The 236,413-nt window shown below is 43.9% G+C and overlaps 1 protein-coding gene across 3 annotated transcripts; it reads left to right on the top strand.

Annotated features, from left to right (window-relative positions):
* Positions 1 to 32,550: 32,550 nt before the first annotated feature.
* AK1 (adenylate kinase 1) lies at positions 32,551 to 176,463 on the top strand. Of its 3 annotated transcripts, XM_089669005.1 has the most exons (14): positions 32,551 to 32,625; positions 54,557 to 54,734; positions 57,028 to 57,186; positions 61,266 to 61,438; positions 68,472 to 68,585; positions 71,015 to 71,206; positions 82,646 to 82,736; positions 82,830 to 82,906; positions 133,626 to 133,665; positions 147,363 to 147,398; positions 151,981 to 152,144; positions 159,136 to 159,252; positions 166,979 to 167,170; positions 176,070 to 176,463. In XM_089669005.1, the coding sequence occupies exons 1-14, from the start codon at positions 32,566 to 32,568 to the stop codon at positions 176,136 to 176,138; spliced, it is 1,662 nt and encodes a 553-aa protein (XP_089525131.1). In that variant the 5' UTR covers positions 32,551 to 32,565; the 3' UTR covers positions 176,139 to 176,463. The 3 variants fall into 3 exon arrangements, with proteins under 3 accessions (XP_089525131.1, XP_089525133.1, XP_089525132.1); XM_089669007.1 differs by lacking the exons at positions 32,551 to 32,625; positions 54,557 to 54,734; positions 57,028 to 57,186; ... (3 more) ...; positions 82,646 to 82,736; positions 82,830 to 82,906 and adding an exon at positions 96,454 to 96,564; XM_089669006.1 differs by lacking the exons at positions 32,551 to 32,625; positions 54,557 to 54,734; positions 57,028 to 57,186; ... (4 more) ...; positions 82,830 to 82,906; positions 133,626 to 133,665 and adding an exon at positions 141,598 to 141,667.
* Positions 176,464 to 236,413: the final 59,950 nt, after the last annotated feature.

Genomic DNA, 236,413 nt, shown 5'->3' with positions numbered 1-236,413 from the left:
AGCGGTACCATTATTTTGCATGGAAATATGTAGTTTTTTTATTGTAGGCTGTAATCTTTAGGAATAACTCACTGAAATCTGTCCGAACAAAAGTCTAGTAAACATCCGGGTAGGATAAAATTTGAAACACGAAATCATAAATTATTATTTAATAAATAATCATAAAAAATAATAATATAATAATAATAAATTTAATTCAATAATATAATCAAACCAAAAACACTGAAATTTGAAATATAGCGCCAAGTTCGCACATCGCTGAGCAAAGTCGCAGAATCGTTTTCAGTGTCTGATGACGAATTTCCCCCACGAATCATTATCACTCAATTCTGCAAGTGGTTCTGATTTACTATCGCTGTTCTCTAGCTGATCTAAACCCGCTTTTGACCTAAAGGGACGCTTTTTGGACGCCATGGACTTTTCTCAGTTTCCAGGCAGAAAGAACAGACAAAATGCAGGCAGGGCACAGGACAAAGCACTCGGGACAAAATGTATGTGAAATGGGTTGAAACAGCAATGTTTTGCTATGTAAAAATTTGGAAAAAAATGGAGGAATAGTGCCCCATCGTTGGTGTCAGTGGGGGGAGGAATAGTGCCCCATCGTTGGTGTCAGTGGGGGGAGGAATAGTGCCCCATCGTTGGTGTCAGTGGGGGGAGGAATAGTGCCCCATCGTTGGTGTCAGTGGGGGGAGGTATAGTGCCCCATCGTTGGTGTCAGTGGGGGGAGGTATAGTGCCCCATCGTTGGTGTCAGTGGGGGGAGGAATAGTGCCCCATCGTTGGTGTCAGTGGGGGGAGGAATAGTGCCCCATCGTTGGTGTCAGTGGGGGGAGGAATAGTGCCCCATCGTTGGTGTCAGTGGGGGGAGGAATAGTGCCCCATCGTTGGTGTCAGTGGGGGGAGGAATAGTGCCCCATCGTTGGTATTAGTGACACAAATGATGGGGCACTATCCCTTCCACTGACACCAATGATACTTACCTTGCTGACTCCTGCTCCAGCCTGGGCTCGCTCTCTCCCTCTCCCATCTACAGCCTGCATACCTGGCTGCAGCAGCAAAATTTGCACTTACCTGTCAGCTGTCTTCCTTCTCTGTCCTCTCTCTTCACTCGTTCCTGCAGCTCCCTCGATCTTCTTCGATCTCCGCGCGCTGCCGCTCGGCTCCTCCTCTCCAAGCTCCACCTTCTCGCCGGTGATTGGCCGCCTGTGTGCCTCTCCTGAGCTACAGTTCCGGTGGCCAATCAGCGGCGAGGAGGCGGTGACAGGGGCAGCATGTCATCCCGCCCACACATCGCCGGAGACAGGAGCGGCGTCTCGGTTCCTAAGACCATCGGAAATATGTGTTTTCCGATGGTCTTAGGCGACCCCTGGGAAATGGTCGTTCGACCCCCAGGTTGAGAACCGCTGCATTAGAGGGATCTCATTGGTATCAGTCAGGAGAAGGGTACAAAAGAATTTCCAAGGCATTAGATATACCATGGAACACAGTGAAGACAGTCATCATCAAGTGGAGAAAATATGGCGGAACAGTGACATTACCAAGAACTGGACGTCCTTCCAAAATTGATGAAAAGACGAGAAGAAAACTGGTCTGGGAGGATGCAAAGAGGCCTACAGCAACATTGAGCCTGGGTTCACACGGATATGGTCCAGAATTCGCATCGTTTTATGTGCGAATTCCTCACCGCATCAGAATCGCACCCCGTTCATGCGAACCGCTGCGGGTGTGTATGTTAATAACACCCTGAAATCGGTCTGCAAAACGTGGTGCAATGTGCAGATTCTAGTGCAGACCCAAAAAAGGGTCCTGCCCGTTTTTGGTACGGGTGCAGTGCGATTAGAGCCTCACAAAATGTATGGCTCCAATCGCACCGCACACTATTCGCATGTGATTTGCACAGGAATGCGAACATGACTTGGTGTTCCTGTATAATACATATGTAGCTGTGGGCACTTGCTGACAGTCTGACAGTCAAGGTCCTGACCTGTCCATTAGCTGTTTCAGAACTGGCCGGCAGAATGTGGCGTTCCTGTATAATGCTTGTTAAAATGGATCCAGGTATTGGTGGTAGCTGCAGCTCTTAGCAGCAGCCAGTTGGAATGTATCTATTTTTTAACACAGGTGTTGCCTGAAGCCCAACCGAAGTTTGCCTCCCTGTACTCCCCTCTTGGAGCTGTACTTTATGATTTTATAAACCCTATCATTATTTTAGTATCCATTAGAGTTCACAAGCAAGAGGCAGAATACATTTCATAATCCTACCATTATTTAGGAGACACGAGCTTAAAGTGACACTAAAGCTTTGGGTTTTTTTTTTTTAAATAACAAACATTTCTGTACTTACCTGCTCTGTGCATGAATTTTGCACAGAGCAGCCCGGTCCTCTTCTTTCTGTGCCCCCGCCGGCACTCCTGGCTCCTCCCCTTTGGGCAGTGCCCCCAGGGAAAGCAGCTTGCCCTGGGGGCACGGCTGCATGCTCGTCCCTGAGATGCTGCTCTTTACGTCCATAAGACACATACAGCCCCACCCCCCGCTCTCTTCTCATTGGCTCACTGACTGTGATTGACAGTCCCAATGGGCTCCCACTACTGTCCCAGCCAATGGAGAGGAGTCCTCAGACAGCAGAGGCTGTCGAGAACATCGCTGGATTGGAGGGGGCTGAGGTAAGGATTGGGGCAGGCTGGGGAGGCCACTGCATACAGAATGTTTTTTATCTTCATGCATAGAATACAAAAAGGTAAAAGACCTTGAGCCTTTAGAACAGGGGTACTGAATTAACATTTACAGCGGTCAGTAAAATTTTCTTCAAACGGAGGTCCGAGTGTCATGTTGGTGCTATGACTCAGACCCTTCACATCCCAGCCTCCCTGGGGTATTGTTCCAGTGTTAACAGGACACATAGAAAACAACTGTTTTCTATTGCCCTTATAGATACCTATATTTTTCTAGTGCAGAAAAACATAGATATTTGCACAAGTGTGAACAAGCCCTTACATCAGTGTCCTCAGTCCCCCCTTTACAACACAGACCTGTCCCACAGACCCCTCATCGCAAATCCCCCCCCCCCCCAATACAGACCACACCAATCACAGACCCCTCCCATCACAGACCCCCCATCACAGACTCCTTCCATCACAGACCCCCCACATTACAGACCCCCTCCCATGTTGTGCCCTTCTTTGTGGATGATAGCAGCAGGCAGATGAGCCGGTGGTGGGGAGAGAACACACAGGCAACTATTTGGTGAGGCTGTTGTCCGGATAGGACTGTTACTGGGTCCGGATCCGGACCGCGGTCCACCATTTAGTGATGCCTGCTTTAGAACCACTTTATAGTGGTTGTAAACCCTCACGTATACCCATTGAAGTGACTGGCCTTAGGTGATACACATATACTGTATGATACAAATCCTCCTATATAAGTTGCACCAGTTTATCTGCATACTTCAATTCTGTAGATCTGTTCACAGTCCAGAATTTGCAAAGCTTGTCTGAGCTGTCAGATAGAAGGAGTAGAGAGCTGAAGTCACACTCTGCAGAGCTCAGCGAGGAGAGCTCTCACGGCTGATTGGAAGGAAGAGACACACCCCCTTCACTCAGCTCACAGGAACAGAGCTGAGGCTGTCAATCAGCTGGAGGTCCCTCCCTGTCACCATTTGTATCGTGGTGTCAGGAAAACTCCTAAGAAATAATTCATACTGACAGAGGAATGAAGCAGCAGACACAAATGACTCTTAATTGAGACAAGCACACACTATACTTGGATATGCTTTGCTCATATTTCATCTCTGAGGTTTACAACCATTTTAAAGCCAACGTTTAGAAAAACATTTTAAACACCAGCACACGGCACATTACGTACTATCAGTATGATGTGTCCCTTGTGCTTAAGTTGAAATCTTTCTCTTCTCATCCCTCCCTATCCTCACAAATCTTGTGGTGTTAATAGAGCTGAGGGACTGTGATATGCACTCATGTGTTGATTTTTTTTTCCCTTGAATTAAACTTTAATAAAATATTAAAAGGCTGTAATAAAATATTTAGGCCTCATGCACACATGATGTCAAAAACGTCACTTTTACCAGAGTTTGATGTTTTTTTCAGCCTCCAGATGCTCCTCTATGTTAGCCTATGTGTCCATGCACACATAGGCATTTAAAGGCATTTGGAGGCAGGAATATTTAGAGGCAGAAAAAAGCCCTACGTTCAGAAGAGAAGCATTTGGGCAAAAAAAAAAAAAAAACCCAAGACGTGCATTAATGCTAGATGTTTGCATTCTTATGGTCAGAATAAATTAAAGTGGTTGTAAAGGCCCAAGATTTTGTACCTTCATGCATTCAATGCATGAAGGTAAAAAACCTTCTTTGTGCCACCCCCCAAAACTTACTTGAGTCCCCTCCTGATCCAGTGATGTGCATGGGATCCTCAGCTCTCCCATGTCTCTCCTTCCTCATTGTCTCCCGCTACTGTCAATCACAGTCAGTGAGCCAATGAGAGAGCAGAGATGCAGCCAAGCCGCACTTCGTGTGTGAATGTAGACACAGAGAGGCAGCTTGGGACTGAGCCTGCTTACTATGGGGGCATTAGGCAGGAGGAAGGGGCCTGGAGTGCCAGTGAGGGACCTGAGAAGAGGAAGATTGGGCCTGCTCAAAACCATTACACAGAGCAGGTAAGTATAACATAGGTAAATATGACATAAGTATGAAAAAAACAAGCCTTCAATTTCACTTTAATATTCTGGCCAATAGAATGCAATAATGCCAATGCACAAAAGGTGTATAAACACACATTAAGGTACATAAACCTGCATGGAAAACGTAGCTTTAGGCACATTTTTTAAGCTGCATTTTCCTACCCTGGAGAACAGACGTCCAGGAGATGGAAAAAGCATCCTGTGTGCATGAAGCCTTACATGTATCTATTTAATGCAGAAAGTTCACTGTATATATCCCTCTGCACTAAAAAAACCATGCAACTTACACCTGAGAATGTTACGCTTTTTACATTTTTATAGAATTCCCTCTTCAGACGGGTCCATGACATCCAGTGCTCACAAGATTTAGTACTTACAAGATGTCCTCAGTCCTCTGTTTTGAATGGCACTGGGGACATTGCTCAACCCAGAAGATTGAGGACACCTAGTGGAGGAAAGGAATTACTGCAGGGGAGAATGCTGGAGACGAGTATGGCATCCCGATCTGTTTTTGTTGCTTTGAATCCGTTCTGGAAAATAGTATAAGTCTCACTTCAGTATTATGCTGTATGTATGTTGTAAGTCATAAATACGTTATTGTAAAAGTAATAGGCACAATGCTGAAGTAGGTAAAAGCTCTGGATGGTAACTATTTAAAGGGAACATCCAATCGTTTTGGTACTTTATTCAGATAGACACATACAAGAGATTGGCCAGATGTGCATAATCTTCTCACTAGATCTTAATGTTATGCTTTGTTTTTTATGGATACTTGGTCATTCTATCTGTATACAGTGCCAGTCATATTTGCCCATTATGTATTCAGATTCTGCTTCCTGCCTTGCAATGATGCACAATGGATGTCCTGTACTGCTCCCTCTCACCATGCAAGTCAATAATGAGTCAAGCAACTCACTGAAAACAACGCACTTCTTGTGTCACTGACATCTTATTTCAGCAGTTGTAAAGAGAAAACAGTAATTAAACTGGGCCACTGAGAACGTCATCTAGAGGCTAATCTAAAAATATCAAATGACACATTGAAAAATAGTGTACTAGTGGTTCTGGATATGAGCTCTCTCAAAATGCGCTGCACTGTCTCCTTAACCCTTTCCCACCCATTACAGCTGGGAAGTGGGGCAGATCATCCCACTATGCGATCATTGCAATTGGGTGTCACAGTGGTCACATGATTAGAGATCCATGGTTCCTGATCACAAACAGAGACTAGGAGCTGTCTGTGACAGCTCAGTCACTGTGCTGGGAGTGTGCAGTGATCTCACTCTCAGCACAGAATGTGGGCCACCATGAACACATGTGCACTGTGTGGGCATTAAGGCACCCTCCCTGCTGTTCCACATATGCTTGTTGGCAAGAGGTTAACGTGGAACTTAACTCCCCTGTACCTTCCCCTGTTTTCACTGACACTTACCGGTTTTGCTGGACTCTCTTGAAACAAATGTAACCACCTGCCCAGCAGATCCAGCATTGTCCTGCAGCAATCCACTGTTCAGGAGTCAAAGCCTCTGTCCTATACCACCATCTTGTTCCTCTTCAGCTGGCTGCCTCTTCTGGGTGCAGGCAGCCCAACCATGATGATGTGCAGCTCCGCCCCCTTGACCGATGTGCGAATGAGCTCCCGCAGTGTTCTGGGATATGTGAGATCATTATCCAAGGGGGCTGCTGGACCATAATGGGGACAGGTGGTGGGGGACACAGTGTAAAAAAAAAAAAGACCTAGCCCTCAGCATAAAAATTGCTATAATAATTGTGAATGTGTGGGTTAATGTTCCACTTTACTCACTTGCCTGCTGCCCTATAGCAGAGATACTGCTACAGGGTAGCCGGGCTGCGCAAAATCACATACACACACATGATTTTGCATTTCCAGGTAGGGTAGCCACCATTGGCGGCTTCAGCTGTCAATCACCGGGTCCCAGCCGGTGATTCCCCGCCGGCACCCGGCATGCACCGAGTATCACTGAAAGGGAAGAGGTCTGTATGTAAACAATACAGATCTCTCAGAACCAAGAGTGTAAAGCGAGCGCTTACTGTAGCAGCCAATGCACCAAAAAGTAACCACAAACTTTCTCAGATGAACCAATCATAAACGTAGTGCAGCGCTAAACAAATAATCACCAATATGATATAGAAATAATAAACCGTTCATAAATAAGATTCAAATTCAATATGCAATATAGTGTCCAAAATAGCTAATCAGATGGTAGTGATTAATCCCACTGGTGAGCGATGGACCAATGTAAATATCTCCCCATGTATATAGATCATGAAATCCGTTGGCGTGCGATCAAGGTGGATATAGAAAGATTGCTCACTCACCAGAAGCGCAATCTTAATGCGCAAAGATCAGATAAACCAGGAGCAGGGGTTCCCTTGAGGGTACAGCCTGGAGCAGGATCCTCTCCTCTGTAACTCCGGGTAATAGATGAATCCCTCCCAGATGCCCTGGAACAGGTGGATTGCAGTGGGGTCTGGTCACTGGTTCCCTCCTCTAATCCTGGTGCTGCACTTGGGGTCCTCTGAGGAAGACTCGGGGTGCTCACAGCTCAGCCACTGCTGACACCAACAACTTCTGCCAACAAAATGGTCCGTCCGGGCTTTTCCTCTCCCCCTCCGACATCACCACAATGCTGCTGTGTCCCCCATGGAGCATGCGCACTGCTCGGTACACACCCCTGGGTGCTGCAAGCTGCTGAAAGTGAAGCGGAGTTTAGCGGGAGTTCAGTCATTCCCCTGTCAGCTCCTGCACACTTCTTTGTATGGCTCTGCATAGCACAGCCATACAAAGCAGTGTGCTTACACAGTGAAACAGACACACCACACAGTTAACCCTTTGATCGCCCCAGATGTTAATCCCTTCCTGTCCAGTGTAATTAGTACAGTGTCAGTGTTTTTTATTAGCACTGATCACTGTATTGGTGTCACTGGGGATGTCAGTGGCAGTTAGTCAGTTCCCCCCAGTGTCAGAATGCTCGCTGCAGTCCTGCTATAGTCGCTGATCACCGCCATTAGAAGTATTAATAAAAAAAATTCCAGTATCTATATCGCCATTTGTAAACGCTATAACTTTCAGGCAAACCAATTAATTTACACATATTGGGATTTTGTTTTTAGCAAAGACATATAGCAGAATACATTTGGGCCTAAATTTTTGAAAAAATTTTGTTTTTTTTCTCAAAATTGTCGGTCTTTTTTTGTTTATAGCGTAAAAAATGTAAAAACGCAGAGGCAATCAAATACCACTAAAAGAGAGCTCTATTTGTGGGAAAAAAGGACATACATTTTATTTGGGTGCAGCGTTGCATGACTGCGCAATTGTCAGTTAAAATAACGCAGCGCCATATCGCAACAAATGGCCTGGTAAATCCTCTGAAGGGCAAGTGGTTAAAATATACATATAACAAAACAATTTATTTTTGTTTTGGACAGATTAACATCAAAGGCAGTCCAATGCGTGGCATAAAAAATCCAATTTGCATAAACAATGCATGTAAAATGCTTTCCATGTATTCAGATGGCCCTAGTTCACAGCAGTGCAGCGTGTTCCAGTGCAGTCAAAATAAATAGTACATGCTGCATTTTTTCTGTATAGAACATCTGGAATGCAGCAAAATGCATCAAAAACGCACTGGAACTCACATGTCCTGAATAGAGATAAAGAAAAAAGAAGAGGGGAAAAACACACTGGAATGCATAAAAATGCACCAGAATGCATCAAAAACGTGCATGCAGAAAATGGGGTGTGAACCAGCCTTTACAGCTGCTGTCAAGGTAGGTTGCTTTAACCAGGGGCAGACTGACAACTTATGGGGCCCACCAATGGGCTACCACCACCATCACCAGTATAACCCTCCAACCCCACCAATGGGTGACCACCATCATCACCACCACTATAGCCCTCCACCCCCACCCAGGGGTGGACTGACAACTCATGGGGCCCCCGGGCAATAGGGGATCATGGGGCCCGTGTCCTTGCCCAAACTCAAAAAAGCCTATGAAAAAGGTACCAGGGGCATCTCATGGGGCCCCCTACTGACCCCGAGCCCTCGGGCAGTGCCCGAGTTTCCAAATGGTCAGTCCGCCCCTGGCTTTAACACTGCTCTATTTAAAAAAAATCATTTAAAAACTGTATATACATTTCTATGCATTTCTGGAGTGATTCCAGTGCATTTTTTGAGTATCTGACTACTAGCATGTACCTGTGAAACAGACATGTGACTCAAAATGCACACATTTATATCAATGGCGAGCTGCGGTTTTTGGTGCGGTTTTGGAAGATGCTGCATCCAGGACTTTTCAAAATGCGCCGCACCCGCAGTGCATTGGTGTGAACAGTCCCATAGACATTTTATTTTAAAAATGCAATATTATTGCATTTTTCATGAATTTTTAGCAAGGTAAAAATGCAACAAAAAAGCATCAGTGTGAAAGCAGCTTTATGAGTTTTTGCTATCTGTGTACCACTAGGGGAAATTTCACTTCCTATCCCAGAGAAAGAGGAAATCTCAAAGTGATGGGAATTTCCCTCTTAAACAGATGTTTCCAATGGAAGATCTTCTTTGGGGACAGTACTGAAATGTATGACTTTCTCCTCACTTTCTTTCTGACTATGGTTAGCAGGACAAAGAGAAGGGGGAAATAGAAACCTGACATCACACTCTTCCCCACTTGACTAATGTTGGCCTGACAAATATCGAATATCCTGGATACCTTATCTGACTATAGGGATGTCAGTGTAAACTTACTATCTGACCCATGAATTTCCTTTCAGGAATGTGTGATTGCAAACTGACCAGATCCATTAAAGGTCATATTGTTGCTTATGTGGGGAGTTGGCTGGGGGCTCTCCGTTCCCAGGCATTATCTGTGCCACGCAGCACATGCAGATGGGACTCCCTACCAGAAACAGCATCTTTAGTTACAGTCATGGTCAAAAATATTGGCACCCTGCATTTCTGTCAGACAATGCACCAATTCGCCCAGAAAATTGTTGCAATTACAAATGTTGAGGCATTCATGTTTATTTCTTTTGTTTGTATTGGTAGGACACAAAAAAGTGGAGAAACAAAAAGCCAAATCTGTCACATTCCAAGAAACCCTAAAAAATGGACTGGACAAAATGACTGGTACCCTCATTTTAACACTTGGTAGCACACCCCTTGGAAAATATAACTGAAGTCAATGGCTTCCTGTAACCATCAATGAGTTTCTTCCACCTCTCTACTGGAATTGTGGAGCACTCTTCTATCACCAGCTGCTCCAGGTCCCTCAGATTGGAAAGATTCCTTTTCCCAGCTGCTGTTTTGAGATCTCTCCACCGGTGCTCTATGGGATTGAGATCTGGACTCATTGGTGGCCAGTTCAGTCCTCTCCAGCGCTCGGTCTGAAATCATTTCTGGGTGCTTTTTGACGTGTGCTTAGGGTCATTGTCCTGCTGTAAGACCCATGACCTCTGATGGACACCCAACTTTCTGACATTGGGCCTTACATTGCACCCCAGAGTTCTTCGTTGTCTTCAGATTTCATAATGCTGTGCACACGGTCAAGACATCCAGTTCCTAAAGCAGCAAAGCAACCCCAAAACATCAGTGAACCATGTCTGACTGTAGGGACTGTATTCTTTTCTTTAACTTCCTTAGCGGTATTCCCGAGTGTAGCTCGGGGTAAAATTTGAGTACCAAGAGCGGTAACCCCCGAGCTACACTCGGGCTTACCATGCAGCGTTGCTCAGGGAGTCCCTGCAGCACTTACCTTGTCCTTCGCTCCCGCGATGTGTCCCCTGCAGCGTCCCCGGCCATCTGCTCCGTCCGATGCCGGCATCCGGCTTCCGTGTTCCGGTCCCTGTGACGTCGGGACGTACAGGCGCCGGAACCGGCGGCAAGTTTGAAATTTTTAAAAAATTTCATTTTTTTAAAAATGATTATTACATAGTAAAACATTGCTGTTTCAATGCATTTCACATACATTTTGTCCCTACTGCTTTGTCCTGTGCCCTGCCTGCATTTTGACTGTTCTTTCTGCCTGGAAACTGAGAAATGTCCATGGCGTCCAAAAAGCGTCCCTTTACATCAAAATCGGTTTTAGACCGGCTAGAGAACAGCGATAGTAAATCAGAACCACTTGCAGAATTGAGTGATAATGATTCGTGGGGAAATTCGTCATCAGACACTGAAAACGATTTTGCGACTTTGCTCAGCGATGTGCGAATTTGCCTCTGTATTTCAAATTTCAGTGTTTTTGGTTTGATTATATTATTGAATTAAATTTATTATTATATTATTATTTTTTATGATTATTTATTAAATTATAATTTATGATTTCGTGTTTCAAATTTTATCCTACCCGGAATGTTTACTAGACTCTTGTTCATACAGATTTCAGTGAGTTATTCCTAAAAATTACAGCCTACAATAAAAAACTACATATTTCCATGCAAAAAAATGGATGTACTGAGCAGGCTAGATACTGGCCCATGGGGAGCAGAAAACAACTTTCAAAAGCCAGGCGTAACAAGATATTTTGCTGCTGGAGACCTGAAGGTTTCAGAAGAATGGATCATGAATCCAGATTTCTATATCCTGAAACTTTTTTTTCCCTAGTGATTCCTGTGTCAGCTCCTTTGGAGGCCTATCCAATTTGATACTGCTCTGACCTGTTGGACCACTTTCTCACCACATGAGGGCGTAGGATTTCCATCTTTCCCAGTTATTTCCCTGACTAGACCTGAGAGGAGAGGGGGATCTTCAGGATATATATATACACATGCGTATAACCCATGCGCTTTCTGGTTAGTGTGAATTTCTACCATTTGCACTGGGAATCAAGGAGCACTGTTTTCACCGGACTGTGTCTATCATTATTTTTCATAAGAGCGCTGCATTTCTTCTATTTTATGAATTTTGGGACTTTTTATGTGTTTTCCTTTAATGTTCAGCTGCTTTATTTTGTTGATGAGCGCTTACTATATATTTTATTATCCTCTCAAAAAAATGGTACCGCTTTCAGCACAAAAAATCGGAAATAATCATACTGCCGAGGAGGTTAAAGGCCCCGGTGCTTTTTCTGAAGATAGTAGAATGATGGGCTTTACCAAAAAAGCTGGAATTTTGTTTCTCTGCCCACAGCACATTCTCCCAAAAGCGATTTTGGCTTCCTCAGGTAAGTTTTGGCAAACTCCAATCTGGCTTTGTTATGTTTCTGGCAGCAGTGGGGTCCTCCTGGGTCTCGTACAATAGTGTCCCTTTTCATTCAGATGGCGACATATAATGTGACCTGACACAGTTGTATCCTGTGCCTGAAGTTCAGCTTGAATTTGTCTGGAAGTTGATCGAGGCTCTTTATTCACCACTAGAACAATCCTTTGTTGCAATCTTTGATCAAGTTTTTCTCATTCATCCATGTCCAGGGACATTAGTTACAGTACCATGGGCTGTAAACTTCTTGACAATGTTGCACACAGTGGACACAGGAACATTAAGATCTCTGGAGATGGACTTGTAACCCTGAGATTGTCCATGCTTTTCCGCAAATTTAGTTCTCAAATCCTCAGACAATTCTTTGCTGCTCTTTCTCTTCTCCATGCGGCACACAGAGACACACAACAGAAAGGTTGGTTCAATTGTTCACCATTTTAGCTGGTTGCCAATGTACTTTCTATATTATCAGCACCTGTTAATTGATACAGGTGAGTTTAATTACAAATTACAGAAGCATCACAAACTTGGAATGCAATTATTTCTTACAATTTTGCGAAGGTGCCAATAATTTTGTCCAGTCCATTTTTGGAGTTTTGGGTGGAATGTGTCAGATTTGGCTTTTAGTTTCTCCACTTTTTTGTATCATACCAATACAAACAAAAGAAATAAACATGAGAATGCCTCAACATTTGTAAATGTAACACTTTTCTGGGCAAAGTGGTGCATTATCTGACAGAAGTGAAGGGGTGCCGATATTTTTGGCCATGACGCTTAAGTATTCTTGTTATATTTTCTAATATTTGTTATCTGTATCTGTCATTACTTTTAATAAATGCTATACTTATAAGTATTTGCGTGATCTGTCTTTGCACAAATAAAATACAACCCCAAAACTGGATCACACCACTCCATTCGGAACAAAAAAAAAAAAGCCTAGCTACACTTTACCTACAACTTAAAAATTTTATATTGTAAATAAGCAATGGTTAGCACTTCCGCCTGGCAGTACTAGGTTCGTTGGTTCAAATCCCAACCACGGCACCACCTGCCTGGAGTTTGCATGTTCTCCCTGTGCCTGCGTAGGTTTCTTCTGGGTACTCCGGTTTTCTTCCACACTCCAAAGACATGCTGGTAGGTAAATTGGCTCTTGTCTAAATAGGACCTAGTATGTGTATGTATGAAAGTGGGTTAGGGACTTTAGATTGTACGCCCCTTGAGGTTAGAGACTGTTTTGAATGCACAATATATGTAAAGCTCTGTGTAAATTGCTGGCGCTATTTAGAAGTACCTGAAATAATAAATAAATCATAAAATGATCAGAAGGACGAGCAGAAGTGTGAGCTGATTGTGCTGTCTGTTTCCTGGCTATGCATTATTATTATTATACAGGATTTATATAGCGCCGACAGTTTGCGAAGCGCTTTACAATGTAAGGGAGACAATACAATTACAATACATTTCAGTACAGAAGGAATATGAGGGTTCTGCACGCGGAGCTTACAATCTAAAAGGAAGGGGGAGGTGATACAAAAGGTGATAGCTACGGGGGAAGATCTGGCGGAGGTGATTCAAGTACAGTTCTTAGGTGGAGGTGGGGTAGGCTTTGCTGAAGAAGTGAGTTTTCAAATATCGCTTAAAGGCAGACAGGGTGGGGGCTGACCGGACATGCTGTGGTAGGGAGTTCCAGAGGATGGGGAGGCTCTGGAGAAGTCCTGGAGGCGAGCGTGGGAGGAGGTGAGGAGTGAGCTAAAGAGGAGGATATCATGGGAGGAGCAGAGTGGGCGATTTGGGCGGTATCTGTGGTTGAAGTTGGTTATGTAGCTAGGGGCAGTGTTGTGGATGGCTTTGTAAGCTGTGGTTAATATTTTGAATTTTATATGTTGGGTTAGTGGAAGCCATTGGAGGGATTGGCAGAGAGGGGCAGCAGTCGCTGATCGGTTGGTAAGGTGTATGAGTCTAGCAGCAGCATTCATAATAGACTGAAGGGGGGATAGCCTGTGTAACGGTAGACTGGTGAGGAGGGAGTTGAAGTAATCGAGGCGGGATATAACCAAGGCGTGGATAAGTTGTTTTGTGGTGTCATTGGTCAGGAAGGGGCGGATTTTGGAAATGTTCCGGAGGTTGAGGCGGCAGGATTTAGCCCGTGAGTGGATGTGGGGCCCAAAAGGAGAGGTCAGAGTCTAGGATTACGCCTAGCCCCTTGGCATGAGGGGAAGGACCAATGGTTGTGCTGTTGATCTTAATGCATTATACAAGCATCTACAGCAGTGGTTCTCAACCTGTGGGTCGCGACCCCTTTGGGGGTCGAATGACCCTTTCACAGGGGTCGCCTAAGACCATCGGAAAACACATATTTCCGATGGGTAAAGAGCAGCTACTGTGTAGAAAGCAGCTGCTGTGTAGAAAGCAGGTGCTGTGCAGAAAGCAGCTACTGTGTAGAAAGCAGCTACAGTGTTGAAAGCAGCAGTATTGGAGGTAAAACGACACTTCATGAATTATAATCACTGGGTAAATAATTATAGGGTTGGGGGTCACCACAACATGAGGAACTGTAATAAAGGGTCGCGGCATTAGGAAGGTTGAGAACCACTGATCTACAGAGTCAGTAGGTCCCCTGCAAATTATGCAATGCACTAACCCACTAATATCAAACAAGCAACTTTTTTTTTTTATTGCAGCACCCTGTAATGAACGGCATGTGCATTGGGGGGGTGCTGTAATACAGGTGTGTTGCCCCCCAGTGTTGTAATGCGTTATAAAGGGAGCATTATATTTCTCTTCTAAGCCATAGTGTCGCCTGGCTCTTGCTGAATTCTTCATGAAGAAGACCGGCTGACACCACAAGGGAAATGATGGTTTATAATAAGTTGTGATCACACAATAGAAGAGTACCAGATCGGCCTCCTTTGTAATACATACACTATGCTGTTTACTGACTGAAGCTGAAGAACACACTGGGGAGCAATGTGCGTTATCATCATCTGCCTTATTGCCGGCTGTGGCTGCGACTGCCCAGAATCCTCCCGCTTCACCTGTCTGGTAAAAACGAGTTCTAAAGCTATACAGTCACTTCACATAATATATTACAGGTCTGTGAGAGTTCACAGGCCAGGAATTAAAGGACTGTTTGTGATAATTAGGGCGACCACAGAAATAAGACCGCATGTTAGATCTGCTGATGCTCATTCACTGATTTTTAGTGGACACATAGCTGGATGTATCCACGTTAAAGGCTGGACTCCAGACAAACAGCTAAATACACATAAAATACATAAAAGCCCAATTTTATTTGCCAAAAGATTGGTATATCTGTCCATCCAGTCCTGAGATTCACACAGCTCTGCCAAACAGCACAGCCCTGTCTAGCAGGAAGGGACCTGATTTTTCTCTGCTACCGTTCAGTAACACTTAGGTCTCATGTACACTGCAGCTGATAAACTCACATTTAGGAGCTGTTCAGTGTTTTTTTTTCAGCAGCCCCTGAACTCTCCCTAATGTTTTCCTATGTGTCCATGTACACATCTTCGTTTAAAGTCGTTTACAGGCATTTGAGTTTACAGTCGTTTTTTTGAACGCAACAAACTTAATTTAATTTTTTTTTTAACTCTTCTAGTTCCCAATGCTGTCCAGAGCCTTTTTCATCATGAACAATGTATGCAAATTGTTTCCAAGGTACTCAGATGGACAAAACACTGAACACAGGATGTTCCTACCAAGCTTGTCACACATTGTAATGACCAATTCACACCTCAGACCTCTCCCACCCATGGAAACAAAAGATATGTTAAGAACCATTCACACCTCAAATTCCTCATGAAGACCCCCTGCCAGGTGACCTTAATGACTCATTCCACCAGACACCTTTCCCAACCTTGGAAACAAAAGAAATGTTAATGAGCAACTCACACCTAAGCTAATCTCAACATATACTGCTGTCTCTGCTTCTACTCTGTGTATTTCTCTGAAACAGTCTGAAATAGTTAATAATTTACCACTTTTCAGTGCATTCTGGGCATTTGGGATGTTCTTCTGTGCTTATCTCTAAAAAAAACTCTTCTAAACACAAACGCACATAAATGCGGTATGCAAACACGGCTAAACAGACGTTTTTTAATCTACATTTTCCAGCAGTCAGTTTCCATCATTCAGAAGGGTCCCGTGTACATGGGGCATTACAGGTCTTGTCAGTGGTGTATTTTGGTTTTGTGCTGCCCTAAGCAAGACTAAAATCGGGCACCCCCCACATCTAAAATTGCCCCACCCTTTTATCTGTGAACTCCACCCCTTCCTCTTTAGGCTTCACCTCTTCCTATTAGAGCTCTGCCCACTGACAACCATGGGGCACTATTCCTCCCACTGACACTAATGATGGAACACTATTCCTCCCACTGATAACAATGATGGGGCACTATTCCTCCCACTGACACCAATGATGAGACACTATTCCTCCCACTGACACCAATGATGGGGCACTATTCCTCCCACTGACACCAATGATGGGGCACTATTCCTCCCACTGACACCAATGATGGGGCACTATTCCTCCCACTGACACCAATGATGGGGCACTATTCCTCCCACTGACACCAATGATGAGGCACGATTCCTCCCACTGACACCAATGATGGGGCACTATTCCTCCCACTGACACCAATGATGGGGCACGATTCTTCCCACTGACACTAATGATGGAGCACTATTCCTCCCACTGACACCAATGATGGTGCCCCATCATTAGTGTCAGTGTGTGAGGAATAGTGCCCCATCATTGGTATCAGTGGGAGGAATAGTGCTCCATCATTGGTGTCAGTGGGAGGAATAGTGCCCCATCATTGGTATCAGTGGGAGGAATAGTGCCCCATCATTGGTGTCAGTGGGAGGAATAGTGCCCCATCATTGGTATCAGTGGGAGGAATAGTGCCCCATCATTGGTGTCAGTGGGAGGAATAGTGCCCCATCATTGGTGTCAGTGGGAGGAATAGTGCCCCATCATTGGTATCAGTGGGAGGAATAGTGCCCCATCATTGGTGTCAGTGGGAGGAATAGTTCCCCATCATTGGTATCAGTGGGAGGAATAGTGCCCCATCATTAGTGTCAGTAGGAGGAATAGTATATATTATAATTACTTGCGAGCCACTGAGGTATGAGATAGCAATTAAATATATAGGTCAGCAGGCATCTATTCACATCCTCATATAAATGTGTTTTGTAGTAATATACAGTAAATCGATAGATTATTGCCGCACCCTAAAAATGAGATATGAATACTTCCAGAAATAATGAACAATCCAAGTCAACTTATTACAACTTCAAAATAAATCAATAATAGAATGTGAAAAAAACAAAAAAAAAGTGAAAAAAAATATCATATTATAAGTAATTTAAATAATAAAAATGAATGGTGTCCAAAAAAAGTCTATATAAATTCGATTAAAGCTGATTAGTCAAACAAGATTGCAGATGGATTCTTGCAGGAATATAGATACTTATATGCGCTCACCTTCTATTAAGCCCTCTGCTGGGCTAACACAGCTTTATGATGTTTATCCTTGATGGATATCTTTAGAGACTCCCTTGGATACTCCTGATGATTGATAGTATACATAGTGCCTTATCATTTTTTAAAAGAACAATTTTATTCACAACTTCTTCTTATGCACTCACAAGTATTCAGTATAAAAAGCGCTGAGTTAAATTCAGTGAAACCGCTAAATGCGTTTGTGACAGGTCTCCTTCGTAGCTGCTCACACTCGCTCACATAGACTATACTCGCCGGACGAAGCCACGTGTCCCTGTGGCGTAATGCGTTGGGGAGGGGCTTTGACGTCACCACAGCAACCCGACTTCACGGCGAGTATAATCTATGTGAGCGAGTGTGAGCAGCTATGCAGGAGACCTGTCACAAACGCATTTAGCGGTTTCACTGATTTTAACTCAGCGCTTTTTATACTGAATACTTGTGAGTGCATAAGAAGTTGTGAATAAAATTGATCTTTTAAAAAAAGATAAGGCACTATGTACCTTTTTCTTTTCCACTATACTAACGAGGAATAATACAAGGAGATGGAGCACTTTTTATTGCCATGAGAAAGAGCTAACCCACAGACTCACAATCATCCACTATCAATCATCAGGAGTATCCAAGGGAGTCTCTAAAGATATCCATCAAGGATAAACATCATAAAGCTGTGTTAGCCCAGCAGAGGGCTTAATGGAAGGTGAGCGCATATAAGTATCTATATTCCTGCAAGAATCCATCTGCAATCTTGTTTGACTAATAAACTTTAATCGAATTTATATAGACTTTTTTTGGACACCATTTACTTGTATTATTTAAATTACTTATAATATGATATTTTTTTTTCACGTTTTTTGTTTTTTTCACATTCTATTATTGATTTATTTTGAAGTTGTAATAAGTTGACTTGGATTGTTCATTATTTCTGGAAGTATTCATATCTCATATTTAGGGTGCGGCAATAATCAATTCACTGTATAGTAGGAGGAATATTGCCCCATCATTAGTGTCAGTAGGAGGAATAGTGCCCCATCATTGGTGTCAGTAGGAGGAATAGTGCCCCATCATTGGTGTCAGTGGGAGGAATAGTGCCCTGTCATTGGTGTCAGTGGGAGGAATCGTGAGGGGCAGTGGGACAGGAGGAGCGCAGAGGGACAAGTGAGGGGCAGTGGGACAGGAGGAGCGCAGAGGGACAGGTAGGGGGCAGCGTGACGGGGGGGCATGGGACAGGATCGGGGCAGTGGGACAGGAGGAGCGCAGTGGGACAGGTGAGGGGCAGTGGGACAGGAGAAGGAGCGCAGAAGGATAGGTGAGGTGCAGTTGGACAGATAGGGGGCAGCGTGACGCGGGGGAATGGGAAAGGATCAGGGCAGCGGGACAGGAGTAGCGCAGTGGGACAGGTGAGGGGCAGTGGGACAGGTGAGGGGCAGTAGGACAGGAGGAGCGCAGTGGGACAGGTGAGGGGCAGTGGGACAAGAGGACCATAGTGGGACAGGTGAGGGGCAGTGGGACAGGTGAGGGGCAGTGGGACAGGAGGAGTGCAGTGGGACAGGTGAGGGGCAGTGGGACAGGAGAAGGAGCACAGAGGGACAGGAGGAGCGCAGAGGAATAGGTGAGGGGCAGTGGGACAGGAGGAGCGCAGAAAGATAGGTGGGGGGCAGCGTGACAGGGGGCATAGGACAGGATCGGGGCAGCTGGACAGGAGGAGCACAGAGGAACAGGTGAGGGGCAGTGGGACAGGAGTAGCGCAGTGGGACAGGTGAGGGGCAGTGGGACAGGAGTAGCGCAGTGGGACAGGTGAGAGGCAGTGGGACAGGAGGAGCGCAGTGGGACAGGTGAGAGGCAGTGGGACAGGAGGAGCGCAGTGGGACAGGTGAGGGGCAGTGGGAAAGGAGGAGCGCAGTGGGACAGGTGAGGGGCAGTGGGACAGGAGAAGGAGCACAGAGGGACAGGAGGAGCGCAGAAGGATAGGTGAAGGGCAGTGGGACAGGAGGCGCGCAGAGGGATAGGTGGGGGGCAGCGTGACAGGGGGCATGGGACAGGATCGGGGCAGCTGGACAGGAGGAGCGCAGAGGGACAGGTGAGGGGCAGTGGGACAGGAGGAGCGCAGAAGGATAGGTGAGGGGCAGTGGGACAGGAGGAGCGCAAAAGGATAGGTGAGGGGCAGTGGGACAGGAGGAGCGCAGAGGGATAGGTGGGAGGCAGCGTGACAGGGGGCATAGGACAGGATCGGGGCAGCTGGACAGGAGGAGCGCAGAGGGACAGGTGGGGGGCAGTGGGACAATGTGGGGGAAGTGGAACAGGTGTAGGGCAGGGTGACAGGTGTGGGGCAGGGTGATGGGGCAGTGGGATGGATGGGAGGCAATGGGATGAGGGAGGAAAGTAGAACAGGTGGGGGGCAGTGTATCGGGCGGACAGTGAGACAGGGGTTTGGAAGCACCAGTCCTCCAAGCACTTACCTGTCCAGCAGCGGCCCCTCCAGATGGTGTCAGGATCATTGCAGGACGGGTGCCTGTGTCCCTTCTCCCCCAGGATCTTCGGCGGCGGCGGCGGCTGCTGCAAAAGAGCGGGCGTGCTCCTTCTCCCTGACCTCATCCTCTTCTTCCTCCTCCGCAGCACCTTCTGGCCTTCCTGCACACTGACGGGCCCCGAACCTAACGCGCTCCAAGCTGCGGCCGTGCCGCCCCCCTGAAAAGTGCCGCCCTAGGCAAATGCCTAGTTTGCCTCCCGGCGAATACGCCCCTGGATCTTGTCCCTCTCACAGCCTGTGATTGGAAAGTAAAAGCAGCAGTAGACTGATAAGCTCATCTCTCGTTCACTCTGCTCTCTCCTCATATCAGCATGCGTCTTACACTGCAGCACACCTGCCTGGCTCTTTGTTATGCTTATCCATCCCATGGTCTGGCCTCTGTTGTACATGAATTGTGAGGGGCTGATACCAATCCAATTCAGATATAGGCGTACCTTGGTTTACAAATTTAATGCGTTCTCCGGGACGTTTCGTATTGTGCAAAATTTGCAAACCGAAATGCGGTTTCCCATAGGAATGCATTGAAAACCAATTAATCTGTTCCGGAAGTCAGAAAAAAGTAAAAAAAAAAGTCTTTTATCTGTTCAAAACTCTTTATAGAGTGCACTTTAAAGGCATAAATACTGTACAGGGACATGATTAAAAGAAAAAAAAAACGTAAATGCATTGAAAACCAATGTTCTGCATAGAAACTAATCAGCTTCCGGGTTTTATTGCCAAAGCTTAATTGAACAAGCTGAATTTAGAAGCTGATTGACTACCAAGCACAGCAGTACCAGATTCTGAGTGACCTTTATTTTCAAAGGAAAGAAAACTTTTTTCAAATTTTTTTTAGCCCTGACCTAAAGTGTGACTAGAGGTAAAACATTTTTTTTCTTGGGAGTGGAGAGGGATTAAAATACGGCTTTTGGGTTGTCCCCAGAAAAGTAACAGAAGGGAAATCTTCCAATGGGTACACTAGTTATGGAGACCTAGGAGCCTCCAAGACATTCCCTTAATTTGCAGGGATTTCCTCTTACTTCCTATAGGACAGGAAGCGAAGGGAAATCTCTCCAATGGGACAAAAATGGCAAGAATAAACCTTACAGGGGTTATAACCCTCCCTTACTCTATCCAAAATAATAACTGAAAAAATGTTTTACTTATAGTTCTGCTTCAAAGGAAATCTATGTTCAAGGTATACACTTTCATTTGACAACACTAGCATTGTAATAACAATACAAACAATACTTATTATTGACAGGGCAGCACAGTGGCTAAGTGGATAGCACTTCTGCCTGGCAGTACTAGGGTCCTTGATTCAAATCCCAACCACAGCACCACCTGCCTGGAGGTTGCATTTTCTCCCTGTGCCTGCGTGAGTTTCCTCCGGGTACTCTGGTTTCCCCCCACCCTCCAAAGACATGCTGGTAGGTGAATTGGGCCCTGTCTAAATTGGCCCTAGTATGTATGAATGTGAGTTAGGGACCTTACAAAGTACGCCCCTTGAGGGTTAGGGACTGATGTGAGTGTACTATATATATATATATACATATATATATATACATATATATATATAGCGCTGTGTAAATTGTCAGCGCTATATAAGTACCTGAAATAATAATTGACAATGCAATAAAAGTTTACTTGCAAAATCTCCTTTCATGTTGTAAATGTTGCCTGCCTGTTGCCATCTCTTCCCCAACTTCCTGGATTGCTCTCCTCTGCTGTTCACTTTCCATTTCTAAGGACTACATATCCCAGGGTACCTTGCTACCTGCAAGCTGTGATTCCTCTACTGACTCCGCCCCCTGAAACTCCTCCTCTCAGCACCTCTGAAGTTCAGAAAGCAGGCTCCATGCCATGTGTGACACAGCAGTGCCTACTCACAAGGCAGAGTAAATATGGGTCACAGAATATGTGGGAATTGTCACAAAACAAGTTTATAAACTTACAGGCTTGTTCATATTAATAGGAGTATGCTACAAATAATTGAAATTCAATGTGGAAATGAACATGGGATTTTATATTTTGACCATAGATATGCTTTAAAGCAGTGGTCTCCAAATTGCGGTCCGGGGGGCCGGATGTTGTCCTTTGCTTGCTTTTATCCTGTTTAATCCACTGACACCAAAGATGGCACAATTCCTCCCAATGAGACCAACGATGGGGCACAACTCCTCCAAATGAGACCAACGATGGGGCACAATTCCTCCCAATGAGACCAACAAGGGGGAGCAATTCTTTTCAAAGAGATCAATGATGTAGCAAAATTCCTCTTATTGACACCAAAGATGGGGCATTGTTTACTCCTACTGCTGCTAGGACGTTTTCTACTCTCAATGGTCCCGGTCCGGCCCCCCTAAGATCTGAAGGACAGTAAAATGGCCCTTTGTTTTGAAAGTTAGGAGACCTCTGCTTTAAAATATAAGTAAAGGCAAAACATTTTTTTTAGTTTTGGACAGAGTAAAGATGGATTAGAACACTTTATTGCTGTCTGTGCCCCCATTAGGGGGATTCACCCTCTCTATTTGCCCTGTTTACCATTATCATTGAAAGTAAAAGAAAATCCCAAATTTTGGGTTGTCCCCAGAAAAGTAATAGAAAATGTTTCCAATGGGGACACCAGGGGTGATCTGGGGGTCCCCAAGGAATCCTCTTAATTTGCAGAGATTTTCCCTCACTTCCTGTTTAGGTTATGGGGCAGGAAGTGAAGTTAAATCTCACCAATAGGACACAGATGTCAAAAAACAAACTGTCAGGGGTTATAACCCTCCCTTACTCTATTCAAAATGCCTATAATTCTACTGTAGCCTCCCTGGCGGTATTCCTGAGTGTAGCTTGGGGTAAAGTTTCAGTACCACAAGCAGTAACCCTGAGCTACACTCGGGAATACCTTGCAGCATTGCTCCGGGATCTGTTCTTCTCTTACCTTGTCCTGCGCTCCCGCGATGTCCCTCCTGCAGTGCCCCCGGCAATGTCCTCCGGCGGATGCCGTCATCTGTCTTCTGGGTTCCGTCCCCTGCGATGTCGGGACGTACGGGGGACGGAACGGCGGGAAATGTGAAAATGACAAAAAGTGACATTCACTAAATACACTAAAATGACATAGTAAAACATTACTGTATCAAACCATTTCACATACATTTTGTCCCGAGTGCTTTGTCCTGTGCCCTGCCTGCATTTTTACTGTTCTTTTTGCCTGGAAACTGAAAAACGTCCATGGCGTCCAAAAAGCGTCCCTTTAGGTCAAAATCGGTTTTAGACCGGCTAGAGAACAGCGATAGTAAATCAGTCCACTTGCAGAATTGAGTGATAATGATTCGTGGGGAAATCCGTCATTAGACACTGAAAACGATTTTGCGATTTTGCGACTTTGCTCAGTGATGTGCGAACTTGGCGCTCTATTTCAAATTTCAGTGTTTTTGGTTTGATTATTTTATTGAATTAAATTATTTATTATTTTTTATGATTATTTATTAAATTATAATTTATGATTTCGGGTTTCAAATTTTAACATACCCGGGATGTTTACTAGACTCTTGTTCGGACAGATTTCAGTGAGTTATTCCTAAAAATTACAGGCCTACAATAAAAAAAAAAACATATTTCCATGAAAAAAATGTACCGCTTTGAGCACAGAAATATGGACATAATCAGACCGCTAGGGAGGTTAATAGAGAAAATATATGTAAAACAAATACACTTTCCATGTAAACTGACCTGATCTGTTGTAATCTGGTGAAACTATTGTAATATACTGAATATGAGTATACGAAGGTCATGTCTATAATGCTTCTTCCAACACGTTTCTGCAAAAAAAAAAAAAAGAACCAGAGAGGAAACTTGAAAAGAATATTGTTACTCCACGTAGGAAAACATCTAGTTTCCTTGTGACCTCGAGTTTGAAAGAGTTGAGATGCTTCATGGAAAGAAGTATGCAGTTTTTCTCAGATGATTATCTCCAATGGTGAACGGTTTCTGATCTACAGATATATAGTCACTGTTCATGGCACGTTACAGCTGCCCCAACTACAACCCTAGGAAGCTATTGAAGGTACCATAAGACGATACTCTCCATATAGCAATTGTTCCCTAACAATAAAACACCACTCATCACCCAATATGAATAGCTGGGTTCCTACACCCTCAGCCACCTTATTAGGTACACCTGTTCAATTGCTTGGTAACACAAATTGCTAATCAGCCAATCACATGGCAGCAACTCAATGCATTTAGGCACATATACATGGTGAAGACGACTTGCAGAAGTTCAAACTGAGCATCAGAATGGGGAAGAAAGGGGATTTAAGTGACATTGAACATGGCATGGTTGTTGGTGCCAGACGGGCTGGTCTGAGTATTTCAAAAACTACTGATCTACTGGGATTTTCACACGCAACCATCTCTAGGGTTTACAGAGAATGGCCCGAAAAAGAGAAAATATCCAGCAAGCAGCAGTTGTGCGGACGGAAATGCCTTGTTGATGTCAGAGGTCAGAGGAGAATGGGCAGACTGGTTGCTGTGACATGCAGATGGTAGGGTCAGAATTTGGCATAAACAACCTGAAAGCATGGATCCATCCTGCCTTGTATCAACAGTTCAGGCTGGTGGTGTAATGGTGAGGGGGATATTTTCTTGGCACTAGCAAGGTGTACCTAAAAAAGTGGCCAGTGATTGTATACTCTAATGGTGAATGGTCAGTTCATTCAAGGTTCATATTTCATTGGATAGGGAAGGCTGGAGCTTCTCAGTTAGTGACTTTCAAGGTCTGCCCACTCACCTTGCTAAATTAGTATTTATTTTATATTACAGAGAATGGAACAGAAGTAGCTGGCACACACAAAGGTGCATAGGAACACAAAAATCACCAAGTGGACAGGAACAGTCAGGAATCGTGGCTGGAAGATTTCACTGGTGGAGTATACAAGACACAGGAAACCAGGGGCTGATTATATACTCTGGTTTTATTTAAAATATTATAGTTTTTGGTTCCACTATTACAATGCTCAAGTCTGATAATTGGCTGCTTAGGCAACAAAGCACTGCAGAGCTGCAATTTGCTTTCCTCAGTAGACTTGGACAGAGATGGAGATTATTGCCTCAGCAATTGTTAACTGAAGAGATTCCTTTCCCATTAATATTACGATAAATGATATCCTTATTTTCAAAAAAATAATTCACACACATCTATTACTTAACGGCCCTGTAATGTATTTTTCATTAAATAGTTTTGCTGTGTTCTTCTGCCTCCTTGTAATAATTCATCTTAGGAGCAAGCACGGGAGAGTGGCTACATTCCTACATACCGTGGGACCATGGAGAAAGAATGTTATCACCGAATAATTGGAAGTCAGGTCATAGCAGCAAAAACAGAGTCAGAGTGGATATTTGAAGAAGGCTGAGAGCAGTGGTGGACTGACATGGGGCATCCGGGCAATAGGGGATCATGGGGCCCCTGTGTCCTTGCCCAAACTCAAAAAAGCCTATGAAAAAGGTACCAGGGGCATCTCATGGGGCCCCCTACTGACCCCGGACCCTCGGGCAGTGCCCAAGTTTCCAAATGGTCAGTCCGCCCCTGGTTGAGAGCAATACTTGAATATATTTGTTTTCCTTTTTAAACTAGAGTTTAGTGTCACTTTACGTATACCACTACAGGTCAATCTTACAAGAGTAATCTCTTAAAGAAAACTTGTCATGAGAGGAAAACATGTTGACCGCCATTTCCAACTCCTTCTGAAAATGCTAAGCTAACAATATAGCTTAGCCTTTTTCAACCTTTTCAACATAAATGAACCCTTGAAATTACTTTCCAGTCTCTGGGAACCCCTGCTAAAAATGTTTATATCTACAACACATGATACATGAAATAGCAGTGTATTGGTCAGTGGGAAGAAGGTTCAATGGGAAGAACCCTCTAACGAACAGATATAAGATCAACAGTGTCTATCAAACGTATCTAAGAGGTAGAGGTTGCTCACTGCTCAAGGACCCCCTAGCAACCTCTGGATCAACCCTAGAGTTCCATGGAACCCTGGTTGAGAGTGCTCCAATCCAGGCAACAAATTCATACCTCTGCTCTGATTGTGGCTCCACCCTCAGCTGGTCTACAGCCTTTCCAAAGTTCTATTGTACAAAAAAAATGAAGACTACATGTCAATCACCCCTACCACAAAAAAAAATTATTGATCCTGTGTTCACTCTCTGCCCATCGGTCCCCATGGTTCCCGAGTCTCCCTTTCACTCTGAAATTGGCTTAAAGTAAACTTCAACTTAGGAAAGGAAGGTTTGTTATGTTGTGTGAAACATTTAGAAATGTGACTTTTGCTTAAGCAGGACCCTCAAAATGTACTTTTATACTGGAATTCCTTCTGTTCCTACAGCCCCATAGCTGTATATCTACAGAGTGAGATCTCCTAAGGCAATGCTGCCGCTGATAGATTTGGAGTGAGGTTTGGTGATTTCATTAATGTGCTGCTCAATGTTCTTCTTGCTGGAGAGAAAGCTGCACCTGAGGAACAACAGTACAAGGATCTCCATGAATCTAATTTATTCAGTTTGTGGAACTGGACTTTCTCCTTCTCTCCTGCCACTTCTAGAATATTACACCACCAGTCATCAGATTATCTGTCATTGCTCCTCTACCAATATGGCTGGCTCCACACAAAGACAAAAGGCAGAACAAAGCACGGTAAGTCAGTAATGGGGAAAGATCAGTTGCAGGGAACCTACAGGCAATATGCATGGTGAGCCCTTTTACCTTGTTTGGGCACACCTTCCATAGCACAGGTCCTTATTAAATGTACAACTAATCTACAATTGCCATCAGAAGAATGTACCCAGATAGGCAGAGAAATATCATAGAATCCTCAATTTTTTTCATTGCAATTCTGAAAATACTGATTGCCTGCCAGACCCTCTTTCTTCAAGTCAAACTTACTTTTCTAGAACCAGTATGCAGTTAAGGACTTCTCACGTTTTTCTGATTTTCCTGCATCCTATACGTTTTCAGGGTCAAAGATTTTCTAATCTCCTAATGCAGCACAAATTTTCGATTTGATTTTTAAGAAATTTTTTTTTATTTATAGCCATAATTTTATTGGAGGTCTCTCTTAGGGGTATCTGTAAATAGGAGAAAAAAAAACACACAACAGTCTACTAAGTGATTGATTGATGATCAATTAATCTTCAACTTCTATGTGAGTTTATGGATGAGAAAATAAATTAATTTCTGTAATTTTCTGCTATGTGTTTAATAACAGCAATGTGCAGGTTGTTGTAGACCAATCACCAATTCTCCCTACTGCAAATCTGTTTCTTTGTAGTTCCCAATGAAAGGAATGTGGTACAAAAAAGTTTGCACTTTAGCAGCATAGCCGTGCAGATAAAGCTTGTGATTGATATGGAATCCAGGACCCTAAAACTGCAAAGCAAGGATACCTGGTATTACTTTGATGATGATGATTCTGAAAGTGGTGGGTGGTGATATTGGTGGTGGTTGATATTATTAGTGCTGGGTGATGGCAGTGGGTGATGATGGTGGTAGGTGAAGATGATAATGGTTGAGGGGGTGGTGGTGAAGCTGTTTGTGAGTAATAGTGGCATGGTTTGTTGGTGGTGATGTTGATAGTGGGTGTAGAGGAGATGCTGGCTGGGTGATAGTGGAGGTGATGGATGATGATGTAGATGGATGCTGGGTGACAGTTGTGGGCGGTGGAGCAATGATGGTGATGGGTCATGGTGGTAGCAATGCTGGAAGGTGATGGTGTTGGTGGAGGATGATAAGTGATGATAATGGTTGGTGATGGCAGTGGTTATACTTACAGGGTGATGATGGTGGCAGTGACGATTATGGATATGGGTATGTGTAATGCTTATAAAGGAGTGATATGATGGTGGGTGATGCTGGTGGTGAAGGGTAATATTGGTGGCTGATGCTGGTAGTTGAGGTTGAATCTGGTGGCGACAGGTGATGATGGTGGAGTGTGACGACAGTAGTGTTGGTGATCCTGGTAAGTGATAATAGTGGGTCATGGGTGATGGCGGTGGTAGGTGATAATGAGGCATAAGTGATGTTAGTGGTAAAGGGTGGCGAAGGTGGTGGGTAATGCTGGTGGTGAAGAGGGATGATGATAAAGGAGGTGGACGGTGAAGATGGTGGTGATGGGGATAGATAGTGACATGGATGGGCGATGCTGGAGATGAAAGGTGTTGAAAGTAGTAATGGTGGTGGATGGTAATCACTGTGATGGATCAGGAGTTATACTGGTGGTCGCCCATTGGTAGGAGTGAAGGGTTATACTGGTGGTGATGGTGATAATGGTGGTTGCCCATTGGTGGGGGTGGAGGATTATATTGGTGGTGATGGTGATAGTGGTGGTCGGCCATTGGTGGGAGTGGAGGGATATACGGATGGTGATAGTGGTGGTTGTCCATTGTTGGGGGTGGAAGGTTATAGTGGTGGTCGCCTATTGGTGGAGTTGGAGGAATTATACTGGTGGTGATGGTGATAGTGGTGGTCACCCATTGGTGGGGGTGGAGGGTTATACTGGAGGTGATGGTGGTGGTCGCCCATTGGTGGGAGTGGAAGGATATAGTGGTGGTGCCCATTGGTAGGGGTGGAGGATTATAGTGGTGGTAATGGTGGTGGTCGCCCATTGGTGGGGGTGGAGGGTTCTACTGGTGGTGGTGGAAGGTTAAACTGGTGGTGATGGTGGTGGTCGCCAATTGGTGGGGCCAGAGGGTTTAGTGATGGTGGTGGTCACCCACTGGTGGAGGCGGAGGGTTTAGTGGTGGTAATCAGCCATTGGTGGGGTGAAGGGCTATAGGGGTGGTGATGGTGGTTGTCACCCATTGGTGGGGGTGGAGGGTTATAGTGGTGGTGGTGATCGCCCATTGGCGGGGGGGAAGGGTTTAGTGGTGGTGGTCGGCCATTGGTGGGGGTGGAGGGCTATAGTGGTGGTGATGGTGGTCGCCCATTGGTAGGGGTAGAGGGTTATAGTGGTGATGGTCGCCCATTGGTGGGGGTGAAGGGTTATAGTGGCTGTGATGGTGGTGGTCGCCCATTGGCAGGGGCGGAGGGTGTAGTGGTGGTGATGGTGGTGGTTGCCCATTGAAAGTGGCAGAGGGTTATAGTGGTGGTGATCGCCCATTGGTGGGGGTGGAGGGTTATAGTGGTGGTGGTCACCCAATGTTGGGGGTGGAGGGTTATAATGGTGCTGGTGGTCGCCCATTGATGGGGGTGGAGCGTTATAGTGGTGATGGCGGTGGTTAACCATTGGGGGGTGAAGGGCTATAGTGGTATTGCCCATTGGTGGGGGTGGAGGGTTATAGTGGTGATAGTCGCCCATTGGTGAGGGTGGAGGACTATAGTGGTGGTGATGTTGGTGGCCCCCCATTGGTGGGGGCAGAGGGTTATAGTATTGGTGATTGCCCATTGGTGGGGGTGAAGGGTTATAGTGGTGGTGATGGTAGCCCATTGGTGGGGGCAGAGGGCTATAGTGGTGGTCGCCCATTGGTGGGGGTGGAGGATTATAGTGGTGGTGATGGTTGCCCACTGGTGGGGGTGGAGGGCTATAGTGGTGGTGGTCGCCCATTGGTGGGGGTGGAGGGCTATAGTGGTGGTGATGGTTGCCCATTGGTGGGATTGGAGGGCTATAGTGGTGGTGATGGTGGTGGTCGCCCATTGGTGGGGGTGGAGGGTTATACTGGTGATGGTGGTAGCCCATTGGTGGGGGTGGAGGGCTATAGTGGTGTCGCTTTTTGCTGGAGGGCTATAGTGGTGGTGATGGTGGTGGTCGCCCATTGGTGGGGGTGGAGGGTTATACTGGTAGTGGTGGTAGCCCATTGGTGGGGGTGAAGGGTTATAGTGGTGGTGATGGTCGCCCATTGGTGGGGGTGGATGGCTATAGTGGTGGTGATGGTTGCCTATTGGTGGGGGTGGAGGGTTATAGTGGTGGTAGCCCATTGGTGGGAGTGGAGGGCTATAGTGGTGGTGGTAGCCCATTGGTGGGGGTGGAGGGCTATAGTGATGGTGGTGGTCGTCTACTGGGAGTGGAGGATTATAGTGGTGGTGATGGTGGTAGTCGCCTACTGGTGGAGGTGGAGGGCTATAGTGGTGGTGATCGCCTACTGGTGGGGGTGGAGAGCTATATTGGTGGTGATCGCCCATTGGTGGGGGTGGAGGGCTATAGTGGTGATGGTCGCCCATTGGTGGGGGTGGAGCGTTATACTGGTGATGGTGGCGGTAGCCCATAGGTGGGGGTGGAGGGCTATAGTGGTGGTGATGGTGGTGGTCGCTCATTGGTGAGGGTGGAGGGCTATAGTGGTGGTGATGGTGGTGGTCGCCCATTGGTGGGGGTGGAGGGTTATACTGGTGATGGTGGTGGTAGCCCATTGGTGGGGGGTGGAGGGCTATAGTGGTGGTGGTAGCCCATTGGTGGGGGTCCCATTGGTGGGAGTGGAGGGCTATAGTGATGGTGGTGGTCGCCCATTGGTGGGGGTGGAGGATTATAGTGGTGGTGATGGTGGTGGTCGCCTACTGGTGGGGGGCTATAGTGGTGGTGATCACCCATTGGTGGGGGTGGAGGGCTATAGGGGTGGTGGTCGCCCATTTGTGGGAGTGGAGCGTTATACTGGTGATGGTGGTGGAAGCCCATAGGTGGGGGTGGAGGACTATAGTGGTGGTGATCGCTCATTGGTGGGGGTGGAGGACTATAGTGGTGGTGATGGTCGCCCATTGGTGGGGGTGGAGGGTTATATTGGTGATGGTGGTGGTAGCTCATTGGTGGGGGTGGAGGGCTATAGTGATGGTGATGGTCACCCATTGATGGGGGTGGAAGGCTATAGTGGTGGTGATGCTGGTGGTCGCCCATTGGTGGGGGTGGAGGGTTATACTGGTGCTGATGCTGGTGGTCACCCATTGGTGGGAGTGGAGAGTTATACTGGTGGTCGCCCATTGGTGGGGGTGAAGTGCTATAGTGGTGGTGATGGTCGCCCATTGGTGGGGGTGAATGGCTATAGTGGTGGTGATGGTCGCTCATTGGTGGGGATGGAGGGCTATAGTGGTGGTGATGGTGGTGGTCGCCCATGGGTGGGGGTGGAGTGCTATAGTGGTGGTGGTGATGGTCGCCCATGGGTGGGGGCAGGGGAGGACTGACCATTTGGAAACTCGGGCACTGTCCGAAGGCCCGGGGTCAGTAGGGGGCCCCATGAGATGCCCCTGGTACCTTTTTCATAGGCTTTTTTGAGTTTGGGCAAGGACACAGGGGCCCCATGATCCCCTATTGCCCGGGGGCCCCATGAGTTGTCAGTCCACCCCTGGGTGGGGGTGGAGTGCTATAGTGGTGGTGGTGATGATGGTGGTCGCCCATTGGTGGGGTTGGGGGGTTATACTGGTGATGGTGGTGGTAGCCCATTGGTGGGGGTGGAGGGCTATAGTGGTGGTGGGAGTCCTATTGGTGGGGGTCCCATTGGTGGGGGTGGAGGGCTATAGTGGTGGTGATGCTGGTGGTCGCCCATTGGTGGAGGTGGAGGGTTATACTTGTGGTGATGCTGGTGGTCGCCCATTGGTGGGGGTGGATGGCTATAGTGGTGGTGATGGTCGCTCATTGGTGGGGATGGAGGGCTATAGTGGTGGTGATGGTGGTGGTCGCCCATGGGTGGGGGTGGAGTGCTATAGTGGTGGTGGTGATGGTCGCCCATGGGTGGGGGCAGGGGAGGACTGACCATTTGGAAACTCGGGCACTGTCCGAAGGCCCGGGGTCAGTAGGGGGCCCCATGAGATGCCCCTGGTACCTTTTTCATAGGCTTTTTTGAGTTTGGGCAAGGACACAGGGGCCCCACGATCCCCTATTGCCCGGGGGCCCCATGAGTTGTCAGTCCACCCCTGGGTGGGGGTGGAGTGCTATAGTGGTGGTGGTGATGATGGTGGTCGCCCATTGGTGGAGGTGGAGGTGGTGGTGGGAGTCCTATTGGTGGGGGTCCCATTGGTGGGGGTGGAGGGCTATAGTGGTGGTGATGCTGGTGGTCGCCCATTGGTGGAGGTGGAGGGTTATACTTGTGGTGATGCTGGTGGTCGCCCATTGGTGGGGGTGGATGGCTATAGTGGTGGTGATGGTCGCTCATTGGTGGGGATGGAGGGCTATAGTGGTGGTGATGGTGGTGGTCGCCCATTGGTGGAGGTGGAGGGTTATACTTGTGGTGATGCTGGTGGTCGCCCATTGGTGGGGGTGGATGGCTATAGTGGTGGTGATGGTCGCTCATTGGTGGGGATGGAGGGCTATAGTGGTGGTGATGGTGGTGGTGGCCCATTGGTGGGGTTGGAGGGTTATACTGGTGGTGGTAGCCCATTGGTGGAGGTGGAGGGCTATAGTGGTGGTGGGGTCCTATTGGTGGGGGTCCCATTGGTGGGGGTGGAGGGCTATAGTGGTGCTGGGGGTCCCATTGGTGGGGGTGGAGGGCTATAGTGATGGTGGTGGTCGCCCATTGGTGGGGGTGGAGGTGTAGCTTAGGATCGGGATCGCTCCGGAGGAGGCGGCTCAGGCAGGAGGAGACACCGGGCAGCAGTGAGGGGGAGGCGGTACAGACACCACAGCGATCCGGGCAGGGAGATCGGAGAGGAGCCGCAGGATGAACACATCTCAGGCGAAGGATTACCTGTCGGAGCGGCACATCCCCCGGCTGTTCGAGGTGTGTGTGCCCGCAGTGTGCGGTGTGTGCCTGGTGTCTGTACACGGTGTCGGTGTCGCTGTGATGTGGTCGGTGTTGTGATGTCCCATGTTTTGCTGATGCAGATGTATGCGGAGTTCACTCTATGTTCCTCTATGATGTCTTCTCTTCTGTCTCCACCTATGGAGATGTAATGCTGGTAATTAGTTGTTGGCTGCAGCTCTAGGGGCTCAGTGGTTTCCATTGCAGTGTAAGGCATGCTTTTTACTTGCATTTAGTGAAAAAATGTCTGATTACAAAAGTTAAAACGATGCAATTCCTACAGGAGACATTTTAGCCCTGACATAGCCATCACTTGTATCATAAACCTGGTAACTTTGAGGGAAACCTTCTCTGAGACTACTACAGGGTCCTCTATGCCTGAGCTGAAAATACTCAATTACTGGCTTCTGGCGTTCCAGTCACTGCACAAGTGTGCAGCAAGTGAAGTCAGAACTCCTGCTCTGCATACTTTGGGGCAGAAAATAAAAACAATAAAAAGGATGACTTTCCATTGATGTTCACCAAGCAACAGTAGCTGAGAGATGAAGCTTTAAGGACTAGCGTAGACCAGCCTTTTTCAGCCATGGTTCCATGGAATCCTAGGGTTCAAATAGAAGTTGCTAGGAATTCCTTGAACAATGAGTAATTTTTGTTTCTCTAATACTGACACCAAAGATAGTTTTAGCTCTTTGAAAGGGGGTATTCTTCTTAATGACCACCAATGTAAGCAGCATTCTTACCACTGACCACCAAAGGAAGTCATGTTCTTTCCACTGACCACCACTTAGAGGAACATTCTTACCACTAACCACCAGCTGAAGGAGTTATTTTCCCTTTGACCACCACTTGAGGGAACATTCTTCCTACTGACAACCAATTGAAGGATCATTCTTCACACCAACCACCAATAAAGAAAGAAGTATTCTTCCCACTGAACACATTCTGAACTATTCTTTCCACTGACTACCTAATGAAGAAGCATTCTTCCCAATGATCACCCTTTGAAGAAGCATACTTCCCACTGACTACCACTGGAAGAAGCATACTTCCCACTGATTACAATTGGAAGAAGCATACTTCCCACTGACTACCATTGGAAGAAGCATACTTCCCACTGACTACCATTGGAAGAAGCATACTTCCCACTGACTACCATTGGAAGAAGCATACTTCCCACTGACTACCATTGGAAGAAGCATACTTCCCACTGACTACCATTGGAAGAAGCATACTTCCCACTGACTACCATTGGAAGAAGCATACTTCCCACTGACTACCAGTGGAAGAAGCATACTTCCCACTGACTACCAGTGGAAGAAGCATTCTTCCCACTGACTACCATTGGAAGAAGCATTTTTCCCATTGACTACCATTGGAAGAAGCACACTTCCCAATGGTCAGCAACTGAATGAGCGATCTTCCCACTAACCACCAGTTGGAGAACCATTCTTCCCACTGTCCACCAATAACAGAACTATTTTTCCCACTGACCACCAACTGAAGGAGCATTCTTCCCACACACCACCGATGGAAAAAGAACTATTCTTCCCACTGATCTCAAATGGAAGATGCACTCTTCGAACTGACCACCAATAAATTAACTATTTTTTCCAGTGACTACCTACTGAAGGAGCATTCTTCCCAAGGATCACCCTTTGAAGGAGCATTCTTCCCACTAACCACCAATGGGAGAAGCATTCTTCCCACTGGCCACCAATGACAGAAGATCTATGTTTCCCACTAGCCACCAACTGAAGGAGCATTCTTCCCACTATCCACTAATAGGAGAAGCATTCTTTCCACTGGCCACGAATGACAGATGATCTATATTTCCCACTAACCACCAAATGAAGGAACATTCTTCCCACTGACCAGAAATGGAAGAGGCATTCTTCTAACTGACCACCAATAAAAGAATTATTCTTCCCACTGACTACCTACTGAAAGAACATTCTTCCCACATCATTTGAAGGAGCATTCTTCACAATTTTTTCTTTATTAAAAGTCTTGCATTCAATAAACATAAAATAATATGCAGAATATGAAAAAACAAATGTATACATATTTACACAAAAATTAAAATAAATATAGCAAAATCTGCTGTCAGACAAAAGCAAAACTCTCAGAAATGAACATTCTTCCCAATGACTATCAAAGAAAGAAGCATACTTCTCAATGGCCACCAACTGAAAGAGCGATCTTTCTAATAACCACCAATGGGAGAAGCGTTCTTCTGTCTGACCATCAGTGGAAGAAAAACTACTCTTTCCACTGGCCACTAATTGATGGAGCATTCTTTCAACTAACCACCAATGGGGGAAGAACTATTCTTCCCACTGACTACTTATGGAGGAAGCATTCTTCCCTCTGATCTTCAGGTTAATATGCCATGAGATACAGATATAGTAATTTTTTGCCAGGGGTTCCATGAACCCTTTAAAGTTATTTCAAAGAAACCTGTTAAAAAGGTTGAGAAAGGCTGGCACAGAGAGAGTCAGAAATAAATCAAAAGTAGGATACTTTAAGGGCTCATGTACACTGCAGCTGCTAAACTGATGTTCAGGAGCTGTTGAGCGTTTTTTTTCAGCAGCCCCTGAACTCTCTCTAATGTTTTCCTATGTGTCCATGTACACTATGTCGTTTACAGTTGTTTACAAGCAGTTGAGTTTACAGTAGTTTTTTTTTAACTCACCAAAATTGCATTCAGGAGTAGATTTTACCAGCGTTTCAACGCCAAACGCTTGTAAACGTGGTTAACTACGTTTACAAGCGTTTGAATTTATTATTATTATACAGTGTTTATATGGCGCCAAAAAGTTTGCTCAGCACTGTACAATATAGTGGGGGACAGTACATGAGACAATACAGTAACAAAACAATATACGAGAGGTTCGAGGGCCCTGCTCTTTCGAGCTTACAATCTAGGAGGGAGGGGATAGTGGTACAGGAGGAAGTGGCTATGGGGGATGAAGTGGTAGGAGGAGTGGAGGAGATCGGCTGTTAGGTGAGGGTGGGTAGGCTTCCCTGAAGAGATGGGTTTTCAGGGTGCGCCTAAAGATGAGGAGGGTAGGTGACAGTCTGATGGATTGGGGTAGTGAGTTCCAGAGGATGGGGGAAGTCCTGGAGAAGTCCTTCAGTCAGGTGTGGGAGGAGGAGACCAGGGAGCTAGAAAGTAGGAGGTCTTGTGAGGAGCGAAGAGTACGGGTTGGGTGGTATTTGGGTATCAGGTCGGTGAGGTAGTTTGGGGCAGCGTTATGAATGGCTTTGTATGTCAATGTTAGTAGTTTAAATTTTATGCATTGGGCAATCGGGAGCCAGTGGAGGGAATGACAGAGGGGGGTGGCAGATGCGGAGCGGTTGGTAAGGTGGATGAGTCTGGCCGATGAGTTCAGGATAGACTGAAGCGGGGATAGTCTGTGATGAGGTAGGCCGGTGAGGAGGGAGTTGCAGTAGTCGAGTCGTGAGATAATAAGGGAGTGAATGAGTTTAGTAGTGTCTGGGGTTAGAAACGAACATATTTTGGAGATGTTGCAGAGGTGGAGCCTGCATGAGTTTGCCAACGATTGGACATGGGGTTGGAAGGACACGTTGTTTTGACAGATCCATATCCAGATGCTGTCTAGAGCCTTTTTTCTTCATCAAAAAAGCTTTTTCCATGTATTCAAATGGACCCGGTACACCAGCAGTCAGTTCCAGGTTTCAAGTGAAGGAAAAAATGGTAGAACGTGCTGCATTATGCTCATGATGGGATCCATAGTGAATATGACCAGAAAAGACAGATCATCTCAACACATACTGCTCTCCCTGCTTCTGCTCTCTATTTCTCTCAAAATGTCTGAAATAGTTAACTATTTACTATTTTTCAGTGCATTCTGGAAGATTTCCTGAGGTTATCTTTTAAAAACACTTCTAAAACGCAAATGTGCATAAGCGCGGCTAAACTGACGTTTTTTAACCTACGTTTTCTAGCAGTCAGTTTCCAGCAGTCAGAATAGTTTTCCAAACGCCCCGTGTACTTGAGCCCTAATGAGGAAATATGGCTTGCATTGAGTTGTGTTTGAGAAGAACCAGTTATGTATTTCTCTTTTCTTCCAGTCACTAAATAGAGCAAAAGGAAGGGAAGTACTGTATGTTCCAGGGAGGGAGGAGGTTAAATAAACATGCTGCAACAAACCGCAGGTTCACTTTAATCCTTAACTACAAGGTTGTATCAAAAGGTTTACAAGAAAGTACTTTGTCTACATTTACACACTATCACCTTCGAAATATTCCCATTGCACAGCAATACAGCGCTCCCAATGTTCCTGCCACTTCTGGAATGTGTCCTGGAAGTCTTCTTTTCGAAGCGTGTCAAGCACCTTCTGCTACTCTCGTAATGTTGTCAAAATGGCGACCCTTGAGCTGGATCTTCATCTTTGGGAAGAGGGCAAAGTCTGCAGGAGCCAAATCTGGCAAGTTGGATGCGTATGGAAGTGAGACATTGTTTTCGGCAAGAAATTCACATGTGAGGAGAGCTCAGTGACAGGGTGCAGGGAGGATTGCCTGGTCTGTTCCGTATGACACACCGACCATGGCAAATGGTAATGACAATTGTCCTCCGACGATCATCATGCACATGTTGCCGAATGGTTTTGACATTTTTGGTGGGGGTTAAACTTGTTGAAGGTCTTCTTGATCTCTTGTCGTCTTCCAGTGATGCTCTTCTGCTCTTGAACACGTGTGCCACTCAAAACACCTCAAATGACTCACTGCATTATCGCTGTAATCTTGCCGAATCATGTCAAATGTCTTTGTGGCAGATTTGCCCGGTTTCATGCAGAATTTCACGTTTGCCCCTTGTTCTAGATTGCCGTCTATGATGAAATAGACGTAGTAACGCATGTAGTCAGAATAGCACCAGTTGCACAGTTCCCAATGTACACAGGACCATGTCTTTTGGCACATTGACTTCTGAAGGTCAGTGCTCCCTGTGACTGCATGTAGCTTTGTGCTGCCATCTGTTGACATGTTACAAAACTAGTCTCAAAACGTTTTGATACCACTTCGTAGACATAACCGTGCTTGTATTAGAGGGGGTCAGAGGTCATCTGAAGCCTGAGAGCTGCTGTCCTGTCAACTGACTTTTGACATTACACTCTCAGAAGCTGGGAAGCAGTGTGCAAGGTCAGACATTTAACAGTGCAATCATGAACTTGTACGGGGACAGTCACTTGACAGGGCAGTCATGATGGTGTGCAAGTCAGAAAGGTGACAAGGCAGCTAGAATGAGGAGACCATTATCTAAGCCAGCCTTTCTCAACCAGGGTGCCCAGGCACCCCGGGGGGCCTTGAGGTTTCATCAGGGGTGCCTTGGCAAAATGTCTAAAAGTTGCATAAAACTTGTATAAAAGCCAGCGGGTGGAACAAGCCTGCCTTTTAGTTACACAAAGCCACAGGTTGTCATTGTGCACCATTACCACCTTCATCCTGACAACCAATGACGTCATCAGTTGATAAGGAGGATGTCAGTTGCCTGCACAGCATCCTTGTTTGACCTTCCCCTACCCCTCTGTCAGTGCTGGGGTCACATCAATGATGGAGAAAAACTGAGAAACACTGGAACACTAGTGAGCACCAGAGTGCAAAAGTGTATTTGATTTGGAAGAATTCACCTCTAATGTTGGGTGTGCTACATGTGTGGATGTTGCTGCGTTATATCAAACTATTAGAATAGTTTATCACATTTTAGAATGGGGTGCCTCAAGACTGTCCATTTTAGAGGGTGCCTCTGGACTGTCCATAATTGTAAAGGGTGCCTTACCGGAAAAAAGGTTAAGAAACCTTGATCTAAGCAACAAATAGCCGGGCCCCTGTCCTTGTTAGAGAAATGGAGTGCAACCACACAAATGTTGAACCCCCCCAAGGAAACCTGTTTCTTATCACAGGTTCACACTATAGAAACACAGTGCAGATGCGTTTCAGATGTGTTTTTTGCATGTGCGTTTTCCTTGCATTTTTGGCATGTTTTTGATGCATTCCACTGCGTTTTTTATGCATTCCAGTTCATTTTTCCTCTGTCTTTTTCTTCAATTTAAATAGGGACATGTGTGTTCCAGTGTGTTTTTGGTGCATTTCAGTGCTTTTTTACTGCGTTCCACTGCAGTTCTGTGCAGAAAAAGATGCAGCCTGTTCTACTTTTTTTTCTGCAACCGGAACGCGCTGGAACTGCAAGCACTGATGTGAACTATGGCACTGACAACCATATAACTTACTTTCTGTGCATTTTGTATGCAGAAAAAAAAGCAACTAAAACGCATGGAGTGTGAACTGACCCTAAAGGTGAACTCCAGGTAGACATAAAAAATGCCAAACAAATGTTATTATGTATTCATTTCAATAACAACTGTGTAATGAATTCGTAATGCAACTTGTGCAAGAACTAGAAATTAATTGGTAATAGCCTCCTGTATTTCCCTGTACTGCAGCACCAGACTGGGAGAAGGATGGCCATTGCATGTATATGTGTTTACAAGGAAAATGATGACAGGAGGAGGGAGCAGTGTGAACAGGGGGTGAACTTCATCTTCCTCCTGCCCAATCATAGGCTATGGGTGGGGTGGTGACCTAACGCTTTCCAGTATCAAAATCAGGTCACCAGTCTGGCATTACAATCTGAAAGGACTGTGCATATATCAGGACCGGGTGGCTAGAAGTACAAATCCTTTGGCAAGTAAGGCTAGGTTCGCACTTCTGTGTGTTGTGATTAAAGCATTTTTGCGGCTCCGTTTTGCGTTTTTGATCCGTTTCACCTTTTTTTGCCAATAGGAAAGTATGGACTTTGATGCTACTTGAGTGCCAGAGAGTGTAAAGACGCACTACATGAACAGAACTATCATTCTTTCCTATTCGCGAAAAAAAAAAAAGAAACCGCAAAACACATCAAATATGCAACACTTGCATTTTTGGTGGGGGTTCCATTAAAGTCTATTGCATAAAAAACTCAATCTGCTGTGGGAAAAAAGTCTCTGACCTTTAAAAAAAAAAAATGCAGCGGCTCTAAATGCACAGATGTGAACTTGATCCATAGGAAATCATGTTAAATGGACACCTCTGCAAACTGGAAAATGCACTGAAAAATGCTCAAGTAATGCAAATGCACAATAGGGGATTATGGGGCCCCTGTGTCCTTGCCCAAACTCAAAAAAGCCTATGAAAAAGGTACCAGGGGCATATCATGGGGCCCCCTACTGACCCCGGGCCCTTGGGCAGAGCCCGAGTTTCCAAATGGTCAGTCCTCCCCTGGCCATGTGACAGATGACAAATATAACCCCCCCCCCCGATCCTTCCTGTATTTTTAGTGCACCTGGGTGAAAATGACTCTTTTAGTAAATTCAATGAATACATGATGCCGGGACTCAAGTGAAGTGTCTGCATTGATCACAGCAGCCAAAAGGATCCCTATATTTATTTTCTAATGTGAAGGCGGAAATTGACAGTGAGCCTGGGTTCACACTGATTCGATGCGGAATTCACACCGGTTTCTGTGCAATTTCCGTACCCCGTTCATAATCGCACCCCGTTCGTGTGAACTGCTGCAGGTATTTATGTTAACAACACCCCGAAATCGGTTCGCAAAACACAGTGCGATGTACAGAATTGGATCACATGGGTGTGAATATCCATGCAATCCGATTCTACTGCGGACAAAAAAAAGGGTCCTGCACTAATTTGGTGCAGATGCGGTGCGATCTGAACCATACAAAATGTATGACTCAAATTGCCCCGCACAGAAATCGCATGTGATATGCACAGGAATGCGGTGCGGTTCCTGTGCGAATCACATGCGATGTTCCACACTGCATCAATTTGAACCCGGGCTCAGGAAGCAACAGGTTGGGACATGCATCACAAGTACATTCCCTTTCTTCTAGTTACTATTAGTTTTTGTAAAGTAGGGAATGGTTAGTACCATAAATAAAATGGTTTTATTTGCTGTCAGCGTCTCATCGGGGAAATTTCTTTTCACTTCCTGTCCCAGAAACACAGCAGGAAGTTAGAGAAGATTCTCTCTAAAGCGAAAGGAAAACCCTTCAGATATTGTTTCTACATTGGAAGATTTTTCCCTATACTTGTTATTGCAACAGCTCAGAAATCCTTTCTATACTAGAGAGAATAGTGACCAGGAACAAGAGGGTTCATCTCCCCAGACAGCAATACAGCACAACAGAGAATCTAACCCTTCCACATTCTATCTAAAAAATTAAAGCTGGACTCCGGGGAGAAAAATTAAACAACTTTTGCAGTGGGGCTCCCTCCACACTGCAAGGGTTAAATGGTCGTTTTTTGTCTGGGGGTAGCTTTAAATGTAGGTATGTTCAGCTCACCCCTACTGTGTATTGCCTCCTTTAGCATCAATGACAGCATGCAGTCTTTTGCAATAGTTGTCTATGAGGCCCTCAAATTCTTGCAAAATGGTCCCTCCAGATCATGCAGTCTTTGGTCATTTTGCATGACCGCACATTTGAGTGGTTTGATGATATTAAGGTCTGGAGATGTGATGGCCACTCCCAAGCTTCACCTTTTTCTGCTGTAACCACTGGAGGGTCAGCATGGCCTTGTGCTTAGGGTCAGTGTAATGCTGGAAGTTCAAGAACGTCCCCTGCGCATCTTTCAAGCAGAAGAATGCCAATTGTCTGTCGGTATTTTCTGATAACATGCTGCATTCATCTTGAATCCATTTTCACAAGATTCCATGTGCCTTTGAAGCTTACACCCCCCAAAACATCAGTGAGCCACCACCATTCTTCACAGTGGGGATGGTATTCTTGCCACTATAGGCCTTGTTGACCCCTCTCCAAACAGATGGTTGCAACCATAAAGCTTTATTTAGGTCTCGTCACTCTAGATTACAGTGTGCCAGAAGATGTGAGGTGTGTCAAGGTGTTGTCGGGCACAGGGGTGGACTGACAACTCATGGGGCCCCTGGGCAATAGGGGATCATGGGGCTCCTGTGTCCTTGCGCAAACTCAAAAAAGCCTATGATAAAGGTACCAGGGGCATCTCATCGGGCCCCCTACTGACCCCGGGTCTCGGGCAGTTTCCAAATGGTCCGTCCGCCCCTGGTCGAGCATATTGCTTTTGGCCTTGGTGCAGTAAAGGCTTCTTGCTGGCAACTCAACCATGCAGCTCGTGTTTGTTCAAGTATCGTCATATTGTGCTCCTTGAAACAACCACACAGTTTTTTCCAGAGCAGCCTGTAGTTATCCTGAGGTTACTGGTAGGTTTTTCTTTGCGTCCCAAACAATTCTTCTGGCTGCAATCTTTCTTGGTCTACCTGACCATGGCTTGATATCAAGAAATCCCTGAATTTTCCACTTCTTAATAAGTGATTGAACAGTACTGACCGGCATATTCAAGGCTTTGGATATCTTTTCATATCCTTTTCCTTCTTTATAAAGTTCCATTACCTTGTCATATAGGTCTGTTGACAGTTCTTTTCTGCTCCCCATGGCTCAGTATCTACCCTGCTCAGTGCATCTATGTGAGAGCTAACAAAAACATTGACTATATATACACAGACACAGATTGCAATCTAAAAAGCCACAGATGTGGGAAATTAACCTATTATTGTCATTTTAACCCGTGTGTGTCACCTTGTGCATCTGAAACCAAGGCCAAACATTCCAGGGGATGGAAACTTTTGATCATGGCTAATTGGCGGATTTCTGTTATCATTAGGATTTAAAAAAGAGCCAAAACAATTATGTGATAATAAATGGCTTCATATGATCAGTATGCTTAAATAAAGGACAGTATTTTGGCATGATCAGTTATATGTTCAATATCAATGCCAAAATGTCTCGGTTTCTGCCAGGGTATGCAAACTGTTGAGCACAACTGTAAGTAAAAACTACATTTAAATTTGTAATTTTTCCCTGGAGTCCAGCTTTAACCACTTCCCAACTGTGCTATAGCCGAAACATGGCTACAGCGAAGTTGTCCAGTTCTGGGAGGACGTGCATGGACTTCCTCCCAGAATGCACCCCCTGCACATTCTGCCCTACGGAAGCAGTTGATCACATGATTAGGTAAAAGGCCAATAATAACGGTCTTTTACCACGTGATCAGCTGTGTCCAATGACACAGTAGATCTTAAAGTAAATACAATTGCCGGTTATCGGCAGCATTTTCCTCACACTGAAAGTGCTGCCGATAACCAGCAAATGTGACAGGGGAGATCTGCACCGACAACCAGTGCCCTGATTATCAGTGCCGCTCAGCAGTGCCCAGCAATGCCACCCAGCAGTGCCACCCAACAGTACCGCCAATCAGTGCCGTCTGTCAGTGCCTCCAGTCAGTGTCGCCTAGCAGTGCCCATCATTGCTGCATATCAGTGCCTCCTCACCAATGCACATCAGTGCCGCATCATCAGTGCTGTCTATCAGTGCCCATCAGTGCTACCACAGTGAAGGAGAAAAATGACCTGTTTGCAAAATGTTATAATAGAAACAAAGAAAGCTTTTTCTTTTAAAATTTTTTGCTCTTTTTTTATTTATAGTGCAAAAAATAAAAACCCCAGTGGTGATTAAATACCACCAAAAAAAAGCTCTATTTGTGTGAAAAAAATGATAAAAATGTCATATGGGTACAGCGTTGCATGACCGCGCAATTGTCATTCCAAGTGCGATAGCACTGAAAGCTGAAATTTTGCCTGGGCAGGAAGGGGGTAAAAGTGCCGTGTAGGCAAGTGGTTAAAGCTGATCTCTATTACATACTTACATTGGTTCAGCTTGGCAGAATGTAAGTATGGATCTCTCATACCACGTGGGCCAATGGGGAAGCTGAAATTCAATGTGGTAGACTGTAGTAGTTGGCTTTGCTACAGAAATAGCCTCAATTTTCTGGGTCCTGCTGGGATTCCCTTCTGCACACTGACCACAGGGGGTCTCTTAGTCGGCCATGCCATCATTTATAGAATGCATTGAATTATTTAAATGAATATAAGGTGTCTTCTGATTGGACAATATGAAGTGTAGGGGTGGTGACATTACAAATGTCACTTCATCTGATCAGAAAATGCTTTACATTCATTGACAAAAATACAATGTGGTTGGTTCACTAAAGACAAATAGAGTGTGAACTTGCTTCAAGTGCAGTTGCTCCAGAGCTCAGTAAATGGGGGAAGAGTTGCTAACTTCCATCATCCAATCATGTGCAAGCAAAAATGCTGTTTTTTTATTTTCCTTGCATGTGATTGGGTATTCTTTGTAAATTGAAGCAACTGCACTTGCAAAGTGTACATTTTACTTACCTTTAATAAATCAACCCCAATGCATTCTACATCAGGTATGAGATATGCATACTTATATTGTGCCAAGCTGGACCAATGTAACTGCAATACAAAGCAAACCTGGTGTTCTGCCTCCAGCAGGGGAATATTTTATCCCTGTCCTGTTTAAAATTTCAAATTTGACCACTAGATGGAGCAGTAATATATTTACAGTTTTGCAGACACTAGAGACTGTTTAGATAAGACAGTGGTTCTTAACCTGGGTTCGATCGAACCCCAGGGGTTCGGTGAGTCAGTCTCGCGGGTTCGGCGGAGGTGAAGACCCACACCCGACTCATATGATTCGTGCAGTAAATATTCATTATTATGTTTTTGTTTTTGTGTGAAAATCATGTTTTAATGGTTTTGTTCTTTGTTCTTAACGGTTTTGTTCATTTTGTGCACCTATGTATAAATATATACCTAAATATATACCTATGTTTTGAATTTTAAAAATCATATTTTATTTTTCCAATTAAGAAGGGTTCGGTGAATGCGCATATGAAACTGGTGGGGTTCAGTACCTCCAACAAGGTTAAGAACCACTGAGATAAGAGTTAAAAGTGTTACTAAACTCACAACAGTAAAGCAGTCTGTATATGCAGTAAAGCATGCTTGTTATAATCACAGTAGAACCTAGGGAGTTAATCCTCCGCATTATGTAAAAAGGCTGTTTGATCCGGTCTTTCCCCTTCTACTGTCCCCAGTCCATCTGGTGACATTACATTATGACTATGCACATACTCAGTTTGGTGTGTGGTGTGTATTGCCAGAGAATTTTCTTTTGCGGGGGAGGGGGGGGACGGAGAGGTATGAGGTGCATGTGATCAGCACACGGTCAATCAGCACTGTCCAAACAGAGGGTCAGGGGTCATGCAGTCTCATAGGACAGTCAGAGGAGAATGAAAACTCATCCTACAAGATTAACCAGTGCTCAGCCAGACACTGATAGAAGTCACAATGCTGCTATATATTGCTGATGGGAAAAGGCATTTAGCAGTTTATATTTACTAAAATAATTGCATTTCCATGTTGTGTGTACTGTGGGAGACCAGATATAGTGAATGCAGGGTCCTGGGAGACCAGATATAGTGAATGCAGGGTCCTGGGCTTAGTAACACTTTAAAGTATAACTAAAGGCAAAATAAAAGTCTTTAGTTTTGGATAGATTGGAGAGGGATTAGAACGCTGGTCAGTTGTTATTGCTGTCTGTGCCCCAAATAGGGAGATTCACCGTTTGTCCTGTTTACCATTATCATTGAAAGTGAAAATAAAAGAAAATCCCAAATTTTGGGTTGTCCCCAGAAAAGTAATAGAGGGAAAATCTTCCACTGGGGACACTAGTTCTGGTGACCTGGGGGTCCCCTAGGGATTCCCTTAATTTGCAAGGTTTTTCTCTCACTTCCTCTTTTAGCTATGGGACAGGAAGTGAAGGTAAATCTCCACTATGGGACACAGATGGCAAAAATAAATTTGACAGTTATAACCTTCCCTTGCTCTATCAAATATGCCTATAGTTCTACTTTAAGAGGTAATAACATTTCCCATAATTCTGAGAAAGATGCTTCTTGGGAGCTCAGACTCCATTTTAAAGTGATTCTAAAGGCTCAAGGTTATTTCCCTTCCTGCATTGTGAGCAGCCCCCCCCCCCCAATCCTCACCTGCCCCCCCCCCCTCCAATCCAGCAATGTTCACGACAGCCTCAGTTGTATGGGGACTCTACCTCCTCATTGGCTGAAACAGAAACGGAAGCCCATTGGCTCCCGCTGCTGTCAATCACAGTCAGTAAGTCAGTGAGGAGGGGGGGCGGGGCTGAGCAGTGGCTCTTTGCCTATTATGGACACATAGAGCAGTGGCTCAGGAGTAAGCATGCAGCGGTACCGCCAGGGCAAGCGGCTTATCTCTGGGTCACTGCTTGAGAGGGAGGAGTCAGGGATCACTGATGGAGACCCTAAAAGACGTGGGTTGGGGGAGCTGTGTGCAAAACCACTGCACAGAGCAGGTAAGTATATAATGTTTGTTATTTTCTAAAGGAAAAAAAATTGAAGCTTTAGTATCACTTTAAGACCTGAGAGAGAGAAGGAACCAGTTATCAGAGCACATGCTGGACTAAGACTTGCATCCCCTAAAGGCAGCATTGCTGGTGAGAATCACTTATCTGTAGCATAACTATTCATTGTGTTTTCAGTATAATTTCATGTATTGATTGTATGTATTCCTCACCTGTTTTTTTCTTAACAGTTTCACCCACCCTGGTTTGTTAATAAAGCGGCAAGATTACATTCACCACTTGCTAACTGCGCTATATCCGAATGATGGCTACAGCGTGGTTATCCTGTTCTAGGGGGGCATCATATGAAGTCCTCCCAGGACACAGCTGATCACGTGATGATGTAAAAGGCCAATCACAGCAGCCTTTTACCACGTGATCAGCTGTGTCCAATGACAGAGCAAATCACAGAGTAAACACAGATGCCGGTTATCGCAGCACTTTCCTCTCGCTGTCACAGAGCAGATCGGCACTGATGATCAGTGCCCTGCAGTGCCGCCCAGCAGCGCCACCCATCAATGCCCCCCCAGCAGTGTCACCCATCAGTGCTGCCCAGCAGTTGCGTTCATCAGTGCCACCCAGCAGTGCTCAGCCGTGCCTCTAGTCAGTGCCGCAAGTCAGTGCCGTCAGTCAGCCCATCAGTGCCTCCTCATCAATGCCCATCAGTGTCACCTCATCAGTGATTCCCATCAGTGGAGCCTCATCAATGCATATCAGTGAAGGAGAAATATTACCTGTTTGCAAAATTTTATAATAGAAACAGAGAAAAACTTTTTTCAAAATTTTTGCTCTTTTTTTATCTATAGTGCAAAAAATAAAAACCCCAGTGGCGATTAAATTCCACCAAAAGAAAGCTATATTTGTGTGAAAAAAATTTCATATGTGTACAGTGTTGCGTGACCGTTTAATTGTCATTCAAAGTGTGATAGTGCTGAAAGCTGAAAATTGACCTGGGCACAAAGGGGGTAAAAGTGCCAGATAGGCAAGTTGTTAACGGCATCCCAGTCTTAGCCCGTAGGGTTCAATATTGAGTTGGCCCCACCCTTTGCAGCTATAACAGCTTCAACTCTTCTGGGAAGGCACTGATGTCGGATGAGAAGGCCTGGCTCGCAGTTTCCGCTCTTAATTCATCCCAAAGGTGTTCTGTGGGGTTGAGGTCAGGACTCTGCAGGCCAGTCAAGTTCCTCCACCCCAAACTCCCTCATCCATGTCTTTATGGACCTTGCTTTGTGCACTGGTGCGCAGTCATGTTGGAACAGGAAGGGGCCATCCCCAAACTGTTCCCACAAAGTTGGGAGCATGAAATTGTCCAAAATATCTTGGTATGCTGACGCCTTAAGAGTTCCCATCACTGGTACTAAGGGGCCAAGCCCAACCCCTGAAAAACAAACCCACACCATAATCCCCCCTCCACCAAACTTTACACTTGGCACAATGCAGTCAGGCAAGTAACGTTCTCCTGGCAACCACCAAATCCAGACGCGTCTATCGGATTGCCAGACAGAGAAGCGTGATTCGTCACTCAAGAGAACACATCTTCACTGCTCTAGATTCCAGTGGCGGCGTGCTTTACACCACTGCAGCTGACGCTTTGCATTGCACTTGGTGATGTAAGGCTTGGATGCAGCTGCTCGGCCATGGAAACCCATTCCATGAAGTGCTCTACACACTGTTGTTGTGCTAATCTGAAGGTCACACAAAGTTTGGAGGTCTTTAGCTATTGACTCTGCAGACAGTTGGCGACTTCTGCGCACTGTGTGCTTCAGCATGCGCTGACCCCGCTCTGTCATTTTACGTGGCCTACCACTTAGTGGCTGAGTTGCTGTTGTTCCCAGTTGCTTCCACTTTGTTATAATACCACTAACAGTTGATCGTGGAATATTTAGTAGGAAGGAAATGTCATGGATGGACTTATTGCACAGGTGACAACCTATCACGGTACACACTTGCATTCACTGAGCTCCTGAGAGCGACCCATTCTTTTACAAATATTTGTAGAAGCAGTCTGCATGCCTAGGCAGGGGCATATTTACCACAAGATAAACAAGGCATTTGCCTAGGGTGGCATTTTTCAGGGAAGAAAGAGCAGAAGAAGGGACACATAGGGCATGGGGACCAGGTAGGATCAGAGAGAGACTGTGGGCTCCTTGATGGTGTATTCAGTGCCCGACTCTTGTTCCCAGGGATGACTGGAGCTGTGTAGGTAAGAGTCTTTCTCTCTCTCTCGTCAGGGGTGGGGGTGGGGATGTGTGTTAGTTGAAGGCTCTCCCAGGTGGGGGGGGGGGGGGGGGCAGGGGTGTTGTTGGTCAATGTCAGGCTAGGGCAGCACAATACCTAAATACACCACTGTGCCTAGGTGCTTGATTTTATACACCTGTGGCCATGGAAGTGATTGGAATACCTGAATCCAATGATTTGGAGTTTCCCAATGCTTTTGGTAATATAGTGTATATATACAGTCATGGCCAAAAATATTGGTACCCCATATTTCTGTCAGATAATGCACCACTTCGCACAGAAAATGGTTGCAATTACAAGTGTTTAGGTATTCTCGTGTTTATTTCTTTTGTTTGTATTGGTATGACACAAAAAAGTGGAGAAACAAAAAGCGAAATCTGACACATTCCGCGCAAAACCCCCAAACTGGACTGGACAAAATTTTTGGTACCTTCCCAAAATTGAAAGAAATAATTGCATTCCAAGTTTGTGATGCTCCTGTAATTTGTAAACTCACCTGTATCAATGAACAGATCTTAATGTTCCCGTGTCCACTGTGCGCAACATTGTCAAGAGGTTTACAGCCCATGGCACTGTAACTAATCTCCCTGGGCAAAACAAAAAACTGGATAAAATTATTGGCACCCTCAATTTATTATTTGGTAGCACACCCCTTGGAAAAGATAACTAAAATCAATCACTTCCTGTAACCATCAATGAGTTTCTTCCACCTCTCTACTTGAATTATTGACCACTCTTCTTTCACCAGCTACTCCAGGCATCTCAGATTGGAAGGGTTCCTTTTCCCAACTTCTGTTTTGTACACAGGGGCTCTATGGGATTGAGATCTGGACTCATTGCTAGCCAGATCAGTACTCTCCAGCGCTTTGTCAGAAACCATTTCTGGATGCTTTTTGAGGTGTGCTTTGGGTCACTGTCCTGCTGTAAGACCCATGACCTCTGAAGGAGACCCAACCTTCTGACACTGGGCCCTACATTGCACCCCAGAGTTCTTTTGTAGTCTTCAGGTTTCATTATGCCATGTACACGGAAAAGACATCCAGTGCTGAAGCAGCAAAGCAACCCCAAACCATCAGTGAACCTCCACCATGTTTGACTGTAGGGACTGTATTATTTTCCTTAAAGGCCTAATTACTTTCTCTGAACACAGTAGAATGATGGGCTTTACCAAAAAGTTGTTTTTCCTCAGCAGTGGGATCCTCCTGGGTCTCCTACTATTGCGTCCCTTTTAATTCAGATGGCAATGTATAGCGCGAGCTGATAGTTGCACCCTGTGCCTGAAGGTCAGCTTGAATTTGACTAGAAGTTGACCGAGGTTCTTTATCCACCATTAGAACAATCCTTCATTGCAATCTTTGATCAAGTTTTTCTCTATTTCCCATGTCCAGGGTGATTAGTTACAGTGCCATGGGCTGTAAACTTTGTAACAATGTTGTGCACAGTGGACACAGGAACATTAAGATCTGTTAATTGTACATGTGAGTTTAATTATAAATTACAGGAGCATCACAAAATTGGAATGCAATTATTTTTTACAATTTTGAGAAGGTGCCAATAATTTTGTCCACTTTTGGGGTTTGGCGTGGAATGTCAGATTTGGCTTTGGTTTCTCCACTTTTTTGTGTCATACCAATACAAAACAAAAGAAATAAACATGAGAATGTCTAAACCTTTGTAATGGTAAGAATTTTCTGGGCAAAGTGGTGCATTATCTGACAGAAATGCAGGGGTGCCAATATTTTTGGTCATGACTGTATATGTAAAGCGCTGCATAAATTGACAGCGCTATATAAGTACCTGTAATAATAATAATAATAATGTCGAGCTACACACAGGGAAACATTTAGCAAGGACAGAACACCCGGAGTTCAGCTTTAAAGAATGATTGGCTTTACACTCCCTTTAATATAGAAATGGTTGGTTGTCACAAGAAGGTTGACGTGACACTGGAAGGCTGGAAGGAAATGATGGCTTTACAGAATCTCTGTACTCGGATTGGCTGTTGATAAATTGAACCTGTCGTTTAATAAAGTAAACAGTCATTTTTATCTCCCTGAGTCATTGCTGATTAATGGCCGTGGGTCTAAACGTACAACAGCGATCGGAGGAGTCTAAGCCGCCATCACGCATTTCTCATCCTTTGGAACACGTGAAATGTAGCAGTTGAGAGGACAGATCAGTGCACACACAGATGATCAGACACATTTGTTTTTGTGCTGGTTGATCAGCAGTGTCTTCTGGAAGGCTCGTTGTCACATAACACAGATAGGAGTCATATCCTCCTCCGTTGTGCTGCGGGCTTTTGTATTTTGTAGTTAAAAAAAACCAATAGGCTGATAATACAAATCAATGCCTTGGAACTACAGATCATGGGACTCCACAGCAAAATGACAGGACCCCCCCCACCGGCAACCTTTCTACTGTCATTGATCTTAATGTAAAGTGTGTCTACTGTATATCAGGGGGAGGTAGCTGGAGAGATGTCAGCACAGTCATTACATTACAAGAGACTAAAGCTGTGGACAGATGTTCTCAAAGAAGAGGCAACAATCCATGGAATTAGCTTTTTACATGAATTTTCCAGCTAAGCATAATGCCCTCAATAGCTCGCCAGATATTAAATCCTAGGTCCTCCCAATCCTCCCATTGCTACAGCAAGCAATTACAAAAAAAAAAAAAAAAAAAAAAAAGGAGTATAGTAGTCAATAAAAAGATTAAAAAAAACAAGAGAAGCAATAATAACTTCCTGACTGCCCTACAGCAAATGTACAGCTACAGCGCGACTGTTCTGTGCAAAATCATATATATATATGTGTGTGTGTGTGTGATTTTGCACCTTTCTGGTGTAGGGGGTGCGCATGTGCCCCTTCTGCTGTGATTATTCGCAGCAAAAGGCAATTAATGGATGCCAGCCAATGGATGAGCGCCGGCACCCGTTGATCGTTGAGGAGAGTGACAGGACACAGCTCTGCCGATGTAAACAAAGCAGAGCTCTGTCCTGTCAGCGGCGATCTGCTGGATTTTCATTCCCTGCAAAGCAGAGGGCAAGTGGATAATAACCATGATTGTACATAATTATTCTGTAACCCCCCATTTAAACTGGGGGGGGGGTTGCAGAACTACAAACAGCTGCCAGACACTCTGGGATTTTTACAGAAGAAGATTGTGTTAGGTATACAGGGTTAATTTCAGTGCTGGCCTGAATGACCAGACAATCTACATTACTAAGACAGCCATACACAGTTCCGTTTACCTTGCTGTGCCCTGAACGAAATCAAATTATTTGATTCGCTAACAGCATGGATGGAGGAATCTCCACTGATGGCTATTATATTCTGGCAGCCATGGCACCCAAACATTGGTTAAAACTAATAGGGTGCAGTACTGTTAGGCTGATTATCTTCAACACCAGTGCTTCTCAACCTTTTTTCAGTCCAGGCACCCTTTAAAATTATGGGTAGTCCCGAGGCACCCTTTAAAATTATGGACGGTCTTGAGGCATCCCATTCTAAACTGGGGTGCCTCAAGATCGTCCATCATTTTAAAAGGGCACCCCATTCTAAAATATGAAAAACTATTCTAATAGTTTTATGTAACTCAGCAACATCCACAGATGTAGGACACCCAACATTAGAGGCGATTTATTCTTCCAAAACAAATACACTTTTCCACACTGGTACTGACTAGTATTCCAATGTTTCTCTTCTCCCTCAGTTTTTCTCCATCACTGAGCTAATGTGACCCCAGAACTGATAGAGCAGGGCAAGCGAGGGTCAACTGCGAGAGGCAACTGACATCCTCCTTATCAACTGATGATGTCATTGGTTGTCAGGATGCCATCAGCTAGAAGGTTGTAATGGCACACAATGAAAACCAGTGATTTTGTGTAACTAAAAGGCAGGCTTGTTCCACCCGCTGGCTTGTATACAAGTTTTGGGCAATTTTTAGACATTTTGCCAAGGCACCCCTGATAAAGCCTCAAGGCACCCTGGTTGAGAAAGGCTGTTCTACACGGCTAAGTCTACTTTTAAATGAACTTTTGTCAAGCTATGTGGCCAGTGGTGTATTTAGGTTTTTTGCTGCCCTAGGCAACACAAAAATCAGACGCCCCCCCCCCCCCCCCCCGGAGGAGAGAGCCTGACACCAACCAACACCAGTGGCCAACAACACCCGTGCCCCCCTACCACCCAAGAGATCCTTCCACTAACACCAACCCCCCCTTCCCCTGGAAACAGAGAGCAAGACACTCACCTTCACAGCTCCAGAAATCCCCAGGAATGAGAGTTGGGCTCTGCATATACCATCAAGCAGCCCGCAGCCTCTTTCAGATCCCACCTGGTCCCCATGCTGCATATGACCCTTCTTGCTGGGGGAGTGCTGCCCCCTGAAAAATGTTGCCCTAGGCAAATGCATGGTTTGCCTTGTGGTAAATACGCCCCTGTAGGTGGCAGGGCTACCCATAGCTTGAATTCTGGCCAATTTGTCAGGAACCAGACAAAAGACAAGCCAACTTTGGAAAGCCTTACTACACAGCCTACAAAGGGGATCTGTGACCAGTGACAGCAATTGTGGGGTCTTCTCCTATGTGTCTGATATCACAGCTTCGTGATTGGAAATGTGAGGGGGGTAGGGGGTCAGCGTGAGCAGCAACCTCTGCAATCCAATACATTACTGAATTGATGTTATCTTTCCATGCGCACAGGCTTTCTATCTTTAAATTGATTGTAAACCCTTTCACATACCCCGTGAAGTGACTGGCATTATTTTGCCCCCTCACCATTTGTTTTAACCTCTAAAACATTTGAGTGGGTTGCGTTTGGTGGTCAGTACTGTCCACTGAGCACAACAGAGAGATAATTTGTGTATATACCCGTCTGCTGTATTTTGCAGCTTAAGGAAAAGCAGTTAGGGGAGCTAAAAACTCGGCTTGACCATGCATTTTTACCCCACCCCACTGCAAGTGTAAACAAGGCCTTCGACAATTGTCACAAGAACATACTGCAATGCATGGTACACAACCTACAGGTGTTAGTGCGTTGTGGTGCTATTCATTTTGAGCACATTGCCCACAACAGTAACACACTATACCATGTACTGTGATCAAATCAGAATAAATGGGATGCCGTAACACAATGCATGTTAATGCCTTGCTTACATTAATGCACTGCACAGGTGTGAAGTCAGGCCTATTAGAAGGGATGAGATACTTTTATTTCCTGGATAAAATGCCATCCCAGGATCCCTTTCGGTACTGGGCATACCACCATGGCTAGGGTATTTGGTCAAATATTATCTGCTTAAAAAAACTGAATTGGTCAATTTTGACTTTATTCCTCTCTGCCAGTAAGGTTCACATAACCTAATTCTTAGGTTTTGAGTATGTGATCAGCACTGAAGGGAAGCTGGAGCAGAACTTTCTCCAGGAAATGTAAGTATAGCCCTTTTGCTGCTTTTTTTTTTTAAATTTAATTTAACCATCCCAGAAGGACTGTTAACGCAGCAGAAGGTGAACTCATTATCACGCCTTCATTGTCCAATGAGGCTGGCGATGTGTTCAAAGGATCTGCTCAAGCTGTCTGGCAAGGGTGTCTGAATCACAAAACTTGCTGCACAGAATTACTGGTCCTTTAAGTGCTGGTTCATACTGATGCGGTGTGAATCTGATGTGGTTTCATAGTGTGGTATCACAGTGCGATTTCTGCTGTGACATGTGTGAACTGAATGCAATGTCTGAGGGGACTGGACATAACAGGAGATGAAATTCGCACCACACCCACACTAAACTCTCACAGGACCCTTTTTTGGACCAGATCAAATTTGCACCACATATGCCTGAACAGCCTGCATTGGAAATAATGCTTTTGTGTATTACATGTGAATCTATGTTTTTTTGATCGCATCTGATCCGCATAGAGATCACATCAGTGTGAACCGGCACTGAAAGAAACAGTTGCCATATACAGTATGTGTTTCACCTATGCAATAATCTTCCTACCTGAGGTTCAGCTGCAGGATCTCAGTCCTTGAAATGAACCTGTCATCAAAGGAGTTCACAAATTAACAAAGTACCACATTTCAGCAGGTTGTGTCAGTGCAACTGTTACAACATACTACAATATTTACCCTGGACTTTGACAGCTTTTTATAAGCACAGAACAATGTCATGGCTGGCAAGGTCAAACAGTTTCGATACAGCAAAGGTGTTTGGAGATTCAAATAAAAAATTTCCCACTGCTGATTAGTCAGCAATGATAGCATCAAGCAGTAAAAACATTTCTGATGTGTCTGTAACATATTTTATATCTTTTCCACAGAGCCTGCTTACAGGCCTGATGTACTATCGCCCTGAAGACCCCATTAATTACCTTGAGTTGTGTCTGCAAAAGGTTCGAGATTTAGGAGGACCTGAAAAGGTGCAGTGGGACACGTTCCTGAGTCGCACATTACCTCCGATCAATGGAGGCCAAGGAAAGAAGAACACACACAAATCCGGTGAGCATTGCCAACATGACAACTTATTCAAAGATCTAGTTAAAGAAGTAGAAGAGGTGACAAGTTCTGCTGGACCTATGGCCTCTATGGGCCCCCTGCAACCATGATTGAAGAATACCTGTCTCACATTCACGTTCACAACATTATAATGTGAAATGTGTGGGTAAATGGTGGATATTATTTAGGAAGAACTCATGGACTGGGATAAAGTGAATGGAAGGAAGATGTAGACCTCTTCAGATGCAATGTTAGGATAGGATTAATGTGTAGGATTCCCTGGTCATATTTTCAAAAGGAAAAGCAAAAGTGTTCATGAAATGCCATGAAATGGCATTGTATTTGGGAGTCCAAAATGGTATGAATAATTTGTGGAAGGAAAACATCTGGATTAGTACAACTCCATGTGTCCATCCCTAAAGTAAGTTGACACTCTTGATGTTAGTGGTGTGGTGACAAAAGGGAAGGGTTGGTACATCATCAGGTTCATCGTTCTTTGGTATTTCCTTGAAGAGCCCACAGAACCATCAGAATACTTCTAGTCGGAATTAGGGGTTTATATAACTTCTAGTTTTGGACCAAGGGAAAATATAGACAATACCAAAGTCAAAAGCATTGCTGAGGGTCGAATGTCAGAGAAGGAAGTTAGACAACAGCAAAGGTCAAAGCCATGTGAACCATCCGAAAAAAAGATAGACCAAACAGATATTAACAGTCGTGTCACGAGTGGGTGGCAAAGATTCACCAGCATCTGATAATACTTGGTCTTCAATATAGCTCCTGATGGTGGAGATGGAGTCCTGAGGCTTGTACCACCTGGCTCTCACAAAAGAGACATACAGCTAATAGCACTTGATGTTTCAATCCGTATGATATGTTGACACTGCTAATGTTGGAATTAGTGTGATAAATAGTAGGAGGGTAGGTACATCATCAAGATCATTGGATGGGCACCCTCTTTCATTGACAGTTTGGATGATAAGCCTACTATATCTTCAGAGGTTTTATTGGTGGAGTATACCTTGTGTTAATACTGTGATTAGCAGTATAAAGTATATCATGTACAGCACAGCATTCAATCTGGATTTGTGTGCAGTATGCAAAGCACTGCATAACATACCAAATGTAGCAGTCTGGAGTTATGTCACAGCCAACACAGTTTACACAGTTTAACAGCCAGAATGGGCATACGTTTTCTAGTATCATAACAGATTTGTCTGCAGCACACATCACACCAAACTCTGTTCAATAAGAGGGTGTATATGTGGAGGGACTGGCTCACTCTCTTTTTGGGTTTCTTTTTTAATACATTATGGAATGGGATTACAAAAGCTCAACCTACTGCATTGTGCACTAAAAGAGACTAAAAAAAAAAAAAGTGTATCTATGCTCATTAAATGAAGTAAAGCATCATATGTCCCAATGGTATAATTAACCTTTAAAAAACATCTGTTTAGGAATACTATAATGATTAGCTGTATGAAGTATAAAATACAGCACAACAATTAGAGGGAACCCATGTGGAATATGTAATGTACTAAAGACAAGGTAAAATGAGGTAATTAATAGTTACCCTAGGGTTCCTCCAGAGGCTTCTAGGGGTTCCTTGAGCTGTGGCTGATTGACCTCCCATCTGATGGTACCTCTATAGTTCCAGGGCCAATGTCACTTGGCAGAACCAGGTTCATGGCTCCAGCAGGGGCGGACTGACCATTCGAGCACTCGGGCACTGCCCGAGGGCCCAGGGTCAGTAGGGGGCCCCATGAGATGCCCCTGGTACCTTTAATTGGCTTCTTCATAGGCTTTTTTGGGTGTGGGCAAGGACACAGGGGCCCCATGATCCCCTATAGCCCGGGGGGCCCCATGAGTTGTCAGCCTGCCCCAGGGCTCCAGTGATCTTTTTAGCTTTCTACACAGGTATGGAAGCTGTCACTGTAAGCTGGGCATTCTTCCCACTGGCCACCATTATAAGGGGCTGTTTCCACAGACTCACCAATAAATTGGTTTTAGCCTGAAAATTATTTTAAGAGTTCCTTCTCTAGAGTATGTCACATCCAGCACAGTGCACAATTAATGTGACACACTGCACAGCCAGATTGTGAGGACATTTGATAGCATCATAACAGACAGCTCTCTTTCTGCAGCATACATCACAGTAAAGCTACAGTATGTGGGAGGGTATAGGTACATGACCACAGTTGTCTGTATATTGTCACTAATTTACTGTTTTACTATAGCTTGCAATACATATCATTTATTTTGGAAGAATCACTATTTATCATATTTATTTTCCCAGAGGGGTCCCAACATATGCGCCGCTATGAACGCCTTCCCCCCATCCAATCCCAGTTCTCCATCGACAGTGATTCCGATATGACAGAATCTTCAGGACTTATTCAGGAATATGACGTGTTTGATCCAAACAGAGAGAGACCCAAAATTATTTTTGTCATTGGTGAGTAGTGTTGTACCATTCGGTGACAATTCTGGTCTTGTCATTGATTGACGGATCTTGGCCCTGCAGAGCCACCACAGCAATTCTACTCTGCTAACTGTATGCAGTCAGTATATCTAATGCTATGTTCAGTATACAAATTCCTTTTTTTTACTCTTATGCCTCATACAGTGTCTTTGTGTGTGTCCCAACCAATGTAACTGACACCTTAAGTATATACAGTATATTCTTTATTTATGGAAAGCTACAAGTTAGGAGCAGAGACCTATTTCAAATGCATACAACAGATGGCTCACAATGTCTGAACGTCGACTCATGTTACACTCTGGGGTCTTCTACTGTGATAAACCATTACATGATATATACCAATGGCCAAAATCTGGACACTTAAATGTAGGATTTGTCTAATTTGGAGTAATATATTGACTCTAAAAAGGGCTAAAACTCATGTTATATACTGTATCATCTTATCCCAAAGTTAATTCTGCATAATAGTTAATATTTATGTTTAATACTATGTATATGTACTATTTATTATACTATATGCTAATATTTAAAACTATTTAATACGATTTAATATCATATTGATTCTAACTGGAATGACACATGCCTTTATATACAAAAATCTCAATATCTGGTTGGATAGTCTTTAAAAGCAATAACAGATTTTCACCTTTCTAAGATAGAATGCACTATACATAGTTAGTCTGGCTGAAAAAAGACAAAAGTCCATCCAGTTCAACCAAAAAAAAAAAAAATATCATCCTGTATCCACAGTTGATCCAGAGGAAGGCAAAAAAAAACCCCATCAAAGCATGATCCAATTTGCTCCTGCAGGGGAAACAATTCTTTCCTGATCCCCCGAGAGGCAATCGGATATTCCCTGGATCAACTTTACCTATAAATGTTAGTATCCAATTATATTCTATGTTTTAAGTTGCTTTGGTGTGAGAATATAATACCAGAACTTCATTATAGATTCTACGGGTACTTGTTTGTTTCTTGGTCTTTTTCAAACACTGCTTTTTTAGTGTTGCCCAGAGGGTGTCATTGGGGTTTAGGGTCTGGCCTGTTTTCCGGCCATTCAATAACATTAAAGAATAAGGAAAGACAAGGGGTGCTATTTACTAAAACTGGAGAGTGTAAAATCTGGTGCAGCTCTGCATAGGAACCAATCAGCTTCCAGGTTTTTATTTTGCCGCTGCTTAATTGAACAAGCTGAAGTTAGAATCTGACTGGCTACCATTCACAGCTGCACCAGTTTTAGTAAATCTTTCCCCAGGAGAAAATAGGTGCAGGTTCCTCCTCCCTTCCAAGTCACTCCTGGTCTCCACCACCAAACCACCTTTGAGTACTGTCGTCTCCACCATCTACCCAAATCCCAGTACTGCTCCCTCTAGAGCAGTGGTTCTTAACCTGGGTTCGATCGAACCCCAGGGGTTCAGTGAGTCAGTCTCGGGGGTTCGGCGGAGGTGACCCACACCCGACTCATATGATTTGTGATGACATGCCCCGCTTGTCCATCATTGGCTGCAGGTGGTCACGCAACATCGCTTAGCCCAGTGGTCGGCAAGCCGCGGCTCTTGTGTGCCGGGCGCCCGCTCCCCTCCCTCCTCTCGGGCGGCAGGGACTCAAATGCAATGATTGGCCAGTCTCGCTGCCACTCACATCCTGATAGCCAGTGATTGGAAGTGATTGGAAGTGAAGTGAAGTGAATTGACACAGGGGGGACTTGGGGACTTAATATGGGGGATGAATTAATATGGGGAATGAATTACTATAGGGGGGATGAATTACTATATGGGGGATGAATTACTATATGGGGGATGTATTACTATATGGGGGATGTATTACTATATGGGGGATGAATTACTATATGGGGGATGAATTACTATATGGGGGATGTATTACTATGAGGGATGAATTACTATATGGGGGATGAATTATTATATGGGGGATGAATTACTATATGGGGGATGAATTACTATATGGGGGATGAATTACTATATGGGGGATGTATTACTATATGGGGGATGTATTACTATGGGGGATGAATTACTATATGGGGGATGAATTACTATGGGGGATGAATTACTATATGGGGGATGAATTACTATATGGGGAAGGAATTACTATAGGGGGGATGAATTACTATATGGGGGATGAATTACTATATGGGGGGATGAATTACTATATGGGGGATGAATTACTATATGGGGGATGAATTACTATGAGGGATGAATTACTATGGGGGATGAATTACTATATGGGGGATGAATTACTATGGGGGATGAATTACTATATGGGGGATGAATTACTATATGGGGGATGAATTACTATGGGGGATGAATTTTCATACCGTTTGTTACAACATATCTTTGCGAGCAATCCTTTTCGAGGATGCTGGACATAAAGACGAAGAAAAGGAACAGACTTTGTTGCGAAAATGACATGAGAGTGGCACTTGCCAAGGTAATGCCGCGCATTTCTGAACTGGCCTCTGAAAGACAACAGCAGAAGTCACACTGATTTGCGGTAAATATTCATTATTTTGTTTTTGTGTGAAAATCATGTTTTAATGGTTTTGTTCTTTGTTCTTAGTGGTTTTGTTCATTTTGTGCACCTATGTATAAATATATACCTATGTTTTGAATTTTAAAAATCATATTTTATTTTTCCAATTAAGAAGGGTTCGGTGAATGCGCATATGAAACTGGTGGGGTTCAGTACCTCCAAAAAGGTTAAGAACCACTGCTCTAGAGCATGAGTGTCAAACTGGTGGCCCTCCAGCTGTTGTCAAACTACAAGTCCCATGAGGCATTGCAATATTGACAATTACAAGCATGACTCCCAAAGGCAGAGGCAAGATGGGACTTATAGTTTTGTAACAGCTGAAGGGCCGCCAGTTTGACACCCCTGCTCTAGAGACTACAGAGACAAGTATAATTTTCTGGTGCTAAGTAATTTGCATAGAATTTTTTTTAATGATAGCAAGCAAGGCAGTAAAAGAGCAACAATAGGCCCCCCAGCAACAATAGATCCTTTGGCCTCAACAATACATCCATCCCAGCAACAAAAGACCCCCACCAGCAACAATAGATATCCCAGCAGTCAATAGACTATCACGCGGCAAATATAGAAATATAGACCCCCCCTCCAAAAGTAGATCCCCCCAGCAATATACCCCTCCGCCCCAGCAACACAACCCCCCCCCCCGCAACAACAGATCTCCCTGTAGCCAGTATCAGTAGACCCTCCAGCACACCCCCTCGTTTCTTTTGAAAAAAAGTCCTTGGAAAGGGCATCTAGTATGCAAGCTTTACATGTTGCCTGCCTGCTGCCTTTAGTAACGTTGCATACGATTTGTAATGAATCGCAATTTAAATCCATTGTTTAAATCTTTTTTCTTAGTGATCAAATGACCAGACAGGTCTGGGTCCTGATCAGCTTGGTGAGAGCCAACAACAGTGCCAAAATCCTAGAGCAGTGACATCACTCCAACTGCGCCAAGGCTCTGGGTGTTGTTGGAACCTCCTCCCACCAACTGCAGCAGGACTCAGAGTTCTGCGGTCATGCGACCAGTAGGAAAAAGGTTAAAAAAAAAAGATAATTACACTACAGCATTACTACAGGCAGCGAGCAGGCAACATGTAAAGCTTGTTTAGTAGATAGGCTTTCCTTATTATTTATTGGATGGGATGAAAACCTATCCTGTCTTGGTGTAACAAAGGAAGACTGCAAGGTAATCTGGAGCAATGATATTAACATTTTCAGGAGTGAAGGTATGAAAAATGTCCATCAAAGGGTCAGCGCAGAAAAGCTTTCAGGATGTACAAGAGAAACAATGACGTATCCTATGGGCATTTTGATCCGGGGTTGCAAGTCTACTTCTACTGTTGCCCTTATTCAGCTCATAGAAGGGGCACTGACAGCTAAGAAAATGGAGACAATATTACAACCAATACTTCTTCCATCTCTTATAAACTGATGACGGCATGAAATGTGATTAGTTGTAGTAAGCTATTCTTGTTTGTACGCCATCTTTCCTCTTGACTTGAATGTGTCTTCCGTTATCACAGGTGGACCAGGCAGCGGTAAAGGGACTCAGAGTACAAAGATGGCGTCTCATTTCGGCTTTGTCTGCATATCCGTGGGTGAGATTCTACGCAAACAGCTTATTCACCACGCCAGCAGTGACCGCAAATGGGAGCTGATAGCTCAGATCATTTCTAAAGGGGAGCTTGCCCCTCAGGTAGGTGTCTGCTGTTTAGGCAGGATAGAACATCTCCCTTATCTTGTCCTGAGGGTGATATTCCAATAAAACATTATCTAATTTTTTTGTGTGTCGCCATGCATTGCATTATGCGGCCCATTCATTTTAAAGGGTTACCTACCACATCTAGTGGATGACCCTATTTTTTTTAAAAATTGCACAGCACCAGATTGGATGGTACTTTCTTACCATGCCTTTTAATGCACGGTTTCTCATGAACTTCAGCAAGTTGCACTGAGGTGCCATTAGCAATGGAACTGCCGCATGCTTGCGAAAGGAATGAGCAATTTTTCTGCTCTGCAGGAACACACAGAATTTTGTATTATGCAGCTCAAAATGCAGATAATTTTAGCTTCCACCTGACTGTTCTCAATTGTGTGATCCAGCCTTCCCTGCCAGACAGCAGAGCCAGGTTCGTGACCTCTCTTTAATTCATTGCAGCTAAGAAATATGGCTTGGTCATGGACATGCCCCGACTTGCTGCCTGGACAGTGGAGGAGCATCAATGCATTAAGGGGATATCACTCTGCTCCCACAACCTTTAAGCAAGCTACCAGTGATAGATTGACAACAAAAATGGAGGAAATTTACTAAAATTGGTGCAGTTGTCCATGGTAGCCAATCAGCTTCTAAATTCGAGTGTTACTAAACCCAGGACCCTGCATTCACTACATTTGGTCTCCTACAGTACACAGAACATGGAAATGCAATTATTTTAGTAAAAATAAACTGCTAAATACCCTTTCTCCTCAGCAGTTAGAGCAGTCTTGTGACTTCTATCAGTGTGCAGCAGAGCACTGGTTAAAGCTTGTAGGAGGAGTTTTCTTTCTGTTCTAGGAGGATGCGGAACCCCTGACCTCTATCTGGACAGTGCTGATTGGCTCTGTGCTGTTCACAAACTCCCAAGAATAAAAAAAATCTCTCTAACAATACCCACCAAACTGAGCATGTGCAGAGTGTCTCCACACCATATGACTTATCAGGAGAAAAGAAAAAGAAGGGGAGGATCAGAGAAGTCAGGTTCAAACAGCATTTTTACACGATGCAGAGGATTAACCCCTTAGGTTCCAAAGTGAGTATAACAAGCATGCTTTACTGTATATATAGACTGCTTTTACTGTTGTGGGTTTAGTAACAGTTTCAGTTGTTCAATTAAGCTTTGACAATAAAACGTGGAAGCTGATTGGTTTCTATGCAGAGCTGCACCAGATTTTGCACTCTCCAGTTTTAGCAAATAACCCCCTATGTAGTTAAGTAGATTGTAAATGGCCCCCAGCGCTGGCCCATTCCCTGCCAGCTTTGCAGGAGACTTATGTAAAGATCCATTTGGGTATCTTTACTAGCTACTTATAATAATATAAATGCATTTCTTGATTTTGTAATAAATACTTTTAAATACAGTGAACTTTTATTTTCTGCCAAGAGTTCAGCAGTCAATTTAAAAAGCTCTTTTTCTCTTAAGGAGAAAAAACCCTTTGATAAAATGCAGCGGTTCCTTTTATAGCCGTAGGCTTCTTTCCATTCACTCAAGGGGCTCCCTCACACCGCAAAAAGCGTATTTAACACCTGAGCCCTAATACATACTTAATGTCTGTCAGTTAGCCAGTGTGGCAGAAGTAATGTATCACTGGCACTGCAGGGGAAGAATCAGCACTCCCCCTGCAGGTAAACAGAGACTATTACAGATTATTAGGGGGTCCGCTTCAGAATAGGTAGAAATTGGGGGGATGAAAAATGAAAGTCAAGATACAGGAAAACCTTGATGTTGTTTATAAGAATGTGGTAATGACAGCTTAAAGTGGAAATAATATACATTATACATAGGTTTGCCATATACTGGTCATGCATGTATACATTCTCATCCAATTGGGGGTTAAAAATGATTTTTCACTACGGTACCAACAGTAATTTGCATCATTTCATTGATCTGAACTGTTTTAGTGACAAAAGGCAATCAGAAACAGCCCATGGTCACTGTGATAATGAGTGTTCTGTGCTTTAAGGAACTGGGTTATATGATCAAAATTGGTGAAAATCTTCCTTTCTATAATTCAAATCAGTTGAAATGAAGCAAGGGTAAACAGGCCGCTGAGTAGTTATTCTAGGAAACGATAAGAATATTTAGGTGCACCTGTGACCAGATTATTAAAATTAAAGTATTTAAATATTCTTAACAAGTAATAAATTAACTTTAGGTACCCCATACATTATTCTGTTTAGTTCAAACAGTAGGTTGAACGAAAAATAAATGACCCAATTTCTCATCCTTACACTCGATGCGGATGGGGGAATCACTCCCGCTGAGCTATTGTGTTCTTCTGGAGGGGAGACTTCCCCCTTGTCTGCTGGCTAGGTATAACCCGATCAGTTGGTTGTACAGAACGTGATTGGTAGATCAACTTCTTTACAACCACTGTCTCCAAATATGGCCTGAAACTGGGCCATTCCCTGCTGAACCGGAAGAATTTTGAACCATGTATGGCTGGCTTTAAGACGAGCCCGCACTGACCCTTGTAGCGGCAGGTACTGTGGAGTAATTCATCCTCCAAGATCACAGCAGAAGCTGTCATTTTACCATGGCATCTGGGACCCATGTGATTAAACATGTCAAGTATATAGAGCTTAGTTGTGGCTATACACCTGGCAGTTTTTTTTTATTTTTTAATTTATTTATTTACTTATTTTATTTTCTACCACCAACAGTATCTGTAATTTCAAGCTGTTGGCTATAGGTTCAGCCACTTCAAACGCTGGTAAAATGCCTTTGATCAGCAGTTAACCTTCTGACCTGTATCATATTCAAAAATACCTCATCAGTACAAAGAGTTAATAGATGAAAGGATTTTGGTATCCTGGGCTCTGTAGTAACCAGGCCACCGCTCCAGTCAGGCAGGATCTTTGATGAGCAGTATGTTTGGCTCTATGATCTGGCACATCTCAGAACACCCATAGGTGTGTGACTGCATGGGTGAGAAGAATAAAGACACTGGATGTTGGTTAAAGGTTCAATCAGAACACTGCAGGATGACCAGTTGTAAACCAGCATTTATACAGAGTCTTCCTGTAGACCTAAGCACTTTGGCATTCTACCCTTTTAGGGTCCATGCACACTGGGCATAAAAAATGCTGCTTCAACAGGTGTTTTGCGTTTCTTTTTCTTCAGCTTGTAGAAACAGTTCTACAGTGCCTTGCAAAAATATTCCTATCCCTTGAATTTTCTACATATTGTCATGTTACAACCAAAAATGTAAATTTATTTTATTGGGATTTTATTTGATAGACCAACACAAAGTGGTACATAATTGTGAAGTGGAAGGAAAATGATAAATATTTTAAATTTTTTTTCTACAAATATCTGAAAAGTGTGGCGTGCATTTGTATTCAGCCCCCTTTACTCTGATACCCCTAACTAAAATCTAGAGGCACCAATTGCCTTCAGAAGTCACCCAATTAGTAAATAGAGTCCACTTGTGTTTAATTTTATCTCAGTATACAGTAAATACAGCTGTTCTGTGATGCCGTCAGAGGTTTGTTAGAGAACGTTAGTGAACAAACAGCATTATGAAGGCCAAGGAACACACCAGACAGGTCAGGCATAAAGCTGTGGAGACGTTTAAAGCAGGGTTTGGTTATTAAAAAAAATCCCAAGTTTTGAACATCTCACGGAGCACTGTTGAATCCATCATCCGAAAATGGAAAGAGTATAGGAGTATGGCACAACTGCAAACCTATCAAGACATGGCCGTCCACCTAAACTGACATTAATCAAAAAATCAGCCAAGAAGTCCATGGTAACTCTGGAGGAGCTGCAGAAATCCACAGCTCAGGTGGGAGAATCTGTCCACAAGACAACTATTAGTTGTGCACTCCACAAATCTGGCCTTTATGGAAGAGTGGCAAGAAGAAAGCCATTGTTGAAAGAAAGCCATAAGACGTCCCATTTGCAGTTTGCAAGAAGCCATGTGGGGGACACAGCAAACATGTGGAAGAAGGTGCTCTGGTCTGATGAGACCAAAATTTTACTTTTTGGCCTAAAAGCAAAATGCTATGTGTGGTGGAAAACTAACACTGCACATCACCCTGAACACACCATCCCCACCGTGAAACATGGTGGTGGCAGCATCATGTTGTGGGAATGCTTTTCTTCAGCAGTGACAGGGAGGCTGGTCAGAGTTGATGGGAAGATGGATGGAGCCAAATACAGGGCAATCTTAGAAGAAAACCTGTTATAGTCTGCAAAAGACTTTGGGGTGGAGGTTTTTGAGACTGGGGTGGAGGTTCACCTTCCAGCAGGACAACGATCCTAAACATACAGCTAGAGCTACAATGGAATGGTTTAGATCAAAGCATATTCATATGTTAGAATGACCCAGTCAAAGTCCAGACCTAAATCCAATGGAGAATCTGTGGCAAGACTTGAAAATTGCCGTTCACAGATGCTCTCCATCCAATCTGACAGAGCTTGAGCTATTTTGCAAAGAAAAATGGGAAAAAATGCCCCTCTGTAGATGTGCAAAGCTGGTAGAGACCTCCCCAAAAAGACTTGCAGCAGTAATTGGTTCTAAAGGTGGTTCTACAAAGTATTGACTCGGGGGGGCTGAATACAAATGGACGCCACACTTTTCAGATATTTATTTGTAAAAAATTTTGAAAACCATTTATCATTTTCCTTCCACTTCACAATTATGTGCCACTTTGTGTTAGTCTATCACATAAAATCCCAATAAAATACATTTTCGTTATCGGTAGTAAAATGACAAAATGTGGAAAATTTCAAGGGGTATGAATACTTTAAGGCATTGTATGTTAGCCTATGTGCCCATGCACATTATGGTGGTTAGAGACATATTTGCAGAGAAATATTTAGAGGAAGAAAAAAAAAATCCTTTTAAAAAAATCACAAGTGTATTTTTGAGAGGAGTTTTCAGGCAGAAAAAAATGGTCAATGCTTATAAATATGCGTAAACATGGCATTTAGGAGTGTTTGGCTTTTTTTTAAGTGTACATTGAAAATGAGCAGAGGAGAATGTGTTAATGTGTTGTAAAAAACACTTATAAAAGGAAATGCCCATAAACTCTCCTAAACTCTTGTGCAATATGAGCTACTATGAACATTTTTTATGCCGTTTTGTGGCCAAAGGTTCTGGCATTTTTTCTGCTCTTGTGTGCATGGACCCCGGGGCATATTCACCGTGAGGCAAACAAGGCATTTGCCTAGGGTGGCATTTTTCAGGGGGTGGCGCTGCCTCCTCAGAAGAAGGGCTGGAAGAAAGGATGCATGCGGCATGAGGACCAAGTTGGATCCATGAGAGACTGCGGGCTGCTTGACTGCGTAAGAGCCCAACTCTTACTCCTGGGGATGTCCGGAGTGGTGAAGGTGAGTGTTTCTCTCTCTCACTCCAGATGGAGGAGGTGGGTGGTGGTAGGTGTATGGGGGCAGTGGAAGGCTCTCTCGCGGCTGGGGGGGCAGGGTGGTGTTGGTTGTTGTCAGGCTCTCTCCATAGGGTGTGTGTGGTATTGTTGGTTGGTGTCAGGCTTTCTCCGCAGGAGAGGGTTGCGGTGATCGATGATTATGTTGCCTAGGGCATTGCATGGACCCTTACAATAGTTAGTCAAGTTGAAAAAAGACACCATCTAGTTCAAACAAAAGAAAACATTAAGAAATAGAAAACCTCCATATACACAATCCTATACTCACAGTTAATTCAGAGGAAGGCAAAACAAATTCAATGAAACATAATCCAATTTGCTCCAGTGGGGAAAAAAAATCTGTCCCGATCCTTAGGGAGGCAAATGGATATTCCATGGAGCAACATTTTTATTTTTTTATTTATTTTTTTTTATTTATGCAAAACATTTTTCTTGTTTTAAAGTGGAATTAAACTTGGAAAAAAAAAAAAAAAAAGACACCGACAGGCAGGGTTTTTATGACAGAAGAGACCATGATAGTCTCTTCTGCCATAAGTGCTTCCTCCTGCATAATGTACACCAAGCCAGGTATGTACAGCTCAGAGTACATTACGGCACCCGCTCTGTGCAGCAGTGATGTGACTCCTGTGCACATGTGCAGGAGTTACGTCATTATGTCCCGGCCATTCAGGCGGCCAAACTGACTGATTCCCAGAAGGAAGTCTAGGTGAAAATGGAAGTGCCAGATCACTGACAGGGCAGCACTGGTGCTCTTCCTTTGACAGGTGAGTTGTGGCAATGTGCTAGTACACGGTACATATTAGCTCATTATGGCATAAACCTGCAATGGGCCCAGATTAAAAATAAAAAAGTTTAATACTGCTTTAAAGCCCTATCCTTGCTTATAATATGGTGACTATGAGTAAGTAGGCAACTATGAGATTGCTGTCATGGTAAACGTATCATGGCAACAAATGTGTGGCTTGCTTGTAACTAGAAGGCCCCTTTCACAAAGGTATTCTGTCCAGGGGCAGACTGACACCTCATGGGGCCCCCGGGCAATAGGGGATCATGGGGCCCCTGTGTCCTTGCCCAAACTCAAAAAAACCTATGAAAAAGGTACCAGGGGCATCTCATGGGGCCCCCTACCGACCCCGGGCCCTCAGGCAGTGCCCGAGTTTCCAAATGGTGAGTCCGCCCCTGGTTCTGTCACTCCATTTTTGACACGTGATTAGATGGATCAAAATTGGATTGCAGTGTATCTCTATGGCTTGTGTCCCTTTAGATCTGGATCCATTTAGGTTCATGTTTGGCACAGGTGTCTGGATCACAATACTAGCTGAATAAAATTACAAATCCTTTGTCAGGATAAGCAATCAACATGTATGTATTTTACCTTTTTTTTTCCTGAAGTTCAGCTTTTGATTCATAATGATCTAACATGGTGAAATATCTACATATTTGTGAGAGGCAGATGTATGGAGGAGTGGATCTGACCCAATCCAGTCCATGAATTGTCAATTCTAGGTGACCATCTCATGAGTTGCAGGTAGTCTCATTAATTCCTAACACAATTGTTTGTCTTTTGTCTTATTTTTCACAGGAAACAACAATTGAGGAGCTGAAACAGCAGTTTATCAATCAGCAGGATTCTCCTGGATTTGTAGTTGATGGGTTTCCCAGGGATATTGGGCAGGCCTTCACATTTGAGGAACAGGTACTCGTAACACATCCAGGCATTAATCAGTTGACATCCTCATTTACAACACCCTGCGTCAAGTGAACAACAAACATTTTTTTGCATCTATATATGTTTTCAGCGTTGGATCCACTCTGCTGACAGTCTATGCCAATCTCTATATATGAGCATCGATTTCACCAGCAATCTGCTCCTGTGGAGCCTGTAGCTAAATGAGAAGGACTTGGAAATTTAAATAGAAGGTTTGAAGGATGCCCAAGCTCATCTCCAGCAGTGGTCACTGGCAGCAGTAAAGTTCCTGATCATGTGACCACTGTGATCCTTTGGTCATATTGATCAATATGCAGTCAGTATTGTTCTTGGTTATGTGATCACTGTGATCCTCTGGGCTTGATGATCACTGGCAGTGAATATTGTTCCTAGTCATGTGATCTATGTGGTCCTTTGGTTTTGCTGATCACTTGCAGTCAGAATTGTTCTTGGTCATGTGATCACTGTGGTCCTTTGGCTGTGGTGATCACTGGCAGACAGAATTTCTCCTGGTCATGTGATCACTGTGATTGTTTGGTCATATTGATCACTGGCGGCTAGTATTGTTCTTGGTTATGTGATCCTTTGGTTGTGGTGATCACTGGTAGTCAGAATTGTTCCTGGTCATGTGATCATTGTAATCCTTTGTGTTGATCACTGGCAGACAGAATTGTTCTTGGTCATGTGATCACTGTGATCCTTTGGTCATATTGATCACTGGCGGCCAGTATTGTTTCTGGTCATGTGATCACTGTGATCCTTTGTGGTGATCACTGGCAGCCAGTATTGTTCTTGGTCATGTGATCACTGTGATCCTTTGGCTGTGGTGATCACTGGCAGTCAGTGGTGATCACTGGTAGTCAGAATTGTTCCTGGCCATGTGATCACTGTGATCCTTTGTTTGTGGTGATATCAAGCAAAGTCCTTTTGGCAAGCAACCTTTCACACTGTTTTGTGTGTTTCCTGTTCTATCATAATCAGGTACTGTACATAAATAAAAAGAGACACTGTTTTTTTCAATATAGTTTAGTACTTTTAAGACACAGGAATTCAAAGGGACTTTTACTGAGAATATGGAGATTTCCATTGCAGACCTATCTGGTTGTCATACCATTGTGAAGATTTCAGTCGTTTCAGAACCAGTCTTAACCGAGGGACAGTATGAAGCCAGTCATTGCTTGCCACTGCTTCTGTAAATATTAGTCTCCAGGTTGTAATGTTAACCCTGTGGCTTCAGAATGTTATAAGTCACTGATTCATGGCAAGTATGGAGTTCTGACATTTGAGGTCAGGTCGAGTATTAAAGCTAGAGCCAGCCAGGAAACCATTTGGACCATGCTTGCGATTCATCTCCTGTTGGCTTTAATGGGGGACAGGCGGTGCCGCCTGTATATTTGACATGCCACATTATATTTGCTGCAGCTTTGATGCAATATATTGTGGTTGCTTGCATGGAAAAGCCCCCTTTGGCTGTATTGTAGACTTTGGGTGGGCCGCTGATGTGGGGGGTAAAAATCGCAGCTCAACCACCTGTTTTTGTTTTGAAGCTTTATTAACACAAACATTGCCTGCCAGTGTGGATACTGTGCCAACCAGACAGTGTGCCAGGCTGTCAGCACTCCACAGCACCTAGCTCAGCTCACCTGGGCTTCAGAACCACTCCCGCTCATCTCTCTGTGCTACTGAAGAGGGCGGCTGAGACAGGCAGGTGGGCATTCTGTGCTGTGGCTACTAACAATGCTTGCCACTTAGGTGTGGAGGACATATATCACTCCACTGATGACAGCTCTGGTGAAGAAGCAGGTAGTATGCAATTTCTGTTGGAAGATGCAGCTGCAGGATTATCCCACATCCTGATTACAGTGAAATAATCCCACACTTTCACACTGCAGTTAACAGTTTAAAAAAAAAACTGTACATGGGAGCCTGGAGAATTGTTGAGGGTGCTTTGTCTAAATCAAGCATCTGTACTGCCAAGACCTGTGCTGGTATGGAGCACTGGAACGTTCCAGTTGAAAAAATCCCTGAAAACATGATAATTAAAAGGTTAAATGTACATCCTTTTCTGTTAAAGGAAAAAATGTACGGCCTTTTTTGTTGATTGTATTACATCATCATTTACAGCGAAGGAAATAAGTATTTGATCCCCTGCTGATTTTGAATGTTTGCCCACTCACAAAGAAATGATCAGTCTAAAAAATCAAATGGTAGGTGTATTGTAACACTGAGAGACAGAATAGCAACAACAAATTCTAAAGAAATGCATGTCTAACAAATGATGCACTGATTTGCATGTTCATGAGGGAAATAAGTATTTGATCCCCATCACAAAACATGACTTAGTACTTGGTGGCAAACCACAGATTTAAGGTCGTTGTGATCAGGAACAGCCTAAACCAACATTGTATTGCCTGCAGATTGGGACTCCAGACCTGGTGATCTTCTTGGCATGTTCCAGCCAGCGTCTACGACAGCGTTTGGAAAAGCGTTCTGCACAGCAGGGGCGACCGGATGATAACGCTCACGCCATAGACAGACGACTGGAGACGTTTAAGCAGAATCTTCCTCTGATTGTCAAATATTACCAGGATAAAGGGCTGATAGCCAGGGTAAGTGAAATCAAATGTCCCCAGACTTGGAATGCCAGCAGGATCCATATAAAGCTGGTCACACGTTACAATCTGATCATAGGCTTAGTCTTCTGTAAACCACCAATGTAACGACCTACCTGAACTATGCATCCAATCAGGTAGGATCCTTATGCTAAGTGTCAGTAAATTCAATGTACAATCTGATTGCAATTGTTGGACCTAACGCCTATCTAAACCCAGGAACACAAATGTGATATATTGCAGCTATCCAATTCTTACATGTTAACTATGGCTGCAATAGTTTTCTTTGATCAGGCTTTTTTTCTATTTTTACCTGGTGATCCAACCAGTAACACACCTCCTGTCTTAGGGTGACAACGGTCACTCACTGCACTGTATCTCTATAGAGGAGCAGAGTTGTCACCCTAGAACAAGAAGTATGTTCGTTCTGCAGAAAATCTCCTTCACTCCTTATCTCCATATCATAGGGTGGAGGTGTTCTGTAGTTCACAGAGGTAACACTGCTGATAAAATTGCTTGAGATAACTCTGCAGAATAGACAGGATAGTACTGAATTTCTGGCAGAATCAAACAGGGATATTTTTGGCTCTTATTGAAAAGACATAACAAAACTCTTAAATCAAGCCACCTGCTTTATTCTTTTTTTCAAGGCCACATAACCATCACCTTTGGTTTCATTTTTAAAATTGATTGAACCCTTTTATTATTTTTTTTATCTTTAAGTGAATGAACCTGTTTATAGTACTTGGGTGTACTATCGTGTAGTAATACCATTATGCTTGCAGTTTTGTTATTTTAATCCAAACAGGGATTGAATTTCTTATAGCTTTCTTATAGCATTCAGTTTAAACCACATTTGTTGGACTCTCTAGAACAGCCTTTTCTAATATTTTTTCACCAGAGGAGCCCTTGAATTAATTTTCAAATCTCTGCTAAAATGTTTTCATTCGTTGGTCCATCAGAATAATACCACCCTTACATTACATAGTTACATATTTAGTCTGTATAATCCTATACCCACACAGTTGATCCAGAGGAAGGAAAAAAAACCACCAAAGCATGACCCAATTTACTCCTGCAGGGGAAAAAAATCCTTCCCGATCCCCCGAGAGGCAATTGGATATTCCCTGGATCAACTTTACCTATAAATGTTAGTATCCAGTTATATTCTGTGCATCTAAGAAAGAATCCAGGCCTTTTTTTTAAAGCAATCCACTGAGCTGGCCAGAACCAACTTTTGAGGGAGTCTATTCCACATTTTCACAGCTCTTAATGTGAAGAAACCTTTCCGTATTTGGAGATTAAATCTTTTTTCCTCCAGACGTAAAGAGTGCCCCCTTGTCCTCTGTGATGACCTCAAGGTGAATAGCTCTACACCAAGTTCACTATATGAACCACTGATGTAGTATTTATACAGATCTACCAGAACTCCCAGATCCTTCTTCACCATTGATTCCCCCAGTTGTACCCCCCTAGTATGTATGATGCATGGATATTCTTAGCCCCCAAGTGCATAAGCTTACATTTATCAACATTAAACCTCATTTGCCACATAGTTGCCCAATTAAACAGTGCATTGAGGTCGGCTTGTAAATTGGAGACATTCTGTAAGGACGTTATTCCACTGCACAGCTTGGTGTCATCTGCAAAGACTGAAATGGGATTTTTAATCCCAGACCCTATATTGTTTATAAATATATTAAGTAAGGGTCCCAACACTGAACCTTGGGGTACACCACTGATGACCCCAGACCATTCAGAGTATGAATCATTAACCACTACTCTCTGAATACGATCTTTTAGCAAGTTTACTATCCATTTACATACAGATTTTGCCAAGCCCGTAGACTTTATCTTACACATTAGCTGTGTGTGGGGAACTGTGTCAAACACTTTTCCAAAATCCAAGTATACCACATCCACTGCCACCTCTCTGTCCAAGGTTTTGCTCAGATTTGTTTGACAACTTCTGTCTTTCATGAATCCATGCTGGCTGTGGCTTAAAATATTTTTTCCAGTAAGAACTCATATATGTGGTCTTTTATTAAACTCTCCAGTATCTTCCCAACTATAGAAGTTAAACTAACAGGTCTAGAATTATTTGGTAAAGATTTTAACCCCTTTTTAAATATTGGCACCACATTGGCCTTACGCCAATCCAATGGTACTATGCAGGCATTAACGAATACCTAAAAATGAGAAAAAATGGCTTTGAAATGTCAGAGCTCAATTCTTTAAGGACCCGTGGGTGTATGCCATCCAGTCCAGGTTCACCTTTATTCTGTCTAAATATTTCTGGATCATATCAGTTGTGAGCCAATGTGGGTCACCTGGAGCTGTGTCAATAGCATGCCCATTATGGACAAGAGCTCCCCCATGATCCTTTGTATACACAGAGCTGAAGAAGGTATTTAATAAATTTTCCTTCTCTTTGTCCCCAGTCACCCACTCTAGATTATTTTGTAAAGGGCCTACATGCTTGGACCGGACCTTTTTACGATTAATATATTTGAAGACTTTTTTGGGGTGCGTCCTGCTATCTTTTGCAATATGTCGTTCCTTTTCCATTTTTGTAGCCTTGATTTCCTTTTTACATATTCTGTTATATTCTTTGTAATGTTTAAACGATGATAGCATACCTTCATTTTTATAATTAATAAAAGCGCTTAAAATCCCCCATTATTATCACTGTCCGAGGCCTTTTGATCTGTGCAAGGAGCTGAGTCTCCACCTCCTCATTAACATTGGGTGGCCTATAACAAACTCCAATGATTACCTTTGTAGTACACACCCCCATGTGCAGTTCCACCCATGCTTCAGCCTCATCACACTCACCATCAACTAGGTCCTCTTTCACACTCGCACCTTTCCTATTTACCCTCTCTCCCAGAAAGGGAACATAGCCAGGAATATTAATGGCCCAATCATGTGAAGAATGAAGCCAAGATTCAGCCATACCAATTAAATCATAGTTCTCTTCATGCACCAAAGCTTCCATTCACCTATTTTGCTTGACAGACTTCTGGCATTGGTGAACACTTTAATTCATTAAAACCTTGTGCACAGGTATTTTGCATGTTTTATTATTTTCATAAAAATTGTACCAATTTCAATGGTTGTTTGTAACATGGGAACCTTCTTATCTGTCATAGCCCCCCCCCCCCATCTTTCCCCATTCCACCCAACCAATAAGGACTGACATCTGTCTGATTGTCTGCCCCATTATAATCTAATTCTCCCTCCCCCCTTGATCCCAGTTTAAATACTCCTCCAGCTGCCCCATAAACCTCTCCCCCAGCAAAACAGACCCTCTCCCATTTAGGTGCAAACCATCTCTAGCATATAGGTTACACTACAATGAAAAAACCACCTAGTGCTCTAGAAACCCAAATCCTTCCCTCTTACACCAGGTCTTTAGCTATGCATTTAGTTCTCTTATCTCCCCCTGTCTTTCCTGAGTTGCGTATGGCACAAGTATTATTTCAGAGACTATCACCTTGGAAGTCCTTCCCTTCAACATGGAGCCTAGTTCCTTAAATTGATTCTTAAAGTGGAGTTCCAGATGCACTGTGAAAAAATAAAAGTCAGCAGCTATAAAGACTGTAGCTGCTGGCTTTTAAAAAACAGCTACTCACCTGTCCCATGATCTCGCGTTGTCCTCTCCGCAGTCCATTTCACCAGCAGTCTGGTGTTCCAGGCGCTGGCATCTTTAGTGTGGGCACCCAGCTGTGACAGCTTGCGGCTTCACAGCCAAGTGCCCACTGCACATGTGCGAGTAGCGCTGAGGTTCCTGAATGGCCCCGTAGTCTTCTGGGACCTGTCACGTGTCCCAGAAGACTATGAGGAGGGAGGGTAGGAGGACATTTTCCACTTCCGATTGCCTAGACCGCCTCCTATTCTAGCCTATGGTGCCGCTCCGCAAACGTCCGCCCGGCGTTTGCGGTGCGGTTGCGACGCGGTTGCGGGGCGTTTGTGGAGCGGTAACACCATTCAAACTGCATTATAGGCGTTTGTGGGGCGTTTTTAACGCTCGGCAAATGCCTAGTAACTGCCGCTAAACCACGCATGCGGCGTTTGCCGAGCATAAAAAAACCGGACCAACGCTTGCCAAACGCTGTAGGGGCATTTGGCAAGCGTTGGTAAAACAGCCAAGTGTGAACGAGCCCTTACATTGGTGATCAGGGAAGTATACCCCCTAACATTGGTGATCAAGGAAGAATGCCCCCCTTACCTTGGTAATTAGTGGTAAAAAAATGGACCCCTTTCATTGGTGGCCAGGGAAGAATGGTCCCCCTTATATTTTTGGTCAGTGGGAGGAATGCCCCCTTATATTTGTGGTCAGGGAAGAATGCCTCCCCCTTACATTGGTGATCATGGAAAAATGCCCCCATTTTATTGGTAATGAGGAAAGAATGCTCCCTTTACAGTGGGGGGTCAAAATGCACACTTATAAACAGCTAAAAGTATTATTGGTATCATATTGCTTGCTCTGCCAGGTGGTGTTGGACCCGGAACTATGCAGGCTCCATTAGATGGGAAATCAATCAGCCAAAGCTCAAGGAACCATCACCATCCTCTGGAAGAACCCTGACTGAGAATGACTGCTCTAGAATATTACATTAAAAATATATTCTAATTATACAAAACCCACAACAACTCCTTAAAAACAATTAAAAATGTTACATCTGTCCAAGTAGGATCACAAACAAAATCAGCTGGTATCGGGCAAAACATTGTCACCACAAAGCAATTTATAGATCCAACCAATCATAGATCCAACCAGAATTGGAATATGATCAGATCATCAAATAATCATTTTCAATGAGTCGTCTGACTCAGTCTTGCAGTGCGGGAAGAAGCAGTAATTCACAACCATTATGTAGCACTGCAAAGCAGGAAGCATAGCTTGTGTATGTAATGAGCAAATATGGCCGCCCCATGTACATTTATATTTACAAATTATAAGCAGGAGCAAGATTTTTTTTTTAAATATTACCGCCTACTAATAAATTTATTTATATGAAGCTCATCTTGTTTACACATTTACCAAAAAGCCCTAAAAGTACTATAAATTTCCCTTTGAAGTGGTGTAAACCCTTCCATATACCCAGTGAAGTGACTGGCCTCAGGTGATACAGAGAGATGAAACAAATCCTCCTACATAAGTTGTACCTGTTTATCAGCAGCATTCTCAGTCCAAAATTTATCAAGATTCGCTGAACTTTCAGAAAACAGAGAAAATGGGGTGGAGAACTGAAATTACACTCTGCAGAGCTCAGTGAGGAGAGCTATGAGAGCTGATTGGAAGGAAGGGACGCACCCCCAACACACAGCACACAGGAACAGAGTTGAGGCTGTCATTCACAGGCTGTGTGCTTGAAGTCCCTCCTCTGTCACCTTTTTTCTCTTGATGTCAGGACAACTTGTCAGAAGTGACTAGCAGATAGAGGAAAGAGGCAGCAGACAGAAATGACACTTCGTGATCTTTACTGAGACCGTACAGATGTAAACAATGAAACTGGAAGTGATGTCACTTCCTGTTTCAGATGCACCATTTCCTGGCCAGTACAGTCAAAAAATAATACATGCACCTTTGTTTGCAGGTAAAAAAATGTGCATTTATTATTTTTTATTTGTAGAGCCTCTAAAGCAAGCATTACTAAATGGCGGACCATGGTCTGAATACGGACTGGGTGACAGGCCTGTCTGGACCGTGGCCACACCACTTATCAGCCTGAGTGGACTCCTCTCCTCCCGCCACTGCAGCGGTTACAAACTGGGAGGGATGGCAGGGTGGACTCCTATATGCACTTGCCTGCCACCGCTGTAGTCGCTGCTGCTGTTGAAGTCACAGCAGGGAAAATGGCAGGTTGAATGGAAGGAAGGACTCCTCTTCTGAATGTACTCAGAGAAGGGAGGAGAGCAGGAGGCACTGCAGGTCTACAGGAGGAGCGGGGGAGGGAAGCCAACCTTTCATATTAACAAGCAGCTCACTCCCCTTTTAACAAGAAGAGATGGGTAGGTCACGCACTCAGTGAGTGGAGAGCTTCTGTGCCTCCTGCCCTCCTCCCTGCTTTGAGTTCAGTGGCGGCAAGTCGGTACATTCAGAAGAGGAGTCCTTCCTTCCATTCCTCCTGCCCCCCTCCCTGCTGTGACTTCAACAGCAGTGGTGACAATGGCGCCGCCTGTGAGTACATGCAGAATAGGAGTTACGCTGCCATTCCTCCTGCCCTCCACAATGCTGAGTTAAGGTAGAAGGGGAAGATTATGGAGAGGAGGGGGCTGTGATGTCAGAGGGGGGATCTATGATATGGGGGAGCTGTGATGTAGGGGGCTGTGAGAGGGGAAAGCTGTGATATGGGGGGCTGTTAGAGGGGGGAGCTGTGATATGGGGGGCTGTGAAGTGAGAGGCAGGAACTGTAAAATGGGGGGCTGTGATGGGGGGAGTTGTGATGTGAGAGGGGGGAGCTGTAATACTGGGGGGGCTGTGATGTGAGAAGGAGAGCTGTTATATGGGGGAACTGTGATATTAGAGGGGGAGCTTTAATATGGGGGGCTGTGATGTGAGAGGAGGGTGCTATGATATGAAGGGTCTGTGATGTCAGCAGGCAGGAAACTGATGTGGGGGGTTGTGATGTGAGAGGGGGGAGCTGTAATACTGGGGGGGCTGTGATGTGAGAAGGAGAGCTGTTATATGGGGGAACTGTGATATTAGAGGGGGAGCTTTAATATGGGGGGCTGTGATGTGAGAGGAGGGTGCTATGATATGAAGGGTCTGTGATGTCAGCAGGCAGGAAACTGATGTGGGGGGTTGTGATGCGAGAGGGGGGAGCTGTAATACTGGGGGGGGGGCTGTGATGTGAGAAGGAGAGCTGTTATATGGGGGAACTGTGATATTAGAGGGGGTGCTTTAATATGGGGGGCTGTGATGTGAGAGGAGGGTGCTATGATATGAATGGTCTGTGATGTCAGCAGGCAGGAAACTGATGTGGGGGGTTGTGATGTGAGAGGGGGGAGCTGTAATACTGGGGGGGGGGGGCTGTGATGTGAGAAGGAGAGCTGTTATATGGGGGAACTGTGATGTTAGAGGGGGAGCTTTAATATGGGGGGCTGTGATGTGAGAGGAGGGTGCTATGATATGAAGGGTCTGTGATGTCAGCAGGCAGGAAACTGTGATGTGGGGGGTTGTGATGTGAGAGGGGGGAGCTGTAATACTGGGGGGGCTGTGATGTGAGAAGGAGAGCTGTTATATGGGGGAACTGTGATGTTAGAGGGGGAGCTTTAATATGGGGTCTGTGATGTGAGAGGAGGGTGCTATGATATGAAGGGTCTGTGATGTCAGCAGGGAGGTAACTGTGATTTGGGGGGTTGTGATTGCAAGGGGGACTGTGATGTTAAGGAGTGACTGTGATGTGAAGGGGGGCTGTGATGTAAGCGGGGCTATAATATTGTAGGGCTCTAAGATGAAAGGGAGTTGTGATGGGAAAGGGGGGACTGAGGACATTAGTTAGGGGATGTGATGTGAAAGACTTGAGTAATAGAAGAAAAATGAGATTCAGTCCTCTGCAGGAAGAAAATAATACCAACCGGTCCTCTGTGAATTTTAATTCAGTACCCCTGCTCTAAAGCATTGCACCAGCGATCAGTAGATATCTGGTGCCATGCAGGTCTCCCCTTGACCTGTCACTGTATCTGCTTGCTCATACATCCCATACGGGCAAGCAGATACTTATGGACAGGAAGGCTCAATAAACTACCACGGTGCTGTGCAGCGCTATGATAGTTCATTGAAAACTACAAGCCAACAGCTGCAAAGGCTTTTTAGTTTTCCCATTCACAGAATACTCTGAATGAGTGACACGAGCAGATGGGCGGAGCCCCTCCCAGCCACGTTTTTATTAAATTATGACAGCTAGTGGGGAGGAGAGGATCCCTCGCTAGCTGTCACAGTGGGGATAGGAGGGGTGCGAGGACCGGTCCGATCGTAACATGTTCCTTCCTGAATATGGGTGTAACATGTAATGAAAGGTGAACTTATCCTTTAACTCTAAACTTATGCACTGTAAAGACACCTATGATGATTTTTTGGGCACCATGGTTTTTGGCGATATCACAGGTGATTTTGCACTAAAATTCATTTTAGTATATCTTTTTCTGAAAATTTGCATTTAATAAACATTTGAAGGGGCACTTTTCCTCCCTTTGATACGAACGATGAGGCACTATTGCTCCCCCTAATACCAATGATGGGGCATTGTTTACTCCCACTAACACTAGGACATTTTCTTCTCCCACTGGTCACAGTCCGGCCCCCCCTAAAGTTTGAAGGACAGTAAACCGGCCCTTTGTTTAGAAAGTCTGGACACCCCTGGTTTAGATCAAAGCATATTCATCTGTTAACCACTTGAGCCCCAGAGGATTTACCCCCCTTAATGACCAGGCCTTTTTTTGCTGTTTGGCGCTGCACTAATTCAAATGATAATTGCGCGGTCATGCAATGCTGTACCCAAACGAAATTTACGTCCTTTTTTTCACACAAATAGAGCTTTCTTTTGGTGGTATTTGATCACCTGTGCGCTTTTTATTTTTTGCGCTATAAACAAAAAAACCACGAACATTTTGAAAAAAAACAATATTTTCTACTTTCAGCTATAAAAAATATATCGTAAACTCAAAGTTAGTCATAAATTTAAGCCAAAACGTATTCTGCTACATGTTTTTGGTAAAAAAAATCCCAATAAGTGTATATTGATTGCTTTGTGTGAAAGTTATAGCGTCTACAAACTATGGTATAGATACTGTAATTTATGCCTTTTTTTGCTATACAGCGCTGCACTAACTCAAATGATAATTGCGCGGTCATGCAATGCTGCACCCAAACGAAAATTACGTCCTTTTTTTCACACAAATAGAGCTTTCTTTTGGTGGTATTTGATCACCTGTGCGCTTTTTATTTTTTGCGCTATAAACAAAAAAACCACGGTAATGTTGAAAAAAAACAATATTTTCTACTTTCAGCTATAAAAAATATATCGTAAACTCAAAGTTAGTCATAAATTTAAGCCAAAATGTATTCTGATACATGTTTTTGGTAAAAAAAATCCCGGGCATTAGCGGGCAAACTGGCGCTATCTAGGAGGGGCGCTAACACTATCGGAAGTCACCAGTGACACTAATACAGTGATCAGTAAAAATCTGTTCACTGTAATCAATGACACTGGTGACAGGGCAGTGAAGGGGTTAACTGGGGGGGGGAGGGGGCGATCAAGGGGTTAAATGGGATTTCTGGTGCACTAGCAGGCAAACTGGCGCTATCTGGGAGGGGCGCTAACACTATCGGAAGTCGCCAGCGACACTGATACAGTGATCATTAAAAATCTGTTCACTGATCAATGACACTGGTGACAGGGCAGTGAAGGGGTTAACTGGGGGGGAGATTAAGGGGTTAAATGGGATTAATGGTGTACTAGCGGGCAATCTGGCGCTATCTGGGAGGGGCGCTAACACTATCGGAAGTCGCCAGCGACACTGATACAGTGATCAGTAAAAATTGGTTCACTGATCAGTGACACTGGTGACAGGGCAGTGAAGGGGTTAACTGGGGGGGCGATCAAGGGGTTAAACGGGATTACTGGTGTACTGGCGGGCAAACTGGCGCTATCTGGGAGGGGCGCTAACACTATCGGAAGTCGCCAGCGACACTGATACAGTGATCAGTAAAAATTGGTTCACTGATCAGTGACACTGGTGACAGGGCAGTGAAGGGGTTAACTGGGGAAGGGGGGGCGATCAAGGGGTTAAACGGGATTACTGGTGTACTGGTGGGCAAACTGGCGCTATCTGGGAGGGGCGCTAACTCTATCGGAAGTCGCCAGCGACACTGATACAGTGATCAGTAAAAATTGGTTCACTGATCAATGACACTGGTGACAGGGCAGTGAAGGGGTTAACTGGAGGGGGGGGGGCGATCAAGGGGTTAAACGGGATTACTGGTGTACTGGCAGGCAATCTGGCGCTATCTGGGAGGGGCGCTAACTCTATCGGAAGTCGCCAGCGACACTGATCAGTAAAAATCGCTTCACTGATCAGTGACACTGGTGACAGGGCAGTGAAGGGTTAACTGGGGGGGGGGGGGCGATCAGGGGGTTAAATGTGTCCTAGAGTGTTCTAACTGTAGTGTAGTGCTTTGTACTCACTTTTTGGATGTCTTCTTCTCTGTCTGGAACGGAATGTGTCCAGGCAGAGAAGAATGACATCATATCCTGCCCTGTGTATTTGTCAACACGGGACAGGATAGGACAGGGACCGATCATGTGATTTCAGCCAGAAATCACTGGCTGAAATCTAATGATTGATCCCTCCTGGATCAAATCGTGTCACCCGCGGGTCGGCGGGAGCGCGCGCCCCCTGCCGGCGAAAGTTTCGGGAGCGCGGAACCAGTTTTAAAACGTGGTTTTGCGCTCCACTGCCGCCCTGCACACATATATACACAGTGGCAGGGTGGCAAGCGGTTAAAATGGCCCAGTCAAAGTCCAGACCAGGGGCGGACTGAAAACTCATAGGGCCCCCGGACAATAGGGGATCATGGGGCCTTTGTGTCCTTGCCCAAACTCAAAAAAACCTATGAAAAAGGTACCAGGGGCATCTCATGGGGCCCCCTACTGACCCCGGGCCCTCAGGCAGTGCCCGAGTTTCCAAATGGTCAGTCCACCCCTGGTCCAGACCTAAATCCAATTGAGAATCTGTGGCAAGACTTGCAAATTGCTGTTCACAGGCGCTCTCCGTCCAATCTAACAGCTTGAGCTATTTTGCAAAGAAGAATGGGCAAAAATTTCACTTTCTAGATGTGCAAAGCTGGTAGAGACAACCCCAAAAAGACTTGCAGCTGTATTTGCAGCAAAAGATGGTTCTACAAAGTATTGGCTCGGGGTGTTGAATACAAATGAAAAAAATTTTGAAAACCATTTATCATTTTCCTTCCACTTCACAATTATGTACCACTTTGTGTTGGTCTATCACATAAAATCCACTAAAATACATTTACGTTTTTAATTGTAACATGACAAAATGTGGAAAATGTCAAGGGGTATGAATACTTTTTCAAGGCACTGTATGTGAAAAATTAAAAAATTGCTCTGGAGCCGAGCTGGTTAAAGTAAACCTGTGACTTTTGCTTTTGAAAGTGCTAGTTGCCTGGCTGTCATGGTGATTCCCTGGCTTCAATAGTCAAAGTCAGTAACCCAAAACAAGTACACAGATAAGGGCTGCTGACTTTTTTGTGACTGTCCTGATCTGTATAATGTGTCATTGGCTCAAAACATTGAGATCAGCGGGTCAGCATAACAAGCAGGCAAATGGCATTTTCAGAAGGAGATCAGCAATGGTATTTCTCATTCCATATTAGTAAGTTGTTCTCTTTCTTTTCCCAACTTCCAGTTTGATGCAGACAGAGAGGAGGACTGTATTTTTGAAGACATTTGCTGTGCTGTGCAAGGACTTCTTTTCCCCGATGGTCTGGGAGTAGAAAGTGAGTACACTGCTCATGTATTCAGATTGGCCTCACTATTTTGTGATTGCCCCACCTTCAATGATATGACCCTTTTATTTATCTTTGCTGTAGAATTCTGCCCCCAGAATTTTCGGGCCTCTTTTTCAGATGAGCCCATAACACCAAAGGAGCTGGAGCCTAAGGAGCAGGTAATTGTCATTCCAACTTTTGTTTTCTTACCCAGTTAAAGCTGAATTCCAGGAAGATATAAAAGATTAATACATCCATATTGTTAATACAAGCAGTGTACGTACCCAAGTTTGACCTGATAAAAGTCTCCTACATTCCCTGTACAGCAGGGCTTAAGGTGTGGAAGGGAGAAACAGCACGAGGAGCCAATCAGTTGTGCCACAGTGCAAGAATCATGCTTATAGGGGGAGAGAGCAGATTGACAGAGAAATGAGCTTTTCAGTCTCCTTTCACAGTCCAACCACAGGCTGGGGGAGGGACAAGACCTTTAAATGTAAATGAACTGCAACAAAATTAGGTCTCCTCCCCTGCCAGACAGGGCTGTGCTGTGTGTTAAAACTGTATACATCTGAAGACTGGATGAGCAGAAATACAAATAATTTGACAGTTAAAACATCTCCAAGATATGTATTTTATCTCTGTGTTTAGCAGTTTGCCTGGAATTCAGCTTTAAAGGATAAGTTCACCTTTCATAACATGTAACATGTTATGATCAGACCGACCGCCGCTCACCTTGCCCCCACCCCCACTTTGAAAGCTCCGCCCACCCAGCCGCATCACTCATTCACTGTGTTCTTTGAATGAGAAACTACAAGTCCCGACAGCTGCTAAGGCTTGTAGTTCTCAATGGAGTGTCGTGGTGGTTCATTGAGTCTGTCACTGTATCTGCTTGCTCGTACATCCTGTACAGCAAAGAGATATACTAACAGGTCTGCAGGAGACCTGCATGGCACCAGCGATCTGCTGGTCACTGGTGAAAAGTTTTACAGGCTCCTGCAATAAAAAAATAATAAATACACATTTTTTTACCTGCAAAAAAATGTGCATGTAATTGTTTTTATAAAGGTGAACTTATCCTTTAAGCTCCAGGGCAATTTTCACATTTTAGTTATAGACATGGTAATTTGGTAATGTTATTTTTATATTTATGATACTGAAGATGTAGATTTTTTTACTTTACGTTAAATTGGGTTTTAAAAAGTAAAACCTCTCTATAAGTTAAAGGCTAAGTCAACCTTTTGCAAAAACTTAAAAAAATAATAAATGCACCCATACCCACTTGAGCCCTGGAAGATTTTACTCCCTTCATGACCAGGCCATTTTTGCCGTTCGGCACTGCACTATAACTGGTAATTGCGCAGTTCTGCAACGCTGTACCCAAATTAAATTTATATCATTTTTCCACACAAATAGAGCTTTCTTTTGGCAGTATTTGATCACCACTGGGTTATTTTTTTGCGATATAAATGAAAAAAGACCGAAAAGATTGAAAAAAACACAAACAATATTTTTTACTTTCAGCTATAAAACGCATACAATAAAAAAAATGTAAAAGATATCAAAATTCTTCATAAATTTTGGCCAAAATGTATCCTGCTACATTTCTTTGAAAAAAAAAACCTCAAGTGTATATTGATTGATTTGTGTGAAAGTTATAGCACCTACAAACTCTGGTATATTTACTTATTTATTTTTATACCATCAATGGTGGTGATCAGCAACTTATATTGGGACTGTGATAGTGCAGCGGGCAATATGACACTAACTGAAGCTGGGGGGGAACTGACTAACTGCAACGAAAATGACCAGTGACATTAATACAGTGATAATACTATACACTATCACTGCACTAATGACACTGGCTGGGAAGGGGTTAACAACTAGGGTGATTAAGGGGTTAAATGTGTCTATGTGTAAAGTGTGCTGCTTTTACTAATAGATCTCTACGTTTCTCATCCCTGCAAAATCCAGAGATTATTCCCTTTGTACAGAGCTCTGTGTTGAATGTCAACACAGAGCTCTGGGCTGTGATTGAACACAGTTGATCAGCAGGTCCCGGCCGTAAATCTTTGGCTGGGACTTGCTAACAAGCTCTCGCTGTGTGCCCGGCTGTCAAACCCAAAAGTAGGCAGCAACGTATGGGTACGTCACTTTGCCTACAGCAGCCACCCGTCCGCAGTACATTACAGGCGAGCGGTCATTAAGTGGGTAAGTAGAAAAAAAAAGTGGGGTAATGATTGTTTTGCAAAGGAATCTGGAAAGCTTTGCTGCAGGAGTGGGGGCAAGGACTCAGCGAGATTTGCTTTTTTGTTTGCCTATTGCAGCTTGCATTTTCCAAACTAAATTTTTACAAGTGTCTACAGTGATTTCTTAAAGATTTATGAATATTCCTGAGCTCCACACTCTGGAAGTGTCAATGGACTACCAGTACGGTGACGTCACCACGCTTGTGCTCCTATGAGTACTACAAGTCCCTCTGTTACAGTGGCAGACAGGACTCATAGTGTGAATGAATGATGGCAGCTCTGTGGACGGAGAAACAAACAGTTGCACAGATTTAGATTTTTTTTTTTGGTATACGTCTCAGTGTGCAATGGTACCAAAACACCTGCTACATAGCCTAGGCTCTCAGCGGTCACACTGACAGCAGGTCCCAGCAGCTAGGCCTGTGGGTGCAAGCCCAGTGGGGGATGGGTTGTAGGGCGTACAAGGTATGTCCTAGGGCTTTAGGAGATGACTTGAGAACCTGTGGTACATATGTTGGCATTTAATTAAACATTAAAAGGATAAGTGATAATAAATGGTAAAATAAACTGCGCTAAATGCATGAAAAGTGATAAATACTACTAATAAACAAATAATGACTGTATATAAACACAAACAAAATGCTGCCACTTTGAAAATAAATGAATAAAACACATAAAAGAACACTTAATAAGTGATGGAGTAGCGCAAAAACTCTTATACGTGTGGAAAATAACAAAAATATATAAAACAAAAAAATGTATTAAAAAAATTAAAAAGTATATAGTCCCCCCAAAAAAGTCCAAATAATATTAGTTTATCCATCAAATAGTTCTTCAAAACTTCTTAAAAGATGGCCACCCCGTGAAAAAATTTAAGAGAAGTGTAGTGTTCCCCCTTTTGTGGTCATCTTTTAAGAAGTTTTGAAGAACTATTTGGTGGATAAATTATTTGGACTTTTTTGGGGGAATATACACTAATTTTTTTTATACATTTTTTTATTCATCCATTTTTTGGTTTATATATTTTTGTTATTTTCCACACGAATAAGAGTTTTTGCGCTACTTGATCATTTGTTGAGTGTTCTTTTATGTATTTAATTAAACATGTCAGGTCAGAAGTCAAGCCTAGGCCCATCCTCTTTATTCATGGATATGCAGCACAGTGATGGGCCCAGGCTTCACCTTAACAATTAAAGTCAGTATTTGTTTACCAATAGCCGCCTGGCCAATAGCCGTTTGGCGGCCGGGAAAAGGCTGTAGAATTCAGGGTGGACGCCATATGGTGTCCTCCCGCACATGCGCAGTTTTCGCGCTTGCAGAGCCACGCAGCGGACACAGCCGATGATAGATCTGAGTACCGGCCCCCGTTGCCGATACCATATGACCTGCTGTGACCAATCACAGCAGGTCACATGACAGTTGTATACAATGGATGGCTTCATTCATGCCATCCATTGTATACTAGTGTCTAGCTGTGAATGGCCACAGCGATCACATGCACATGTCATGTGATTAGCTGTGGCCAAATCACAGCTAAGCACAAAAAAAAAAAAAATACCCTGAATGAATCGATGTCATTCAGGTAAATGCTTGCTTATAGCAAAGTAATTCTTTGCTATAAGAAAATTGTGTAAAAAAAAAAAAAAAAATACAGATCACTTCCCCAAAGTAGTACAATGTTACTATGGTATAGTGACAGTGAAATATGAAAAAAAAAATCTTAAAAAGAAGAAAATATATGTAAAAAAAAAAATTCAAAATAATAAAAAAATTAAACATTTAAAAAAAAATATATATATATATATATACACATTTTTTTTTTCATACTGTCACCAGTCAGTGTCCCTGATCACCGCCATGCCAGTTATATGATGACGCTGTATTGCACTGGTGACAGTATGTAAAAAAAAAAATTTTTTTTCATTTTCCGAAAAATTATGACAAAAAAAATACAACTTCAAAAAACTCGCCATGCCTCTTATGAAGTACGTCGGACTGTCTACTCTGCAAAAAGGGGTCATTTGGGGGATATCTGTACTGTTCTGACATTCTTGGACCTCAAGAAATTAGATTGGCTGTCAGTACTTCAGGATTGATCAATATTCAGATCTATACCATAGTTTGTGAACTCTATAACTTTCCTACAAACTAAAAAATACAACCTAATATGGGTTATATTCACCAAAGACATGTAGCAGAATACATCTCGGCCTAAATTTATGAAGAACAATTATTTATTTGCAAACTTTTATAACAGAAACAAAGAAAAACGTGTTTTTTTTTTTTAAATGTTCGGTCTTTTTTTGTTAATTTAGCAAAAAATAAATACCCCAGTGGTGATTAAATACCACCAAAAGAAAGCTCTAGTTGTGTGAAGAAAATTATAAAATTTTAGTTTGGGTAGAATGTTGTATGACCGCGCAATTGTCATTCAAAATGTGAGAGCGCTGAAACCTGAAAAATGGCCTCAGCAGGAAGGTGTAAAAGTGCCCGGTATTGAAATGGTTAATAGAGCGCCCTGGCTGGAGGGACTCTGGCTGAGCTTCCAAGTCGCCTTATTCTCAGAAAGTTGGCAAGTTTGGGATCCAGTACTGCGGGTGAGAACTCCGTAAAGTTTGCTTTTTTTTTACTCTTGCAGCTGACATTTTCCAAACTAAATTTTACAAGTGGACACAGCGATCTCTAAACATTTTATGATTATTCATGAGCTATGTTTCCATGTAGAAAAGCACAGAGATCAATCAGTCTTTTTTTTCATTAAATAAGCATGCATTGTGATATGGAATTTATATCTAAATAAGCCCAAAGAATTGGAGTTATTGTCATTAGATGGTGTTGTGGTATAAGAGCCTGGGCAAAACTTCTCAAAATCTTGAAGCCGGCTCCAAAAAGGTAAGGGATCAGCAACAATGTGGTCTGATCTATGACGTTTTCACTTTTCACAGCTGATATTTACACAGTTCTTTACCCTCCATCAACAGCAGGTATATACGAGGTGTAACAATTTAAAGTGTTACTAAACCCTCAACAGTAAAATCAGTCTGTATATGTAGTAGCATGCTTGTTATACTCACTGTGGAACCTAAGGGGTTAATCCTCCTCACTGTGCAAAAAGGATGGTTGATCCTGTCTTCTTTGATCCTACCCTTCTTCTAGTGTCCCCAGTCTATCTGCTGATAGAACAGAGCCTTGGGGGCAAGCTGCACATGCTCAGTTTGGTGTGTATTGCTAGGGAGGAGTTTTTTTTCTCTTGGGAGGGTGCATGTGATCAGCACAGGTCCAATCAGCACTGTACAAAAAATGGCCACTGCCCCAGTCTATAACTGACCTTCACAGCAAGGAGCACATAGAAGGGCAACGCATGTCAAACAACAAAAGAAAAATTCCCAGCTCTAACTTGCCAGCCAGCTTGCAAACAAACCAAATTAACCTGTCTAACAGTATGCGTTAAAAACAGGGGTTTAGTTAGCACACATTTGCAAACACATGCGTAAGCTACAGAGCCTTTTCACAGCACCCCAGTATTCTGTAGTTCCTGACTCTCCAATTTTAAGAGCCCCCATAGTAGAGGCACTGTCCAGACAGAGGGCCAGGGGTTATGCAGCCTCATAGGACAATCAGGGGAGAATGAAAACTCCTCCTACAAGCTTTAACCAGTGCTTGGCTAGACACTGATAAAAGTCACAAGACTGCTCTAACTGCTGATGAGAAAAGGTATTTAGCAGTTTATATTTACTAAAATAATTGCATTTCCATGTTGTGTGCACTGTGGGAGACTAGAAATAGTGAATGCGGGGTCCGGAGAGACCAGATATAGTGCATGCAGGGTCCAGGGAGACCAGATATAGTGCATGCAGGGGCCTGGATTTAGGAACACTAAGTTTTTTTTGAATGGCATAGGTGGTCTAAGGAGCGGCAGGAAGATGTTCACGATGTGGGCAGCCATGAGCACAAAGAACAGATGCAAATGTGGTAGAAATCCTGCTGAATAATAGGGGATCAAATACTTATTTCCCTCATAATTTGTCAGACATGCATTTCTTTTGAATTTTTTGTTGCTATTCTGTCTCTCAGTGTTACAATACACCTACCATTCGATTTTTAGACTGATCATTTCTTTGTGAGGGCAAACATTCAAAATCAGCAGGGGATCAAATACTTATGCTTATTTCCTTCACTATGTATATATATATATAAATATTATATATATATATATATATATATATATATATATACACACATACACAGTATATATATATAATGATTATTTTTTTAATCGCCACAAAGGGGGGTACGTACAATGGATGCAGAGTGGGGGGTATGGGGCAAGGCAGAGGAATGAAGGTTTCAACAAACATAGCAGACACCAGCACAAGGGATACTTCTCATTAAATGTAAGTACTGTCTGTCCCTGGTGCTGATTTACATAAAAAATATTTAATTAAAATGTAGCTTTAACACTGGTTCTCAGTGGTTGATCACTATCAATACATGTCATATACAGTAACTACAGCTATTCTTCTAGTTTCAGCTAGCTATGAAATTATAAAATGCAGCCTGCTTAATGCAGAGGTTTTTCTTAGGTCATCTGCCACTTATTTTTGATGATCATTGCCATGAATGTTTGTTAATGTGTTTATGTAAGCTCTTCTGTCACTGTACACCATGATAATCAAATGACATCCTATTAGAGGGATAGCTCTGTGTTTCCAGACTTCTGAAATCAGATTGTGTGACATGGCCTTTGGTGCTATTATTCTACATACAAATATGATGTGGGAACTCCCTCGTGTGTAGCTGCATGTATGTCTTCTGTCTTCACATCTACTCCTCTGCTTGACCTTCCAAATGCCATGCTGCACGGCCTGCAGATTATGTTGCATTTTCTTTGCACACTTAAGGGAATCAACTGCCTCCTCAGCTGTGGAATATGTGATAAAAGGTTCAGCTACAATGCCACTTACTCTATCTTCTCACTCATGTATTTTTGGTCTGATTGCTGTAAACAGATGAGGGATGAAATCCATTTGGTGGAAAAAGCTGGCCATACACTGCTAATTCATTCAGCCAGATTCTTCCATCCACACCCCCCCCCTGCCCTCCCCACAGGGATATTGTATTCTGACAGTTGCAGCTACTGAGCGAGAATAGTTTTCCAACATGTCCCTTCGACATATCCCCTTTCTGCTGGTGAGCAGTGTATGTCCCCTTACTGATGGTCAGTGGTGTGTGCCCCCTTACAAATCATCAGCACTGTGTGCCCACTTAGTGATGGTCAGCAGTGTGTCCCTCTACTGATGGTCAGCAGTGTGTCCCTCTACTGATGGTCAGCAGTGTGTCCCTCTACTGATGGTCAGCAGTGTGTGCCCCCTTACTGATGGTCAGCAGTGTGTGCCCCCTTACTAATGGTCAGCAGTGTGTGCCCCCTTACTGATGGTCAATGGTGTGTACCCCCTTACTGATGGTCAGCAGTGTGTGCCCCTTTTCTGATGGTCAGCAGTGTGTGCCCCCTTACTGATGGTCATTCTGCCCTTGGTCAGTGGAGAAGGGTCTTCCTTGTTGCTGATCAGTGGAGAAGGGTGTTCCTTGTAGCTGGTCAGTGGAGAAGGACCCCCTTTGTTGCTGGTCAGTGGAAATGGGACCCCCTTGTTGACCTCCCATAATAATGTTCCTTGTCCCTGATGGTCAGCGGTGTGTACCCCCTTACTGATTGTCAGTAGTGTGTCCCTTTATGGATGGTCAGCGTTGTGTACCCCTTTATGGATGGTCAGCGGTGTGTACCCCCTTACTGATGGTCAGCGGTGTGTACCCCCTTACTGATGGTCAGCGGTGTGTTTCCCGTCTTACTGATGGTCAGCCGTGTATGCCCCCTTACTGATAGTCATTGTGCCCTTGGTCAGTGGAGAAGAGTCTTCCTTGTTGCTGGTCAGTGAAGAAGGGTCTCCCTCATTGCTGGTCAATGGAGAAGGGCCTCTCACGTAGCTGGTGAGTGGAGAAGGGCAACCCAAGTTGATGGTCCATGGAGAAGGGGCCCCCTTATTGCTGGTCAGCTGAGAAGGGCCCCCCTTGTTACTGGTCAGTGAAGAAGGGCCCCATTGTTGCTAGCCAGTGGTGGGGGTGGGCAGAGAGTTAGTGAATGTCAAAGAGAGGTCTCAGGTTTGGGAAGTAGGTTCTGCAGAGCTGTTGGAGGTGAAATCCTTGGCTCTGCAGGGTATTGGGGCTTTGACAGGTCAGCAATTCTGGGAATTGCAGATCAGAGGCACCTGGGGAGAGATCCAAGGCATAAACCCCAAGTGCCAGTGACGCCCTGTACAGCAGTTCACCAGGCAGTGTATGTGGGCAGTGTAGGTGTACCACCCCCTAGGTAGACTATTGCTAATACCCATGAAACAGACAAGAGCTAAAAAGGAATCTCCCAAAGGCTTTAAAAGGAACAGTGGCAAAAAGCAGTTGCCAGGATGTTCTAACCCCAAACTCAAGTAGAACGATGGCTTCCCATTTGAAAAATAAGTGCTGCAACTGTTAATTATAAGTGTGTCTGCTTTTACAGTTTTCCTATTTACCTTGTAAAGTCCCACAAGTACCTCTGGATCACTGCCAGTAAAGTCCACCTAATACAGCTCTCTGTGATGGAGTGGCAACAATGCTGCATTGCTCCGAAATTCAGAGCAGTATTCATACTCTCATGTAGGCTGTGCAGGGGGTTTGGTTATCGGCATTGTCACTGCTGATTCACAGAACTGTAGCACCTTGCCACACCTAGTCCTGCCTACTGCCGGAGGATTGACTGCACTGCCGGAGGATTGACTGCACTGCCCCTGTTGCTGAAGTCCTCACACTGTGATCTGCATTGTCTGTAAGCGCAGGAGGGACAAATAAAGAAGGATATGACTTAGGGCTTCTTGGACCAGGTCCATTGTTCTGCATTGCTCAATGCAGGCCCAATACAAGGCCAACCTGAAATCCATTGTTTCTAACAGGCCTAGTTCACTCCAATAGGTTGCATTGACATGCACTAGGTGGATATGAAGCCTTCTGCATTGAAATGTGGCAAAACTCACTGCAACACACTACTACATGCCACAGCTTGCATTAACCCCTTGCCTACCGGGCACTGTCAACCCCTTCCTGCCCAGGCCAATTTTCAGCTTTCAGCGCTGTTGTTTTTTATTTTTTGCACTATAAACGAAAAGGCCACTGTTATTGGCTTTTTACCTTGTCATGTGATCGTCCGTAGGACACAGCAATCACAGACAGCACCGGGTGCATGCCGCTGGGGATGCCTTCTGGGAGCACATCATATGACACCCTCCCAGAACTGGACAACTGTCCGTCATTCAGCTATAGCCTGGTTGTTAAGTGGTTAAGAAATGTACAATAAAATATTTTACCTTTTTCTGTGGGAAAAAAAAGATCAACACAATCTGTAGAAAAAACGCATGCCAACGCATGGCAACTCAAGTGCTCCTAACATGTGCTACATGCAATACACATGATGTGACTCCAGCCTCAGGGAAAGTAAAGGGCATTTCTTGTGTTGTCTACGGGGCTGTCAGGGATCGGTGGCGCATGCGCAGAACACCGATACACACTAGCCAGTGAGCAGCGGGACCTGGGCGATCGTGACGGCCGCGCATGCGCACTCGTGATCACGTACACGCTCCTGGCACCAATGACAGCGCAGGACAGGAGGTATGTCAATTGCCGATTGGTCTTTATTGTTCTGTTCCTGTTATCTGATCCTGTGAAGCTTCTGTTGACCTCTGCATTGTTCCTGACCCCTGGCTTACCTGACCATCCTTCTGCCTGATCCTCTGTACCGCGCTGCCCATTAGTTGCTGAACCCAGCTTGTGACCCTGACCATTCTCTGCCTGCTCCTCCGGTACCTCGCTGCCCGCACGTTGCTGACCTGGCCTGCCTGACTACGCCTTACATTACCCTGACAATCCATCCATCCATCCCGCACGGATCTGTCCCTGTTACCAGGCTTGCCAGCCTCTTCACGTCAGGCTCCATTTCCCGCACACCCCTGACGGCGCTCTCTACCATTGCCGGACGTACTCAGGGGTCGCAACCTGGTCTCAGTCTGCTCCAAGTCCATCCCCACCATCAGGGGCCCTGGTGAACAAGCAGATTGGGACTTAGACCCCGTGCCCTGAGGAACCCCGCGCTGTGGGCTGCTAGAGACACCACCAGGCGGTGCTTGACAGGGATACTGTATATCACATCACTGACAGTAGTGCTTGTTTAGTCTAACATGCAGCACTGTTTAGAGTACTTTAAAACTAAAATAAAAAGTCTGGACTGGAAGCATTATACCATAGAAATGCACCTTCTGTGAATGAGGCCTAACCTGTAGTGTCTTGTTGGGCAGAAGAGGACCTTATGGACACGGCTGTACAATGTGCAGAACATAATGACATTCCCAGACATTCTGCTGCCACTGCGTACTGTTTCCAGTTGAGACGCATTAGAAGAGGAAGCTGGTTATGCGCTGGGGCTTGCAATAAAGCATCCGCACGTGCATGGATGTATGACCCAAATGCACACTATCATACATCAGTGCACACGTGGGTGCTTTACGCGACCCCTGGAATACAACTGCATAGGAATGCATTGCAATGGATGGCTGGATACAATTGTAGGGGATCCTGGGAATGTCAATACACAGGCTCTGCACACTATACGGCCCCTCTTTCGCCATGTGCATGAAGCCTAGCTGTGTTCCCATTTTGGTTGATGTGGGTTATTTGTGTGCCTGGCTTATAAATTCCGTTCTTTGTAATTTTGGCGTTAAACAGCTGAAATCACAAGCCTGGTGAGTGTGGAGGTCATGAAGTCAGGCCTGGAGTATACATGGTCTATGAGAAGTACTGGAAGTGTGCAGAATTCATACACAGGCTGAGGAGTACCACTACATTACTATCATGGAGTGTACACCGCCCCCCCATCAAGAGGTCTGCTGGTGGCACATTGGAATGAGATTGACTTCTGGGGGTTGCAGCACTTTGCAGTTCATGAATTGAATGCACTCATTATAATGTCTTATAATTCTCTATAGTGATTGTATTGGATCCATTCACTGGTGGTGATAAGAAGAATTCCATCCTGGATGGAAAAAGTTGAATATATATATATAAATATACACCATGGAAGAATTGTGCCCTATAGATGAGGATAAACTGGGAAATTTTAAGAAGGTTTGGGAAGGATGGTGTATTTTCAGAAAATCAAAACGATACTTAGAAGTGGTTGGAGTGCAATAAGAAGCTGGAAAAACAGAATAGAAAGGGGGAAAAGAAAAAAGGAGAAGAAATGGTAAGATGGATGAAGATTAAGATGTAAATTGAAAGATGTAGAGGACAAGGGGAGGGGGAGGGTAAATATTGGGGATAGGGGAGGTAAACTGGTATAGATTTTTGGATGACATGATGTTGGTTTGAAATGGATTTTGTATGGGAAAAAAAAAGTTTAATAACGATATAATAGAAAAAAAAAAATTCCACCCAAAACAAATCGTTCTGTTTTAGTACTTACATTTTCCATCCTCTTCAAATACTGTATGTTCCATTGTCTGTGTATACACCGTATACATCTCTGTGAAGTCTCAATACCTGCAGTCTGCATTCCATACATGTACCTATGTCTGAGTATACATGATCTATAGGATTGTATCTACACATACTTTATTTGTACTGTACAGAATATTGAGGTCTAGTCTACACATGCTTCCCTTACTCTGTATTCCGTACACACTTCTATTATTCATCATATTACCCCTGTACAAATCATTAGTAATACCTCATCTGGAATATGCAGTTGAGTTTTGGGCACCAATTCACAAAAAGAACATTGGGGAACTGGAGAAAGTACAGAGAAGGGCAACCAAACTGATACGAGGCATGGAGGAGATCAGCTATGAGGAAAGATTAGAGGAACTGAATTTATTCTCTCTTGAGAAGAGGAGATTAAGGGGGGATATGATCACCATGTATAAATACATCAGTGGTTCATATAGTGAACTCGGTGTAGAGCTATTCACCCTGAGGTCAACACAGAGGACAAGGGGGCACTCTATGTCTGGAGGAAAAGAAATTTAATCTCCAAACATGGAAAGGTTTCTTCACAGTGAGAGCTGTGAAAATGTGGAATAGACTCCCTCAAGAGTTGGTTCTGGCCAGCTCAGTGGATTGCTTCAAAAAAATCCTGGATTCTTTCTTAGATACACAGAATATAACTGGATACTAATATTTATAGGTAAAGTTGATCCAGGGAATATCCAATTGCCTCTCGGGGGATCCCAGATTTCCCAGCAGGAGCAAATTGGATCATGCTTTGCTGGGTTTTTTACCTTCCTCTGGATCATGCTATGTACTCCCCCATCTCATGTACTCCCCTCTCATGTACTCCCCCCATCTCATGTACTCCCCCCATCTCATGTACTCCCCCCATCTCATGTACACCCCCATCTCAAGTACACCCCCATCTTATGTACTCCCCCATCTTATGTACACCCCCATCCTAGGTACTCCCCCATCTCATGTACTCCCCCATCTCATGTACTCCCCCATCTCATGTACTCCCCCATCTTATGTACACCCCCATCCTAGGTACTCCCACATCTCATGTACTCCCCCATCTCATGTACTCCCCCATCTTATGTACACCCACATCTCATGTACACCCACATCTCATGTACACCCACATCTCATGTACTCCCACATCTCATGTACTCCCCCATCTTATGTACTCCCACATCTCATGTACACCCACATCTCATGTACTCCCCCATCTCATGTACTCCCCCATCTCATGTACACCCACATCTCATGTACACCCACATCTCATGTACACCCACATCTCATGTACACCCACATCTCATGTACTCCCACATCTCATGTACTCCCACATCTCATGTACTCCCCCATCTTATGTACTCCCCCATCCTAGGTACTCAGCCATACATTGGCCCAGCACAGTGTCATGTCTTATGTCACTGTGATGTCTATAGTCTCTGGTAAATCCTAGATTTCATTCTCCGTATTATCAGAGCAGCACATACAGTGTGTCAGCTCCCTTGCCTGGTACTTTTTGAAGACTATCTGTACAGATCATCAAGCGGTGCTCTTTCCATACTCGTACATGTCAGGATGTATATCAGCACAGCTGAACATGATACCTCTAACCCCGACGCACACAGGTTCATTATCATTTGATAAGAAGACGTGACTCCCAGAATCCTTTGCAGCTCTGCTATTTACATGACAAGCCTAGCATGCCTTAATATTGGGTTCTTGGTAATAGTGATTGCCATGCCTTCTAACAGAATGAATGGATCATTCAAGCACTGCACAGCCTTCCAGTCCTCCCCTCGTCTTCCCCCTCCCGTCCTGTGCCGGCCTCCCATCCATATGCAGGTCACATCCTGAGAGATTGCTGTCCTTTACGGACTGTGATATGCAGAGAGATCCCTCTCCCAGCATGCACTGCACCAGACAGCTATATATAGAGGCAGGGACTGCCAGTGCAGCTGCTTGAAGACACCAAGTCACCCCTGCCCCTTGGTCTCCCTTTGCCTAGGCACAAACAGGTCAGTACCCAGGCGGCAGCAGCGCCAGCCTCAGGCGTCTGCAATTTCACATCTTGTTTCTGGAGGCATTGGACATTCTGTACTATAGACAGCTTTATAGGTCCCATTTCCAGGCAATATTCCGAGGGGTGGATGAGAGCTGCCTGTGTCTGGGCACTGGGGGGGTCCTGTCCCACCTGTTACGCTCAGCAATAGACTCACTAACAGAAGTTTGTTAGGCAGATCTCATGTGGCTAATGCAGAACAGTATATATAATAGGCGACCAATCATGCATTTTGTAGCAGCTTTTATGGACAGCCCAAAAATGTTTTTGTAAGCTAAAAAAAATAATTTCAGATCTCATTGACTGGTATGATCATCCAATGCAACACATCGCTTTTAGTATTGTGATTTTATGTTCTGTTTTGTTACATTACATTGCAGGCTATAGTCACACTTGATTTTGGGGTATCCAGGTGATTTTTTTTAATGCTTTTTGGGCTTTTTTAGGCATTTGGTTAGCGGTGTGCTTTACAGGAGCTTCATCAGGGCAGGATCAAGCGTATCTGGCCCTATAGACTTTTATAATGGTAGTTCCTGAAAAACGTATGTAATGCACGTTTTTTGTGCATTTTTCAGGCACTCCCATCGAAGTCTATGGGGCCAAAAAGGCCTACATCTGCCTGCCTGGAAAGAAGCTTATGTATTTTTTTTAAGTGACAGGCGTCTAGTGACAGACAACTGAGCACTCAGGTGTGAACAGGCACCATTAACAACACCATTTGTAATGTTAAGTGTTTTGTAGCTTTGAAGACACTCAGGTCAGAATGAGACCTCCGTGATGTGATTTTATGTTACTTTTTATGCTACATTATGTTATGTTTCAGTTTTGTGATTTTATTTTATTATTATACAGGATTTACATAGCGCCCGGGGGCGGACTGACCATTTGGGAACTCGGGCACTGTCCGAGGGCCCAGGGTCAGTAGGGGGCCCCATGAGATGCCCCTGGTACCTTTCATAGGCTTTTTTGGGTGTGGTTTGAGTGTGGGTGAGGACACAGGGGCCCCATGATCCCCTATTGCCCGGGGGCCCCATGAGTTGTCAGTCCGCCCCTGATAGCGCCAACAGTTTGCGCAGCACTTTACAAAATGAAGGTAGACATTACAGTTACAATACAATTTGGCTGGGGCGTCCCTAGGGTTGGTGTCACCCGGTGCGGTAACACATGGTGTCACTCCTCCAGAGGTGGGCGGTCCCTGTCGTGCACACACAGCCTGGCTCTTCCCCTCCCTGTGTCCCCATCGCATTCCCCCCCCCCCAGACCAGTGTTGCAAGATCAATTAACCCCGTATAGGTTGCTGATAGGGAGCATAATGGATCAGACTCTGATCCATTATGCTCAATCCGCAGATCCGGTCCATCTTGCGGGGATCGACGGCTTGCTGTAAAACTTTTTGGTGTCACTTCGTGAGATAGGTGTCAACTGGTGCGACACGCACCCCCCACACCCACCTAGGGACGCCACTGCAATTTGGTACAAAAGGAAATAGAGAGCCCGGCTCATTAGAGCTTACAATTTTATGTTACGTTTCAGTGTTGGGATTTTATGTCGTGTTATGTTATGTTGTGTTATTTCAGTGTTGTGATATTATGGTTTGGCGTTGTGATTTTATGTTACATATGTTATTTTATGTTATGTTTCAATGTTGAGATTTTATGTTGTGTTATTTCAGTGTTATGATATTATGGTTTGGTGTTGTGATTTGTTACATATGTTATTTTATGTTATGTTTCAATGTTGGGATTTTATGTTGTGTTATTTCAGTGTTGTGATATTATGGTTTGGTGTTGTGATTTTATGTTACATATGTTATTTTATGTTTCAATGTTGAGATTTTATGTTGTGTTATGTTATGTAGTTTCAATGTTGTGATATTATGGTTTGGTGTTGTGATTTTATTTTACATATTTTATTTTATATTATGTTATTTATTTTTCATCTGTCATTTTTTGTTTTCTTATTTTAAGTTATGTTTCAGTGTTTTGATTTCACTTTACATTATGTTATGTTGTTTCATTGTTGCGATAAGTTATGTTTTTTCAGTGTTGTGATTTAATGAGTGGAATGCATGGATATTTGCTAGTGATTTAAAAAAAAAAAAAAAGCGCAACATTTTCATTTGTTTGCGTATTCATCTGATATAAATCAATTGAACCCCAATTTTCAGCAATGTCTTACTTTTGTGAGCAATATTTCTGTTCCTATGTTCACATTCCCTGTCCCTGAGGACATGGTTCGTGAACATGCAGTTTCATCTGCAGAGAAAGATGTTAGTGTTTATGGAACAATCTCTCAATACACATGGATAACCCTAACCCGGCTGCTGGCTGTCAGAATACCCGAACAGCGTCTGAATTTGATTGGATGCAGGTTCTGTCTTTGCCAATTTTCTGGCTCTTTCAATTTTTCAATAAAAGGATGTCAGGCTGAGTGATGCAGACAGGGCCACCCACTGATCACATTTCCACCAGTTCACCAGCTGAAATTCGAGCTCTGTGTATGAAACAATTGAGTACTGACGTGATACTTTTTTTACTGCACTAACATACAATTTTGAGGACAAGCTTTCGGGTTATGTCCCCTTCTTCAAGGTCCAGGCAGTACTGAGCTCTGTGTATGAATCACTGCTGAATCAGCTGGAATCCAAGCTGTGGGTGTGCCTGATGGCATTGCCTGGTGCCACAACACTCGATCTGAAAATCAAAAGGCGAAAACTTGGTCGAACAGTGACTACAGCCAATCAGATGCAGTATACATACTTTTATACATACATCATTTTGTTTCATCAGATCTTCGGTCCAGTCTGGTAAAATCACAGGTCCTCTTCAGCTTCTTCTTCGCCTAGCAGTGGACAGATCCTGAATGCTGCAGAAACAGGTGTCACCTGGTGCCTCTCTGCAGCATTCTTCTGTAAACCCGGGCTGGGGGCGGAGCCTTGACGCTCTGAGCTCACAGGAAGTGGGTTGAATGACGCTAGGCATCATTCCGCCCAGAAGAAGTGCAGCTCTGGACCAGTGAAAGGGTCTGCAGGAGGCAGCACCAGATGAGTACTGCAGCCAGAACTCATTTTCATTTTTTGGGCAGACCACTGCTCTCATTGGACAAAACTGAACTGACAATAAAAGGTTTGCTCCTTGTTCCAATCGAGGAATTCCCAAGTTCGCTCTGCACATTAAGGCCTCATGCACATGACGTTTTTTTTTTCTCCCCTGAACACCTTTACCCCAGAGGAGGAAAAATCAGCATTAAAAATGCACCTAAAACTGTGTTTTTCAAATGAGTTTATGTGTGTTTAGCACTTTGGAGTTTCATTCATTGCATTGGTTAGAACATTTATTCTGACCATTGGAATAAATGGACGCTCAAGCGCTAAACACGTCTAGGGCTTAAGCGCGTTTAGACACATTTACATGCATTTGGACGCGTCAGGCATTTTTTGCACCAAACACTCCGCTCCTGAACTTGCTGCCATGTTTTTGTTTTCCTGCCTGTAAACGCCTGTGTAGACAGACTACAGAAAATATTCTAGCATAGACATCCCCAGGGGCAATCACACTGGGGGTTATTTACTAAAACTGGAGAGTGCAAAATCTGGTGCAGCTCTGCATAGGAACCAATCAGCTTCCAGGGTTTATTGTCAAAGCTTAATAGAACAAGCCGACGTTAGAAGCTGATTGGCTACCGTGCACAGCTGTGCCAGATTCTGAGCGCTCCAATTTTAGTAAATCAATCCCATAGGCTAGCATGGGGATGGGGGGCATTTAGAGGCAGAAAAAAAAAGTCGTTACAAATGGTGTTTTTGGTGCCCAGTGTGAATGAGGCCTTAATTGTCAGTTACCATGATGTAATGAAAGCAGTGAGGACAGACACAACATTGTTACTTCTCGTGATTTGTTTTTTGCGTGATTTAAATGCAATTCCATAGAATGTGCATAGGGTACACCATTCATTTTAACAGGCTGTCCTATGCTTGTATGACGTGGCAAAGAAGCTCAAGGACCTCAATTTGGCTCTGAGCCAGACGCATTTTGTCGCACTGCAAAATCGCACTGTTTGGGATGCCATTAAAGTGTTACTAAACCCACAACAGTGAAATCAGTCTGTATATGCAGTAAAGCATGCTTGTTATACTCACTGTGGAACCTAAGGGGTTAATCCTCCGCATTGCGTAAAAAGGCTGTTTGATCCAGTCTTCTCTGATCCTCCCCTTCTTCTAGTGCCCCACTCTTATCTCCTGATAAGAAATATTGTGTGGAGTCACTCTGCACATGCTCAGTTTAGTGTGTATTGCTAGAGAGCTTTTTTATTCTTGGGAAAGTGCATGTGATCAGCACAGGGCCAATCAGCACTGTCCAGACAGAGATCAGGGGTCCTGCATCCTCCTAGAGCAGAAAGAAAACTCCTCCTACATGATTTAACCAGTGCTCTGCTGAACACTGACAGAAGTCACAAGACTTCTCTAACTGCTAATGAAAAAAGGTATATAGGAGTTTATTTTACTAAAATAATGTCATTTCCATGTGTGTACTGTGGGAGACCAGATATAGTGAATGCAGGGTCCGGGGAGACCAGATATAGTGAATGCGGGGTCCGGGGAGAGCAGATATAGTGAACGCGGGGTCCGGGGAGAGCAGATATAGTGAACGCGGGGTCCGGGGAGAGCAGATATAGTGAACGCGGGGTCCGGGGAGAGCAGATATAGTGAACGCGGGGTCCGAGGAGAGCAGATCTAGTGAACGCGGGGTCCGGGGAGAGCAGATCTAGTGAACGCGGGGTCCGGGGAGAGCAGATCTAGTGAATGCGGGGTCCTGGGAGAGCAGATCTAGTGAATGCAGGGTCCGGGGAGAGCAGATCTAGTGAATGCAGGGTCCGGGGAGACCATATACTGTATAGTGAATGCAGGGTCCGGGGAGACTGGATATAGTGAATGCAGGGTCCGGGAGACTGGATATAGTGAATGTAGGGTCCGGGAGACTGGATATAGTGAATGCAGGGTCCGGGGAGAGCAGATCTAGTGAAGCCAGGGTCCGGGGAGAGCAGATCTAGTGAAGGCAGGGTCCGGGGAGAGCAGATCTAGTGAAGGCAGGGTCCGGGGAGAGCAGATATAGTGAATGCAGGGTCCGGGGAGAGCAGATATAGTGAATGCAGGGTCCGGGGAGACCATATACTGTATAGTGAATGCAGGGTCCGGGGAGACTGGATATAGTGAATGCAAGGTCCGGGAGACTGGATATAGTGAATGCAGGGTCCGGGGAAAGCAGATTTAGTGAATGCAGGGTCCGGGGAGAGCAGATCTAGTGAATGCAGGGTCCGGGGAGAGCAGATCTAGTGAATGCAGGGTCCGGGGAGAGCAGATCTAGTGAATGCAGAGTCCGGGGAGAGCAGATATAGTGAATGCAGGGTCCGGGGAGACCATATACTGTATAGTGAATGCAGGGTCCGGGGAGACTGGATATAGTGAATGCAGGGTCCGGGAGACTGGATATAGTGAATGCAGGGTCCGGGGAGACCAGATATAGTGAATGCAGGGTCCGGGGAGACTGGATATAGTGAATGCAGGGTCCGGGGAGACCGGATATAGTGAATGCAGGGTCCGGGGAGACCAGATATAGCGAATGCAGGGTCCGGGGAGACCGGATATAGTGAATGCAGGGTCCGGGGAGACTGGATATAGCGAATGCAGGGTCTGGGGAGACCAGATATAGTGAATGCAGGGTCTGGGGAGACCAGATATAGTGAATGCAGGGTCCGGGGAGACCGGATATAGTGAATGCAGGGTCCGGGGAGACCGGATATAGTGAATGCAGGGTCCGGGGAGACTGGATATAGTGAATGCAGGGTCTGGGGAGACCAGATATAGTGAATGCAGGGTCCGGGGAGAGCAGATATAGTGAATGCAGGAACACTTTAATGATGAATGGCACCCGAATGCACGTCTTGCTGCGCTTTTCCCGCCGATTCTGCCCACAATTTCATATTGCTAAGTGTGAACAGGGCCTACGGGATCCATGCTTTGGATTTCACATGAGTCCCTCATCCAGAGAGAGGCGGTTGAGATTTCTATTGTGATCTGCTGTGACTTTGTTCGGAGTTTGGTTTTTTCCAGCCTGAGTCTAATTCAGTCATTTATATTAGAGTTGTTTTTCTAGCCGGAACAATGTGGTGAGATTGCATTATGATTGCTCTTGTTATATAAATATTCAGATGTGGTTTAGCCTGGAGCAAAGTCAAGTAGACTTAGAGGGTGAAGGAAGAACTGGGGAAGAGGACACCACAAATAAAGACCTTGCATGGAATCCATCCAGAAGAATTAGTGTGTAGGGCGGCATTTGACTGAAAGTGGATCCAGATTTTGTTTAATGTTTTGTGTTTGCATCCTTAGTCATTTACAAACATATTTATTACCTCTCACAGCTCACACTAATCCCCCTGACAATGCACTCGTCTGCTTTTTACTTGCAGAAAACAGACCCGTCTTTGTTAAGGCTTTGTCCTGAGCCAGCATTTACTTCCTGGGCTGATATACTGGCTCAGAAATGACACAATCCAGTTTATACTAGTGCCTGTGCAGTACTTGGTTGTGTTCACAAATGTGTGACACAGACCAGCCCCTGCTGTTCTCTCACTGCTTGTGACTTGCTACAAAAGGTACAAAGTTGCAGCCTGATCACTGGGAGAGGGGAAACTGAGGAAATGCTTGCTCCTGCCTGCAGCAGACTGTTGACATGATCTCAGCCTAGGCAGAGTCACTGGATTGGAGCTGAAGGTTTGCTTTTTAATTACAAATTGTGGAGTTTATTTGAGAATGGATACTGGTTCTCTATATTGTGACATGTCAGTACATTATTCATGTAATGTTACTGAAATTGCCCTTAAGGTGTACTAAACCCCGGACCCTGCATTCACTATATCTGGTCTATCACAGTACACACATGGAAGTGCAATTATTTTAGTAAATATGAACTGCTAAATACCTTTTCTCATCAGCATTTAAAGCAGTCTTGTGACTTTTATCAGTGTTCAGCAAAGCACTGGTTAAAGCTTGTAGGAGGGGCTTTCATTATCCCTTAGGAGGCTGCAGGACCCCTGACCTCTGTTTGGAGAGTGCTGATCACATGCACTCTCACAAGAAAAAAAAAAGCTCTCTAGCAATACACACAAAACTAAGCATGTGCAGAGTGTCTCCACACCATATGTCTTATCAGGAGATAAGAGGAGGCACTGGAAGAAGGGGAGGATCAGAGAAGACAGCATCAAACAGCCTTTTTTACACAATGCAGAGAATTAACCCCTCCTATCAGCAGTATATAGCAGTCTTGTGACTTCTATCAGTGTCCAGCCGAGCACTGGTTAAAGCTTGCAGGTGGAGCTTTCTTTCTGCTCTAGGAGGATGGAAAACCCCTGACCTCTGTCTGACCAGTGCTGATTGGCCCTGTGCTGATCACATGCACTATCTCTCAAAAAAAAAAACCCTCTCTAGCAATGCACAACAAACTGAGCATGTGCAAATGTCTACAGTTCAGTCTGTCTCATCAGGAGATAAGAGGTGTTCACTTGCAAAACGGGAGGAACAAAGAAGACAGGATCAAACAGCCTTTTTACACAATGCAAAGGATTAACCCCTTAGGTTCCACAGTGAGTATAACAAGCATGCTTTACTGCATATACAGACTGATCTTACTGTTGTGGGTTTAGTAACACTTTAAACAGGACCATGCTAAAGTATAACTAAATCTAAGAACTGCAATGTAATTTATTGCAACTTACCTGTTCCTAGATGTGGTGGCTGCATTCGTTTTCTTTTTTCAGGCTAGCAAAATTTTCATTAAGTACAGAAAATACCCGTTCCTGCCAGGAATGCCGAGTCCTTGTCACTTTCTATGAGCTGACCTGGAAGCATTAAAACAAGTTGATATTATTTGTGTAAACCTGTAATTCCATCATCCTCTTTGTAATGGAAATGAGCAAGGGAAGACATGTTTAAAATCCTGCCTGAATGACAGCCATGGCTCCCTCCATAGATACATCCTGCCTTTATGACAGCCATGGCTCCCTCCATAGATACATCCTGCCTGTATGACAGCCATGGCTCCCTCCATAGATACAGCCATGGCTCCCTCCATAGATACAGCCATGGCTCCCTCCATAGATACATCCTGCCTTTATGACAGCCATGGCTCCCTCCATAGATACATCCTGCCTTTATGACAGCCATGGCTCCCTCCATAGATACATCCTGCCTGTATGACAGCCATGGCTCCCTCCATAGATACATCCTGCCTTTATGACAGCCATGCCTCCCTCCATAGATACATCCTGCCTGTATGACAGCCATGGCTCCCTCCATAGATACATCCTGCCTGTATGACAGCCATGGCTCCCTCCATAGATACATCCTGCCTGTATGACAGCCATGGCTCCCTCCATAGATACAAAGGAGGAGTGAGCGCAGCCACAAAGGGACAGGAAGTGTGTTATTCACAGGAGTAACAGGTAAAAATTAACAAAAAAAGAACACTAATGCAGTCACAGCATATAAGGACTGGTAGGCTGCAATATACTAACATTACTGGTAGGCTGCAATATATTAACATTTTTCTTTTTGGTTTTTGAAACCCAAGGGGCAGCTCTACTACTGTGCAATCTATGGAATAGGTTTGGTCTGATATGGGCCTTAAAGGGTCAGTCCACCCAAGAATGATACTTAAAGCGGAGCTTCACTCTCTCCATCAACATGGACTATTTTGAATCCTTATGCTGTTAGCATTAGTAAATAGATAGGAAAGTATATCATATTTACTTGTTTTAAACTTTTTTGTACATTTCATCAGTAACTTTCTGGTTTTAATGCCTAGGCAAATAATGTGCTACATTCCAGGAATCTTCAGGAGGGGGGGGGGTGGAGGTTTCTAAGCTCAGCCTATGCCTGAGCTAAGGGCAGATGGATTCCAGGAAGTAAACAATACATGAATCATCTTCCCTTACTCAAGATGGACACAACCAGAAATGCTAGGGGGGTTCAAAGTGATTTCTTAGCAAAATAAAGCATGGAAACATGGATGGATTGGGGGAGTTTGCTTTGGATATTAAAAATGATTTAAATAAGGTTTTTTCCCCTGCAGGAGCAAATTGGATCATGCTTTGCTGGGGTTTTTCTTGCCTTTCTCTGAATCAACTGTGGGTATAGGATTATAACTTTTTTTTATGGTTGAACTGGATGGACCTTTGTCTTTTATCAGCCAGACTAACCATGTAAATAGCATTTTTGTTTGTGTTGCTTAGATGTAGTGCAGTTCCACTTTAATTTTCTCCTAAATGTTGGACAATTGACTACCTGATAGTTTCTTGTATATTTTAGGGGACTCTTTTAGTGAGATATCTGCATTGAGCTCCTGGGTCTGCATACCTGCTGACCCATTATGAAGAGCTCCTGGGTCTGCTTACCTGCTGACCCATTATGAGGAGCTCCTGGGTCTGCATACCTGCTGACCCATTATGAGGAGCTGCTGAGTCTGCATACCTGCTGACCCATTATGAGGAGCTCCTGGGTCTGCATACCTGCTGACCCATTATGAGGAGCTCCTGGGTCTGCATTCCTGCTGACCCGTTATGAGGAGCTCCTGGGTCTGCATACCTGCTGACCCGTTATGAGGAGCTCCTGGGTCTGCATACCTGCTGACCCGTTATGAGGAGCTCCTGGGTCTGCATACCTGCTGACCCTTTATGAGGAGCTCCTGGGTCTGCATACCTGCTGACCCGTTATGAGGAGCTCTTGGGTCTGCATACCTGCTGACCCGTTATGAGGAGCTCTTGGGTCTGCATACCTGCTGACCCGTTATGAGGAGCTCCTGGGTCTGCATACCTGCTGACCCGTTATGAGGAGCTCCTGGGTCTGCATACCTGCTGATCCGTTATGAGGAGCTCCTGGGTCTGCATACCTACTGACCCATTATGAGGAGCTCCTGGGTATGCATACCTGCTGACCCATTATGAGGAGCTCCCTCATTCCCTCCCTCCTTTTCAATGTAGCAAGAGGACCACAAGGTGGGTAGGAGCTTCCAAAACTTGGTAATTATGGCTTGGAAGGTCCAAGTGCACAAAAAGGCAATGGCTGTCTAAGTCCACCAGGCTCCAGCTATATTTGGAACATTACTATTGGGTGGCCATATCTTGGCTGACAATGTCAAGACTATAGCTCATGTAGACATTAAGCTGGCCAGCTGCTCTTTTCTGTAGCCTCAAGCACTTGCCGTAGTTTAAAACATGGATGTTTCCAGGAGCCAAGGGTTCATGTTTATAGAAGAGATGGCTATAAAACTCATGTCAGAGGGTGGTCATGGCATACTTGTCCATCCTGCTTATGTCTATAACCAACCTTAGTGACTTACTGAAATCTTATCTAAAAGCTTAGGATCTAGCAGCACTGAATTCCGACCTTTGGTAAACGTAGTTATCAAGCATTACTATGGTAACTCATCATAAGGAACTGTACATGACATGAACCGGCATACAGAATTTCAACTGAAGCATGCTTGGTAAGGTGACACTATCTGGGACCTGCAGATATCAGATCATTTCACCTTCCAGGCTGACATTTCAGCTCCTTCTAAAATGACAGCCTCCTGCCTGTTACATTACTCAGACCAAGGGCTCCTCTGTAAATGCTCTTCGGGAGTATAAAGATAGCCCTTAGGGCCACACTAACTGGCAGAATGAGGCTGCGACCGGCTGGGAAAGCAGAGCTGTCACCAATGTGCCCCCATATCCAATGTGTGACCCTCTCAGTCCCTCCTTCTGGTCTTCTCTCTGTCTAATTCTGGCAGGGGCAGGTCACAAAGGTGATTTTGAGCTTTTTATTACTTCTTTGTAGCCCCTTAGCAGATTAACATTATAACTGAATAGGGCCCCAGATGCTCTACAGTTGACAAATGCAACATTTCTTTACTCGATTTTGTAAATTAAAATGTATTATTACCAAAACTATTTTCGCATAATTTAGTGAATGGTTAGAATCCATATTAGGATTTGTTTTTGTCTGTGTACCTTTGGGGAGATTTCCTCTGACTTTCTGTACTGGAGGCACCATAGGAAGTGGGATGAAATTTCTGCAATTTAAAATCTAATCTAAATCTAATCTAAGGTTGGCTGTACACTAGTAAAATTTTGCTTGAAATTGTTTTAATTTTTAATTTCAAATTTCAAATCCATTTTAAATTTGTAACTGTTCCATTTTCTAATAATTAGTGGGATCAAATTGACAATTGTTTTCAACCACATGGATGGGAAAATGTGAAGGCGTAGGACAGAAGCTTTTTCTTGAAAGAATGAATTTCTAACAGTGTGTGTGATTTTTGTTCAGGAAATTCCAAAAAATTAAATTTTAAAAACAGAAGAAAATTTCGAATGACATTAACCACTTGCCAATATGGCACTGTGTTACTTTAACGGACAATTGTGCGGTCATGCAATGCTGTACATAAATGAAATTTATGTCCTTTTTTCCCATAAATAAAGCTTATTTACTGCTAAATTCTAAGCGAATTGAACAATTACACAATTTTTTCCGCATGCCTTATTTTACGCTTAGTGAATTGATTCCTAGGTGTAATTGTGTCTGCCTCGTTCCTCTGCTATCAGCAAGCCTCTTCTGATAAGTTTCCTGACACCAAAAGAAAAAAGGTGACAGGGGAGGGAGCTCCAGCGCACAGCCTCAGCTCTGTTCCTGTGTGCCCCTTCCTTTCAATCAGCTCTCAGAGCTCTGTAGAGTGCAACTTCATCTCTCCGCCCCCTGCTTTTCTGAGCCGAGAGATCCTATGTAATTTCTGCACTATAAATGGATGTAGAGGACAGATTGCACAGATAAATGGGTACAACTTTTGTAGAAGGTGGTGTATAACCTGAGATCAGTCATTTCACTGGGTATATGTGAGGGTCTATGCATGTTACTGAGCAGCATAGAACACATTAATGCTCGTGTGCTAATGTATGAATGGGCCCTTAGACTTCTGGCAGAGGAATTTTCCTTTTCTTTATTAAGAATACATGTTTTCAAAGCTGTGCTCTCTATGTGCTCAGAGTTTTCTCCAGTAAAAGTGATTTTCCATATTGGTAGCATCCTGATAAAGCATAATGGAGTGCAGTCACACAAGGAGGCCATACAAACTGAGATCAATATGCCATCTGCCGGGCTTCACAATGATTTATCCAGACAGGGAAAGCATTTGGGGAATAGAGAGGGCCAAGCAAATGTTCAGTCGTCTGTGCCAGATTATAGTGAAAGCAATTAGTGTGCTGCAAAGTTGTTGTGGCGCGGGTCCCCTGGGTGCGGTGGTCTTAAAAGGACCAGTACGATATACAAGGCATCTCAGGAGATTTTACAATTTCACTGCATCTGGGTTGCAATTTTGAAAATAGATATTTTCCTATATACAAATGACGTTGTGTGCCGTAATCCCATTGAAGAACAATGCAAATGGCCTCTAGTACGCCTGGGTTAGCCACAATTGGCTGCACCTAAAGGAGAGGTCCACGTTCACTTACTATAGGATATTGTTGAGATTCAAATCCAGAATTTCAGATACCAGCTATGATTTTTGGACAGTTTTTTGGAAAACAGAAGCGGTTTGACATTTGCCATTAGGTTGCCTCCTCAATGCCTGTTTTAACCTATAAAAACCTGCGCCAAAGCTGCATGAGTTAAAGGTAAATAGGTCATGTAGGCGGGCGGTGCTGCCCACCAAGTGTGGGGGGGATCATTTTTCTGCACTACAGCAATGCGTACACCCTCATCTGCTGGGTGCTTTGGGGCCAGTAAGTCTTCATGCACGCTGGACGTTTTTACAGCGGCTGTTTTTGGCTTTTGACGTTTTTTTTCTACAGCTAGTAAACCCCCAGCATGTTATCCTATGTGTCCATGCACACATAGACTGGAATCAACGTTTTTTGGCAGGGACGTGTTTTGGCTGGAAAAAAAAACCCAGGACTAGTGGGTTTCTGGAGGAGTTTTTTAGCTGTAAAAACGCTCTAACGCTGAAAAACGCATCTTTATGTATTTTTATGTCTTTAAAAATACAAATCTACATTTTTGGAATGCATTTACAAGTATATGTAAAAATGTATGTTAAAATTACTTTTTTATATGTTAAAAAAAATCTGAAGAATATATTTAAAAATATATATTTTTAAACATATATTTTGTTAAAAAAAATCTGAAGAATATATTTTAACATAAAAAAGTCATTTTAACATATTTTTACATGTATTTGTAAATGCAGGGCGGCACGGGTGAGCAAACTCACATATATATATATACATGTGATCTTGCAGTTACAGGTAGGGGGCATGCGTGACCTACCCGCACTGCCAATCATGGCCTCGGCTGTCAATCATCGGGTCCCGGCCTGTGATCGCTAAGTATCTCTGATGGGGGAAGAGACCTGTGTATAAACACAGATCCCTCCTGTCAGCTCCTGCACACTGCAGAGCCATACAAAGCAGTGTGCTTACAGTGGAAAGCACTCACACAGCATACTATGAAACAGCAGTAAACAGATTTAACTCTTTTGATCGCCCCACATGTTAACCCCTTCCTGCCAAGTGCTATTAGCAGTGTCAGGGCTTTTTATTAGCACTGACCACTGTATTGGTGTCACTGGGGATGTTAGTGACACCAAGTCAGTTCCCCCCAGTGCCAGAATGCCTGCCGCTGTCCCGCTATAAGTTGCTGGTCACCGCCATTACTAGTAAAAAAGAAAAAAAATTCCAGTATCTATACCGCCATTTGTAAACGCTATAACTTTCACGTAAACCAATTAATTTACACGTATTGGGATTTTTTTTTAGCAAAAGACATATAGCACAATACATTATGGCCTAAATTTATAACAAAATTTGATTTTTACATTTTTTTGCTGGACATGTTTAATAACAAAAAAGTCAAAAATATATATTTTTTTCTTAAAATTGTCGGTCTTTTTTTGTCCATAGCGCAAAAAATTTAAAAACCGCACAGGCAATCAAATACCACTGAAAGAAAGCTCTATTTGTGGGGGGTAGGGTAAAGGACGTAAATTTAATTTGGGTACAGCGTTGCATGACCGCGCAATTGTCAGTTAAAGTAACGCAGCACCGTATCGCTTACAATGGCCTGGTCAGGAAGAGGGGGTAAATCCCCGGGAGGGCAAGTGGTTAATTACCACCTTAATCAGAACCTGTGTAATTAAAATGTGTTCAGTTTTAAAGGGATGAGGTGGCAACCCTACCCTACGCCATCATTACTTAGGCGAGGAGTCAGGAAGTGTTAGGTTGCACAACAGAAAGAGGTATTAAACTTTTCATAAAAAATGTTTAAACTATCTGTTAGTTTGAACATTTTAGGGGGAGAAAGCAAAGTAGAGAAACTTCTTCTTTTAAGGGGGGGGGGGCAAGATCCGACAGCACAAAAGTTTGTAAATTCCTAATGCACCATATAGGATTTATTTGAATGCTGTCATAGAGCTACAATGAAGTCCCATTCATTTAGGTGAATGTTGGATGAGATGAATACGACCACCCTGCCCATTGAATTGGTCTGCAGAAGGAATGCACAGAGCGTGTGCGAGGCTGGGTGACCCCGGCAGACACTGATCCATACTTAGAACCCCTAAGAAGGCTGAAAGTAGCCACTCTGACCTTATTAGGTAAGGGCTCAGGGCCAGCTTGTAATGTGACCGGAGACTCCCAGCTTGGACAGAGCGCAAGGTCCATGTGGCACTGCAGCTGTTCCAGTCCCTATTCATTCTGCCAGCCCTGTGAAGACACAGCACCTGGCCCTACTGAGAGATTCCACATATACCCAATATACACGCATCAATGTACAAACGACATTAACCACACAGAATCACCTCTTATTCAGGCTGCTGTCAATATGGTTGGCATAAGTGATTGCACCATGTACAGTATCTCGGCGGTTTGTTCTGCCGTACTAAACAAAGCCATAATGGAAAGTGCCTGCTAAATCTAAGCCTATTTATGTAATTGGCTATTTATCTGGATCTCTCTACTTTCTAATTAGTCAAATCCAGCTTCAATAAATACACATAGGTGGTGAATCATTTTAAATGCCCGCGGTCTGATTTTCTGAAAGTCAGGTAGTGTAGTAAAGGGTTACCAATCTGAAAGATCCCAAATATATTAAAAAGGAATAAAAATTTGGCAGTGATGAAATAATGATAATGATGTAGGTTTATAGAACTTTCTTTAGGCTTGGTTCACACTTATGCAGGTTGTGGTTGATGTATTTTCCAGGTGTGTTTTGCGTTTTTTTTTTTCACACTGGTTTTTTGGGGTGTTTTTGGGAGGTGTCGTCTTGCAGGAGAAACCAGCAAAAATGCAGCAGAAACGCATCAAATACAAAAGCACAGCATTTTTTTATGCATTTCCACTGCATTTTCATTGAAGTCTATGGAACCAAAAACGCAGCCTACTGCAGGGAAAAAAAAAGTCCCTGACCCTTTCCAAAAACCGCACTGGTGGAAAACGCAGGGGGAAAAGAAAAAAAAAAAAGTCCATGACTTTTTCCAAGAACCGCACTGGTGGAAAAAGCAGGGGGGGAAAAAAAAAGTCCCTGACCCTTTCCAAAAACCGCACTGGTGGAAAACGCAGGGGGAAAAGAAAAAAAAAAGTCCCTGACCTTTTCCAAGAAACGCACCGGTGGAAAAATCAGGGAGAAAAAAAACGTCCCTGACCCTTTCCAAAAACCGCACTGGTGGAAAACGCAGAGATGTGAACGTGACCCATAAAAACCATATTAAGTTGATTGTAGTGTGTTACTGAAAAACGCATAGGTGGGAACCAGGCCTTATACAGTGTCCAGGGAGAGTGGACAAATATATACCTATGATGGTGGCAGGGGGTATAGGTTTTCCAGGTTGGGTGGTGCATGAGCTGCCACCATCAGTGCACAGTAACTACAATCAACATAGGGGCTGCAAGACGCTAGAGGCCCACTCCACTTACATTTAGCATAAGGATGAGGGTCATTATTTGGGCCACACCACTGTCGATTTCAGATCTCATTGGGCTCAGCTGAAAATAACTGTCACTTTTTAAAAAACAAGGGTCCTTAAACTGCAGCAACCGATTGATGGAAAATTCTCCAACACGTCCCTTCGACAGTAGTCAATGAAACAATTGCCTTTGGATGAACAGAGGTGCCCACACACACATTCATTGTTAAAGGCACCCCCGGCTCGGGTAGCAGATGCATGATTTGCTGCACATTTTGGTGTGCGCTAAATGCGCTACAAATACACCAAAATGCAATTACAAACAACCGGCCACGCTGCACTCCAAAAAAAGGTTCTGGAGCTTTTTTGGGTTTTTGTCGGGTGTAAGGCAGCTTATTCAAGTAACTACAATTTTGGCCATATTCAATATATTTCAATAAATATATATATATATATATATATATATATATATATATATATATATATATACACACACACACACACACACACACATACACTGCATGTTGAAATGCATTTTTTATGTATTTCAAAATATATAAAAAATATTTTTAAAAATATTTATTTTTAAATATATACTTCAGATTTTTTTTAACAAATAAAGAAGTCATTTTAACATATATTTTTACATATATTTGTAAATGCATCCCAGAAATGTAGATTTCTATTTTTAAAGACATACAGTATATTTGAAATGTATTTTTAAAATTTTTTTTCATATATTTGCTAATAAAAACGCATTTCAACATACAGTATATATATATATATATATATATATATATATATATATATAAATATATTGAATATGGTCAAATTGTAGTATTTCAAATATAGGTCAATATATTTGGGAAGAATATTTTTAAAATATATTTCAAATATATTTTTCTTCCATGTGGGTATATAAACCTAATATAGTTAAAAGTGCAAAGAAACTGGATATGGTATAAACCAAGAAAATGGTTTGACAGTAATTGAATTATTCCACATTTGTAAAGAAAGTTATACATGAGCGGATTCCCCAAAGTCCAGTGGCTGCTAAACCCTGAGTGATTGATAGTAGGAGGGGGAGTCTGTGCAGGATAGAATATCATCATCCCGTGTATATGGACACACTACCTGTGTTGAAAAGGGCAGACATCATTCTAAATGTCAACTTACCACCAACTAAATACTACTCAGCACTGTTATCGTATATCCTAACGTCGTGTACAGGAGACAGAGATGCCGACCCATTTCTCAGCTTAGAGTAGAACTAAAGCCCAAACTCTTGTTGTTTTAGATAGAGTAGGAAAGTGTTAATATCCCTGCCTTTTTTTCTATTTTTTTGCCATCCGCAGCGCTTTTCATACATATATGGTACATTCACATCAGTCCCTAACCCTCAAGGGGTGTACAATCTAAGGTCCCTAACTTACATTCATACATACAGTTGCAAGAAAAAGTATGTGAACCCCTTGGGATTATGTGGAGTTTTGCATGAATTGGGCATAGAATGTGCTCTGAACCTCATCTAAGTCACAACAATAGAAGAACACAGTCTGCTGAACATAATACTACACAAACATTAGATGTTGCCATAGTTTAATTGCACATAACATGTAAACATTCACAGTGCAGGGACGAAAAAGTATGTGAACCTTTGGACTTAATAACTGGTTGACCCTCCTTTGGCAGCAATAACCTCAACCAAAAGTTTCCTGTAGTTGCAGATCAGACCTGCACAACGATCTGGAGTAATTTTGGACCACTCCTCTTCACAAAACTGTTTCAGTGTAGCAATATTCTTGGGATGTCTGGTGTGAATCGCTCTCTTAAGGTCATGCCACAGCATTTCAATCGGGTTGAGGTCAGGACTCTGACTGGGCCACTCCAGAAGGCGTATTCTGTGCTGTTGCAGCCATTGTTTTGTTGAATTACTTGTATGCTTTGGGTCATTGTCCTGTTGCATCACCCATCCTCTGCGGAGCTTCAGTTGGTGGACAGATGGTCGTATGTTTTCCTGCAAAATGTCTTGATAAACTCTGGAATTCATTTTCCCATCAATGACAACAATCCGTCCAGGCCCTGAGGCAGCAAAGCAGCCCCAAACCATGATGCTCCCTCCGCCATGTTTTACAGTGGGGATGAGGTTTTGATGTTGGTGTGCTGTGCCTTTTTTTCTCCCACAGTGTTGTGTGTTCTTCCCAAACAACTCAATCTTGGTTTCATCTGTCCACAGTATATTTTTCCAGTAGTACTGTGGAACATCCAGGTGCTCTTTTGCAAACTTCAAACGTGCTGCAATATTCTTTTTGGACAGCAATGGCTTCCTCCGTGGTGTCCTCCCATGTACTCCATTCTTGTTTAATGTTTTCCTTATTGTAGATGTGTCAACAAAAATGTTAGCATGTGCCAGAGATTTCTGTAGGTCTTTAGCTGACACTCTGGGATTCTTCTTTATCTCATGCAGCATTCTGCTCTGTGCTCTTGCAGTCATTTTTACAGGATGACCACGCCTAGGGAGAGTAGTAGCAGTGCTAAACTTTCTCCATTTGTAGACAGTCTGTCTTACCATGGACACATGAACATCAAGGCTTTTGGAGATACTTTTGTAACCCTTTCCAGCTTCATGCAAGTCAACAATTCTTGATCGTAGGTCTTCTGAGAGCTCTTTTCTGCGAGGCATGGTTCACATCAGACAGTGCTTCTTGAAACCAGTAAACCCAAAACAGGTGTGTGTTTTTTAGGGCAGGACAGCTGTCAGCAACACATCCAATATCATCACACTGATTGGAGTCAAGGTTGGCTCACTCCTTAAGGCTCACCCCACATTAAGCTAGGGCCTCACATACTTTTTCCTCCCTGCACTGTGAATGTTTACATGTTATGTGCAATTAAACCATGGCAATATCTAATGTTTGTGTAGTATTATGTTCAGCAGACTGTGTTCTATTTTTGTGACTTAGATGACGTTCACAGCACATTTTATGCCCAATTCATGCAAAATTCCACGTAATCCCAAGGGGTTCACATACTTTTTCTTGCAGCTGTAGCTAGCGCACTCTACAGGCACTCATTTAGAAGATCAGCCATTACAGGATACAGCCCCCTTATCCTCTGTAATGACCTGAAAGTGAATAACTCTACACTGAGTTCACTATATGGACCACCTATGTATTTATACATGGTGATCATACCCCCCCAACCTCCTTATCTCCTCTCCTCAAGAGAATAAAAGCAGTTCCTCTACTCTTATCTCATAGCTGAGCTCCTCCATGCCTCTTATCAGTTTAGTTGCCTTAGGCCCCATGTATACGGGACACTTCTGAACGATGGAAACTGACTGCTGGAAAACGTGGGTTAAAAAAAGTCTGTTTAGCCTTGTTTGCATAATGCGTTTATGTGCGTTTGTGTTTAGAAGAGTTTTTATGAGAGATAAGCACAGAGGAACACCCCAAATGCCCAGAATGCACTGAAAAGTGATAAATTATTAACTATTTCAGATTGTTTCAGAGAAATACAGAGAGTAGAAGCAGAGACAGCAGTATGTGTTGAAATTAGCTTTGGTGTGAGTTGCTCATTAACATTTCTTTTGTTTCCAAGGGTGGGAAAGGTGTCTGGTGGAATGAGTCATTAAGGCCACCTGGCAGGGGGTCTCCATGAGGATTTTGAGGTGTGAATGGTCATTAACATATCTTTTGTTTCCATGGGCGGGAGAAGTCTGAGGTGTGAATTGGTCATTACAATGTGTGACAAGCTTGGTAGGAACATCCTGTGTTCAGTGTTTTGTCCGAGTACTTTGAAAATGCTTTGAATGCATTTTTCATGATGAAAAAAGGCTCTGGACAGCATCGGTTACTGGAAGAGTTAAAAAAAATTTTCAGACGCAAACGCTTAGAAACTAATAAATATTTATAAAAAAAAAAAGGAATGCGATTTGCCGCGTTTAGCATTTGAAACGCTGATAAAATCGACTGCTGAATGCAAGTTTTCTGCGTTCAAAAAACGACTGCAAATGCAAATGCCTGTAAATGACTGTAAACGTAGATGTGTACCTGGACACATAGGAAAACATTAGGGTGAGTTCAGGGGCTGCTGAAAAAAATGCTGAACAGATCTTAAACGTGAGTTTATCAGCTGCAGTGTACATGAGCCCTACCTCTGAACTCTCTCTAGTTCCCAGATATCCTTTTTGTGAATCGGTGCCCAAAACTGAACTGCATATTCTGGATGAGGTGTTACTAATTTTCAGCCAGACTAACTATGTAAGTTTATATTAGGTCTTACCTATAGCTACAGAAAACTACAGAAAACATCTCTTAAACTTGCACCATTTAGGAGATATTCACATCAGGCACACTGAGTGAATGCAGAGCATCGTGCCATGATGCATGTGGGAGTGATGTCATCGTGGCCTGGCCATTCAAATGGCCAGACAGCACAAATCTTGAAGAAAAACTAGGTGAAGATGGGAGTTCCTTCAGCAGTGACAACAAAGCACTGGAGGGCTCCATTTTAAAGGTCCATCTGCCATATTGTGCTATATGTGGTACATTCTAGCACATTATGACATAGCACTGCAGAGCAATTTTTTTTTAAATGTATAGAGTTTACTACCGCTTTACCCACATGGAAGAAAAATATATTTTAAACATATTCTTCCCAAATATATTGACATATATTTGAAATACTACAAGTTTGGCTGTATTCAATATATTTCAAAATATATTTCAATAAAAAATGTGTGTGTATATATATATATATATATATATATATATATATATATATATATAGTGACAGTGTGGCGATCTGTCACCCTGGATTCTCAACAAGGCAGGTTGAGGGGCTCCAGGGTAAAGGTTTGATATGGAGGAAAGTGGCTTTTCACTTTCCTCCTTTGTTTGTAAGATCCATTTTGGGATCTGGAGCCTGGAGATTTCGAAGCGATTTGGGAGGGATGAAATCTCCAATCCTGGGACCAGGTTTTGGGATAGGCCAGGAGACTGATTGCACAGGTGTGTGCAGGCCTTTAGAGAGAGTCAGGACCAGGGTTCTGGGCTCCACCCCGGCAGCTAGGAGTCAGCAGGGCTCCACTTGGAAGACAGGAGGTCACTGCCTGGAAGTCAGGTGGGCTTCACCTAGGGGAGGTGGAAGCCAGACTAGCTGTGTGCTAGGGGCTATAATTTGGGAAGAGTCTGCAGGAGACAGACATTGAACTGTGTGTAAGCCAGGAGGCTGAATCTTTGTTTTGTTGGTGAATACCCCTGCGTGGGAAGCATTATGTTTGAACTTTCATTTAAATAAAAGTGGGCTAAAAAGGCCCTGAAAAAGAAAGTGAGTAGCTGTTTGCGTTTCAAAGCTCTACCACGATGAAGCGAGTTCCCACAAAATATATATATATATATATATATATATATATATATATATACACACACAGTTGTGTTCAAAATAATAGCAGTCAGACATCACTAACCTGATCAATCACTGTTTTTGGTAGAAATGATATTTCTACATGGCAAATAATTTACTAGCAGGTGTAGTAGAGTAATAGAAATCCAACAGACCCAACAGTCATGACATGCATGCTGCTGATTCTGTGTAATTGAATCACTGATTGAAAGGGGCATGTTCAAAATAATAGCAGTGTGGAGTTCTATTAGTGAGGTCATTCATTCTTTGCCCTTTTTTAAGGAAGGAAGGCAGCAAATGTTGTACATGCTGGTTACAGTGCATTTCTCTCTGAAATTCTGAGGAAAATGAGTCGTTCCAGACATTGTTCAGAAGAACAGCGTACCTTGATTAAAAAGTTGATTGGAGAGGGGAAAACATATAAAGAAGTGCAGAAAATGATAGGCTGCTCAGCTAAAATGATCGCAAATGCTTTAAAATGGCAACCAAAACCTGAAAGACGTGGAAGAAAGCGAAAAACTACCATTCGAATGGATAGAAGAATAGCCAAAATGGCAAGGACTCAGCCAACAATCAGCTCCAGAAAGATCAAAGAAGGTCTAAAGTTACCTGTGAGTACTGTTACAATTAGAAGACGCCTATGTGAAGCCAAGCTATCTGCAAGAAGCCCCCGCAAAGTCCCACTGTTGAAAAAAAGACATGTGCTGAAGAGGTTACAATTTGCCAAAGAGCACATTGACTGGCCTAAAGAGAAATGGTGCAACATTTTGTGGACTGATGAAAGTAAGATTGTTCTTTTTGGGTCTAGTGGCCGGAGACAGTTTGTCAGACGACCCCCAAACACTGAATTCAAGCCACAGTACACTGTGAAGACAGTGAAGCATGGTTGCGCAAGCATCATGATATGGGGATGTTTCTCATACTACGGTGTTGGGCCTATTTATTGCATACCAGGGATCATGGATCAGTTTAAATACATCAGAATACTTGAAGAGGTCATGCTGCCTTATGCTGAAGAGGAAATGCCCTTGAAATGGGTGTTCCAACAAGAAAACGACCCCAAACACACCAGTAAACGTGCAACATCTTGGTTCCAGACCAACAAGATTGACGTTATGGAGTGGCCAGCCCAATCCCCGAATCTTAATCCAATAGAAAACTTGTGGGGTGACATCAAAAATGCAGTTTCTGAGGCAAAACCAAGAAATAGAGAACTGTGGAATGTAGTCCAATCATCCTGGGCTGGAATACCTGTTCACAGGGGCCAGAAGTTGGTTGACTCCATGCAACACAGATGTACAGCAGTTCTCAGAAACAGTGCTTATACAACTAAATATTAAGTGATTCAAAGGAAAGCAAAATCTTCAAACATTTTTCAGTTTATATAGTGAATGTTTGAGTTTGTAAAGAAGAATACAAACACTGCTATTTTTTTGAACAGTCTAATATTCACTTTTCTTCAATTTTCTTTAGAGGAACAACACAAATTTGATATATTTTTCTTCATGTTTTGATTTGGAATAGAATGTGTAGTGTTCCCAATGCATTTGTGTGTATGAAAATAAAAGCTATTAGAAGGATTTTGAGCTTTATTCACTTTTTTTCAACACACTGCTATTATTTTGAACACAACTGTGTGTGTATATATATATATATATATATATATATACACACTGTATGTTGAAATGATTTTATTACAAAGTATATGAAACATTTTTAAAAAAACATTTTCAAATATACTGTGTCTTTAAAAATACATTTAATCTACATTTTTGTAATGCATTTACAAATATATGTAAAATGACTTTTTTATATATTAAAAAAAATCTGAAGAATATATTTAAAAAATATATATTTTTAAAAATATTTTTCATATATTTTGTAATATATAAAAAATGCATTTCAACATGCAGTATATTTGCGAAGAATATTTTTAAAATCTATTTCAAATATATTTTTCTTCTTTGTGGGTAGACAGTACATTAAGGCCTTCTTTCCAGTAGATGATCAGTCCATGATGCATCCTGCTGCCTGATTATTAGAATGTGCATGTATTCTACTATGATTCAGTCTAGCAGTTGGTGGAGAGCTGTGGTGTCAGTTAGACACGGTGTGGGGTGTATTCTTCCTCATTGCATGAAATATTCATAGGCAGTGCATTAGTTCCTGGTAGGATTATCAGACAGAGCTGATAGAAAGTGGCAAGACAGAGAAAACACAGGCAGACTGTAAGGTAAGATTCATCTTGTGTTTTACAAGTGCTATTACTACCATAGACATCAAAGCTGATGCTTAATAAAACCAGAAAAGAAAAAAGATCTGTGTTGTCTTGGCAACTATTGCGATCGCAGCCGCCGTTTTGCTAGTGCAGGTTAAAAGATGAGTGTAAGTGCTGGTTGCTATAGGTAACCCCTAATATTCCTCTCCTTCAGTATTTATATATTGCAGGGAAATGTTTGGGCAGTGTGCCTCCTAATTAGTCAGCTTAAGGTGGTTCAACTTTTGAATGTTTCCGGGTGAAGAAGCCAAAATGTACTTATTTTTAACTGAAAAATGGAAGGAGCTGGGTGGAAAACAGATGCAGCTGCTGTTTGGGTATTCTGACAGCTGCTGGTTAACCGCGTTTATAAGCGTTTGCGGTTTGAAGCGGTTTTTAACTGTTTCATGTCCAGATGCTCTCCAGAGCCTTTTTTTCATAATCAGAAATGCATGCAAAGCGCTTTCCAAATATTCAAATGGACCCGGTACACCAGCGCAGCCAGTTCCAGGTTTCGCGTGAAGGAAAAAATGGTAGAACGCGCCGCATTATGCTCATGATGGGATCCATAGTGAATACGACCAGAAAAGACAGATCATCTCAACACGTACTGCTCTCTCTGCTTCTGCTCTCTATTTCTCTCAAAATGTCTGAAATAGTTAATTTTTTTACTTTTTTTCAGTGCATTCTGGGCATTTGGGAAGGTCTCCTGAGGTTATCTTTTAAAAACGCTTCTAAACCCAAACGCACAAACTCGGTATGCAAACACGGCTAAACTGGCGTTTTTTAACTTATGGTTTCCAGCAGTCAGTTTTCATCGTTCAGAAGAGTTTTCCAAACGTCCCGTGTACACGAGCCTTACTGTGAATTCCTAATACGATCTGCAGATGGAAGTAACATCCACTAGGTGTCACTGTAGACAGCACAATCTTTTACATACTTGATATGAATTCAAAGTGTTCCTAAACCCCGGACCCCGCATTCACTATATCCGCTCTCCCCGGACCCCGCATTCACTATATCCGCTCTCCCCGGACCCCGCATTCACTATATCCGCTCTCCCCGGACCCCGCATTCACTATATCCGCTCTCCCAGGACCCCGCATTCACTATATCCGCTCTCCCCGGACCCCGCATTCACTATATCCGCTCTCCCCGGACCCCGCATTCACTATATCCGCTCTCCCCGGACCCTGCATTCACTATATCCGGTCTCCTCGGACCCTGCATTCACTATATCTGGTCTCCCCAGGCCCTGCATTCACTATTTCTGGTCTCCCACAGTACACAACATGAAAATGACATTATTTTAGTAAATATAAACTGCTAAATACCTTTTCTAATCAGCAGTTAGAGCAGTCTTGTGACTTCTATCAGGGTTCAGCAGAGCACAGGTTAAAGCTTGTAGGAGGAGTTTTAATTTTGTCTCTAGGATGCAGAACCCCTGACCTCCGTTTGGAAAGTGCTGATTGGCCCTGTGCTGATCCCATGCACTCTCCCAAGAAAAAAAAAACCCTCTCTAGCAATACAAACCAAACTGAGCATATGCAGAGTGTCTCCACGTGATATGTTTTATCAGTAGAAAAGTGGGGGGCACTAAAGAAGGGGAGGATCAGAGAAGTCAGGATCAAACAGCATTTTTACACAATGCAGAGGATTAACCCCTTAGGTTCCACAGTGAGTATAACAAGCATGCTTTACTGCATATACAGACTGATCTTACTGTTGTGGGTTTAGTAACACTTTAAGGTCCATTCACACCACAATATGGTCCACTTCAATGCAAGCATTTTTAGGCTACATCCACATCAGCCTTTTTGCCCAACAGGGTGCGGATACAAGAAAAGCAACAGGGGGGGCCCAGGCGATTAGCTGCGGGAGGCAGCCCCATTTATAGCAATGGGAGGTCGCTGACCCCCGAACCTAATTACAGCCGCTTGCATGTAAACGTTATGCAGTGATTTCTTGTGAGTGATCGACCCCGGGCAGACAGTTGCACACACCAGTATTAACGAGAGAATGTTACGTGGGTTTTGGTGTATAGAGATTGTAAAAATGGTTTCTTTTTATATTAAAACAAAAATCATACTTACCTGCTCTGTGTAATGGTTTTGTAACCCCGATCCTCCTCGGGTACCCCACTGGCACTCTTGGCTCCACCTCCCTGCAGAGTGCCCCCCCAGAGCAAGTGTGCATGCTTGCTTCTGAACCCAGCTCTGTGTGTCTATAAGACACACAGAACGGGGCTTGGCCCCGCCTCCCGCACTGGCTCTGATTGACAGCAGCGGGAGCCAATGGCCCCAGACAGCCTCAGCTCTCGTGCACATCACTGGATCGATATCAGCCTCAGGTGAGTATTTAGGAGAACTGAGGGGGGAAGCTTCATCCATCATGTATAGAATGCATGAAGGGGAAAAACCTTCTGCCTTTACAACCACTCAACGCACAATGTGCACACCTGCAGAAAAAGTTCATGAACACTTGATTGAATTGCGCCCAGTGTGTATTATGATGCACTGCATTGGACCAGAAATCGCACATGAGCCTTTTACTTGCATTGAGGCTTGTAAAGATCCATTCGAATTGAATAGGTGTGCTCAATGTACTGCGCTTTAATGCACAAATGTGGGTTAATGGCATTCATGTGCATGTAAATGGGTCCTTTCTGTATTTGTTCTGGGGATCACTGAGAGTGAAAGTGCAAAAATTCCCAAATTTTGAGTTGTCACCAGAACAGGGATAGATGGAAAATCTTCTAATGGAACCCTAGTTCTGGTGACCTTGTTGACAACCAGGGATTCCTTCTTCTTACAGGATGTGAAGGGCAATCTCTCTGATTGAAAGTGTCTCTAATCTTTTCAATACGAGGACCACATTGTATACTTTACGAATATTCACAGGCCAAAAAAAAATCTCCTTCCACCAGAGTCCCCTTTTTACATCAAAAGCTCCCCATCACATCAGAGTCCCCGTTTCACATCAGAAGCCCCCCCATTACAGTACACCTGTCACATCAGAAGCCCCCCCCCCATCACAGTACACCTTTTACATCAGAAGCCCCCCCCCATCACAGTACACCTTTTACATCAGAGGCCCCCCCCCTCTCTTCAGAGTACTATCTTCCATCAGAGTCCCCTTTTTCTTACATCAAAAAAGCTCTTTCCCCATCAGAGTCCCCCTTTGCATCAGAAGCTCCCCATCACATCAGAGTCCCCCATTTCCATCAGAAGCCCCCTCCCTTCATCTCATCAGAGCCCTACATTCCATCAGAGTCCCCCTTTTAAATCAGAAGCCCCCCCTTCATCTCATCAGAGCCCTACCTTCCCAACAGAAGCCCCCCTTCCCTCCATCAGAGCCCTACCTTCCATCAGAAGTAACCCCCCTTCATCAGAGCCCTACTTTCCATCAGAAGCAACCCTTCTTCATCTCATCAGAGCCCTATCTTCCACCAGAAGTGACCCCCCTTCATCTCATCAGAGACCTACTTTCCATCGGAGTCCCCCTCTTACATCAGAAGCCCCCCCCCCCCTTTTCATCTTGTCAGACCCCTACTGTCATGTTGCACATGACTGTCATATGCCTTTAAGTATTTTCTATATTTTGTCTCTGCTCCTCCCTTTCCTTTGGTTTAGTTGAAGCCGTATAGATAGCTCACCCTTTCCCCAGTAATGCATTGCAGCGCTAGCCTCATGTCATGAAGCAAAGCACAATATGATCTTTTGACCTATTGAATGTTCATTGTTGTAAGATTCTCTTAGTTTATGGAATATCTACAAGATATCATCTTGATTGAGTCACTGACTCTGGTATCCAACTGAGATTGGAGTTATCGTTATCTCATCACAACTGTAAGTTACAGAGATCACACTTTCAATGCTTCGATTGGAGAGACAGAACACCTACCTTCCATCAGAAGCACCCCCTCCATTCAATTCATCAGAGCCCTACCTTCCATCAGAGTCTCCCTTTTAAATCAGAAGCCCCCCCCCCTTCATCTCATTAGAGCGCTACCTTCCAACAGAAGGCCCCCCTCCCTCCCTCCATCAGAGCCCTACCTTCCATCAGAAGTAACCCCCTTCAGCAGAGCCCTACCTTCCATCAGAAGTAACCCCCTTCAGCAGAGCCCTACCTTCCATCAGAAGTAACCCCCTTCATCAGAGCCCTACCTTCCATCAGAAGTAACCCCCTTCATCAGAGCCCTACCTTCCATCAGAAGTAACGCCCTTCATCAGAGCCCTACCTTCCATCAGAAGTAACCCCCTTCATCAGAGCCCTACCTTCCATCAGAAGTAACCCCCTTCATCAGAGCCCTACCTTCCATCAGAAGTAACCCCCTTCATCAGAGCCCTACCTTCCATCAGAAGTAACCCCCTTCATCAGAGCCCTACCTTCCATCAGAAGTAACCCCCTTCATCAGAGCCCTACCTTCCATCAGAAGTAACCCCCTTCATCAGAGCCCTACCTTCCATCAGAAGTAACCCCCTTCATCAGAGCCCTACCTTCCATCAGAAGTAACCCCCTTCATCAGAGCCCTACCTTCCATCAGAAGTAACCCCCTTCATCAGAGCCCTACCTTCCATCAGAAGTAACCCCCTTCATCAGAGCCCTACCTTCCATCAGAAGTAACCCCCTTCATCAGAGCCCTACCTTCCATCAGAAGTAACCCCCTTCATCAGAGCCCTACCTTCCATCAGAAGTAACCCCCTTCATAAGAGCCCTACCTTCCATCAGAAGTAACCCCCTTCATCAGAGCCCTACTTTCCATCAGAAGCAACCCCTCTTCATCTCATCAGAGCCCTATCTTCCATCAGAAGTGACCCCCCTTCATCTCATGCAGAGACCTACCTACCATCTGAGCCCCCCTCTTACATCAGAAGCCCCCCCCCCTTTCATCTTGTCAGATCCCTACCTTCCATCAGAGTCTACCTTTTACATCAGAAGCCCCCCCCCCACTTCATCTCATTAGAGCTCTACCTTCCATCAGAACCCCCCCCCCCTTATCAGAGCCCTACCTTCCATCAGAGTCCCCCTTTTACATCAGAATCTCTAACCCCCCCAACTCTTCAGAGCCCACCTTTTACATTAGAAGCCCCCATCACATCAGAACTGCTGGGAGCAAGTTAAAATCTTATAGCGGACTAGATGTGGCCCTAGGGCTATAGCTTGGAAACTTGTGTGTCCTAATGAGGACAAGTGGCGAAAAAAAAAACCTGACAGGGGTCATAATTCTTACCATACTCTATCCAAAATTAAAGAAAACTTTCTACTTTAATGTAAATAGAAAAGTATTGTGTACAATAGTTAGCGGTTTTATTGCCTAAAACAGTTGCAGTCACTTTAGGGCTCATTCACATGCAAATTTCCCAGCGTTTTCCTGCATGTGCCATGCCCAACCTGCCATACAAACACATGGCTGTACTTTGCTTCTTTCCATCAGTGTATACTGGTACACTTGCATCCAAAAAAGAGCGCAGCCATTAACTTGTATATGGGGCACATGCGGCTCCCTCGGCACAGGAAACCGCTGAGCATGCGGATAACTGCCCATGTGTACAAACCCATAGGCTCCATTCACTATGCCAGCCTTTCTCAACCTTTTCAACACAGAGGAACCCTTGAAATGACTTTTTGGTCTCAGGGAACCCCTGTTAAAATGACTATATTTACAACTCATGATACATTTGTGTGATGGCCAGTGGGAAGAATGCTCCTTACACTTGTGGTCACTGGGGAGAATTACCCCCCTAGAGATAGCTGAAAATTTCAATGGTGTCAGGGGGAACTTATCGGAGAGGAGGTTATTGCTCGTTGCTCAAGGAACCCCTAGCAATGTGTGGAGGAACCCTGGTTGAGAAACCCTGTACTAAGCTATAATACATGTAATTTGCCATACGCATTGGTATTTTCAGTTGTGTGACTGATTTTTAGAGCTCTGGATCTCAATGTTTAAATAACGGTCACTATGGAAAATAACAATAGATATAGACTAGTAAACTGAGCCTTTTATCTGTTATGGCTTGGAAGGCCACTTTCCCTAATACTGGTTCCCATGTGTATCCATACAGATAGGAACAATGTGCAGATTGTTGTCTATAGAGTGACTCTTCTCAATTGTTTGTTTTAGCAGTAGTGTTGGCACATTCAGTGTTTACCATTGATTATCAATGTACCCATGTATCTCCCTTCCTGTGGCGTTCACCAGCCAAGCTAAAGTGTAGTTATAACATAGGTTGAAAAAAGTCCATCTACTTCAACCGATAGAAAACCCCCATATACACAACCCTACAGTATATCAGAAGCTGATCCAGGGGAAGGCAAAATGAAACCCCCTATATAAAGCATGGATACATTCTTAATATACAAAATATAACTGGAAAATAATATTTACAGGGGATGAGACCAGAGATTGTTAATCCAGGGAATATGTGATAGCAATGAGAGCGTTATCTGAAAGAGTGCAAGGAGAGTGGATGGTACCAAAAAAGTGCAATAAGAGTGCCATGATACCACAGAGTATGCAATGAGGGTGGATGGTACCAGACAGGATGCAATCAGAGTGCCATGATACCAGAGAGTGCAATGAATATGCCACGGTACCAAAGAGTGCAACGAGTGTGGCATGGTACCAGAGTGTGCAGTGAGTGTGCCGTGGTACCAGTGAGTATGCAATGAGTGTGCCATGGTATCAGAGAGAGTGCAATGAGAGTGATAGGTACAAGACAGAATGCATTGAGAGTGCCATGATACCAGAGAGTGCAATAAGGGTGGATGGTACCAGAGAGAGTGCAAGGAGTATGTCATGGTACCAGAGAGAGTGCAATGAATGTGCCATGGTACCAGAGTGCAATGAGAGTGAGATATACAAGAGAGAATGCAATGAGAGTGGGTGGTACCAGAGAGTGCAATGAGTGTGGTTATTTGAGAGGGTGCAATGAGAGTGATTATCTGAGAGAGTGCAATGAGTGTGCCATGATACCAAAGACAGTACAGTAAGAGCAGATGGTACAAAAGAGAGTGCAGTGAGTGTGCCAGTATATCAGAGAGTGTAATGAGTGGCTTGATGCCAGAGAGAGGGCAATGAGTGTGCCTTGGTACCAGAATGAGTGCAATGAGAGAACCATGGTATGAATGAGTGAGCAACAAGAGTGCCATGATACCAGAGAGAATGCAATGAGTGGCATAATACTGGAGAGAGTGCCAGAGTGCAATGAGGGTGGATGGTAAAAGAGAGGGTGCAATGAATATGCCATGGTACCAAAGAGTGCAACGAGTGTGGCATGGTGCCAAAGAGAGTGCGAAATACAAGACAGAATGCATTGAGCGTACCATGATACCAGAGAGTGCAATGAGGGTCGATTGGTACCAGAGAGAGTGCAATGAGTATGTCATGGTATCAGAGAGAGTGTAATGAGAGTAAGATATACAAGATAGAATGCACTGAGAGTGCAATGAGAGTGGATGGTACCAGAGAGAGTGCAATGCGTGTACCAGTATACCAGAGAGTGTAATGAGTGGTTTGATTCCAGAGAGTGCACTAAGTGTGCCTTGGTACCAGAATGAGTGCAATGAGAGAACCATGGTAGTAAAGGGCGAGCAACAAGAATGTCATGATACCAGAGAGAATGCAATGAGTGGCATAATACTAGAGAGAATGCAATGAGAGTGCAATGGGAGAGCCATGGTAGCCACAATAGTTCAATGAAAGTGGTATGGTACCAGATAGAGTGCAGAAAGTGTGAATGGAGGAGGAAAGAGTACTGTTGACAGGCCACATGCCACTTTGCCAAAAGATTACCATGAAATGGAGAAAGGTCACCTAATGAAATGACTCCTGCCAAATGCACATGATGATGCATGTGATGAGTTGATAGCATTGCATGTATTTTAGCAGCTAGCAGGTGGTGTGTGGTAACCTGTCCTTTAACTCTGCTAGTGGGCAATGTCTATGTCGTTCTGCTGTGTTAGTGATCTAGCCCTCCCTCCTCCCTGGACCAGAAAAGGCCACCCAATGTAAAGTCACGTCATGGTAGTATAGACCTTCTTCCAAACCTGTGATCAGTTCTGCTTGAATTTGTACCTATAATTTCCAAAGTTCTCCTGCTTTTTAAATGCTATTACACCCTGACCTTTGTGTATAATTATTCTCTTTGAGAACCAGTGTATATTTACGGTCATATTATGGTTCACCCAGCATTTTACCCAACCATGGGAATTGTAGGAGATCAGGTCCCCTCTTTTATTCAGGCAATAAATACATTTCCACTGTGCTTGAAAATCCCCTTTACACTTACATAGAGAGAATAGTTTGCCATCTAGAGAGCCTGCATTAATTTCTGCTGGAAATTCACTAGTTAATTCTTTCTCACCATCTCCTGCGTCACTCTGCCTCCCATCTCCCTCCGCTTCTCTCTACTCCTCTGTATGCTGTTTACCAAGCAAACCATCATAGATCTGTCATGGTGAAGCCTACCAGCCTGCCATCCTCACACTGCTCACCTGTCTACTGAGGAGGTGGCCCCTGGAAACTGCTGCAGCCAAGGTCACTGGTGATACAATGTTATATTTGCATGCAGACAAGTTCATTTATTGCACATTGTCAGCCTTATTTAAGAAGAAAAGAGCAGTAACCCACATCAGCCACCAATGACTATCTTCCAAAGCTGGAAGTAATGAAAGGTAATATCGGGTTGGTTTGTGTAAGTTAGTGTAGAGGTGGTGATGGCTGTACTTGTTAGCAGTGCCTTTAGTTGTGAGTGGTGTACCTATCAGGGGCGGACTGACAACTCATGGGGCCCCCGGGCAATAGGGGATCATGGGGCCCCTGTGTCCTTGCCCAAGCCTATGAAAAAAGGTACCAGGGGCATTTCATGGGGCCCCCTACTGACCCCGGGCCCTCGGGCAGTACCCAGGTTTCCAAATGGTCAGTCCGCCCCTGGTACCTATACATCAGTCTATGCATTCTTATCTATGTTGTGACAGGTTGAAGGTCCATTACACAAAGCACTATAGATTTTTTGACATATGCATTGCTGCTAATGCAATTTCATGGACATTTCTGAGCTCCTACAGCCTGTATAGATCTCTTTGATAAATGACTAAGGTACAAGGGCGAGGGTCAGTGTGCAGTCCATCTCATGAACAAGAACACAGGTCCATGCAGATGAGATGCACTGCTACCGTTAACTGTGCTGACCAAAAAAAATTAGTATTATAAACCTATTCCTGTTAGATTCGCACATGAGAGAGTAGTGGGTCACATGCTCCCCCATACTTGGAAGTACTGGTATTTTTCATCATTTTATTGGCTTAACAGAGCATGGGGGGGCAAAGAAAAGAGTATGTGCTGTTTAATGGGCCACCAAAGTAAAGCTGTTGCTTGGCTCTAGAATGGACACAGCACCGGTTTTCTTTAAGCTTGAATGTGACCATATAACCAGAGTAGTGGATATACTGCAAGCTCTAGGACATCCTCATCCACTTTGGGGTTGATTTACTAAAACCGGGGAACTCAGAATCTGGTGCAGCTGTGCATGGTAGCCAATCAGCTTCTAACTTCAGCTTGTTCAATTAAGCTTTGACAATAAAACCTCTAAGCTGATTGGTTTCTATACAGAGCTGCACCAGATTTTGCAATCTCCAGTTTAGGTAAATCTCCCCCATAGTGTCTGATCCCACCACTGCAACACATCATAGCAATTGACAACACAGTTTATACAAACCCGAGCAGGAAAAAGCTACAGGCAGGGCCAGATATCTGCATAGTCAACTTAGGCCGTAGCTAGGCTGACACGAAGGCCACCCAAACTGTTGACACTCAGAAGCCCACTCCCATGTATAATACAATATTCCAGATTGCAGCCATCTTTGCCAGTGTGTGTAGTCTAGTTGGGTCTTCATTGTTGCTGTACCTATCCAATTTTTGGATTTGTTTTGAGTAGTTTATGGTGCATTAACAGTCACCTACTCCAGCTCCATAAACCTACAACTAAATTGCTAGCAAAGTAGCATAGTTTGCAAGGGGGCATTTCTGAACAATATTGCTTTTTTACTGGTCCCAGGGGTAAATTCACCTACCAGACAGCTTGGGAGGTAGAACTGGGGACGCAGATTGAGGAGGGGGACTGGGTTCAGTGGTCAAGTATGGTGCATAAGTGGATTGTTAACACAACGCTACCTACAAAGTCCTTTCACGCTGGTACTTTGTTCCATCGAGACTAGCAAAAATATAGCCTGACACTATCGCCCCTGTGCTTTAAAGGCTGCAAACAGGATGACACCATGCATCATGTCTGATGGTCTTGTCCATGGGTTCAACGTTACAAACAGGATGGCACCATGCATCATGTCTGATGGTCTTGTCCATGGGTTCAACGTTACAAACAGGATGGCACCATGCATCATGTCTGATGGTCTTGTCCATGGGTTCAACGTTACAAACAGGATGGCACCATGCATCATGTCTGATGGTCTTGTCCATGGGTTCAACGTTACAAACAGGATGGCACCATGCATCATGTCTGATGGTCTTGTCCATGGGTTCAACGTTACAAACAGGATGGCACCATGCATCATGTCTGATGGTCTTGTCCATGGGTTCAACGTTACAAACAGCATGACACCATGCATCATGTCTGATGGTCTTGTCCATGGGTTCAACGTTACAAACAACATGACACCATGCATCATGTCTGATTGTCTTGTCCATGGGTTCAACGTTACTGGATTCAAATCTTTAATCCTCCATACTCTGTCACAGGCCTTAATATTAACAAAAATGCTAAGACAGCACTTTTTAGTGACCTTTTGGACAGAACCCCCCAGACATCTCCGCACTTTTATTATTCTAGCGGCCAGAGTGACCATTGCCAGAGCGTGCAAAACCCCTACAATCACTTAGCAAAAAATGTCTTGGATTATGAGCCACCAAAAAATTAGCCAGCGTCCTAGGCAACAATCAGGCCAGATTTGATTAGGTTTGGATTCATTACGGAGGTAATCTGTAAACCACTCTGTTACTGGCCATTCATTCCGCTAATTTTCTGGCAGTTTCAGCCACTCCCAACCAGGTTGTAACACAAAAAAATGCCAATTGGATCCACTAACTACTAGCACTTTAGATTGTGCATTATTGCATGGACTATTGCTGGTTGGTTGACTCATCTGGTCGGTTTTGTGATTGTAAATTCATTGAAGATGCCTAAAAATTGCCTTGTTTGTGGCCAGAATAGTAGAGGCAAACTGCCATTTGGACTGTATCTGCAACACAATTTATGGTGGGTCATTTTATATATAATTTGTGGAATGGTGGGAGTTCCTGTGGCTACTCCTAGCACAATTCCACAGGAGTAGCCACAGGAACTCCCACCATAATGTACATAAAGCACAGCATCAGAAAGAAGATTTGAAGAGCCGGCTATTCGTCTTCCTGAACTATCATATTTATTGTAAAGAGTAAAAGATACTAATAAAATGGCTTATGTGTTTCAGCGATAAGCCTTAATCATTGGCTGATATGGCTTATCACCAAAATGCGTAAACCATTTTATCTATAAATCCTACTTGTCACAATAAAGGTGATCATTTGGGAAGACGAGTAGCCGGCTCTTCAAATCTTCATTCTTAAGCTGTGTTTGGGAGGACACAGCCAGAGCACAGACAGTCTTGCCTCTGTGGGGAATTTATCTTGGTGTAACATCTTTCTTTTCACAATAAAACACAGCATACTTCAACACCACGGCAGGCTTACTTGCTACCACAGCTTCATTGATGCCCATGCCATGTTCTTCTGGTCCTTTTCTGGACCAGCATCTTCTTCATTTTTCAGCCATTGGATAATGTAAATCCTACACATGCCACAGGCAATGTACAAAATACAATTTCTAGAAAAAAGGGACCATTTTTGGGTGCATACACCTACAAACTCCACCTTTATAAAACATTTTTTCCACAAAAGGATTTGTTTACATAAAACTTTCCAATGGACATTTTAGACTTGGTACTTGCCCAGTCTGGAGTTTTGGGAGTTTCCATATTCTCCAAAATGATTTACGAAATCCGGAGAACCTGACAAATGAAGTGCCATTAGAATTGTTTAGATATAAGATGCTGTTCTATTTACCTTAACTTGAAACTTCAGCGAGGGTGTTGGAAAATTGAATGTGCCTGATCTATATTTCAGGGACGAATCCTGCAAACAAATTTAGTGCCTGGAGCACTCCAAGTCTAGCTGTACTTCTACAGGTTGGCCTTCTGTGCTGCAAGCATTCATTATAAGAAGACATCAGGGAAATGAGGTGACTGATGAAAATGTTGCCTCCAGAGAGATGCCATATCTTGCCTCGAGCACTGAGGAGGAAATGAAATGCATTTCCCAATACACTTCGATTCCAATTAGTGTATGCAGACTCTTAGTCTTTACTGTCAAGCTAGTGTTTCCTATCCAGAATATTTGGTGGGCAACACAATGGCTTCCTACACTGTGTATGGTGACAGGTGCTCTTAAAGTTGATTATCTTTAGCCTTTGACATAGAGAACCCTAACCCAGAAAGTGATTGTGACCAGTAGCTTGGAGATGACACAAGGTTGAAGACTCTCTCTTGCCCTTCCATATTGGAATTCCATTGGGTACCTGAGTGGCCAATTGCACCAACACTATGACATGGGAATAGGGAGAAAAAGTCACATACCTGGTAGTACAGGGTGTAAGAGATGAATAGGTTTGGCTTGTGGGGCCCCCATCAATGTGAACCTGTTGCTTTGCCCAAGCATAGGAAAAGTACTGGTTCAAATTAAGTTATATGTTCTAATAATTACTTTGCCTGGAGGGCAAATATAACCAACTATCCTTGCCGTGGTCAGGACAGATTTCTGTGGACTAAAAGCAGTGTACCATGCAATGTGTTCCATGGTAGGTATGGTGAAAGGTGGGAGTTCCTAGAGGAAATGAAAAGTGAACCTGTTGCTTTAGCAAGCAAAGCCCAAGTTTACATTAAGTTGGCCATAAATATTATCATCTGACTGTACAATCTCCTTAAAGCCCCCCTAGCACATTATTGCCTGATTGTGCAATCTTCTTTAGATCCAACGTGCAGTACTATGTTGTACAATGACCTGCCTATTTGAATACAGATTGAACAGAGGTCGAGCTTCACAGCACATAGTTTTGGTAAACCGTGTCCTGGTCTTTCCAAAAACAAAATATACATTGTTAGCATAAACATATCCTCAGAAGGTGAAGGCTACCTTTGGGGCTGCAAAAGATTTCATGAACTTCAGTCCAGGAATGAATGGGGAGAACTGGTGACTATGGCAGCAGGAGGATTTCACTTACTGGTAACTTTAAAAAAAATTCTCTTTTCTCTTTCCAGGCAGAAGCCCCCTTCAGCCCAGTTCCTACAGAAATGGCAGGTAAGATCCCAGATCTCCTTCACACTCCCTCTTTCTGACTAGCCATCTGTACCAGTTTGAGTTTTTGGCAGTCTCCTTGTGCCACTGATGCCACAATATGTTCTCCAGTACACAAGAGGACTACCCTTATACTGGAAGGTGAACATTCATTTATGTGGTGGAAACGTGTTCCTATGGAATCATGGGGGGGTTACTTACTAAGACTTTTCCGCCTGGATACCCTTCTTCCTCTCCTCTGAGCTACCCACCATCATCCTTGGTGACTTCAATATCCCTATCAACATCAACAACCCGACTATATCCCAACTCCTCCACTGAACCTCTTCTTTTGCACTCACACAGTCCTCCACCCACACCGACGGGAACACCCTGGACCTCACTTTCTCTCATCTCTGCACCCTCCACAACCTCACAAACACCCCTTTCCCTCTCTCTGACCACAACCTCATTACATTCTCCGTCTCCCCATCCTCTAACACCTCCCCCCCAAAACGTCAAACCATCACCAGCCGTAACCTCCGCAACCTGAACCCGGCCCCTTTCCACTCTGCAGCTGACCGTCTGTATGACAGTATCCTTCCACTGTCATGTTCTGACCTGGTCACTACTGCGTATAATGACTGTCAGCTGCCTTAGACTCCTTAGCACCCCTAACCACACGCAACATTAGACCCCAACCGCTTCAACCCTGGCAGAACGACCACACTAAAAACCTTAATTGACGCATTCGCGCGCTGGAGTGATTATGGCGCAAAACCAGATCCTCTCGAGCGTTCACCCTCTACAAATCCGCCTTCCTCACCTACACCTCCTCCCTCCACGCAGTCAAACAAGCCTACTTCGTAACCCTCATCAGCACCCTCTCCACCTATCCTCGCTGGCTCTTCTTCATTTTCAACTCCCTACTCTCTCCCCCCCCCACCTCCACCCAGTACCTCACTCACCGCCCATGAGATTGCCAATCACTTCCAAAACAAGATCGACGCAATCCGTAAGGACATCGCCAATGCTCTATCTACCTCCCCACCTAGCCTCCCTCCCACTATAAACCCATCAACTCACCCCTCCTCTGACCTCGCAACTGCCCTGCCCCCCACCACACCCCGCACACTATAACCTCCCCAACACTCTGCTCCTTCAGCCTTGCTACGACTGAGGAGGTCACGAAGGTCTTCTCAGAAGCCCGCCTCACCACTTGCCCTCTAGACTCAAACCTGTCCTTCCAACCCCATGTCCAATCGCTGGCAAACTCATGCAGGCTCCACCTCCGCAACATCTCCAAAATACGTTCGTTCCTAACCCCAGACACTACTAAACAACTCGTTCACTCCCTTATTATCTCACGTCTGGACTACTGCAACTCCCTTTTCACCGGCTTACCTCATCGCAGACTATCCCCGCTTCAGTCTATCCTGAACTCATCGGCCAGACTCATCCACCTTACCAACCGCTCCGCATCTGCCACCCCCCTCTGTCATTCCCTCCACTGGCTTCCGATTGCCCAATGCATTAAATTCAAACTACTAACATTGACATACAAAGCCATTCATAACGCTGCCCCAAACTACCTCACCGACCTGATACCCAAATACCACCCAACCCGTACTCTTCGCTCCTCACAAGACCTCCTACTTTCTAGCTCCCTGGTCTCCTCCTCCCACGCCCGACTGCAGGACTTCTCCAGGACTTCCCCCATCCTCTGGAACTCACTACCCCAATCCATCAGAATGTCACCTACCCTCCTCTCCTTTAGGCGCACCCTAAAAACCCATCTCTTCAGGGAAGCCTACCCCACCCTCACCTAACAGCCGATCTCCTCCATTCCTCCTACCACTCCATCCCCCACAGCCACTTCCTCCTGTACCACTATCCCCTCCCTCCTAGATTGTAAACTCGAAAGAGCAGGGCCCTCGAACCCCTCGTGTATTGTATTGTTACTGTACTGTCCCCCACTATAATGTACAGCGTTGAGCAAACCTTTTGGCACTATATACTGTATTATAACAATAATAATAAAACTGGAGAGTGCAAAATCTGGTTTCTATGCACAGCTAAAGCAATCAGCTTTCAGGTTTTATTGCCAAAACTTAATTGAACAAGCTGAAGTTAGACGCTAATTGACTACCATGCACAGCTGCACCAGACTGAGTGCTCCAGTTGTAGTAAATCTCCCCCACAGTCATTTAGGCTAGGTTTACATATGTGTGGTTGGTGCCGCTGCGGATCCTCACAAAAATCCGTGCAGCCACACCACCCACACAAAAGAATGCGGACCAGCATTTCCACCAGCACTGGAAATCGCAACTGTACTGGGAACCGAGGTTTCTGTACGGGCTGCGTTTTCAGAAGAAGTGCAGGGACTTCTTCCCTGCGTGTCCTGGGGCACAGGAGTCCATTCAAATGAATGGGCTCTCTTGTGCAGGCGCAAACGTGGCCCGCGGGAACATGGATATGTGAACCAGGGGTTAGAATGTTATAATAAGATTACAATGTCTACATGAATGTTCTACTATTATGTTATTTATATAAATGAGGATCTTGGGAAGAAAAAAAAAAACACGTCTATTGAAAGTGGATTTTTGTATAATTTTTCAAACATTCAGCTATGTTGTCTCTTGAAAAAGGTGAAACGGATCCTATATTGTCCTATTCTATGGTGAAGTCAACTGATCTCCTTCGTAGGGCCTATTTATGCCAGGATGTGGTGTATGCATTAAAGCGGTATTAAAGTGTTACTAAACCCACAACAGTAAGATCAGTCTGTATATGCAATAAACCATGCTTGTTATACTCACTGTGGAACCTAAGGGGTTAATCCTTCTCTGTTCCTCCCCTTTTTCAAGCAACCACCTCATCTCCTGATAAGACAGACTGAACTGTAGGCATTTGCACATTTTCAGTTTGGTGTGTATTGCTAGAGAGGTTTTTTTTTTTCCTTGGGAGTGCACATGTGATCAGCACAGGGCCAACCAGCACTGTCCAGACAGAGGTTAGAGCAGAAAGGAAATTCCTCTTACAAGCTTTAGCGAGTGCTGGGCTGGACACTGATAGAAGTCACAAGGCTGCACTAACTTCTGATGAGAAAAAATATTTAGCAGTTTATATTTACTAAAATAATTCCATTTCTATGTTGTGTGTACTGAGGGAGAGCGGACATGGTGAACGCGGGGTCCGGGGAGAGCGGACATGGTGAACGCGGGGTCCGGGGAGAGCGGACATGGTGAACGCGGGGTCCGGGGAGAGCGGACATGGTGAACGCGGGGTCCGGGGAGAGCGGACATGGTGAACGCGGGGTCCGGGGAGAGCGGACATGGTGAACGCGGGGTCCGGGGAGAGCGGACATGGTGAACGCGGGGTCCGGGGAGAGCGGACATGGTGAACGCGGGGTCCGATTGCCTCTCGGAGGATCAGGAAGGAATTTTGTTTTTCCCAGCAGGTGCAAATTGGATCATGCTTTGCTGGGTTTTTTTTTGCTTTCCTCTGGATTAACTGTGGGTATAGGATTATAACTTTTTTTTTTTTTCTATGGTTGAACTGGATGGACTTTTGTCTTTTTTCAGCTGGACTAACTATGTAACTATGTAATGCAGGGTCCAGAGAGACCAGATATAGTGAATGCAGGGTGGTCCGAGGAGACCAGATATAGTGAATGCAGGGTCCGGGGAGACCAGATATAGTGAATGCATGGTCCGGGGAGACCAGATATAGTGAATGCATGGTCCGGGGTCTAGTAACACTTTAAACCAAAAATGCAATATCTTGCAGCTTACGAACTATTAGAAGTAGTGGCTGCATTCGTTTTCTTTTTTTTAGCTTTCTTCCCCTCTATTTTCACCTGGTGAAGATGTATAACACACCTCCTGAATCAGAGTGCCCCCACTCTGGATGAAGGAGCACAGGGTGCACTTTTGGATAGCAGCATTGTCAGTCTGGGGGAAGCAGAGTGTTAGATGGGTTAGTAGATTAAAATTAACCAGCACATTGAAGCCAAATCCCAGTTTACATTTTATAAGCAGTTACAGAAAACAGGTTTACATACGCTAGATCGCCAAAAGTATTGGGACGCATGCCTTTACACACACATGAACTTTGATTATTATACAGGATTTATATAGCACCAACAGTTTGCTCTGCGCTTTACAATATAACGGGAGACAATACAGCAACAATACAGTTCAATACAAGAGGGTTAGGAGGGCCCTGCTCCTTGGAGCTTACAATCTAAAATGGCATCCCAGTCTTAGTCCGTAGGGTTCAATATTGAGTTGGCCCCGCCCTTTGCAGTTATAACAGCTTCAACTCTTCTGGGAAGGCTGTCCACAAGGTTTAGGAGTGTCTATGGGAATGTTTGACCATTCTTCCAGAAGAGCATTTGTGAGGTCAGGCACTGATGTAGGATGAGAAGGCCTGGCTCACAGTCTCCGCTCTAATTCATCCCAAAGGTGTTCTATCTGGTTGAGGTCAGGACTCTGTGCAGGCCAGTCAAGTTCCTCCACCCCAAACTCACCCATCCATGTCTTTATGGACCTTGCTTTGTGCACTGGTGTGCAGTCATGTTGGAACAGGAAGGGGGTCATCCCCAAACTCTTCCCACAAAGTTGGGAGCATGAAATTGTCCAAAATGTCTTGGCATTCTGACGCCTTAAGAGTTCCCTTCACTGGACCTAAGGGGCCAAGCCCAACCCCTGAAAAACAACCCCACACCATAACCCCCCCTCCACCAAACTTTACACTTGGCACAATGCAGTCAGGCAAGTACCGTTCTAATGGCATCCGCCAAACACAGACACATCCATCGGATTGCCAGACAGAGAAGGATGATTGGTCACTCCAGAGAACACATCTCCATTGCTCTAGAGTCCAGTGGCGGCTTGCTTTACACCACTGCATCCGACGCTTTGCATTGCACTTGGTGATATAAGGCCTGGATACAGCTGCTGGGCCACGGAAACCCATTCCATGAAGCTCTCTATGCACTGTTGTGCTAATCTGAAGGCCACACAAAGTTTGGAGGTCTTTAGCTATTGACTCTGCAGACAGTTGGTGAATACTACTAAAGATAAATTATTCATTTTCTGCCCTGGATGATCTAATCAGATCTAATCAACTTGGGAAAAAAGGAAAGTAACGTTATTCGATTGTTTGCAGATTCAATGGTTTTGATTAAATTGCCCATTAAATCGTATAATAGAGCGTATGGGCACCAGAGGAGATTGTACAACCAGATTGTATAGTGTGTGGCCAGCTTAACTGCTTTATTTTACTCCAGTGTTTGTAAGCCCTGCTTTCTGTGGCTCATGTCCCAGTCATAATTCCTTCAACCAGTAATATTTATGGGGTGTGCAGCGTCAGCCCTCGGTCATTTTAAGACCAATGGAAGGATTGCAGTGTATAGTAGAGAAGCTGGAATTCTGCTGCAGAGGAGTCCGCCGTTCACACGTCCCACCCAGAGCCCAGCTATTTCCGTCTCATGGCTGCTCTGAACTACAGGGGAATGTTAATAGCAATGTCTTCTCCCAAGCAGCAACCAATCACTATTTCTAGATGTCTAAGTATACGTCTCCTGCACATGTGTGGATGGAGGGAACGATGTGAAACAAGAACTGACTGTGCTGCCCACAGCAACCAGATCCTCACATTATAGTCTGTCTCTAGGGGAAAAAAAAACTTTTTTGGAGTGGAGTGGGGGAGGGGGTGAGACCCTGTGACAAGTATTTATTGCTGACTGTGTCCCCATTGTGGAGATTCACCTCTATATGTACTGGTGACCACTGTCACTGAGAAAGAAGGTGAGGGGGAATCCAAAATTCTACAGTTGTCACCAGAACAAGAGGTGAGGGGGAATCTTCCAATGGGGACACCTGTCCTAATGACAGCTACCCAAGGGCTCATTTACGCTGACGGGGGGCAGTAAAACCATGCGGTTGAGCCACATTTTTACAGCTCTTAACTGCTCTCCCCTTCAGCAGCTGGGGGTATACACATGCTGCGGGCATGGCAGAAATTATAGTCCTTGTGTTCAAATGGATGGGGTCACACTACAACTGCCCCACAAACAGCAGTGATGGGGCATTTAGGGGGTAAAACAAGCAGTGAGGTGACACAGCCCCTCCTCACCACTTTTCAAACAGCTCTGAAAAGCAATCCAAGCATGGATTGCTTTTCAGAGGAGCAGCAGTACTTGTCGCTAGTGTAAACAAGACCTTTTATTTACACTTGCAACCAAGGGGGTGGTAAAAATAGGCATTTGAGCTACAATTTTAACACCCACCTTAACCTAATAAGGCGGCTGAGGAGGGTTGTGCACAAAAATTGTACCCCAGGTTGCATTTGAGGGTACTTCAAATAAGTAGGGTTGTGCCACAACCACCCCACATGCAGTTGCAGCATTTGCTGAAGTCTTCTAAGGGTTAAACCAGGCAGCAAGGAGGCAACATACTGTCTACATACTGCCAGCTGCCTGGATCACTTTTCATGCCGTCTCAATTGGCTGGTGAGGGATGACATCAGGAGTGCAGTCATCATGGCATCCAAGCAATGTGCTGGAACATAAACGGAGCTGTGCGTGCGCAGCTCAGCGTACATTCTACATCGCTGTGAGCAGCTCAGCGTACATTCTACATCGCTGTGAGCAGGCGGATAGGTGGATTTTATTAAGGCTAGGTTCACACCTATGCAGTTTGCATTTCACCCATTTCTGCATTGCGTTGTGCGTTTTTGCTGTGATTTTTGTTGCTAGTCATATTTAAAACACAAAACGCATCAAAATCGCACTGCATGCTTTTCTGCAGTTTTTCCATTGAAGTCTATAGAAACAAAAATGCAACTTTTTGCATTCAAATAAGACCCTGACCCTTTCTAAAAAAACGCAGTGGGTGAAAACGCAGAGATGTGAACGTGTCCTATAGGAAATCATGTGAACGGACTGTAGTGCGTTTCTGAAAAACGCTGCGGAAACCGCTTAGGTGTGAACCTGGAGTAAAGAAGCATGTCTCTGCTGCAACAAAGGCCCTATCTGTTTGCAATTTTTTAATTTTTCAACCTTTGTTCTGCTTTGAAATCACCTGCGCTAAAGTGCGAATGTAGAGTAAGGGGCGGCTCACACCAGAACGTGGTGTAAGAAAGGCGCACTCCAGGCATGATTCCCGCATCGCGTTTGAACGCACTGCCCTTGTGATCTGCTGCAGGTGCCAAAGTAATGTTAACAGCACCCCAAATGAAAATCCCAAACGCAATGCGTTTGTGGGCACCACATTGCATGTGACCGCAGGACTGTTCAACTTGGTTTTTAAAAGTAGTGCATTCTGTAGTTTTCCTGCATTCTGGTGCGATTTGCAGGTCATTCATAGGACTAGGAATGTGCAGGAATGGCACGGGAACGCAGCACACGTGTGGATCGTGTTGGCGCACAGACTGGTGGTGACGAGCAGGGGCGGACTGACCATTGGGGAACTCGGGCACTGCCCGAGGTCAGTAGGGGGCCCCATGAGATGTCCCTGGTACCTTTCATATGCTTTTTTAGGTGTGATTTGAGTGTGGGCGAGGACACAGGGGCCCCATGAGTTGTCAGTCCGCCCCTGGTGACGAGTATAGATCTGTGCACATTGCGGTTTGCCTGGCTGGAGAAGTCGATGACCGTATGGTTTGGTGTGATGGGGACATCAGCGGTGACAGACTGAGCTGTCTATTGTCACTGTTTACATCTGACCCGGTAACTGCACATCAGGTTGGACTGAGTGTTAGCACACATCTCCATGACGATGGGCCGGCTGCCATTGACCACAAGGGCCGGCCTCCAGGGGAGGAGGAAAATGGTTACCAGAACAGCAGAAAACTATCAAACTTTTCCTGTCGTCTTCTATCCCCTGGAATGTGACATGAGGAGAGGGGGACACTAGAGTCTGGACAATCTGCACCCACACAGTAGACAGGCTGATCGCCGACAAGATGGGAGCGTGCTGTGCAAGAGGATCCAAGACTGCTCCAGAGGGACCGGAGACGGGTAAACTACCGGATGATGGGGAGAAGGGAGAAAAGAGATCCCCCCCCTCCCAAGCATAGATCAGAACCATCTCCATCTGTAATAGACGCAATCTGCGATTTCTCCTTTTTCAGGTTTATTTTCCTCCTTCCCCCTCCTTCCCCTTGTCCCACTCACATCTTCAGATTTGACTTCTGTATGTCTGATGATGTCCCAACCACCCACAGACATGAGACGATGTCACCCACTACCGTTTCTTATTGGGATCTGGCATCATTCTCATGTTTATGTGCAGATGGGAGGAAGGGATGATCCTTTCTTTTGGATTCGGCCCCTTTTTAGGATCTGATCAGGTCCACCTGTCAGTTTTCCAGGCAGACATGATCGGACTGACCATTCGAGCACTCGGGCACTGCCTGAGGGCCCGGGGTCAGTAGGGGGCCCCATGAGATGCCCCTGGTACCTTTCATTGGCTTTTTCATAGGCTTTTTTGGGTGTGGGCGAGGACACAGGGGCCCCATGATCCCCTATTGCCCAGGGGCCCCATGAGTTGTCAGTCCGCCCCAGGATCGGACTCTCCGATCACCTCTATGGACCAGCGGATTTGAATCCATTTACGCCAACCTACCTCCAATCTAGTCCGCTAAAAAAACAGAGGAGAATGTCCCCTTCGAATTGGATTGGACAGTAGAGTACATTTACACCTGATCGCCCATAGAGCAGCGCATGCTCTGTCTGTCTGTGTCTGCACCGCATCTCCCCACTCTGCTCTGATCAGCAGACCACTGATCAAACTGGAGTCCATCCCATGTGAAAGGGGCCCAAGACATATAGACAACCACCTTTTCTGGGAAAAATAGCAGCCTTAATGCTCTTTTACACAGGCAGCAGTAAAAACAGGCAGCTGAGCCGTAGATTTACCGCTCCCCAGACACCCACCCGAATCCTAACAATATAGCCAGACAGGTCTACACACATGCCACGGCCACATTGCTTTGCAGCCACTGCATCTTTACCTGAGGCTGCAGAGTCCGACAGGGCAACGATGCCTGTCAAACTCACGCCATTGAGTCTAATGGGGCCACGCCACAACTGTGAGCCAAACAATTGCAAGCTGATCCTCCAATGTAAAATTTTCATTCAGCAATTAAAAAAGAAGGAAACAAAAAGAAAAGGCAGTGGTAGTTGCATCTCCAGAATGCCTGTCAGCTTCTACTATACCACCCTCTGAAAAGAGATCCACCATGAATTGCTTTTCAGAGATTGGTAAGCATTACCACTGGTGGGTATAGGCATCACCTGCTTGTTCCCCTTCCACCTCACCTATGTGAACACTAAGCTTCCATTCACTCTTGATCACCTTTCTGCTCGCTTCCCTATGCCAGACAATGCAGAATACTGTTCTTTATACAGTTGCAAGAAAAAGTATGTGAACCCCTTGGGATTACATGGAGTTTTGCATGAATTGGGCATAAAATGTGCTCTGAACGTCATCTAAGTCACAACAATAGAAGAACACAGTCTGCTGAACGTAATACTACACAAACATTAGATGTTGCCATGGTTCAATTGCACATAACATGTAAACATTCACAGTGCAGGGAGGAAAAATATGTGAACCTTTGGACTTAATAACTGGTTGACCCTCCTTTGGCAGCAATAACCTCAACCAAACGTTTCCTGTAGTTGCAGATCAGACCTGCACAACGATCTGGAGTAATTTTGGACCACTCCTCTTCACAAAACTGTTTCAGTGTAGCAATATTCTTGGGATGTCTGGTGTGAATCGCTCTCTTAAGGTCATGCCACAGCATTTCAATCGGGTTGAGGTCAGGACTCTGACTGGGCCACTTCAGAAGGCGTATTCTTCGTGAAGGGGTTCACATACTTTTTCTTGCAACTGTAGCTGTCCCCGTTCACAGTTGTCTGCTTCGTCGCCCTGTGCTCTATGGCCTACTCTCAAAAAAAGGTACATGAACTTTTTTTGAGCATTTTCAGGCATTTTTGATCCCACAGACTTCATTTGGGACGCCTTTAAACTAAAATACAAGTGTTTTTATGTCCTCCTGTAGAACTGTTCTCCTCCCCTTGTCCAGCCCAGGAAGACACTTGAAAAAAAAAAAAGGCTTCAAAATCAGCAGGGAAGCCCTTTGCTCAGGTGTGAACACAGGCTAACATTTCAGTTTCTGATGGACGGTGGTCAGATTGCACATGGACATCAGAGGTCTATGGGCATGTTTATGGTGGCCATGCACATTTCCATGAACAATCGATTTCTATTCTGAGCGATAAGAATAATTTATCTATAGTCAACAACCCAATCAAATTGATATGCCACACACACAGGAGCGTGGCTTTCATTCCATAGTTGGAACATACGTGTAGCTATACCTCTTGAGGTCCACTGCGTTTCTGGGTCCCCCTAAACATTGAACAGCCAGGCAACACGCATTTTCCACACTTGCATCCACAGTGAACAGTCCATGAACTTACTTTTTTTTTGTTGTTTTATTAGGGGAAATAACGTCGATAGAGTAATAGGGATTATAGAATGTCAGACTTGACTGAATCAATGCACAGGGTCAACCTCCTTCCAATTTACAGAAACAGATCCTGAACCGTTCTTCTCCTTGAATGCGGTCAGTCTTTACGGATCTGTAGTTACAGCCCCTTCCAGGCTAGGGACTCTCAGCCCCCCTGAAAGTTTGCTTAAATTGTTGCGAACTACATGCAGAGATGCTTCCTCTGCCCTTTAGAACTGCTCTCAGCTCCACAGCCTACAGGCACTACCAGCCCTCCTGGCTGCTTTGAAGATCTCCCAGGACAAGGATAAAGGATTCAGCACAGCGCTGTCCTTTGAAAGCTTGTTACACGTGGCAGTCTCTCCTCTTGTGAATCCCAGGGTGTGCTGATGTACTCACTCTGTCTTCCTTGCTCCAAGTGATGGATCCTGTTCATACCGTGATGCTGAATGGATGCTCCTGGACCAGCCCATGCCCATCCCTCCCTAGACCTAGGAGACCCCTAGAAGGCCACCCACAATCTCCTCAGCACTCTATCTTCCACTCGACTCCCTTACCAGCCTGACTCTTCCATATTTATGGGTTGGCCCCACCACTCTACCAGGGCCTCCAAACCTGGAATTGGTTAGACTCCCATAAACATGCAGATTAAGTCTCCACCCCTTCCACCCACTGGCTTCTGGAAGGTTCCATTGCCTTCCAGAACCAGGTGGAGGCGATAGAGTCCCAACCTGTTAAGTCATCCAGCCTAACCTGAAGTAATCCGAATTACAGACTCACACAGCTACCATGACTCATACACAATAAACCTACCTACACTAATACTAGTAGCACACTAGAGGGTTCATTGTTCATGTCTCGGTTTTCACCATGAAATTTGATTGACCAAAATACAATGAAATTCATGAGCAGAGCATCTCAGTGCTGCCAATTGAAGTAAAAGGATTGATCATTTTCCTGCCCTGGCCAATTGTCTCGGTTCGATTGAACCTGATAGAAAAGGAGTCTAAAGGGAAGGGAAGTTATGGCTATTCAATCATTTGCCAATCCGATTCTTTTGATTGGATAATAAAATTGAAGCATATATGGCCTCCCATAGGCTAACCTGAGTATAACTATCTGACAACACCACAGGGCAGGCCACACAGCTCTCAGCAGACAAAGGAAGTTTTTTTCTGAATTAAAGAAGTATTGGCACCTACACATCATGTAAATGTGATAGACTGGATATATACACACACATATACACACACACATTCCTTCTCTTCATTGATATGTTCAGGTGCCAGGAGCAAAGACAGGGATCCCTATGTAAGCACCGAGTTGCGACTTGAAACTTTTGAATGGCCAAGGAGTCTCTCCCCACCTCCATGTGACAGCCCTGGGTGCCTGAGCTGCAAGCCATCAATTACCAGCACTATGACATGGGGGAATTAGAATCTCTATACCCAAAAGTACTGAGTACTACTCTTTCCTCTGCCAGGGAGCAAAGGTAAGTATGTGCTGCTGTTGGGGCTGCTTATGGCAGGCTGTGGCTAAACGGGCCTGTACACGCAAGTGGTACCTGCATTTAGGGCCCAATGTGCTCAGGGATGACTGCCTGGAATGCAGGTCTTCTGTGTTCGGGACATTTATCGATGAACACATAGGGCCACTCAATACAAAAAGCTTAACTGGCCTACATTCAACCTGTAAACATAACCCAGCTCAGTGATTCAGAACATGAGGACACAACATTCCATAACGGCAATAATGTAGGACCTGTTAATATTTTACTGTAAATGACACAAACTGGATTTAATGGAGGTTTGTACTAAAAGTAGCCAAACATCGATTTCCTCCATCCATGCAAAACAGCATGAAGTGAGGAATCTTCCCTGCTGGCTTTTGTATTCTCAGTTCCCATGGTTGTCTGAGTACCTGAGCAGTAAATACATCTGATAGGATGCACTCACTGGTCAATTGTCAATTTTCTATCCAGCTCACTTGATTTTTTTTTCATCAAAATTTGTCAAGCTGGGTGGAGTTGGCAGGGCCCCCCATGGCTCAAGTTGCAACCAGTTCATCAGGAATTAGTTGCAAATTCAAGCTGTGTATGCCCAGCGTAAGAGAAAAGCAGCGTCCAGGGGCGGACTGACCATTTGGAAACTCGGGCACGTCAGTAGGGGGCCCCATGAGATACCCCTGGTACCTTTTTCATAGGCTTTTTTGAGTTTGGGCAAGGACACAGGGGCCCCATGATGCCCTATTGCCCGGGGCTCCCATGAGTTGTCAGTCCGCCCCTGGCAGCGTCTGCCATTGCTGAGCACTTTCTGCATATGCTTGGTGCCTGGCCGTCTCTGGATCAGGACTCTGAACTCCTGATCTACATACTTCTTCCAGGTCAGCTATAGGATGGGCATGATCGCCAGGCAGCTAGTATTTTCAAAAGAGGTCAGCAGTAGCAGGCTACACACTACTTTACAACAAGTTTCCTTTATTGAAACATAGTAGATTGATCCATATCATCCAATCAGATGTTAGTTTTCATATCTGCAATAGAAAAATGATTGTAATTTGCTATGGGAATCCCTGTGCTTTTTCCTCTCCAATATCCTGTGCAGGAGATTGGTTGTTGTGGCATTGAGGTTTTTATAAATTAAAGGAAAGTATTTTTCTTACTAAAAACACTAAGCCTGGGTTCACACTACATCGGTGCGGTAAATCCCATGTGATTCGCACAGGAACCGCACTGCATTCCTGTACCAATCACATGCGATTTCCATCGGTACGATCAGAACCATACATTTTGTATGGCTCTATTCGCACCACACCCACACCAAAAACGTGCAGGACACTTTTTTGGTCCGCATAGGATCGCATAAGCGATCGTATAAGTATTCACACCCATGCGATCCGATTCTGCACATCGCACCGCATTTTTGCATGTCGTGGTGTAATTAAATTAACATACACACCCGCATCGGCTCATATGAACGGGGTGCGATTGTGATACGCTGCAGAATTTGCACTGAAAACGCTGCGAATTCCACACCGCATCAGTGTGAACCAGGGCTTAATATGTGATATTCTCTCTTCATGACATTCTATTTCACTTCTTATTCAGTCCTGAGGGAAATGATAATTCAGTGGGCTGAAGATCTGAATTATGTAAGACTTTGATCCATTAATGGCTTTCTTTTTCCTCCCACTAGATAAACTTAAGAACAGCAAGATCATCTTTGTGGTTGGTGAGTATGAATATTAACCAACAGAAAATAGAACAATTTTTATCCAAACGTAAATGTGATTAATGCCACCCTAATGCAGCCAGGGGATGGAATAATCTGCAAACTGGAAATCCACACACTTGCCCTCCAGAGGATTTACCCCCCTTCTTGACCAGGCCATTTTTTGTGATATGGCACTGCGTTACTTTAACTGACAATTGCACGGTCATGCAATGCTGTATATAAATTAAATTTTTATGTCCTTTTTTTCCCCACAAATAGAGCTATCTTTTGGTGGTATTTGATCACCTCTGCGGTTTTTATTTTTTTGTGCTATAAACAAAAAAAATACCAACAATTTTGGAAAAAAAAATACTTTTTGCTATAAAACATGTCCAGTAAAAAAAAAAATGTAAAATCAAATTTACTCAAATGTAAGCCAAAATTCTGCTGCATGTCTTTGCTAAAAAGAAATTCCAATACATGTAAACCAACTGGTTTACGTGAACGTTATAGCGTTTACACACAGGTCTGTCCCCTGTCATTGTTTCACGGCGATCGCAGGGTGCCGGTGGGGGATCTCCAGCCGGGACCTGGTGATCGACATCTGTAGCCACCAATGGCGGCATGGGTAGGGCAGCAAGAGCGTGCACGCATGCCCCCTACCCGGAAATGCAAATTACATATATATATATATATACGTGATTTTGTGCAGCCCTGCCATCATGTTGTAGTATTTCTGCGGGGAAGCAGTTAATCAACGCTGTACTGGGGCGGCACAGTGGCTAAGTGGTTAGCACTTCTGCCTGGCAGTACTAGGGTCGCCGGTTCATATCCCAACCACAGCACCACCTACCTGGAGTTTGCATGTTCTCCCTGTGCCTGCGTGGGTTTCCTCGGGGTACTCCGGTTTCCTCCCACACTCCAAAGACATGCTGGTAGGTTAATTGGCCCTAGTATGTGTATGTATGAATGTGAGATAGGGACCTTAGATTATACACCCCTTGAGGGTTAGAGACTGATGTGATTGTACAATATATATGTAAAGAGCTGCGTAAATTGATGGCGCTATATAAGTACCTGAAATAAACAAATAATACTGAATTTTAACAGAAACAAGTGTATGTAAAGAGAAATAGTTTCATTTTGGATAAAATACAGAAGAGATTAAGTCTCCTCTCAGCTTTTATTTGCGGTTTGTGTCCTGTCAGGGAGATTTACCTTCACTTCCTGTCTCGGAGACACATCAGGAAGCAAGGGATATCTCCTTTTAGACAGTTGTCACTGAAACAGATGTCCCTGTGTACTAGAGATAATGGGCATCAACACAAGAAGAGAGGGTGAATCTTCACAGTAGAGGCCAGTGTCAACCAAACTCAGAGCTAAAAATGGAACACTGCAGAAAGCCTTATTTGATCACAGTTGAATCCCTTGAGATATGTAAATTCACATTTATTTATTTAAAGATGTATGCTCAAGAGATTAAATAGATGTTAAGTAAAGAAAATTCCACAAGCAGGGGAGTACTGGTGGGCATTTGCCCCGAGGCAAGTACTTCTAATATATGGCTATAAGGTGAGCTACAACAAAATGGCACACGTCTGCACGCTGCCTCAGTATACAGTGGGCTCCTTTTAGTAAAAAATGGCTTCAGATTGGTCTTACACCCATGGGAGAACCCCCCTCCAACATGTTTCGTCCAGAAGGGGCTTAATTGTAAAGACCCCTACTGAGAAAAACATGTTAGAGGGGATTCTCTCATGGGTAGAAAACCAAGCTGAAGCCATTTTTAACTAAAAGAAGCCCACTGTATGCCAAGGCAACATGCGGATGGGTGCCATTTTGTTGTAGTCCTCAATGTGTCTGATGAACCAGTATTTAAGCCAACAAGCACCTGCAAACATTGCGGCCAGTCAGCTGGGATACTAGAGTGGGGCATTTGAACAATATCAATTTTATTTGTTTTTTGGCCCTAAGTGGAGCTACCTCCCTGTTCAGACATTGATCTGAACAAGACTCACAGTCAATGACAGCTGTTAGACATTTTAGAACTAGCTGCTCCCTATTCAGATCTACAGTACATATATAGCATTTTACAGAGGGAAGTCTTCCACCACCAACTTCCTCTGCAGTTCTACAATGTCATGTGACCAAATGCCAAGAGCTGCAAAGCAAGATCTAAAAAGATGTCACCATAAACCTTGTCCTTTAGGAACATCAACATTTCACTATGCCCACCAGTCATGGTCACACATTGCAGGGTACGCTGTCTTTAGCTCACAGAAATCTGTCAATACCATAATTAGGGTAGGTGGTTGTATCCAGTCCTCCCCTGACAACAGCAATTAACAGAAGGAGATATAATAACCTTTAAAAAAGGAACTCCTGGAATTATCTTTTTTCTATAATCACATTGGTCCAGTTTGGTTTGATGTACGTATCTGTATCTGATATCCAGAAGGTCATTTGGAATGCTGAAAATCACTGTAGTGTTCTGAGCTGTGGCCTCTTCCCTTGTTCCTTATGATCACAGGAGTGCTCGCTCTGTACCACTACCATTCAGAGAATGCATTTTTTTTTAATGAATACAGGGCATTCTCTGATTAGATTAGGTGGAAAGGAGGGGCAGATGAGGTCGTGATCTCCACCTCGTCCAATCAGTTACTAATATTAGTTGGAACCAGATTTTTTTTGTAGTAAAAGGATTTTAAAGGACATATTAGATACTACTGGTACCATACAAATACATATATTTACAAGTCAATATTTTATTATACAAAGAATAAAAATACCCAAGCACTACTGACGGATGTTCAGGGGTCACAGGGGTCGCAATTGCGACCCCGCCTATGCTGTAGGGGGCCGTGTGGCCTTCCTGTAACCAGGGGTGGCACCAGGGGAGTGCTGTAGTACCTCAAAAAAATACTGCTAGCACCTCTATATCTGCGATCAGGCCTGCCCATAGAGAGGTACAGGCTGCCTCTGGCTTTTTCTCCTGGGTGCAGTGCACTGCAGCTTTCTGTGCCTGACTTTTAGCCTCCTGTGGCAGGAAACCCGTATTGTCTCTCTCTCCCAGCCGGCTGCCTCCCCAGGGGCTAGCCTAGATGGTGGACGGGGCAGGAGTGTGGCCAACTTTCCTTACATGTACAGGTGGCCACTGTTGCAGAAAGTGGTAGAGGATGGGAGGAGGAACATAGATGGCGACCCTGCGAGTCTTCACCTCCAGCCGTATGGTGAGTGACTCCTGCAGCTATTCCCTCTCTCTGTAATGCTTCTACTCTGGACTGGTTACTACATTACATGCTGCTCACTACTATCTCTCCACTGTATACTGCTGACTTCTGCCCCTCTCCCCATACCCACTATATACTGCTCATTGTTGCCCCTCTCCCAACACCCATACTGCTGACTTCTTCCTCGCCCCTCCTTCAATGTATACTGCTCACTTCTCTCCCCCCTCCACCATATACTGCTCACTGCTGCCCCATCCCAGACGTTATACTATTCTACTAATCAATGTTTCTGCTCATTATGTACTGCTCACTGCTAGCCCCCCCATCCATGCTGCAGGGAGCCCTGCAGCCTCATCACCAGAGGTGGAGCCAGGTGGGTACTATAGCACACCTAAAAATATTGCTAGCACCCAGTGGCAGAACTACTAGGGTTGCAGAAGTTGAACTTGTGACCCGGGCCCTGGCATTCTACCACATTGAGAAGGAGACCCACTGCAGAACATGTGAAAGGATCCTGCTGTGGGACCATAATAAAGGGCCCCGCAATGGGAATAAAGGGCCCCGCAACAGGAGTAAAGGGTCCCAGGAACATTGGGAAGGGTCCCGAGCTCAAAGAGAAGGGCCCTAGGACCAGAGTTGGAGGGTGGCTTCATGGTTTCTTGCCCCAGGGCCCCGAAGGTTCTAGTTACGCCTCTGCTAAGCACAGTAAACGCACATTCCACATGCAGGCTCAGCGCGTTTCAAACATTCATGTGTCTTCTTCAGGGGCACATGTGAAAAAGATATATTACCCATGTAGTTGAACAGAATCTTTGAAAGCAAAATGTGCATATATCCCTTAAGAAGTGTTGTCAGTGTGGACCATCATTTCCATAGGGACAGAAAGGAGTGTCATAAAACCAAAAACCACCAAATCCTAGCACAAGGGACTCCAGAATAACTGCCAAACCGCTTTTCATAAATATTAGTCCAGTTAAAGAACAAAAAGAGAGCAACTGGTCTCCTTTGGTCTATATATTCCCATGCGTTCAAACTGGGCCCCAGAGCATAATCAGCCAAATATGTAATGGTCCATTCTCCAGCATCAGCAGTTCCTCTACCTGACCAAAAGCCGGACTGTTTGTAAAACATAAAAAGAATGGCTATAACTTGTTTCTTGTCTGGTTAAAACACTTGTGGTGGGTGCAAAGTAATTTACAGTTTGCATGCTGGCTGCCATATTGTTTATGAATTTGCAAAAAGGAAAATCTGGAATTCTCCTGAAAATTCTATGTGCCCTCTATGTGTGGCTGCCAGAGACACGGAGGACAGCAGCTATATCTACTTTTCTATATTCTCGCCTTGAACATTTCCATGTTTGGCTCTTTCAGGAGGACCAGGCTCCGGTAAAGGCACCCAGTGTGAGAGGATTGTACAGAAATATGGATACACCCACCTGTCTTCTGGAGACCTGCTGAGGGCAGAGGTGTCCTCTGGATCTGAGCGAGGGAAGAATCTCTCTGCCATTATGGAGAGAGGAGAACTAGTGCCTTTGGTAAGATCACCAATAATGCTGGACACACACATTACATGGTCTGGGCAATCTCCTTTAGAGTTACAACTATGCAGGTACCATCTGGGAGGTCAATCAGCCACAGTCTAAGAAACACCTACAACCTCTGGAACAACCCTGGTTGAAAATGGCTGGTGCAGAGCTTCCGTTTCATAAGTTATATAAAATCAGTAGTACACTTACAAAAGGTAAAAGTTGAAATAGCTGTCCTTCTGCGGTATGCACTTTCCGGCCATTGACATGCTGTCTATGCGGGGTGATAAAAACAGGATGCCGTAGTCTGGATACTGTCTTTTCCATCAATAAGCCTCCTCACCTTCTGATTGGCATTATTTACTACGTCACATCACATTGATATGACCCAGTTGCTAGGAACAAGTTTTGGAAAGATTCTCTTTCCTCAGCTGGAGATCTTTATGCCATGATTGTTTTGCTTGTGAAATATTTATTACTGTCATCTTGTAACAACCGAAGTGACTCATTGGCATCAGTGCTTCAGTATTTAAGGTTAGCATAATGAGCCCACAGAAGTCTCCTCAATATTTTCTCTATCAGAGCAGTATATGTAGATCTAGATTTAACTCTGACTTCATTTGATATATATACCTAGGTTGATCACCTACACATCGTGAGAGGCACCAGGGTTTGTGTCTAATATGGAGAAAAACTTGTTCTCATCTAGGAACTTTACTAGGTCCTCTTCTGGGTCCTGTAGCCCTGAAGACTTTTTAGATCGTTGGGTGGGATAAAGTCTGCCTGGGTCCCATCTTACCTGGGGTCCACACATTATTAGTCTCAGCTGTGGACAGGCCTTTATATATTATAACAAAAAATGGTGAAGCGCTATGCAAATGCAACAAATCAGTGTATATACACACAAATATAGGTGAATAAATATACATTAATAAGCAATAATTAAAACGTGAGACTCCAATCTTTTAAATAATATAGAGTGACATGTGCTTAAACTAAACTCTATATTATTTAAAACATTGGAGTCTCACGTTTTAATTATTGCTTATTAATGTATATTTATTCACCTATATTTGTGTGTATATACACTGATTTGTTGCATTTGCATAGCGCTTCACCATTTTTTGTTATAATTTACACATCCTGAGGTATAGGGAATAGGTGATAGCAGCTGGCTATGTATTAGGTAATTTCATAGTTGAGCGCAGGAGGATATTTCAATTTTAAAGGCCTTTATATATGTAAACTGAGCGATGCTCAGGGCTCTCTCTCTAATTCCCTGTGGTTGAAACCTGCTGCTGGGTGAAAAGGCTGAAGGATGGCAGAACATTAAAAGGTGCTACCTGTTTATTTTGGGGAACCCATTAGGGGACACTCTGTTAGACAGGGTGCCCCTGTCTTACGCATGGTTTACATGTGCCAATGCCAGTTTAGTCTGTCCTCTTACACTACACACACACACACGGACACACACACGGACACGGACACACACACACACACACACGGACACACACACGGACACGGACACACACACGGACACGGACACACACACGGACACGGACACACGGACACACACACACACGGACACACACACACGGACACACACACACGGACACACACACACACGGACACACACACACGGACACACACATACACACACGGGCAAAAAAGTATTTAGTCAGCCACCAATTGTGCAAGTTCTCCCACTTAAAAAGATGAGAGAGGCCTGTAATTGGCATCATAGGTAGACCTCAACTATGAGAGACAAAATGAGAAAAAAAATCCAGACAATCACATTGGCTGATTTGGAAAGGATTTATTTGCAAATTATGGTGGAAAATAAGTATTTGGTCAATCTCAAAAGTTCATCTCAATACTTTGTTATCTTGTTGGCAATGACAGAGGTCAAACGTTTCCTGTAAGTCTTCACAAGGTTGGCATGTTGCTGGTATGTTGGCCCATTCCTCCATGCAGATCTCCTCTAGAGCAGTGATGTTTTGGGGCTGTCGCTGGGCAACACGGACTTTCAACTCCCTCCAAAGGTTTTCTATGGGGTTGAGATCTGGAGACTGGCTAGGCCACTCCAGGACCTTGAAATGCTTCTTACGAAGCCATTCCTTCATTGCCCGGGCGGTATGTTTGGGATCATTGTCATGTTGGAAGACCCAGCCACGTTTAATCTTCAATGCCCTTGCTGATGGAAGGAGGTTTGCACTCAAAATCTCACGATACATGGCCCCATTCATTCTGTCCTGTACATGGATCAGTCGTCCTGCTCCCTTTGCGGAGAAACAGCCCCAAAGCATGATATTGCCACCCCCATGCTTCACAGTAGGTATGGTGTTCTTTGGATGCAACGCAGCATTCTCTCTCCTCCAAACACGACGAGTTGTGTTTCTACCAAACAGTTCTATTTTGGTTTCATCTGACCATATGACATTCTCCCAATCCTCTTCTGGATCATCCAAATGCTCTCTAGCAAACATCAGACGGGCCCGGACATGTACTGTCTTAAGCAGGGGGACACGTCTGGCACTGCAGGATCTGAGTCCCTGGCGGCGTAGTGTGTTACTGATGGTAGCCTTTGTTACGTTGGTCCCAGCTCTCTGCAGGTCATTCACTAGGTCCCCCCGTGTGCTCCTGGGATTTTTGCTCACCGTTCTTGTGATCATTTTGACCCCACGGGGTGAGATCTTGCCTGGAGCCCCAGATCGAGGGAGATTTTCAGTGGTCTTGTATGTCTTCCATTTTCTAATTATTGCTCCCACAGTTGATTTGTTCACACCAAGCTGCTTGCCTATTGCAGATTCAGTCTTCCCAGCCTGGTGCAGGTCTACAATTTTGTTTCTGGTGTCCTTCGACAGCTCTTTGGTCTTCACCATAGTGGAGTTTGGAGTGTGACTGTTTGAGGTTGTGGACAGGTGTCTTTTATACTGATAACAAGTTCAAACAGGTGCCATTGATACAGGTAATGAGTGCAGGACAGAGGAGCCTCTTAAAGAAGAAGGTACAGGTCTGTGAGAGCCAGAAATCTTGCTTGTTTGTAGGTGACCAAATACTTATTTTCCACCATAATTTGCAAATAAATTCTTTCCAAATCAGCCAATGTGATTGTCTGGATTTTATTTCTCATTTTGTCTCTCATAGTTGAGGTCTACCTATGATGCCAATTACAGGCCTCTCTCATCTTTTTAAGTGGGAGATCTTGCACAATTGGTGGCTGACTAAATACTTTTTCGCCCCACTGTGTGTGTGTATATATACATACATACATACACACACAAACACTGTACATTGTATATCAAGGGTAGGCAGACATTGGCCCTCCAGCAATGGTGAAACTACAAATCCCATCATGCCTCCAGCTCTGAGAGTCCTGCAGTGCCTCTTGAGACTTGAAGTTCCCCGACAGCTAGAGGGACTAAGATTGGCTACCTATTCTGTATTTGATATGAGTGACATTTTGTGCAGCTCATCTGCTTCAGGTTTCCACAATCGTATGGAGTTTGACAGCATCATGTAGGCTAAGATGATACATATGGAGCGTGTTCTTGTGATCTAGTGACATTGGGTGAATTTATTGTAATATTTAATCACGTTTTATCTGAATTAGCAGTTTTCGTACATGCCATGCACCAGCAGGTGGCGATGTATTATGGTGCTGATAACATTACATTAGTTTAGTATGAAATGCAATACTTTGTTGCAGAATTTGACACTGGAGGTAAATATACATCACAAAGCTAACAGGCCACGATTTTAAAATGATTGCTGAAGAGATCGATCCTTATCCTTACAACATCCTAGTATTTTGAATTGAACCCAATATCATTATGTAACTACACTGCTCAAACAAAATGAAAGGAACACTTTGAAAACACATCAGATCTCAATGGGGAAAAATCTCATGCTGAATATCTATACTAATATGGACTGGGTAATGTGTTAGGAACGTAAGGATACCCCATCGTTTGATGGAAATTAAAATGTTCAACCTACAGAGGACTGAATTCAAAGACACCCCGAAAATCAAAGTGAACAAATGATGCAGCAGGCTAGTCCATTTGCTGAAATTTCATTGCAGCAACTCAAAATGGTCCTCAGTAGTTTGTATGGCCCCCAGGTGCTTGTATGCATGCCTGACAACATCGGGGCACGCTCCTAATGAGACGATGGATGGTGTCCTGGGGTATTTCCTCCCAGATCTGGACCAGGGCATCAATGTATTCCTGGACAGTCTGAGGTACAACCTGGCGACGTCGGATGGACCAGAACATGATATCCCAGGGGTGTTCTGTTGGATTTAGGTCAGGCAAGCGTGGGGGCCCTTCAATGGTATCAGTTCCTTCATCCTCCAGAAACTGCCTGCATACTCTCACCACATGAGGTCGGGCATTGTCATGCACCAGGAGGAACCCAGGACCCACTGCACCAATGTAGGGAATGACAATGGGGACAAGGATTTCATCCAGATACCTAATGGCAGTCAGGGTGTCATTGACTAGCCTGTAGCTGTGTGTCCCTCCATGGATATGCCTCCCCAGACCATCACTGACCCACCACCAAAACCGTCATGCTGAGTAATGTATCAGGCAGCATAACGTTCTTCATGGCTTCTCCAGACCCTTTCACGTCTGTCACGTGTGCTCAGGGTGAACATGCTCTCATCTGTGAAAAGCACAGGGCGCCAGTGGTGGACCTGCCAATTCTGGCGTTCAATTGCAAGTGCCAATCGAGCTCTATGGTGCTGGCCAGTGAGCACAGGGCCCACTAGAAGACGTCGGGCCCTCAGGCCACCTTCATGAAGTCTGTTTCTGATTGTTTGGTCAGAGACATTCACACCAGTGGCCTGCCGGAGGTCATTTTGTAGAGCTCTGGCAGTGCTCATTCTGTTCCTCCTTGCACAAAGGAGCAGATAACAGTCCTGCTGATGGGTTAAGGACCTTCTACAGCCCTGTCCAGCTCTCCTAGAGTAACTGCCTGTCTCCTGGAATCTCCTCCATGCTCTTGAGACTGTGCTAGGAGACACAGCAAGCTTTCTGGCAATGGCACATATTGATGTGCCATCCTGGAGGAGTTGGACTGCCTGTACAACCTCTGTAGGGTCCAGGTATCGCCTCATGCTACCAGTAGTGACACTGACCCTAGCCAAATACAAAACTAGTGAAAAACAGTCAGAAAAGATGAGTAGGGAAAAAAATGTCACTGGCCTCCACCTGTAAAACCATTCCTGTTTTGGGGGTCAACTCATTGTTGCCCATCTAGTACACCTGTTGTTAATTTCATTAACACCAAAGCAGCTGAAACTGATTAACAACCCCCTCTGCTACTTAACTGACCACATCAATATTCCAGGAGTTTAATTGACTTGATGCTATACTCTGATTAAAAAGTGTTCCTTTTATTTTTCTGAGCAGTGTGATAAACTATATGACATACATGCGGGAAATCTGTCACAAAGAACGCCTGGATATGCAGTAGTTCACTAGCTATGCATATAGAGGAGTCACCCTGATGTGGATAATTATATGCATTGTATAGACACTATGGGGTTTATTTACTAAAGGTGGAGAGTGCAAAATCAGGCTCACTTCTGCACAGAAACCAATCAGCTTCTAACCTCAGCTTGTTCAGTTAAGCTTTGCCAATAAAACCTGAAAGCTGATTGGTTTCTATGCAGAAGTGAGCCTGATTTTGCACTCTCCAGCTGTAGTAAATAAACCCCAAAGTATCATTTAGAGCTCCTGGCTTCTTGCAGTTTTCTGCTACGTTGTCAGAGGTTTAAAGAAAGGCTATACAGTTTGCTTATTCATATATTATATTAATCAGGTAACTATGAAATATTGCATGTGGATATTTCATATGTGCCATTTGCTTCCAGCAGGAGGAGCCAAGTTTAGTTACAGCAAATCCAGCAGTATTCTCCAGACTAGGAGTAAAAACAAGGAAGGCACCAGGGATTCCTCTTGCCAGGCATTCTGCTTTCCACAATTGGCTGTAGGGAATCACATGCAGTAAGCCTGGCCATAGACAGCCCGTTTATCGGCCGATAAATGAAAAGTCGTCCGTTGCTGATGCTGCCACCAATGTCTAAAAATGAGAAGATCCACGAAAATTGTCCGACGGCATTGCCCCACTAACAGCGTGAATATCGGCCGATTTTTCGTGCGGACGAAAATTCGGCCAATAAACGACCCGTCTATGGCCTGCATAAAGGGTGGTTTAGATGGGATGTAATTAACCAATGCAGGGGCTGTCTACTTCTAGCAGTTTGTGATCTCCAGTGATTACAGGGTGCAGTACAGCATACAAATCATCTTTTATGGCACCTGCAATTGAAGGATGATTTGAAGCATATGCCTTCCTTGTTTGCAGTTACATTGCAGTGTGCAGACATGCTAAATGTAAACAATGCAATTTAATTGGCCAGGGCACATTGATATCTGCAAAGTTGCTTGATAACCCTTGACACATAAAATATATTAAATGAATTAATGTTTTAGATGTTTATTTATCCTATAAAATGGAATTTGATGAACGCTCACTGTGACTCACAGTAAATAAGATTTACACCCCGGTCACATCGGGTGCGACTTGGCTTGTGATTTGCATGTCATGCGACTTATAAATTGTATGCCAAGTTGCACCCTATTGTCCGCTATTAGAGCGGTCATATCAGTGAAGTTCCGACTTGGTCAGAGCCGCACTGATTTCTAAAGTAGTACATGCATTATTTTTTGTGCAATTTGCATAGACATCTGTGTCAGCTGTCTTGCAAATTGCACCTCAAATCGGCAAGTCACCCGACTTCACTGCAAGTTGCACGATTTCAAAATCGGCTTCGATGCGACAGGGGTGTTAGACTTATTGCATCTGATCTAGAGCATTTTGCTTATGTGGATTCTGATTGATATATGAAGGCTTAGTCTGTATTTTGAACACCATTCTGCATGTACTGTAAACATATCAACATGTACTGAAGTTCCTCTTCCTTCCCCAGGACACCGTTCTGGACATGTTGAGAGACGCCATGGTCGCCAAAGCTGACACCTCTAAAGGATTTCTTATTGATGGCTATCCTCGTGAGGTCAAACAGGGAGAGGAGTTTGAAAAGAAGGTGAGAAACTAAACCAGACCTGGATTATAGACTTCATGTCCACAGAAGACTCAACGCTTCATAGATGTAGATGGACTTGGCTGCGGAGTTCACCAAGACAGCCCATAGATGGATTACTACTACTTTTTTTTTTTTGTTCAACCAGCATCTGAACAAAAAAAAATTACTTTATTTCCTCATCCAAACACTCAGTGTAGATGGGAATCTTCCCCACTAAGCTATTGTGTGTATATACAGTCATGGCCGAAATTGTTGGCACCCTTGATATTTCTCCAGGAAATCATGTATTTCTCACGAAACGTATTGCATTAACACATGTTTTGCTATACACATGTTTATTCCCTTTGTGTGTATTGGGACAAAACAAAAAAAGGGAGGAAAGAAAGCAAATTCGACATAATGTCACACAAACCTCCAAAAATGGGCTGGACAAAAGTATTGGCACCCTTTCACAACTGCGGATAAATAAGAATGTTACAAGCATGTGATGCTCCTGTAAACTCACCTGGGGCAAGTAACAGGTGTGGGCAATATAGAAATCACACCTGAAAGCAGATAAAAAGGAGAGACGTTCACTTAACCTTTGCATTGTGTGTCTGTCTGTGCCACACTAAGCATGGACAACAGAAAGAGGAGACGAGAACTGTCTGAGGACCTGAGAACCAAAATTGTGGCAAAATATCAACAATCTCAAGGTTACAAGTCCATCTCCAGAGAACTAGATTTGCCTTTGTCCACAGTGCGCAACATTATCAAGAAGTTTGCAACCCATGGCACTGTAGCTAATCTCCCTGGTCGTGGACGGATGAGGAAAATTGATGAAAGATTGCAACGCAGAATAGTCCGGATGGTGGATAAGCAGCCCCAAACATGTTCCAAAGACATTCAAGCTGTCCTGCAGGCTCAGGGAGCATCAGTGTCAGCGCGAACTATCCGTCGACATTTAAATGAAATGAAACGCTATGGCAGGAGACCCAGGAGGACCCCACTGCTGACACAGAGACATAAAAAAGCAAGACTACAGTTTGCCAAAATGTACTTGCCAAAAGCCTTCTGGGAAAACGTCTTGTGGACAGATGAGACCAAGATAGAGCTTTTCGGTAAAGCACATCATTCTACTGTTTACCGAAAACGGAATGAGGCCTACAAAGAACAAAACACAGTACCTACGGTAAAATATGGTGGAGGTTCAATGATGTTTTGGGGTTGTTTTGCTGCCTCTGGCACTGGGTGCCTTGACTGTGTGCAAGGCATCATGAAATCTGAGGATTACCAAAGGATTTTGGGTCGCACTGTAGGGCCCAGTGTCAGAAAGCTGGGTTTGCGTCCAAGATCCTGGGTCTTCCAGCAGGACAATGACCCCAAACATACGTCAAAAAGCACTCAGAAATGGATGGCAAAGAAGCGCTGGAGAGTTCTGAAGTGGCCAGCAATGAGCCCAGATCTAAATCCCATTGAACACCTGTGGAGAGATCTTAAAATTGCTGTTGGGAAAAGGTGTCCTTCCAATAAGAGAGACCTGGAGCTGTTTGCAAAGGAAGAGTGGTCCAAAATTCCGGGTGAGAGGTGTCAGAAGCTTATTGATGGTTATAGGAAGCGACTGATTTCAGTTATGTTTTCCAAAGGGTGTGCAACCAAATATTAAGTTAAGGGTGCCAATACTTTTGTCCAGCCCATTTTTGGGGTTTTGTGTGACATTATGTCATATTTGCTTTTCTGCCTCTGTTTTATATTTGTTCCAATACATACAAAGGGAATAAACATGTGTATAGCAAAACATGTGTTAATGCAATACCTTTTTTGTGTGAAATACTTGATTTTCAGGAAAAATATCAAGGGTGCCAACAATTTCGGCCATGACTGTATATATATATATATATATATATATATATATATATATATATATATATATATATATATAGCTTAATCAGAACTACAGGCAATAGCCAGCAGCAGTCACCAGTGTATTCTGAGAGCTGGGAAGTCTCCTTACTGTCAGAACAGTAGGGAGACTTCCCAGCCGTTAGAATACACTGATCACTGCTGCCGGCCATTGCCTGCAGTTCTGATTAAGTGGGCAAAATCCAACAGGACAGTTGTATAAACACAATGCCCATGCATGGATCAAAATTCGGCTGGTTCCTGCTAAAGCGGCTAAATTTTAATCCAGTTCATGAGAAGTTGATCTATCAATCAATTGACTTCTCATGAACTGACTTGTTGGAAAATTTTGCTTCGATCAGCGCATTCAGCCAACTGGCTGCAGCACTGGACAGTATATTTTGACAGCAGGGGCTCCCACTCTAAGAATACAGTGACAGAGCCGGGAAGATAATGGCATCCACCTTGAATGTGTGGATGGGGGAATATGTTCAGATTTTTCCAATCAGTCAGATGGCTGAATGAAAAAACTGAACCATACATGGCTAGCTTTGGGCCCCTTTCACACGGAATGGATTCTATTCTAATCAGTAGGGGGATCAGCTCACAGATCCCCTGCTGATCAGAATGGGCAGGTGACACATCGGTTTCTGCAGAGTGGACACGGACAGAGCTTGTCCTGATGCATGGGCAGCCGGGAGTAAATGGACTACACTGTCCATTTACACCCCTCTACCCTCCAATCTACTCCACCTAAATGGAAGAGGACAGATCCCCTTCCGTTATGTTTTTGCAGACCAAATCAGACCCAGAGGTAAGCAGGTATAAACGGATACAAGTGTGTTCACACCACCTATCCATAAGGATGAATTTACCAATCAGGTTCGCCTGAAACATTGACAGGTGGACTTGATCAGAACGGTTATCTGAAAGGGGCCTTAATGTCATATGAGTTGCAGAGATACTTGCAACAACTCTTAAGGGCCCCTACAAGCCCTGCCTCCCCCATAGAGATGTTAATATAATCATGCTGTTTTAACATCTCATCCCTGGTGATTTGACATTACTTCACCCTTTCAGTTATGTCCCCTGTTCCAGACATCCAACACCAAGGGGTTGGTATATATAATTCTAACAGGATGCTTCCACAAACTGTGACACCTCCTATCCTGTTCTTGGATAATCATTATTTGGCTTGTCACATTTCATGATGGTTGGGTTAAGGTGGTAAGGGGTATATGTGACTAGAAATGCTGGAATATGTTCCTGACACTTAGTAGAACTGAAGACGTTGCTTGGATCAATCTGAATGTGACTATTACCATGCGTCACTATATGTATACCAGCCATAACCTGTCTGTCAGATTATTAGAATCACTACTATAACCTGCCCAATGCTTAGAACTTTAGATTATTATAACAGCCATCATCTGTCCAGTTTGTATCACTTTAATTTATTGAATCTGTCCATTGTCTATCACTATAGATTATTGCAGTATAATCCCAGCTATAATCTGTCCATTGTCTATCTCTATAGATTATTGCAGTATAATCCCAGCTATAATCTGTCCATTGTCTATCACTATAGATCATTGCAGTATACTCCCATCTATAATCTGCCCATTGTCTATAGATGGGATTATACTGTAATAATCTATATTGATAGACAATGGGCAGATTATAGCTGGGATTATACTGCAATAGTCTATAGTGATAGACAATGGACAGATTATAGATGGGATTATACTGCAATAGTCTATAGTGATAGATAATGGACAGATTATAGATGGGATTATACTGCAATAGTCTATAGTGATAGATAATGGACAGATTATAGATGGGATTATACTGCAATAGTCTATAGTGATAGATAATGGACAGATTATAGATGGGATTATACTGCAATAATCTATAGTGATAGACAACGGACATATTATAGATGGGATTATACTGCAATAATCTATAGTGATAATCTGTCCATTGTCTATCACTATAGATTATTACAGTATAATCCCATCTATAATCTGTCCATTGTCTATCACTATAGATCATTGCAGTGTAATCTGTCCATTGTCTATCACTATAGACTATTGCAGTATAATCTGTCCATTGTCTATCACTATAGATTATTGCAGTATAATCTGTCCATTGCCTATCACTATAGACTATTGCAGTATAATCCCATCTATAATCTGTCCATTGTCTATCAGTATAGACTATTGCAGTATAATCCCATCTATAATCTGTCCATTGTCTATCACTATAGGTTATTGCAGTATAATCTGTCCATTGTCTATCACTATAGATTATTGCAGTATAATCCCATCTATAATCTGTCCATTGTCTATCACTATAGATTATTGCAGTATAATCTGTCCATTGTCTATCACTATAGATTATTGCAGTATAATCCCATCTATAATCTGTCCATTGTCTATCACTATAGATTATTGCAGTATAATCTGCCCATTGTCTATCACTATAGATTATTGCAGTATACTCCCATCTATAATCTGCCCTTTGTCTATCACTATAGATTATTGCAGTATAATCCCATCTATAATCTGTCCATTGTCTATCACTATAGATTATTGCAGTATAATCCCATCTATAATCTGCCCATTGTCTATCACTATAGATTATTGCAGTATAATCCCAGCTATAATCTGCCCATTGTCTATAGCTGGGATTATACTGCAATAACCTATAGTGATAGACAATGGACAGATTATAGATGGGATTATACTGCAATAGTCTATAGTGATAGGCAATGGACAGATTATACTGCAATAATCTATAGTGATAGACAATGGACAGATTACACTGCAATGATCTATAGTGATAGACAATGGACAGATTATAGATGGGATTATACTGTAATAATCTATAGTGATAATCTGTCCATTGTCTATCACTATAGATTATTGCAGTATAATCTGTCCATTGCCTATCACTATAGACTATTGCAGTATAATCCCATCTATAATCTGTCCATTGTCTATCACTATAGACTATTGCAGTATAATCCCATCTATAATCTGTCCATTGCCTATCACTATAGACTATTGCAGTATAATCCCATCTATAATCTGTCCATTGTCTATCACTATAGATTATTGCAGTATAATCTGTCCATTGCCTATCACTATAGACTATTGCAGTATAATCCCATCTATAATCTGCCCATTGTCGATCACTATAGATTATTACAGTAGAATCTGTCCATTGTCTATCACTATAGATTATTGCAGTATACTCCCATCTATAATCTGCCCATTGTCGATCACTATAGATTATTGCAGTATACTCCCATCTATAATCTGCCCATTGTCGATCACTATAGATTATTGCAGTATAATCTGTCCATTGTCTATCACTATAGATTATTGCAGTATACTCCCATCTATAATCTGCCCATTGTCTATAGATGGGATTATACTGTAATAATCTATATTGATAGACAATGGGCAGATTATAGCTGGGATTATACTGCAATAGTCTATAGTGATAGACAATGGACAGATTATAGATGGGATTATACTGCAATAGTCTATAGTGATAGATAATGGACAGATTATAGATGGGATTATACTGCAATAGTCTATAGTGATAGGCAATGGACAGATTATAGATGGGATTATACTGCAATAGTCTATAGTGATAGATAATGGACAGATTATAGATGGGATTATACTGCAATAGTCTATAGTGATAGATAATGGACAGATTATAGATGGGATTATACTGCAATAATCTATAGTGATAATCTGTCCATTGTCTATCACTATAGATCATTGCAGTGTAATCTGTCCATTGTCTATCACTATAGATTATTGCAGTATAATCTGTCCATTGTCTATCACTATAGACTATTGCAGTATAATCTGTCCATTGTCTATCACTATAGACTATTGCAGTATAATCTGTCCATTGTCTATCACTATAGATTATTGCAGTATAATCTGTCCATTGCCTATCACTATAGACTATTGCAGTATAATCCCATCTATAATCTGTCCATTGTCTATCAGTATAGACTATTGCAGTATAATCCCATCTATAATCTGTCCATTGTCTATCACTATAGGTTATTGCAGTATAATCCCAGCTATAATCTGTCCATTGTCTATCACTATAGATTATTGCAGTATAATCTGTCCATTGTCTATCACTATAGATTATTGCAGTATAATCCCATCTATAATCTGTCCATTGTCTATCACTATAGATTATTGCAGTATAATCTGCCCATTGTCTATCACTATAGATTATTGCAGTATACTCCCATCTATAATCTGCCCTTTGTCTATCACTATAGATTATTGCAGTATAATCCCATCTATAATCTGCCCATTGTCTATCACTATAGATTATTGCAGTATAATCCCAGCTATAATCTGCCCATTGTCTATAGCTGGGATTATACTGCAATAACCTATAGTGATAGACAATGGACAGATTATAGATGGGATTATACTGCAATAGTCTATAGTGATAGGCAATGGACAGATTATACTGCAATAATCTATAGTGATAGACAATGGACAGATTATAGATGGGATTATACTGTAATAATCTATAGTGATAATCTGTCCATTGTCTATCACTATAGATTATTACAGTATAATCCCATCTATAATCTGTCCATTGTCTATCACTATAGATCATTGCAGTGTAATCTGTCCATTGTCTATCACTATAGATTATTGCAGTATAATCTGTCCATTGCCTATCACTATAGACTATTGCAGTATAATCCCATCTATAATCTGTCCATTGTCTATCACTATAGATTATTGCAGTATAATCTGTCCATTGCCTATCACTATAGACTATTGCAGTATAATCCCATCTATAATCTGTCCATTGTCTATCACTATAGATTATTGCAGTATAATCCCAGCTATAATCTGTCCATTGTCTATCACTATAGATTATTGCAGTGTAATCTGTCCATTGTCTATCACTATAGATTATTGCAGTATAATCTGTCCATTGCCTATCACTATAGACTATTGCAGTATAATCCCATCTATAATCTGTCCATTGTCTATCACTATAGGTTATTGCAGTATAATCCCAGCTATAATCTGTCCATTGTCTATCACTATAGATTATTGCAGTATAATCTGTCCATTGTCTATCACTATAGATTATTGCAGTATAATCCCATCTATAATCTGTCCATTGTCTATCACTATAGATTATTGCAGTATAATCTGCCCATTGTCTATCACTATAGATTATTGCAGTATAATCTGCCCATTGTCTATCACTATAGATTATTGCAGTATAATCCCAGCTATAATCTGCCCATTGTCTATAGCTGGGATTATACTGCAATAACCTATAGTGATAGACAATGGACAGATTATAGATGGGATTATACTGCAATAGTCTATAGTGATAGGCAATGGACAGATTATACTGCACTAATCTATAGTGATAGACAATGGACAGATTATAGATGGGATTATACTGTAATAATCTATAGTGATAATCTGTCCATTGTCTATCACGATAGATTATTACAGTATAATCCCATCTATAATCTGTCCATTGTCTATCACTATAGATCATTGCAGTGTAATCTGTCCATTGTCTATCACTATAGATTATTGCAGTATAATCTGTCCATTGCCTATCACTATAGACTATTGCAGTATAATCCCATCTATAATCTGTCCATTGTCTATCACTATAGATTATTGCAGTATAATCTGTCCATTGTCTATCACTATAGATTATTGCAGTATACTCCCATCTATAATCTGCCCATTGTCGATCACTATAGATTATTACAGTATAATCCCATCTATAATCTGCCCCTTGTCTATCACTCCAGATTGCTGCTCCTTCACTCCTTCTGTACATTGATGCTGGTGCAGACACAATGGTGAAACGGTTATTGAAGCGCGGGGAGACCAGCGGCCGGGTAGATGACAATGAAGAGACCATCAAGAAGAGGCTGGACACATATTACAAAGCCACAGAGCCAGTCATTGCTCTGTATGAAGGAAGAGGCATTGTACGGAAGGTATGGACTGACAGCAGCCAAGCAGCTCAGGAGGTTGTGGTAATGGAGACAACATGTGGAAGAGCTCCAATTCTTTCCATTTTTTGTCAGACATAAAAGTATAATGTATTGTACACACTGAAGCATTGAACAGAGAATTCAGGGATCAGTACTCAAAATGTATACTGAGCTTTTCTTCCTAGCACAGTGTTTGATTAGACACATGCTCAGTTCATTGTTTGCCTATTCACTTTCATTCATGAAGAGTTCAGTCCTGTTCACATGAGTGTTCTTAGGCATACATCTGTACAAAGGGCCATGTTTGCTCACATGGGATGTACAGGTGTTCTGTGCAGTCCTAGTCATGTCTTTTGGGATGCAGCGGCTGCAGACACAGGCGCTGATTCCAATGTGACGGTTGTGGGTGCGTGTTCCCGAACTCTGTGGAGGAAGATCAGACAGGAAGGCGCTTCTAAGTGCAGTATTCCAGGTCAACGTTAATAAAAGCGGTTAAAAACACTTACAGTGTAGCAGTATAAACAGGCTCTAAGTAATCCGTCAATTGTGGGGCTGTATCCTCTAAGCAATGGAGCCGCTGTATATCTATATAGCCCTCCTGCGCTCTAGGCCTCCTAATCGATATTACAAAAAGCTGCTAACACTTTACCATATACCAAATAGAAAGCTAATTGGTGCTGCGCTTATTCTGAGTATGATATAAACTCCTTATAGAAATATTCCTCACAATATATTAATAATATAATTCAAAGTGAAAATACAATAATTATATAAACCAAATTAAAAATTAAAATTCATAAAAGTGCAGTGCTAAAAAGTATTTCAAAGTATAACAGTATAAAATTATTATAAAATGGTGACAGTTCGTGGTAAGGTGCTTGATACAGGAGTTGATGGTGACCAGGGGCGGACTGACCATTTGGAAACTCGGGCACTGCCCGAGGGCTCGGGGTCAGTAGGGGGCCCCACGAGATGCCCCTGGTACCTTTTTCATAGGCTTTTTTGCTTTTGGGCAAGGACACAGGGGCACCATGATCCCCTATTGCCCGGGGACCCCATGAGTTGTTAGTCCGCCCCTGATGGTGACTTCAAACTTCAGTGGCGTGCCAATAAATGATAGTAAAAATATGCACTCACCAGATGCGTATTTTTAAATACGCATATAATTAGTATGACCAGAGGTCCCTCTCTCAGGATGGGATGCAAGATGGCACGCTTGTACTGTGCATGTGTGAACGAATGATTAGGACTATAAGTAGACATGACGCACGGCACTGGCGTGATGGCCAGCCTTTCGGAAGAAGTGCTTTTGCACAAAACGCGTTAAAGGGGCCATTACGCCGTGACGTTTTGCCGCCGGCACCTAGCACAGGTCCGGCGGCCATCTTTTAATTGTGAATGGTCAGTATACCATTTTTTTGTACATCTAATTGTTTTTATCTTCACACCACGTGGATTATTTAATAAATTGAATCATTTTAAACTACTACACTATGGGCCGTTTTTTGGTTGGCTCCTTGGAGAGCGAACGTTCATTTTTAGAGCCCATCCTAGGAGCTGAATCACATGTGGCACCATTCCAGAGGAGGGAGCAGTTCCAATATTAGCGGACAAGCATCCACCCATCCATTAAGGAGGCATCTGGCTGGATTCCATTCGCACACACCAAGGGAGAGGTCTCTGTAGCTGCCTACCACCCAGAGGGAGTAGAGTCCGTTAAAACGGGCCAACTCATCCATCCCATCCTGAGAGGGGGACCTCTAGTCATAATAATTTTATCCGTATTTAAAGATACGCATCTGGTGAGTGCGTATTTTTACTATCATTTATTGGCATGCCATTGAAGTTTGAAGTCACCATCAACTCCTGTATCAAGCACCTTACCACAAACTGTCACCATTTTATAATTATAATTTTATACTGTTATACTTTGAAATACTTTTTACCGCTGCACTTTTATGAATTTTAGTTTTTATGAGGTTTTTACTTGGTTACCTTTATGTGCATCAGCTGCTAAATTATTAAGCGCTCACTAATTATATATTTTATTGCAAATTAGAAATTAAATATTGAATAGAATACACATGAAACATCCAAAATTATGGATAACAGTGAAAAACACCCAAACATAAAAAAGGCGTAACCTAGGTACACCACTAGTAGTAAATAGGTGACTATGGGTGAAAATATATACTGCTTTTTTCCCATAAATTGTGCCAACACAAACAGTGATATGATCCATAAATAGGATCCCAAAAGAACAGTGCTTATTAAGATGTGAAAAATAAGCCACAAAACTTCTGTAATACAACTAAACCGTTGCTATAAGAAATAATCACAAGATGTACGCATTCACAGTGAACATAGTGAAAATAAGTGGAAGTGAAAAAACGGTTTAAAACTGTGTATAGTGAAAATAAGCCACACGGCCTATGCAACGCAACTCTGTTGCTGAAGAACATAATCAGACAGAATATACATACAAATAAAAGTGAAAAAATAGCGATGAATAAATAAAAGTGAAAACCACAGAACAGCGACCCCTAAATCGGGGATGAGTGGATAAATAATTAGGTAAATGACATGAACTATATGGACCAAAATGAGTCCCAAAGAGATATATATGAATGACCCAACATATAATGAATCACATAAACTCCATATAATCCAGCCAAAAACATGAAGTCCAGTACACCTTAAACAGTGAAGGTGTTTTATAGTTCTTAGATTGTGCTGGTGCTTTAAAGGTGTATACACAAAAGGAGGAGATCCGACACTAGGCGAATTAGGTGTGTTAAACTTCTGTCTGCGGCCCCAATAGAGAGATTTAGCCTTACTAACTGTGCTGCCACCAATCATTTACCAGGAAGTTAGGGTAAATCTTCAACAGCAACACAGAAATAAAAAAACAGAAATAAAAATGCTCGTAGGCGAACGTTAGAACTCCTTTCAGATCTTTATTCGTGTCTGTGTCCCTGCTGCTTTCAGTTGGGCTGACTCCTGCATTTAAACACCTGGACTCCCTACTGGGGATCTTTGGTGTCGGGCACATTTACAGGTGTAACTGTAGGCTAAAACTGGCTGTAGATGGATCAAAATTCAGCCGGTTCAGTAGGGCCTGGACACATTTTGATCCATCTATCATCTGTCTGAGAACTCCTCTTGAACAGGACTGCTGGTAAATCTTCATTGCACATGCAGCCAATCAGCTGCAGCGCTGATCAGTGTATTCTAAAAGTGGGAGGAGTCCCTGCTCTCAGAATACAGTAGCTCAGTGGGTAGGATTCCCACATCTGCCTCCTATGTGCGAATGGGGAAATCTGTTCAGTTTTTTTAGATCAGTGAGGAGGCTAATTGAAAATAACTGATCACTGTATGGCCAGTTTAACTGCTTTACCGCTGCCCTATAGCAAAAATACTGCTACAGGGCAGCAGGTGTGCGCAAAATCACATATGTATATGTGATTTTGCATTTGCAGATAGGGAGTGCACACAAGCCTCGCGCACGCCCAACCCATGCCACCAGTCATGGCCTCGGCTGTCAATCTCCGGGTCCCGGCTGACGATTACTTGCCGGCACCCGGTGATCGCCGAGTAATAACCGAACCGGATAGCGTATGTACTCTCCAGCGCCTCAGGAAATGCACAGCCAAAGGGAAGCCAAAGGAACCAGGACAGCGACAAAAAAAAGGAGATGCTTCAGGGATGCAGCCCCCCTCAGACAGGGAGATCAGCCACTAGATAAAGAATAAACAGGTGGCGCACACACCTAGTGCATTATCCAAGGTTTATTCAAAGGTGTAAAGGATAAAAACATACTCACAGACGAAGCACGTATCTAAAAAGTATTTGCATTATGAAGATGGCCACAACAGCAAGCAAGGTGTTCCAACTGTCAGTGCAGTCAAATGGCTGACGCGTTTCGGGGATGAGTCCCTTTCCTCAGAGCTGCTGACCAGCCTGTATGAAGATCAACCGGTAAATTAGCATGGCTGAATGCCTTGGGAGCAAAGCTCCATCTCCTCTACTTGTTAAAGGGCGAGGAGTTATAGGGGGTTATTTAAAGTGCAATATTTAGTTATTCATATATATATATATATATATATATATATATATATATATATACATACATACACACATACATATACACAGAAAGAAATAAATGAATGCATTATTTGCAAATATAAATGAATAATAATAATAGTAATACTGATAATAAAAATAGAGGTAAAAATAATAAATGTAAAGATCATAAAATGTGGTGGATTGTAGATAATTTGCAGTTAAAAATATATTGTATGTGGCTGCAGACTATATATATTTTCATTGGTTGCTGAAAATTAAAAACTTGTTATGGGAAATGGTAAAAAAAATAAACTAAAAATAGTAAAAGGTTGTAAAAAATTATTATTATAACAATTATTATTCTCATAATAATTATGGAAGTAGAAAATGGGGGAAAAAATGAACCAAAAAATGTATTAATTAAAGAGGGAGAGAATGACAATAAAATACATTGAAAGTGTGTCTGTGGGTAAACTCATGACAATAAGGTGGCAGTTATCTGGAGAAATAAATGAAATGAATGAATAGAGTGTAGGTACCTCTTAGACTGGTACAGATGTGTAGTGGGTATGGTGGACTGATGGTAAGAACCCTGCTGCTGATACCTGAATGGGATAGTGTGGGTGCGTGCTTATAAACTGGGGGAAAATGGCTGCTGGAACACACGCCAACGTGGTTGTGCTCTCCAAAGCCAAATAGAAGGGACATGGGGAAGTGTTCCCGCTCATGAGGAGGGAGGAGCGGCCGCTGAAACGCACGCAGTGACCTTCCTGCGTTCCACAAGCCAGAACCAGGAGTGCGCTCCGGATGCCGTCACATCCGGCATCACTGGGACAAACCATCAACACAGGGGAAACAGAGCCAGCACAGCTGTGTGATGGATGGCTGAAGGGGATGAATGTGGTGTTTCACTAATAATGGCACGAATGGCCACTGGGATAAAAAGACTAAAATTGAAAAGTGATTTGGAGGCTGAAAATGAGTGTAACGGAACTGGGGGGGGGGGTGGACTTTTCAATTAAAAAAAAAAAAAACAGGTGATCAAATACCACTGAAAGAAAGCTCTATTCGTGGGGAAAAAAGGATGTAAATTTCATCTGAGTGCAGCGTTGCATGACCGCCCAATTGTCAAAGTAACGCAAAGCCGTATCGCAAAAAATATCCTGGTCAGGAAGGGGGGTAAATCCTCTGGAGGGCAAGTGGGTAAGGATAAATCTTTCTAAACAGAGTTCTAGGATTTCTAGTCCGGTCCCCACCCAAAACTAGAAGGAATGCTTCTGGCCTAACACACACCAATTATAAACTGCAGGTAGTTCTAGTACACAACTAGATGGCATAAGCCTGTATACACCTACAGAGTAGCGCGTAATCCTAGTGATTTCAAAGTGGTTTTTTGGGTGTTTTACAAGTTTTAAACTCTATGGGGACAAAAAAGTCTGAATATGCTAGAAATAAAAAAAGCTCTTGTACTTTTTAGAACCTAGAGTGTAGGGTGACTGAATGAACAAGTGTATACAGTTGCAAGAAAAAGTATGTGAACCCCTTGGGATTACGTGGAGTTTTGCATGAATTGGGCATAGAATGTGCTCTGAACGTCATCTAAGTCACAACAATAGAAGAACACAGTCTGCTGAACATAATACTACACAAACATTAGATGTTGCCATGGTTTAATTGCACATAACATGTAAACATTCACAGTGCAGGGAGAAAAAAGTATGTGAACCTTTGGACTTAATAACTGGTTGACCCTCCTTTGGCAGCAATAACCTCAACCAAACGTTTCCTGTAGTTGCAGATCAGACCTGCACAACGATCTGGAGTAATTTTGGACCACTCCTCTTCACAAAACTGTTTCAGTGTAGCAATATTCTTGGGATGTCTGGTGTGAATCGCTCTCTTAAGGTCATGCCACAGCATTTCAATCGGGTTGAGGTCAGGACTCTGACTGGGCCACTCCAGAAGGCGTATTCTGTGCTGTTGCAGCCATTGTTTTGTTGAATTACTTGTATGCTTTGGGTCATTGTCCTGTTGCATCACCCATCCTCTGCGGAGCTTCAGTTGGCAGACAGATGGTCGTACGTTTTCCTGCAAAATGTCTTGATAAACTCTGGAATTCATTTTCCCATCAATGACAACAATCCGTCCAGGCCCTGAGGCAGCAAAGCAGCCCCAAACCATGATGCTCCCTCCGCCATGTTTTACAGTGGGGATGAGGTTTGGATGTTGGTGTGCTGTGCCTTTTTTTCTCCACAAATAGTGTTGTGTGTTCTTCCCAAACAACTCAATCTTGGTTTCATCTGTCCACAGTATATTTTGCCAGTAGTGCTGTGGAACATCCAGGTGCTCTTTTGCAAACTTCAAACGTGCTGCAATATTCTTTTTGGACAGCAATGGCTTCCTCCGTGGTGTCCTCCCATGTACTCCATTCTTGTTTAATGTTTTCCTTATTGTAGATGTGTCAACAAAAATGTTAGCATGTGCCAGAGATTTCTGTAGGTCTTTAGCTGACACTCTGGGATTCTTCTTTACCTCATGCAGCATTCTGCGCTGTGCTCTTGCAGTCATTTTTACAGGACGACCACACCTAGGGAGAGTAGCAACAGTGCTAAACTTTCTCCATTTGTAGACAGTCTGTCTTACCGTGGACATATGAACATCAAGGCTTTTGGAGATACTTTTGTAACCCTTTTCAGCTTCATGAAAGTCAACAATTCTTGATCGTAGGTCTTCTGAGAGCTCTTTTCTGCGAGGCATGGTTCACATTAGACAGACAGTGCTTCTTGAAACCAGTAAATCCAAAACAGGTGTGTGTTTTTTAAGGGCAGGACAGCTGTCAGCAACACATCCAATATCATCACACTGATTGGAGTCAAGGTTGGCTCACTCCTGACTCCAATTAGCTCTGGGAGAAGTCATTAAGCTAGGGCCTCACATACTTTTTCCTCCCTGCACTGTGAATGTTTACATGTTATGTGCAAGTAAACCATGGCAACATCTAATGTTTGTGTAGTATTATGTTCAGCAGACTGTGTTCTTCTATTGTTGTGACTTAGATGACGTTCAGAGCACATTTTATACCCAATTCATGCAAAACTCCACGTAATCCCAAGGGGTTCACATACTTCTTCTTGCAACTGTATATAGTAGAGCCAATCAGTATGGGCTTTTGCATGTTGAGAATGGTCAGACATAGGGAAACAAGCTGAAAAATGGGGGCTACAGCATAAGCCTGCATTCACACCTGATCAAAGTATATTTCTGATGATATTAAAGCATTTTTTCCAGGCATTTTAAAGTTGTTTTTGCAATTATATCAAGCTTCAGGAGTTTGTTACCCGAGCTCAGCAATGAGAGGAGATCAGTTCTATAGGAGGAGAGGAGTTCTTCAGGCTTAAAAGCACAAAATGAGCATATTGCACATTCACAGATGCAGCCAATTAAAGTCTATGGGACCAAAAATGCCTGAATATGCTAGAAAAAAGTTAAAAGAAGAAACAACTTTTTTGAGCGTAGGGCATAGAGCGACAGTGTAAAAGCATGAAAAGGGGCAATTAGAAACAATGACACTAAGTAGTCAGGTGTAGAGACAGCAGCAGGAAAATGGTCAAGTTGGAATGGGAGCTTAACCTCTTCACGCCGGCCTCACACAAATCTGCGGCCTTCCGGCGTCTATTCCTAGACGCCGAGCGGCCGCACATTTGCGTTCTCCTAAAAAGGACATATGTGCCGAGAGCATGCACCCTGCGTGCTCCCAGCACACATGTCCAGTACTCACGGAAAGGTGCCGATCTCCTCTTTCGATCGGGACCTTTCCCAATCATGTGAGGGCGCGTCACGGCGGTCACATGACCCTAAACCCCGCCCCACCTCCCGGCTTCTGGAACCCTTAAAGGGCTGGGAGGCGCTGGCGTGAAGAGGTTAAGGAAAAGAGGAATACAGTGTTTTATATGCTTAGGGTTCATGTACACTGCAGCTGATAAACTCACGTTTAGGAGCTTTTTTGCGTTTTTTTTCAGCAGCCCCTGAACTCTCCCTAATGTTTTCCTATGTGCCCATGTACACTATGTCGTTTACAGTCCTTTACAGGCAGTTGAGTTTACAGTCTTTTTTTGAATGCACTAAACTTGCGTTCAGGAGTAGATTTTATCAGCATTTCAAACGCCCAACGCTTGTAAACACGGCTAACAGAGTTTATAAGCATTTGCGTTTGGAACTTTTTTTAACTCTGTCCAGAACCTTTTTTCATCATGAAAAATGCATGCAAATCGTTTTCCCAGTACTCAAATGGACCCGATACGCCATACTTTGAGGTTTCGCATGAAAGAATATATGTTAGACACTGCTGCAATAATTTCTGCACAGAAATGAGCTGGAACACATCCTAACACCACAAAAAAAAAAAGACAGCTAATCTCAACAAATACTGCTCTCTCTGCTTCTGCTCTCTCTATTTCTCTCAAAATGTCTGAAATAGTTAATTTTTTACTGTTTTTCAGTGCATTCTGGGCATTTTGGAAGGTCTCCTGAGGTTATATTTAAAAAATGCTTCTAAACGCAAATGCGCATAAACGCGGTATGCAAATGCGGCTGAACAGCCGTTTTTTTAACCTACATTTTCCAGCAGTCAGTTTCCATCATTCAGAAGAGTTTTCCAAACGTCCCGTGTACATGGAGCCTTACTCTCATGTTGAACATTATATAGAATAATTGATTGAATGCAGTGCTTAGGGCCAAGACCAGAAAGGGATGGTGCCGGCTGGAAAGGTTCAGGAAATGGCTTTGAAAATCACACAAAGCGTTCCAGTCTATTCATATATGTTTATCTTCTCCACAGATCCACGCAGAGGGAACAGTAGATGATGTCTTCAAACAAGTCAGCGCAGCCCTTGACGCCTTGAAATAAACAGCAAAACCGAACAAAAAAAAAAAAAAGAAAAAAAATGCCTTATTTTTCTGTGTAAACAACATGCTCCAGCCTTATCCTTCAACCCACCTCCCTCCCCCCAAAAATAATACAGCACATATTTAAAAACATGAATTACAAACTCGGCCCAAGTGTCATTCTGTCTGCCTGCGATCACACCATCCTGTCTAGAGACTTAAAGGAATTTGCCCTTCTTCCCGTAGGAAGGTGCGTTCTTCAACCCTGATCCCTTCTGTCTCTCCTCAGAATGTTGATATCCCCACTCTCTTCCTGTTTTCTTGAACAGTAAACCATTCTAAGGAAACATGCGAGGTCTCTTGCCTTGCCTGCTGGTTTTTTTATTGTCTTCCCTGGTTTTTCCATTCTGTCCGGCTGGAGACGTCACTTCGCAGTGCAGGAAATGATCGTTTGAAATATGCATCACCTCAGGGGCCAAACGTGGCTGTTTATCTGCTCGCGTGGTCAAAGTGACAGGACCATAAGATTACTGCTAAGGGGTTAAGCTGCCCTTGGCACTGGGCCTGTTTCCTTCTGGAAGCCTGCAATCTCCTTGCAGAAAGCTGGAAGGTCACCTCTGACCTTAATATGAAGGGACAGACCATGGTGGGTGGCGGTGAAAAGGAAGAGCGGTAGACCGGATGCTGCTTTGTCTTCTGGGAGGTGTCCAATCCGATATGAATTTATCGCATATTTTTGTAGCAGAAAGTGATCCAAAGCTCCTTTAGCATCATCGGAAAGGAATGTTGAAACAGGAAAAGTCTCCCAACCTCTCAGCTGCCACAGGGTGTCAAAAGTTGATCATGTTTGCTGTAGGAGTTAATTCATTGTTGGGTTATTGGTTAGGCTGTGGGTCAAGGATAAGACCCATATCTTCATCATTTTGAACGTAGGAATATTTGGCAACGTTTGTTAGGACAAGTCTACCCAGAAGTTCATACTGTATTTTGAGGTGGATACAAGTTGGCTGAATTGGTTGTGTTTTTTTGAAAGCATTCTAACACTAAAGTTGGCCCTACGTTGCAAGACTTCTCTTGTTCAGCCCTGTTGTCTCTCCAATCTAAGCACTGATAGTGTGATCTCTGTAACTTACAGTTGTGATGAGATAGCGATAACTTCAACCTCAGTTGGATACCACAGTCAGTGACTCAATTAAAATGACATCTTGTAGATCTTGTAAAGTTTATTCCATAAACCAAGAGAATATTACAACAATGAACATTCAATAGGTCAAAAGATCATAATGTTTCTGCTTCTTGCCATGAGGCTAGAACTGCAATGCATTTCTGGGAAAGGGGGAGGGATATCTATACAGCATTAACTAAACCAAAGGAAAGGGAGGAGCAGAAACAAAATATAGAAAACACTTAAAGGCATATGACAGTCATGTGAAACATGACAAGCCGCATGGGCAGAACCAGAGATATCACTTGTTTTCCCCATCCACACAAAATGGTGTGGATGGAAAATCTCTCCTCTCTGCTATTGTATGCTTAGACAAAAAATGCCCTGTACACTAAAGCGGAAATCTCAGATATTTACTGAGATCTCAGGAGCAGAACATGCACCACCCCTTTGGATTTCTCCAATTCAACGGATTCCCCCATCTGTGCCAAATGGCAAGGATGAAAGAATCTCCGCTGCCGGTAATTGGATTCTGACAGCTGTCATCCTTGGCTGTCAGCATACCTGAACAGTGGTTGCACCTGATTGGATGCAGATGCTGTTCAGTTTAGCCTGGCTCCTTCAATTTCCAGATCAAAAGTATGTTATGCAGGAATGTGCCAACAGGGCCACCTACACCTCAAATTTTCCCTGTGGGTGGAACCAGAATAAATTTGCTGTATGTATGGAGAGCTTAATGTCACAGCACTTCAATTCTGCTCCAATCAATATGAACAAGGGTGGGGTGTGTAAAGAGGGGTTCCTGCATTGCAAAAACAAACAGAAAAAGGTATTTTACCTCCTAAAGTTTAAATTAAATCCATGAAACAATGAAAACTGTTGTTAATAGATTGCTTTAATCCATTTAGGTGTTTGGAGGGAAAATAGTTAAGCCACTTTTAATAGAGGATTTGCCCGCCTTCCTGACCAGGACATTTTTTGCGCTACGGTGCTGGGTTACTTTAACTGCATTGTGCGGTCATACATCGCTGCACACAAATGAAATTTGCTTCCTTTTTTTCCCCATAAATAGAGCTTTCTTTTGGTGGTATTTTATTGCCTGTACATTTAATTTTTCATGCCATAAAAAAAAAAGACAGACAGTTTTGAAAAAGACACAATATTTTTGGCTTTTTGCTATTAAACATGTTCAGTAAAAAACATTTGTCATAAATTTAGGCCAAAATGTGTTCTGCGACATGTCTTTGCTAAAAAATCCCAATACGTGTAAATTAATTGGTTTATGTGAAAGTTCTAGCGTTTACAAACGGCGGTATAGATACCGGAATTTTTTTTCCTTTTTTACTAGTAATAGCGGCGATCAGCGACTTATAGTGGGACTGCGGTGGGCATTCTGACACTGAGGGGGGGGGGGGGGACTGACTTAGTGCCACTGACATCCCCAGTGACACCAATACAGTAATCAGTGCTAAAAAAAAAAAAGCACATTGCTCTGTATGGCTCTGCTATGTGGTATAGATACTGGAATTTATTTATTTTTCTTTAACTAGTAATGATGGCAATCAGTGACTTATAGTGGGACTGTGGCGGGCATTCTGACACTGGGGGAGACTGACTTGGTGTCACTGACATCCCCAGCAACAATAATACAGTGATCAATGCTAATAAAAAGGAATGACACTGTGCTAATGACACTAGGCAGGAAGGGGTTAACATGTGGGGCGATCAAAGGTTTAGCTGTGTGCGGTTTCACAGTAAGCTGTGTCTGTGCTTTCAACTGTAAGCACACTGCTATGCAGAGCCATACAAAGCAGTGTACTGGAATTGACAGGGGAGAGAACTGTATTGTTTACCTACAGTTCTCTCCCCCCCTTGGTAATACTCAGTGATCACCAGGTGCCGGCGAGTAATCACCAGCCGGGACCCGGTGATTGACAGCTGAGGGTAGGGCGAGCGCCTCCTATCCAGAAATGCAGAATCACATATATATATATATATATATATATATATATGTGAGTGTGCACACCCCTGCTGCCCTATAGCAATATTTCTGATATGGGGGGCAGGAAAGCCGTTAAAGTGTCAGTCCCCCTAAATCCTATTTTTTGGTTCTTGGGAGATGCTGGAGAGTTAAACCACATGACAATGTCTTGTATGTCTTAGTGATTCTATAAAGGGAGATCTCTCCACTTGAGTTTCTGGGTCTGTACACCTGCTGTGACCATTATGAGGGCTTATTTCCTATTACTGAAAATGTAGGAGGAGGAAATATGGTTTCCTCCTCCTACATTTTCAGTAACACCCAAAACTCCAAGGTAGAAACTTTCAGAGAACACCCAAAACTCCAAGGTAGAAAGAAAGAGTCACGGTTATGGCATATCTCACTGAATAAGACACAGTATAAGAAGCCTGATCTGACTCAAACCACCAGTCCACCACTCCTGGGTAGCCCTAACTTTTACATGGCCGAAAATTGACTTATGTGTCACAAGAATTAGAAACTTATTACGCCAGCATCTGTCCAATTGGAAACATCTATACAGAATGCAACTTTTATTACAATTACTTTTATAAACTGCCTATTCATTTTCTTATGCTTATTCAGCCAAATTAACATGGGGAACAAATTAACTATCAGGGATGGTAAAAATATTTACACGTCATGAATATGTCTAAAGGGTTCGTTCACCTTTTCACAAAACATGAAAAGATGCACTCACAACACCCTCCCCACACCCCCATTCGACTATATTCTGCATCGCCTACCAGCTGGTGTAATGGTCCGGGCATTAGAAACATGCCTTACAGAGGCCAGAAGCTGTGTAGCATCATATTGCATGCAATGGTGAGCGGGCATTGGTCAGCCCCAGCATGCGACATGAATCTGTCTGAGCCCTGTTTGTTCTAGGATGACATCCTGGAAGAAAGAAGGGTACAGAAGAGTGCGGCTTTCAAATACCCCGACTACTCTATCAGCCAACGTGGGTAGTGAAAGATGATCATCCAAGGAGGCAAGTGCATTAGTAACCGGAGATATGGGGAGGATACTGCGAGTCAGTTCACCTTTTCATGTATAGTGAAAAAGGTGAAGTAACCCTAAAGACTTCACTGCAAGGACCAATATTGTGCCATACAAGGCTGGCTTCCATTAGTCTTTCCCCAGTCTGCATAGTGATGAGGACTTAGAACCATTGTCAGATTTTTATTGCTGTCCATTAGGGAGCTTCCCTCTCTCTAATCATCCTGATCACCAATATCGCCAGGAATGAAAGTAAAGGGATATCCAAAATGTTAAGTTTCCACCAGCACAGGAATAGAGTAGAAATCTTGTTCTTGTGACAACTGTCTAAAAGGCGATATACCTCACTTTGGAAAGATGTCCTCTCACTTCCTGTTGAGCCTACAGAAAAGGAAGTGAAGGTGAATCTCCTTATTAAACAGATGCATAAAAGACTTAAGCTGGTCATACATGAGTCTAATTCCAAAATAGCTTTCTTTCAAAAATCTTTTCTAAGAATTTTCATTCGAATGTCGCACCATTAGTGGGTCACAGAAATGGCCAGTTTTCGCGTGACCATCAAATTTGAGTGATCGAGCATGTTGGAAATTTTTTGAAAACCGAATGAATTTCAAATCAAATGATAGGAGAACCTTGCAAGAAATATAAAGCTGGAAAAGGAAAGAAAAGAAAATTCTTGGCCACAAAAATTCTTTTCTGTAGCAACATGAGAAATTGAAGGCTTGGTTGGTTGGATTTCAAAATCAATGGTGGCACCATCGGATTTGAAAACGCACCAAATTTCCGATTTTCTAAAGAAAATTAGTTCGGAATTTAACCCATGTATGGCCTGCATTAGTCTAGGTTCACATCTGTGCGTTCCTGCGGGCCGTGTTTTCATTTGAATGGACTCCCGTGCCCTGGGACACGCAGTGAAGAAGTCCCGCATGGGAACCTTGGTTCCCAGTGGAGTTGCGATTTCCAGTGCGGGCGGTGTGCCATTCGAATTAATGGCACCCACCTGCGGGTCTGCATTCCTCTGAGCGGGTGGTGTGGCTACACGGCAGCGGCACCACCCACACAGATGTGAACCTAGCCTTACAGAGGTTTTAACCCTCCCCTAAAGACCACAGGAAAAATGCCCCAGCCGAGAAAATGTTAATTACCCTTCCAACAGGGAGCTAGGAATGCACAACTGTGTTCCTAGTTCTAAGGCCAGATTTCAAATTACAAAATGAGTTCGTGTTTCTTAAGGTTGCCATGGGTGGGTAACGAGAGGAGAAAATGGCGTAGGTTCGGGGCCCTCCAGGCATCTAGATGGAATAAGCCATCAGTCCTCATGAGGGCATTGAAGGAAAGTCATCCTTCGTGTGTTTTAAATTGAGAGCCCTGGGAGATATTTCTATCAATGAGATCATGGAAGGAACCGGAGACTGAGCTTGTCAGGAAGGTAGGATTACCCAAAACTGGGTAGAGAGGAGATGGAGCTGGAGAGGGCTTATATTTTTAAATGATGCACGCACAACCTAAGAGTGGGACCCATAGTAGGGTGTGTTTGGAGATGTGTGAGTATGTGAGATAAACTACGGCAAGCATTGAAGGCAGTAGGCTGGGGATGCTTTTTCTGTGGCGAGTTTTCAAGCCTTCATGTCTGTGCCATTCCAACAGCCTGATTAAAAAAGTAAGCAACCTTATTAAAAAAAAAAAAAAAGTGTCCCCATGCAGGTTTAAGCTATAATTTGCTACTATGCACCATATCAGACTTGCCTATCCCTGTCCAAGAGGATCTTGATTGCTGCAGTAGAGGTAGAGTAAATAGTTCTTATCCATTGGAGGAAGTTGGGGCTTAGATCAATGTGGTGCAATACAAAGAATATGAATTGCTAGTTGACTCAGTCAAATGCCTTTTCTGTGTCTGCTGACAAGAAAAGGCAGGGTGTCTTTGTATGGGAGGCAATGTGGATATGATTTAAAGTCTTTATTACATTATTCCTAGCTTCTCTGGTGGGGAGCAAGCCAACTTGATCAAGGTCAACGAGGTGAGATAGCAGGCGACTGGTCAGGATTTTGGTCAGCATCTTCAAATTCAAGTTTAAAAGAGAGATCAGCTTCTGCAACTCCCGCAAGAGGCAGGGTCCTTAATCTCTTTGATGTGGGCCAAAAAGGGAGTCCCTAGAGAATTTGGAGTCTTGAGTAAGGGAATTAACCTCCCTAGCGGTCTGATTATGTCAGTATTTCTGTGCTCAAAGTGGTACATTTTTTTTGCATGGAAATATGTATTTTTTTTTATTGTAGACCTGTAATTTTTAGGAATAACTCACTGAAATCTGTCCGAGCAAGAGTCTAGTAAACATCCCGGGTATGATAAAATTTGAAACACGAAATCATAAATTATAATTTAATAAATAATCATAAAAAATAATAATAATAATACATTTAATTCAATAATATAATCAAACCAAAAACACTGAAATTTGAAATATAGCGCCAAGTTCGCACATCACTGAGCAAAGACGCAAAATCGTTTTCAGTGTCTGATGACGAATTTCCCCACAAATAAAGGGACGCTTTTTGGACGCCATGGACATTTCTCAGTTTCCAGGCAAAAAGAACCGTAAAAATGTAGGCAGGGCACAGGACAAAGCACTCGGGACAAAATGTATGTGAAATGGTTTGATACAGTAATGTTATACTATATGACATTAGTGAATTCACTGAATGTCACTTTTTGTCATTTTCAAATTTCCCGCCGTACATCCTGACGTCGCAGGAAACAGAACCCGGAAGACGGATGCCGGCATCGGCCGGAGGACATTACAGGGAACACTGCAGGAGAGACATCGCGGGAGCGCAGGACAAGGTAAGTGAAGAAGAGATCCTGGAGCAGTGCCGCATGGTAAGCCCGAGTGTAGCTCGGGGTTACAGCTTGTGGTACTGAAACTTTACCCCGAGCTACACTCAGGAATACCGCCAGGGAGGCTACGGGCGTTCGTTAAATGTGAAAAGGTGAGGTAGTAAGGTCTGAGGCTGCATTCACACTTGAGTGTTTTGTAGCTTGAAGCTCCAAAAACACTCAACTTAAAAAATCCATTGTTCTCTATGGTGCCTGCCTGACCAGGCCATTCTTTGCGTTACAACGCTGCATTGCTTTAACTGACAATTGCGCGGTCATGCAATGCTGCACCCAAATAAAATTTATATCCTTTTTTTCCCCACGAATTGAGCTTTCTTTTGGTAGTATTTGATTGCCTCTGCATTTTTTATATTTTGCACTATACAAAAAAAAAAAAAAAAGACAATTTTGAGAAAAAAAAAACAATATTTTTTACTTTTTGCCATTAAATATGTCCAGAAAAAAAAAAAATCAAATTCTGTCATAAATTTAGGCCAAAATGTATTCTGCTTTGCTAAAAAAATCCAAATACATGTAAATTAATTGGTTTACATGAAAGTTATAGCGATTACAAATGGTGGCATATTATACTGGGATTTTTTTTATTATTATTTTTTTATTTTTACTAGTAATGGCGGTGATCAGAACAGCCATCCAGAGAAGAGTGCCCGAACCCTGGAGGCAACCATGACAAATCATATAGAAAGAGTGAATATCCCAATTAGGGACAAATACAGCAATAAAAATCTGAGTGGTTCAAACCTTCCCTGCCCTATGCAAACTAAAAAAAAAAAAAAAAAAAAAAAAAAAAAGGGTTTTGGTTTTAGATATACTGTAGAGTTGTAGATGTTACAGGAGCGGTGTTGAACTTTGGAGGTTTTTTGCTCGGCTTCCTCCCAGAGATCCCGAACTACGTATAAGTTGTGTGTTGGACTGGTGTCTCCTAGATGCAGAAACCTAATAGAATGGCTTATTATGGCAATGATGGGACGGGGGAACTGTCTGTTTAACCCCCTAATCTACCCCCCACGTGACATCATTGGCCCATTAATTTTTATGTAGCACAATATTTGTGTAAATTATTCTGAAATCTTTATTTAAAAAAAAATACACTTAAGTAGATTATAGTGCATGCTACAAGGCTTCATGCACACGGAGCGTTTTAATAGCACTGGTAGCATTAGCGGTGTAAAGTCACGTTAAAAACACAAGTTTTTCAGCAGTTTTTAGTGATTTTGCATTAGAGTTTAGCCATGTTTTAGCATTTTTTTTTTTACAAGAAAAAAATAAAAAAATAGATAAATGCCAGTTTGCCGCATTTTTCAGCATTAGAGCGTTTTTATAGTAAAAAAACTCCTCTAGAAACCCACTAGTTTTGGGTTTTTTTTCCAGCCAACAAATGCTGATAAAAGCCTTTGTGTGCATGGACACATAGGATAACATGCTGGGGAGTTTATTGGCTGTAGAAAAAATTGCCAAAAGCCAAAAACAGCCGCTGTAAAAATGTCCAGTGTGCATGAGAACTAAGCCTGGTCATACATTACACAATTTTCTTATTCAATTTCCTTTAGATTTGCCTTCTATGTAATACAAGGGCCAGCCTGATTGCTTACAAATTGAAAGGGTTTAGGTCTGACCTCATATGATATGGTTTTGGTAAATCTAAAGGAAAATTGTATAATGTATGGCCAGCCTAAACAGCCGCCACTCTTCTGGGAACACTTTTCACAAGATATTGAATTGTGTGTGTTGGAATTTGTGCCCATTTGGCCAAAAGAGCATTTGTGAAGTCAAGTACTGATGATGGATGAGACCAGATTTACAATCGCCATTCCAATTTATCCCAAAGCTGTTCAGCAGAGCTGAGAGCCACTTGAGTTGCTCCACACCAAACTCACACAGCCATGTCTTTGTGTCCTGAACACTGAATGGACAGCTGCAGTGGTTTACCTCTCCAGCAGCTGTTCATTCAGACTGTGGTAGGGGGGTGGTGTGGTAGGCAATCCAGCGCATTACACAGCTTTTTCTTCTTTTTTTTTTTACTCTGAACATTATTTGAAGTGTACAAAAGTACACTTCATTTGTGTGACTGTGCACGAATGTGCTGCGCTGCTGTACAGTGACATGTAATTCTGTAGTTTGCTGCGATAAAATGCACCATGTCTGCATTGCAGCACAGCTTTGTGAATAGAATACACAATTGTTTTCTGTGCCTCTGCGGTGAGGGACGTTTTACAATGCGGTAAAATGCCGATTACGGCACATAGTGTGAATTGGCCCTTTATGGAGCTGGCTTTGTACAAAGGGGTACAGTCATACTGGAACAGAGTGGAGATCTCCCCAGACTATTACTACAAGGTCTGAAGTATACATTCCTGTATGCTATAGTCCCTTCACAGGACACACCTAATCTAGGATTCGGAGGGGTGGTGTGGGATTCAGATCTTCGAGTCAGCATGTGCAGTCCTGGGGCCAACATACACTTTAGAAGAATAGAGAGGGCAGAGTCTATACCAAACGTGCCTTTATACTCTACAAGAGGACCTGAATATTGCACCATGTCAGCTAGGCAATCAGGATTAAAGTGTTACTAAACCCACAACAGTACAATCAGTCTGTATATGCAGTAAAGCATGCTTGTTATACTCACTGTGGAACCTAAGGGGTTAATCCTCTACATTGTGTAAAAAGGCTGTTTGATCCTGTCTTCTCTGATCCTATCTTTCTTCCAGTGTCCCCTCTTATCGCCTGATGAGACATATGTGTGGAGTCATTCTGCACATGCTCAGTTTGGTGTGTATTTCTTGAGAGTGCATGTGATCAGCACAGGGTCAATCAGCACTGTCCAAACAGAGGACAGGGGTTCTGCATCCTCCTAGAGCAGAAAAAACTCCTCCTACAAGCTTTATCCAATGCTCTGTTTGACACTGAAGTCACCAGACTGCTATATACTGCTGATAAAAGGGGTTAATCCTCTGCATTGTGTAAAAGGCCGTTTGATCCTGTCTTCTCTGATCCTCCCCTTCTTCAAGTGCCCCCCTCTTATCTCCTGATAAGACATATGGTGTGAAGACACTCTGCACATCCTCAGTTTGGTGTGTATTGCTAAAGAGTTTTTTTTTTCTTGGGAAAGTGCATGTGATCAGCACAAGGCCAATCAGCACTGTCCAGACAGAGGTCAGGGGTCCTGCAGCCTCCTAAGGGAGAACGAAAACTCCTCCTACAAGCTTTAACCAGTGCTCTGCTGGACACTGATAGAAGTCACAAGACTGCTCTACCAATAAATAATATTTACTACAATAATTGCACTTCCATGCTGTGTGTACTGTGGGAGACCAGATAAAGTGAATGCAGGGTCCGGGGAGACCAGATATTGCGAATGCAGGGTCCAGGGAGACCAGATATAGTGAATGCAGGGTCCGGGGAGACCAGATATAGTGAATGCAGGGTCCGGGGAGACCAGATATAGTGAATGCAGGGTCCGGGGAGACCAGATATAGTGAATGCAGGGTCCGGGGAGACCAGATATAGTGAATGCAGGGTCCGGGGAGACCGGATATAGTGAATGCAGGGTCCGGGGAGAGCGGATATAGTGAATGCAGGACCCGGGAGACCAGATATAGTGAATTTAGGGTTCGGGGAGACCAGATATAGTAAATGAAGGGTCCTGGGAGACCAGACATAGTGAATGCAGGGTCCGGGGAGACCGGATATAGTGAATGCAGGGTCCGGGGAGACCAGATATAGTGAATGCAGGGTCCGGGGAGACCAGATATAGTGAATGCAGGGTCCGGGGAGACCAGATTTAGTGAATGCAGGGTCCGGGGAGACCAGATATAATGAATACAGGGTCCGTGGAGACCAGATATAGTGAATGCAGGGTCTGGGGAGACCAGATATAGTGAATGCAGGGTCCGGGGAGACCAGATATAGTGAATGCAGCGTCCTGGGAGACCAGATATAGTGAATGCAGGGTCCTGGGAGACCAGATATAGTGAATGCAGGGTCTGGGGAGACCAGATATAGTGAATTTAGGGTTCGGGGAGACCAGATATAGTAAATGCAGGGTCCTGGGAGACCAGATATAGTGAATGCAGCGTCCTGGGAGACCAGATATAGTGAATGCAGGGTCTGGGGAGACCAGGTATAGTGAATTTAGGGTTCAGGGAGACCAGATATAGTAAATGCAGGGTCCTGGGAGACCAGATATAGTGAATGCAGGGTCCGGGGAGACCGGATATAGTGAATGCAGGGTCCGGGGAGACCGGATATAGTGAATGCAGGGTCCGGGGAGACCGGATATAGTGAATGCAGAGTCCGGGGAGAGCGGATATAGTGAATGCAGAGTCCGGGGAGAGCGGATATAGTGAATTCAGAGTCCGGGGAGAGCGGATATAGTGAATGCAGGGTTCGGGGAGACCGGATATAGTGAACGTGTTGCACATACGGTAAATAATTCAACTGTGCGAAGGATGGGTCGGGTGAAACCAGAAGTGTTTTATTAGGAATGGCTGTAACAAACACAGAAAACCCTTAATTACATGTGACTGGATATGTTCACTGTAATCACTGTCCTCTATACATTACTAAATATTTCCATATACATTAATAAGTATTTTCCTATACATTAATAAACATCTTTAATTGCAATACTGAATATCTAGACCTCTACAGATATGCTAGTGAACTATTCTGCATAACAATAGCGTATTACAATAGAGAAATCACATTCCCTGTATCTTGGCGCCAAATCACATAGCTGCAATATATATTCACATTTATGCTACAAGTAATCTGATTGTATAATAGTAACAGCGACATTTACTAACCACCAGGGCATGTTAAGTCATTTTGTCCTATTTATCATGTTAAACAGCCTCCTGCTTACCTGTAACAAACACAGAAAACCCTTAATTACATGTGACTGGATATGTTCACTGTAATCACGGTCCTGTAGGAAACAAAGTGTTAGACTTTTTAGTTCCTACTTCTGTGTCTTCCCATTATCACAGGAAGTAGTTCTGCCCTCTTGTGATGGTACAATAAAAATGCAATCACTAGTATCTTCTATTGACAAAGATAGATTACTGTTATATTAGGTATTAGGCTTTGGATTTAAATTTTATGGGGCTGCCTATTTTCTACACCTCTTACACTCTCCCCCACAAATTTGTTATGTCGTCCCTGACATACGCAGAATTTTTTTAAGAAAACATTCTTTTACTTGTCTAGTAGTAACCATAGGAAGCCAATGGTAAGTAGTAACCAAGTTACTTGAGGAAACATTCTCCCTGTGACATCTACTCCCTATTACATCACAGCTTCCCACCAGGCCCACAGCGCTATAGTACCTGGCAAGATATAGTTGCGTGTAACCAACTATTTAGTAAAACCCCTTTCTATACATATTTGTATAGGTTACTAAGTTTAGACAAAGGTGATGAGAAACTAGGGAACATCTTATTACTTTTATACCTTTTTATCATAATGGCGGAATACCCATTGTACATCAACAATGCAGCATAACGTTGCCATCAACTGCTCTGTACTTTTATCGGCCGACTCTGTCTCTTTGTAACATCTAGTTCCCTCACCTAAAACTGTTTCTGCTTGGCCTACAATATCTGCAGTACAAATGCAATTACGTTTTTCCTTACTTGAACCAACAGAAAAGCAACATATAATTATTCTGGTTTTGGTAATTAACTTTGGTATAGTGTCCCAAATAGTAAACAGTGGATCAATAAACATAATCACTTCTACCAACTTCTATAGTCTTCAGCAAAACATTCTGAACTGAAATACCAGCTAGAGTCAACAGGTAATGTAGGAATACTGTCTATAACCTGTATAGATGAAACTCTGGTAACACTACTGGGTTGACCTAAAGTGTCATATGTCAAAATCTTTGGTTGTCTCCTGTTCCTGTAGGGTTGTATTCTACATTGAGGAAGTGAATCTGAAAGGTCCTCATTCTCCTCTACATCACTTTCAACAAGTTGTTCTGTGTTCTCTGTTGCTGGGCATTCTTCTTCTATACCTCCAAATGCATACTCAGTTTGTTCAATTTGATCTATAGGCTCAGTCTCTCTGACTCCTTCTAAATCATACTCACTTACTTCCAGCTGACGTGGGTAGAACTCAATAGCTTCTGAATTTAGCTCTGTACTTTCCTTTGGGTGGTCATGCTGGGTGACTGGGATGAAAGATCTCCAGTGTCTTTGTTCGTGATCTGATTCATTTTCTGATTCTCCCTCAGATGTCTGTGTAGGTTGTTGAGTTGTATTTCGATCCTTCACTTGCTTCCTTGCACTGGTTCTTTTGGGTATCTGTTGACCTTGGTCACTAGGTAGATAATCACATGGCAATAGTAAGTTGCGATGTAAAATCCTTGTTCTGCCTTTTCCAGTTTCTGGTTTGATTTCATACACTGGACTGTCTGCACACTTCTTTTTAATAACAACATGTATGGTATCTTCCCAAAATGATCTCAGTTTTCCTGGACCTCCTCTTTCAGTAAGATTTCTGACTAGAACTTTGCTACCTGGTAGAAGTTCAGCTCCATGAATTTTCTTGTCATAGTGTTCTTTTCCCCTCTGTGCAGCTTGAGTAGCTATTTTTGAAGCAACCTTATAGGCCTCAGACATTCTATCTGTCCATATGTTCACATATTCAGAGTAGTTCTTGTATTTTTCAGTTACTGGAGTGTCAAACATACTATCAATGGGTAATCTTGGAGACCTTCCAAACAGTAGGAAGAATGGAGATTGTCCTGTAGCTTCACTTCGAGTACAATTATATGCATGGACTACCTTTGCTAGTGAATTTTTCCAGTCCTTTTTGGAATCTGGTGACAGGGTACGAAGCATGGATAGCAGGGTACGATTGAATCTTTCAACTTGCCCATTACCTTCTGGGTGATATGGCGTTGTGTGAGAATTTTGGATGTGGCAGTGCTTCCCTAATGTCAAAAACAAGTGATTTTCAAACTCTCTACCCATATCATGGTGAATTCTGGTAGGAAATCCGAATTTCAAGATAAAATCATTGAATATTTTGTCAGCAACAGTTTTTGCGGACTTGTTCTTGGTTGCATATGCCTGAGCAAATCTTGTAAAATTATCCATTACCACTAAGATATACTCATATCCACCTTTACATTTCTCAAGATGAAGAAAGTCAATGGAGACCATCTCAAAAGGATAAGTTGTCACAATATTGTTCAAAGGGGCCCGAACAAGCTTATTTGGCCGTTTGTCTTTCAGACAAGTACATTGACGAGTGATGTAATGCTCAGTGTCCCTTTGCATATGTGGCCAAAAGAATCTTTCTCTGATTAAATTCACAGTCCTTTCTACTCCTAAGTGTCCCATCTCTTCATGTAACTCCTTCCATACTAAGTGATGGTACAACTTAGGCAACACTAGTTGAGAACCAGATGATGTTTTCCGTCTCAAAATGTTATTGTCGTCGAGGTAGAGTTTGGTCCATTGTTTCATAAGTATGAAAAGATCAACAGGTTCACCTTGTCGTTCCTGTTTGGATGGAAACTTGTTTTGGCTTTTATACTTCAATACTTTTCCAATCACAGAGTCTTCCTTCTGTGCGGTTCTTATTGTCTCTTTTGGTATTTGAGTTACCTTCTGTGGTGCTGCATCAGTTGTATTGGCAATCGTCATTGGACATAGCCAAGGTATCCTTTCTTTTTGATGTGCTTGAATTGCTTGGGTTATGGAAGTGATGACTTTGGGGTCTACTGCTTGTGAACATTGTTGCATGTATTGTTCAGGACTCAATGGCATACGAGAAAGTACATCTGCATCAGCATTCCTTCTCCCAGGACGATATTTAATAGTGAAGTTGAAGTCAGCTAGTTCTGCAACCCATCGATGTCCTGTAGCATTCAATTTTGCTGTAGTGAGCACATAGGTTAGTGGATTGTTGTCAGTATATACAACAAATGATGGACAGTAATATAGGTAATCTCGGAATCTATCACATATTGCCCACTTCATTGCTAGAAACTCGAGCTTCCCTGAATGCATGTGGTAGTTTTTCTCAGCAGGTGTGAGAGTTCTAGACCCATAAGCAATCACCTTTAGTTTCTCCTCTTGCTCTTGGTATAATACGGCTCCTAGTCCTTCTTGTGAGGCATCACAGTGAAGAACAAAGGGTTTGGAATAATCGGGGTAACCCATAACTGGAGGATGAGTTAACACTTCAATGAGCTGGTTCAGTACTATCTGATGATGGTCAGTCCAGGCTATAGACTGATAGGATGGAAGTTGACCTTTTGACTTTGGGATTGGTTTCCTCCTCTTCTTTGTCTGGTTATCTGGTGTTGAGGTTGTGGTAGGTGTCAAACCTGCTGACAATAGTTCATAGAGAGGTTTGGCAATTCTGGAGAAGTTTTGAACGTAAGGGCGATAGTAGGAAATAAATCCTAATAGTTTGCTGAGTTCTCCGACAGTCTTTGGTTGGTTGTTTCTTAAGGCAAGAACAGGTGCCGTGTCGGCCGGGTCCATAGAGTGGCCTTCTTTTGACACAATCTTGCCCCGGAATCTGACTTTATTTTGAAAAAGTTCACACTCCCTGGCTGTTAACTTGATTCCGTGTTGTTGGTAACGTTGGAGTACTGACCGGACATGCTCCACATGCTCCTGGAATGATTTACTATGAACAAGGTTGTCATCTAAGTATGGCAGGCAAATCTCATCTCTCAGTCCTATTAAACATGTCTCCATACTGCGTTGGAATTCAGCTGGTGCAGAGCTCAGACCAAAGGGTATTCGGATCCATTCATACAAACCCCAAGGTGTAATGAATGCTGTCAATGGTCGACTGGCTTCTTCCATAAATCCTTGATGGTATGCTTTCCCCTGGATTTTGATTCTGCAATCCATCCTCGATTTATCAGATCCTGCAGATATTCCTTAACTTCTTGGTGCAGTGGTTTCGGCACAGACATGTAAGTTCTCGTGACCGGTGTACTGTCTTTGAGACGAATCTGTAACTGTAAAGAAGGAATACATCCTACATCAGAGTCATCTTTGGCAAAAGCATTGCATTCTTCCCTTAGCATTTCTTTGATGATTTGTTGATCTTCAGGAGGGAGGTGTTTCAAAGGCACTGGCGGGTCCCAGCACTCCTGATTGTCATCCCCCACCTGCGGATAAGTCTCATTTGGATTTCCAATTTTCCCTTTTGGTCCTATCTTGAGTGTCTGTGGTTCAGAGGTCACCGAATTAGTAAACACATTTGCTGATTGTTTCAATTGTACTTGAGCCGGATATGTTGTTTTTATGGGCTCTACACCTCCAATCTTTGTTTGACCTGGTAACACAATGTCCCGTTTAGTTGTATTCCAAACTGGAATGGTCAGTTTGGAGAATTGTCCTCTTTGAAATGAGACTAGTGTCTCACCAATATGCAGTCCATCCGGCAGGTGATAAGCCTCACTCGGTGTAAACAAAACTGAGCCTGCAAGGATGGTTTGGTGTGAGCACTACACCGGATGTATGTTACAGTATTTGCAGGGATTCTTTGGTTCTTAGTACCAGTCTTTACGATAGCACTACGGGTTTCCCTACAGTTGGCTTGTAGTAAGCTTACAAGGACTTCTGCTTTGGGGGTTGGCAGTTCCAAAACTGTTCTTAATATGTTCACAAAACCTGGGATAACTTTCTTCCCATCAGCAACTGTCTCTTTGAATGTTTCTTCAATTATATTATAGCCAATAATTGGCTTCTCAGCCACTTTCTCATCCTCAGAGACTACTAGTGGTACTAATAACTGCTTGGTAGTATTACTGCTTGATGTAAGCTGAAAGGTTACCTCAATCCAACCTGAGAACGGAATCTCTGTCTCATTTGCTGCTTTCCCTTGGAGTACCCCTGGTCCCAGCAGTTCTTCAAACGATCGGAGCACAGTGTGTGGCAGTACTCGCTGTCTCCAGCCCTCATTGATAATGCTAACCTGAGAGCCAGTATCCCATAATGCCTGGACAGGTGTTTTGTCTATTTCACAGTTCACAAGGCATCTCTTTCCAATAAGATCCAGTAGCTTGTTGTGCTTTTTCAAAGTGATGCCATTCACATTGGTTGGCAATTTTTCAGCTGTCGGGGATAGCCTTTGAGCAGGGCAGGTTGGCGTTTTCCTCCAGTAGTCTGCGTTTAACTTTCCAGCCAGGGCTCTGATGGTAGGTTGGGGACTGGTTTCTTTACTACTGACATGATTTGCACTTTGGGACGCAGGTTTGGTTCTGGCACAGGTTACTGTCGGTCCCTTAACAGCAACCTTCTCCCGTTTAACTGATTTTGTTTGGCCGCTCTGCATTGTCTCGCCCTATGTCCAGCTCGACCACAGTTAAAGCAATGGTCGCATGCAGTTCTCTGATCAGTCTTTTCACAAGATTGACAAGTCCCTGTCCTTCGTCCAAAAGTTGTTCTAGGTCCTCCAAAGCCATGCTCTTGTCGAGTTCTCGAACCTTGGAGACGTGTTTTCATATCGAATATTTCTTGTTGCAACTGTATTACTATCTTTTCAAGGTCAGAGTTACTCTTTGAAGGCTGTTGGATTGCCAGACTACTTGTTTGTGATGGAAGCATAGGGAGGGTGCCTGGTACCCGAGAACAATGGAGGATGCTGGCCTGGCACTCTCTTCCCTTCGTCAGGTTACTGTGCTCAGATTTCTTTTGTTTCTGCTCCCTTTCCATCTCCATGTTTGTAGCCTCATTCATCTTCTCTATGAGCAACTCATCTGAGACTGTAGGATCGTCCAAGTATTGTTTTAGTTGAAACTTGATATGGTCACTTCTCAGTCCGGTGCCCACTGACCTTAAGAATTTCTTTTGTATAATTTCAGTGCCAAAGTGTTCATCTGAACCTTCCCCTTGTGAAACGAACAGCAAACGGTCTTTCAATGCAATGGCCCTAAATAGGAAGTTCTGGGGAGTCTCTTTACTATTCTGTGATATATTGATCAATTGTTGGTATAGTTCGGAAGCATTTTCCTCTTTATAATGGCTTTTTAGGATTCTCTTGAGTGGCACTAGGGTCAGTCCACTCTTCAGCTCTAGCATGCCTCTGAGACTTGACCCAGGACTAATGGCTTTCACCACAGCTTCCACAAGCTCTGACTCGGGATATCCCTTTTGCATTCCCATGTCAATCTGGTGCATGAGGTTAGTATAGGACAGCTTATCTTTCTGTTCCTTTTCACCTATTTGACCAGCAATTTTAAAGTCCTTTCTGATTGTAACTTCTGGCAAGTTAGTATGGGAAAGTCTCTGAGCAACTAGATTAGGGTCTTGATTTGCAGGACTTTCTTTTGAGTCTTTGTCTTTAGTGCTAAGTTCTTTCATCTGTCCCTCTATCATCTTGGCTGTTTCTTGAAGTTTTTCCTGTATGCTGTAGTATTGCTGTTTTAAATCCTTTAACTGTTGTTCTGCTTGAGGGTCTTTGCCACTATCGCTTGGTGCTTCCATGTTATCTCTCTTCTCTAACTCACCAATGAATTTCTTAGTTGCCTGCAGAAATTGTGTCACCACTTCTTCACTTTCAGTCTCTACCAGTTCATCTAACACCTCATTCACTATCCGCATGTAATGGCGTCGGGTTTTTCCTTTTGCCATACTTGCTTCAGAGGCCTTTATAAACTGGCAAGTCTCCATGAGATCATCGACTGTCATGTGAATCAGATGTTCACTGATTTCATCTTGCAACTTTTCGATATCCATACTCCTAATGTTTTTCTTTAACTTCACCACGGACAGTGTAGTCACTCCTTTTCACTTCCGGACCTTTTGGCGTTCCTTTCACCCGGCCCCACGTTGGGCGCCAATTTTGTTGCACATACGGTAAATAATTCAACTGTGCGAAGGATGGGTCAGGTGAAACCAGAAGTGTTTTATTTAGGAATGGCTGTAACAAACACAGAAAACCCTTAATTACATGTGACTGGATATGTTCACTGTAATCACTGTCCTCTATACATTACTAAATATTTCCATATACATTAATAAGTATTTTCCTATACATTAATAAACATCTTTAATTGCAATACTGAATATCTAGACCTCTACAGATATGCTAGTGACCTATTCTGCATAACAATAGCGTATTACAATAGAGAAATCACATTCCCTGTATCTTGGCGCCAAATCACATAGCTGCAATATATATTCACATTTATGCTACAAGTAATCTGATTGTATAATAGTAACAGCGACATTTACTAACCACCAGGACATGTTAAGTCATTTTGTCCTATTTATCATGTTAAACAGCCTCCTGCTTACCTGTAACAAACACAGAAAACCCTTAATTACATGTGACTGGATATGTTCACTGTAATCACGGTCCTGTAGGAAACAAAGTGTTAGACTTTTTAGTTCCTACTTCTGTGTCTTCCCATTATCACAGGAAGTAGTTCTGCCCTCTTGTGATGGTACAATAAAAATGCAATCACTAGTATCTTCTATTGACAAAGATAGATTACTGTTATATTAGGTATTAGGCTTTGGATTTAAATTTTATGGGGCTGCCTATTTTCTACACCTCTTACAAACGCAGGGTCTGGGGAGAGCGGATATAGTGAACGCAGGGTCCGGGGAGAGCGGATATAGTGAACGCAGGGTCCGGGGAGAGCGGATATAGTGAACGCAGGGTCCGGGGAGAGCGGATATAGTGAAAGCAGGGTCCAGGGAGAGTGGGTATAGTGAATGAAAGGTCCGAGGAGAGCGGGTATAGTGAATGCGGGGTCCTGGGAGAGCTGGTATAGTAAATGCGGGGTCCTGGGAGAGCAGGTATACTGAATGCAGAGTCCAGGGAGAGCGGGTATAGTGAATGCAGGGTCGGGAGAGAGCGGGTATAGTGAATGCGGGGTTTGGGGAGACCAGATACAGTGAATGCAGGGTCCGTGGAGAGCAGATATAGTGAATGCAGGGTCCAGGGAGTGCGGATATAGTGAATGCAGGGTCTGGGGAGACCAGATATAGTGAATGCAGGGTCCGGGGATCCAGATATAGTGAATGCAGAGTCCAGGGAGAGCGGATATAGTGAATGCAGGATCCGGGAGACCAGATATAGTGAATTCAGGGTTCGGGGAGACCAGATATAGTAAATGCAGGGTCCTGGGAGACCAGATATAGTGAATGCGGGGTCCGGGGAGACCGGATATAGTGAATGCAGAGTCCGGGGAGAGCGGATATAGTGAATGCAGAGTCCGGGGAGAGCGGATATAGTGAATGCAGGGTTCGGGGAGAGCGGATATAGTGAATGCAGGGTCCGGGGAGAGCGGATATAGTGAATGCAGGGTTCGGGGAGAGCGGATATAGTGAACGCAGGGTCCGGGGAGAGCGGATATAGTGAATGCAGGGTTCCGGGGAGAGCAGATATAGTGAAATCAGGGTCCAGGGAGATCGGGTATAGTGAATGAAAGGTCCGAGGAGAGAGGGTATAGTGAATGCGGGGTCCTGGGAGAGCTGGTATAGTAAATGCGGGGTCCTGGGAGAGCAGGTATAGTGAATGCAGAGTCCAGGGAGAGCGGGTATAGTGAATGCAGGGTTTGGGGAGACCAGATACAGTGAATGCAGGGTCCGTGGAGAGCAGATATAGTGAATGCAGGGTCCAGGGAGAGCGGATATAGTGAATGCAGGGTCCGGGGAGAGCGGATATAATGAATGCAGGGTCCAGGGAGAGCAGGTATAGTGAATGCAGGGTCCGGGGAGATCGGGCATAGTGAATGCAGGGTCCAGGGAGAGCGGGTATAGTGAATGCAGGGTCCAGGGAGAGCGGGTATAGTGAATGCAGGGTCCAGGGAGAGCGGGTATAGTGAATGCAGGGTCCGGGGTTTAGTAACACGTTAGGTTCATGTGGGATACAGCTGTACATGAATACTCTGGTAACAAGACGCTGCCCATTTTTGCCATGCATTGTTTAAATCTACAAATATCCTTTAGGGCCCATGCACACTGAAGCCTACTGGTACAGTCCATTAATACATACACATTCATATGACTTGGATTATTATGAATGTTTTTTTTTGCACCACCATGGAGGAAAAATATATACATGGCCCTTTTTTTTAAATTTACAATGGAGCACACCGCAATGTACATTGTATATGTGTTGTAGTGTGGTGCGTTGTGTGTTGGGTTCTGCTGTACAGTGCATTGAGGTGCTCACGGTGAATGGCACTGCACTAACATGCATACCGCAGTGTGGTTTGGTAACGCGTTAACATGCGTTTTAGCACACATTGCCACAATGCACAAGTATAAATGTGCTCTCAAAGCTAAACTCCAGGCAAACTGATATACACACATGTGAAATGTGCTGCGTATTCTGCCAAGAGCTTTGCATTTCTATCCATCCAATCTTGTCATTTACACAACTATGCCACGCAGCATAGCCATGACTGATAGGAAAGGAGAACTGATCTGATCTGCTGCAGATTCACTTTCATTTACAGGTCTCCTCCCCAGTTCCACCCTGTTATTGGATAGTGACTCCAAAATACTCATGTCTCTGGCACTCTGCACTCTCTACCTGTCAGCATGCTCCTTATTACACTGCAGCACAATTGACTCAAATCACAAGAGAAGTCGGCCCTGAAATGTCATCCAAGAATAGTTATCCTTTTATAGCAGGGGTTTCCAAACTTTCCAAAGAAAGGGCCAGTTTACTATCTTTCAGACTTTAGGGGGGGCAGCTGTGCCCAGTGGGAGTAAACAATGCCCAATCTTTGGTATTAGGCGGAGAAATAGTTATGGGAGGAATAGTGCCCCATTGTTGGTGTCAGTCGAAGGGATAGTGCCCCATTGTTGGCGTCAGTGGAAGGGATAGTGCCCCATTGTTGGCGTCAGTGGAAGGGATAGTGCCCCATTGTTGGCGTCAGTGGAAGGGATAGTGCCCCATTGTTGGCGTCAGTGGAAGGGATAGTGCCCCATTGTTGGCGTCAGTGGAAGGGATAGTGCCCCATTGTTGGCGTCAGTGGAAGGGATAGTGCCCCATTGTTGGCGTCAGTGGAAGGGATAGTGCCCCATTGTTGGCGTCAGTGGAAGGGATAGTGCCCCATTGTTGGCGTCAGTGGAAGGGATAGTGCCCCATTGTTGGCGTCAGTGGAAGGGATAGTGCCCCATTGTTGGCGTCAGTGGAAGGGATAGTGCCCCATTGTTGGCGTCAGTGGAAGGGATAGTGCCCCATTGTTGGCGTCAGTGGAAGGGATAGTGCCCCATTGTTGGCGCCAGTGGAAGGGATAGTGCCCCATTGTTGGCGCCAGTGGAAGGGATAGTGCCCCATTGTTGGTGCCAGTGGAAGGGATAGTGCCCCATTGTTGGCGCCAGTGGAAGGGATAGTGCCCCATTGTTGGCGTCAGTGGAAGGGATAGTGCCCCATTGTTGGCGTCAGTGGAAGGGATAGTGCCCCATTGTTGGCGTCAGTGGAAGGAATAGTGCCCCAGTGTCAGGAATTATGCCACATCGTTGCTGTCAGTGGAAGAAAAAGTGCCCCATTGTCAGTGGCAGTGGCAGGATTCTTGGCTGGGACCCAGTGATTGACATGTTGAGGAGCCAATAGTGTTGCTTGTAGGGAGCGTGCGCACGCGCCCTCTACCTGGAAACTCAAAATCACATATACGTGTTTTTGCGCATCCCTGCTGCCCTGTAGCAGTACTTCTGCTAAAGGGTGGTCAGGAAGCAGTTAATGAATGCTGTGCTGCATTCATTTCTGTCTTTTGTATCTGCAATGAGTTCAGCTTCAGGGCCCATTTACACCTCTCCGTTACTGTGCACTGCGGTAACATGCGAGTTGACATGTGCATTACTGCAACGTATGGCAAAGCTCATTCCTAATGGCACCCTAGTGCACTAAGACAGCACTCTTCTGACACACGTGTTGCAGCACTCCACAAGGCACAGGTATGCACTACTGTACGTTGCAGTGTGCCGCATTAGAAAAAAGGATTTGGTTCTTTTTGTCCAAATTCCTGTGTTAGCAGCCCCTCAAAGTCGCGCGTCAGCAGCCCCTCAAAGTCGCGCGTCAGCAGCCCCTCAAAGTCCTGTGTTAGCAGCCCCTCAAAGTCCTGTGTTAGCAGCCCCTCAAAGTCCTGTGTTAGCAGCCCCTCAAAGTCCTGTGTTAGCAGCCCCTCAAAGTCCTGTGTTAGCAGCCCCTCAAAGTCCTGTGTTAGCAGCCCCTCAAAGTCCTGTGTTAGCAGCCCCTCAAAGTCCTGTGTTAGCAGCTTGTTCATTTGAATAGCCCGCCCTAAAGGAATGCCAGGTAATGTGTGTGCATTAATACCAAGAAATAGAATGGACAAGTCTGAATGGGCCTTGAAGGACCCCAGCCAAAACACAAACATGTGACTTCTATGGGCTCCAGACAATCCGCAGCCATTACAAACAATGCATTTTGATCTAGTAGTTAATCAAATTCACCGCCATCCTTTTCCTTTGTTCAGAGGAAGTTGTTGTCAACTGCTGTGAAGGAATTTGCAATATTTATTGCAGGGACTGCTGCTGTGATGTCCACGGTCAAGGACCAGGACACGTCTCTAGTGGTGCGCATTCATTGCTGCAAAGGGAAATCTCCACAGTTCAGGACTGCAAGGACATGCTTTTTGGTGCCAATCCACAGTGTGTAGCTAGAAGAGAAAATCCACAGTGAGCAAAAACTGTGAACTTCCCCTCTGTGTTCCCTCTGTGTTCTCAGCAGAACCACAAGCCGTTTCCCTCTTTAAAAGGATGTGGCAGGATTACCGCAGGTCATTGTACGGTTAAAAAGCAACTTCAGGCAAAACAAAACAAAAAAAGTCAGGGAACTCCTAACACAGTTCAAGAAGGGCCACAGCTAAAAAGGTAGAGATATCCCCATAAAAGTTTTTAAGTGTTTTTTATTATTATTATTTATTTTTATTTCATTATTATTTTTTTTATTTTTATTTTTTTAGGTATAGGGCTCTCAATATGAAGGTTTTCTGTCATTTATTTATTCTTTTTTTTTTCTTCTTCCTATTAGTTGAACTAAATGCACTTACATCTCCTTTTTCAGCCTGAAATGTAATTACAGTTTTTTTTTTACTTTTGGAGTATGGACGTTTTAGATTCCATTCACACCAGTGCGTTTTTTAGTGCTTTTTGCAGAAACGCTCTACAGTTCCATTTAAGATGGTTTCCTGGAACATGTTCATGTCTATGCTTTATTAGCTGCTGTGTTTTTGGAAAGGGCCAGGGACTTTTTTTAAAAAGCAAAAACGCAGCATTTTTGCTACAACAGAGTTCAATGGAGAAGCTGCTGAAATGCATGGCCACGTTTTGAATTTTTTTCTGCCCAGCAATAAAAATTTCCACTTTAACAAAAAAAACAAAACTGGACAAAAATGCGAAATGCGTAAAAACGCATCATAAACATGTGCAGAAAAAAACAAACACTTTAAAAAGCACTAAAAAAGCATCAAATGCAAAATGCATATATGTGCACCAAGCCTTAGGGCCTGTTCACATCCGAATGCAATGAAAAACACACAGATAAAGCCATCACATTCACATGTTTGCATGTATATAGCAGCGCATCACATTTTTTGCTTGCATTGAGATGCATTTTTTTTTCAGTGCATTTTGGGATTTTTTTTTTACATTTTACTTACAACCTTTTTTCCCAAAAGCCTGCCTTCACATGCGCTGTGTTGCGTCTGCAGACATTTGTGCGTGTTGCGGTGCAAACAAAAGCAGTCTGCTCTCCTTATTCTAAACACGTAACTGCAACACCATAGTGTGAACTTCACCCATTGAGAAATATTCATTTTTGTTGTCATTGCGTTTGGAATGCGTTTCTGAATGCAGCCAAGCACATCCAGAGGTCGTTAAGCATCTGAAAGGCTCTACACATCGTCTCTGTGTTTGAATTGCTCTTCAGAGGGCATTTGACTGGCAGTGAGGAGGCGTTACACCACTTTCTCACCGTCTGTTGTAACCCCTCACACCAGGAGTAAGCAACCTTAGAGAAGTGGAGATCTACCTGACCAACATGGGAGAAGTCACGGATCACCGAGCACAGTGTTGCCCAGTTTCACCCCCCCCCCCAACCTTATTGAAACCTCTAATTGCCATATTACCCTGTTGCAAATGCACAACAATCATGGGTTTAAATCAGGTGGTGAGGAGGCAACATATTGCCTCCTGACCACCTGTCAAACATACTCGTTTCGCTTTTCAGAGGAGCAGCAGTGCCTGCTGTACTTGTGAATGAGCCCCCAGCAGCACCTTTAGGGCTCGTTCACATGTAAATCTTGGGGAAGGGGGAGGGGTTTGATAAAACCCTGCAATTGAGTCACAATTTTACCCCCCCTTCCCCAGACCGCTAGCCGGGATAAGAGGTGGAGTGCAGTCGGTATCACTCTGCATGGGACAGGAGCCAACACTACAGAGGAGGCATCGGTTTATGTGGCTTTTCCTCCTTACTACAGCTCCAACTTTACAAGTAGTCCCTCTGCATTGCACTGTTTGATGCTCTGGGATGGCGGGTCAGCAAGCCCAGACCACGATCCAATAGTCACCTGGCCACAATCTACTGGTTGCTGACCCCCGCCTTAGACCCTTCACCAATGCACTGCAACCACTTTCATTGTACACAGTTGCAGAGCACCCTCATTCAGTTGAATGAGTCATGTTCAGCAGGTAGTACTGCCTGCCCAATGCAGCAGTGAGGCTCATTTTTGTGCGGCTGTGCAAACCCCTCCTGAGCAGCAGTAAATCTTTAGGCTCTCAGCAGATAGGCCTTTTTTTTTTTTTTTTTAGACAGTATAGCCACATATTTGTTTTACATAGCTATACCTGCAAAAGGGGCTAGCCTAAAGTCATCTAGCAGGACTTACTTTTCTGATTAAAGTTGCACTTTAAGAGGGAGTGGTTGGGGAGGTGGTAAAAACACAGTGCAACTGCACATTTTACTGCCCCCAACCACAATAAACTAAGCCCTAATTTGTCTTTTACTGTCTTCATTTCATTAATGAAGTTTCCCTTCACTTCCCCTCCAAGACACAACAGGAAGTAACAGGAAATCTCTAAAGTGACCTGGTATTCGAAGGCAGCAGCTGCAGTATTTGTATGGATGGAGGAATCTCCCATGCTGCCTATCCTATTCTGCTGTCTGAAAGCCCAAACAGTGACCACAGCTGATTAGATGCAGTCACTGTTTGGCTGACAATTGTCTGCCCGGCTCCTTTCATTTTTCAGTTGATGTTTGCTAAGCCTGGAGGTGCTGGCCGGGACACCTTTGGTTAGATTTTCATTGTAGAGAACAGTGTATGGCCAGCTGTCATGGGAAGAGATGTCCCCATTTTTTCTTTGGTGAAAACTAAAATTTAGGATTTCCCATTTCTTTCTGTCCCAGTGACAAAGGTCACCAGGACTAATCAAGAAGGTGAATCCACCTACTGGGGACAGAGACAGTGGGGCTACTATTGATGTAGAAAAATGTGCGAATAATAGTCATTTGCAGGGCTTTTTTTCTCAAAATATAGGTGCAGGAACGCCTCCCTTCTGAGTCACTTTTTGTCTCTGCCCCCCCTCCCCCTACTCACCTTCCAATACCGCACTTTTTACAGAATACAGAGCCAAGTATCATTTTGTGGTTCTAAATCATTTGTATGGAATTTGGTAACGATAACAAGAAAACCAGCAACAATAGATTCCTCCAGCAACAATGGACGCCCAAAACAAAATACCACCCAGGCAACCATAGACCCCCAGCAGCTTCAACAGATCTCCCAGCAGCCAGAATTAAAGACTTTCCAGCAGCCAGCAACAAGCGACAATAGACCACTCCCTCAACAGTAGATACTTTTCAGGAATAATTGACCTCAACAATAGATACCCCACAATAAACAATAGACCACCACACAAAAATAGATCCCCTTTTAGTGACAATAGATCCCCCAGCAAAAATAGGTCTTCCGGCACACCCCAGCACCCCTTGTCATTACATACATTCAGTGCTAGAGATACCGGAACTGTGTTCCCCCGCTTTCCCGCTGAAAAAAAGCTCTGATCATTTGAATTTCATGGTGTATTTGGGAACAGGGCGAATACATTTCTATGGACAAGGACTGATGGGGACTGGCCTGCCAGATTATAATAATATGGCTCTCTAAGCAAACAGTGCTGCCTTGACCATATGCAGGCAAAAACTGGCAGTCCTGCCAATACATAAGTAAGTAATCGTTGCAATACAAATTGACAGTAGTTACAATATGGAAACAAGTGGTCAAATGTAACATGGGCAACAAATGGGCAATCAATTCAAAATGTGAGGTTCAAGCCAAGAACAGAGTTCACCCAAACCTGCGGGAAACTTTCACATGACAGATGGTCAGTGTCCTAATCAGCTGCAACCAAGGAATTCCATGCCTCACAGACACACGTAACAAAGGGGTGGGGATGCCGGCAAATTCATTGACCGAATATGGCCACATGGCCATATTTGGATAATGTCATTGACCAAATATGATAAATATTGGGACAGCGGCCTGCTGTCATGTGACATCCTAGTCTGCCTTGTCCACCTTCCTATCTTTACTATAGGCCTCAGCAGTAAGTTGATGTCCTCGTTACCCTCCATCCAGACATATCCTCAGTGGTCAGAGAAAGGAGAACCTTCTCCCAACTCTCTCCTTTCCAACCACTCTGGCCTCTAGCTGAATGGAGAAGTGACATTGGCTCATCTAGTGGTTTGCTGACCATAGTAGTGACATCAAAGAGAACTTTGGGTGGCCCAGAAACCGCCCAGTAATGAATGGATTACCCAGAGTCTGTAGCCAAAATCCAACGAGTTCCCACATGCCACATACATTTATCAACTCTACATACTTCACACATATCTTCTCCATACCAGTACCACTGCATAAGACCCTAAACTAGTGGTGGCCAACCTATGGGATATGTGCCACATAGCGTATGCAAAGCCCTCTCTGTCAGCACGTGAGCCAAGTCACCCCAGCAGCTGAGCATCGGATAACAGCGCACATAGGGGCCATGCGCATGGAGTAGCGGCAGCAGGCGTTGACATCAAGAGCTGCGATTCATTCGCTGTGACTCGTCCGACCTTTCACATGGCCGGTCAATGAGCTGCCAGGGATTTATATATTGGACTGGCTGTGAGTTTTAATACATTAGTTTTGATTAGCACAAGATTTTAATTTGTACTGGTGGTCAGTGGGACTTTGCCCCCTCTTTGCTGGCGGTCAGTGGCACTTTGCCCCCTCTGTGCTGGCGGTCAGTGGCACTTTGCCCCCTCTGTGCTGGCGGTCAGTGGCACTTTGCCCCCTCTGTGCTGGCTGTCAGTGGCACTTTGCCCCCTCTGTGCTGGCGGTCAGTGGCACTTTGCCCCCTCTGTGCTGGCTGTCAGTGGCACTTTGCCCCCTCTGTGCTGGCTGTCAGTGGCACTTTGCCCCCTCTGTGCTGGCTGTCAGTGGCACTTTGCCCCCTCTGTGCTGGCTGTCAGTGGCACTTTGCCCCCTCTGTGCTGGCTGTCAGTGGCACTTTGCCCCCTCTGTGCTGGCTGTCAGTGGCACTTTGCCCCCTCTGTGCTGGCTGTCAGTGGCACTTTGCCCCCTCTGTGCTGGCTGTCAGTGGCACTTTGCCCCCTCTGTGCTGGCTGTCAGTGGCACTTTGCCCCCTCTGTGCTGGCTGTCAGTGGCACTTTGCCCCCTCTGTGCTGGCTGTCAGTGGCACTTTGCCCCCTCTGTGCTGGCTGTCAGTGGCACTTTGCCCCCTCTGTGCTGGCTGTCAGTGGCACTTTGCCCCCTCTGTGCTGGCTGTCAGTGGCACTTTGCCCCCTCTGTGCTGGCTGTCAGTGGCACTTTGCCCCCTCTGTGCTGGCTGTCAGTGGCACTTTGCCCCCTCTGTGCTGGCTGTCAGTGGCACTTTGCCCCCTCTGTGCTGGCTGTCAGTGGCACTTTGCCCCCTCTGTGCTGGCTGTCAGTGGCACTTTGCCCCCTCTGTGCTGGCTGTCAGTGGCACTTTGCCCCCTCTGTGCTGGCTGTCAGTGGCACTTTGCCCCCTCTGTGCTGGCTGTCAGTGGCACTTTGCCCCCTCTGTGCTGGCTGTCAGTGGCACTTTGCCCCCTCTGTGCTGGCTGTCAGTGGCACTTTGCCCCCTCTGTGCTGGCTGTCAGTGGCACTTTGCCCCCTCTGTGCTGGCTGTCAGTGGCACTTTGCCCCCTCTGTGCTGGCTGTCAGTGGCACTTTGCCCCCTCTGTGCTGGCTGTCAGTGGCACTTTGCCCCCTCTGTGCTGGCTGTCAGTGGCACTTTGCCCCCTCTGTGCTGGCGGTCAGTGGCACTTTGCCCCCTCTGTGCTGGCTGTCAGTGGCACTTTGCCCCCTCTGTGCTGGCGGTCAGTGGCACTTTGCCCCCTTGTGCTGGCGGTCAGTGGCACTTTGCCCCCTTGTGCTGGCGGTCAGTGGCACTTTGCCCCCTTGTGCTGGCGGTCAGTGGCACTTTGCCCCCTTGTGCTGGCGGTCAGTGGCACTTTGCCCCCTTGTGCTGGCGGTCAGTGGCACTTTGCCCCCTTGTGCTGGCGGTCAGTGGCACTTTGCCCCCTTGTGCTGGCGGTCAGTGGCACTTTGCCCCCTTGTGCTGGCGGTCAGTGGCACTTTGCCCCCTTGTGCTGGCGGTCAGTGGCACTTTGCCCCCTTGTGCTGGCGGTCAGTGGCACTTTGCCCCCTTGTGCTGGCGGTCAGTGGCACTTTGCCCCCTTGTGCTGGCGGTCAGTGGCACTTTGCCCCCTCTGTGCTGGCGGTCAGTGGCACTTTGCCCCCTCTGTGCTGGCGGTCAGTGGCACTTTGCCCCCTCTGTGCTGGCGGTCAGTGGCACTTTGCCCCCTCTGTGCTGGCGGTCAGTGGCACTTTGCCCCCTCTGTGCTGGCGGTCAGTGGCACTTTGCCCCCTCTGTGCTGGCGGTCAGTGGCACTTTGCCCCCTCTGTGCTGGCGGTCAGTGGCACTTTGCCCCCTCTGTGCTGGCGGTCAGTGGCACTTTGCCCCCCTCTGTGCTGGCGGTCAGTGGCACTTTGCCCCCCTCTGTGCTGGCGGTCAGTGGCACTTTGCCCCCCTCTGTGCTGGCGGTCAGTGGCACTTTGCCCCCCTCTGTGCTGGCGGTCAGTGGGACTTTGCCCCCCTCTGTGCTGGCGGTCAGTGGGACTTTGCCCCCCCTCTGTGCTGGCGGTCAGTGGGACTTTGCCCCCCTCTGTGCTGGCGGTCAGTGGGACTTTGCCCCCCTCTGTGCTGGCGGTCAGTGGGACTTTGCCCCCCTCTGTGCTGGCGGTCAGTGGGACTTTGCCCCCCTCTGTGCTGGCGGTCAGTGGGACTTTGCCCTCTTGTGCTGGCGGTCAGTGGGACTTTGCCCTCTTGTGCTGGCGGTCAGTGGGACTTTGCCCTCTTGTGCTGGCGGTCAGTGGGACTTTGCCCCCTTGTCCTGGCGGTCAGTGGGACTTTGCCCTCTTGTGCTGGCGGTCAGTGGGACTTTGCCCCCTTGTCCTGGCGGTCAGTGGGACTTTGCCCCCTTGTCCTGGCGGTCAGTGGGACTTTGCCCCCTTGTCCTGGCGGTCAGTGGGACTTTGCCCCCTTGTCCTGGCGGTCAGTGGGACTTTGCCCCCTTGTCCTGGCGGTCAGTGGGACTTTGCCCCCTTGTCCTGGCGGTCAGTGGGACTTTGCCCCCTTGTCCTGGCGGTCAGTGGGACTTTGCCCCCTTGTCCTGGCGGTCAGTGGGACTTTGCCCCCTTGTCCTGGCGGTCAGTGGGACTTTGCCCCCTTGTCCTGGCGGTCAGTGGGACTTTGCCCCCTTGTCCTGGTGGTCAGTGGGACTGTGCCCCCTTGTGCTGGCGGTCAGTGGGACTGTGCCCCCTTGTGCTGGCGGTCAGTGGCACTTTGCCCCCCTCTGTGCTGGCGGTCAGTGGCACTTTGCCCCCTTGTGCTGACGGTCAGTGGCACTTTGCCCCCTTGTGCTGGCGGTCAGTGGCACTTTGCCCCCTTGTGCTGGCGGTCAGTGGCACTTTGCCCCCTTGTGCTGGCGGTCAGTGGCACTTTGCCCCCTTGTGCTGGCGGTCAGTGGCACTTTGCCCCCTTGTGCTGGCGGTCAGTGGCACTTTGCTCCCCTCTGTGCTGGCGGTCAGTGGCACTTTGCCCCCCTCTGTGCTGGCGGTCAGTGGCACTTTGCCCTCTTGTGCTGGCGGTCAGTGGGACTTTGCCCTCTTGTGCTGGTGGTCAGTGGGACTTTGCCCTCTTGTGTTGGTGATCAGTGGGACTTTGCCCTCTTGTGTTGGTGGTCAGTGGGACTTTTCCCCCTTGTTCTGGTGGTCAGTGGGACTTTGCCCCCTTGTGCTGGTGGTCAGTGGGACTGTGCCCCTTGTGCTGGTGGTCAGTGGGACTTTGCCCCCTTGTCCTGGTGGTCAGTGGGACTTTGCCCCCTTGTCCTGGTGGTCAGTGGGACTTTGCCCCCTTGTCCTGGTGGTCAGTGGGACTTTGCCCCCTTGTCCTGGTGGTCAGTGGGACTTTGCCCCCTTGTCCTGGTGGTCAGTGGGACTTTGCCCCCTTGTCCTGGTGGTCAGTGGGACTTTGCCCCCTTGTCCTGGTGGTCAGTGGGACTGTGCCGCCTTGTGCTGGTGGTCAGTGGGACTTTGCCCCCTTGTGCTGGTGGTCAGTGGGACTTTGCCCCCTTGTGCTGGTGGTCAGTGGGACTTTGCCCCCTTGTGCTGGTGGTCAGTGGGACTGTGCCCCCTTGTGCTGGTGGTCAGTGGGACTTTGCACCCCTCTGTGCTGGTGGTCAGTGGGTCCTTGCCCTCTTGTGCTGGTGGTCAGTGGAAGCTCTGTTATTGTGTATTTCTTTTAAAGACGAAAGATGTTAATGTATGGGTTGTGTTTTCTAATCTAAAACTTCAGTATTCTGGTTTAATTGCAGTGTTGGCACTTTGCAATAAACAAGTGGGTTTTGGGTTGCAGTTTGGGCACTCGGCCTCTAAAAGGTTCACCATCACTGCCTTAAACTGTTAAAACCAATTCACGATGGTGACAAACATTTTTCCACATGGTGAGTATCTGTCACCGCAAGGACACACAGGAATCAGTTGTTTCCCATTCACACTGCAATGCAGCCTAGCACTGCACTAAAATGCAGCCATGCTGTACTTCATCGCAGCGCACTGGTCCTAATTGCACTACAATGTCAGGAAGCGCAGCTTGCCACTTTCATTGCAGTGAATGAAGTGTACGTTTTGTACAACTCAAATAAAGCTCTTGCAAAACAAAAAAAAAAGGGACGGTGCAGTGCGCTGAATCGTGCACCATATTGCCCCCTTATACGGCTGGTAAAGTGCTGCAGCAGCTCTCCATATAAAGTGAATTAGCTTTTAAAGTTTCTGTTTAAAATGAAAATCATCTGTTTTCAGAGTGGGAGCATTCTGCATTATCACTGTAGTGTTCACCTTACAATCATTTTACATGCATATTATACAATGTTTTCGTAACTATTAAATGTACAAGCTTACTAGAGGCGGGTTATATCTATCAATTACAATAACTGGGTTCACACTGCCGCAACTTGGGATCCGACTTGTGAGACCCCGAGTCGCAGGACATGTGAAATCTCAGTTAGTGAGAGCTGTCTTAACCACTTGCCCTCCAGAGAATTTCCCCTCCTTCCTGATCAGGCCATTTTTTGCGTTACGGAGCTCCGTTACTTCAGCTGACAATTGCGCAGTCATGTAATGCAGAACCCAAATGAAATTTACATCCTTTTTTTCCCCAACGAATAGCAATTTTGAGAAAAAAACAATATTTTTTTAACTTTTTGGTATTAAACATGTCCAGTAAAATTTTTTTATCCCAATACATGTAAATTAATTGGTTTACGTGAAAGTTATAGATTCTGGAATTTATTTTTTATTTTATTTTTTACTGGTAATAGTGGGACTGCGGCAGACATTCTGACACTGGGGGGAACTGACTTGGTGTCACTGACATCCCCAGTGACACCAATACAGTGATCAGTGCTAAAAAAAAAGCACCGACACTGTACTAATGGCAGTGGGAAGGAATGGGTTAACAAGTGGGGTGATCAAAGGGTTAACTGTGTGCAGGGAGTGTTTTACTAGGGGGGCGGTGTCTGTGTGCTTTACTGAAACACACTACTGTAGGTGGCTGTGCTGTGCACAGCCATCCCGAGCAGTGTGCCAGAGCCGACAGGGAGGAGGACTGTTAGTAAACAAAACAATCCTCGTCCCTGTCAGAGATGCTTGGTAATCATGGGCCGGGACCCAGTATTTCACAGCTGCAGCCGTGAATGGCTACGTGGGTAGGGCACGCACCCTGTACCCGGAAATGCAAAATCACGTATATACACACGGACTTTTGCGCACCCCTGCCGTCCTGTAGCAGTATATCTGCTATGAGGCAGCAGGAAAGCAGTTAATTAGCACTACTGAAGTCGCTCCAACTGTAGAAAAGGTTCCTGTACTATTTCAAGGCAACTTCTATCTGATTTGTGCCCATAGACATTAATGGAAGTTGCCTCCAAGTCAGATGCTCATCTATATTGATGTGATTTGGATCCGACATTACAGAAAGGTTACTCCGGCATTCCCTGGAAGTCGCTTCAAAGTTGCATCCAAGCAGTACTCAATCACCAGGAAGTCGCCTGGCAAAGTCGCACTGCAAGCCACAAGACGTTCAGGTTGCAGTAGTGGGAACCAAGCCTGTTTAACAGCCGTTCAATGGAGAGATGAAATATACAGGGGGTGCTTTGTCTTCAGAGATTTGTTTTGACCAAGACTGACGTAAAGATGAACACCTTTCAATTCCACTTTAGGAAGGAGAAGGCATAATGTACTTTTAACCATCTCCCTCCACATTCAGCACAACACCAAAGATTTATGCCTACCTGACCTCACCAGGTCTTTGATGGGGTGAACAGCCACCATTGCAAAGTCTCCTGGTCATGTAGCTTTCCATGGAGAGGCCGCCTGTTCTTCATCCCAATTTGGTTGTTAGACTAGAAGAATAAATAGAGATTTTTTTTTTGAGCATATGCACACATGCATGCCCTTGTGGTGCAATTGTTAGAACAAAAAATAGGATTAGCAGGTCTTGCTTCAAAGCCCCCATGAAATCTAAGATTGGTTAGTGGATTCAGTCAGGGAGATGTGTGTCACACCAATAGGTGAATGTGGATGGGGAGGCAGCAAGCCAGAGAGGTTTGAACTTGAAGTTGCTATTTGGAGCTTATGGGGGTTTCAGACACCCTCTAAAGCTGGCATGATACACTAGTGTTTTTTGGCCACATATGGCTCTCAACTGTCTTTGTCAGCCTCAAGTGATTTAAAGTGGTTGTAAAGGCCCCATGAAGATATGCATGAAGATAAAAAAAACTGTGTACAGCAATGACCGCTAACCCCCCTAATACTAACCTGAGCTCCATTGCGATCCAGTAATGTGCATGAGAGCTTCAGCTCACCAGGGACTCTCCCTCCTCATTGGCTGAGAGAGCAGCGGGAGCCAATGGCTGTCAATCACAGTCAGTGAGCCAATAAGAAGAGAGGGGACAGGGCCGAGCCACGGCTCTGTGTGTGAATGGATGCCCCCAGAGCAAGCTGCTTGTTCTGGGGTTACTAGGCATGAGGGAGGGGCCAGGAGTGACCCAAGAAGAGGAGGCAAGGGACTAGGGTTTGGCAGGTCGGGAGAGCTCGGCAGGGCTCGGGCGGGAGGCAGGAGGGCGGGATCAGCAATTCTAGAACAGGGGAAGGTGGGCTCGGCTTATGAACCCGCACCACTCACCTGGCCTCTCTGCAGCCAACCGGCCATCTATTCTGATCAGTGCATGCAACCGTCATGGCTGGAGGGCGGAGCCTAGAGCTGACCATGAAGAGGGGGAGCAAGAGAGGAGACTCCATCGCTGCATGTCGGGTATCATGGCCACGGACCCTAGATAAGTGCAATAGATGATCGATCTCCTCCCTCTCTCTTTCCCCCCTCTCTCCCTCTCCCTCCCCCCTTTGACCCCTTTCTCGGAGATAAAATAAAAGCGGTTGTCTCTGTAATTTTAATTACCAAAGCACTATGATCTGGTTCTGGAATCCAGTAGGTTTGTCTCTCAGTAAACCTTCTACATGGTCTTGAAGATTTATCACACTAAGTTAGACCCACTGTTGCATACCTTCTCTAAACCAACATTGTGGATTCCTTTGCTCTGTGATTCTCAACATTTGAAGGTCCATAGACCCTTTCAAAGCAAATTCCAGACAATGAGGACCATCTGTGCCATGTGTGCTTTGGAATACTTCTGTTTGTTATTTGCTCCTTCATAGATCACACATTTATTAAAATCTGCCTCTCATTCCCTTTACACAAATCCAGAACCCACAGACCTATCAACTGCGCCCTTTCTAGACAATTAGGTGCTGCTGTTTAAACACAATTCATCCTCTCTGGACAAGGGCTAGAAAATGGCACACAGAACTGACACTATGGCTTGCCCGATGACCACTGTGGCAATAATGAGATCTAGTGAACCCCAAACTGAGTAAGGAGAATGAGGATTCACACTGAGCACAGTGCCACCCTCATTACTGTAAAATTCTCAAGTCTGTGACAAATCAAATTGTTTTAATTTAAATCTGATGTGTGTGCTGCTGAAAGGTACGACAACTTTTAAAAAACACCGCCAAGATCGAACACCTCCATACTAGAAAATAACCAGTTCAGCAGTCTGGAATGCAAAGCCAGTACACAAGTCTGGCAATCCAGAGTACTAATGGCAATCGTAAACCTCTACTAAGCCAAAGGCTCTTCATTGGCTGTCATACAATTTAGAAGCAATACACAGTCTGGTTCGACTTGACCTTAAACTGCTCTCTCTCGAATTCCCAGATCTCAAACTCTACACATAATTACACATTCACTTTCCCGAATGTATAAAAAAAAAACAATGACTAGAAGAATCCAGACCATCTGTAGAACCCTTCTAGTCAGGCTGCTAGAGTTCAGGCACATTTAGTTTTTGGCTTTCCTATTACAGTTCAATTGCTTTTGGCTGTTCTGGGTTCTACTGGTGCAGGTACAACTACTTCCCCCTGCATTCCACTGAGTTCTGAGATATAGTGCATGGCCTGAATATTTCTGCAGCCTCAGACAATCCCTGGTTAGAAGAGTGACCAGCAAGAAGCTGAGAGAGGTATAAATAGGCTGGGGTCTAGAACAGCCTCTTGCTCCTGGGGGAGTAAGACCTAGCCATAGGGCTGAGCCCCCCCCCCCTGGCTGCCAGCTATTCACAAGAAATCCTTTTTTGGGGTCCCAGCTCCAGCTAGAGCTCGATGACCCCCGTCCAGAGTACCCTGAAGCAGTGCAGGCGGCTTTGCAGAGGATCCAGGCTGGAGACATCAAGTAGAGAGACTGGTTGGTACTACAGGAGGCAATACCGTACCCAGGGCATTGCCAAGGATCCTAGGAACTGTCCTTGCAACCTTTGGAAGAGCTCATTACAGTTTCTTGACTCAGGACTATACCTCTTAAGGAGTCTCCTGTGTTGTAGTTCTCTTAAACTCTGCATTCAAGAGGGTGGTTACACCCTGAAGGAGCAGATCAGTTACTATTGTCCTCTGTTGCATTCCTGCTAGTTTTAGAGTATTCCAAAGGTCACCGTTACCCCATCCAAGGTAAACCAGCAAACAAACTGCAAAAAAGACATGTACGGCCTGTTTTCTGACTTGAATGACTACTGTGTGCCTGGTTACCATGTGCCTATCAGGGAATGGGACCTGGGATCAAACAGCCAGCCCAGTCTGAGGTCTGTCCTACACATCCCTTTATTGCAAGGTGGCAAAAGCTGATGGGACATATCTCCAGAGGAGAACCGACATGATATCCATATCATGTTTGATTTTGATCAGACTGTGGATTTTGATCATACTGTGTATCAATATTCTCTGAGAAAATTGATACAGCAAAATCAGACATTGAGGAAATGTTTGCTGAAATATCAAACACTTCAGCACTCCTCCAACATCAAATCACTCTTATCTTGATTACATGAGGGTTGACTCATCTGAAGCAGCATTTTTCAACCTTTTGTCAGTTGCAACACCTATTAAAAGTATGTAAAACCCTGAAGCACCCCATTCTAATATGTAAAAAACCCAAATGTTACTTATCAATGAGAAACCTGAGCCTGAGGCGATGCACACAACCACCTTGATGAACTTAACTAGAGATGAGCGAAGTATTGAAAAATTCGATTCGGCTGATTTGGCGAATTCCAGTATGAAATTCGATTCGATGCGAATTTCTTCGCTACGAAGATGGCTTATAAAAAGGGTTTCTAGGCTTCAGAGAGCCTTTAAATTAGTGCAGAACACTGTACCTTTAATTTAAATGCCCTTGGAGATCAGGAAGGAGAAGGAGAAGGAGAAGGAGAAGGAGAAGGATGAGAAGAAGGAGAAGGAGAAGGATGAGAAGAAGGAGAAGGAGAAGGAGAAGGATGAGAAGAAGGAGAAGGATGAGAAGATGGAGAAGGAGAAGGATGAGAAGATGGAGAAAGAGAAGGATGAGAAGAAGGAGAAGGAGAAGGATGAGAAGAAGGAGAAGGAGAAGGATGAGAAGAAGGAGAAGGATGAGAAGAAGGAGAAGGAGAAGGATGAGAAGATGGAGAAGGAGAAGGATGAGAAGAAGGAGAAGGAGAAGGATGAGAAGAAGGAGAAGGAGAAGGATGAGAAGAAGGAGAAGGAGAAGGATGAGAAGAAGGAGAAGGATGAGGAGAAGGAGAAGGATGAGAAGAAGGAGAAGGATGAGAAGAAGGAGAAGGATGAGAAGAAGGAGAAGGAGAAGGATGAGAAGATGGAGAAGGAGAAGGATGAGAAGAAGGAGAAGGAGAAGGATGAGAAGAAGGAGAAGGAGAAGGATGAGAAGAAGGAGAAGGATGAGGAGAAGGAGAAGGATGAGAAGAAGGAGAAGGATGAGAAGAAGGAGAAGGAGAAGGATGAGAAGAAGGAGAAGGATGAGAAGAAGGAGAAGGAGAAGGATGAGAAGAAGGAGAAGGATGAGGAGAAGGAGAAGGATGAGAAGAAGGAGAAGGATGAGAAGAAGGAGAAGGAGAAGCAGAAGGAGAAGGATGAGAAGAAGGAAAAGGAGAAGGATGAGAAGAAGGAGAAGGAGAAGGATGAGAAGAAGGAGAAGGAGAAGGATGAGAAGAAGGAGAAGGAGAAGGATGAGAAGAAGGAGAAGGAGAAGGATGAGAAGAAGGAGAAGGAGAAGGATGAGAAGAAGGAGAAGGATGAGAAGAAGGAGGATGAGAAGAGGGATGAGAAGAAGGATGAGAAGAAGGAGAAGGATGAGAAGAAGGAGAAGGATGAGAAGAAGGAGAAGGATGAGAAGAAGGAGAAGGATGAGAAGAAGGACAGTTCTGTGACAGTTTCTGTCTATTTCTGACAGTTCTGGGACATTCACTCCATACAGCGGTTGAAACCACTGTATGGAGGGAATGTCATAGAACTGTCAGAAATAGACTATTTCTAACAGTTCTGGGACATTCCTTCCATACAGCGGTTGAAACATTGTATCTATTTGTTTCCATAAATGAATCCATTTATGGAAACAAATAGATACAATGTTTCAACCGCTGTATGAAAGGAATGTCCCAGAACTGTCATTAATAGTCTATTTCTGACAGTTCTATGACATTCCCTCCATACAGCGGTTTCAACCGCTGTATGGAGTGAATGTCCCAGAACTGTCATAAATAGTCTATTTCTGACAGTTCTGGGACATTCACTCCATACAGCGGTTGAAACATTGTATCTATTTTTTTCCATAAATGACATTCTGCATATACACTTAGAGGAGCGCTGCAGATACACTTTTTGCCGGCTTGGAATTATTCTTATTTTCATCCTACTTCTTCTTCTTCTTCTTATGAGGATGAGGATGAAGAAGAAGAAGTAGGATGAAAATAAGATTAATTCCAAGCCGGCAAAAAGTGTATCTGCAGCGCTCCTCTAAGTGTATTTGCAGAATGTCATTTATGGAAAAAAATAGATACAATGTTTCAACCGCTGTATGGAGTGAATGTCCCAGAACTGTCATAAATAGTCTATTTCTGACATTTCTATGACATTCCCTCCATACAGCGGTTGAAACCGCTGTATGGAGTGAATGTCCCAGAACTGTCAGAAATAGTCTATTTCTGACAGTTATGGGACATTCCTTCCATACAGCGGTTGAAACATTGTATCTATTTGTTTCCATAAATGGATCCATTTATGGAAACAAATAGATACAATGTTTCAACCGCTGTATGGAAGGAATGTCCCAGAACTGTTAGAAATAGTCTATTTCTGACAGTTCTATGACATTCCTTCCATACAGCGGTTGAAACATTGTATCTATTTTTTTCCATAAATGACATTCTGCAAATACACTTAGAGGAGCGCTGCAGATACACATTTTGCCGGCTTGGAATTAATCTTATTTTCATCCTACTTCTTCTTCTTCTTCTTCATCCTCATCCTTATAAGAAGAAGAGGAGGATGAGGATGAAGAAGAAGAAGAAGTAGGCAAAAAGTGTATCTGCTGCGCTCCTCTAAGTGTATCTGCAGAATGTCATTTATGGAAACAAATAGATACAATGTTTCAACCGCTGTATGGAAGGACAGTCCCAGAACTGTCATTAATAGTCTATTTCTGACAGTTCTGGGACATTCACTCCATACAGCGGTTGAAACATTGTATCTATTCTTTTCCATAAATGACATTCTGCAGATACACTTAGAGGAGCGCTGCAGATACACTTTTTGCCGGCTTGGAATTATTCTTATTTTCATCCTACTTCTTCTTCTTATGAGGATGAGGATGAGGATGAAGAAGAAGAAGTAGGATGAAAATAAGATTAATTCCAAGCCGGCAAAAAGTGTATCTGCAGCGCTCCTCTAAGTGTATTTGCAGAATGTCATTTATGGAAAAAAATAGATACAATGTTTCAACCGCTGTATGGAGTGAATGTCCCAGAACTGTCATAAATAGTCTATTTCTGACAGTTATGGGACATTCCCTCCATACAGCGGTTTCCGGCAAAAAGTGTATGTGCAGAGTTCCTCTATTCTGCAGATACACTTAGAGGAGCTCTGCAGATACACTTAGAGGAGCTCTGCACATACACTTGAAGAAGAAGAAGAAGAAGAAGTAGGATGAAAATAAGATTAATTGCAAGCCGGCAAAAAGTGTATGTGCAGAGCTCCTCTAAGTGTATGTGCAGAGCTCCTCTAAGTGTATCTGCAGAATAGAGGAACTCTGCACATACACTTTTTGCCGGCTTGGAATTATTTTTTTTTCATCCTACTTCTTCTTCTTCATCCTCTTCTTCTTCTGAGGATGAGGATGAGGATGAAGAAGAAGAAGAAGAAGAAGTAGGATGAAAATAAGATTAATTCCAAGCCGGCAAAAAGTGTATGTGCAGAGCTCCTCTAAGTGTATGTGCAGAGCTCCTCTAAGTGTATCTGCAGAGCTCCTCTAAGTGTATCTGCAGAGCTCCTCTAAGTGTATCTGCAGAGCTCCTCTAAGTGTATCTGCAGAGCTCCTCTAAGTGTATCTGCAGAATAGAGGAACTCTGCACATACACTTTTTGCCGGCTTGGAATTATTCTTCTTTTCATCCTACTTCCTCTTCTTCTTCTTCTTCTTCATCCTCATCCTCATCCTCAGAAGAAGAGGATGAGGATGAGGATGAAGAAGAAGAAGAAGAAGAAGTAGGATGAAAAGAAGAATAATTCCAAGCCGGCAAAAAGTGTATGTGCAGAGTTCCTCTATTTCTGACAGTTCTCTGACAGCTTCTTCACATGTACAGCGGTTGAAACATCTGTATCCTAAATGGAAACTAATAGATACAATGTTTCAACCGCTAAACATGTGTTCCTTCTGTCAGAGAACTGTCAGAAATAGCGGAGCTCACTGCAGGGACACTTTTGCCGGCTGATCGGGAAATGTTCGATTCGCGCACCCGAAGTAGGCAAAATTTCGGATTCGACGCGAATCGAATATTTCCTGAAATTCGACTCGAATTCCGGTTCGCCTGGTTCGATTCGCTCATCTCTAAACTTAACTCTACAGCTCTAACCAAAAGTTTTGAGAATGACAAATATTAAATTACCTGCAAGAAAACACGTGCAGTCATGAAAAAGGGATTCACAGGCAAGGATATTGCTTGATATTGCTGCTATTAAGACTGCACCTAAATCAACCATTTCTCAGATCATCAAGAACTTCAAGGAGAGAGGTTCAATTGATGTGAAGAAGGGTTCAGGGCGCCCAAGAAAGTCCAGCAAGTGCCAGGACCATCTCCAAAAGTTGATTCAGCTGCATAAGTAGGGCACCACCAGTACACAGCTTGCTCAGGAATGGCAGGAGGCAGGTGTGAGTGCATCTGCATCAGTGAGGCGAAGACATTTGGAGGTTGACCTGGTGTCAAGAAGGGCAGCAAAGAACATTTAAAGAACAACTGTGTACATATATGAATGCGTTAGGAGAGGGGTTGGAAATGAGGGAAGAATCGCTGCAGGCATATATAACAATTATACCTAAGGAAGGGAAAGATTGGACACAATGCACTAGTTATAGACCTATATTATTATTAAATATAGACACAAAATTATATGCTAAAGTACTAGCAACTAAGATGAAAGAGTTTATGCTGGACTGGATACACTTAGATCAAGTGGGATTCATTCCAGGTGGAGAAGGTAGGGACAATGGACTAAGATCATTACTCCTCCTGCAAAAAGCAAGGAGAGAAATTATGCCAACAATAATTCTGTCGATTAATGCCGAAAAAGCATTTGATAGGGTGGACTGGGGATTCATGATAGATACGTTAGAGGCATTAGGAATTGGGCCCAAAATGTTACAGTGGATAAAAAGGCTATATAGTAGCTCGTCAGCAGCGGTGAAAGTCAACGGGTCCCTATCACAGTTGTTTAAAATGTACAACGGAACAAGACAGGGATGTCCACTTTCTCCCTTACTATTTGTAATATCTCTGGAACCATTATTAGCGATGGTACAAAAGAGTGCAGATGTAACAGGAGTTAGGATACAAAGTCACGGCTTACGCAGATGATATGTTGTTCTATATTGTAAACCCTAGATTAACGTTCCCTAATTTAATGAGAGTATTAAAATACTATGGAGAGCTATCAAACTTAAAAATTAACACTTCAAATTCAGATATTAAATATTAAATATTCCAAAGACCAAGAAACAGACACTACAAAAAGAATTCTCCTTTAAATGGAAGGAAAAAGATTTAAGCTATCTAGGAATAAAGTTAACTCCATCCATAAAGAACCTATATTAGATAAATTATATACCATGAATAAACAAGATAAAGGACGAATTGAAAAAAATGTCATTGGGATGGCTTTCCTGGACAGGTTGGATAAATATGGTAAAGATGGTGATCGTACCAAAAATCTTATACAAAAATTTCACGTTACCAATATATTTACCAGAGTCTTTCTTTGCGACCCTTAAAAAAAATGATACTTGGTTTTTAATTTACCTATATATACCTAAGAGTTAAATATGAAGTTTTGTGTAATGATAAAGGGCAAGGGGGTTTAAACTTGCCCAACTTCAGCAAATATCTTTCAGTGCTACTATCACGAATAGCAGATTGGATATATAACTCACGGGGGAGAAGCTGGGTAAAAATAGAAAGTACACTTAGTAAGTCACATTTAGATAGGATTATTTGGTTTCCACAAACGTTTCGTACAATGGACAAAAATACAAGCACTTTGACATGGAATGCTTTAAGGGTATGGTATGTAATGCACAAACAAATGGGATGGAAGTATAATTCACTGCTAAAAAAACTGGTTGGAACGGAGTTATTCCCAATGGAGAAAGACAGTATTTCGGGGAAATGGATACAAGATAGAAATGCACGTTTAAAAGATATTGTAGACGATATTGTAGACAAAGGGAAATTATGTTCTTTTCAAGATTTAAAGAGTTAAAAAGATGTATTTTTCACATTAGATGCATTGCGTTACTACCAATTAGGACACTTTGTTGCAGCGCTCCCACAGCCACTAAGGACAGTGGAGGATATGTATCTATTTGAACGAATGTTTAGTTCAAATACAACTCAAAAACATGTCACTTCCAGGATTTATAAGATCCTCACTGTAATAGCTGGATCTGATTCCCCACTATACTTAGAAAAGTGTACTTAATGGTTTAACTGGATGGACTTTTGTCTTTTTTAAGCCAAACTAACTATTTAACTATGTAACTGGAAACAAAACTGAATGAGCAACAAAAAAATTAAATATGTAAGTTAACACATGGGGTGATAAATATGAATACAGTAGAAATTAATTATAAATGGTTAGTTAGATGGTACATTATACCTAGTATCGCACATAAACAACGATCAGAAGTCTCACCTTGTGTTGGAGGGAGTGTGGGATGAAGGGAACAATGACACATATATGGTGGGAGTGCCCAATAATCCAATACATACAAGAGATTCTGGGGATTATAGTACCGAAGGATCCGTGTATAATATATAATGGAGATTTCAGTGAAATAATATAAGAACAGTGTAATATATCATTTAATAAATATGGCTAAAGGACCTATTAAAATTTTGACAAGCTCAAAACCCACCAAAAATAAAAGGATTGGATAAATAGAGTATACATATATGATGGAGGAGTTATACCATTTGGACGTAGATCAAATCGAAAAAAATGTAAAAAAATTTGGGGCAGATGGTACAACTTTAAAAAATCCAAAAGATACCTAGAAGTGGTCGGAGTATAAAGAGCATAAATGAAAAGAAGGAGGGTCTTGTAGGAGGGTAAGAGAGAGGAGATATGAGAGGAAGGGGGTGAAGATAGATTGAAAGAATATTTGAGGAACTAGAGCTAAAAGAAAATAGAAAGCGAAAAGGGGAATAGGCTAGTGAAGGTAATAGCGTATATTTGTGTAAAAATTTGTATTTTGAAATGCTGGTTGTAAGATGATTTTGTATGAAAAAAATAAAAAAAAACCCCAAAAACAAAGGGCAACAAAGAAGCCCCTTTTCTCCAGGAAAAACATCAGGGAAAGACTGATATTCTGCAAAAGGTACAGGGATTGGACTGCTGAGGACTGGGGTAAAGTCATTTTCTCTAATGAATCCCTTTCCAATTGTTTGGGGCATCCAAAAAAAAACCTGGTCTGGAGAAGAAAAGGTGAGCTCTACCATCAGTCCTGTGTCATGCCAACAGTTAAGCATCCTGAAACCATTCATCAGTCAGGATGTGGCCCAGATGTTGACTGACAGCATGCCAGGGCGAGTTGCAGAGGTCTTTAAAAAGAAGGGTCAGCACTGCAAATATTGACTCTTTGCATAAACTTAATGTAATTGCCAATAAAAGCCGCTGACACTTATGAAATGCTTGTAATTATACTACAGTATACCATAGTAACATCTGACAAAGATCTAAAAACACTGAAGCAGCAGACTTTGTGAAAATTTATATTTGTGTTATTCTCAAAACTTTTGGACAGGGATGTATGTCAAAAGCCCCCCTTCACAGCGGAGGTCCCCAGAGAACTTCAGAGCTCCCTTTCTTGTTAAACTCCTCCAATCACGTCAGAGGTTTCCTCATCCTCTCAGAGCCCCCCCCCCCCCTTCACATCAGAGGCCCCTCATATCAGAAGTACCCGATCACATCAGATCCCCACCATCATCAAGTCTTCTCATCACATTAGAATTCCCCCATCACAAATCTCCCCCCAGATCACAAATAGTGTACCCCCCATTCACAGTCCCCTCTTCACAACAGAGTCCTATCTGCTCCATGTCAGAGGGCAGGAGGTGAAGGAGGTGTGGAGGTGCTAGACTTCTGTCCTCACCTAAAAGCTGGATCAGCTTCATGAGTTGCCATGGTATGGTAGGGCCTGCTGCCAACACCATAGCAACAAGTGATGTTGTGCATACTGCCCTCATTCGTAATTGGTTGCCATGGTGCTGGTTGCTGGACCACCTTCACATGGCAACTAATGACTCTGATCCAGGGCAAACTGGGTCCCGTACATGTGGCATCCCAGTTGAGAAACACTGATGTAAAGGGTCCACGAAAAAATTGCAAATGTCAGATGGAAAACATATGTATATTTGTAGAGTGCCCAGCATCCGGCTCACAGCAATTCTGTGGACCAGCTCTCTGGGCACCATGCCATATAGTTTTCTTGTAAATTTGTTTACTGGGTAGTTCAACAGGTCTTTTCTCAACCAACCCCAATTACTCATTCTGGCATGCAGAATGTGATAACACATGTGCATAGGCAGTTTGTACACACATACTAGGAAGAACTTTAACAGGAGCCAGTTAACCTCCCAGCATGTCTTTGGAGTGTGGGACAAAGCCAGAGCAACTGGAAGAAACCCACGCAAGCACAGGAAAAATGTGCAAACTCCATGCAGATAGTATTCTGGCCGATGCTCACACCAAGGACCCCACTACTAACTACTAAGCCTGTCATGTACCGGTACAGGCTGAACTGATGAGAGGGCTCTCCCTTAAACCTACTGTACTGTTTGTCCCTGGGATGGAGGATACTACAGGCACCCCTGTTACTCTGTGTCCTGTCCTGCTCTGCCCCAAGTCCTGGCCAGCAGATGAACTGGATCATGGGATGGTGTAGACGCTGAGGAACAGAAACTCATGCCGGATGTCTTCACAGGGATTGCAGAAGCAGGAGGCAGGAATGTGGTCAGACAGACAAAAGTTGGCAACAGTTAGGCAGCAAAGGCACAGATTCCAAAGAATCTAAGTAGGAACCAGGCCAAGGTCAGCATTACATGGGCAGAAGATGATCCTAAGGGATAAGCAAGGTGCAGAGTCCAGAAACAAGCCAGAGGTCATGTACTGGAGAGATCAAGATCAGGCATAGTCAGAGGGCAGTGTAGAAGTGGAAAACTCAGATACTCCAGAGCCTAGGGATGGACTCAATGTCATTCGGACCATATAACGAAATTCTTGGGATATGCACACCTTGCTGCCCTCAAAAGACCAGGGGAGTCCAAATATACTGAATAGAGAAAAACAAACAGAGGGCGCACCGGCCTAGTGCATTACCCTAAAAATATGTTTATTAAATGTTAAAAGTAGGTATTGTACTCATAGATTATCAATAAAGTCAAAGGCACATCGTGAAGGAACAGCTCTGTCAAATTCGCACTATGTCCTGTCTAACAGTTTGCAAATGTGTGCAAACTAAACCCCTGTTTTAATGCAAATACATGCGTCACTCGGAATAGAGACCAGTCACTAGTGGTGTACCACAAGGCTCTGTACTAGGTTCTGTTCTATTTAATCTTTATATGTACAGTGAAGGAAATAAGTATTTGATCCCTTGCTGATTTTGAATGTTTGCCCACTCACAAAGAAATGATTAGTCTAAATCGAATGGTAGGTGTATTGTAACACTGAGACAGAATAGCAACAAAAAATTCTAAAGAAATGCATATCTAACAAATTATGCACTGATTTGCATGTTCATGAAGGAAATGAGTATTTGATCCCCTATCATTCAGCAGGATATCTGGCTACCAGGTGTCTTTCATACAGGTAACAAGCTGAGATTAGAAGCAGTCTATTAAAGGGAGTGCTGCTAATCTCATTTTGTTACCTGTATAAAAGACACCTGTCCACAGGAGCAATCAAACAATCAGATTCCAAACTCTTCACCATGTCAAAAACCAAAGAGCTATCCAAAGATGTCAGGCCCAAGATTGTAGACCTACACAAGGCTGGACCTGGCTATTAAACTATCACCAAGCAGCTTGGTGAGAAGGTGACAACAGTTTGTGCAATCATTCGCAAATGGAAGAAACACAAAACAACTGTCAGTCTCCCTAGGTCTGGTGCACCATGAAAGATCTCACCTCGTGGAGTGTCAATGATCATGAGAACAATGAGGAATCATCCCAGAACTACACAAGAGGATATTGTCAATGATCTCCTGGCAACTGGGACCAGTCACCAAGAAAACAATTGGTAACACACTACGCCGACAAGGATTGAAATCCTGCAGTGCCCACAAGGTCCCTCTGCTCAAGAAACCACATGTCCAGGCCTGTCTGAAGTTTGCCACTGAACAGCTGAATGATGCAGGACTGGTTGAAAGCGTTGTGGTCAGATGAGACCAAAATTGAGCTCTTTGGTATCAGCTCAACTGTTTGGAGGAGGAGGAATGCTGCCTATGACCCCAAGAACACCATCCCAACTGGAAACATTCTGCTTTGGGGGTGTTTTTCTGCTAAGGGGACAGGACAACTGCACCGCATCAAAAAGGACGATGGACGGGGCAATGTACCGTCAAATCTTGGGTGAGAGCCTTCTTCCCCCAGCCAAGGCATTGAAAATGGGTCATAGATGGGTGTTCCAGCATGACAATGACCCAAAATACACGGCCAAGGCAACAAAGGAGTGGCTCAAGAAGAAGCACATTAAGGTCCTGGAGTGGCCTAGCCAGTCTCCAGATTGAAAATCTGTGGAAGGAGCGGAAAGCTTGAGTTGCCAAATGTCAGCCACCAAACCTTAATGACTTGGAGAGGATCTGCCAAGAGGAGTGGGCCAAAATCCCTCCTGAGATATGTGCAAACCTGATGGCCAACTATAGGAATCGTCTGACCTCTGATTGCCAACAAGGGATTTGCCACCAAGTACTAAGTTATATTTTGTGAAGGGGATCAAATACTTATTTCCCTCATGAACATGCAAATCAGTGCATATTTTTTTTTGTTGCTATTCTGTCTCTCAGTGTTACAATACACCTACCATTTGATTTTTAGACTGATCATTTCATTGTGAGTGGGCAAACATTCAAAATCAGCAGGGGATCAAATACTTATTTCCTTCACTGTAAGTGATTTAACTAAAGGTTTGTTGGGTTAGGTATGTCTTTTTGATGATGACGCAAATGTGTGTAATAAGGTTGATATCCCTGGAGGTGTCTGTAACATGGAACATTATTTGGCATTTCTGGAAGATTGGTCAAAAAAGTGGAAATTGCAGTTCAATGTTTCTAAACGTAAAACAATGCACCTAGGGAAAAATAATCCCTTGAGAGAGAACATTGGGGCACACGGTTGGCCAGCACTACTCTAAAGAGGAAAGGAACTTGGGGGTACTTATTTCAGGTGATTGCAAAATGAGCAAACAGTGTGGCCAGGCAGTGGGGAAAGTGAATTAAATTCTAGGATGCATCACTAGAGGGGTCGACAGCAGGAGGAAGAAGGTCCTGAATAGATCTTTAGTTAGACCTCATTTAGAATATGGTGTCCAGTTCTAGATTATTATTATAATACAGGATTTATATAGTGCCAACAGTTTGCGCAGCGCTTTATAATATAAGGGAGACAGTACAATTACAATACATTTCAGTACAGAAGGAATGTGAGGGCCCTGCTCATGGAGCTTACAATGTAAAGGAAGGGGGAGATGATACAAAAGGTGATAGCTCCGGGGGATGATCTGGTGGAGGTGATTCAAGAGACCTCACCTACAAAAAGATATTGATAAGATAGAACAAGTCCAGAGACGGGTAACAAAAATGGTGAAAGGTCTGGGGGATAAAACATATCAAGAGTGACTTCAGGATTTAAACATGTTCAGTCTGGAGGAAAGAATGGAAAGGGCAGACATGATTGAAACCTTTAAATACATCAGGGGGGTGAATAAGGTTCAGGAGGGCAGGATTTTCAACATGAATCCCAAATCAAGAACACGAGGACATGACCTTTAACTGGAGGAAAGTTCAAAAGTAATCTCAGAAAATACTATTTTTACTGACAGAGTAGTTGATGCTTGGAGTAAACGTCCAGCAGAGGTAGTAAGCCAGTCAACAGTAAATAGTTTTGAACATGCTTGGGACAAGCATAGATCTATACTCAGACTAAAAAGTCAAACAAAAACCAAAGAACCCCCCCAAAGAGAAAAACCCCACAAAAAAACCCAATAAACCAAAAAAAAAAGAAAACAAAAAGCACGTACACACAAAAAAAAGCTGCAGAGCCTGCTCATGGTACCCCATATTTTTCTGCAGTCCTAATTCTGGAGAGCCTCCATAATAGAAGCACATGTATAATAATGGATAGACTGGGGGAGCCCACTCCTCAAAAAAGGTACAGGGGTGCAATGGGCATCCAGCTGATCACAGGTCACATGGGCTGACAACCAGTCAGCAATGATCTTGAGTCTTGCAGTGCTTTAAAATAGGATGCCAAAGCCTATTCGAATGTGCACGCTCAAGTGCACGCCAATACGCACATGTAGATGCACGCACAGCCCTAATTTTGTGCAGTTCTGTGGACTGTTCTACCGTACGGGCGCAGTTCTTTGAGCACAAACTTGGTTTTCATGACAAAGCCAATGGGCTGCTCATTGTACAAATGACCACCTAAAAAGCTTTATAGGAGATGATAAAATGCAAATATAACAATATAAAAGGTCACAAAAGAAAATCGTTTCAACTAAATAATTTGTCGATAATGCAAAATGTGTACCGATTGAAAATACCCTGTATCTTGTTCTAAGGGCGAAGTGTGACAATGCCAATACAGGGTTAAACAATGAAATAGAAGAGAAAACTTCCCAAAACAAATGAGAGAGAAAAAGAAAGCAAACACAGATTGTTCCTGCCAATGTAGGGGGATGCTGAGGATTAGTCAGCTGTCTCATGCTTGTGTGTGACGTACTTCCTGTCTTCCATGTTTTTCTCAGCGCGGCTCCACGACGTGGCCTTTCCCCCTCCAGCACTCTGACACCATGTCTCTTGACTTATTTGGATAGGACGGGAATTACACAGCGCACAAGTTGTATGAGCCGCAGACAGGGCACTTCCTGACCCTTAACTGTCGCCAGTCATATACTGGGTGACAGACGGGAAGTGCCCCCTGCCATTTATTCCTATTGTAAGAAGCTTGCACAATTATATCCCAAAATATATCTGTCTCTTGATTTCCTGCAGGGGACGTTTGCAAACCAGCAATGTCTCCCAAGCCACTCAAAAAGACATGGGGCCTGTGGCTTACGCCATCCCGTCCCAGGGACGGAGCACGGGGCCTAATACTTTCGTGTTGTGAAGTCATTCATCAAGTATTTATATATTTTTGTGTATGTGTGTGTCTCCGATCTCTACATCTTTGGCTATTTTCGGTTCCCTCCCTGTCCCATTCGTACTGCGCACATAGTGTGTCACCTGCCATTGTTTTCAATGTGTGATATTGTTTAGAGTACTGTTTTATAATGTTTACATTGCATGGAAATTTAGATTTTTGTATAGCAGAAGCTTTCATCTGATAGAACCCTGTGGCGTCTACAGGATGACATCATTTTTCTTCCTTTGCCGATATTGGCGCTCGGAAACTGGCTGGTCTGTAAACGATTTTATCCAGCTTATCAAACAAAAAAAGTGCACGGAGTAAAAAGTTTAAAGCCAAATTACAGAAAGTTATTTTTTTGTTTAGTTTTGGCTTGAGTGCTGAATTTCTGTTAGGTCTTCAGTTTGGTTTATGACCCAATTGGGGTGAATTTCCCTCATATACTGGTCTTAGAACGCAAGAAATAAAGGGGGTCAGAGAGTACTAAAAACCTTGTCTGGAGATGGGAGCTTTTTTTTAACTTCCAAAATGTGTTGCCTATATCTTTACAAGAGTTATCGATTTTTGAAAAACAATTGATAAGCCCTTCCCTCCCTGCCCCAGCGTACCGTTAACTGGGCTATTACACTTGAAGGGGGCCCATGGGGGAAGGTCTGCCTAACCACGTGTCCACTGCTGTGAATATGAGCCGGTTCCGTAGGTTCCCAATCATTATCACAGACTGAGCTTGGTCTCTTTGCTGGAAGCATGCTCTCTGCACAGAAACCTATACCGCCTATAGACGCATACTGTATGTGCAGCATGTGGCCTTAAAGCTCACCCTCTTTGCCAGATATGCGTTATGTGGATGGAAAAAGGTTAAAAGGCATAGTCCACCTATTGGACCCCATTTTATGTTACACCCTTATTTAGACCATAGCATGAAATATGGTCACATTCCCCAACCCCCCACCCTTCAACTGTCCCCCCACTTACCTGAATTGTGGGGTGCATCTTCTTGAAGTGTCTTGTTGATTTTTTTAATTTAGTGAGCAGAGCCACATATAGGTGTCATTCATTCACAAAAAGCCTAGAAAGCTCATCTAACATTGTGGTCAAGGGACTTCTAGATTGCGCTGGTACAAGGGCCGTGGTATCACCACAATGTCTACTGTTTACTTCCTCCAGCTCTATAGTCCAACGTTTACTACCCTCATATTAATCTGGGGCGGTGGTGCAAACAATTCAGTTGTGATTCATGATGCACTGTTGGGGGTTGCAATGCTCTGCAGGCTTCAATGCAAACATTTAAAAAAATGCATATTTTTTAGTTTACTAACCAACTTTATTACATTACAGTGAATGTATTATATTTTTGCAAAATATCTTTACCCATCAAGTTGTATGACCAGAGCTTTTTTTCTGGTGGAACACCATTCCGGCACCTCCGCCAGAGACAGTGTGGAAGACACTGGGAGCAAAGCCTGCTGGCGTACCAGAGTGATCATGCCGCAGAGCAGGCAGTAGGGTGGGCGAGCAGGCAAGCAATACAGCTCAGCTCCTGCTGCAGTCTAACAGAGCAGAAGGCAGAGTGAACTGCACTCCGCTCCGCCTCTCCTTGCAGACTGGGAGCTCGTTTTAGTGCTGCTGTGTGTAGCAGAGGTATGGAGTGGATCGAACGTGGGGGAGACAAATTTTTTGCCTTTTTTGGTAAATTGACAATGCTCCTGTTGTGCCTCCGATTGCCTGGTTGCTAGATTGGGCTGGCTGTTGGATGTCTCTTGCTGGATATGGGGGGTGTCTTTTGCTGGATATGAGGCTATGGGGGATGTGTCTTTGCTGGATCATGGGCCCGTCTCTTTAGAGAAGAGGAGATTAAGGGGGGATATGATTAACATGTATAAATACATCAGTGGTTCATATAGTGAACTACAGAGCTATTCACCCTGAGGTCATCATAGAGGACAAGGGGGCACGCTTTACATCTGGAGGAAAAGAAATTTAATCTCCAAACACAGAAAGGTTTCTTTACAGTGAGAGCTGTGAAAATGTGGAATTGACTCCCTCAAGAGTTGGTTCTGGCCAGCTCAGTGGATTGGTTCTAAAAAGTCCTGGATTCTTTCTTAGATACACAGAATATAACTGGATACTAACATTTATAGGTAACGTTGATCCAGGGAATATCAGATTGCCTCTCGGGGGATCAGGAAGCAATTTTTTTCCCAGCAGGAGCAAATTGGATCATGCTTTGATGGGTTTTTTTTTTCCTTCCTCTGGATCAACTGTGGATATAGGATTATAACTTTTTTTTTCTCTATGGATGAACTGGATGGAATTTTTCAGCCAGACTATCTATGTAAATACCTTTGCTGGATCATGGGCCCGTCTCTTTGCTGTTAAAATCATGTAGAAGTGCTTCTAAGCTTACTATGGTGCTGGATACTTCTAATGTTTTGTGCGTTTTAACTACATTGCTTTTCATGAACAAATTTCATACAAATTACTTGTATAGCCCCCCAAATTATACTTGATTACCTGTTTTCTAAAGGGGGCGGTGCTATGAGGTGTCATGGGGCGGTGTCAACAGGCGGTTCTAGGGTTGGGTAGGGGATGGAGACAGGCGTAGCCTAGGGGAGGGGGGGGGGGCGAGTTCCTGAACCTTTTCTCTGAGAAAAAAAGCTCTGTGTATGACTCATTGTATAAGTGCAGCATGATCTACAGCACTGCTGGGGCTCCAGTCACCATAAATGGGCTATGACAACTCTCAAATCGGCCCACACATTGCAGCCATCACCTCTCCCCAGCCACCAATGAGCAAAGGAGCAGCTTCACAAGCAGAGAGAGAGCCAGCCAGGGGATACAGGCACTGTGATAGGACTGCAATTGTAGCCACAGCCACCAGGGGAGCATCCACCTCTGCCCAGTATACAGAAAAAACTCTGACTGGCTGCAGAGCAGCCTGTGAAATGTGAAAGACTACTGGGAGCCTCTTGGAAGTGTGGGGGATGTAGTTCCCAGGAGAGAGCATCTATTAAGTGTAGAACTTTATGGGACTACAAGTCCCAGGAGGACAGTGTGTTGCAGAAAGGATGAAAAGGAAGGAGAAGCTAAGACTCTGCACATTCTCAGGCAGAGAAGTGACAGGTGATGGAGAGGGGAGCTGAGTAAGAGACCAGAAATATTTGCAGTGTCAAAGTGAAACAGTGCTCTTGCATTTGCACAGAGGTTGCATTTATCGGAGAAAATCCGCGAGCTGGAGAAATTAAGCAGGCTACGGGAAATGGACTTCACTGGTTTCATGAGAGATCGCCATAGGTTCTGGTCATCAGACTGCAGGAGGAGGCTTCTTAACAGACTGAATAGTGGTGAGAGGCCATTGACCACATCCACTGAAAGGGACAGGACCACCCTAATTTGGGGCATAGTTTGGGGACTAACGCTTTTTACTGTGGGATACAAATATATCTGAGTGTTCCAACCCAGGACTTTGGACCCAAGTAGTAGAGGTTTTGGAGAGACTCAAGGACCTTTTAGCTTCTAGTACCACATTCAGTTAGGACCTCCCTCCCTAGATTTAGGGCTCAAGTCAGAAATACTTGGTCTTCTGTTTGTTGCATTGAACAGATATGTTTCTTGTTGTTTATTGCTTTTGCCATTTTATTATCATTGTCTTATTAGGTGTGTAGCCCAAATAAATTCTCCTGTTCCAGCCTTGGTGCATCAGAGAGTGTGGCATTGCCCAAAAGATCATTGTCATCTGGAACCAAGGGACCATATATCAGTGACTCCTTCAGGGGGGAATGCTCTACATAAGGAACCCCTGATCTAAGGTCCACTGATGCCACTCTGAAAAAAAAACCCACCACCCTAGTTAGTTCTAATGGGTGAAAGGTAGGTTACATTGCACTTATGTAAAAATTGTAAATTAATAAAATGACACAGGGGGTGAAGCTAAGTGCAAGAAAATGGCACAAAATGGTACAAAAAGTGACAACCATCCCAACCTATAACTAGCTTTTGCAGTAAGGTGCACATGGAAGAGAGGTTCTGGTGACAGGTCTAAAATTTGGACTTCCCTTGAAATGTTTGGCCTTGGTATAGGACACACAAGGTAACACACACGTTAAACACAGGTTAAAATGGCAATTAAATGTTCATTTCCCACATCTGTGGCTTTTCAAATTTCATTTAGTGTCTGTGTATTAATAGTCAATGAGTTTGTTAGCTCTCACATAGATGCACTGAGCAGGCTATATACTGAGCCATGGGGATTAGAAAAGAACTGTCAAAAGACCAGTGTAACAAGGTAATGGAATTATATAAAGATGGAAAAGGATACCAAAAGAGATCCAAAGCCTTGAATATGCCAGTTGGTATTTCAATCACTTATGAAGAAGTAAAAAATTTGGGGATTTCCTGATACCAAGCCAAGGTTAGGTAGACCAAAAAAGATTGCAGCCACAACTGCCATATGAATTGTTTAGGATACAAAGAAAAGCCAACAGGTAACCTTAGGAGAAATACAGGCTGCTCTAGAAAGAGACTGTGGTTGTTTCCAGGAGCACAGTATGATGATACTTGAACAAAAATGAGATTTATGGCAGAGTTGCCAAAATGAAGCCTTTACTGTGCCAATTTACTGTTACAATATATCCAACACCTTGACATGCTTCACAGCTTCTGGCACACTGTTATCTGGAGTGACAAGACTAAATATTGAGCTTTATGGTCACAACCATAAGCACTATGTTTGGAGGGGGGTCAATAAGGCCTATAGCTACAAGAATACCATCTCCGCTGTGAAGCATGATGGTGGCTCACTGATGTTTTGGGGGTGTGTGAGCTCTAAAGGCATGAGGAATCCTGTGAAAATTGATGGCAAGATGAATGCAGCATGTTATCAGAAAATACTGGCAGACAATTTGCATTCTTCTGCTTGAAAGCTGCACATGGGACTCTCTTGGACTTTTCCAGCATGACAATGACCTTAAACACAAGGCCACGTTGACCCTCCAGTGGTTACAGCAGAAAATGGTGAATGTTCTGGAGTGGTCATCACAGTCTCCTGACTTTAATGTAATCAAGCCACTCTGGGGAGGCTTCAAATGTGCAGTTCATGAAAAATGACCGAAGACTTGGCAAAATTCCTGCAAAGACGGATGGGCAGCTATACCACCTGCAAGAATTTGGGGCCTCATAGACAACTATTACAAAAGATTTGCGGTCATTAATGCTAAAGGGGGCAATACACAATATTAGGAACTATGGGTATGCATACTTTTAGGACAGGAGTCATTTTATTTGTTTACTTGTTGTCATATTTTGTTTTAGGATTGTACCATTCTGTTATGGCCTACAGTTGAATAAGAATCCCATAAGAAATAGAAGAAATAGGTTTTTCCTATTCACTTATTTTCTTTAAAAATGGTACATACTGTTACCAATTCTCCAAGGGTATGCAAACTTTTGAGCACAACTGTACATACTGAGGCCAGTTCAGACAAGAACCAATTAACCTACCAGTATATTTTTAACATTTGGGAGGAAACCCGAGTACCTAGAGGAAACCCATTCAAGCACAAGTAGAACATACAAACTCAATACAGATGTCTTGACTGGGATCAAAATTGGGGAACCTAGTGCTGCAAGGTGGAAATGTTGCTATTACGTGCACTATCATCTTGACTTGTAGAGAAGTCCAAGTTCTGAGTACAGTCTGGTCCTGGGATCCAAGAACCTCAACAAGGGCACAAAGATTGATCTGACAACTAACAGTTACTTGCAGATGCCAATTTGTCTGCCTACCAGGAGCATTGTTGCAATCAGACAGACATTGTACTAAAGACCTGTACTGGGAGAATATGGAAGCTGTAAATGTTGACCTATGCTTCTGTAAATGCTTATTACCCGACTCTCTACTTTGAATCAGTAATCTGGAATAAGCATGGAGCAGGTAACGTCCACATGAAGTTAGAACTCTTTGGTATATCGGCTAGATCAGCTTGGACAACAGGCATCTAGCATTTTTAGAAGGTCAGCAATAGCAGCTTATACAGACCCTTCCACCCCAACCATTAGGATTGGATAAATTGGACCTGGGGTCCACTGGACAAGGGCCAGGTCCCAGTACAAGGTGCTGGAATACTCAAGTACATGCCACAAGATGGGTGCCTATTCTACTGGGCAGAGTGATATCCTACCCAAGAGCTCCTGATTAGTTCCAGCTTAGTGCTCAGCCACCTTAAAATGCAGCAGCATGGGACATTCGAATCTAAACAAGTCTTACAAGGCACAATTTTCTTTGGTCCAACCCATGGCTGCCTGAATACAGTGGTGTTACCGAACAGTGACTGCATCTGATAGAATACAATTACTATTCGGCCAATAATTTTCCACTTGGCCCAGTCAATTTTTAAATCAACTTTTATCAAGCCAAGCGATGCTTGCAGGGCCATGGCTGGAATTTGTCTGATTCAGCAGGAATCACTGAAATTCATGACGCCTGTGGCCAACCTTAAGTCAGGTAAGTTGCCGATGCTGAGGAAAGGGGAAATACCTCACTAACACTACAGTAAAGGAGGGTTTCCCCCAATGATCCTAATGCAAACGGGGCAATGATGATGGGCCATTTTTTCCCCAATTTACCACCAAATCAGATCATCATTCCTCTCACTGACCACCAAGTGCTGAAAGGGCAAAGTGACAGGTTCTCTTTAAGGTTTCAGGACTTTTTGCTGAGAGCTGTAGAAGAGCTGCACAGGGTGCCTGGAGATTGTAACATTAATCTGAAAACTGATTGTGACAGACATACTAATTAGTGAACTACTGCATGTCAATGCTCTGTATTATTGGTGACAGATTCATTTGACTCAAAAATCCAAATAATAGCAATAGATATTGAAGTGTGTCTCTAGCCATAACATGTTTCTTCAATTTGGAAAGAGTGGGAAAGAGTTAGAAGCCTTGTTGAGTTTTATCCCATGCCATTTTCAGTTACAAATCAGCAGTGTCTTGTGCAATCCCTGGAAATGAGGAACAAATGGTAGATGTGCAGTGTAAAGACTAAGAGCCCTTGATCATACCAGTGCATTGAAGTGCCATTCACATTGAAAATAGAAAACAACATTGCTAACACAACACAATGGACCAAAGAATACACCTGCAGTATTTTGTTGTGCAAAATACCCCCAAAAGAAGCCTCTGTTACTTGGATCCCCTGTTCCCAATGCCAACAACCCTCTGTGAAGCACCACACTCCCTGATACACCAAGGCTGACCCCCAATAAAGCAATGAAGCTAAGTGCAAGAAAATGGCACAAAATGGTACAAAAAGTGACAACCATCCCAACCTATAACTAGCTTTTGCAGTAAGGTGCACATGGAAGAGAGGTTCTGGTGACAGGTCTAAAATTTGGACTTCCCTTGAAATGTTTGGCCTTGGTATAGGACACACAAGGTAACACACTCGTTAAACACAGGTTAAAATGGCAATTAAATGTTCATTTCCCACATCTGTGGCTTTTCAAATTTCATTTAGTGTCTGTGTATTAATAGTCAATGAGTTTGTTAGCTCTCACATAGATGCACTGAGCAGGCTATATACTGAGCCATGGGGATTAGAAAAGAACTGTCAAAAGACCAGTGTAACAAAGTAATGGAATTATATAAAGATGGAAAAGGATACCAAAAGAGATCCAAAGCCTTGAATATGCCAGTTGGTATTTCAATCACTTATGAAGAAGTAAAAAATTTGGGGATTTCCTGATACCAAGCCAAGGTTAGGTAGACCAAAAAAGATTGCAGCCACAACTGCCATATGAATTGTTTAGGATACAAAGAAAAGCCAACAGGTAACCTTAGGAGAAATACAGGCTGCTCTAGAAAGAGACTGTGGTTGTTTCCAGGAGCACAGTATGATGATACTTGAACAAAAATGAGATTTATGGCCGAGTTGCCAAAATGAAGCCTTTACTGTGCCAATTTACTGTTACAATATATCCAACACCTTGACATGCTTCACAGCTTCTGGCACACTGTTATCTGGAGTGACAAGACTAAATATTGAGCTTTATGGTCACAACCATAAGCACTAACACAACACAATGGACCAAAGAATACACCTGCAGTATTTTGTTGTGCAAAATACCCCCAAAAGAAGCCTCTGTTACTTGGATCCCCTGTTCCCAATGCCAACAACCCTCTGTGAAACACCACACTCCCTCCCAAGGCTGACCCCCAATAAAGCAATGAATAGAATGGCAATAACAGTAAACAACAGACACCAATTTTCATACTATGCCAAATGCAAATGCACCTGTGCCATGAAACTAGGGCAGTTCTAAGGAGCAGTACTGGATCCTAAAGGTCCATCAGTCTCTCCAAACCTCTGCCCTGACCAATGTATTTGTAATCATTGGGGCCCAAAGTTCAGGTATTAAAGCACTCAGATTTGAGTGGATCCCACTGTACTGGGTGTAAAGTATCCAAACTATAACAAAGTAAGGTGGCACGGTCTCTTTTAGAAGTGGGCAAGGAAGACGTGGCCAGCAGCCTCTCACCACCAAGTGATCTGTGATTAAGCCTCCCCCCCAATCTCTAGCATCCGGAGCGGAATATGCCAGCGATCTAATCAATATCTTTTTGTGAGTGAGGTCTCCAAAACTGGACACAGTATACTAAATTAAGTCTAACTAAAGATCTATATTGAGGAATCAGGGCTTAGTCAGCTAGTAGATGGTACTGTAGCAGTGGTAGTGTACACACAATCCAAATATCAGCTGGTTCCGCAGTAATAGCTGCCTGTGTGACAGAAGCCGGGTCCAATGACCGGCTTTTGCTGAAAGGACATGCTGGAATACCAGTATCCGACCAGCTCTAAGCCAATGGCTGTGATTGATGTGTTCTTGCGGGGGGGGGGGGGTGTGGAGTGATCCCCCTGTAGGGCTTGTGAACTCATGATGCATCACTCACTCTCAGATATTTCTAATTTTTGTAACTCATAAGAAAATGCTCCCACAGGGTTCAGAAGAAACAAGTTTAGTGCAAAAAAAGGCCTCCAAGTCCTCATGCCATGAAGGTGTCCTCACGTCAGCAGTTCGTTCCCCAGTAGTCACTCCTGTAGACTGGGACGAGACTGAGGAGGGCAGCCTCACCATCTTGGAAGGATGATGTGGTGGGCAGTTTGGATGGATCTTTTCCTCTGCAGGGACTATTCTGGACAATCAGTCCTGCTGTGTTTGTAACCAATTCCACTCAACTATATTCAGCATACCAGGCTTACAACTGCATCCACATGTTTCATATCCTTCCACTCACAGGATCTCTCTCTTCCCTCTCAGTACCAACACCTACTTCTACTCTCTCTGGCCCTGGGGTAACACAATCTCTTCCTCTTAGGTGACGGACATTGCAGAATTTTGGATTTATACTCACTTTTATTCCTGTGATATTAGTGATCAGCACAATTAGTGTTATTCCCCCTGACAGGGAAGCGGCCACCAATGAAAATATGATAAAGAGTTCTATCCCCTCAGCACTCTATTCAAATCTAAAAAAAACCGTTTAACGATATAAGTTGTGAAGGCAAATTTTTGGTGTGCCACCATAGGAAGCCTCTTTCTATGGTTGCACATGTGCAGGCGCACTCCCCGAACTGGCTGTGTGTGTCCATAAACACACACAGCCTGGCACTGCCCTGCCCCCTTAGCCCCCTGCTCACAGGACTTGACTGAAAGCTGCCGGAGCCCATGGTTCCCACTGCTCTCAGCCAAGCTTTTAAGTGTAGTAAAAGGGGAAAGAAGACCTGTAGATGGGCACAACACTGGATCAATACAGGGCTCAGGTAAGTATTTGATGGTGACAGCAAATAGCAGATTTTCTACCATAATGCACAGAATGCATAAAAAGGTAAAAAAAAAAACTTTTGAGTTTAGAACCACTTTAAATTGGATCTCTTAGTTTTCATGAGTGTCCAGACATGTCACAGTATACAAAAACTATGTCAGTCATTCCACTTGCCGCAAATACAGGGTGTCATGGACCCACCTCCTAGTGGAGGCCCAGCACTCACAGTACA

Source organism: Staurois parvus, unplaced genomic scaffold (genome assembly GCF_062004578.1).
Source record: "Staurois parvus isolate SC_StPar_1 unplaced genomic scaffold, SC_StPar_1.0 ptg000068l, whole genome shotgun sequence".
Taxonomy (NCBI): domain Eukaryota; kingdom Metazoa; phylum Chordata; class Amphibia; order Anura; family Ranidae; genus Staurois; species Staurois parvus.
This window is presented reverse-complemented; position numbering and strand designations above follow the sequence as displayed.

Bases quoted from the DNA above. Each gene is read 5' to 3' on its own strand.
- AK1 (XM_089669005.1), top strand. From the start codon at position 32,566: ATGAACACATCTCAGGCGAAGGATTACCTGTCGGAGCGGCACATCCCC. The intron at 54,735-57,027 runs GTGAGCATTGCC...TTATTTTCCCAG, and splicing joins GAAGAACACACACAAATCCG to AGGGGTCCCAACATATGCGC. The intron at 159,253-166,978 runs GTGAGAAACTAA...CTATCACTCCAG, and splicing joins GAGAGGAGTTTGAAAAGAAG to ATTGCTGCTCCTTCACTCCT.